The 281466-nt window shown below is 41.0% G+C and overlaps 5 protein-coding genes and 1 long non-coding RNA gene across 15 annotated transcripts; 3 read left to right on the forward strand and 3 right to left on the reverse strand.

Moving 5' to 3' along the window:
- Positions 1 to 22923: 22923 nt before the first annotated feature.
- Positions 22924 to 40967, forward strand: pdss1 (prenyl (decaprenyl) diphosphate synthase, subunit 1). 2 transcript variants are annotated; one of them, XM_034166540.1, is made up of 11 exons: positions 22924 to 23104; positions 28682 to 28740; positions 29139 to 29271; positions 35673 to 35803; positions 35929 to 36070; positions 36174 to 36285; positions 38084 to 38193; positions 38277 to 38357; positions 38498 to 38611; positions 38694 to 38774; positions 40510 to 40967. In XM_034166540.1, the coding sequence occupies exons 1-11, from the start codon at positions 22949 to 22951 to the stop codon at positions 40648 to 40650; spliced, it is 1260 nt and encodes a 419-aa protein (XP_034022431.1). In that variant the 5' UTR covers positions 22924 to 22948; the 3' UTR covers positions 40651 to 40967. The 2 variants fall into 2 exon arrangements, with proteins under 2 accessions (XP_034022431.1, XP_034022437.1); XM_034166546.1 differs by having other exon boundaries at positions 29181 to 29271; positions 40510 to 40650.
- An 8689-nt stretch (positions 40968 to 49656) lies between these two features.
- Positions 49657 to 173512, reverse strand: abi1a (abl-interactor 1a). 6 transcript variants are annotated; one of them, XM_034166469.1, is made up of 12 exons: positions 173340 to 173512; positions 131760 to 131927; positions 99429 to 99605; positions 91193 to 91207; positions 88953 to 89056; positions 88274 to 88414; positions 73542 to 73642; positions 71825 to 71935; positions 60686 to 60901; positions 57303 to 57389; positions 52319 to 52504; positions 49657 to 50584 (listed from the first exon to the last, which is right to left on the reverse strand). In XM_034166469.1, exons 1-12 carry the CDS (start codon positions 173346 to 173348, stop codon positions 50409 to 50411), a joined length of 1491 nt encoding a protein of 496 aa, XP_034022360.1. In that variant the 5' UTR covers positions 173349 to 173512; the 3' UTR covers positions 49657 to 50408. The 6 variants fall into 6 exon arrangements, with proteins under 6 accessions (XP_034022360.1, XP_034022367.1, XP_034022382.1 ...); XM_034166476.1 differs by lacking the exon at positions 91193 to 91207; XM_034166491.1 differs by lacking the exon at positions 71825 to 71935.
- Positions 173513 to 173583: 71 nt separating this feature from the next.
- Positions 173584 to 209409, forward strand: acbd5a (acyl-CoA binding domain containing 5a). 2 transcript variants are annotated; one of them, XM_034166529.1, is made up of 13 exons: positions 173584 to 173602; positions 183806 to 183890; positions 189523 to 189643; positions 190121 to 190193; positions 191896 to 192013; positions 192406 to 192630; positions 192715 to 192846; positions 197181 to 197275; positions 197379 to 197586; positions 197682 to 197881; positions 200265 to 200321; positions 208224 to 208333; positions 208415 to 209409. In XM_034166529.1, exons 2-13 carry the CDS (start codon positions 183806 to 183808, stop codon positions 208425 to 208427), a joined length of 1437 nt encoding a protein of 478 aa, XP_034022420.1. In that variant the 5' UTR covers positions 173584 to 173602; the 3' UTR covers positions 208428 to 209409. The 2 variants fall into 2 exon arrangements, with proteins under 2 accessions (XP_034022420.1, XP_034022411.1); XM_034166520.1 differs by lacking the exon at positions 173584 to 173602 and adding an exon at positions 183373 to 183504.
- On the reverse strand, positions 174704 to 185435 carry LOC117506889. The gene is made up of 3 exons (XR_004559569.1): positions 185353 to 185435; positions 184091 to 184095; positions 174704 to 174715 (listed from the first exon to the last, which is right to left on the reverse strand). It is a non-coding gene; the product is annotated as an uncharacterized LOC117506889 (long non-coding RNA).
- A 7498-nt stretch (positions 209410 to 216907) lies between the features above and the next one.
- mastl (microtubule associated serine/threonine kinase-like) lies at positions 216908 to 235438 on the reverse strand. 3 transcript variants are annotated; one of them, XM_034166456.1, is made up of 13 exons: positions 235228 to 235438; positions 235013 to 235150; positions 234793 to 234932; positions 231231 to 231319; positions 231032 to 231138; positions 230801 to 230939; positions 229008 to 229156; positions 226834 to 227973; positions 224365 to 224506; positions 224256 to 224270; positions 220476 to 220589; positions 218044 to 218145; positions 216908 to 217329 (listed from the first exon to the last, which is right to left on the reverse strand). In XM_034166456.1, the coding sequence occupies exons 1-13, from the start codon at positions 235342 to 235344 to the stop codon at positions 217172 to 217174; spliced, it is 2550 nt and encodes an 849-aa protein (XP_034022347.1). In that variant the 5' UTR covers positions 235345 to 235438; the 3' UTR covers positions 216908 to 217171. The 3 variants fall into 3 exon arrangements, with proteins under 3 accessions (XP_034022347.1, XP_034022333.1, XP_034022340.1); XM_034166442.1 differs by having other exon boundaries at positions 229008 to 229160; positions 230784 to 230939; XM_034166449.1 differs by lacking the exon at positions 224256 to 224270 and having other exon boundaries at positions 229008 to 229160; positions 230784 to 230939.
- A 4242-nt stretch (positions 235439 to 239680) lies between these two features.
- LOC117506894 (ATP-dependent zinc metalloprotease YME1L1-like) lies at positions 239681 to 267390 on the forward strand. The gene is made up of 18 exons (XM_034166564.1): positions 239681 to 239888; positions 243358 to 243477; positions 248444 to 248612; positions 248686 to 248787; positions 248898 to 249007; positions 250112 to 250241; positions 256208 to 256291; positions 258626 to 258796; positions 258911 to 259063; positions 259183 to 259315; positions 259403 to 259465; positions 259632 to 259744; positions 263709 to 263864; positions 263989 to 264140; positions 264251 to 264377; positions 266637 to 266710; positions 266972 to 267058; positions 267160 to 267390. The coding sequence occupies exons 1-18, from the start codon at positions 239835 to 239837 to the stop codon at positions 267298 to 267300; spliced, it is 2139 nt and encodes a 712-aa protein (XP_034022455.1). The 5' UTR covers positions 239681 to 239834; the 3' UTR covers positions 267301 to 267390.
- Positions 267391 to 281466: the final 14076 nt, after the last annotated feature.

Below are 281466 nucleotides of genomic sequence, written 5' to 3' on the forward strand. Positions count from 1 at the left end.
TCACACTGGCTTCACTCTACAACTGTGTTTACTCTGGAGATACAGGAAGGTTTGTCTTTACAATGTGGCACAAAGGTGGCTTTGTTATGGAGAATGATCAAGAGGGGGCAGTGTGTCATAAAGCTGGCTTTAACCCATTAAGCTGAATAATAAAGTAAAGATGATGTCATAAAGGCGTTGAGGCTGCTTTAACCCTTAATCCTACAGACTTTAGGACCTCAGGCGTCAACACCTCCCAACGCGTCGTGAAGTCAGAGCTTCGGAAGCGGCAAGGGGGCTGTGCTGTTTTTCTCTCTATTGTCGCTATTAACAGATTTTAATAAAAGTAGGCTTGTTTTAAAGCCCTTTATTTGCTCTTTCTAATGAACCCATACATGCCTGGGTAGAAAAAAAATGTTTTATGTAAAGTGTGGAAAACTGGGGAAAAATATCCCATTCTGTTCTTACTGTGATGTTTTTTTCCTGTCATCATAATTCTTGATGGATTTTATAAATGAAGCCTTGTAAGTTGTATTCAAGCTGATTAAAAGCTCTAATATGAACCCATACATGCCTGGATAAAAAATCCTTAGGTATGTATTAAAATATAAATCTGAATTATGCCTTTTGCCATTGTGCTCATTTACCTTGCTGCTTTTTCCACTGTAATATATTGCTAGTCTTTTAATGACAACATATATATGATTTTTACTAACATTTTATTACAAGTACTATAAAGCCATTCAGAATTTATGACTTTTGACCCTCAGTCAGGGTAAAAAGTACCTCCTCCATCCCCTCAAACCACACTGTTAGAATTTAAATGCCACCTGTGACCACCATGTACATATCATATAAACAACAACTGCAATGGTGTGTGTGTGTGTGTGTGATATATTATAATTATATATATATATATATATATATATATATAATATATATATATATATACACGAGGTCTATAGAAAAGTATCCGACCTTATTATTTTTTTCAAAAACCATATGGATTTGAATCACGTGTGATTACATCAGACATGCTTGAACCCTCGTGGGCATGCGAGAGTTTTTTCACGCCTGTCGGTTACGTCATTCGCCTGTGGGCAGTCTTTGAGTGAGGAGTCGTCCACCCGCTCGTCGATTTTTTTCATTGTTTAGGAATGGCTCAGAGACTGTTGCTTTGTTTGATAAAAATTTTTCAAACTGTAAGGCACAACTGAGTGGACACCATCAATAAATTCAGCTGGTTTTCGGTAAAACATTTTAACGGCTGATGAGAGATTTTGGTCTGGTAGTGTCGCTTTAAAGGACGGTCCACGGCGCCTGACGGCGATCTGCGCTTCGAGGCGCAGCGTCTCGCCGTTTCAAGTTGAAAACTTCCACATTTCCGGCTCTGTTGACGCAGTAAGTCGTCAGAGAACAGAGAACTTTCAGAAGAAGTCGGCAATGAGGAGTTTATTCGGACATTCCATTGTTAACGGTCCATTTTGTAATGAAAGAACGTGCGGGCAGAGTCGCATGTCGGCTGGACCCGACCGCGGGGGTCGCGGCAGAAAAAACACCTCCGTTGGAAATCTTAACGGGCAAGTTGGAACATGCCCAAGCTGTTAAACAATTTCTCAGTTACTCACTTGCTGAAAGCCATTAAAAGCCGCCTGAATTCTACAAATGGTTTTCAACACGGAGGTGTTTTTCCTGTCGCGGCGGACACAGATTTGCAGTCGTCACGGAAACGACTCGGCGAATTTGCGCGTACGTCTTTCATTAAAAAAATGTCCTTAAACAGTGGAATGTCCGCATAAATTCCTCATGCCGGCCTCTTCTGAATCTTCTCTGTTCTCTCACGATGTCCTGGGTGAATTAAGCCTTAAATTAGGATGTTTTCAGCTCGAAACAGGCTGACGACAGCGCCTGGAAGCGCTGCAGGACGTCCCGCTCCGTGGGAAGTCCTTACACCGACAGAAACACCCCATAATCTCTCATCAGCTGTTAAACTTTTCACAGAAACCAGCTTAATTTCTCGAATAGTGTCCACTCGGATATTCCTCACAGGTCCAGAAAAATTTTGATAAAGCAACGCGCGCCGTCTCGAGCAGCGTGTGAAACAAAGGAATTCAGCCGAGAGGGCGGGACCACATCTCACTCAAGGCCTGCCCACAGGGAAATGACGTCACCGACACGCGTGAAAAAACTCACGCATGCGCACGAGGGTTCAAGCACGATTGGTGTAATCGCATGTCATTCAAATCCATATAGTTAAAAAAAAAATAAAAGGGTCGGTTTATTATCTAAGAGACCTCGTATATATAAAAACATTTTTGTTTCCATATCTGTATGCATGTGAATGCGGCTTAATGAAAAGAACTTATGGCGTTGAGTTATAGTCTCAGTATATCGATCTTAAATTACGACATGACATTAAGGCTACTGTACAGTTCATTTATTACTTGAGAATTTGTTTTTGTAGTTGGTGCAGTTGATGGTGAAGCACTGACTGCCTTTTTTCCCCTCATTTTGCTTCTGTTTAACAGGTGCCTTAACTGGCTCAAGGCACTCTGTCCACCCTTAGTAATGGCTATGATTATTGAATATTAAATTTTGAAATAATTACATTTCATCTTTAATATTTTCTTAATTTAAAAAAGGTTTAATCACCTTCTCATTTATAATGACAGTCTTCCCCCCCCCCCTCAGTTTTCATGATAGCTGATTTTTCAGCTGTGTTTATAGAGCTCCAGGTGTTATGTGTCGACGCGGGTTGAGGAGCGGACCTGCGTCTGGACTTCCTACCACCGCCAAACACCCCCCAGGTGGACACGACAAACTAATTCTCTGTGAAGCAAAGAGAAGGTGAGGTAAGGCAACAGATACAACTATATCTTCCAATAAACACACGCTATCAGCAACACACTCAGGTCAGTGTCCTTTTTTTTTACTTTATGCAAATGAGCAGCTTCTCACAACAAGTGGAGGATCACTTATCCTTCACGCCACAGCAGTGAGAAGCAAACTGCACAATTCTCTTCACAATTCCAGTATACTGTGCAACAAAACACCAAGCCACTATCAACAACTACTCAAACACTCAATTACCTTTCGTGTGTGCTGACAGCATGTGTCCTCACCCCTCCCCGCTTCATGGGCTTGATGTGTCAAAACCCAGGCGCGGTCCTCAGCGTCTCATAAACGAACGTCACAAGGTCGTGTTCCCGGCAGTTCTGCTTGAATCACACATGACTTAAATGCAGAACGCCATCCAATTATCTGCTTCAGCTGCAAGTCGTCCAGGTTGCACGTGAGCACCACTCACAGGTGCTTTCCGTGATGTTAATGAGGGTGAAGACTCTTCAGCCAGCACCTTCTTCACAGACAAATCAGCCCTCATGCCACCTGGAGAGCAAAGAAAAGAAAAGAACACCAAAACATCCAGCCACGCCCCCCCCAACACACAACAGTACCCCCCCATCAACGGGAAGCCTCCCGGCGACCGAACAGACCAGGCCCGAGAACAGCACCTCCCTCCGGGGTCCACGTCAGGAAGCAGACGGCAAGACAGGCACCGCAGCTGGAAGGCCGGCTGGAATCAACAAAAGCCCCAAAACAGTCCCCAGAACAAGTCCACTCACACAAAAAAAAACATAAAACCCACCCAAAACCTCCCCAGGGGACCGTCCCATCAAACCCCGGGAGGAAAAGAAAAACTCCCAAACACAAAAACCCAACACAGTCCCACAAACACAGTACAAACGTAAATGCATAAAAGAAAAACAACAAACAACCCCCCCAGAATGACCTGCAGAGCCCAACCCCCCCTCAGAAGGCCTTCATTGCCAGTTCCAGGAGGAACAGCCAAAACCGTAATCCCACAAAGGTCCCCAGGTCTACATGGAGTAAAACGGTGCCCCCCAGGGGACCGTATCATCAACCCCAGGAGGTACCCTCCCCACAACCCCGGAACCCCAGATCCGGTCACACTTGGCCGGTCGGTCCCAAGCCAATTCCCCCCCAGAGGACCGTCCCATCAACCCTGGAGGCGGAACCCGGAAGGAAACAAAATAAAACCAAAAACCAACCCCCGGAGGACAACCAAAAACAACCCCGGGGGGATATAAAACCACCATAAACCCTGTTACCCTCCCCGGCACCCCGAAAGACCCCAGGTCCCTCCCAGAGCCCCTCGGCGGCTCTATTTTGGCGAACGGCTCAAAATATTAAGCCGGAGAAGGGAACAGGTAAAAACTAACCCAGCTCCAACCCCAAGGCGCAGCGGAGAACCGGAAATACGTCCGGTGCCCCAACTCGACCATACCCCAGCCACTCGGGAGGGGTGGAACTACCGAAATGGCAAACGGCAACAGATCGGCCCACCCCTCCGACTGAGGCATGTCTCCGCTGCACCACACCCCGGCAACACCCATGACAATCGGTACAAAGGCTCACCGAGGCAGGAGTGGAACCGGGCCCTAACCAAACTAAAAAGAACGCCTCTAACACCCCCCCCCCTAGGTGCAGAGGTCTTCTGAGAATGCCCAGCGTGACCAACCTGCACCACCCCACAACCCACAAGACAAGCGGTCTAAGGGCAAGTGAGGTTGGGGTTAGGAATGTAGAGAAATAAAAGCAACAAAACAAAACGACCCAACAACCCAAACAGAAAATACCTAAAAACACATACAAAATTGACAAGTAAGTGAGCCCAGGCGGGCTTCTAACCGCCTATCACTCCACCAGATACGCCCCTACCTCCCCAAACAAGTATAACCCCTGATTAAAGAAAACAAAACATTTACTTGTGCTAGAATTGTTTTTGTTTTTTTTTTTGTTTGTTTTTTTGTTTTGTTTTTTTCCATGTGGGTTCTTTTGCCTGTCCCAGAACACTTGGAGTTACGTCACCGTTATTTCTCTTGACGCTTACGTGTCGGGGCAATACAGGAATCTCGACTCGTCCGAGCTGCATGGGCTCGTCAATAGGAGGAGCCGGAGGTCCCGTCGGAGGAGCCTCAGTGGGGCGAAGAAGAGGCGGCCCAGCTTTGTGTCGGGGAAAGCCCCGAGACAAAAAAAAACGCTCTGATGGGCGTCCTCTCTCGCGTCCACGCTCCTTCATCCGATCATCTAGACGAATCACCAACGATATTAGCTCGTCTAAATCGTTTGGCTCATCACGGACCGCCAGCTCGTCTTTTAATGACTCATTTAACCCGTCTACAAACACGCCCCGTAATGCTGCGGCATTCCAACCTGATTGAGCAGAAAAAATCCGGAAGTCCACGGAATATTCCGCCGCACTCCGCCTCCCCTGCCTGAGATTCAGCAACCGTTGAGCAACGGTATTCGTTTTCACCGGATGGTCAAAAACCAGTCGGAACTCCCGGGAGAAATCCTTAAAGGACCCTAACAATGGCGAGTTGTTACTCCACAACGCTGTGACCCAAGCTAAGGCGTCACCTCGGAGCAAATTTGTCACATACGAAACACGGCTTCCATCAGAAGAGAACGAAGCCGGTCGCTGAGCAAAAACCAGAGAACATTGCATCAGAAACGAAGCACAAGCTTCGACGTCTCCCGCATAAGGCTCCGGATGACAAATGATCGGTTCAAACACCGAATCTCTGGGTGACGGAGTTATCTGCCCTGGTATCGATGATGCCGCAGCTGGCGCTGCAGGAAGCGAAACGGCTTGAGCTGCAAGCTCCGTAACACGGGCGTCTGTTTGTTTAATTTGATTTGCGAGATGCTGTAATTGCTCCCATATTTTCTCCAAGTGTTCTTGAATCTTTTCGGCAAAAGGAACCGCCTCTGCCGCTGGGTCCATTATGGAATGGCCGGGAACTACTGTTATGTGTCGACGCGGGTTGAGGAGCGGACCTGCGTCAGACAGGACCCAGCGCTAAAAATAACCAGAGAGCGGTACCAAACAGAAACTATTTATTATTTAACCGGGGCTTAAAAGTGTAAAAACATAAAAACAACGTCCCTCTGGTGGAGTGATTCGTGGCTCGCTCTCCAGCGCCCGCAAGGATTAAAGCCGGCGCTCCTGGACTTCCTACCACCGCCAAACACCCCCCAGGTGGACACGACAAACTGATTCTCTGTGAAGCAAAGAGAAGGTGAGGTAAGGCAACAGATACAACTATATCTTCCAATAAACACACGCTATCAGCAACACACTCAGGTCAGTGTCCTTTTTTTTTTACTTTATGCAAATGAGCAGCTTCTCACAACAAGTGGAGGATCACTTATCCTTCAGCAACAGCAGTGAGAAGCAAACTGCACAATTCTCTTCACAATTCCAGTATACTGTGCAACAAAACACCAAGCCACTATCAACAACTACTCAAACACTCAATTACCTTTCGTGTGTGCTGACAGCATGTGTCCTCACCCCTCCCCGCTTCACGGGCTCGATGTGTCAAAACCCAGGCGCGGTCCTCAGCGTCTCATAAACGAACGTCACAAGGTCGTGTTCCCGGCAGTTCTGCTTGAATCACACATGACTTAAATGCAGAACGCCATCCAATTATCTGCTTCAGCTGCAAGTCGTCCAGGTTGCACGTGAGCACCACTCACAGGTGCTTTCCATGATGTTAATGAGGGTGAAGACTCTTCAGCCAGCACCTTCTTCACAGACAAATCAGCCCTCATGCCACCTGGAGAGCAAAGAAAAGAAAAGAACACCAAAACATCCAGCCACGCCCCCCCCAACACACAACACCAGGATCAGATATCAATACTATCAATACAGAATTGGTGTGAAAGTTATTATGATGATGGTGATGAATCATATGAGTCATTTATTTCTGTTGTATCTAATCTGTATGATAAACGTTGTCCGTGGGTGCCTAAAACCGGAGATACACAAAGGACTGATAAACCTTGGGTAACAAAGGGACTCCTGAAAGCATGTAAAAAGAAAAACTTATTGTATAAGCAGTTTTTAACATTTAGAATGAAGCCGATAGGAAATATAAGACATAAAACAAATTAACAAACATTATGCAATTGTGTAAGAAGCAGTATTACTGCAATTTGTTGGAGAAAAATAAAACTAACATTAGGGGAACGTGGAAGCTCTTGAGCGAAATCATTAAAAAGAAAAAAGTTGTTAAAGATTATCCATCTTACTTTTATATAGACTCTAGATATAGATAAAACTGTAAAAGGAAATAAAATTATTGCTGATTATTTTAATGATTATTTTGTTAATGTTGGTAAAAATTTATCAAACTCAATTGTAACTACGGCAAAGTGTTCTATGGACAACTGTAAATTAATTAATAAAATTCTGAATTCAATGTTTATTAGAGAAACGGATGATAAAGATATTTTTAATATAGTTCACAAAATTAAGGGAAAAAAATACACTGACATTAATAGCTTTGATATGGTTTTAATTAAGAACATTATTAACTGTATTATCAAACCCTTAACATATATTTGTAACCTGTCACTCATGACTGGGAAATTGCCCTCCAGAATGAAAATTGCTAAGGTGCAGTGTTGTATAAAGTACCGGAAAATCACACTTAAGTAAAAGTACAGATACCCACTAAAAAAATGACTTTGGTAGAAGTTCAAGTCACTGATTGAAACGCTACTCAAGTAAAAGTCTTAAAGTATCTAGTATATATAGACAGACATAGACATGCTAACGCATTAGCATCGGTCCCATTTTTAAGTTATAAAATACATCTATGAACTGTTTCAGAAGACCATAACAGGTCTGTTTAACATAAAAATATTAAATATTACTCACAGACATATGCTCTTCAGGGTTTTAGCGGGGAAAAATTAGGATAAAGCGATATAAATCAATCAATACACGAATCGTAGATCAAAGCACTGCTTTGACCTGCGAATCACTGCTTCGATTGGTTCATGGTTCAAAGCCAAGCAGCGCTGCAGAAAAGTCGATTACAGACCCGCTGCAGGTCTGTAATCAATGTAGAGAAATGATCATTTTCCTGACAAACACCCCCAAAAATGCGCAACTGCAAAAAAGCCTATCGGACATGCCTCATGACAAATCGGCCTGCATACATGTCAACCCCTTTGAGGGTCCACCGGTATAACCAAGTGAGAAAATCCATAAAATCAGCACAAAATCCTTATAACCTCCAAATCGTACCAAAATCAGTTTTATTACAGGACACATAACCGCATAGCAGTATCGCGTAACTGGGTTTTTGTCCACATATTATGAGTTGCCACAATGACATTAAAGTCAGGATCATTAGTATTTCCTCCACAGTTGAATTTCAAACAATAGAGATCTAGTATTCATGCGTCAAGATGAATTTTATAGAACTGAATGTGTCAAATTTATTTTTTACAGAAACAAGAACTGTGTGTCACTAGTGAAAATAAAATCATGAAAAATAAATCGAATATAATGAACAAAATAAAACATACCTCAGAACTTCATCAAGAGTATCGAAAAATCATCTCGCCAGTGCCTATGTTGCAGATGGGCATGTCAATGATCCTCGACACCCCGTGTGTTTATTAGGGATGGGTATCGATAAGATTTTATTGATACCATTATCGATTCCGCTTATCGATCCGATTCCTTATCGATGCGTCTTGTGAATTTTTTGTGTACTAAAAGTAGGCTTTACAGCTTTTCTACGTCAGCGGGTCAAACAGCTTTTTTTTTTATCATGCACCCGCTCTGTGGAACAGTCTTCCTGCGACCGTGAGGCAGTCGGAGTCTGTGGACATTTTTAAGTCAAGCCTTAAAGCCTATTTCTATTCTCTTTCTTATGAATAGTTTTTATTTTTTATCTGTTTTATTCTTTTACTTCTCTTTTAAATTATGTATTTAATTTTTTTATTTTTATTGATTTATTGTAATTTTTATGTTGAACTGTTCTATGTGAAGTGCCTTGAGATGGCTTTTGTTGTGATTTGGTGCCTTATAAGCCGATTAAATTGAAATTGAATTGAACAACATTTTATTGAGTCTTAAAGTAAATAAATATGAAATTGGTCACTGGATCCTTAAACTTTGGACATAATAAACTCTACATGGTGGATCCTTGATCTCTGGACATAAATAAACAAAATCTGTAGTTTTTGTCAAAAGCATTTCCTTTCATTTTGGCATGAATGTCTTTACATATATCTGAGCTGTGCTTTTACAGCTGGCTGTGCTGTATGTCAGCATCAGTTTAACTCATAAAGAACACAGGACGTATCATTTTGGGAAGAAAAAAAACGTTTTAGTCGATTGTAGTTTATTTTCTGTATTACAGCGTTTGGAAAGAGGTGTCATTTTATTTAAAGCGTCAATTTTGTGTCAACGGAACGGAGGACGATTCCCGTTTCTTGACAACAACATGACAAGAGTCACAGTTAGTGACTTTAATTCACACAAAAGCGACTCACGATAATTTAATGGCTTTGAGAGGAGTTAAGAAGCGGACTTACCGCTTCTGAAGAGCAGCGAATCAAAGAACCACGAGCCAGTGGTTCGAAGCATTGCTTCAATGGCTCACGCATCAAAGTGGAGCCACTGCAGACCAAACCCTGAATATCCGTAAGACTTATTTGTACGTCCGTATGACTCAGAACTCTGAAAAATCCGTATAGGTTGACATGTATGGCCTGACTTCGTTGCAGTCACTAGTAATGGTGTCTCTGTGTGTGTGTTTGTTTTTTATTTTGTAACGAGTAACGACAGGGCGAATAGAAATGTATTGGAGTAGAAGTATTGCAAATAAGGTCGGAAATGTAGTGAAGTAAAGTGAAAGTAAGCTGAATTTTAAAAAATCAGTAAAGTAAAGTACATAAGTCTCCCAAACGTACTTAACTAAACTTAACTAAACGTACAGTAGTGAAGTATTTTTACTCGTTTATACAACACTGCTAAGGTGATACCATTGTTTAAATCTGGGTGATAAACACGTTTTTTTTGTTTTTTGTTTCAAATTAAAGGCCAATCTCTTTGTTACCACAGTTTTCTAAATTCTGTAAAAAAAATATTTGTTAAAAGAGGTTGACGATTTTATAGAAAAACATCAATATACTTAACGAACAGCAGTATGGTTTCAGAAAAAAATCTACAAATTATTTGGCTTTAATCGACTTGTGGAACAAGTTAAAATGCAATAGAGAAGCAATACACTGTTGGGTTTTTTTGACTTACAGAAAGCATTTGATACTATTGATCATACTGTATTATTGGAAAAATACAGGTATGGCATGTAGAGGACTGGCCTTAACTGCATAGCTAGTTATTTTCGTAATAGATAATCAGTGTGTTCACCTTGGTGGGATAAAATCAGACTTTTGAGGATTACATGTGGAGTGCCCCAGGGGTCAGTTCTCGGGCCGTTATTGTTTTTGCTGTATCTTAATGATATAGGTTTAGTTTCTAAGTCTTTGAGTTGTATTTTGTTTGCTGATGATACAGCTGTGATTGGTAGTGGGGATAATTTGAGACAGCTCTTGGACTTGGTGGAGAGGGAACTGCAAAAATTGAAATACTGGTTTGACTCTAATTATCACTTCATTTCGGTAAAACTAAGTGCATTATATTTGGAAATAAGCCTAGAAATTTAAGCAGTAAATTATTGTTGAATGCCATTGAAATAGAAATTGTATCTCAAACTAAATTTCTTGGAGTTTTTGTTGATGACAAGCTCAGTTGGAAAACTCATATAAAACATATTGAGTCCAAAATATCAAAAGTTATTGCTATCTTGTACAAAGTACAATACCTTTTCCCCATCTGTTGGTTTCATTGTATCACTCATTACTTGTCCCTTATATGACTTACTGCATTGAAGTTTGGGGAATTACATATAAAACAAATACTAATCCAATATTTCTATTACAAAAAAAAGCTATAAGAGTGATAAGTAAAAAACCATATTGTGAACCAACAAATTCACTGTTTGTTCGTGTTCAGTTTTTGAAATTTTATGACTTGGTTGATAATTTTACAAACAGATAATGTACAAAGTTAAAAATGGACTCTTGCCTCAACATGTCCAGGAGCTGTTTAAAATGAGAGTCCAGTTATAATTTGCGTGGATCTTTGGTGTTTGATAGAAGAAGATTCGAACTACTGCTAAAAGTCATTGCAGTTCCATAAAGGGTGTAGAGTGTGGAATGATTGTTAGATTGTATTAAAGTATGTAGTACATTGGCTTGTTTTAAAAGACTGTATAAAAATTAATATAGTAACTTGTTATAGTTTGCGTAATTAAGTAAATTGCGTGTGTGGCTATTTTTTGTTTGTTTGTCATATTACTTTGTTTCACTGCGTTACATTACTGACTGGTAATTGTTTTTGTGTTTATTCTTTGTTTGTACACAGAAACTGATGTACGGGGTGGGCGTTTATAAGCTTTTGCTTCTGCCCACACCCTTTCAGCCGCACTAAATTGGCAAATTGTTTGAGTTTTGTTTTCATTTTTGTTTTCTCTTGACTTGTTTTGTAAATGAGAGCTTTTGCTCATGCGTGCTGAATAAATCATTCATTCATTCATTCATCATTCATTGTTTAATGTGGTGCTTTGTTAAATTAATTAGTTTGGAGCACCTGTCATGGGTGTGAAAATTGCTTATTAGGGACATTATGCAACTGGGGCTTTGTGTATGGAAATACTTTTAAATGGTTAAGAAAACTTAAGTTAGTCCTGTATAATTCTGAGCTGGTTGCTCTGCTGCCACCGGGACCCGTATAAGCGGCTCAAAATGAATGAATGAATGAATGAATGTATAACCGTAAATAAAATGATATATTTGTCATAAACCTGTGAATACTGTCTGCAGATCAAACTCTTTTGATGATATCACTTAACATTATCCTCTGTTTTGAAACCTGATTCGAGATCAGCTCATTCAGGGCGTGTACCGGAAGGATTCAATTTTCGAAAGAACCTCGAACCATGGAAATAGAGACCTGGAATGGACGTCACGTGACTAGTGGCGGCCATTACTCATGGACCATAGTGAACACTTCTTATTTGTATAAATATGATGTCCTAAAAAACAACACTAGAACAAAAATTGACATGGTGGATCCTTGATCTCTGGACAAAATAGGAATAAACAAAATCTGAAGTTTTTGTCAAAAGCATTTCCGTTCAGACATTATTGGTCTGAATGTCTTTCCATATATCTGAGATGAGCTCTTGCAGCTGTGCTGCATGTCAGGATGTAATTTGTAAAGAATTACAGCACGTCTCATTTTGGGAGGAAAAAAAGTTTTAGTCGATTGTAGTTTCTTGTTTGTATTACAACGTTTGTAAGAGGTGTCATGTTATTTAAAGTGGAAATTCATTTTGAAGTTATTAATACCAACCGGACTCTGTCTCAGCAGAGAGCCGCGCAGCGTTTGGAGCTGTGCCAACGGAACGGAGGACGATTCTCGTTTCTTGACTGCAACAAGACAAGAGTCCCAGTTACTGACTTTAATCCACACAAAAGGGACTCACGGTATTTTACTGGTTTTGAGAGGGGTTAAGAAGAGGACTTGCCTTTTCTGAAGAGCAGCGAATCAAAGAACCAACAAACTGGTGGATCAAAGCATTACTTCAATGGTTCACGCTTCAAAGTGGAGTCGCACTGCAGAAACGGTTGATTAGAGCTGCTGCAGACCAAACCCTGAATATCCAACTTTATTGTACGTCCGTATGACTCTGAAACATCAGAAAAAATCCGTATAATTTACGGACAATCTGCTTAGGTTGACATGTATGGTCGGAAAACCACCGAAAATGTAATTTCAGTCATCACAGAATGCCTTACAAACACGCTGTTGTCTGAAAACTATTTATAAACCACTCACCATTTCTTGCTGAAATAAGCGCCCAATTTTCCTTGCACAACTTTTTTCCTGGATGCCATGATCATCGACTCGACTGGACTGACGCTATGTTTGTTTTGATCCACCTTCGTGGTGCATTGTGGGATCAAATCAAAAGCTGTGTTCATTGCGGGGACACGTTCAGCACTATTCGGGATTATTCGAGATTTTCTTTTTTTACCGATGACGAACGATGCGTAAAATCAAACCGGTTTGGATCCGGCCTAGTGCAAAAAAAGTGGTCAGTTTACTATTTATGATCTGCACATCTCCACCCTTCGCAATGGGCGCCTTCCTGTCCCTGAGCGATGCTATAGACTGAGGCGTGCACGTCCATTTCCAGGTCTATATTTCCATGGTCAGCCAGTCGACAATGGAGAACAAGACGGCAATGCGCGCTCCCGTCAGATGCGTCGCTTTAAGTAACGCGTCTCATTGAAAATAATGCTTTTTAGACCGATTCCTGACGCCTCTGATGCTTCCAACACATCCGGTGTGAAAGGTCCTTTTGGCCTGTAGAACAATAAAGTTTCCACAAAAATGTGGAAATGGACTTCTCATAGAATTCCATTTCCTGTGTGGAATGCAGTGTCTATAATAACAAGCTATTATTTGTGACCATTTTTCACCTTTATACATGGACACTGGCAGCACTTTCTGTCGTGTGTGTGTGTGGTGTGTGTGTGTGTGTGTGTGTGTGTGTGTGTGTGTGTGTGTGTGTGTGTGTGTGTGTGTGTGTGGTGTGTGTGGTGTGTGTGTGTGGTGTGTTTGCAGCATCTCACACACACACACACGCACACACATGCAATTTGGACCAAAGTTGGTGGATTGTTTGTAGTCTCAGTAAGAAAGGTGTAAAAAACAAAACAACAACAAAGGATCAAGATTTTGGCCAAATGCTTAATATAAGTGATACTTGATGGAACTCATTAAATGCTCAGTGAAGAATATGACATTTTATTGGTCCTCATGACCACTGACCTCGGGTGAACTTGAAATAGCAGGCTCAAAGTCATACCTATTTAACTCAGAGTTTGGAGTCAGTATGGATTAAACATGGTGGAAGGGTTGTGTGTTTGTTGAGGATAAAATAATTTAATTTTGGATACATTTGATGAAAGTTCAAGGCCACAAAGAAGCAGATATTATGGAATTATTCATTACGTCTGCCAAGGATGTAATAAATCATCTGTGTGTGGGCCGCCAGAAGAGGAGGGTACTGCTGGCCCACCACCAGAGGGCGCCCTGCCTGAAGTGCGGGCTTCAGGCACGAGAGGGCGCTGCCGCCACGGACACAGCCGGGGGTGACAGCTGTCACTCATTATCTCTTGACAGCTGTCACCCATCTACACTTCATCATCCCACTCCATAAAGACCGGACGTCATCTCCACCTCGTTGCCGAGATATCGTCTACCTTAGGAGGTACTTTGTTCTCAGCCATTGTTTGGTCTACCACAGACAGTGTTTGCTTGTGTTATTTTTGCAGTAGGTTTTGTGAGTGCTTGCAGCTGGAGGCTGGGTTTGGACTGACGTCTTCACTCCAAACCTTTGATAAGTACACATACTACTGCACGTGCCAGCTTTCTGTATGAGAGGTGGAGGTGGAATTTCCACCATTGTTGTTACTGGGTGTGCACACACCCACATCTGATTGTCTCTGCTCCTCGCCAGCAGTACCAGATCCGACACGCGGAGACGGTGGCCACTTGGAGTGTTCGGGATTTGGCGGCTCCAGTATTCTCCAGGTTCGGTGGCGGAGGAAATCGTGTGGTTCCGGTTCTTCTCAGGATAGATGTCCTCTATCCTCGAGCCTGCCCACACGTCACCTTTGTTAATTGACTATTGTACATATTCTGTAATCTGCTGTGTTTGGTTGTGCTTTTCACAACAGTAAAGTGTTCATATTTGACTCTTTCATTGTCCGTTCATTTACGCCCCCTGTTGTGGGTCCGTGTCACTACACTTTCACAACAGGATATCTCGGCCAGCGTCTGGATCCCGAGGGGCGTCAACCATCTGTTGGACAGCCAATGGGAGAGCAGGATGCACTGGCGTCTGCAGGAGGCGTGATTGGTGAGTTGCAGCAAATCCTCACCACCTTTTCTGCTCGGTTGGATCTGATGACCGAGCAAACGTCATCCTTATCGCAGGATGGAGGCTCTCACCGCACAGGTGGAAGCACACGCTCAGGGTGCTGCTGCAGCTCCTCCTCCTACCGACCCAGTGCAGAATATCAGCGTTCCACTGGTCATTCAATGACCCCCCCCTCCTTCCCCTGAAGCTACTAAATCCCCCAGAGCCATACGGGGGTTGTGTGGAGACGTGCGCGGACTTTCTTATGCAGTGTTCGTTCGTCTTTGCACAACGTCCGTAATGTACGCGTCTGACGCCAGTAAGGTGGCTTATGTCATTAACTTGCTTCGTGGTGAGGCACGCGCTTGGGCTACGGCGCTTTGGGAGCAAAATTCACGGCTCCTTCTCACGTATACTGGGTTTGTGAGGGAATTCAAAATGGTTTTTGATCACCCTAATAGAGGAGAGACCGCTTCAACAGTGCTGCTGTCAATGAGACAGGGGCGCCCGAGCGCAGCCGCTTATGCAGTCGACTTCCACATCGCGGCTGCAAGATCCGGCTGGAATAATGCTGCGCTCCGCGCCGCCTTCATAAATGGACTGTCGTCGGTCCTGAAGGAGCACCTGGTAGCTAAGGACGAACCGCGGGATTTGGATGGACTTATTGATCTCGTTATACGGTTAGACAATCGGTTAGAGGAATACCGTCGGGAGCGAGACGAAGGACGTGGCCGGGCACGCGCCGTCCCTCTCCCTTCCGGGTCTGAAAAGGTTCCGCCCTCCCCACGCTCCACAGCCGCAGCGCTCCGTGGGGCAACAGCACCCCCTGCTGATGTTGCTAGGGAGACGCGCAGGGCCAAGATGAGATCAAATGACAGAATGAGGAGGCTGGTCCACGGGGAGTGTTTTTTCTGCAGCTCAAAGGAGCATATACAGAGAAACTGCCCCAAACGGCCAAAACGACAACACTCGCCTTTAGAGACTGGGCTAAAGGGGGGTCATAACATGCACGTGGGACACACACATATTGCCACACGACTCCCAGTTACAATCCTGAGTGGGGATTTAACCCTTCAAGCCCCAGCACTGGTGGACACGGGGTCAGAAGGGAATCTGCTGGATAGCAGATGGGCTAGGGAAGCAGGGCTCCCTCTGGTGGCGCTTCCTTCACCATTGCAGGTGCGGGCACTAGATGGCACCCTTCTCCCTTTAATCACGCACAAGACAACCAGTAACTCTGGTAGTGTCTGGGAATCATCGGGAGGAGATCGAGTTTTTTGTGACTCCTTCTACCTCCCGCATGATTTTGGGCTTCCCTTGGATGTTGAAACACAATCCCCGGATTGATTGGCCGTCTGGGGTGGTGGTTCAGTGGAGCGAAACCTGCCATCGGGTGTGTTTAGGATCCTCGGTTCCTCCCGGTTTACAGGCTAAGGAGGAGGTCAAAGTCCCTCCCAATCTGACAGCGGTGCCGGTTGAGTACCACGATCTTACTGACGTCTTCAGCAAGGATCTGGCACTCACCCTTCCTCCGCACCGTCCGTACGATTGTGCCATTGATTTGATACCAGGCGTGGAGTTCCCGTCCAGCAGGCTGTACAACCTCTCACGACCTGAACGCGAATCAATGGGACCTACATCCGGGACTCATTAGCTGCCGGGTTGATCCGAAATTCCACCTCCCCGATTGGTGGCAGGTTTCTTTTTTGTGGGCAAGAAGATGGCGGACTCTGTCCATGCATTGATTACAGGGGGCTGAATGAGATTACGGTTCGCAATCGATACCCGTTGCCCTTGTTGGATTCTGTGTTCACCACCCTGCATGGAGCCAAAATCTTTACAATATTGGATCTTCGGAATGCGTATCACCTGGTTCGGGTCCGGAAGGGAGACTAATGGAAGACGGCATTTAACACCCCGTTAGGTCACTTTGAGTACCTGGTCATGCCGTTCGGCCTCACTAACGCCCCCGCAACGTTCCAAGCTTTGGTAAACGATGTCTTGCGGGACTTCCTGCACCGATTCGTCTTCGTATATCTGGACGATATTCTCATCTTTTCCCCGGACCCGGAGACTCATGTCCAGCATGTACGTCAGGTCCTGCAGCGGTTGTTGGAGAACCGGCTGTTTGTGAAGGGCGAGAAGTGTGAGTTTCACCGCACTTCTTTGTCCTTCCTGGGGTTTATCATCTCCTCTAACTCCGTCGCCCTGATCCGGCCAAGGTTGCGGCGGTGAGAGATTGGCCCCAACCTACAAGCCGTAGGGAGCTGTAACAGTTCCTCGGCTTTGCAAATTTCTACAGGAGGTTCATAAAGGGCTATAGCCAGGTAGTTAGCCCCCTGACAGCCCTGACCTCTCCTAAAGTCCCCTTCACCTGGTCGGATCGGTGCGAAGCCGCGTTCAAGGAGTTGAAATGACGGTTCTCGTCTGCACCAGTTCTGGTGCAGCCCGACCTTAGCCACCAGTTTGTGGTTGAAGTGGATGCCTCTGACTCAGGGATAGGAGCCGTGCTATCCCAGAGCTGAGAGACCGTTAAGGTCCTTCACCCGTGTGCCTATTTTTCCCGCAGGTTGACCCCAGCTGAACGGAACTATGACGTCGGCAATCGAGAACTCCTTGCGGTGAAAGAGGCTTTTGAGGAGTGGAGACACCTGTTGGAGGGAGCGTCTGTGCCATTCACGGTTTTCACTGACCATCGGAACCTGGAGTATGTCAGGACCGCCAGGCGGCTGAACCCCAGGCAAGCCCGCTGGTCACTGTTCTTCGGGCCTTTTGACTTCCGGATCACCTACCGCCCCGGGACCAAGAACCAGAGATCGGATGCCTTGTCCCGGGTGCATGAAGATGAAGTCAAGACTGAGCTGTCGGATCCACCGAAGCCCATCATTCCGGAGTCCACTATCGTGGCCACCCTCACCTGGGACGTGGAGAAGACCGTCCGGGAGGCCCTGGCATGGAGCCCGGACCCCGGAACAGGGCCGAAGAACAGACTCTATGTCCCACCAGAGGCAAGAGCTGCTGTCTTGGATTTCTGTCACGGTTCTAAGCTCTCCTGTCATCCGGGGGTGCGAAGGACCGTGGCAGTGGTCCGGCAGCGCTTCTGGTGGGCGTCCCTGGAGGCCGACGTCCGGGAATATATCCAGGCCTGCACCACCTGTGCCAGGGGCAAGGCAGACCACCAGAAGGCACAGGGACTTCTAAAGCCACTTCCTGTGCCTCATCGCTCCTGGTCCCACATCAGTCTGGATTTTGTCACGGGCCTCCCGCCGTCCCAGGGCATGACGACCATCTTCACGATAGTGGACCAATTCTCCAAGGCGGCCCACTTCGTGGCCCTCCCGAAGCTCCCCACGGCCCAGGAGACTGCAGACCTCCTGGTCCACCACATCGTCCGTCTGCATGGGATACCTACCGACATCGTCTCTGATCGTGGTCCCCAGTTTTCCTCACACGTCTGGAGGAGCTTCTGCCGGGAACTGGGGGCCACTGTGAGCCTCTCGTCCGGGTATCACCCGCAGACCAATGGACAGGCAGAACGGGCCAATCAGGAATTGGAGCAAGCCCTGCGCTGTGTGACGTCCGCACACCCGACGGCCTGGAGTGAACATCTGGCCTGGATCGAGTACGCACATAACAGCCATGTGTCCTTTGCCACCGGCCTCTCCCCATTTGAGGTGTGTTTGGGGTATCAGCCCCCGTTGTTTTCCCGTGGTGGAGGGAGAGGTCGGTGTGCCCTCGGTCCAGGCCCACCTGCAGAAGTGCCGTCGGGTGTGGCGCTCCGCCCATTCTGCCTTGTTAAAGGCCCGGACGAGGGCGAAGACCCATGCAGACCGCCGGCGGTCCCCGGCCCCTGCTTACCAGCCCGGGCAGGAGTTGTGGCTATCCACAAAGGACATCCCCCTCCAGGTGGACTCTCCAAAGCTCAAGGACAGGTACATTGGACCGTATGAAATCCTCAAAATCCTCAGTCCTGCCGCAGTGAAGCTCTGACTCCCAGCTTCACTGCGGATCCACTCGGTTTTTCATGTGTCAAGAATCAAACCCCACCACACCTCACCCCTCTGTGCTCCGGCGGACCGGCGCCGCCTCCTGCTCGGATCGTCGACGGGGAGCCGGCTTGGACAGTGCGCCGGCTCCTGGACGTCCATCAGATGGGCCGGGGGTTCCAGTATTTGCTGGACTGGGAGGGGTATGGACCCGAAGAACGCTCCTGAGTAAAGAGGAGCTTCATCCTGGATCCGGCCCTCCTGGCCGATTTCTACCGCCGTCACCTGGATAAGCCTGGTCGGGCGCCAGGAGGCGCCTGTTGAGGGGGGGGGGGGGGGTCCTGTTGTGTGGGCCGCCAGAAGAGGAGGTACTGCTGGCCCACCACCAGAGGGCGCCCTGCCTTAGTCTGTTACCAGGATTATGTCAAAACTACTGCCCGGATTTGACCACAGATAGATATGAGGCTATTAAAGACTCCATTAAATTTTGGAGGTAATCAGGATCCATATCCGGATTCTGAATGAAGTTTCACTTTATATAAGCTTTGAAGGATTACTGTTAGCAGGATTACGTCAAAACTACTGCACAGATTTTGGCGACATTTTCAACACAGATACATACTGGGCCATGGAAGACTCCATTAAATTTTACAGGTGATCTGGATCCAAATCTGGATTCTGGCTCAAGTTTCACTTCATATGCCCTGTGAAGGATTACGTTAAAACTACTTCACGGATTCTAACCAAATTTTCACCATGGATATATATTGGGCTGTGGAAGACTCCATTAAATTTTGGTCATGATCCAGATCCAAAAACAGATTCTGGATCAAGATATCTCTTTAAACACACTTTGAAGGATTACGACAAAATTACTTCACAAATTCACACCACATTTGCACCACAGATACATGTTAGGGCATGGAAGACTCCACTACATTTTGGAGGTGATTCGCTTTATATAGGATTTGAAGGATTACGTCAAAACTACTTCAAGGATTCTCAACAAATTTTCACCATGGATACATATTAGACCATGGAAGACTCCATTAAATTTTGGAGGTGATCCAGATCCGAATCTGGATTCTGGATCAAGATTTCATTGCATATACACTTTGAAGGATTACGTCAAAATTACTTCACGGATTCTCACCAAATTTGCACCACAGATAGATATTAAGGCATGGAATGCTGACATGTTTCTGATGTAGGACAAGTGAAGAAATATGTTTCTTAAAACAAAGAAACATTAAACAGTGCTGTGCTATTTTCTTTGTTTGATTACTAGATAGTTAAAATTAAAAAATCTAAGTTATTTAAAGTTGAGACTCCTCCCAGCAGGGTGACGTCCATCACTCGTTCTTCTTTTGCTTTTTCTGCTGACTGTGAGACTTGTTAAACCTTTGGTGGAAATGCACCTGCTGAATCGAGGGATAATTAGCAATAAAATATGTCAGCAATCACTAATTATTACAGCATGTGTGCGGATAGACTTACAATCATCAAATTCAAAAAACTTTATTTTCCACCATGGGGCAATTCAGATGCTTCGAGTAGCAATATTACAAACAGCAAAATAAATAAATACCTCAATAAATAAATATCACTACGAATTATAAGTGCTTCAGAACTGAAATAGTCAATATGATCATGAATACTTTGTGTTGCTAACTGGGATGTTAAATAATGTGCGACAAGTCCTTTAAAAAAGAAATTAACAAAACAGAATGCTGGTTGAATAACAGCGTAGGGGCCCAAATCACAGCGTAGGCGCACTATGCTGATATTTAGGAAAAAATGTAAAGAAATCCAACAGGCTTCAACCATAGTACTCGTGTGTCCCTTTGACTGTGCGACAACAGGTCCTGTGGTGGAGACCTGTGTCAGTGTGGCAAATCCTCTTGGAGACTAGCCTTTAGTGACTGTAGACAGGGGGAGGAATATTTGCTTGGTTGTTGGGTGTGTAGTGGCTATTCCTGTCAGCCTTTTCCACTTTTTCCAAGTTTCTTACTTTGTGACAGGCTGGGCTCCTGTTTGAGGCGAGAAGTCTACATTAGACGGATGCATAACCCGTCGCATTTTTACTGACTTCCTGAAGAGGCCAGATGGTCCACAAGAACCCACCTCATCATCTTCAGGACAGATCTTCCTTTTGATCCCTGAGCTAACCTTTTTCTGCTGGGCATTACAGAAAGATTGGTGGTTGTCAGGGGGTGTCAAGGTCCTGCTGGAGGTGGGAAGGCTTTTTTTAGTTGGAAGCTTAACCCGCTGCACTTTTGCTGACTTCCTGAGGAGGCCAGATGTTCCACAAGAACCCACCTCATCATCTTTAGGACAGAGCTTCCTTTTGATCCCTGAGCTCACCTTTGTCTGCTGGGCATTATAGGAGGATTTCTCCTTATCATGGGGTGCCAAGGTGCTGCTGCAGGTGGGAAGACTTCTGTCATGTTTTGCTTGATGAGACACAGCTTTCCCATTGGCTGCCTGGTTGGTTTGTTTTCCTTGGTGATCTTCAGGTGTCTGTCTTGACCTTTGACTTGTGGATGTTTTCTTACGACACCATGCATGGGAACTATGCTGTGTGTTGTCCTCTCGGTGGTGCCTGTTGACAAACGGATGCTCCAGAAGCTGATGAGGTGTTATTCGTTGGTTTCCATCTACATGGAGCATATGTTTCAGCAAGTCAAGGAACATCCTCTGATCATTCATTTGTGATTGATCATCTGTAGCTTGCACACAAACGGAAGCCCTTATTTGCTGAAGCTCATCCAGAGACTTTATTGTCCACTTCCTGATGCGGGTTGTCTTGATTCCAGTAGCATGAAAATGCTTGTGACATTTTCTGAGTCTCCATTTATTGCTGTTGGATGTGGAGTCTCGCTTGAAAAACTGTTTTGTTTTCAGTCCGGCATCCAGCATGTCGTCTGGTGGCTGACCCGGACACTCCACAATGTATCTCATCATGTCATACTCGCTGGTGCCTGGATAAAGTAAAGAGCCAGTAAAAAGATGAGCGGCCACACAGCCCACAGACCATATGTCAATGGCTGCTGTGAAGGGTAGACCCAACAGAATTTCTGGAGCTCTGTAAGGTCTAGTTTGAATATACGCCAACAGTCTGGCATCTGACTTATCACAGGCCAGACCAAAGTCAATAAGCTTGAGCTTCAGTCCCTGCCGTCTATGATCAACCAGCACGATATTCTCCATCTTTATGTCTGAGTGGATAAGATCAATGTTGTCAAGCTGTTGCAGTGCAGTAGCCAACTGCTGAATGATAAATCTAATGTCCTGCAGAGGGAGAGGTTGGTGTTTTCTCAGTTCCATGAAGTCCTGAAGACTCATATCCAAAGCTCAAACTCCAGACATATGTGATTTCTGTCAATGAAGAAATCATTCCACTGCACAATATTTGAAGTGTTTGGATCCAGTTTCTTCAGTTTCTTCAGGTTTGCCACTTCTATCATTGCTGCAAAGGCGTCATCTTTATTGACAAGCACTTTCACAGCAACAACCTTCTTCGTGTCCATCCTCATGCACTTGGATACGTTCCCAAAGGTTCCCTGCCCAAGGGACGACAGCACCAAATAGCTGGTGGAGCTGCTGTGGAGCCAGGCTTGTTGGGGTACTGTGACATTCTGGTGAGAATGAGGAACGTGCTTGAAATCCATTGTGCTCAAAATGATGAGAAATACAACCTAACAAATAATCTGCTCAAACTTTGAAAATATCACAGAACTCTTCACACTGGCTTCACTCTACAACTGTGTTTACTCTGGAGATACAGGAAGGTTTGCCCTTACAATGTGGCACAAAGTGGCTTTGTGATGGAGAATGATAAAGGGAGGGGGCAATGTGTCATAAAGCTGGCTTTAACCCATCAATCTAAATAATAAAGATGACGTCATAAAGGCGTTGAGGCTGCTTTGACCGTTAATCCTACAGGCTTTAGGACCTCAGGCGTCAGCCAGACGCCCCAACCCCTCCCAACGCGTTGTGACGTCATACGCTTCGCTTCGGAAGCGGCAAGGGGGCGGAGATAGCTACGTCACACTCGGCTGTTTCCGATTACTTCCTGTTCGGTGCGGGCGGAGCAACATGGCGGCTCCGTGGTGGCGGCAGTGCCGAATTTGGACAACAAACTCTTCGAATTTTACTTTACATGAAACTGTGAGATATTTCAGCAGCGGGCTGGTTTCTACCTCCGTGTCTTCTCCTCGCCGTGCCTCCGTGAGTTCCACACCGGGCAGCGCGGTGAGTTTCCGCTTCGCCGAGTTCAGACTCTGGAAGGTCACACACACCGGACGAAACTTAAACATTAAAACTCAGAATTACTGCAAGATTTCACTTTACATGAAGCTGGAGCTGCTGCAAGAGATTGTCAGTGTCCCCAAATGAATGGAGCCGTAATTCACGGATGATGTTGGTTCATTCAGAGTATTTGCAGAAAGGTCAAACCAGGGTCAGTAGATTTAATGCTGATGACCTTTATCATCATCAGAAAGAGTTCCTGCTGTGTGGATATCAGTCATTCTTCACTTTCTGACTCAGCTTCGAGTTATTTATTCCATTAAGGACCTTCTGGGTTCTAAAACTGTATAAGGGAGGGTTCGTTTCTCCTCCCAACCAGCTTCTTTACACAGTAACTCAAAAACAATAAAAGCTCTTATTTTGTAATTCACCTGGTTAAAAGAGCATGCAGTGATGATAGAATGATTCAACATCTGTTAACTTCGATGTACCACATCTGTCAAAAAAACACATTGTTTTGCTTATGTGATATATCAAGCCGGTCTACACATTGGCGAATTTTGACAGATTCCACTTCGCGACGGGGTAGCTGCTGGAAGATGCAAACAGGAGCGCAACAGCGGCATGACGATGTCATACCAGCGTTATGACGAAAACCAGATATGACCCAAAACTTGATATTTGTAATCTCAATAAAGTGCTGCTGGATGACATGCTGTGCACGATGGGTGTCTTCGAGGCACTATGTGGGTTCAACAGCGACTGAAGGACTGGTGGGGAAGTGTGGGGGGACACATGCCTTGACCAGTTGGAACAGCTGCTTGCCATAACACACGTGTGGAGGCAGTGATGGCCTTCCCAGGGAGAGTAGCAGTTGTCTCTCTGGCAGTACTGCAAAAGTGGGTACAAATATCTATCAAAGGTATTGAGAATCGATTTGACATCCACTCAATAAGCATCCCACCTGCGAGAACTCTCTGTCCCCTGTGCATGTGCTGTGACTGAGCCAGCTGAAGGCCGGGTGTGAGGACACTTGTCCACCAGAAATATCCCCTAAACCTTATAGGGGACAGAAATAATCTCTCCCAATAGCAAACCATGGGGAGGTGCTCTCTGCCCCACATGTGTCTGCAGAAGGATAGACTTGGCCAGATGTCAATCAATCAATCAATCAATTTTTTTATATAGCGCCAAATCACAACAAACAGTTGCCCCAAGGCGCTTTATATTGTAAGGCAAGGCCATACAATAATTATGTAAAACCCCAACGGTCAAAACGACCCCCTGTGAGCAAGCACTTGGCTACAGTGGGAAGGAAAAACTCCCTTTTAACAGGAAGAAACCTCCAGCAGAACCAGGCTCAGGGAGGGGCAGTCTTCTGCTGGGACTGGTTGGGGCTGAGGGAGAGAACCAAGAAAAAGACATGCTGTGGAGGGGAGCAGAGATCGATCACTAATGATTAAATGCAGAGTGGTGCATACAGAGCAAAAAGAGAAAGAAACAGTGCATCATGGGAACCCCCCAGCAGTCTACGTCTATAGCAGCATAACTAAGGGATGGTTCAGGGTCACCTGATCCAGCCCTAACTATAAGCTTTAGCAAAAAGGAAAGTTTTAAGCCTAATCTTAAAAGTAGAGAGGGTGTCTGTCTCCCTGATCTGAATTGGGAGCTGGTTCCACAGGAGAGGAGCCTGAAAGCTGAAGGCTCTGCCTCCCATTCTACTCTTACAAACCCTAGGAACTACAAGTAAGCCTGCAGTCTGAGAGCGAAGCGCTCTATTGGGGTGATATGGTACTACGAGGTCCTTAAGATAAGATGGGACCTGATTATTCAAAACCTTATAAGTAAGAAGAAGAATTTTAAATTCTATTCTAGAATTAACAGGAAGCCAATGAAGAGAGGCCAATATGGGTGAGATATGCTCTCTCCTTCTAGTCCCCGTCAGTACTCTAGCTGCAGCATTTTGAATTAACTGAAGGCTTTTTAGGGAACTTTTAGGACAACCTGATAATAATGAATTACAATAGTCCAGCCTAGAGGAAATAAATGCATGAATTAGTTTTTCAGCATCACTCTGAGACAAGACCTTTCTGATTTTAGAGATATTGCGTAAATGCAAAAAAGCAGTCCTACATATTTGTTTAATATGCGCTTTGAATGACATATCCTGATCAAAAATGACTCCAAGATTTCTCACAGTATTACTAGAGGTCAGGGTAATGCCATCCAGAGTAAGGATCTGGTTAGACACCATGTTTCTAAGATTTGTGGGGCCAAGTACAATAACTTCAGTTTTATCTGAGTTTAAAAGCAGGAAATTAGAGGTCATCCATGTCTTTATGTCTGTAAGACAATCCTGCAGTTTAGCTAATTGGTGTGTGTCCTCTGGCTTCATGGATAGATAAAGCTGGGTATCATCTGCGTAACAATGAAAATTTAAGCAATACCGTCTAATAATACTGCCTAAGGGAAGCATGTATAAAGTAAATAAAATTGGTCCTAGCACAGAACCTTGTGGAACTCCATAATTAACTTTAGTCTGTGAAGAAGATTCCCCATTTACATGAACAAATTGTAATCTATTAGACAAATACGATTCAAACCACCGCAGCGCAGTGCCTTTAATACCTATGGCATGCTCTAATCTCTGTAATAAAATTTTATGGTCAACAGTATCAAAAGCAGCACTGAGGTCTAACAGAACAAGCACAGAGATGAGTCCACTGTCCGAGGCCATAAGAAGATCATTTGTAACCTTCACTAACTGAAACTCTTCAAATAGACCATTCCTCTGCAGATGATCAGTTAGCTGTTTTACAACTACCCTTTCAAGAATTTTTGAGAGAAAAGGAAGGTTGGAGATTGGCCTATAATTAGCTAAGATAGCTGGGTCAAGTGATGGCTTTTTAAGTAATGGTTTAATTACTGCCACCTTAAAAGCCTGTGGTACATAGCCAACTAACAAAGATAGATTGATCATATTTAAGATCGAAGCATTAAATAATGGTAGGGCTTCCTTGAGCAGCCTGGTAGGAATGGGGTCTAATAAACATGTTGATGGTTTGGATGAAGTAACTAATGAGAATAACTCAGACAGAACAATCGGAGAGAAAGAGTCTAACCAAATACCGGCATCACTGAAAGCAGCCAAAGATAACGATACGTCTTTGGGATGGTTATGAGTAATTTTTTCTCTAATAGTTAAAATTTTGTTAGCAAAGAAAGTCATGAAGTCATTACTAGTTAAAGTTAATGGAATACTCAGCTCAATAGAGCTCTGACTCTTTGTCAGCCTGGCTACAGTGCTGAAAAGAAACCTGGGGTTGTTCTTATTTTCTTCAATTAGTGATGAGTAGAAAGATGTCCTAGCTTTACGGAGGGCTTTTTTATAGAGCAACAGACTCTTTTTCCAGGCTAAGTGAAGATCTTCTAAATTAGTGAGACGCCATTTCCTCTCCAACTTACGGGTTATCTGCTTTAAGCTACGAGTTTGTGAGTTATACCACGGAGTCAGACACTTCTGATTTAAAGCTCTCTTTTTCAGAGGAGCTACAGCATCCAAAGTTGTCTTCAATGAGGATGTAAAACTATTGACGAGATACTCTATCTCCCTTACAGAGTTTAGGTAGCTACTCTGCACTGTGTTGGTATATGGCATTAGAGAACATAAAGAAGGAATCATATCCTTAAACCTAGTTACAGCGCTTTCTGAAAGACTTCTAGTGTAATGAAACTTATTCCCCACTGCTGGGTAGTCCATCAGAGTAAATGTAAATGTTATTAAGAAATGATCAGACAGAAGGGAGTTTTCAGGGAATACTGTTAAGTCTTCTATTTCCATACCATAAGTCAGAACAAGATCTAAGATATGATTAAAGTGGTGGGTGGACTCATTTACTTTTTGAGCAAAGCCAATAGAGTCTAATAATAGATTAAATGCAGTGTTGAGGCTGTCATTCTCAGCATCTGTGTGGATGTTAAAATCGCCCACTATAATTATCTTATCTGAGCTAAGCACTAAGTCAGACAAAAGGTCTGAAAATTCACAGAGAAACTCACAGTAACGACCAGGTGGACGATAGATAATAACAAATAAAACTGGTTTTTGGGACTTCCAATTTGGATGGACAAGACTAAGAGACAAGCTTTCAAATGAATTAAAGCTCTGTCTGGGTTTTGGATTAATTAATAAGCTGGAATGGAAGATTGCTGCTAATCCTCCACCCCGGCCCGTGCTACGAGCATTCTGACAGTTAGTGTGACTCGGGGGTCCAATGAAAATGTTCCCTGAATGTGCCGTCTGTCATCCTGCACCATTTGGGGCATTATTCCTATTTTCTCAAATGTCTGTTTCCCGATGCTCTGTGCACTGTTGTCAGTACCTGAAAATGGTAACTCTCTGTGTTGATGGGCCATAGGTCACCACACGGGACGTGTCATCAGTGACATCAATATAGACAGCTCTATCTCACCTGTCAGATGTGGCATCCACATTTGTTAACCGGGTGACCAGACCTGCAAATAAACCATGCCTTCTTGACTAGATCTATGACTGACCCACACCTACCTTGTTAGGGTTACTGTTTCATCAAAATAGTGCCGAACCTGGTAACATGGTCACCTCACATGTGCGCCAGCTAACAATTTATGGTAGGAATTGCAGGGGGAACATGATACCCAGTACATGAGCAAATATGTGATGAAGTACACGACAAAACGGGAAAGTAAACCAAATTTAAATCATAGATAGAACATATGGCTCAGGATGGCGCCAAAAGTTTTTATCTGTACTGCATCATGTTACTCCTTTTGAGTTCAGTCAAGGCTCAACACAGTTCTTGGGTTTTAACAGACATTTATTTTGGCCAACATGTCTTCACATGCCCCAGTAATGCGGTCAGAACTCATTGGCCGCATTTACTCAGAAGGAATAAATGTGACTTCACACAGCTTCCTCTCAACACAAGACACCCCTTCGCCTCGTTTGGCTCCTAATGTGCACCAATTAACTGTATCCCCTGAACGTGTGGAGCAAAACATAAGTTCCCTTTCTTCTTGAAGTGTTTTTAACCAAAATTAATGAACTATATTTACATGAATTTACTTGAAATGATGACTTATGTATTCTTGAACATTTTAAATGAAACAATACTATGTATTTATTGTCTTTTTTACATGAGTAGTATATTAAAATAATGAATTAAATATATGACAGTTGCCTTTCACGGCAGCTACACTGCAAATTAGTGAAGGTTAAAACTCGAAACACTGTTTAGCAACATTTAGGAACCTTTCCCACACCCATGTGTTGGTACACTGTTCTGGAGACCGTATCAAAAGAAGGTGCTATTATGAATTTCATATGTAAACGCTACATTCGGCAGATTCTGTACGTGAACTAGCACATATGTTGCTTGTTACAAAGTGCTAGTTGGATGTCATCCACATGGGACATTTGGTGGAAATCGCCCAGAAGACGTGAGGGGGGGAGCAAACAGACAAATGTTGTTCAAATTGTATTATGACATATGGTTCCCCCTCTGCACTTGCCCTTAAGCGTTTTGTCCTTTGACCTTTCAGGTGCAGTTGACATTTCATCTTGCGGACCCAAACTCAATCTTTAACTCGTATCTCTCCAGGTGAGCTGTGTTGTGACACAAAACCTTTGTACAGTGACAAAAGTCTTTACTGCATTTTTGTGTGCTGTTAGAATGGTCAGTTTAATGCCGTAGGAGGGCTGGAAACACTGTCATCAATAAATCTTTGGTGGCAAGATCACTTTGAATGAATTAATGAAATCTTTATTTATTTATTTTGTTTGATGATCAGTGTTTTTTGGTTAAATGTGACAATGCTACTGTGTTAACTTTAAGGATACAAAACAAAAGATTTTCTCTCACTTGCAGTCTGTCGACAATAAATAAAACTTCAATAAAATACAAAGTTTATAATTATTAATGTCAGTGTATTGTGTTATTTATTTTTTTGAGATGACTGCGTATGTTACCTTTGTGTTTCTCTCCCCCACCCCCACCAGACACAAATCATGGTTTCTGTATTCCACCCCACAACCCTGCAGTTATAGGTTGTTGCACAGTGATGCAAAGCTGAAGGACCCTTTCAAGTTAGCGCAGAAAGACTTAGCAAATTTGTATGACGACATCAAAAAGGTAACCATGTTTTTATTGACTGTACTACATGTGTATTTGAATTTTGAGTGAGTTTTAGTGACATTGGGCCTCATGTATCAACGTGCGTATGGCGATATTTGAGTGTATATGGGGTATACGCCAAAACGGCTGCGCTACTTGGCATTTATCAATGTGGTCATTGGCGTACGCTGCACTGAAAATATACACCAAGTCGAGAGGTGGCGTAAATTATACACCAAAATGAACCAGCACTGGAATCCACATAAAAATGAAAATGATTAACATGATAAACAGTTTCATTATACAGATCAATGCATATGTTAGATAAATAACCCTTTCCTGATTATACTACATAATAATTAATACAAATCCCGCTTTTGCGGGATTGTTCGTCTCGAGCACGATCCGTGACCACAGCGCTGACTGCAAAGTGCTGCTCGCCTTTTTCTCCAGAGCCTGGAGCCAGAGCAGCGCTGAGCTTAACTTTATGTGGTGTGATCATTTTAGACAATGAAATTGATAATTACAACTGTAGTGTTGTCATTCCCTTCGCCCGTGCTGCAATCAGGTTTTGTCTTCTCCATTCATTTGGTACAATAAAATAAAGAAATACATTTTAAAAATAAAGAAATCTGAAAAATTAGGCGTGTCTTATTAATTGAGCGAGCAAATATCCACATGTCAAGAATTATTGACATGTGAAAAGAGAATACAGTGGTCCCTCGCGGTTCACCTTTCACAACCTCGCCTTTTCGCAGATTTCTTTAGTCCAATTTTGCATGCTTTTTTTTACAGTGCATTGTGGTCTGCGTGTCTGTTTATAAGAATCTTCTCGCCCAGAAGAAAAAAGAGCACCAACAACTACTCTTAACTGTGTTTGTCACTCGGAAAAAGACACCTGCAGCGAGGTGTGAGTGGAAAAAGGCGCGACAGTGGTGCAGCGTCAGGACGAAGAGGCGCGGTCAGAGGAACTGTGAAATACTGGTCAGTCACTATTAATAATTTCTTATGTGTCCAACCTCGTAGGTTGATTGTTAAAATTAAATTTGTTAGTTCTAAAAGCCATCATAATTATTTATACAACCCCTGGCATAAATTATGGAATCACCGGCCTCGGAGGATGTTCATTCAGTTGTTTAATTTTGTAGAAAAAAAGCAGATCACAGACATGACACAAAACTAAAGTCATTTCAAATGGCAACTTTCTGGCTTTAAGAAACACTATAAGAAATCAGGAAAAAAAAAATTGTGACAGTCAGTAACGGTTACTTTTTTAGACCAAGCAGAGGGAAAAAAATATGGAATCACTCAATTCTGAGGAAAAAATTATGGAATCACCCTGTAAAGTTTCATCCCCAAAACTAACACCTGCATCAAATCAGATCTGCTTGTTAGTCTGCATCTAAAAAGGAGTGATCACACCTTGGAGAGCTGTTGCACCAAGTGGACTGACATGAATCATGGCTCCAACACGAGAGATGTCAATTGAAACAAAGGAGAGGATTATCAAACTCTTAAAAGAGAGTAAATCATCACGCAGTGTTGCAAAAGATGTGGGTTGTTCACAGTCAGCTGTGTCTAAACTCTGGACCAAATACAAACAACATGGGAAGGTTGTTAAAGGCAAACATACTGGTAGACCAAGGAAGACATCAAAGCGTCAAGACAGAAAACTTAAAGCAATATGTCTCAAAAATCGAAAAATGCACAACATAACAAATGAGGAACAAATGGGAGGAAACTGGAGTCAACGTCTGTGATCGAACTGTAAGAAACCGCCTAAAGGAAATGGGATTTACATACAGAAAAGCTAAACGAAAGCCATCATTAACACCTAAACAGAAAAAACAAGGTTACAATGGGCTAAGGAAAAGCAATCGTGGACTGTGGATGACTGGATAAAAGTCATTAAGTGATGAATCTCGAATCTGCATTGGGCAAGGTGATGATGCTGGAACTTTTGTTTGGTGCCGTTCCAATGAGATTTATAAAGATGACTGCCTGAAGAGAACATGTAAATTTCCACAGTCATTGATGATATGGGGCTGCATGTCAGGTAAAGGCACTGGGGAGATGGCTGTCATTACATCATCAATAAATGCACAAGTTTACGTTGATATTTTGGACACTTTTCTTATCCCATCAATTGAAAGGATGTTTGGGGATGATGAAATCATTTTTCAAGATAATAACGCATCTTGCCATAGAGCAAAAACTGTGAAAACATTCCTTGCAAAAAGACACATAGGGTCAATGTCATGGCCTGCAAATAGTCCGGATCTTATTCCAATTGAAAATCTTGGTGGAAGTTGAAGAAAATGGTCCATGACAAGGCTCCAACCTGCAAAGCTGATCTGGCAACAGCAATCAGAGAAAGTTGGAGCCAGATTGATGAAGAGTGCTGTTTTTCACTCATTAAGTCCATGCCTCAGAGACTGCAAGCTGTTATAAAAGCCGGAGGTGGTGCAACAAAATACTAGTGATGTGTTGGAACGTTCTTTTGTTTTTCATGATTCCATATTTTTTTCCCCTCTGCTTGGTCTAAAAAAGCAACCATTACTGACTGCCACAATTTTTTTTTCCTGATTTCTTATAGTGTCTCTTAAAGCCAGAATAGAATAGAATAGAATAATTCTTTATTGTCCACCGATGTGGAAAATTGTCTTCGGCTCACCAGCACAAAAAAGACAAAAAAAAAACAAACAGTCATAAAACATTCATACAAACACACAAATAAAACAAAAATAAGATACATAAAATACATGGAAGTAAAAGAAGAAATACACTCAACAAAAATATAAACGCAACACTTTTGGTTTTGCTCCCATTTTGTATGAGATGAACTCAAAGATCTAAAACTTTTTCCACATACACAATATCACCATTTCCCTCAAATATTGTTCACAAACCAGTCTAAATCTGTGATAGTGAGCACTTCTCCTTTGCTGAGATAATCCATCCCACCTCACAGGTGTGCCATATCAAGATGCTGATTAGACACCATGATTAGTGCACAGGTGTGCCTTAGACTGTCCACAATAAAAGGCCACTCTGTTTTATTTGTTTTATTGGGGGGGGGATACCAGTCAGTATCTGGTGTGACCACCATTTGCCTCATGCAGTGCAACACATCTCCTTTGCATAGAGTTGATCAGGTTGTCAATTGTGTCCTGTGGAATGTTGGTCCACTCCTCTTCAATGGCTGCGAAGTTGCTGGATATTGGCAGGAACTGGTACACACTGTCGTATACGCCGGTCCAGAGCATCCCAAACATGCTCAATGGGTGACATGTCCGGTGAGTATGCCGGCCATGCAAGAACTGGGACATTTTCAGCTTCCAAGAATTGTGTACAGATCCTTGCAACATGGGGCCGTGCATTATCCTGCTGCAACATGAGGTGATGTTCTTGGATGTATGGCACAACAATGGGCCTCAGGATCTCGTCACGGTATCTCTGTGCATTCAAAATGCCATCAATAAAATGCACCTGTGTTCTTCGTCCATAACAGACGCCTGCCCATACCATAACCCCACCGCCACCATGGGCCACTCGATCCACAACACTGACATCAGAAAACCGCTCACCCACACGACGCCACACACACTGTCTGCCATCTGCCCTGAACAGTGTGAACCGGGATTCATCCGTGAAGAGAGCACCTCTCCAACGTGCCAAATGCCAGCGAATGTGAGCATTTGCCCACTCAAGTCGGTCACGACGACGAACTGGAGTCAGGTCGAGACCCAGATGAGGATGACGAGCATGCAGATGAGCTTCCCTGAGACGGTTTCTGACAGTTTGTGCAGAAATTCTTTGGTTATGCAAACCGATTGTTTCAGCAGCTGTCCGAGTGGCTGGTCTCAGACGATCTTGGAGGTGAACATGCTGGATGTGGAGGTCCTGGGCTGGTGTGGTTACACGTGGTCTGCATTTGTGAGGCTGGTTGGATGTACTGCCAAATTCTCTGAAACGCCTTTGGAGACGGCTTATGGTAGAGAAATGAACATTCAATACAGGAGCAACAGCTCTGGTTGACATTCCTGCTGTCAGCATGCCAATTGCACACTCCCTCAAATCTTGCGACATCTGTGGCATTGTGCTGTGTGATAAAACTGCACCTTTCAGAGTGGCCTTTTATTGTGGGCAGTCTAAGGCACACCTGTGCACTAATCATGGTGTCTAATCAGCATCTTGATATGGCACACCTGTGAGGTGGGATGGATTATCTCAGCAAAGGAGAAGTGCTCACTATCACAGATTTAGACTGGTTTGTGAACAATATTTGAGGGAAATGGTGATATTATGTATGTGGAAAAAGTTTTAGATCTCTGAGTTCATCTCATACAAAATGGGAGCAAAACCAAAAGTGTTGCGTTTATATTTTTGTTGAGTGTAGAATAAGACCTAGTAAGATAAATATAACGTACAGTAAGATCTAATAAAATCAAATAAAACAGAAGTAAAGCAGTTCAGGTTTAATTTGTGGAGTGGTCACTTTTTTGAGTTCATTATGGTGACAGCATTTGGTATAAAAGATTTTTTTGAAAGAACCTTTGGCCAGAGGAGCTCTCGTAGAAAGTTGCCATTTGAAATGACTAGTTTTGTGTCATGTCTGTGATCTGCTTTTTTTTCTACAAAATTAAACAACTGAATGAACATCCTCCGAGGCCGGTGATTCCATAATTTTTGCCAGGGGTTGTAGGAAAACGTTCTATTTTTATTTCTCAAACAAATGTTTGGGCCTGAAAACAGTTTGGTCTTATTTTTCTACTAAGGTTTGAACTTTGAGAGTGTTTACACACGAGAGAAAAGTGAGAAAATGTTCATGATTGATTGAGAAAAGTGTATAAAGTGGTTTTACAGGGTTTTTACAGCTTTAAAACGTCTATAATAATTGTAAAAAAATAATGCTGACTACGTCGCGGAATTCGCTTTTTGTGGACTATTTTTAGAACGTAACTCCCGCGATAAACGAGGGACCACTGTAACACTTTTTTGATTATACTACAAAACAATTAATACGATGGCCGCTTTTGACGCTCTATTGGCACGCGTCGTGATGGAACCCAGGAAGATGGCAAAGAAAAAGAACTTCAATGTCGTAAAATGAGGGTGTGTCTGAAGCGGAGTCTGAATATTTATGGGCGTGTTTATTATAATTACGATTGTTTTCACCTGCTGCATTTATCAAGGTCACGTCAGGTGTATGCCGGAAATGGGCAGGTGTGCACTGCTTGATACATGTCACGGCAACTTTGGTGTACTTCAGATTTACACCGTAAATTTACGCCACAAGTGCGCAACTTTGATGCATGAGGCCCATTCAGTTTTTGTGATTTGGTTATTTATGCACATTTATAGGATTTATTTATTTTAATGGATAGGAAAAAAATTGCAAAATTTTTTTCAAGGATTCTGTTTGATACTGTTAGGTGTAAGTCACACCTTTTTTTTCCTGTATGCGTAACTCACTTTTTAACACTGTTTCCCTGCGGATAGTTTTTAGCAACAGACAGGAACTCTGTGTAGCACATGTGCACACAACAGCATGTGCTGTTACTTAGTAAGTCCCTTTGGCTTCTCCCTTGATTGTCTTCTTGGGGTCACCACAGTAAATCTGAGGTGGATTTGCATGTTGAATTGGCACAAGTTTTACCCCAGATGCCCTTCCTGATGCAACTCCATATTACGTGGAGAATGTGCTGTTACTTAAGGACTTTTTAAATCTAAAAATGGGGAAAGAGGACAAATAAACACGTAATGGACAACAATGGATGTTGTTTGACACAGTTAAAACTAAAGAAATCATCAGATGGGCACGGATGGAGACGTGAACATTAGTGTGTGTGTGTGTGTGTGTGTGTGTGTGTGTGTGTGTGTGTGCCCATGAGGACTTTTAAATTCCAAAAATGAGCAAGATGGACAAATCATGTGATGTACAACATATGTTATTTGATGCAGATACACATGGCTTGCTGTCCCACAGTGCTGGAAACATTACAATAAAAATGCAAGTTTTAATCAGCTCTTTAATTTGGGATTTTTGTGCATTGTTGGAATATACATTTATTATTGGAGTTTATTTTGTTTTGTTCATGGATTCTTGGGAAAGCCCTAATTGTTGTTGTAATTATCATCATTTTTTTATTTATTTATTTTTGAATAAAATTGCACCACAGTATAATCCATAGGATCTCTTAAACTTGCAAACAAAAAAATACAAAAAACCCTTTGGAAAATACAGCAATAGATTATTCCATCTACTACTACACTGCCTCTACATACTTAGTCAGGAGTCATTGATTTGACTCCTGATCAGATGTTGAAGTCTGAAGGACGGAGTAAAAACTGAGATTTCTAGCTGTCGTTATCTCACATTTTACTGCAACTCCCCTTCTGTCTGCCTGCTGTTCCAGGACCTGTTGGGATCCAAAGCAGAGCTGAAGTATTTATGTGATTACTACTTTGATGGGAAGGGGAAGGCCTTCCGGCCGATGATCGTCATCCTGATGGCCCGGGCCATGAACATCCACAGCAACAGAGCCGGGTAAGTCTGCTCGCGTTATTGTTTTACGAACACGGCTAGACCCAGAGTGACCTGTGTGTCAACGCACTGCTCACCGTCTATAAACGATTATATTGTTTTATTACGAATCACGCTGTCCTCTGCAGAGATTTGCTGCCAGGGCAGAAAGCCGTAGCCATGATCTCGGAAATGATTCACACTGCCAGTCTGGTCCACGATGATGTCATCGATGGATCTGATAAGCGAAGGGGAAAGCGCACAATCAATGACGTGTGGGGGGAAAGAAAGGTGTCCAACATTTCCCCAAAACCTCAGTTCTGTTTGTGCTAATTCCTGTCATTTTTCTTATGTCAGGTTTTTTTTTTTTTTTTTTTTGTACCTCTTAATCCAGGCGATCTTAGCCGGAGATTTCATCCTCTCAGCTGCCTCCATGGCTTTGGCGCGCATCGGCAGCAACGCAGTGGTAACCACACTGTGCAGCGCATTAGAGGACCTAGTGAAAGGTACGACACTCAATGTTTGTCAGTGTCAACAGTGGTCTCAAAGTCAGGTTAGTCGAGGGTTACTAACCAGGTTCTGTTTTTACACGGCCTCACTGGATCCACTTAGACAGAGCCTCCCTCTGCCATGCTAACATGCCAGCTATTATTATTTCTGTCAACAGACAGAAGACTGATGTTAAAACTTGGACTTTTTTTTCATTGTGATTATTAGATTTTTATGTCGTAAGTCAAAAAAACATAGCTTTGGATCACCAACAGTTTATTCAACTTTACCAGCGACCAGCTCTTTAAACTTTAGCATTATTCAAACTGTTTGTTGAGGTGTAAACTAAAATGTAGCCGGTTGTTCGAGGTAACACAAGGTGTCACATCAGTCACAAGAACGTTTACTTTGGGGCTGGGGGCAATACGGGCATTTCATGGTCATTGTTTATAGATTCCAGCGCGGACCGGGCTGCCGGGCAACCCGCACCCGACCCCCATGGTTCCCTCTGCAGGTGGTGAACCCACAGGAGGGATGAGTTTAAAAAATTCAAAATTAAATAAAAAAAAAAATTAGCTCTGTATCCCATTTTTGAAATTCACTACCGTTTCTGGAGTGCCCATATATAGTGTATTCCAAATTTGAGCTTTATATCTGCATTTTTAGCTGAGATAATGCCATTTAAAAATGGGAAAAAAGCTCAAAATGCTTTCACAAGTGAAAAATAGGATTGTGGGTACCCTTATTTAAAAAAAAAAAAAAACATCTAAAAACTACTTGGAATTAAGCAGAAATATTTTGCATGGGTTCATCAGACATATGTAGGTACTTGCAAAAAAAAAAAAAAAAAATTCATGACAATCCGAGTCACTGACCTGGCAGGCATCTGATGATTTCACACAGAATGACCCAATTGGAGAGAGAAGTTACCTGATTTCTTTACCGGAAGGAAGAACAGGGATTAAAAATCAATGTATAGGGAATAGAGTATTTCTCTTCATTTTTGCTGAATTTCAGAAGGATTGGCTGTTTCACAAGGATTCTGGGCGATCGCCAAAATTCAGTAACTGCCAGTGTTGAGATGATATACAATTTAAAATGAAGGACAACGAAGAAGACGTGGTAATCCATCATTCCTGAAAATTTCATGGATATATCTTGGATATTAACCCCCTACCACCTGCCTCATTTTGGCTTATCAGTATCTCACAAATAAAAAGTAAGATTTCCCATCAATAGAATATAGTCTTAGAGGTTACGGACGTTTATGAGGGAAAAATATGAAGGAACAAGTCCAATTTGGTCACAAAGTCCCTATTGTTTCATCTAATCTTTAAGGCCAGGAAAACAAGCTCGATTACAGCACAAAAACTCCCATAACTTCCTTAATCCTTAAGATAATCACGTGATGCTGGTGTCATTTTACAGGGGTTTTCATGTTCTTTTTGAATTCACAGTCAGACTTTATATTGGCATGAGATAGAATTTTTATACATGTCCCTATACTTCCATCCAGCAAAGTTCACACCCTATAACATCAGTTTTCACAATACCAGTACCAGATCCTCTGCCACACTGGATTTTATTAATATTTTTAGGTAATTTTAATCTATTGGAAAAAATTTTTTTGTTGACCTCATGGCTCACTTCCAGTACCGCTGTGATCCAGCAGAGGGCTGCGCCTTACACTTTGGGAAACTGCTTTACTGATAACGTGTAAAGTGCACGCGAGGACTTGACAGTGAAGACTTAATGCAGTTCAGACTGGTTCCAGTGCTGATGCTGTTCTGTCATCGCCACTGAATTGACTTCCAGGTGAATTTATGCAGCTGGGTTCCAAGGAGAACGAGAACGAGAGATTCAAGCACTACCTCGAGAAAACCTTCAAGAAGACGGCGAGTCTTATTGCTAACAGCTGTAAAGCAGTATGTACGTTCCATGTCTGCACAGATAAAACCGTTTCTGCACCCAAGGGGTGCTTGTTGTTGACAGTTTTCTTTTGTTTAAGGTTTCCGTCTTGGTTAATTCTGATCCTGAAGCTCATGAAATCGCCTACCAGTATGGAAGAAATGTTGGAATTGCATTTCAGGTAAGTGATGCAGAATGTTGCAGTTAATGTCATTAGACATATAAGATGGTAACTTGTGGGAATGTGGCGGTGTGGAGAACATTGACCAGGAGCTTCCAGCCCGGGGTCACCAGTAGTTTTTTTTTTTCTTTGCCCTGAAGTTGGTGGATGATGTCCTGGACTTCACATCAGGTGTTAATCAGCTGGGGAAACCTGTAGCTGCAGACCTGAAGCTGGGCTTGGCCACGGGACCGGTCCTGTTTGCCTGTCAGCAGGTGAGCTGCTGGTCCATGATGGTTATAAAAAGTTGATTTTAATAATGACTTGTCATTTTGTTTTTTTGTTTTTTAACTCCAGTTTCCAGAATTACATGCAATGATTATGAGGCGTTTCAGCTCAAAGGGAGATGTGGATCGAGCCTGGCAGTATGTCCTCCAGGTACGACTGTAGTCAGTTATGATTTGAAGGTTGCTAAAATCTTCACGGTATCTCTGAAACTAGAGTTCATACCTACTTGGGGTGCAAAAACAAAACAAAAACAGAGATGTTCAGATGTTTTTTAATGTGATTGTGCAAAATGCAAAGTCAAATCTTCAGACAGTGCAATTGTGGAAACTCGTTCAAGCCAGTTTATTGAACATTTGAAATACTAATATTCAGTCTTTCAATTTATTCTTGTGGGTAATAAGGTTATATTAATTAATTCAGTAATAAGCATTAACTCCTCAGTCGGGGGGAGGAGTAGTAACAGGAAGACAGAGGGACGGGAAGGAGAGGAGCAGTTGTAGCAGTAAGACAATATTTATGGTATTTGTACTTACATTTTGCAAACTGTCTCCTACATCTACTTTTGATACTCTGTGTCCCAGAGTCAAAAGAGTGGTTGTGGGATAAGAACATACAGTACCAGTCAAACATTTCTCATCTTTAAGCATCGAGTGTTTCATCATTACCCATGATGCAACGTATCACTACGCAACAGCTTAAGATGGCAAAATTGTAAGACTTCCAGTTTGTTTCTCTCCATCATTCTTATTTTCAACCCTAATATAGTCTTAGAGGTTACGGACGTTTATGAGGAAAAAATATGAAGGAACAAGTCCAATTCGGTCACAAAGTCCCTATTGTTTCATCTAATCTTTAAGGCCAGGAAAACAAGCTCGATTACAGCATGGTGATTCCATAATTTTTGCCAGGGGTTGTATTTCAGCTCTTTCAGGAATATGGACATCCTAAGATTGACAAAAGCTACGGGGCTGTGAGTTTGGCAAACCGAAACCATCGATAACGCTTGTCAACATGATTTTTCTTGCGTGGAGTTTTTCAACGGATTCTGCGTAACTTGGGGGTGCTGAATCTGTATCTGGTGTTAGTTTTTGCTAATCACGTTTTTGAGATATGAAAATATATTTCTCGTATCAAGCATGGAAGCAAAAGCTGCAGTCTTGCACATCTCTTCGGCACCATAAACGATATTACGGCTCTTGTTCACATTTCGCAAACCTGATTTAAAAACTATCCTTTTGAAGCTGCTTTTGTGCAGGATTAGTGGCGTCAAACACGTGAGTGAATGAGCAACTTTTGTGTAATCCATCAATACAGAGCATGTAGATTGCAAAAAAAAAAAAAAAAAGTGATAAAGGAAATCTGAACTCAGATTTTGATTCAACACCCCAAAATTACCCTAAATCAGTTCTCAAAGTCCATGCAAGAAAAAAAAATAAAATTTTGAACAGTAATTTACACTGAAGGAAAAGACAAATAACAGTACATGAACGGCACCACACTTGAACTCTTTCAGTGACTGTGTGTGTGAATACACTGTTATGTAACCATATGTTGCTATATGGGTAATTATAAAATTTGCAAACAATTACAGCTGTGATGTCAAAGAAAAATGTTGAGGGACAAAATGGAAGCACAACTTCAAATTGAAATGTTTTGTAGCAGAGTTTGCGGAAAAAGTGGGTTTTGTCTGTCTTTTGAAAAAGTAAAACCATTTTATTTGAACTTAGTGAAAGATCTTTTATTAAATTTTAAGGTGTCACCATCACCACAGTGACCAAATCTGGCCTGACATATTTTGCATGTATTGATGTAATTGTCCCACGCGGTTTAGTGTCATCATGTGCACGAGAATTCCAACCACTGACCTGTCATTCTTGATGTTTAGAGCGACGGCGTTGAACAGACGAACTTCCTGGCCCAGCGGTACTGTCAAGAAGCCATCAGACACATCAGTATGCTGAGCCCCTCGGCGGAGAGAGACGCCCTCATCCAGCTCACGCAGATGGTGCTCAACAGAGACAAGTGAACCTTCACTGCCAAGATTCACTTCAGGCAGCTACCCACTCCCACACTGCTCAGACCGAGCCACGAACACAAGAGAAGCAACAGCCGTTTGGCCCAGAAGCACCCCTGCTGCATGTTGTTACTGCTGGAGGAATCAATCAAACTGCATGCAGGGGGGTCTGTTTGAACTGATACCTGATTTTTGGCATCTCTCCAGGAATCAGTGTCAATCTAGATTTTTTTTCAAAACTCCAGGAAAGTGGTACCACCTTAGATTGATTGGCGTTGAAGACTCAAACTCGGCTTTCACTGCTTACCGTACTGTAAACATAACAGCCACCAATGCCTCAAAACCAGCAGACTGCACGTATGTACACAGTTAGCTGCTGGCACTAAGCCGCTGTGGCGTTGCACAATCTAATTGCATAATTCCACAGGAAGTGCATAATTGTCACAGTTGTGTTTGATGGGACATCTCAGATCGCCCGAACTTTAAAACGCCAAACAATCTTGTGCAATTTTGAGTGGTATAAAATGTCAGGAGGCTACACGTGTGTAAAGAAAAGTGTCCTGTAACAACTGAGGCCTTAACCTCCACAGTGACTGAGTGCAAACATTAAAGTCTTTCTTTTTTAACACAAGAGTCTATCATTTCTTTCACTTGAGAAGTGACTAGACGTGCAGTGTTGTACATAGAATTGTTTATTAAAAAAGACTGTACATTAATTTTTCAATCAACATATTATACATACAAATAAAGGGCAGAGACTAAATATTTCTACCCATGAAGGAGTTGAACACATTTTACTGGCTATTCTTAAGGAAATGGGCAACATATGAAGGCGTAGTTGCAGAATCCTGAAATGTTAAATGCAGGCAGCATTAAAAAAAAAAAAAAGATGTGGAGATTATCAGTCTTACTCTGAGGGTTGACATTCGAGGAGAAAAAAAATGCATCAGTGGTATCAACCTGAGTGAGATCCAACATTCATCAGTGGATCCTGTGCAGCAGGAGGAGTGTTTGACACGGACTGAGGAGGTATTATTTGTTTATTGGTCTATATGTGAAATATCACATGGCAGGGTCAAATGTGCTGAATCCAGTCTGGAAAAACTGCCACCACCTACAGCCTGTCAGAGAAACAGCCTATCACTGACAGTTATGGTCAAATTTTGTGGCTAGTTTAAAGGTACCAATAATGTGATGATGTGTAAAGGACCTGAAGTTCGATTGTGTTTCGAAGCTGAACTTTCTGGTAAGTTGAGGAGGATCGTGTGTGAGGAAGTCTCACAAAATTGAGCAACTTTAGGACATAATGATTCCAAAATGTGGTGTTGCTGATGTAGTTTTGATACAGCGGCCTAATTGAGAGTACAAACCTGAGGTTCACCAACTTGTTTGGGGTACTTGGGAAACATTGGCACACGTTTGTTTAAAGTATTGTTTCTGAGCTAACTGTCTTACGCTGCAGCTATGCTCAGCTCATATACAGTTGTATGTAAAAGTTTGGGCACTGCTGATGATTTCCATGATTTTCCTTTATAAATCATTGGTTGTTTGGATCATCAAATCCAGTTAAATATATCATATAGGAGGCAAACACAGTGACATTTGAGAAGTGAAATGAAGTTTATAGGATTTACAGAAAGTGTTCAATAATTCTTTAAACAAAATTAGGCAGGTGCATAAATTTGGGCACCCCAAAAAAAAAAAAAAAAAATACATCAATATTTAGTAGATCCTCCTTTTGCAGAAATAACAGTCTCTAAATGCTTCCTATAGCTTCCAATGAGATTCTGGTTGAAGGTATTTTGGACCATTCTTGACAAAACATCTCAGGTTTGTTGGTTTCTGAGCATGGACAGCCCGCTTAAAATCACACCACAGATTTGTAATAATATTCAGGTCTGGGAACTGAGGTGGCCATTCGAGAACATTGTACTTGTTCCTCTGCATGAATGCCTTAGTAGATTTTGAGCAGTGTTTAAGGTCGTCTTATTGAAAGATCCAGCAACTTCAATCAATCAATTTTATTTATATAGCGCCAAATCACAACAAACAGTTGCCCCAAGGCGCTTTATATTGTAAGGCAAGGCCATACAATAATTATGTAAAACCCCAACGGTCAAAACGACCCCCTGTGAACAAGCACTTGGCTACAGTGGGAAGGAAAGACTCCCTTTTAACAGGAAGAAACCTCCAGCAGAGCCAGGCTCAGGGAAGGGCAGTCTTCTGTTGGGAGTGGTTGGGACAGAGGGAGAGAACCAAGAAAAAGACATGCTGTGGAGGGGAGCAGAGATCGATCACTAATGATTAAATGCAGAGTGGTGCATACAGAGCAAAAAGAGAAAGAAACAGTGCATCATGGGAACCCCCCAGCAGTCTACGTCTATAGCAGCATAACTAAGGGATGGTTCAGGGTCACCTGATCCAGCCCTAACTATAAGCTTTAGCAAAAAGGAAAGTTTTAAGCCTAATCTTAAAAGTAGAGAGGGTGTCTGTCTCCCTGATCTGAATTGGGAGCTGGTTCCACAGGAGAGGAGCCTGAAAGCTGAAGGCTCTGCCTCCCATTCTACTCTTACAAACCCTAGGAACTACAAGTAAGCCTGCAGTCTGAGAGCGAAGCGCTCTATTGGGGTGATATGGTACTACGAGGTCCCTAAGATAAGATGGGACCTGATTATTCAAAACCTTATAAGTAAGAAGAAGAATTTTAAATTCTATTCTAGAATTAACAGGAAGCCAATGAAGAGAGGCCAATATGGGTGAGATATGCTCTCTCCTTCTAGTCCCCGTCAGTACTCTAGCTGCAGCATTTTGAATTAACTGAAGGCTTTTTAGGGAACTTTTAGGACAACCTGATAATAATGAATTACAATAGTCCAGCCTAGAGGAAATAAATGCATGAATTAGTTTTTCAGCATCACTCTGAGACAAGACCTTTCTGATTTTAGAGATATTGCGTAAATGCAAAAAAGCAGTCCTACATATTTGTTTAATATGCGCTTTGAATGACATATCCTGATCAAAAATGACTCCAAGATTTCTCACAGTATTACTAGAGGTCAGGGTAATGCCATCCAGAGTAAGGATCTGGTTAGACACCATGCTTCTAAGATTTGTGGGGCCAAGTACAATAACTTCAGTTTTATCTGAGTTTAAAAGCAGGAAATTAGAGGTCATCCATGTCTTTATGTCTGTAAGACAATCCTGCAGTTTAGCTAATTGGTGTGTGTCCTCTGGCTTCATGGATAGATAAAGCTGGGTATCATCTGCGTAACAATGAAAATTTAAGCAATACCGTCTAATAATACTGCCTAAGGGAAGCATGTATAAAGTGAATAAAATTGGTCCTAGCACAGAACCTTGAGGAACTCCATAATTAACTTTAGTCTGTGAAGAAGATTCCCCATTTACATGAACAAATTGTAATCTATCAGACAAATATGATTCAAACCACCGCAGCGCAGTGCCTTTAATACCTATGGCATGCTCTAATCTCTGTAATAAAATTTTATGGTCAACAGTATCAAAAGCAGCACTGAGGTCTAACAGAACAAGCACAGAGATGAGTCCACTGTCCGAGGCCATAAGAAGATCATTTGTAACCTTCACTAATGCTGTTTCTGTACTATGATGAATTCTAAAACCTGACTGAAGCTCTTCAAATAGACCATTCCTCTGCAGATGATCAGTTAGCTGTTTTACAACTACCCTTTCAAGAATTTTTGAGAGAAAAGGAAGGTTGGAGATTGGCCTATAATTAGCTAAGATAGCTGGGTCAAGTGATGGCTTTTTAAGTAATGGTTTAATTACTGCCACCTTAAAAGCCTGTGGCACATAGCCAACTAACAAAGATAGATTGATCATATTTAAGATCGAAGCATTAAATAATGATAGGGCTTCCTTGAGCAGCCTGGTAGGAATGGGGTCTAATAAACATGTTGATGGTTTGGATGAAGTAACTAATGAAAATAACTCAGAACAACTTCAGTGTGTTCATCTGCTATATGATATATTTAACTGAACTTCTGACCCAGACAACCAATGATTTATAAAGGAAAATCATAAAAATTATCAGGGGTGCCCAAACTTTTGCATACAACTGTAGTTTTGAGCGAATTGTCTTAATAAAATGGGGCAAAATCAGTAGTACGACTAAGGCGTGTTTGTGCTAATGAACTCTTCATATGTCTAACTTTTTGGTTGACTAATTAATGGTTGCTGAATCTGACAGATGGAGTGCATCATGACTGACATCACCCTGCGAGATCAGGAATATAAAAACAGCTGCATCTGGCAACAGGTGGGTGTGAACAACATCATTATGACCATAAAAAAAAGAACAAACACAGGTGGGCCGGTCATATTGTGTGCCTCAAGGATAACAGTTTGGCTGTCAGAGTGACTGAATGGAAATGACCACGGACAAGATGGCGAGATGACATCTCCCGCCACCTGGGAGAGAATTTGCGAAACGTGGGATGATAGGGGAAGGGTCCGCCCTTTTTGCCTCTGATTGGCTAGAAGATGTCTTCCATGACTGACTATTTCATTTGGCCATAAAACGTCATCTTACGTTCAGGAACTGCCATTGTCTTGTTTATCCGTTGATCTATCTCAATGGTAACAGTGTGATAAATGCATGCTGTTACAGTCTTAAGATTTTGGCGTAGTTTTGTGATGAAAATGTCATCACAATGTTGGATTGTTGTTTACTGTGTTGGCTCTCAAGCATTGAACAGTATCCTATTAAAGCATATGCAGACTTGTGCAATGCCTCGGTCCAAATGTAGGCCTATGCAGTAAAATATCTCCTCCAAGTGAAGAAATAATGAGGTGACTGGTAGTAAGATACACTGGGTCACCAGAAACTTTTTCAAGGCATCATTCAGGAAGAAACCAACGGTCTAGGAAAATAAGGCATGAACATGTATAATGTAACCAGTTTGTAACAGTTTATTACTAGATTGTAGAATTCTAATATCAAAAAGAAACAAAGAAAAACAGATGCTTGTATTTATGTGTTGACACAAAATAATTGCAATATAGAAATGACTGTTTATACTAATAAACCTATATCTTATTTAATCTGGGATCGTGCACATATTCAAATTAAGGTGCAGGAACCAGCCAAAAACAAACAAATACATAAAAAAAAAGCAGTGTGGGGATCGAGCAGAAATGGCAGCGTAGACAATGTTAATGTTAGTTTGCTCTACTAGAATAGTAACTTTACTGAAGATGCGATGGTGGGCAGCCATCGATAAACTATTCATCTGCGATAACCAAGTACAGCCTTATAGTTATTTTGCAGATATATTTACCACTTAGCTTAAAACATTTACCTCTGCTCAGCTGTCAGTCAGTCTGCCCTGCTCAAGTGTGAGATAACATTTCAAAACAGACTTCTACTACTGCTCACCTTCTAGCCAATCAGAGGCGAAAAGGGCGGAAGCTTCCCCTACCATCCTACGTTTCGCCAATTCGCCACCTGAGACACACATGGCTGAATCTGGCCGATAGAGATAGCGGTGGAAAGAGTCCAGGGAGGGGTTCCTCCTAAGACAATAAAACCTGAAATCTGACAGCAAGTCCCTTTACTCATCCATTTTATGACCAAACCCTGAAATTATTTACTACTTAGTCTGGTAATGGTGTAATCTTGGCAGTGAAAAAAACACACTTACTGGAAAAACGCTTCCTTCAAACTAACTAAAACCCAACTAACTAACTAAAACCTGTTTTAGTTTGAAGGAAGAACAATTCTTTCAAACTAAAATCTGTTTTTGTTGTTTTGGCAGCAAAAACATGAAGCTACCATGAAAAATTTGAAGATCTTACAAACTAGTACAGTTATCTCCTACTTAGCCTGGTAATGTTAGTTTAACAGATGGCTAACGAGGCAATGCAGAACATAACTGTGCATGTTAGCAAAATGGCCGCAACTTGTTACCACTGGTTCCACAGTCTTGTACAAAGAGACTGGTAGCGTGTTTTTGAAAACATGGCTGTGATTGGTCCATCTGATATGTTGGCCGCTACTGGCTATCACGCCATGCTCTGTGATTGGCTGTGGCGTAACTGCCGTAAATGTGAAAAACAAACCGAAAGACTTGAAAAGTGAGACAAACTACTTGCAAAATGTCGCAAATGTCGGGGGTGGGAGTTTATCTCACCCCTGTCAAACCAAAATGGAAACCAGGTATTTGCTTTGTGTGTCTGGAATTCGCACGGCAACCGAAAACATTTGGAGGTTTGAAACGTTGTAAACAAAGGCTGCAGCCAATCAGAGAGTGGTGTGTCAGCCAATCAGCAAAATGTCAGAATCCTGACTAAAAGTCACGTGACCAAATAACCCGATACCGACTCCTTTGCCTTGGCTGGAGGAGTGGAACCAACTTAGCAACTTGTAAAATTAACTGCTCCTCAAGGCACATTGAAATTTGTGATGCCAGCTCTGTTACCTTTCACTGAATTCACAATGTGTGGATGTAGGAGAGCCACAATTATGGGACTGAATGAATGTCCACTTCCTTCAATCCAAATAACAAAAAAATCCTTTCCTCTTTCTCTTCAAAATGTCTCCAGTTACGGAAGATGTACGAGGTCTGTGAGAAAAGTATCCGACCTTTTTATTTTTTTCAAAAACCATATGGATTTGAATCACGTGTGATTGCATCAGCCAAGCTTGAACCTTCGTGCGCATGCGTGAGTTTTTTCACGCCTGTCGGTTGCGTCATTCGTCTGTGAGCAGGCTTTGTGTGAGCACTGGTCCACCCCTCTCGTCATTTTTTTGTTGCAAATAAATGTCTGAACGATTTGGAGCTTTGCTGCATCAATTTTTTTCCAGAAACTGTGAGAGACCTCCAGGTGAACACTGTTCGGAAAATTAATATGGCTTTCAGGGACGATTTTATGGGGATTACACAGATTAAGGAGTGATCCAGACGGTTTAAAGACCGCCCACAACTGCTGAGAGTGCGCCGCGCTCCGAGCACCGATCGACAGGCTCAAACCCCGCTGAAACAACCAGATCATTTCCAACGTGAAGGCTTTGTTGATCCAGGACGTCGTCTGACTTTCACAAAAAGGCAGAAGGCGTGGACATCAGCACTTTTTCGGCACATTCCACTGTTACAGGAGTTTTTTTCATGGAAAGAAAAGTGGAGGGACGCGCCACGGAGCTGTTCATTATGCGGCACAAAACCACCTCCGTGTTGGTCTCACAGGACGGCTTTCAGGTGGATTTCAGACGGCTGTCGGTTGCTTTTCAGTCGTGTGATTATCTGAGAAATTGAGCATGAGCTGGACATGCCCCAACATGTCCTGTGAGGCTTCTTCACGGCGTTGCTTTGTGCCATGCGGCTCCACCGCGATGTGCGGAACTCCTCCGCACGTCTGTCTCAATGTGCCGGAAAAGTGCTGATGTCCACGTCTTTTCACAATTCCTGTGCTAGTCAGACGACATACCGGATCAAGACAGCATCCAGTTTAGAAGTGAACGGCACATTCCACTGTTACAGGAGTTTTTGTCATGGAAAGAGGAGCGGAGTTCCGCGCGTCGCGGTGGAGCCGCATGACGCAAAGCAACGCCGTGATGAAGCCTCACAGGACATGTTGTGGCATGTCCAGGCTCATCCACAATTTCTCGGTTAGTCACACGACTGAAAACCCACCGATAGCCGTCTGAAAGCCATCTCAAAGCCGTCCTGTGAGACCAACATGGAGGTGGTTTTGTGCCGCATAATAAACGGCTCCATGGTGCGTCCCTCCGCTTTTCTTTCCATGAAAAAAACTCCTGTAACAGTGGAATGTGCCGAAAAAGTGCTGATGTCCACGCCTTCTGCCTTTTTGTGAAAGTTAGACGACGTCCCGGATCAACAAAGCCTTCACGTTGGAAATGATCTGGTTGTTTCAGCGGGGTTTGAGCCTGTCGATCGGTGCTCGGAGCGCGGCGCGCTCTCAGCAGTTGTGGGCGGTCTTTAAACCGTCTGGAGCAGTGCTCACACAAAGCCTGCTCACAGGTGAATGACGCAACCGACAGGCGTGAAAAAACTCACGCATGCGCACGAAGGTTCAAGCTTGGCTGATGCAATCACGCGTGATTCAAATCCATATGGTTTTTGAAAAAAATAAAAAGGTCGGATACTTTTCTCACAGACCTCGTATCCTGAAACATGAATTCCACAGGTACGGTATGAGATTAGTAAAAGCATACAAAGCTACATGAAATATTTGTATACACAAGGGGAAGAATTTCAAGTCCCATGGATCAGGCTTAGAGTTAAGGATTCGGCATAGAAACTCAAAAAGGGACGGCATGGGGTTGGGTCTTGCCAATGATCAACCAATCAGAGATATTCCATCTTCCGTACCTGTAGCCATTGCCTTTTATTAAAAATATATATAATTCTGGCAGCCACCACATGGAGCCACCATGCAAAATTTGAAGAGGTGCACCAGTAAAACAACAGGGCATTTAAGCAGCAACTGTTTCAAATTTTCAACCTTTCAACAGTTTCAAAGGTTAATGGATTTATTTCAAATGGATTTATGTTTCTGACATTGATGTGAGGAGTTTAAGCAGACAAGAATTAAAAATGTCAACTTCTGCCATTGGTTCAAAATTAATCAAACTATATAGCAAAAATGGCAGACTGAGTTCTTGCAAACAAAGCAACTTTTGCCCGGATTAACGTTACGTGATACAGCTGATTTAGTAACAAAAAAAGTTTAACATGGCAAAATTATTAAAAAATATTGTAAGATTGTTTTAAAAGAAATTTCATTAAAAAAGGACCTTAAAACTCAAAATGCACTTATCTCACATAGCAGTGTCTACTGTAAACTTTGTTTGCCTTCTCTGAACTGCAGGCTTCTTCAAGTCGCCAATGAGAAGTTTAAAGTCAGTCACTGTTTAAATGCCCTAAAATCTAGAATAGGACCAAAAACGGAATGTGTTCCTTGTTTAGCCTGAACTGTGATCTAAAAAAAAAAAGAATAAAAAATTTTAAGATTTTTTTAAATTCATTTTAATGTATATTAGAAAATAAGATTGGGGAAGTCTAAACAAATGTAGTAATTTCAGCAGTGTAGGCTTTTTTTAAGAAGTATATATATTTGCAATACAATGGCGATAACATTAATGCTACAATTTATTTCTTTAAAAAAAATTATTTTTTACATGCTTAAATGCCGAGACTTTCAGGAGTAACTGCTTCTTTTTGATGTGGGATATTAACAAGTCATCCACAGCACTTTCTGGACTTACAGAGGATGAAAACTACCACATCGTCGGCATTCACTGATTTTTACACAAACCCAACCAAGTGCAGCTCGTGTTATGTACACAACTGCCCGTACAAACACTTCAACTGAAGGTGCGCATAATGTTAACATGTTTTCTTCCTAAAAAAATCTAACACGCCTGTTCACAAAGATCAACAACATGCTGATTTCAACTTTGTTTAGAATCTTCATCCCGGCGTCCTTCAGGTACATGACAGTCATGTTCGAGTTTAGCACATGGGCGTGTGTGCAGTTCAATTCTTTACAAATTTATTTTTTACGTATTCCAAGAATGTCCCCCAACTGCCCTTAAAACACCAAAATAAACTAATCACCTTTTTATTTCTGAACCATATGAGAAAACATTGTCATATCAACATTTGTTTTGTTTTTTCTTATGTGAGTCTCAGGAGTCGGATTGCTTTCATCGGTCTCAGTGGTTTTGATGCGACTGAATAAATAGAAGGTACTGTTACCACGAGGTCCCTTCAGTCGGCGTAGTGCATGATGCTCTCCACATAGTTGCCGGGGAACAGGCCGGTCACGCCACTGCAGACGCCTTCAAACCAGCCGTCGTCGTTCTTCTTAACAACATAAATGATTGCCCCCTCCATGAAAGTCAACTCGTCGTCTTTGTCCTTGGTGTAGTCGTAGATGGCAACCACTTAAAAAAAACAGGAGAGAGGAGACTATCATCAAGAAAAGTTTTAATGTTTTGGTTTTGGAACTGGTTATATTTACGGAAAACCAATCAACCACACACCGGCAAAGACTATATATTCCCGCATCAGTTTTCTTCATTCACTTCTTTGGGATATGGTACTGAGAATGCATGTTGTTTTACCACAAATAGCATGTTAAAAAATTTGTGTGTGTGTGGTGGTGGGGGCAATTTCATCATTAACTTGTACAGAGTTCAGTTCACATCTCCACCATAAATTATCTAGTGCCCAAAAACTCAAAAAACACACACATAGTTGGATTGACATTTGTTCAGGCAACATGTAACATCACCTGAAGATGTGCAGTAACATTTTTCTAAGCAAAACTGTAACTCTTAAGTATGTGTTTTTTTTAAGCACATTATGAATCTCATTGCTCACAGTGGAGCTAGTCAGCTTATCTGCATTAAAGCTTGCTAGCATTACCTGAGCTAATGGACTGGTAGCCTTTTAGCATTACTGGCCAATTAGCTTTGGGTTAGCATTGCTAACAGGCGCATGTGTAATTAGCACGTGTATGCTTATGTTAGCAAGTATGTATCGTATTTTCCGGAATGTAAGCCACATTTTTTTTTTACTATATTGGGAGGTCCTGTGACTTAATCTCCGGTGTGACTTATAATTATATATATATATATATATATATATATATATATATATATATATATATATATATATATATATATATATATATATATATATATATATATATAGTAGAAAAAAAATCACATTTGTTATTAATAATAATAAGAACAACTTATAAGACTTCACCAGAAATCAAAAGACAAAACAAAATAAACAAACTCTAACAGAATAAATGGCAATAATGAAAAGTACACCACAACAATACACAAAAATCCCAAACTGAAGGACTAATAATACAGAAAAAGAAAATGTGACTTGTACTCCAGTGCGACTTATATATAGGATTTCCTCTTGGCATTTTTAACAGATGTCACATACTCAGGAAAACAGTACAGTATGTATAGATTTTTTTAAGCACATTATAAATACTATTGCTTCCAACGGAGGTACACTCAAAAAATGGATGCATTGGTTGAACTCAATTCAATTATGAGCAGGATTTCCATCTAAAAAATATATGTAGCCACAACTCAAATAAAGCACATCCATGCAAGATAATTTAATTTAGTTGGGACTACATACATTTATTAGATGGAAATCCTGCCCATATCTGAACTGAGTTCATACAATGAGTAATTTGAGTGTAATCAGATCATACCAACAAACACTAAGATTGATGTCAGCACCTCAGCATTACACCTAACGTCAAGCTAGTGCCAAGCCAATTATACAACATATTATATAAAGACTGTAACTTCACTAAAATAAAATAAAAAACAGTGCTGCAAGACAATGACAGTGTTTACCAGTTATAAACCGCAACTGCATTAAATTTATATAATTTAGAAGGAACTTTGAACATGTTTCTCAGTATTTTCCTAATACTGCTCAAAGGAAAGACTAATGGTTCAACAGATTATAACCAAATTTATTGGCTGTGATCATAATCAAGTCTTTTTTATTTATCAACTCATCTTTCATAAATACTGTGACTAAAGAAACCTACTAAAACAGCTATTGTTATTTGGAAACTGTTATATATGCCATTAATTTAATAAATGTATTCATATATATAAGAATTTCATGCAAACCTTTTTCAATGTAGTTCTTGGGTGCCCACTGCGGGTCTCCATCGGCATAAGGGTCACTATAGTGCACAACAGCGGCATCCTCCTCTTCATAATCCACTGGGGGAGGTGGCGGAGGGGGAGGACTGTCATCAAACATGGGCATGTCATCCGGAGGCGGAGGGGGAGGTGGAGTCGGAGTATCTGCAACTGTTTAGCAACGATGAACAAAGTAAAACATGGTAGTGAGGTTTAAAGGGTCAACAAGATTCTGGTGGTGGGGTCGGCGGCGGCTGAATCATGCAGAAATAACAGAAGAAACATGCAAAAGAGTGAGGGTGCAGGATAATTATACTCCAGGATTTGTGACAATCTTAACCATAAAGTGCCAGCATAATACTAGTCCTGTAAATGACAAATAATCTTGTAAATATGACAGTGCACGGGTCATCCAACAAAGTTCAATAAAAATGAAGCATGCACTGGTTCTGCGCGTTACTGTATCTACCACGCAATGGAACCAAGTGCTGACCCCCCAGTCAGTCCTGTAGTCTACACTCATCCCCTGACAGAACCCATCTATTACATCAGCATCCACCTGCTGGGATCTTCACATGCACGTTGGACCAATAGAGTTACATACATGAAAGTTAGAGGGCGGAGTCAAGCCTGGCCGTGTGCCGACAAGAAGCATGCACAGCCATGTCCGGAGAGGGCAGAAAGCAATGCTTACTGCACACTTCAATGCTGGAACTGTTGTGTTTTCAGACAGATTTTACTTGGATCTGGACTTTTACTTGGACTGGATTATCCAGTCACTCTCTTTATTCCCACGTCAACTCCAGAGTGTGCTTTGAGCATTATTTTGTGGGAAGCTGGAAATTTCACGTCATTAGGATCTTGGGACAACGACATCCCGAGAATTTATCCATCGATTTATTTACATTGCATGATGTGCTGTGCTGTGTTTAGCGATGATCGAGTCGAGTATGTTTCCATGTCAGCGTTAAGGACGGGTGTTATAATAATCCCGAAGCCCCAATATTCCTGCCGGGGAGGTAAGAAATTGAACTCTTTTAATTCTAATTTAATTAATACTATTATTTTAATTAAAAAGCGAACCAAAAACAGGGAGGTATGGCATTTATAGTCCATGTAAAACCATTGTTTTGTTTTGTTTTTTTAATATATATATATATTTATACATCAAATACAAACAAAACAGGTACTGTACAAAATCTTGAAATGGCTGCACACATAAAATTTAAAAGTAAAACAACACAAGCATACAATAAAATAATATTGTATATTATTTCCATATAATAAAAGAAAATATAGGTCAACCAAACATTTACAGATCAAATTTGTCTAGAAAAGACACTAATTTTGAAGCATTATTGGATTCAATCAATGATAAAGACTTAGAATAGGGGTTGGTAAGGTTAGACCTTACTTGTGTGAAGCGCCTTGAGGCAACTTTGTTGGGATTTGACACTATATAAATAAATGAAATGAAACAATAAAGTCTTAACCCATTTCTCCAATGAGTAATGTTTGGTTTTGTCTTGAAAAAATTACATTTATATATCTAGTTGGATAAATCTTGTTCACTCAACATGCACACTCTATTGCACATCTTTGTGTCCTTTTTACCCTCTTCGGTACTGGCGGCTGCACCCCAAAGTAGACACGGCAGCGTTACGTTAGCGGTAGATGGAGTCCACTCTGCACTCTAGCTTTCATATACGGAACTCTATGGTTGGATCACACTTGGGAAAACATACCCCCATAGCGGTAACAACCCAGAGTGCTCTCACAGAGCAACCCCACCCCATCCCCCATGGCCCAAAAATCTCTATATTTTTGTCCTTGAGTGCTATTTGGGGTTCTCTAATGCACTGTCAGCGCTGTCTCTCCAAATTCCAAATAACATGAAAATCAATGGGAGATATTAAACAAATAACACAGGGTGACCCCCCCCCCCCCCCCAAAAAAAACAGAACCCATAAAAATTGTAATTAATCCTACAAAGCTCAAAATTACTACTGTTCCAATCGTCTTCCCCAACATGTCTTTGTCAGCCAAGGTGGTCAATATCGGGGTGAATGTGACGCATTGATGTATTGACTAAAAGTCAACATTTTAGTTGAGTTTTAGTCAAAACGTTTTAGTCTTTGTCTATTTATTTCAGAGATAATTTTTGTTTATTCATTCCAGTTGACTTGTGTTCCACAGCTGAAATATTGATTAAATGTCTGGAATAACAAACCTCTTAAACAAAATGAATTGAATGAACACAATCAACGTAGAGAAATGATTCTTTTCCCCTTACACATCCTCAAAAACAGTAACGGCCCAACTGCAGTATAAATTTTTTTTTTCATTATAACAGCGTAAAGGACCATTACGCTGTTATAATGCTGGTGAGAACCCTGTATCGTAGCCATAATATGTTAAACTAAAACTATCAGTGGGTGCAGCAAGAGGATATGTAACATAGCCGACAGTACAGTAGAAGAACTGCTGGCACAAACACATTACAGCTGGACTGGATGTTGCATTTCTTCTTGTGTTGTTGTTGTTGTTCATTCGGCTGCTCCCGGTTTTTTTGTTTGGGGTTGCCACAGCGGATACAGCCAGACCCGCATTGGTAATTGGCACAAGTTTTACGCCGGATTCCCTTCCTGACGCAACTCCAGTTTTACCTGGAGAAACACACACAGCCGCTTTTTTTTTTTTTTTTTAATTTATTGCAAAACATTTTCGTCTCGTTTTTATTTGTCAACAATAACACATTTACATAGTTTTAGTCAGTGTTTTTAGAACACTGTCTCGTCATCGTCTCGTCTTAGTCATGGGAAAAAGGGTTGTTGACGAACATATTTTGTCTCATTTCATCTGATGAAATTAACACTGCTGCCCACCTAACATAGTATTTGCTTTTTTTACATATCCTGTTGCCAAAAAAAAAAAAAAAAAAAAACTAGCCTGAAAACTATCTACTTATGCCTTTGTAATATTCTGGAATTTTCAACAGTATTGCAGTCTTTCCACCAGCAGGGGGCAGACTACAGTCCCATCTTCCACCAGACCTACTGCTCATTTCCCCAAACATTATTATTCACCTCATATCAACCCTGCAGTGCTGCAAGTACACACAGCATGTCAACACCAAGCCCAACAGTCATCAAGAAAAAGTAGCTTTTCATATTTTACAAATACCTCAGCTGCCCACAAAAATCTTCCATATGTACCAAGAAACAGTCAAATGTAGTGAAAGAAATAAAGGCATGCAAACTTCAGATTAACCTGCTTAATGTCACACTGAAATTAAAAATTCTCATCTTTATCACGCTTCAGTCTTAGAATATTTGTTGATTTCAGTTGTTTTTAATTACTTTTTCACAGTTATATTTACAAACCCCCATTTCATAGAAAAGATTTAGATTTATTGATTTTCAACATGTCATTCTGTGTTTGAAAGTTTGTACATCAATTAATCAAACTAATTACAATCTGGTGAGTCAGCTAACTGGCTCCATTATGTAAAACCATCTGTTAGCTCGTGGCTCCTCATAACTAGCAGAGTAATGTGATTCAGAAGTGTGCGTTTTGTTGTCAGTTGGTGACATTGTTATTTGTTGTTCCCCTATTACACGGTTGTGGCCTAAGTGGCTGTGTGCTGCAACTGTTCCTTTCAAGAAGGTTGGTTCAACATCAACTATGAGGGGTGTGAAAATCCTGTAGTGCCTGGGCTTTTTCTGGTGTGAAAGCCCCAAGACTTTGTGCTTAATGTCAAAGCAAACTACGCCTGGTGGTGCCAGTTACAGAAATGTACACATGGGCAAAGTCACTTGAAAATCTAAGATGGCCACACATAAATACGATTTTGCCCATATATATTATTTAAATTAGCACCAATGGATTCCTTGGCCTTGAAACTGTATTTTCAGCCACTGGCATCAACATTCGAGGTAATCTCCGAGCCAAAATATTGGGGGGGGGGGGGGACTTCAATTTTAAGATGCCAGTTTTACAAATCCAAGGTGGCCACCATAGTAGCTTCTGGGGAAATTTAATAATCTATTTTTTGATTGGCTATTGGATGCACTTTTTAAAAATGCATGGTTTGGCAAATCTCCACAAGATTCCAATGAATGCTAGGACCTGAACACGGTGAACTTGACTATGTGGCGGAAACTGTGTGAATATTCATGACTTTTCCATAATGGTACATACATGTTTGAATAGAGCTGTGAAGGAACTCTGCCATAATTAGATGTAAGATGTTAGAGGCAAGTAAAAACTAGGGTTGGGACAACGAATGAAAATCATTAGTCGACTAGTCAAGTACCTTTAATCATCGACGAGTCGGCGACTAAATTTGACATTGCATGAATTAAGCCAATTTCAAATCTCCATGGTGAAACTCAAATGTGACATTTATTTGAACAAATAAGCGCAAAATCACAAATCCAAAAAACAGCATTAGCATGAGGACAATGCCTGCATTGATTTACTAGGCACAGACCACCCATCTGAGCTGACAAACTCACCTGCCAAGGTTCACACACTTTCTGCAGATCTATTCTTTTAAGGGTTAAATGAACATAATAAATGGCTTTAGACCAGTCGACCAATAAAAAATACTCAACCAGTCGTATGTTAGCTAGTCATAGTTGACTATTACGACTAGTTATCCCATCCCTAGTAAAAATGTAGTTATTTTACATAAACTAGGACGCCTGCAAGATTTGAAGTTTTGAGTTTGAAAACATCTTTGATAGCGTCAAGATGCTACAACTTCATTTCAGTGTGACGTTAAAGTTACATTAAACATTTCATGACCCTAGTAGGACACGTTCATTCACTGTTAGTATTCCGACGGACATTTTTCTCAACAGATGGAGGAGGAGGATGAACAAGCATAATGCATGCTGGGAATTGAGGTCGTGGGAACAAGTCTGCACAGATAAGGACGGAAACAAGTCCGAGCCTCTACACTTACTGCTCTCCTGCATCCTGGCCACAAAGCCAGTCAGAGGGATCTGTGGAGTCAGCTGGGGCATGGGAGGAGGAGGAGGAGCAACAGACACTGAAGGCCAGCGGAGAAAAAACAGACGGACACAGAAGAGCCAAGAAAGGAGATTTAAATAAATAAATAACTTCGATCAGTGCGCACCCCCAATCCGTGCAAACGCTGACAGACAGAAGAAATAAAACAGCGGTGATCTTGGATACAGCCCTGATCAGTAGGACGGGCAAAAAGAGATTTCACCTACAGTTTGTCATAAGCTTAGATTTGATCGGTTTTCTTGAAACAAAAGCCTTCTCAATACCTCCTTGTAAGCTGTCATGGGTGTCTTTATGGCATCATATTAGTGCCAAAAGTACTCATGCATTCGGCATATTATATTATTTCACACACACAGATGTTAACTGTGAGCATACAAATTATCTCTGTGCACGCACTCAGAGGAAACTGCTCCCCGAGCGAGGAAAAGGTGCTTTCGGCGAGGAGGAATATGTGACCAGCATACCAAGCAACCACTCAAAAATCACCCTGCTCTCTCGCTTGAAATTTTTGCACAATGGGGGAGAGAACCAGGGCTGGTACTGGCTCTGTTGTGATCAGTCATTTCTGAAGAGCAAGATTTGATTGACAGCCCTCCTCCTCAGACAAGGAGGTCTGCTGAGGGGTTCTTACCTGAAGGAACCCCTGTCCAGATGCCAAGGGGGTCCTTCAGGTAAGAAACCCCTGCCCAGACGCCAAGGGGTTACTTCTGGCAAGAAACCCCTGCACAGACGCCAAGGGGTTCCTTCGGGTAAGAAACCCCCTGCCCAGACGCCAAAGGGTTCCTTTGGGTAAGAAACCCCTGCTCAGACGCCAAAGGGTTCCTTTGGGTAAGAAACCCCTGCTCAGACGCCAAAGGGTTCCTTTGGGTAGGAAATCCCTGCCCAGATGCCAAGCGGTTCCAACGGTAAAACCCCTGCCCAGACGCCAAATGGTTCCTTCGGGTAGGAAATCCCTGCCCATACGCCAAGCAGTTCCAAGAGTAAAACCCCTGCCCAGACACCAAGTGGTTCCTTCGGGTAGGAAATCCCTGCCCATATGCCAAGCGGTTCCAACAGTAAAACCCCTGCCCAGACACCAAGTGGTTCCTTCAGGTAGGAAATCCCTACCCATATGCCAAGCGGTTCCAACAGTAAAACCCCTGCCCAGATGCCAAGGGGTTTTACTGGGCAGGTAGGAAACCCCTGGCCAGACGCCAAGTGGTTCCTTCAGGTAGGAAATCCCTGTCTGGACGCCAAAGGGTTCCTTCAGGTAAGACATCTCTGCCCAGATGCCAAGGGTTTCCTTCAGGTAGGAAACCCCTGCCCAGACGCCAAGTGGTTCCTTCGGGTCGGAAACCCCTGCCCAGACGCCAAGTGGTTCCTTCGGGTAGGAAACCCCTGTCCAGACGCCAAGTGGTTCCATCAGGTAGGAAATCCCTGCCCAGACGCCAAGGGGTTCCATCAGGTAGGAAACCCCTGCCCAGACGCCAAGGGGTTGCATCAGGTAGGAAACCCCTGCCCAGATGCCAAGGGGTTCCTTCAAGTAAGAAACCCCTGCCCAGACGATGTTGACTTCTTCATTTCAGCAGACATCCATGTCTGAGAGGAGGGCTGTCAATCAAATCTCACGTTTCAGAAATGACCAATCACAGCAGAGCCAGTACCAACCTTAGTTCCCTCCCCCATTGTGCCAAACGTTTCGAGCGGGAGAGAGAGCGGGGTGATTTTTGAGTGGTTCTTTGGAGCACCGGTCACATATTCCCCCTCGGTCGCAGAAACTTTATTCTCGTTTGGGGAACAGTGTCATTTGAAAGCACGCGTGCGCAGAGATAATTTGCGCGCTTGCAGTTAATATCTACGCATGTGAAATAATATAATATGCTTGAATTCATGTTTTATCGCATGAGTGCTTTTGTCACTAATCTGACACCATATGTCTTGGTGTCTTCCCTCACATCTTCCCCACACATGACCATACTGCTTGTATTTCTTAGTGAGGATGTTAAAAAACAAAAAAAAACAAAAAAAAAAAGTCCAACACACATTCAGTGATTTTGAAATCTTATCCCTTCAATAATATTCAGGAACACCGGACATTTTATTAAATATTCTGATGATACAAATTTTAATTCTGAAATATGCCAGTAAAAATCAATGCTACTCATTCTGACCAACATATTTCAAAGTGCACTTTGGGGGAAATCTGCGGACAGGGTAGGTTTCTTGGGTATAGACTCCAGTGTTTCCCAATCTGGTCTATGGCAACCAAAGTACTGTGCATTTTCCATTTCTCCTTTCCCTAACCGCACACAATGAGCCAAATCAGGAGAATTCCATTGTTCAACCTGACCGAGCTGATCTGCTCTGACTAAATCAGGGACAAATGTGCAGTACTTTGGGACCCGAGGACCACGACTGGGAAACACTGGTCTAGATAAATTCACATGAATGAACAATTGTGTAGGAATGGACAAACTGCCTATATCAAATTAACATTTAAAGCACAAAAACATATCAGAATAATGTGGTAAAAAAAGTTCCATTTTCAAACAGATTCACAACTAAAGTTAATCATTAGCTTCAGTTTGTCCTCCATGACTATGGTGTGTCTTCCACTGAAGCCAGAAGATAAATGGACAGATTACATCTAATTTCTGCCAAACATTTGCTTCTCATCAATCCAGGAGAATTTATTTCTACTGATGTCCAGAAGGAGGCATTGTTTACCACCATATGAGATTACTGAACTCAGCCTACAGAAGTACACAAGCTTCACAGACTGTGTGTTAATGGAGCCAAAACCTTCAATTTTAAATGTCAAAAAGGTACAAATACAATTGTCCAATTAGTTATGGATCTTTTATGGGCAGTAACATTTACAACTTTACATGTAGCTCCCTTTAAATTAAAGCTGACACTGTGCAGTATGATTTTGTTGGTTTCCAACTTAAAGAGTTTTTTTAGACAGCTAAAATAATCTTTGTCAGTGTCCCAATATTCTAAATGTATAAACAAGGAAATTTCAAATCATGTGTTTGCTGTTCATGGGGCAGTTAGCAGACATCGATTGTGTTGTACCTACTGGACAGCAGAGTTAGACATTAAAACAGAAGACTACGGACAGTTCGATAAAAAGATCAGTAATGCTGTCAGGTTAAAAACAAGCTCCATCTTCAGAAGACACTGTTGGTTGCAAATATGAAAAAGTGATGCTTGGCTATAATGATTTAGCACATGTATGTGTGGGGAAAATGATGTAGGAATGTGGCACTACACACCTTAGTGAGAGTCTAGCACCTAAAAACCAGGATGGAGCTGCAGACAGACGGGTCTTACTTGAGTTCTGGCTGTAACCAGGAGTGCCTCCGTTAATATGAGGCTGCTGCTGCTGCAAGGAGAACTGGGAACTGACAGAAGGCGCCCGGCGGTAGGTGCCCGTGGCCGAAACCATAGAGACAGATGAGTTGGAAGGGTTGTGCCGTGAAATCTGCCGCGACATGGTTCCAAACTGGGACACTGGAGCGGGGCCTAGACCAGGTCCAGGGGCCACCGCTGGAATCACCCAAAGACAAGGAAAGAAGGGGAGGACAGGGAGCAAAGAGTGAAAAGGGTTACTTAGAGGAAACAAAGAACCCCGAACATCAATCAGCAAGAACATAGTGAGGAAATGGAAGACCACAGGCACAGTACTAGTTAAGGCCCAAAGTGGCAGGCCAAGAAAAATCCCAAATAAGCTGAAGCAAAGGATGGTGAGAACAGTCATAGTCAACCCACAGACCTGCTCTAAAGACTTACAATCTTGATCTTGCTGCAGATAGTGTCTCTGTGCATCATTCAACTATAAAGCGCACTTTGCACAAAGAAATGCTGTATGATGCTGTAATGCAAAGGATGCCTTTTCTGCATACACGCCACAAACAGAGTCGACTTGAGGTATGCTAAAGCACATCTGGACAAGCCAGCTTCATTTTGGTGCTGTGGACTGATTAAACTAAAATTGAGTTATTTGGACATAACAAGGGGCGGTATGCATGGCTGAAAAAGAACACAGCATTCCAAGAAAAACACTTGTTACCTACAGTAAAATTTGGAGGTGGTTCCATCATGCTGTGGGGCTGTGTGGCCAGTGCAGGTATTGAGAATCTTATTAAAGTTGAGGGTCACATGGATTCCAGTCAATATCAACAGATTCTTGAGAACAATGTTCATGAATCAGTGACAAAGTTGAAGTTGCACCGGGGCTGGATCCTTCAACAAGACAATGACCCTAAACACTGCTCAAAATCTACTAAGGCATTCATGCAGAGGAACAAGTACAACGTTTTGGAATGGCCATCTCAGTCCCCAGACATGAATATTATTGAAAATCTGTGGTGTGATTTTAAGCGGGCTGTCCAACGCTCGGACACAAACAAACCTGAGATGTTTTGTACAGAAGAATGGTCCAAAATACCTTCAACCACAATCCAGACTCTCACTGGAAGCTATAGGAAGCGTTTAGAGGCTGCTATTTCTGCAAAAGGAGGATCTACTAAATATTGATGTATTTTTTCTGTTACGGTGCCCAAATTGATGCACCTGCCTAATTTTGTTTAAAGAATTACTGCACACTTTCTGTAAATCCTATAAACTTCATTTCACTTTTCAAATATCACTGTGTTTGTCTGCAATATGATATATTTAACTGAAATTGCTGATCCAAACAACCAATGATTTATAAAGGAAAATCATGAAAATCATCAGTGGTGCCCAAACTTTTACATACAACTGTACATCACCAATGTCATCAGAATTTGCCTCGTCTGGAAACAATTTAGGATTTTGACCCACATGGGTTAAAATACAGCAATAAGATGCTATGACAATTTCTGTGTTGAAGTCATACATAACATGGAGGTTTTCCTGAATCTTGATCTGCAAATGTGGTAGGCAGAAAAAAATGCAGTACACCTTCAGTTCTGATAGAAAGCCCCCCCCCCCAAAAAAAAAAAATTGGAGAAAGAATGCAACGGACACTCTCAGTAAATGTACTGCAGGCGATCATAAATATGGATAATATTTATTTCACACAAAGATTTTGCTTGGATATCTGCAAGACGGAGACTATGCTCACACAGGTCTGCTGCATCAGTGTTCAAGATGAACATTAAATGCAACTATGTTTTTTCTTGGTTTATCAAAATGACTCAGTAAGGAGAGTTATTTTAAAAGTTTCAGCTGAGTGCATCATGAACTTCAAATGTTGCTCATGTGCAACTTAATTCACTATATTTGCTGTGAAATCCCCCCAAAATAAATACTTTACCAGCTTTTATGGCTGGTAAAGTATTTATTTTAGCTGCCATTTTACAATATACCCCATAAATAAACTGTTTTGCCATAAAAACACATTTCTGCGCCAAACAAATTTTGTCAATTTTGTGGATAATCAAAAAGGACTACATCTTGAAGAGAGTCTAACCAAACAGCAGACCTGATGAAGCTCTGCATGCCACTGGATGGTGTGGAAAGAGAACAATGGAAAACTGTGGGAAATGATTCAGGGAGCAGAGACAGTGACAGCACACACTGGATTATACAGGGTTCAACATAAAAAGTACCGACTCCAAAGACGTGATTAGAAACGCCGGTTGTTTAGAGCCCGAACACAAATTCATAACAGAGTTTGAATATTACATTTGAGGTTGACTTAGGAATCATTCTTATACTTTTCTTCTGCATTTCCATTTCTGTCATTCTCCCGGGAATCCTTACTCTGAGACAGGAATGGGTGGAACAAGAGGAAGTTCAGATTCACCAGAACACAGGAGCACACGCGCACACACACTTCACATTGTCACTGACAAAACTATAGCTGAAAGACTCCACTGATGTTTCAAATGATCGTCTTGTTGGAGTCCCTTAAATCAAGGCAAACTGCACATCCATGCACAGTAATCACACCCCGGGGGTTCTAAACCTTTGTGGGTTCTTGGAACAGACAGTTCTGAAAACATTTCTGACAGTCCGTTGTGTAGGCGGGGTGTTAAACACACAATTTACCAAAGACGCATAAAGAACTGAAAGTACTGAACAAGTCACCGGGATAAACAGATAAAACATCAAAGTGGGTAAATGTCAAACATCCAGTATGTTTTATTCCAACTCTTCTTAAAATAACCCAACAGCTCTTCCTTAAAAGGCTCTGGAGGCAAATATATACAATAAGCAGATACAGTGCACCGCCGGCAGCTACATTCTAAACCATACACCTAGAATGGTGAAATTAAATCCCTCTTCACAACTTTTTCCAGTCCCCTTAGATTCAAGTAATAGTGCACACAGCAAAGTTAGGTTTTAAAACCGCCAATTCAAAAGTTAGCCGTGGTAACATGAAACCAGTGTTTCTCAATAGACAGCTGGTGGTCCATGAGTATTCTTCTTTGTCTTTCGGCTGTTCCCGTTAGGGGTCGCCACAGCAGATCAATCGTTTCCATCTCACCCTGTCCTCTATATCTTCTTCTGTCACACCAACCACCTGCATGTCCTCTCTCAGCACATCCATGAACCTCCTCTTTGGTCTCCCTCTTCTCCTCCTGCCTGGTGGCTCCATCTTCAGCATCCTTCTCCCTATATACCCTGGGTCCCTCCTCTGCACATGTCCAAACCATCTCAATCTCGCCTCTCTGACTTTGTCTCCAAATCATCCCACCTGAGCTGTCCCTCTGATATGTTCATTCCTAATCTTGTCCATTCTTGTCACTCCCAAAGAGAATCTCAACATCTTCAGCTCTGCCACCTCCAGCTCTGCCTCCTGTCTTTTTGTTAGTGCCACTGTCTCTAAACCATACAACATAGCTGGTCTCACTACTGTTTTGTAAACTTTCCCCTTCACTCTTGCTGATATTTTTCGGTCACAAATCACTCCTGCCACCTTTCTCCACCCACTCCACCCTGCCTGCACTCTCTTCTTCACCTCTCTACCACACTCTCCATTACTTTGAACAGTTGACCCCAAATATGTAAACTCATCTACTTTCACCACTTCCACTCCTTGTAACTGCACTATTCCACTGGGCTCCCACTCATTCACTCATTCACACACATGTACTCAGTCTTGCTTCTACTGACTTTCATTCCCCTTCTCTCCAAAGCATATCTCCACTTCTCCAGACTAGACTCAACTTGCTCTCTACTCTCACTACAGATCACAATGTCATCTGCAAACATCATAGTCCATGGGGACTCCTGTTTGATCTCATCTGTCAACCTGTCCATCACCACTGCAAACAAGAAAGGACTCAGAGCTGATCCTTGGTGTAATCCCACCTCCACCTTGAATGAGTCTGTCATTCTGACTGCGCATCTCACCACTGTCACACTATTCTTGTACATGTCCTGCACTACCCTAACATACTTCTCTGCCACTCCAGACTTCCTCATACAATGCCACAACTCTTCTCTTGGCACCCTATCATAAGCTTTTTCTAAGTCCACAAACACACAATGTAACTCTTTCTGTCCTCTGTACTTTTCCAACAGTATTCTCAGAGCAAACACTGCATATGTAGTGCTCTTTCTCGGCATGAATCCATATTGCTGCTCACAGACCTTCACCTGTTTTCTAAGCCTAGCTTCTACTACTCTTTCCCATAACTTCATGCTGTGGCTGATCAGCTTTATGCCTCTGTAGTTACTGCAGCTCTGCACATCACCCTTGTTCTTGAAAATAGGAACCAGCACACTTCGTCTCCACTCCTCAGGCATCCTCTCACTTTCCAAGATTTTATTAAACAATCTGGTTAGAAACTCTACTGCCATCTCTCCTAGACATTTCCATGCCTCCATTGGAATGTCATCTGGACCAACTGCCTTTCCACTCTTCATCCTCTTCATAGCAGCCCTCACTTCTTCCTTGCTAATCTCTTGTACTTCCTGATTTACTCTCACCACATCATCCAGCCTTTTCTCTCGCTCATTTTCTTTATTCATCAACTCTTCAAAATATTTCCTCCACCTTCTCAGCACACACTCCTCACTTGTCAACACATTATCATGTGCATCTTTTACCACCCTAACCTGCTGCACATCCTTTCCAGCTCTGTCCCTTTGTCTGGCCAATCGGTACAAGTCCTTTTCTCCTTCCTTACTATTCAACTTCTTGTACAGCTCGCAATATGCCTTTTCCTTTGCTTTTACCACTTCTCTTCTCGCCTTACGCCGCATCTCCTTGTACTCCTGTCTACTTTCTTCATCTCTCTGACTATCCCAAAACTTTTTCGCCAACCTCTTTCTCCTTATGCTTTCCTGGACCTCTTCATTCCACCACCAAGTCTCCTCGTCTTCCTTCCACTGTCCAGATGTCATACGAAGTACTGCCCTAGCTGTCTCCCTCACCACATCTGCAGTACTTTTCCAGTTGTCCAAAATTGCTTCCCCTCCAACTAGTGCTTCTCTCACCTGCTCGCTAAATTTCACACAACAGTCTTCCTCCTTCAGCTTCCACCATCTGATTCTTTGTTGAGCTCTCACTCTCTTCTTCTTCTTTACCTCTAAAGTCATCCTACAAACAACCATCCTATGCTGTCTAGTGACACTCTCTCCTGCTACCACCTTACAGTCTGTGATTTCTTTTAGCTTGCATCTCCTATAAAGAATGTAGTCCACCTGTGTGCACCTTCCTCCACTCTTATATGTTACCCTGTGCTCCTCCCTTTTCTTAAAGTAGGCATTCACCACAGCCATTTCCATCCTTTTTGCAAAATCAACTACCATCTGTCCTTCCCCATTCCTATCCTTGATACCATATCTACCCATTACTTCCTCATCACCTCTGTTCCCTTCACCAACATGCCCATTGAAGTCTGCTCCTATCACCACTCTTTCATGCTTGGGCACACTCTCCACCACCTCATCTAACACACTCCAGAAATCTTCTTTCTCCTTTATCTCACATCCTACCTGTGGGGCATATGCACTGATGATATTCATCATCACCCCTTCAATTTCCAACTTCATACTCATCACCCTGTCAGACACTCGCTTAACCTCCAACACACTTTTAACATACTCTTCCTTTACATCTTAAATTAATAAAATATTCTAAGTTTAAAATGTTTCAGTTTAACAGATAGAAATACGGTGCCTCTGGAAAGTATTCACAGCGCTTCACTTTTTCCACATTTTGTTATGTTGCAGACTTACTCCAAAATGGAGTAAATACATTTTTTTGCTGCATTCATCTTTCCCTCAATCCTGACTAGTCTCCCAGTTCCTGCCGTTGAAAAACATCCCCACAGCATGATGCTGCCACCACCATGCTTCACTGTAGGGATGGTGCCTGGTTTCTGCCAAACATGACACCTGGCATTCACACCAAAGAGTGACCAGACCAGAGAATTTTGTTTCTCCTGGTCTGAGAGTCCTTCAGGTGTCTTTTGGCAAACTCCAGGTCAGCTGCTATGTGCCTTTTACTAAGGAGTGGCTTCTGTCTGGCCACTCTATCATACAGGCCTGATTGGTGGATTGCTGCAGAGATGGTTGTCCTTCTGGAAGGTTCTCCTCTCTCCACAGAGGAATGCTGGAGCTCTGACAGAGTGACCATCAGTTTCTTTGTCACCCCGATCGCTCAGTTTAGACGGGCGGCCAGCTCTAGGAAGAGTCATGGTGGATCTGAACTTCTTCCATTCACAGATGATGGAGGCCACTGTGCTCATTGGGACCTTCAAAGCAGCAGAAATATTTCTGTACCCTTCCCCAGATTTTCCCTCAAGACAATCCTGTCTCGGAGGTCTACAAACAATTCCTTTGACTTCATGCTTGCTTTGTGGCAACATGTCTACTGTGGGACCTTATATGACGGTAGGCTGAAAAGTTCTAAGGCTCACTATGATACAGTTAATGCATTAACTGCATCATAGTGAGCCTTAGAACTTTTCAGCCTACCCTCATATGTAGACAGGTGTGTGACTTTCCAAATCATGTCCAATCAACTGAATTTACCCCAGGTGGACTCCAATTAAGCTATAGAAACATCAAGGATGATCAGTGGAAACCGGATGCACCTGAGCGCAATTCTGAATTTCATGGCAAAGGCAGTGAATACTTATGTAATGTGATTTCTTATTTTTTTTATACATTTTTAAAAAGTTTGCAAAAATCTGTAAATATATATATATATATATATATATATATATATATATATATATATATATATATATATATATATATATATATATATGTGTGTGTGTGTGTGTGTGTGTGTGTGTGTGTGTGTGTGTGTGTGTGTGTGTGTAAAAGACAGGAAAGTGAGAGAGAAACTTAAAAATTACATAAAACAAAAATGTTAAAAATACTTTGTCACAACTCTAGCTACATCTGTTGAAAACAGTTTCCAATTCCATATCAGGACACAAACATTGAAATTTCTTATGGATTTAATCATCTGCATCCTAAATACAATGAAGCTGTAGTTTATGTAGATGTTCTGTCTCATGGCCGAGAATCCAGCTCTGGTAAAAATAAATAACTGTATAAATAAAAGAATGCAATGAATTCAGTTTACTCCTTTTTCCAGACCAGCTAGTAATAGTAACAAAGTGGCTAAATGGGTGCTTGCTGCACACTCACCTTTGGATGCACAGATTTCATTTTCTAATTTAATAAGTTCAAAATTTTGGAAATTGGGCAAAATGCGGCTTCTTAGGGGGTGAAGAGGTGTACAGTAACAGTCTGTGACCCAGTGTTGAGAACCTCTGAGCTTCAGCCTCACAGCGCTAACAGTAAAGTCAGTATCACTCACTGATTCAGCATCAACAAGCTGCATTAGGCAATATCAAATGGTGCAGAAAATAACCAGTTTGTCTCAATTTCTGGACTGCGTTACCCAGAAATCACATTAGGAGCCGTTTGTGAGGCTCTTAGAAAGAAGCACTGGATCACTGTTTCATGCTTCACTTTCTCAACAGAAAAGATTCCCATGTGCAGTGGTTTGGATTTGCGCAAATAATTAAAACAAGTTTAAGTTTAGAAATTTTGGAGGGTGAAAAAGCAGAGGAGCTAAAAATGAAACCATTATGTAACTTTGCCAAATGATTGGAAAAAAGTATTAATGTCAGCAGCACAGCATTTCTCCCAGGTGTTAATCCAAAGTGCTTCAATAAATGTGGTCAGTGACACACTTTCACAGCTCCAGGATTCCACAATGCAGTGAGTGAATAGATAAATAAATGCATTCATCTCACCCAGTCTGTGAACATGTTAACTCAAAAACAATAAATGTTATCATCTTGGAAGTTTCCCAATTAAAAAGGCATATGATGACTATAAACAGATTGAAAGTTTGTGAAAGCAACTTTGTTTTACTTATGGTTTTTAACATCTATTTGCCTGCCACTTGTGGGACATATCTGAGCTTGTTGCATGATGAAAATATGGAGCAGGTGTGGTTGAAGTTATATGTCATTTGAAAGTAGCTTGATTGTCTGTTTCTTAGGTCTGGTGGCCATCAAGGCCACAGCTGCCATTTTCTACTTTAAAATTTACAATTTACAAATCTACACCTCAACTATCTTTTCCTGGGAGAAAAAAAAAAAAACACTGTGATGCTGGTCATTATTGCTGGTTTTGAAACTTAGCCAAAAATATGATTTATAGCTTTTGTAATTAAAAAAAAAGACAAACAGTAAAGACAAAAGAAGCAGAGGATCTCCACCAATGAGAATACAGGATGATGCCGCTGCATTGAAAAAGGGGGAGAACAGCACCTCCTTCATAACCAAATGCACACATGCAAATACTGTTCTGCAAATTACTGTGTTTCCAAGTGTGTCCCCATCTGTTCACACTGCAAGCAACATGAGCAACAAGTTATTGACAGCGGGGCAAATTGACGAGGAGTGCATCGACTGAAAACGTGGCAGTGAAAAGATTTTCAATTCTTGATTGACGCCATTTTCACTTAAGGAGCCACAGTTCCGCCCATCTTCTGCAAACTGTGAGGGAAACGCAGAATACATACATTTAAAGTGGTTTTTCAGCATACATTTTTGAGAAAAAAATGATACAACAGCAAAACAGAGCACTTAACACTAATTCTACTATTAAGATTCAGTATCAGCTACAGGTGACATTTTCAGGATAATTGCAAATATTTGCAAATATTTAATAAATTATCAATATTTGGTTTGTAAATTGTCTTAAATCAAATCAAATCAATTTTATTTATATAGCGCCAAATCACAACAAACAGTTGCCCCAAGGCGCTTTATATTGTAAGGCAAAGCCATACAAAAATTACGGAAAAACCCCAATGGTCAAAACGACCCCCTGTGAGCAAGCACTTGACGACAGTGGGAAGGAAAAACTCCCTTTTAACAGGAAGAAACCTCCAGCAGAACCAGGCTCAGGGAGGGGCAGTCTTCTGCTGGGACTGGTTGGGGCTGAGGGAGAGAATCAGGAAAAAGACATGATTGATGATGTCTTATAACAAAGACATTTAGAAGCGAGTCAGTTCTAAGCTTATGCAACTTTAAAGACCTGGTTAATGTGATGTGAGGACAGCGTCACCTCCATTCATATTCTACTGGATGAGGAGAATTTTATTGTGGGTTTGTTGGCTGAAAATAATTTACCTACCTACAGACAAAGAGAAAGAGAGAAAGACAGAGAGAGATGTACACAGAAATGTTGTGCGGCCCTGGTCTGAATGATTGGTGTGCCTATATTTTCGATACAGAATTTATTATATGATATTATATTTGGTGCAAACAGAATATTTTTTGGTGAAAATTATCCTAAGTTACTGAACAACAACAGAACAAAAATGCCTATGTATGGCACAATGATGAAATAATAATGAAATACAATTTACACATTCATGTATTCATCTCATATATATATATATATATATATATATATATATATATATATATATATATATATATATATATATATATATATATATATATGTGTGTGTGTGTGTGTGTGCCGACACACAGACATACATATTGATGTGTATGTCTGTGTGTCGACATGTAGTAGTGAATTTGTATTTATGTAAATATGACTGATAAGAATTGTTGGACTTGTACGAGCAGGGGTGGGTGCTAATAAGCTTTGCTTCAGCCCACACCCTTTCGGACTCACTAGTTTTGTCTGTGTTTGTTTGTGGAATTGTTCTTTTTTTTTTTTTCTATTTGAATATATATATATATATATATATATATATACACACACACACACACACACACACACACACACACACACACACAAGCATTCATTCATTTTCTACATACACCTATTACAATTAAGGGTCACAGCCCTGCTCAAGCCCATCTCAGCATTCACAGAGCAAAAGGCAAGGTACTACTTATATATATATATATATATATATATATATATATATATATATATATATATATATATATATATATATATATATATATATATATATATATATATATATACATACAGAAATTTCATTTTTTACTACATGAAATCATTGTGTTTTATTGTTGTTAAATAACATTACAAAATATTTTGAATGAACAGAATTTGCTAACTTGCATTTATTTGTTTATTTTATCTCTCTTAAAGTTTGTATTTTAAATATAGGAGTATCACCATTTCTGATCAGGACTGTAGGTATCACCCAAAAACAGAGAAACAGAAAAGTGATGAGTCATGATTTGTTAAAAAAAAAAAAAAGAAAAAAGAAAGGTCTGTGGAGAAGAAAGTCATTACTATCTAACCAGTATTTTTCTGCAATTTCTCATTGCAGAAAACAGTAAGTGCTATTTGTTAGCAGCACTCAGTGGAGGTGATGGTCTGGTGGTTAAGTGTTGGGCTTGAGATCCTCGGTTCAAATCCCAGCCTGACCGGAAAAATCACTAAGGGCTCTTGGGCAAGGTCCTTAATCCCCTAGTTGCTCCCCGTTGCTTCCCACTGTTGCCAAGTGCTTGCTCACAGGGGGTCGTTTTGACCGTTGGGGTTTTTCCGTAATTATTGTATGGCTTTGCCTTACAATATAAAGCGCCTTGGGGCAACTGTTTGTTGTGATTTGGCGCTATATAAATAAAATTGATTTGATTTGATTTAGTGAGTACCTTGTATAGCAGCACCCTGACATCAGGGTGAATGTGAGGCATTATTGTAAAGCGCTTTGAGCGTCTGATGCAGACTGCGCTACATAAATGCAGTCCATTTACCATTTAGCACTTATGAAGTACATGCCAATGCATCCTTGTCAGCAGGCCAACAGCAACAAGTGAGTTTGCGTATTGTGCAGTTTTCACCGTGAGGCTAAATTATCCCCAAAGTGAATTTATGACATGATTCCACTGAGAATAAAACTCTTCATGACTTGCTTGCAGTGTGAACTAACAGGAGGACAACCACAAACACCTTAAACCGAGCACCTCCACCATTAGATCCCAGCAGACGTTACGATTAGCAGAAAATGTGACCCGAGTGACCTCAGAGATCGACGACTCTCACCTATAAGTGGTGGCAGTGGGGGGCCGAGCCCGGCCAGAGAAGGAGCAGGTGGAGGTAGAGGAGGTGGGGGAGGAGGTGGAGGGGCCCCCAGCGGAGCGGACATAAGTGGGACTGAAAGGAGTATTTACATTTTAACATTAGGAGCCGTTAAATGTGTTGTGCATGTCTCCACGGCTGTGTTACATCACTGACAGACATCAGAGGCTGAAGCAGCATTCTAACTTTGCTGCTTCACATGCATGCACACCCGCACATACACAAACTTTTTTGGCCGGGGTGTGAACCGATCGTTTCCATGGCAACCATCGTGCAAGGACAGCTTGCTGACGTGGACGGAAAACAGCTGCTACTTAAAACAACATTTTACGTTCAGCTCAAATAATTTGTCAGTGATAAAAGCAGTGCTCCTCTACCTCAAGCACGTGCACGTGATAATGCATCACGGTGTGTAGCCTGTGCACAGTGGTACATGGGCCTTATGTTTCCATTATAAAGCAGCCACGCTAAAACAGCTTGGCCTATTTAAACTGCAAACCGGAGAATCAGACGTGAACACAATGGGCCTGTACAATCCCGTCTGCTAAACATCAGGCTTTGTATCACACAGCTTCTGCAAACAGCACATTTCATTTACACCTCGTCAAGAAATTACCTAATGTATTATTAGGTCAGACCCGTGCATAAACAAATATACCTTTCAGCCATGTTTCTTCTGAAAATGCTCATAAATTTAGTGGGCGACAACTTATTCAGGCCACGACACTTACCAGTTTTCAAATATTTTCAAGGAAATAGCCAATACAAGAGGTTTTTTTTTTAAAGGAAATAACTGAAGTTACAATAAACAATCATTATGTTTTATGTCTATGAGGAGAATACAAGTTGTGCTTTTTCTGGCAGGCTTTGCTGGAAGTAGCATGACAATGTACCATTGAATGTATGCTCCACTGCTTTACATAATAAGCGGGGAAAAAAAATTCAGACGACTGTTGTATAAAAGCCAGTGACTTGAACTCTGTTAAACAATCATACACTGTGTTTAATGGAATTGTTTCAAACACCTGAATATAAGCTACAACTTATGAATAAATAACATTAAGCCTTTTCTTTGTGTTTAATGTTGAATCGCAACTGATTAAATAGGTGCACAGCGCCACCTACTCTTACATTGTGTATAACACAGTAATAATAACAATAACAATAAGTTTATTCAATGTTATGAGGGTTCCATTTTTCAAACAGGATAAAAGTAAATAATAATACATGTGATATATTAAATAAATCTGATATAATTAAAGTCATGTAAATGCATTTAAATTATGTTCTGTGTTGCACTTTGTGTGATTATAAATTCTGATATAAAATTTTCTTTACTTCAGTTTCTTCTTTCAATTTCTGTACTTCATTTTCTTTACTGCAGGTCCCAAATATCAGTCAGTGGCCTCCCTTATCATCAATGATCGGCACTGGCCCGACAAAAAACATTGATCAATAGATAAATGTTTAACACTTTCCCCTGATTATAATTCTGCACAGAGCAGAAAATCTATTTGGAGCAGCTCTGTAAGTAATGGTGGGACAGTTTTGACTGCAGGATTTATAAAGTACATAAAGCTAGTTGGGCACCACACAGAAAAAGAGAAAAACAAAATAAATAAAATGAGTGGTCATAACGTAGCACCTGACTAATTACATGGCTGCAGAACGAAAAGCTCACCTGGACCAGAGTTTGGTATGGAAGGTGTAGGCACGGCGATGGGAATGCCAATACCACTGCTGCCACTGTTTTCCCTGCTGCCGCTACCAGCGCTGCTTCCACTGGAAGAGGAGGAAAAGCAAGGTGAAAGATGTGGTAAGTTAAAAATAAATAAATAAAACTGTCATAAGGGCTAAAACAGAAAGTATTCCCACATTAAAGATCTCAAATCAAAAAACACCCATAAAACATTCTCAAAATTTTCTCTACTTTTAGTTTCATTGACAGTCCAGTAATTTGATTTACATCATATCAGACATGAATGACTGATGGAAGAATGAGCAGCAGAATATCAGTTCGTGCATAGATTTAAGATGGAATAAACCTATTCTGGAACAAATTATTCACATCCTTTGAACAGAGATGGATAATATCTTTAAATTATTAACAATTCCACTGGCTGTTGAATGTTTGTATTGCCATAAAAATGGAATCTATTTTTGTTATGAACAACTGAGAAACACAAAATGATAGCACTGAGTGTTCATTATTACCTCCACGGTGAAAATAATGGTCAAGTATTATAACTGGCAGTGAAGCGACTTGAAAGTCGAGACTATAGTTTTTTGTGCAGCACATACTGTAGCCTCGTTTCCATCGAGCAGTCCGAGTCGGTACTGCACGGTATGTACGAGTCAGAACGGTTAGGTCTGGCTTGGCGTGCATTTCCACTGCCAGCAGTACCTTTTGTTTGGTGGGCAGCACATGTAAATGTCGACATGCACGTCATCAAGAGCGTGTAAGCTGTCGAGCGTCCTCACCACCTCCACATAGTGTAATTAAACTTTACATTATTTTTGTGTTGGTGGATCATGGGATCTATTTTCATCACGTGCAAAATGCTGAAGAGTCGACTGACGGCTGTGATAAATGCTGATGTGAATGAATGAGGGGCTGTGACTATTTCAACTTTTAAAATAAGTTAATTTTCTTGTTGTGGGACAAAGCACCAGTGTCCTTTGCTTCAGGCTGAGAAATGAACCAAGAGCAGACAAACACAGAGGGACATCTTCAAAAACGCTGTGTTTCTTCAACCATGACAAGGAAATAAAAGTATTTCCAAATGTCACTTTCTAAAATAAGGACGCTTTATGTGGATTCCTTTTCATCAGGCTGTGATGATGAATCAGACTGAAACAACATAATAGGCAAGACTTCATATTTACTCAGTGTGCGAATGGTTTTAATATTTAAAACAGTCTTTACTGTTCGCATAAGGACTGCAACTTTTGCTTTTGCTGCTGAGCCAATCAATGTACAACAGCGGGTTAGTGCCTCCATTTTGTTACTGTTCCATTATTTTGGGACCCTAGAGGAAAAGTGCCAAAGAAGTGGTATGGTACAGACTGATTATTTTGGTACCATACCTACATCTGGATGTGGAAACACACAAAACACTGTGACGTACCGACTCGGACCACTTGGTGGAAATGGGGCTTCTTTGTGATGTCATAAGGCCAAGGTGTTGAAATTAGGCATGTCTCAGTGTGATATCTCGGATTGGTATAAGTCTAACATTGGAAAATATTACTGGATCAGACATTTAATTAAAAAAATAAATAAGTCATTTTTTAAAAATGTGATTCAATTCTTCCACTGTACGGAATTTATGTTGTTGACAATTTTCGTGTTCCTTCTGGGTAGTGTTAATTTTGTCACCTGTTTTTAATTTATCGTCTTAATGTCCCTTTTAGTTTTAGCCTCATGTAGTCATTCATCTACTGTTTTTATTTAGTCACGTTTTAGTCGACTAAAAGTTTGTTAAGTTTAGTCTCGTAATGCCAAAAGAGAACTGAATGCATTTCTGCTGGTCTGGTTTTAGTCTAGACATTTTAGTCTTTTTGATAAAAAACACATTTGGTTATTTCTGATTACCATTTCAGTTAATATAGTGTGTCACACATCTGAAAAAATGAATGTTGTCATTACTTGACAAAAACACGTTGAATGATTCAAGGTTTGTGGTTGTGTGCTTTTTTTACTCTGAGCCTCAGAAAGCTGACCAGACAGTTTAACACCATGAGGCATGAGTGTAAATGTAAACTCTTTTCATTAAATGTATGTCATTATCTTCAGATGGATTTACTTTGCAGCACGTTTATTTTATTTTATTTTATTTTTGACTAGTAGTGTGATGTGTAATGTAATTAGTGCCGTTATTTTCTTAAATGTGCAGCTATTAAACAAACATTTTGGCTTCTCGGTTCCTAGTTTGTAAGAAAAAAATAGCTTTCTGGAGGCTGATGTCCGCTCTAGTGGTCTTTACAGATCTATGCTCAAACACGGGAGGAGGAGGACGACCTGTAGTGTGCCTCGATAGAGTGGCAACATGGAGTCGGAGAGAAAAAAAAAAAAAAAAAAAAAATCGGTCACGTGACTCCTGGTGCCATCTTTGGTTCAAAATAGTGTTCGCTGTTAATCTGTCTGCATGCAAATCCAGCTATTTTATTTATTTATTCAGTGAAAATGCCGGGTTGTTGTGCATTTGGAGGCACAAATAGACACAACAAGGGCTTCAAGATGTACAGATTCCTTTCAGATCCGAACAGAAGAAAAATTTTGGAAAATAAAGTCAGTTGTGTGGGATGGAAGCGACTTCATCGTCAAAGCTTTGTGAGGTAAATTTACTGTTCAGTCCAATGTACAGTAAAACTCACCTAAACCGTCATCATATAAACCGGATATTCACAGTTACCGGACAAAAAAGTCCCAAAGTTTTTGTATTGTTTTCCATGTAATAAACAGCGTATATAACGGATTTTGGACAACGGATTTTTCGCTCACATTGGATAAAACATCCCGTCTGATTAAAAGACAGACCGTTTATTTTTTTTCACACTGTGCTCAGACTCGGAGCCGCAGGCTGCGCAGTGAAAGCAGAAACGTGTCAAATCACAGGTGGCTGAGACAACGTAATTTTAAAAGCCGATACGGAACGTTTTGAAAAAGACGTAAATAGAGAGGTTTTATTTCAGTTTTTATTTCATGCAAAACATTTGATATAATGATATAATAATTGATATATAAAGATATAATGTAAAATATGCATTAAATGGGGTTTTATTAAATGGCCACAAAATCTGTAATCTGTAATCTGGTCCCCCTAAAATCAGTCTATCCTGCCTTCACTGCGCATATGTCATTTGGAACCATAGCAGCATGTATGAGGCCGACTCTCTACACCCAAAGCGACCAAAGGGAATAATGTGATTATTAACCATCAGATGACAAAGTAAAACCTCTTAAATCATATTAAAGTCAGTTTTTAGCAGAAACAAGGCCGTTTTAAGCAGAAACAAGGCAATAATTAGTGAGTCGCTACTGACACTCCAAGATGACATAGGTGCAGCAGCACGTCAGTCTCAGACGTGCTGCTGTGGTGCTCTGATCGCTCCCTCGTCTTTTATGAGGAAATAATGCTAAATTTATGTGGAAATGATTGTTGTACAAAAGCTTCAGATATCTGTCGCTGAGACAGATGATGACTAGAGTGCAGTTTGAAGCAGAAACAAGGTGATAAGCGGTGAACTGCTGCTGACGTTCAGAAATGATGCATGTGCATTGAAAGGCAGGGCGGACCGATTTTTTTTGGGGGGGGGGGGGCGATTGGTCGGCGACATCGGATCAAACTTTGTCAGTCGATAAAGGATACCATCCTACATAACGTTCTCAAATATGAAAGCAATTCAATCTTTTTTGACAGAGTTATGAATTTTCTAAAATTCCTTCAATGTTAAAGGATAGGAATTTTTCAAATATTTTTCTTGACTTTGACCTATGACCTTGACATTTGAATCAGTTCTTGCCTATCAGGATATGAATCCTGTGTAAAAATTTTATAATATTATATGATAATTTGTGGGTTCTAGGCTGTTCACAAACAAACAAACAAACAGTGGCGAAAACAGCCTCTGCCCAACTTCACTGGTTAAAAAAAAACAAAGAGAGAGAGAAAAAGTAAAAGATTTTCAATTATTTCTGTGTAGGCTCTCAGTTGTCAACGTGGTTTCCATAGTAGAGAAGCTTGAATCTTCGACTGGTCTGGGTTGCTTGACGCGAGGACGTTTTGCTTCAAATCGCAGAAGCTTCCTCAGCTAAAATTCTTGCTCTGGTGGTCTGACTTCTGTCTTGAATAATCAAGAAGTATATTAGCCAGAGAGAAGAAATGGTTTGAGAGAGGGGTCAAGGAGGCATTCTTTGTGAAACGTTTGAAACCCAGCCTTAACCGGGGAGGGGGTCTGAGACACGCTTTATCCTAAGTTTTTATCCCAAGATAATTGTAGTGGGCGATTTTAACATCCACACAGATGCTGAGAATGACAGCCTCAACACTGCATTTAATCTATTATTAGACTCTATTGGCTTTGCTCAAAAAGTAAATGAGTCCACCCACCACTTTAATCATATCTTAGATCTTGTTCTGACTTATGGTATGGAAATAGAAGACTTAACAGTATTCCCTGAAAACTCCCTTCTGTCTGATCATTTTTTAATAACATTTACATTTACTCTGATAGACTACCCAGCAGTAGGGAATAAGTTTCATTACACTAGAAGTCTTTCAGAAAGCGCTGTAACTAGGTTTAAGGATATGATTCCTTCTTTATGTTCTCTAATGCCATATAACAACACAGTGCAGAGTAGCTACCTAAACTCTGTAAAGGAGATAGAGTATCTCGTCAATAGTTTTACATCCTCATTGAAGACAACTTTGGATGCTGTAGCTCCTCTGAAAAAGAGAGCTTTAAATCAGAAGTGTCTGACTCCATGGTATAACTCTCAAACTCGTAGCTTAAAGCAGATAACCCGTACGTTGGAGAGGAAATGGCGTCTCACTAATTTAGAAGATCTTCACTTAGCCTGGAAAAAGAGTCTGTTGCTCTATAAAAAAGCCCTCCGTAAAGCTAGGACATCTTTCTACTCATCACTAATTGAAGAAAATAAGAACAACCCCAGGTTTCTTTTCAGCACTGTAGCCAGGCTGACAAAGAGTCAGAGCTCTATTGAGCTGAGTATTCCATTAACTTTAACTAGTAATGACTTCATGACTTTCTTTGCTAACAAAATTTTAACTATTAGAGAAAAAATTACTCATAACCATCCCAAAGACGTATCGTTATCTTTGGCTGCTTTCAGTGATGCCGGTATCTGGTTAGACTCTTTCTCTCCGATTGTTCTGTCTGAGTTATTTTCATTAGTTACTTCATCCAAACCATCAACATGTTTATTAGACCCCATTCCTACCAGGCTGCTCAAGGAAGCCCTACCATTATTTAATGCTTCGATCTTAAATATGATCAATCTATCTTTGTTAGTTGGCTATGTACCACAGGCTTTTAAGGTGGCAGTAATTAAACCATTACTTAAAAAGCCATCACTTGACCCAGCTATCTTAGCTAATTATAGGCCAATCTCCAACCTTCCTTTTCTCTCAAAAATTCTTGAAAGGGTAGTTGTAAAACAGCTAACTGATCATCTGCAGAGGAATGGTCTATTTGAAGAGTTTCAGTCAGGTTTTAGAATTCATCATAGTACAGAAACAGCATTAGTGAAGGTTACAAATGATCTTCTTATGGCCTCGGACAGTGGACTCATCTCTGTGCTTGTTCTGTTAGACCTCAGTGCTGCTTTTGATACTGTTGACCATAAAATTTTATTACAGAGATTAGAGCATGCCATAGGTATTAAAGGCACTGCGCTGCGGTGGTTTGAATCATATTTGTCTAATAGATTACAATTTGTTCATGTAAATGGGGAATCTTCTTCACAGACTAAAGTTAATTATGGAGTTCCACAAGGTTCTGTGCTAGGACCAATTTTATTCACTTTATATATGCTTCCCTTAGGCAGTATTATTAGACGGTATTGCTTAAATTTTCATTGTTACGCAGATGATACCCAGCTTTATCTATCCATGAAGCCAGAGGACACACACCAATTAGCTAAACTGCAGGATTGTCTTACAGACATAAAGACATGGATGACCTCTAATTTCCTGCTTTTAAACTCAGATAAAACTGAAGTTATTGTACTTGGCCCCACAAATCTTAGAAACATGGTGTCTAACCAGATCCTTACTCTGGATGGCATTACCCTGACCTCTAGTAATACTGTGAGAAATCTTGGAGTCATTTTTGATCAGGATATGTCATTCAAAGCGCATATTAAACAAATATGTAGGACTGCTTTTTTGCATTTACGCAATATCTCTAAAATCAGAAAGGTCTTGTCTCAGAGTGATGCTGAAAAACTAATTCATGCATTTATTTCCTCTAGGCTGGACTATTGTAATTCATTATTATCAGGTTGTCCTAAAAGTTCCCTAAAAAGCCTTCAGTTAATTCAAAATGCTGCAGCTAGAGTGCTGACGGGGACTAGAAGGAGAGAGCATATCTCACCCATATTGGCCTCTCTTCATTGGCTTCCTGTTAATTCTAGAATAGAATTTAAAATTCTTCTTCTTACTTATAAGGTTTTGAATAATCAGGTCCCATCTTATCTTAGGGACCTCGTAGTACCATATCACCCCAATAGAGCGCTTCGCTCTCAGACTGCAGGCTTACTTGTAGTTCCTAGGGTTTGTAAGAGTAGAATGGGAGGCAGAGCCTTCAGCTTTCAGGCTCCTCTCCTGTGGAACCAGCTCCCAATTCAGATCAGGGAGACAGACACCCTCTCTACTTTTAAGATTAGGCTTAAAACTTTCCTTTTTGCTAAAGCTTATAGTTAGGGCTGGATCAGGTGACCCTGAACCATCCCTTAGTTATGCTGCTATAGACGTAGACTGCTGGGGGGTTCCCATGATGCACTGTTTCTTTCTCTTTTTGCTCTGTATGCACCACTCTGCATTTAATCATTAGTGATCGATCTCTGCTCCCCTCCACAGCATGTCTTTTTCCTGGTTCTCTCCCTCAGCCCCAACCAGTCCCAGCAGAAGACTGCCCCTCCCTGAGCCTGGTTCTGCTGGAGGTTTCTTCCTGTTAAAAGGGAGTTTTTCCTTCCCACTGTAGCCAAGTGCTTGCTCACAGGGGGTCGTTTTGACCGTTGGGGTTTTACATCATTATTGTATGGCCTTGCCTTACAATATAAAGCGCCTTGGGGCAACTGTTTGTTGTGATTTGGCGCTATATAAAAAAAAAATTGATTGATTGATTGAAGTTTACAATGGGGTACTCAGGTCAAAGCAGTTTCAGTCTTTTGTTCATGGTAATGAGTCATTCACGTCATCAGCAGAGTCGTCAAGGGAGCCATCATGAGAGGGTCCGTCCCATCATTAGGAGTGACAACTGCCCTGAAATTAGGAGGGTGCTAACTAGAGCACAATAGGTGCTAATGAGAGCTATTGTTTAGTCACCAGCCTATAGCAGTCTGCCTCTCGGTAGGAGGGGTCTGGTCAGGTTTAAAACTCCAGCTTTTGTGACTTCTTGATTATTCTTCTCTACAAGAGTCAAGACAGAAGTCAGACCACCAGAGCAAGAATTTTAGCTGAGGAGGCTTCTGCGATTTGAAGTGAAACGTCCTCGCGTCAAGCAACCCAGTCCAGTCGAAGATTCAAGCTTCTCTACTATTTTCAATTATATCTTCCCCAAAATTTGACCAGCTCTACCCTAAGTTATCGTGTACACACACAGACAGATGGGGCTGACCACATAACCTTCTCCACTACCAGCTGACAGAAGTAAAAAAGTCAAGAATTTGTTTAACACACACAGACACACACACACACACACACACACACACACACACACACACACACACACACACACACACACACACACACACACACACACACACACACACACACACACACACACACACAGAGTTGCCGAGCCTTCGTGGATACTGTAGGAATGTGGTATGTCTGTCAGCTGTTCTCAACACTGTGTTTGACCCTGCAGCTCCTACATCAATGGTCAGGCCAACTCCCCCCTCTATTCCCCCCGTCAAGCCTCATCTGTGTTCCAGCCCCTCACCCTCCACTTTTCTGCCTCCTTCATCCCTTCTCTCTCGGCTCATCGCCCCTGTCCTCCTCAAGTCGTCAGTTGCCTCCTTTGACCTGGCCTCCTCTTATTCCATCCATTCCGGTGAACCTCCGCTCCTCTCCACCTCCTCCCACACCACTTCATCCCTTTTTCCATCATGACCCTTTTCCTCTTTCAGTCTGGGGACAAACAGGAGGGGTCAGTCGCCCCTTCGAAGAGCATAGGTGGCACAAAATAAAGGAAAAAGAAACGGGCTTCATGTAGATTGTCTCTTTCTAACATAGAACTAAACTGAAGACATTTTAAAATACTTGTGTAAAACAGACAGTTTTCCAATAAAAGGTGTCAATCCAACAAAAAATGAGCTGTATCCAACAGTGGCACTGCCTTGTGCAGTTTTGTGGTGTGTGCATGTGAAATATGGGAAATGTGTAGAAAATGATGTGTATATGGCCAAAAGCAAATGACAGCAAGCAGGGTGGTGGTCAAGTGGTTACTGCTCTTGGTTTCAGTGTGGAAGGTTCCCGGTGTCGCAGACCGAACAGTCCTCCCTAAAAATCGGTCCGCCCTGTCTTCACTGCGCATGCGTAATTAGCCGCGGTTCACACATTATCACCTTGTTTCTGCTTCAAACTGCACTCCAGTCATCATTGATCTTGGCGACAGATATCTGAAGCTTTTGTACAACAATCATTTCCACATAAATTCAGCATTATTTCATCATAAAAGACAGAGGAAGCAATCAGAGTGCGGCGGCTACACCAGCTGCTAGCTTATGCATTCACTGCGCGTCGGTCATTTCAAAGCGTTACAGAGCATTGCCTCGTTTCTGCTTAAGACGGCCTCATTTCTGCTTACAACTGACTTTAGAATGATTTAAGGGGTTTTACCTTGTCATCTGATGTCTAATAATCCCATTAATTCATCTGATCGCTTTGGGTGAAGAGACTCCGTCTCAGAGCTCTGAAATGACGCATGTGTAGTGGAAGCAGGGCGGACCGTTCGGTCTGCGACACCGGTTCGAACCTCATTCCTGCCACATTTCTTTGTGTAATGTGGAGTTATGTCAAAAAGGCCATCCGGCATGAAACATCTGCCAAATCAACATGCAGATCTACCTTGACCCAGAGTGAAAACAAGGGAGCAGCTGAAGGAAGTTACTATATGTGTTATACCCACTGGATGTGAGTATTTTAGGGATGGCCTTACTTTCACTGTTAGTAGAGAAGCTTGAATCTTCGACTGGACTGGGTTGCTTGACGCGAGGATGTTTTGCTTCAGATTGCAGAAGCTTCCTCAGCTAAAATTCTTACTCTGGTAGTCTGACTTCTGTCTTGACTCTTGTAGAGAAGAATAACAGAAGCCACAAAAGCTGGAGTTTTAAACCTAACCAGACCCCTCCTACCGAGAGGCCGACTGCTATAGGCTAGTGACTAAACAATAGACTGAATCTGCTTTTGTTCATGGTAATGAGCCATTCACGTCATCAGGAGAGTCGTCAGGGGAGCCATCAGGAGAGGCGTCCGTCCCATCATTAGGAGGGACAGCTGCCCTGTCATTAGGAGGGTGCTAACTAGAGCAGAATGGGTGCTAATTGTAGCTATTGTTTAGTCACTAGCCTATAGCAGTCTGCCCCTAGGTAGGAGGGGTCTGGTTAGGTTTAGAACTCCAGCTTTTGTGGCCTCTGTTATTCTTCTCTACAAGAGTCAAGACAGAAGTCAGACTACCAGAGCAAGAATTTTAGCTGAGGAAGCTTCTACGATCTGAAGCGAAATGACCTTGCGTCAAGCAACCCAGTCCAGTCGAAGATTCAAGCGTCTCTACTATCAAAACCACCTGGACAACTGAGAGCCTTCACAGAAATACTTTCAATGTTATTCTGATCGTTCCAGGACCAGCTGCTCCTGGACCTGGAACAATGAAAAATGAAATCATCAAATGATCAAATTAAGTCTTGTTGGTGTCAATAGCCAGAGGGGAAAAAAGCTTTAATTGAACTTTAAAAATAACCAATGAAGGTGCCTCCCTAACACCCAGAGCAATGACAGAAAAAGCCCCGTCCCCCCTGAGCTTCCTTTTCGACCTTGGCACTTCCAGTCCTGGAAGTGCCAAGGTCGAAAAGGAAGGCTCTGGGTGTTAGGGAGGCACCTTCATTGGTTATTTTTAAAGTTCAATTAAAGCTTTTTTCCCCTCTGGCTATTGACACCAACAAGACTTAATTTGATCATTTGATGATTTCATTTTAGTTTTATTTTGTGGATCCTGTTTTTTATGTTATTGTATCTTAATCTGTGTTGTACTTGTAGTATACAGCACCTTGTGTCAGGCTGTTTTAAGGTGCTTTATAAATAAAGTTAGTATGGTTCATCCTTCCAAAGACAATTTTAAAAAAAACGTGCTACTTTTAATTTATAATGTTGAATTATGTGTTTATTTTTCTATTTTCCCCACTGGAACAAGACAGAATGATCTTACCTTTAAAAAACAAAATTTTAATTTTACTAGCATATTATGACTTGTACATAGGAAAAGCTTATTGTCAAGGAAAATAAGGTTTCACAGTTTCTTATCTCACAAATATCACACGAAACAGAAAGTGCAATTTTATTAATTGATAAAATAAGAAAAAGCACAATTTAAACACAGATGTTTGGTGTAACCTACCACTATGAGCCCTATTAGCACTCAGGACTTGATGTATAACCTACAGGTTAACTCCTTTGCCACATTAGCTACAAGCGACAGAGACAAATCGACCAGCTGCCATTCATTTTTAATCAGACTGGGCGTTTTGCAGCAACAAGAGACATGTAGTCACTATGCTGCCAGCAAGGCAGCGCCAAAAAAAAATCAGAGAAGTCTATTTTATGCAAATGCTGAATGATGTGACACACTGACTGCCAATCTGACTGAAGGCAGCATTATGGTGGCATGACGTCGTATGGTGATTACTTGCTTGAAAAATAATCTGAACTGGTGGAATATGCTCCAAGAAAGTTGTACTTCTGGATGAATATGCTTGGCATATTTTCTCCCTTCATTTTGTAAAAGTTAGCAAAAAACAAACACTTTTAATTCTAAAAACCCTGTATTTGTAACCAGATACCTCTGATTTATGAGTCATTTTACCAAGACTTTAGTAAGTTAACCGTCAAGACAGGAGTGTCAATATAACTTAACATGTGTAACTAATGAAACAAACAAACTTTGATTCTGTCGAGTAGTCAAACATGCTCATGAAGCTCATAATGACAGTGTTGGGTCTCCCCTGTCCTTTATAAACTATCGTTAAACACAGTAACGTCAAGTAACCATGAGCTGGCCACGCCCGGGAATGTTCTTCATAAAACGACAAACAACAACTGCTGGTTGCCCTTATTTGTAGCTAATTTGATTGTAGGGTAAATGTGACCATTTTGGAACAGATTTTTACAAATTCAGATTTTTTTTTTTTTTTTTTTTTTTTTTTTTTACTACATAATAATTTTTCTTACTTTTTTGCAATTCTGCTGGAGGTGTACACTCTTGTCATCACCTTGGTCCCTACATAAATATGCATATATTTTACAAAGATGCCTTCAGAATGCCAAATCTGATTTTGATCAAATTTGGCAGCTATGGATGGGAAGAAGTGATGTGATTTTGGTTAAGAATAGTTAATGAATCAGGTGAAGGTGAAGCGAATAGATCTGACAACAAGCCCAATACTGTCAGCAGCTTTCTTTTCAGCAGGGTACAGAGAACTGATCCCTGGATGAAAATGAATGTTTTTCTGCAGTTGGGTTGATGGTTTTTGATATGGTGTGTTTTTGAAAGGAAAGAAAAAGTAGGTTTTTTTTTTATTACCACTGATTTCATGACCATATCTGCTAAAACTGTGCATGATACTGTAATGTCCATAAGAAGATGTCAGAGAATAACACAGATCACAGAGATGCCCACCTCTACACGGATTTCTATAACGAATTTAGGCCTCAGTGGAGAGGGCAGAGATGGATGGACTAAATAAGCACAGCTGACTCTGAGGCTGTATAATCAAATAGTCGAGGCGCAGCAACATCACACTTAGCAGCACTGGACTGAAGAACATCAGCTGGAGTCTCATTTCTCCCAAGACCTATGCCCAATTCTTTTCTTTTCATCTGAGCAACTGAAGCCACTAATTACAGAAACAGTGAGAAAGCCCAGAGACGGCTTTAAAAGGAGAAAGTGACAGAAGCGCTAAAAGCGCTGAGGAATCATCATGTGAATGTGCAGGTTCGTGCAAACGTACAAGAGCTAGGAAGAGAAGCTGAGCGATGGAAGGAAAAATTAAAATTATGCTGACTGTGACTCTCATAAATATTACATGACGCTTTTTAGCTAATGAGGCAACTTCATTCACTCATAACTTAAATTTAATGAAAGCGTCTCAGTCTTTTCTCAGCATGGAGGTTTCTGGGTGACACTTCTTAAAAGGGTCACACATGCTGCTGTTGACATTTTTTTTTTCCAGGCAGCACTTTACATCATAGGCTTTTACAGATTTTAATAATGATGTACAGTGCTGTAATAATCATACAAGCCTCCTCCAACAAACTGCATTTAGTGTCACGGAAGAGACGAAGAGGTATGAAAATGTTCACAACTGCAGAAGCAAATGAAAAGATTACAAATAACATGACACTGCTTTATTTTTTTAACATTCTTGACAGCCCTGACTGACTAAGTCATGTTCAGGTTGCAAATTTAGTTGCAAAACTAACTGCATGTGTGTCAATCCAAATACAGTATGTACAGTTTAAAAAAAAATGCAATTGATAATATCTGTACAGGTTTGACAACGGGGTTTACAGGATTTCAGCCTTGACGCAAGTTGCAGAGAAATCACATTCATGTTGTGATTATCAGCAGAGAGCAACAGTTTTATTAACCCGTTTATGCCCAGATTTTTTTTTTTTTTTTTTTTTGTGGAAAAAGTTGCATTAGTACCTTTGAGATTTTTTACTGTGAGTAGAAAATGACAGTGATACACTTCGGCAACAATTCTTGTCAGTGGGGAAAAACAGGTTAATATCAGACCAGCAGTGACTCTGTTATTGCCTTATCTTAAAGCTACAGTGTGTAGGATTTAGGGCAGGGGTGGCCAAGTTCGGTCCTCGAGAGCCACCTTCCTGACACTCTTAGTTGTCTCCCTGCTCCAACACACCTGAATCCAATAAAACACTCGTTATCAGACTTTTAATGAGCCTTTCATTGGATTCAGGTGTGTTGGAGCAGGGAGACAACTAAGAGTGTCAGGAAGGTGGCTCTCGAGGACCGAACTTGGCCACCCCTGATTTAGGGCATAGGTGTCAAACGGATTCCAGAGAGGGACAAGAAGGTGCAGATGTTCTAACCACCAACTCCACCAGTTGATATCACTTTGAGCAGATGAAATAAGTTCATCAGCAAAATCAGTTTGACACCTATGATTTAGGGGTTCAAATCTGCATGGGAGAAGGACCCCTATTGGAGTCCGCCATGTTGCACCACCAAGACGGTACAGTAACCCAAATGGTACATATTTACTCCTTGCATTTTTCAGCATTGCCAGAAAACTGGAAAAGAGAGGAACCAGTGGTTGGTTCCCTATACACAGTCCACTGGTTGCTAGTGCAGGCTAACGCGCTCGAGAACTCTCATATATGTGAAATGAGGGATCCTAGCATGAGTACCAAGAGAGAAGGCAAGGAAGCCTGAACAACCACCACTAAATAAGTGAAAATGTGAAGAGAAGCGAAATCGTAACTCGTGATGGCATAATGCAATCTGCAATCTCACCACTAGAGAGCACTAAATCTTACACACTGTAGCTTTAAAGTGATGTGAGACCGTCACTCCACACTGCAGGATAATCTGGATCCAGATGTGGCTCCTACAATATTTTTATGACTTCTAAATGTTCATTTTCTTCATACAGGCATCTACAGTATTTGTAGTGAAAGGCCTCTGACTGACTTTGTTTTATACCGCCATCTAGTGGTCCATTTCCACCAAATTTGAAACAGCAAATGCGAATGTAGTTGTCCATTCGTCTACTCCCAGTTTGTTTGTGGACACCACAGTGGATACAGCCAGATCCGCATTGGTATTTGGCACAAGTTTAATGCCGGATGCCCTTCCTGATGCAACTCCAGTTTTACCCGGAGAAACATACACAGGTCTCCCATCCAAGTACAAACCAGATCCTGCACTTCTTAGCATCTGAGATCTGACGGGATCCGGCTCACACAGAGCAGACCGGCCGCGAAACACCAAATGCAAATAATATTTCAAAAGACTTCTTTCTTTTCCTCACTCTTCCTTTCCACATACACAGACACACAACACTGCAAATAAAGCATACTGCCCCTTAAAAAAAAACAACATAAAGAACATAGTTTTTAAAAAGTGATCATTGGCAGTTCAGTAATCACTTTTTAAAAACTTTGTTCAATCAAACTTAATTTTCTTACAAATTGAACCAATCAACCTTAACACTTTAATACCATCACATTTTTCAACAGAATGCAGTAGATATCAATATGCTCTACCGAACGGTTGAGTTGACCATTAAAGGGTTAAAGATTACATGAAAAACAGCCACATACTTTACTTATTTATATATATTACATACAAACCAGTTCTAGGCACATTAAATGTACATTTAAAAACATGTGCGCACAGTGTGTTCTACCATCTCTGATTGTGTACCTGTGCGTACGTTGCCTCTGGTTGAGGGACGCGGTACGTCCCGGGCTGTGCTGGCTGCCGAGCCGGGCGGGGCTCGTCATGTAATCGTTGGGTACTGTGGGTGGTTTCACTGGCTCCAGGGTCTTGTACGACGCATTGCGCCTGCGTGAAGATTGAAGAGTGAAAATGAAGTAATGACAAAAGGAAAAAACATGGACTGCCAGAAAACAACGCAGTTCTTAGTATCAAATCTACCAACATCAGATGACACAGCTACAGATGTGGCAGCAAAGACACCAGCTGGACTTTGGTGCCTCATGGATTCACTTTGGCATTAATATCTGGTTATTTTGCCAACTGTTGCTGTGTATCGGATGGTGACAAACTCCAAATAGTTTTCACTTATTTCAAGGCACATTTGGGGAAAAAATGTTCAAAACATAAATGTGGAGTGAACCATACTTTTATAACTGTTTGAGTACAAAACAGTGACCCTTAAATCCTATACTGAACAATGAGGAAACAAACCAAAAAGATGCCACACAGATGAAAACTGGGGTTTGGAGATGCCACTTGGCAGTTATGAAGTCTGTATGAACTGTGTTTCTCCCAGCACTCCCATTAGACCCTCTTTTCGTATTGTGGGTGATAATTAGAGGACTAGTCTCGTCTTATGTGGTAACTGACAAGGGAATCTTACCCAAGCGTGCCGCGCCCCGACATGGGAGGACTCGGTGGCTTCTGCGTCGGCGGATTGGTCCTCGATAGTGTTCCTCCTCTGATTGACTGATTGTTTCCATGTTGCTGTGGTTTAGAGGGGGAGGAGAAAAAAAATGAAGTGTATTTCACTGACAAATTACTTCAGAGACTGTGGTAGATTACCGATTTAAAAGTTACAGGCCTCCCAGGCAACAAGTCCTGAACTCCACAAGTCAATCCATAAATATTTGGACGAAGTTATTTATAAATAAGTGCTGCAATTCCCACACAACTCAACAGACCTAAATACTGTCAACATAAAAGTGCATGATCTTGTGTATAGTGACGTCTACTGGAGGGGTTTCAGACTGCAGGGCACTGTGGTATCACGATAGATTGTATACTGGAGAAACTATACACGACCTCACCTGTAGGTTTTCTGAAGTGATGCGGAAGAGCCATTTTGAAGCTCAAAAACTGGTGTGCTGGGTGTCGCCATGATGGCTTTGCTTACTCTGCATGCATCTTGGCCAACCCATAAATGGGTAAAGAGATGTTACATTGGCGAGACTCTGTGTGATCTGAGTCAAATGTAAGCTAACAGGGTAATTTTAGTTTGGCCATTTTATTAAAGCATATTTTTGGGGACTGGGTGGTGGTGTTCATAATGGGTGGCTTGGGTGTATGTAAAAGTTATGATCCACTTATTTCCTCAGTAATAGTGGATTAATTGTTGTGAAAAGCTTCTGATAGCTGCTAACAGTGCTAACACCGCTAATATAAATAAAAAATTTCACTCGATGGAAATACTGGAGAACAGACATCTTAGATGAAATGCAAGGACAATTAACTGCACAACAAGCCACATTATTGGAGATAATTATAATAAACAGCTAGCAGCCACAGCAACTCTGCTCAGCAGCACACACTAGCTGTCACTCAAAGCCACGCCACTAATTATGCATAATGTTATGGTTTAACCTGTCTATAACTGACTTATTAAAAAAAAGAAAAAAAAAAAAGAAAAATCACCCCTCAAATCATCCATCTTGCAGTTGTCATGTAGGAAGAAACTAGCTATACAGACCAAAACCATTTTTACACCAGGCTGTGAACATGTTTATTTCTCCTCTAAAGTTGGGACATTTTAACATGGGCTTCTACAGGAACTTACTACTCTTTAGAGCCAGCCTCAAGAGGCCATTCAAGGAACTATAACTTTTCCCTCTTCAGAGTGGCTTCATTTTAGCTGAGTTAATGCCTGTGTGAATAAATTATGTCCTCATAGCAAAAATTTTCAATCCACTGACTTAGTTGCTTATAACGGCATGTATGCTTTTCTCGATGTAAAGGAATAGAGTCAGATTTCATAAGAAAATCGATTGCCAGTCAGTGGGCTCAGATGTTTACATGCACTCCCGAGTGTCAGAATTGCCAGTTTAAAATGTTCTTAACATGTTTAACACTGCAACAGGTTATAATTATTACATCCACCAGGGAAGTAATAAAATCATCAGTCTTTATTTGTCTGTTCAGCGATACCAGAATTTTCCCTCAAGAGAGCATGTTCATGCATATGACGTGCATTGCAATCTGAAACTTCCCCACGAGACGTCGCAGAACATTGCCCAATGCACATTTACAGGTGAAAATCTGTTCTTTTTTTTCCCCTTTCACCACAATATCCTATGGCAGATTGCTGGGTTAATGTCCAAATACTTATGGCTCTGATGGTATTTCAGTGTGCAGCTATTGCAGTAATACCAATATAGCTGCTGCTTAAGTCAGTTACAGCATCGGCTGCTGATTGCACATTACAGCCACATGGTTTTCAACGAGGTGTTTTGCAAAACAGCTGCATCTTACGAAGCAATTTAAAAAAAAAATTGAGAAACCTATGTAACATGAGTTTGCAGCAATGCAAATTTCAGGGTGTCTGTGTGGTGTGCAGAGATACCCCACACCCAGTTAGGAATGTAAAGTCTGGGAAGCCTGTAAGCCAAAAGAAGCTTGATGCCATGTCTATGAACTACCCAACATAAAATGTAAAGGATGTGCAGAGTCGTCAATTTGACAGGGGGGGTGTTGCAGAGTGCGCAACTAGAGGACTACAAGCCAGTTAATGGAAAATCTTACAGGAAATGACAATAATAATCAAATGCACAGGGTCTGCCATGAAAGGGAGCTGGATTCTTTTATTAATAATATAGCAAAATGGGTCATGTGACAAGCCAAACTTACCTTAGCTTTTAGCCACTTAGTGTGGGCAAATGGAGGGAAAACAGAGAGACAGAAAAGACGGCATGTCAAAATGGCCAGAAGTCAACGTACAGGTGAACAAGTGAAAAATGAGTTCTTGTGCTATTGACACTGAGTAAACATGTAGCAAGACTTGGGTTGGTCTGTGGTTAAAAGTCATCGTTGAAAAGGAAAATGCTGTGGCACTGGGTGTGGTAGAACTGCTGGGATCTGACTGCAAACAAGATTTATCCCAACCAATCGTGCCACAAAGGATCAACTTTTGTGCACCATAAAAACTATAAGAAAAATCTCACATGTATGTGCTTTAAGTGTGCCAAGTATGTGTTTGTGATATTATTAATAAAATCCTTTATGGTCAATGTTTCTGTCAAATCTGACTTAGACCTCAGATGTCAGCATTTAAAATAAATAAACGGTGCAGAAGCCACGTTATGGACAAAACGTGCTCTTTAAGCTTTAAAAGTGAAGGTTGAAGAGGAAAGGTGTTTTTGTGTGCATTCTTTAGCTTCTACGTTCATATCTTGTACTTTTTGAGATAAACGGTAGAATGAAAACAGCAATCCTACCAAAGTTATGACAAGCAGGTTTTATACAAATGTTAAATAGGTCATCAACTTTAGTATGGAACACCTTAAGTTCATTTTTTTTTCTTTAATAAAAATTCCAGCCATTTTCAGAGGGTGAAGCCATTAAAAACATGTAACTCAATCACTAACTGTAGCTAACAAGCTCATCGTTAAAACGGGAGTTGCTACTGATGGGCGCTTTGGGACCAGCATTTTCTGCTTGCATTGCTGTTGAGTGACAACAACTCACTTGCAAAAGCATAAATCTGCAGGACATTGCTGCTGTGGAAGCATGTTTTCTAAAACACAACATTTATTTTGAGTAAAAATAAGATGACCGCATGCATATTTCCTGTCAGGAACATGTTACCAGGGAGGTTGGCTCACTTTGGCAGATGGAAATAAATGGTAGAAACACACAGACGTTTAGAAATCCAATCTCAACCCGATGTGTATTAATCTCAAACAAACCTGATGATAATCCAATTTAATCTAAAATATAGTAGAACAAAGAAGAACAGAACACATCAGATCTGGCTGTACACAGAGTTTGCATTTTTTTTCAACTTTGGTAACATAATCATATTGTCTCAAAGTTGTCTAACAAGTACTCATTTACAGAGTACACTGACAGGACAGTGGGACACTTCAGGCAACTCAAGTCTCAGGACATTTTGTCCACCCAGATAGCATTGTGCATGTGGTAAGAACACATTACACTCATGCGTTGCTGCTTCTGAGGTCAAAATCTCCATATACCATATTTTACGGACTATAAGTTGCATAAGAATAGGTAAATAGGTAAAATAATAAAATAATTGCTTTTTTTACCAACATATCTAAATGCAAGATTTAAAGTTATTGGTAGAATTTACAGTCACTATTTACTCATGAATTGACAAAAGATCAGGAACTAATCAATAGACTAATGAAAACATTGTTAGGTTAATCGATTAATCAAAATATAATTGATAGATTAATCAATTCCAAAAATAATCATAAGTTGCAGCCCCGTCATTAAGCACATAATGAGCTTTTTGATAGGGCAAACAATACATCTGAATTTGTAGCAGCATCACTGTTCATTTTTGACTGCTCTAACTCAAGTGTACAGAGTTCACAAATGACAATTCCAGGTTCTGAGGTAAAATTAAGTCAGCAATAGAAGCAGTGGTATTGGTGATGATCTGCAGTTCGACAACCGCAGTCAAGTGGCTCATGTATAATGCAGTTCCCCAATGTGCTTTCCAAAAAGCATTGTGTCATCACAACAGCACGAGACAAAGGATGAAGCCAAAAGGATTTTGCAGCATAGGTCAGCGTGAAGTAACTGCTGACCTCCTTTGAAAAAGAAGAAAACACCTTAAGTTAATTTTAGAATTCACTATCCCCGAGTTATCAGAGCTAAACGAGATTCAATTTACAATGTAGGTCATGCTAGAAAAAGCCAAATCCTAGTGCTGCACATCCTGTACTTGCTGACAAATACTTCAGCTCCTCTTAGCCGCACAAACCAGACAGCTGGGAAGCATGTGGTGCCATAACTTACACATTAAATTATGGATAGACTGGTTCCAATAAAGATGTAGCCCCTAAGTCCTGAGCTGTGGTGAGAATATAGAGCTATACAGTCTGTTGAATCGATCTGTTAGGAAAGTCTTCAGCGTAACAAAAGGCAAATGATCAAAGTGCCACAACAAGACAAGAAATAAGCAGTGCCCAAATCTTCTCACCAGCGGTAACATTCTACTTTAAGCATCAGGAAACTCTAAATTGGGAATATTAACTAAAAATACATTAACTGTATTCATGATCTTGACTAAAAATGGACTTTTAGAACAACTTGCATTTAGGGTTTTCTGATTTAGTGTCGAGAGAAAATGCAAATTGCCCTTTAAACTATTTAAGCTTTTTGCACGTCAATCATGCAAATCTTAACCAGCATTATAAAGGCACACCCAACTAACTTAATAAATATCACATGACATCTTCATTTCTGATTTTTTTAAACCGTGCTGACAAGAATAGACATCAGCAAAGTGGAAGAATAAGCCATCTCTCCTATTAATGCTAAAAAGCTTCACACCACAGTCAGTATGCTTGAAATGGAAGAACACTTTAAACTTTAGGCTGTCGGATTTAGCAGCATTTCTGTGCGCAGAGTGTAACTTTTACCCTATAGATTTCACTTTTCTGCTGTGTTGGATCTGAGAAGAGCTCTTCAATAATGTATGTATGTGATATGTGAAGTTCACTCAATGTTTTTACAGTTCGTGCTTTAGTGTTTAACTGTGCAAACAGTGTGCGAGGCTGTAAAACCAACTGAATATTTAAGGCAAATGCCCGGGCAGATGTGGTGAGTTGCACAATAAACTTGAGCCAACAGACATGAATCAAACTCCCATTAAAGTACTGATTCTGGTCAGTAAGTACACCATGGCAGTAGATACTCTGCATGAGCCGGTCATCTGATGGTGGCCATCACAGGATAGCATTTGGAGCATTGATAGTGAACACTGATTGGCTATTTGGGTTGGGACAAAGACAGATGAAGTTAGTGATGGAGAACGGTTGTGTGCAGGAGTGGATTGTTCTATATATGAAAATTCAGTAAGGTATATATTATATATTATATTCCAATTCTAAGGTGGAACTGTGGTAGTATATAAAGGTATATCTAAATATCTAAAAAGGAAGAGTAAAATAGGAGAGTAGAAAAAAGTAGAGCCAATTAGGTGCCTGGTCTTGAGAACCATGATGCTGCAGCTCTAAAAGACATTTAAAAAGGAAGAATCCAATGAGATTCCTCCACAGTGACCACATCATGTTCTCAATACAGAACAATCAGTTTGAAAAGACACAAATCATGATGGAATCAATAATTAAGTGTTGGGTTGCCCGTGTAATGCTGGCTTAACTCTGACTGATGATGAACAGTAGGCTATGCAGAGCAGGTTTTTAACATTGCGGGTTTCAACCGCAGTTTTTATAAAAGGATTGAAATCCAACCACAAATATATCAAATGAAATCACTGTCTCTGAATTTCCTAATGTTGATTAATGGTAATGATGTTCATGATAATTAAAAATGAAACAATAATACTAACCATCAGGAATTTTATCAGTGTTTATCATGAAACCGGTGTCGCAGACCGAACGGTCCACCCCTAAAAATCGTTCCACCTTTTGCATCTGCGCATGCATCATTTCGGACCACAGCAACACGTATGAGATGGAGTCTCTTCACCCAAAGCAATCAAATGGATTAATGTGATTATTAACCACCTGATGATAAAACCAAACCCTCTTAAATCATTCTAAAGTCAGTTTTAAGCAGAAACGAGGCAAAATTCCGTGGCACTTTGAAATGTCTAACGTGCAGCGAACACATCACCTAGCAGCTTGTTTAGCCGTGACACTCTGCTTAATGAAATAATGCTGAATTTATATGGAAATGATTGTTTTACTAAAGCTTCAGATATCTGTCACTGAGATAAATGATGACTGGAATGCAGTTCGAAGCAGAAACGAGGCGTTAAGCCGTGAACCGCATCATCGGGGGGACCAATTTTTAGGGGAACCGTTCGGTCTGCGACACCGGTAACTACGGTGGTGAAAGTAGCTAGTGCCTTCCTTCCATAACAGAATGTTGCCAGTTCAAAACTATAGGTGCTCATTTTCCATATAATATGGGGTTGCATGAGGAAGTGGATGTGGTGTAAAACTTGTGCCAAATCAACAATGAGTTTACAAAAAACAAAACAAGGGGGGAAAGCGTAAAGAAACTGCAAAAACACACACACTGAAACCAATAACCATTCCATTCCTACTTGAGTAAGAGCAGACTTAGTTTTGATGGTGATTGGTCATAGCCACAAACCGCAACCCCCCGCCCCCCCTCTCACCCCACACACTTATTTTTGGGTCTTTGTCCACAATAAGGGATAAATTGTCTTTGGTTTTTCAGAACCTGCTTTATGATGTCACAAAAGACTCTATATGAGATTTACAAGGTCTGCGATGAAAAAAGCGGTCCTTTTTATTTTTTAAAAAAAATAAATGGATTTGATTCACGTTTTTACGTCAGACATGCTTGAACCCTCGTGCGCATGCGTGAGTTTTTTCATGCGTGTCGGTGATGTCATTCGCCTGTGGGCAGACCTTGAGTGAGGAGTGCTCCACCCCGCCCATCGGAATCTCTTTGTCTGAATAGCCGCTGCGGACGGCGCGCGTTGCTTTATCAACATTTTTTCTGGACCTGTGAGGGATATCCGAGTGGACACTATTGGAGAAATTAAGCTGGTTTTCGGTGAAAAGTTTAATGGCTGATGAGAGATTATGGGGTGTTTCTGTCGCTGTAAGGACTTCCCACGGAGCAGGACGTCGCGCAGTGTTTCCAGGCGCCGTCGTCGGCCTGTTTCGACCTGAAAACATTCTAATTTAAGGCTTAATTCACCCAGGACGTCGTGAGAGAACAGAGAAGATTCAGAAGAGGCCGGCATGAGGACTTTATGCGGACATTCCACTGTTTAAGGACATTTTGTAATGAAAGACGTGCGCGCAAATTCGCTGAGTCGTTTCCGTGACGACTCGGCGAATCTGTGTGCGCCGCGACAGGAAAAACACCTCCGTGTTGAAAACCATTTGTAAAATTCAGGCGGCTTTTGATGGCTTTCAACAAGTGAGTAACTGAGAAATTGTTTAACAGCTTGGGCATGTTCCAACTTGTCCGTTAAGGTTTCCAACACGGAGGTGTTTTTCCTGTCGCGACCCCGTGCGGTCGGGTCCTGCCCGACATGCGACTCTGCCCGCACGTTCTTTCATTACAAAATGTCCGTTAACAATGTCCGAATAAACTCCTCATGCCGACTTCTTCTGCAAGTTCCCTGTTCTCTGACGACTTCCTGGGTCAACAGAGCCTGAAATGTGGAAGTTTTCAACTTGAAACGGCGAGACACTGTGCAGATCGCCGTCAGCCGTCCTTAAAGCGACACTACTAGATCAAAATCTCTCATCAGCCGTTAAAATTTTTACGGAAAACCATCTGAATTTATCGAATGGTGTCCACTCAGTTGTGCCTTACAGTTTTGAAAAAATTTTGATCAAACAAAGCAGCAGTCTGAGCCATTCATAAACAATGAAAAAACGACGAGAGGGTGGGCGACTCCTCACTCAAAGACTGCCCACAGGCGAATGACGTAACCGACAGGCGTGAAAAAACTCTTGCATGCCCACGAGGGTTCAAGCATGTCTGATGTAATCACACGTGATTCAAATCCATATGGTTTTTCAAAAAAATAATAAGGTCCGTTACTTTTATCACAGACCTCGTATGTCTTATAATTACTATGAGTATGTTTTGGCTAAACACATTTGAAATTTTAAAGAATATACATTTTTATCATGCTGGTTGTTTTCAATCACAATGACGGCTTATTTAGCCAGACTGAAATTGTACTATTGTCTAAAATATGGGTAAAACTGGCTTGTTACGTCTGTCAATTGTAATTCTTTTACTTAATGTCAGTTGTATCAAAGGCTTTGCTTTATATAACTCACTACTTTAATATCCTTGCATTTTTCTGGACATAGTTTAAAAGATTCTGCATTTTACTGTTTTACTATTTTCTTTCTTCCCCTTATTTTATGGTCTTGCAGCAATGAAATGTTTGTATTATTGTATTTTAAAGCACATTAGGATTGAAATAAACCTTTCCTTCTTATGAGTATTCACATATTAATGAATTCACATAGATGATGGCTGTGAGAGGGTTTGGCCTGACTTGGGATTTAGAAGATAGAATCTGGGGCTTGATGCCCCCCAAAAAAGGGACGAGTGGGTAAATTAAGTATTGAACACGTCACCATTTTTCTCAGTAAATATATTTCTAAAGGTGGTATTTTCACCAGATGTAGGAAACAACCCATGTAATCCACACATGCAAAGAAACCAAAACAAATAAGTACAGAAATTAAGATATGTGTAATAAAATGGAATGACACAGGAAAAATATTGAACACACTTATTGAAATTGATAATAATACTTTGTACAAAAACCTTTATTGGTAATGCAGCTTCAAGATGCCTCTTGTGTGGAGATACTAGTTGCATGTGTTTGCTCAGGTGTGATTTTGGCCCATTCGTCCACACAAACAGGCTTCAAAACTTCTGTTGACCTCTTCTATGAACTCTGATCTTTAGTTCTTTCCATAAATTTTCTACTGGGTTCAAGTCAGAAGACTGGCTGGGCCATTCTATCAGCTTTGATTTTCATTCTCTGTAATCAGCAGAGTTTCCTTGGTTCTGTGATTGGAATCATGGTCTTGTTGAAATGTCCACCCTTGTTTCATCTTCATCAGATGAAATGTTGTCAGAAATGTTTAATACTTATTTTACCCACCGCATGTTAAAACAAATAAATAACTGCAACAAACAGCATGTGGCACTTGTATGCAATACACCGGTTATTGGATTAATCTTAGATTTGATTTCCCCCTTTTCAAATTTAAAAGGCTTCAAATCAAGGACAGACCAAACATTTTCTCCAAATTTCTATTTAAGTGATTTGTCGTTTTTGAGTAACCTCCCCAACCAAACTACAAACAGTCATGATAAATAGAATCTCGTTGATGGCTGTTGCAACTTAAAAATAATGATTGAGCAACCATGATCAAAAAGAAAACATTTGTCTTCATATACTGAGGATGTAAATACATTATTGTTCTGCTAATGTGTGTAAAGTTGGTGCCTATGGTGGGAAATGGTCACAAACAAGGTTTCACATCCCATTACAAACAGTCCCATCCACCATGACAGAAAGTCCTTATAAAGTAAACTTAAAGTGGCACAATGGGTTTTAATCCCATTTTATCAATGCGGTGAAATTCAATATATGTGACAGCTCCAACTGACTGGCTGATTGATGGGGCAGAAGATGCTTTAGGGAAAAGATGGATATCGAGAAAATGCCTTGAGCCATCATGATATGAGGTCATTACCACCACTGGTAAGACAACCCACTGACCTCCAAATCGAGATCTAATGGCAGAAAGGCAGCGAGAGAGACGACTGTCTACTTGAGAGTTCATTATGTCAAAATTTGCTTGTCTTCTCTCATAGCTTGCACTTGATGTGAAGACCAAAGCCAGCTCAAACTGTAACATCATCTGTCTCAAAGCTTTGGAAAAAATGGAGAACAAGATTATGAGGACAAGTCTGGTCCTAAGTGCCCTTAAAAACGTCTCATCAATTCATCTCTGCTCACTATTCTTACTCCAAGAATAGAAGTTTTCTGAAAGCTACATGATGTAATCACTTCTTAGATCATCTTCACCCCCAACCCATTCCTACCAATCCACACTGAACATGTTCCTGTAGGGTCAGAAGGGTGCTTTCTGAAGAAGAAGAAGAAAACAGAAAGCACAAGAGACAGGGAGTGAGCCAGAAAAACGTTAAAGCAAGAAAGAAAACACATTGATACAGGAATGCTTCTAGTAAGAAAAAGCAAAGGATAGGGAAAGAAAACCTGCCATTGCTATTAAAACAAGACAGAGAGGAAGAACACAGGCAGAAGATAGAAAGTCACACCAACTGTGAGCAAAAAATAAGACCAGGAGAAAGAACAAAGAGAAAAAAAAAAAGGACTCACCTTAACACCATGGCCAACATCATCCAATACGGTGTAGTCAATAGGCTTCCTGATGTACCTGACCGGACGCTCTAGGTTAGCCGGCGCTATGATCTTATGAGTCCTGGACGTGTTCTTGTTGGTGGTAAGGATCCCAATCTCTCGCCTGGCCACCTTCTCTTTGTGGATGTCCACAGTCTGTAAGTGACAGAACGAGAGATGTGATCGATGCCACAGAGGCGCTACGGAGACGAACAGCACAATGGGGACCTAATTAATTCCTAGTTAATTCAATCGTGAGGCTGTGCTTTTCATCACCAAAGTCTTAATCTTTTTATGCAGCTGATGCACATGGCCAAAAATCAATGGTGGTACGAACAAGATCCTGCACAGTATAATGACCAAAGCATGTGTGTGCTGTCGGGATTTGTTTTTACTCTCAACAAATCCACATCTAACAAATAAAATAAAACAGTTTAAGAGCGCTTAATCATCAAGTAGACAGACAGAAACATATATTTATGGTGATAATCATGTAAGTGAACAAATCTCAAACTTTGATATAAACTTCTCAAATTACAAATATATATATATATATATATATATATATATATATATATATATATATATATATATATATATATATATATATATATATATATATATATATATATATATATATATATATATTGCATGCTTTTTTATTTATTTTATTTTTTTTTTTACAGCGCATTGTGTTCTGCATCCTCATCAAGCAGGCCGGTCGCAGCACTGCGAAGGGAGAGTACGCGCATTGTGTTCTGCGTGTCTCGCCCAGAAGAAAAAAGAGTGAATAACTGTGTTCTTCACTCGGAAAAAGACACCTGCAGCGAGGTGTGACTCAGCGGAAAAAGGCGCGACAGCGGAGTGGCGCCAGGACGAAGAGGCGCGATCAGAGGAACTGTGAAATACTGGTCAGTCACTATTAATAATTTATTATGTGTCCAACCTCGTAGGTTGATCATTTAAATTAAATTTGTTAGTTCTAAAAGCCATCATAATTATTTGTAGGAAAATGTTCTATTTTTATTTCTCAAAAAAATGTTTGGGCCTGAAAACAGGTTGGTCTTATTTTTATACTAAGGTTTGAACTTTGCGAGTGTTTACACGCGAGAGAAAAGTGAGAAAATGTTAATGCCTAAAAAGTGTGTAGTGAGGGGTTTTACAGCCTTAAAATGTCTATAATAATTGTAAACAATAACGCTGACTACTTCGCGGATTTCGCTTATTGCGTGCTATTTTTAGAATGTAACTCCCGTGATAAACGAGGGACCACTGTGTGTGTGTGTGTATGTATATATATATATATATATATATATATATAAAATCTAGCACTGCCAGGTGAAATGTGCGCATCCCCTTGACCTTCTCCAGCTACTGGCATACTCAACACTCTGGTACCTGCATGCTGGATCACACAGAGAAACAGAAAATATGGCCAAAATGTCGTAGCTGATGCTCCCATACAATGTTAAGTGATACTCCTCAGCTTATTCTCTTAGTAAGTGCTTATTTAATACAAAGTCAGATACAGTGCTAACTACTAAGACACCTGCCCCCTCCCACAACAATACTGCTGAAATGTGCCTAAAATGGGACAGCGTGTGGTTTTAGCTGCACATATTCCTCTTATCATTCAACTGTGCGTGGACAAACGGCATCGCAGCTGGTGCAGGGGGGAAGTGAGACGATGATATGATTAGCTCACCTCCTTCCGGAAAGCAGAAAAAAATAGCCCTGCTGAAACAGTGAGAGCTGATGTTACACAAGTGTTAAAGGCAGGGTAAATATGAAACTGCTGTCTTTAGCAAAACTTGCACATAGACAGCTGTTGCACTGCATCCTGACCATGTCGAATGCTGCCTTTACACATTGGCAAGACACGTTACGAATGTCATATTTGCATAATTCTTGGCACATTCCTGACGTTCTTAACGTGACTTAATGCATGTGAATAGGTTTCTTAATAGTGTGTGTTGATGCGTGATATTCGTGATTTTCTCTGAGTATGTTTTTGGCTGTCAAAAACTCTTCCACGAATGTCACGCACCACCCTCATTTTACCTCATGTCACGGAGGTTGCAAATGAGCGTGTTGATCCGTCTTGATAAGTGGCGATCCTTAATACAGCGTGACAGCATTCTTCTCTAAGGTGCATATAAACCCTGCAAGCACTGCATTCAGTTTCACTGTTACAGTATGATGAAGAAGGACAGTGATGCCAAGTCGGCTAAAAGTTTCGTTCCAATGCTCATCAGCGCGCTCCTGCAGGTGTTCCACCTGCTGCATGTGCCTGATGATTGGGGAAACGAGTGAGACGAGACCTGCGTGGAGCCACACATCTGGCTCTCTCTGTCTCCTCCTCCTTTCTGCGCCACTCCATGGCCAACTAAACATGCAGTCACAAAGTTCTTCTGCTGTGGATTTTAAGGAGCAAACTGGAGCGATCTGAATTGTTCAGCAACTGAATGTTGGATGAATATGGGGTGTGTGTGTGGAGATAATTCGCCTAATTCACAACGTGACAGAACTTAATGCGCTGTTACGCATGCGGAACATTATTCTTGACCGAGCGTAATGGTTCCTGATAATTCGCCAGCAACATGTGCCATTAATCGTAACACGTGGTAACAGGTTGCAGCAGTTCCTGAGGGCACCTGACGCCTCTGCCCCGAATCATCACATTAATGATCAGTGGCCAAGAATGTATACTTTGTGGCATTTGTGACTTGAAGTCGTTATGTGTAAAAGCAGCTTAAAATACAGAGTTTAAAGAATTTTAAAGAGAAATGACAAAACTGTAAATATCTTTTCCGAAAAGCACCTTCATTTTGAGCCACTCAAGACCAACTTGATGCGGTGCTGCGATATGTGTAATGGGTACTTAACAGCCTGTCTCTTTTGCTACACCCACCCACCACCAAATCAGTGTGCAATTGTTTCTTCTGGCATTTAAACTGGTACGAAAACTGTTTACTTGATCCCAACGGTCCATCTGTTGGGTGGAAATAGCCTCGGCCTGAACTCTGGATGGATGGTGCCAAACTGGGAGGTGGATGAATCATGTGCCGCTGTCACCCATACGGCTGTACCCTGAGGCTCTTCTCCCAGAACGCTGACTAGTTTTGTCTCTAGTGCTCGTCTTATCCATTGGCTATGGGCTTTTAGCATTTAAGGGCCTCCTCTTGGCATTCATCCTTTTCTTTGTTGCTCATTTCTTCCTTTTCAGCATCCAGGATCCCTTTTCCCCCCATCCACAGCAGAGTCACTCACCTGCATGTCTCCTGTGACAATCAAGGTCATGTGTGGGAACTGCTGGCTGAGTTCTACCCAGACAGAAAAGAAATCCAGCCAAGATGATCAGTTTGGACAAAAGATTTCTGTTCTGCTTTCCAATTTGGGATAGAAGTGAGTCAGCACAGTGGTTACTAAGATGAGAAAATGTTGCTGGTTTGTTGGTAGCAACAAGTACTTTCACATTAGTGCTTTGTTTATTCATGTTTAATCCAGATTATTCCTGTATTGCTAGATTTACAAGAATAACGTCTGTCCAGTTTTTGTGCTGCAAGCTATTATAAATATTTGCATTTGGACAACACTCACTGCAGTGAACTTGACAGTGGAAATTAAAAGGTACATCATAATACATCAGAAACTGTAATGTCTGTGGACATCATTTCAGTTTTGCATTTCTTATAGAGGAATTACGGCCACAACTGCCTGAATTTTACCTGGGCAAAGATTAATTAGCATTTTCTCTATTACAGCTACAGTGTTTGATTTAAGATCTTAATTGCTTTTAAATAAAGATCACTGTAATTATGTCCCTGTACTACATTTTACATTCAAGTCCTTGTCTGAGGTTAAAAAAAATGATCATACTTCCTAAGAGCTTAAGATAACATTTACTGACATTACATAAGGGCATTTTGTAGAACCACTCACCACTAATCTTATTGTTACCTCTGTTAATCATAAGGAATAAGAACACAGCATGAAACACAAACAGCTAGATTTTTCTTCTTTAATCAGAAGCAATCTAAGCTTTCAAATGTGATTTTTTTTTAAACAAATTTATAAGAAATAGTTGCTGTCTGCCCACTTTAAAAAAAAAATCCAACGGCTATGCTGTGACTATAGAGTATTCATTTGTTTATAAACATGGGGAGGGGCAATATTTTGACAGGGCAGCACTCGCATGCACTAAACATATGCAGAAATCGGAGGACAAAAAAGCTCCTAGCACAGAGGGAGTGACACTTCATTTTATGTGCAGGAAGCTATTAAGTTATTAAAACCTAAAAATAATTAAAACATTAAAAAAAATGGTTATTGGCTGCTATATTGATGGATAAAATATTCATAACACCTTTAAGGTTCCATTGTATGTTAATCCATTCATCCATCTTTGAACACATTGGAGCCTATCACAGTGGTCACTGTGCAAGAGGCGAGGTTCAGCCTTGACAGGCTGCCAGTCTATCACAGGGCTGACACTTACTGACAAACACATTCACACTCACTCCAGGGCATCCAAAAGGAATCCACACAAATCCACACATGCACACTCCTTACAAACCACAAGGTCGGAAACAAACATGGGACCTTCTAGCTGTGAGCCAACCGTGCTAACCACTAAGCCAGCATGATGTTCACATTTTCTGTCACTCTGAAATTAATACTGAAAGTAGAAATAATTTGTCCAGTCTTTCCAACTATAAGAAATACCTAACCTAGACATGGGCTGATAACCGGTTTCACGGTATACCGCAGTATGAAAAAGCCATGGTATCAAAACCACTAAAACCTTCCGTTATACCGTCCCTACAGTATGAGTGGGTTATGAGAATTCTTGACAGGCAGAGCGGAGGCAGCCACTGCCGCCCTTCCCCCTGGTGCGCACCTTTGTCTCTGTTTACAAACGGGCAGGTAATGTTAGCTAGCTCTGCATCATGGCTGAAGGAGGCGAAACCTGCACTGAACTTTTACCACTGTCTAAAAGGACTGATTCGGCTTTTTCGTTTTATTTTCTGCGGAATAGCCCTTCAAGCCAAAAACGGTGGCAACAAAGCACCATAGCTATGGCCTGTGTCGGACGTGGAGTGATTCCAGATACAAGCAAAGGATTACATGGAAGGAGTAAACTTTATCCCATCTTCGAAACCACTGACAAGTACAAGCGGTGGACTCGAGTCGTGCTTGTGGTTGACCAAATTTCTCCCACAAACATGTCAAGGAGGACAAATACATCGATTCCAAGCACTTTGTTGGTGAAGTTGAGCCAAGTATTAAGCATCCAGAGTTCCGGACCTTATTCCAGCCACGTTTCTCTCTAAGCAAGTAAGTTATGTTTTCCACGGGACAGATACTGCATGTCTAAAAGAGTGACTATTATTTTGGTATTTTCTGCAAAGTTATCAGTGGTACAGTGCTTGTAGCGGTAGACATCACGTCAATTAGTGCGCCTGAATCATGCGCACTTCATATGCAAATAGCCATAATGTTGTTAAAGCACATTTTAAAGCTATACATAATACCGTGAAACCATGGTATTTTTGCCCACAGATGTCATACCGTCCAAATCTCATACCGGCCCATGTCTAGTCTAACCGCTTCAGCTGTCCTATATTAATTAGCCTCTGACTCAGACATGTAATACAATGTTGAAAAAGAGCAGTCGGACAACAGGGAATGTCATGGAGGAATAGTTTGGAAATTAGTCAAACATGGACAGAAGACAACAAAAGAAAAGTCAGGCATAAATTTTAAATAAATGTAGCAACCAAACCCCTCCTACACACACACACACAAAAAAAAACAAAAAAACAACAACCCTGGACTGGAATTTTGAAGCCTTGCACAAACAGAAAATGATAACTCTAAACCTAGCAAATACAGTTTAGAACAGCTAGATAAAGAAACCGAAAAAAAAACATGTTTTTAGAAATTGATACAGAAAAGACACCATTGGTTTTGCTTCAGCATGTTTTTAAAGGGGGAAAACAGCAATCTCAGAACTATCCCAGACTGGCTGAGAGATGGTATCCACAATAAAATGTCAGCTCCGCACAAACAAATGGGCACACAAACAAAACAAAACAAAAAAAAGGACGGGGTGCACTGTATGCACTGTAGAAGCAGTAGGGTTGAACTCCAAGAAAAGCAAAGAAAAGGCTATGACAAGACAAATACACGCTACATAACAAAGTGCATGTGTGCATGGGTAGTGAGCCAAGCTAGACCAACGTACCAACGGTTAATGACAGAGGTAGATGATTATGAGGCTGGAAAAGAAAACAGTCATGAGGAGATGTTTCAGTAACCCAGCACAAAGGTATTCTCTTTCTCTGCTCTTCTGTTGTGCATAAATGGGTCCAGTTCCCATGACATCCCACCCGTGAACATAAAGACAAGAATATTTTTAGTTTTTAGAAGGAGATGACTATGAAACAAGACATGCAGTGTCTAATCAGACAGCGCAAAGATAAGATGGTCTTTACAGCAGTCCAGACGTCCTTCTGTCAGACTAGGCCACGATACCACGCACATCTGTTAAACACAAAACTCAATTTGAGGGTGTTGAAGAGACTCTGAATAGTCAGAGCAGCTAACTGGAAGACTCTTTGCTTATCCAGAACAATAAATAAATAAATACATACTTTTTTCCCCTTTTCTCCCTTTCTCAGTAATACAGAGGAGGAAGCTCAGCAAAATAAGGAGTTGGGCAACTAATATGTAGACCTGAATTAAATTCACGGTCACGCAACCTAAAAGCCCATCTCCAAGAACTCCAACCCACAAACATGCCAGGCTGCTAACGGCTGGGCTGTATTATGGTTCTCCAAACATTTGACCTCATCTGGAAGAATCAAATAATGGCAGGGGTCATGTACTGATGCTACACATCACTGTATCCACAACACCACATAACCTTGTTGCTTCCTGAATCGCAGTCAGCCAAGCATCCATCTATCCATCCTCTCAAAAGTAGCTCTATCTGCCACAGACAGGTGAAACATTGGCTTCCCTTGGCCTTCTCTCGCTCCTAGGGGCCTCAACAGTGAGGCACCCACATGCTGGATCATGTCCAGAGAAAAATGTGACAAACCTTGCAGGCGACATTCCCTCACAATCCAAGTGATACGACTCATCTGAGTAGATGGCTGTTTGACACAAGGTCATTCCAGCAGTATCCAAGTATCCTCCTAAGATGCCTCGTATCAAAGACATTCAGTCATCACCTTAGCACTATAAGATTACTGCAGGATGACCCTCGTGATTCACTCGCCTAAACAGGCTGTTGTACAAGAAATTGCTCTTTGTTTGCTCTTTGAACTTGGAATGACTACAACCAGCACATTTGAATTCGATCATCTCTGCAGTTAAACAGCTGTCTGATGGCACTTTGACTGTTTTTCTGAACAGCATAACAGAGCCTCCATCTGCACTCAGAGCCAAAATGAGAGGTCAAACACCCCGCGGTGGGCTCTCCACGAAATACTGGATTCCTTTGATAAATCTAATGAGCCACGTGTGGTACCCTGGAGCTACATGCGAGGCTTGTAAGTGACGGACAAGTGTGACACCTCTGACACGTAGTTTCTCTTCCTCTCCCTGAGAGAAAAAACTATTAGAAGGAGTCAGGAAAGAGCACCAAAGCCAGCGCATAGTTTGCTATCACAGCACAAAAGGAAACAGCAAGGCTGACTTTTGACAACCTTGATTTTTGATTGTGGTCAAGACTGTTTTGTTACAGAGGCTGCACTTCAGAATTTCCATATAAGCCGAGAGTGAGTCTATGCATCAAGGAGACACGGAAGTAGAAGCTGAATGCCAGCTATAATCAGTTTTGTTTATGTGTTGCTGCTGACTGCATGACTCTTCCACAGTGAGGAGGTGTAATAGCATTGTTAAGCAAGAAAGAACGCACTGGTAATGATGATGACATGAAGCGGAGTGGAGAGAAGCTGGTGATTCATTTAATTATACCAGTTACTTTACGGATCTTGGAATTTAAACTCGGTGCAGAAATAAGCTACGTTCTTATCTACAGAACTATGTCATGCAGGTATTAAGCGCATCAACAGTTTTACATACTGTATCCTGTATTATATTTTTAACTTTAAATTTGTAGTTGCACAATTTCAGGAGCAATATGGGAATACAACCCCAATTCCAATGAAGTTGGGGTGTTGTGTAAAATGTAAATAAAAACAGAATACAATGATTTGCAAATCCTCTTCAACCTATATTCAACTGAATACACCACAAAGACAAGATATACAATGTTCAAACTGATAAACTTTGTTTTTCTGAAAATATTTGCTCATTTTGAAATGGATGTCTGCAACACATTTCAAAAAAGCTGGGGCAGTGGTATGTTTACCACTGTGTTACATCACCTTTCCTTCTAACAACACTCAATAAGTGTTTGGGAACTGAGGACACTAATTGTGAGTGTCATGATTGACTATAAAAGGAGCATCACCAAAAGGCTCAGCCGTGCACAAGCAAAGATGGGGCGAGGATCACCACTTTGTGAACAATTGCATGAAGAAACAGTCCAACAGTTTAAGAACAATGTTTCTCAACCTTCAATTGCAAGGAATTTAGGAATTCCATCATCTACAGTCCATAATATAATCAGAAGATTCAAATAATCTAGAGAAGTTTCTACACGTAAGTGGCAAGGCCGAAAACCAACAGTGAACGCTCCTGACCTTTGATCCCTCAGGCGACACTGCATTAAAAACCAACATCACTGTGTAAAGCATCTTATCGTGTGGGCTCAGGAACACTTCAGAAAACCATTGTCAGTTAACACAGTTCGTCGCTACATCTACAAGTGCAAGTAAAAACTCACCATGCAAAGCGAAAGCCATTCATCAACAACATCCAGAAATGCCGCCACCTTCTCTGGGCCCGAGCTCATTTGAAATGGACAGACGCAAAGTGGAAAAATGTGCTGTGGTCTGATGAGTCCACATTTCAAATTGTTTTTGGAAATCATGTATGTCGTGTCTTCTGGACAAAAGAGGAAAAAGACCATCCAGATTGTTACCCCCATACCATCACAGCATCTGTGATGGTATGGGGGTGTGTTAGTGCCCATGGCATGGGCAACTTATACATCTGTGATAGCACCATCAATGCTGAAAGGTACATCCAGGTTGGAGCAACACATGCTGCCATCCAAGCAACATCTTTTTCAGGGACATCCCTGCTTATTTCAGCAAGACAATGCCAAGCCACATTCTGCACGTGTTACAACAGCGTGGCTTCGTAGTAAAAGAGTGCAGGTACTAGAATGGCCTGCCTGCAGTCCAGACCTGTCACCCATTGAAAATGTGTGGCACATTTTGAAGTGCAAAATACGACAACGGAGACCCCTGACTGTTGAACAACTGAAGTCGTACATCAAGCAAGAATGGGAAAGAATTCCACCTACAAAGCTTCAACAATTAATGTCCTCAGTTCCCAAACACTTAGAGTCTTGTTAGAAAGAAAGGTGATGTAACACAGTGGTAAACATACCACTGTCCCAGCTTTTTTGAAACGTGTTGCAGGCATCCACTTCAAAAGGAGCAAATATTTGCACAAAAACAAAGTTTATCAGTTTGAACATTAAATAGCTTGTCTTTGTGGTGTATTCAACTGAATATAGGTTGAAGAGGATTTGCAAATCGTATTCTGTTTTTATTTACATTTTACACAACGTCCCAACTTCACTGGAATTGGGGTTGTACGTTGTACATTGTACATGTTTAACTGTGCATTATATAACCAAGAAGTTTATTTATCACATTATTTGTCATTAATATACATTAATACTGAATCATAATTAAGTATTACACATCATAGTCATAGTCAATTCATAGTCAATTCATGTGCCATACAGACTGCGTCATATGCATGTGAACCGTGGATTAATTGCAAAGTTTACATAAGTGTGATTTCATGTCGTGGTGACTTGTTTGAAAACTGTTGTGTTAATTTTGGTGCTGTTGTGGTAAAATCACAGTTTGAGTTGAAGAAATGCAGCTCCTCACTCACGTAGTCAGTTTAAAAAAAGACAAACAAACAAAAACAAAAGAGCCTCGTAGAGAGACTATTGCTCCCACTATAGCTACTTACTCACACAGCCTGTTACAGCCTCATGCGCCGCTACAGACAACAGGCTCAGCACACTTCGGGATGCAACCACAGAAAAAAAAAGCTCAAAAATTAAAAGAGCTGAGGACAAAGGGTCCATTGTCTCTTTCCTGTGTAGCATTGAACAGAGCAACACAGGCGGGGTGTGCACAGCCAAGGTGGCTGAAAGTTCACAGCTCCAGAAAATAATGACCCAACTTTTCCAAGCATCTGACTGGCAGGACCACTGATCTGAAGAACATCGAACCAGTGGGTAGAATAAGTGTATTTATCCCAAAAGGGTTATAAATAAAGGTATTAATTAGAGCTGGGGAGCAAATAAAAATTTTAATTGCGATTAATCGTGGAATCGCATTGTTGTACGCAAAATCCAAAAATGAATTCAAAAGTAGTGTATAGCGCAACTTTATTTTAAATGTTCTGCCATATGAATGAAAGTGCCATAACATTTGTTCTGCAAACACTTAACAGCATTTTGTTTGCGCAATTGCAATTAACAGGGGTCGCAGCAGGATTTTTTTTCTCAGCGTAATGGGATGAAAAAAAAATCACCTTAAAAAGCCGGGGGCTCGGGGATGCTGAGTTGTGTCTCAACCCCCGAGGCTTTTGCATTATGGGCACATAAAGGGCCTTCTTTGTTAGTCTAAATAAATATACCAAAATTTGAAGTCCAGACGGAAGAACAGAACATCTCTGCATTTCAAAATGTGAGGAAAGTGTTTCCAAAAATGCCACCAATTTGAGGTTGAAGCTGCAGAGGAGACCTTCATTTGATTAAATGTGCTGAGCGTCCAGCTCACCTGTCATCTGTGCAAACTCACACTGGCTGCTACGCATATAAATAAAACAAAGGCTCTTTAAACAGTAACTATTTTATTATTTGAAAAAAATAAATGTCCAAGGGTCATTATCATGTTAATCAAGAAATCATCTCACCTGAAACAACAACAACAGATGAGTTATGGAGTTATGGTTTTAATTTACAGACATTTCTAAATAATTTTTTCAAACTATTTTAATTACAAGTTATTTAATGTAAGAAAAAAACATAAGGATTTTCTTGAATAAACTGCTGGTTATAAATTAGCAGTTCTGATGTTCCTGACACACATCTACACTATTCTGTCTTTTGGCCTGATGCATTGTTTCTTTTTGACTTTAAAGTAAGGCTGTAAAAAAGATTAATTAATAAAAAAAAAATAAAAAAAACTATGGCTTTCCTTCACACAATTTGGTGTTCAAAATGCAGGTAATAGTGTTTAAGAGGGTTATAAATTTCAAAATCTTCCAGGGGAAGCTGGCCCAGGTCTCCCCTATCCTGCAGCGCTCAATGTGCAACTTGCTGCAAGGAGAACTTTAGCGGCTGCAGAGAACTTTTCCCCCAGTGCTTGGTGCCGGGCATACTGACACTGTAGGAGAACTTTAGCGGCTTCGGTTCTGTCGGCTACGCCATCTGGAAGCACTTTAAAAATAAGAAAAGAAGAACGGTGCTCATACGAGGAAGCGCTCTCAGCCATTACCTTCCCAGGGCTTGTCAACTATTTGGTATACGGTGTGCATGCGTACACGTTACAGGAAATGAAAGCCTACAATTGTCGTCTACATGCAGATGAGGATGATTCGGACTGCTTCCAGCGGAACAATTACACCGGATTTACGCTGCGCCCACAGATGTTGTGCTGATCCACAGCAGCACTGGCATTTTTATTATTACTGAGTCAATATCACCATCATATCGAGAGCTTAGAACATCTGAGTCCTAAAAGTCATGCTGAAACGATGTGGTGTTCTGCAGCCTGTTGCAAAGCATCTCTGCATTACGCATCGCCAGTTAGTACAGGACGGATCAAACCATCATCCTCAGTCCTGTGCGCACTGGTCGCAAAAAGTCCTGGCGCTGTCGAGAAGGCTTGCAAGAAAATAAATGTGACAATTTTCATGCGCTCACAGTGATTAAACGCCAGAACAGAACCTGGTGTGCATCCATGGGAAGCCTACGTTTTAGACCTCCGTGTGCCACCTGCCTGTGTCGTAGGTTAACAGTCGACATGGAATGGTCACAAAAAAACAAACAAACACCTTTGGGCTATGACCTCAGATCAGATGACACCACCTGCTGAATTTAAGCATCATATTAAGAGTGAGTGCGTGTACGTATGTATGTATGTATGGGTGTGTGAAAGACAGAGCAAAAAAAATAAAAAAAATTCACCGTTAACCATCAAGTTTTACTTCTTGCTCTGATGACCAGCGACAATATGTGCCTTGATTGTCAGTATATTGTCGCTTGGGACAAGATGTGCCGGCATCTCTTCTGTTAAACTGAATCAGTGCCACACAACATGACGGCTAGTGCAAAAGGTCATGGGAAATGCGCCGGAGCGGAAACCCATCTACAGGCATGGTCACTGTGGGGATCAAACCTACAATCTTCAAATTGTGAGTCTCGAGTTCCATCATGCATCCACACGTGTGGTCTGGCAGTGAGACGCAGGGCTATAAAATATCACACAAAAATTAAAAGACACTCCTAAAACCCAGTAAACTGAGGGATTGAAAATTAGTATAACTATCTTGGTAAGTGGATATTACAGTGTACAAATATGCAGGTAAACTATGTACAGAAACAAAAATAAAGGCTGTCTCTTTTCTCTGAAAGGCAAGTAGAAGAGACCACCAGGAAAGGCAAGACAGAGACCAAAACACACCGTACTGGGATCAGCTGGAAATAGAGGGAGCACACTTAGATCTGTTTGGATGAATGCCACTCTTCCCTCTACAGAAAGTCAAAATGCCAATACTACTGCACGCTAACACACAAATACTTAACAAAAGCATAAATGCATCAGCACAAACTGCCTGCTCATTCTGAGAAACGAGGCTTGGAATTACATCAAACAAACAAGTGCCGGGTCAAGATCACGACTACAAAGGGAATCCTGCACTGAATGCAAATGTCAGGGAGTGTCAGTTTATCAGATAAAAGGAATATTGTGTAACCGTAGTAACTGTAAGTTGGTGAACGGCACACACACAGTTGTGGGAACAAACTGGCATCTGCATCCAGCCCGTTGGCGTGAAGCTTCATCAATGTGCTGAGAGCGCTGGTCACAGAGTTCAATCTGAAAGCTGGCCAAGTTGCGCAAAATGAAATGAGCTGATGGCAACAGTGTAAACAGAGCTGCCCCCACCAAAAAAAAACCAAACAGATGGCATAGAATGGCTCCATAAAGCCACAAACTGTTCACAATAGGCCAAGTTTGTCCTTTAGGTAAGCACATTCAGAATGACACTTTATCCATAGGCTCTATAGTCGATATATACTGGACAAACCCTGCATGACATTACCCACAGGTTTGCTATAGAGACCCGGAAAAGCCGTTTTGAAGTTCAAAAATTGCTGCTTTGAGTGTCGCCATGTTGGCAGTGCTTACTCTGCCTACGTTTTGGCCATCCCCCATATTTAGATAAAGAGGTGGTGCATGGGTGAGACCCTGCATGACCTGCGCAGAATGACAGAAGCCCAAACACACCCCCATTTTAAGAGTTATCAAACAGGCTAACTTCCATTTGGATGTTTATTAAAATCATATTTTTAGGGACTGAGCAGTGGTTCTCAGAATGGTTTGCTTTGGTGTGGGCAATAAAATTATGACCCACTTATGTCCTCAGTAACGTGGATTGGCAGGGCTCAATGTCATCAGGGTACTGGTAGCTGCTAAAAGTGCTGATGCCATTAGCATCCAAAATTAAATAAGATTAAATAAAACTAAATATGATAATTTCGCTCAGTCACATGGGGTGTGCAACCAGTACATTCTGAGCGCTGGTTCCAAGCCCCGATAAATGAGAAGGGTAGAAGGATATAAAAACAAGGCGCAAAGTGATGAAGAAAATGGCATTAACAATGCCCGCATTAGCATTGTTAGAAGACCTTGCAAATGGTGCAATCCATCGCAAGGATTTACTTGCAAATGATGATAATTGGCTAATAAGCCGATTACGTTTACCAAGGCCAGTGTTCCTGGAGTTGTGCACAGAACTGCAGCCAGCCCTAGAACGCAACAGCGAGAAGCCAGAGGTTGTCTGTGCTCACACAGTTGCTGACCACACTGGGATTCCTGGAAACAAGGGCATTCCACCAGGAACTGGCTAATCAGTCAGGAGTGTGCCTGTCAACCTCGAACTGAGCCACGCCAGCTGTGTGGAACATAATCACCTGAAAGTCATCCAGGTACATCACATTCCCAAACAATGCTGTTGAGCAAGCCAACATTAAAGCGCAAGAGCCAGTTTCCCTAATGTGATCGGAGCTATTGACTGCACACATATTGCTATAAAGGCATCATCACAAGATTTGTTTTTGTTTGCTGAGGGACGGCATGCATGTGGTTGTTGTAACAGAAGAAGATACAAAGAAAAGGGTGAAAGAGAAACAATTGACCTGTTGTGGTAACCCCTAACAGGAGCAGCTGAAAGAAGAAGACTTCTTAGATAATCAGTTAGGACAATAGGGCACCGCAGTCTCCTTTGAACCCTGCGTGATATCGTGGGATTTGAACACTTATGGAGACATCCGGTCCCATTGTGCAATATATACACAGAATAACATTACATGTAAAAAATGGAATACCGTTTTATTTTTGGCTGCAATCACCAAAGAAGTCGCAAAAACTGTTTTTTTTTTTTTTTTTTTTTGGTTCTCAGTGGAGAAGGGAAGACTAGGTGAACGGGAGACGTTGTGTCAGTAAGTGTTAGTCTACAGAGCTAACCAGAGTAGCTTCGTTTTCTCATCTGCAAAACGGCCTCGACATGTTTGTGCTCAGGGTCATAAACAAACTAGGGATGTCCCGATCCGATCACGTGATCGGAAATCGGGCCCGATCATGTGGTTTCAGACTTGATCGAAATCGGATGTTGCATCCCGATCAGGAATCCAATATAGATTTTATCCTCATTATTTTGATCAGCGCTATTTCAAGCTCATTATTGCAGATTAATGGGCCTTTCACGCGTCGGAAGCTTCAGAGGTGCCAAGAATCGGTGTAAAAAGCATTATTTTCAATGAGACGTGTTGCTTTTTAGAGGCGTCAGAAGCGTCGCGTCAAAAACTGAACGCGATGCTTCTGAGGGGAGAACGCATTACCGCTTGTCAGCAGGCTGATGCAGTCAAAGTTCCACCTAATCTTTTTTTTATTTTATTATTATTGTTTTTTTATTGAACAAAAGAAAAAACATAAGTTCAACGCAATCCAACTTTCGACGCTCTGAGCTGTGACGTAGCTTTGCGCTGTCCAATAGGAATGATGCATCGGGCCAAAACATGGAAGACTAGTGACAGAAACCACTGATCGCTACAAAACAGGAGAGTTTTCTGAAGGAAAATCCTTGGAAATGTTTTTTGTTGTTGTTGTTTGTTACCTCAAAATTTCTAATTACTGTTTTAAAAAAAGTTTAGAACACTTGTAATTAAAATAGCTAAATCACTAAATGGTTCTTTAGAAACCTTTCCTCTGTAAATTAAAACCACCTGTTATTTAGATTGTTCATTCAGTTTTTTAAAGTATCGGATAGGGACTTGGTATCGGCAGATACTCAAAATCAGATGACTCGGAATTGGATTGGGACATCCCTAAAACAAACCACAACACATGTCCACTTTCCCACAGCATTGCCACCTTTTCTTTGCATTTTCACTTTCTATGCGTGTAATTTGCCCAAAAAACGCAGAGAAAATGCCATGTTTTTTCCCCCGGAAGTAGAGAAATTACATCACATATGTCATATTTTATGCCTTTAGCGCCCGCCCTCTAACAAGACTGTGGTGCCCAATTAAGCGCACAAGTCATATTATCAAAGATATTGTTAAATGCATAGAAAAGACTAACATAGTCCTCCAAACAGTAGACAACCACAACCTGTGCTATCTGAGTGAAGGGAGCTCTAACACAGATTAACTGTTGCTAAAAGCGACCACACCCCTATTTATGCACAAGTCTATAGAATAAAATATCTTAAATTAAAGTATTATTATTAAAAAAAAAAACACCCCCATACATTTGTCATGGAGGGGGAAATCATTTATAGAGACTGAAATCATTTTTTGTACCAGTCTGTAAAGATGTTTATTTCTCCTCTAAAGCTGGACATTTTAACATGGGTTTCTATTGGAACCTGCTCCTTTTTGGAGCCAGCCTCAAGCAGCCAATCAAGGAACTGTAACGTTTTCTTCTTCGTGTTTCACCTCATTTTGGATGGATCACTTGTATCCATCGGGTTCCCTGCAGGATTTTGCAAGTAAAATTCAATCAGGGTCATATGATGCACCTTCACACTAAGATCATATAGATCACCAGGTGCCTTTAAACGGTACTGCATGTATGACATCTTACAGGGGACTTACTTAGGGACACTAGTTAAAATAAAAGCCTACTCCAAAATCTGACTTATAAAAACAGACCTGAACAAATTTGTGATCAATTTTAGAAAGACATCCTATGTGTGTACAGACAAAATATTTTACTTTTAACTTCAATGCACAAAAAGCAGGAGAAAACAAAAGTTGCATTCACATTTTGAGTATATGTTAACTGCACTGTTCTCAGAGAGATTTACGACTAACTTTACCTCCGTGTCTGTAAATTAGTCATGTTCTTCCTCCCTGACAAACATACACTCATGAGACAGTTTTTTCCATCTCCAACTCACACATATCAAAAATTAAGGGTGGTTTCTTAAATGGTGGTACTAAAAATGGTCTCGACCACAACCGCAAACAACATCAAAAGCACTTCATTTACAGCTGAGTGTGTGTATGTGTTGGTAGTTGAACACATCAGTGGATATGTCAGGTCACAGGTCTTCATGCTCAATTTGCCACTGGAGATCTCCGTGTTCAGACAGCCATGAGAAATCAGGCGTGTATTGGGGCAGAGGTGTCAAATTCAGTTCCACTAAGGGTCAATCACAGGCCTGTTAATTACATTGGGGGTTGATCCTTTTCTGTGGCAGCTTAATTTTTACTGTTATCTTGAATCAAAGATTTAAAAATGCTACACTGTATATGAAAACTCAAAAGTCCAGTTGGTCTCAAAGCACAAAAACAGCACACCTTGTGTTGAATGTGTTATAACATATAAACTTAAAAATATAAATACAAAAATGCATATAAACTCACCATTACATTTGTTTATTTTTCTAATCCATGTCCTGTGAGTCACAGAGCTGCGTGTGGGTTTAGTTGCAGGGTTCTGACATCAAACAGCAGTAATGTGACGGCTTTTGCGTGTGAATTCCATTACTATAGCAACCGATGTAGCTAAGACGGCAGACAAGGACTGAAACATGGACACACAGGTTAGATCTGGTCACTTGGTAGTTTTGTTTATATATATATATATATATATATATATATATATATATATATATATATATATATATATATATACATACATACACACACACACGGGGACCCATGGGTTCTACGATTGGGTACTGTTTATAAAATAGGTAGCTGATATTTTTCAAGGGAGGTAATAAATTATGAAAAATTCTTATAATGATTTTAAGTGAAAGTGCAGGAAAATAAAATGAGAAATTTCATGGATAATTGTATTTATTATTTGGCCCATTTAGATTGACATACTTTAGAACTGGCAATGCTGAGATATTTCTTTTGATTTGTTATTTATAGCACTTGAGGATAGATATTATTCTGTGTTAATAATGTACTATCCATGAGTTCTTGTTTTGAAGTTGCATCAATTTTAACAAAACCTTGCTCTGGAAAAAACCACATATAACTGTCCATGTGAGGCCACTTGGCTTTTAATATATAGATGATTTATGGTCCCTGCTGGAAAAGCGTGCGAGTCCAGAATGCAATTATCAATGTCCATTGATCAGTGTTGTTGGACATATCCTCAATTACTCCAAACATATTAGTCCTATCAACGTTCCGTTTCAGCGGCATTCATCCTCGACCCAAGATACACAGACATACCAAATGGCAAATGTCAGCTCTCCCCAATTTCTCGATGATCGAAGTTATACATGGGTGATTCTTTAACTACAGGCACTATTGGCCTTGTAAATGTAATTTCCACCACACCATTGCCTTACAATATAAAGTGCCTTGGGGCAACTGTTTGTTGTGATTTGGCGCTATATACATGTGCTCTGATGTCACTGTTTATCTCCATAGAAACTACCCAAACAATCTTTCATACAAACTGTTTAGGGACATTACAGTGTTGTGGTGGAAATTACAGCAATAGTGTGGGACAACTACATTTTGTTTAAAAAAATCACAACAGTTGTATGACACTGAATACCCCAATTATGTTTTGATTATTTTACTGATATTTTATTCAGAGATATTTTAAAACATTAGAAAAAACGTTTCTTTACCATTCATTTTTATCATTGAAGATCAAAAGTCTGGGTGTGGGACAAGCACAAAACAGCAATATTTGCATATAATGATGCTGAAAAAAGGTGAAAAAGTCATCATAGACTACTAGAACAAATTTCTTAACACACTTTCATTGTAAAGATAACTATAAAAGTGTGAAATTTCCCCTTTTTTCTGTTTTTCATACAATATGATCAAAGGACATAAGTGCCCATAGTCTAAGAATCACCCACACATGCATGCACGTACACAGAGGCCACCTGGCTTTAATATATAGACTAGTGCATTGCCCGTGGGGATCCACAAGCTCTAGATTGGGTAGTGCTTATAAAATAGGTAGCTGCATTTTTCAAGGGAGGTAATTATGCAATGTTTCTATAATGAGTTGGAATGGCGTGTGAATCCAGAATGTTTTAAGAAACTAAGACCTCAACAGTTTTTAGAGGAAGAACTCAACCCTTTTATTTCCTGTTAATTACGTGTTTCATGTTAATTAACTGTCTTAATGTATTTATGTATGTATGTATTCATTATTATTATTATTATTGAGGTTGAGGTTCTCCTTATTTAATGTGGGTAACCAACGAGTCTCAATGAAGGACTCATTAATAATAAATTATTATTATTATTATTTTATTTTTAAATGGACCACAATGTAAATAAGCGTTTTCACTTTCTTGTGTCATCTATGTATTTTTAACATATTTACAGGTGTTGGCCAAGTGGTTTGTGCGCTTGGTTTCAGTGCAGACGTTTCCTGGTTCAAACACCACCACTTCCACATGTCTCTGTGTAATGTGGAGTTGCGTCAGGAAGGGCATCCGGTGTAAAAGCTCAAAATGCAGATCCACCTCGGCTCTGCTGTGGTGACCCGAAGTGAAAAACAAGAGAGCAGCCGAAGGGACTTGCTTACATTGAACTTACGAAATAAAATCATGCATGCACGCAAGCATGTACGCATACACGTACATAGATGCCACTTCACTTTTAATATATAGCTGATTTACTTCCCCCTGCTAGAATGGCGTGTGAGACCAGAATGTAATTATTAATGTTCATTGCTCAGTGTTGTTAGCTAATATCCATAGTTTCTCCAAAAATATTAGTCCTATCAATGTTTCGTTTTGGTGGCATTCATCCTTGACCCAAAATACATAAGCATACAAACGGCAAATGTCAGCTCTCCCCAGTCTATCAGTGACCGATGTTATATACATGCATGCAAGCACGCACGCATACATGTACACGGATGCCACTTCGTTTTTAATATACAGTGAGGAAAATAAGTATTTGAACACCCTGCAATTTTGCAAGTTCTCCCACTTAGAAATCATGGAGTGGTCTGAAATTTTCATCTTAGGTTCATCTTAGTCTGGGATGGACTACAGGACAACAGGCAAGCAGCGTGGTAGAAGACAACAACTGTTATGATTATCTATTAGAAAGTGGAAGAAACACAAGATGACTGTCAGTCTCCCTCAGTCTGGGATTCCATGCATGATCTCACTTTGTGGGGTAAGGATGATTCTGAGAAAGCTCAGAACTACACAGGAGGACCTGGTCAATGACCTGAAGAGAGCTGGGACCACAAATCAAAATCATATCAATTTTATTTATATAGCACCAAATCACAACAAACAGTTGCCCCAAGGAGCTTTATATTGCAAGGCAAAGCCATACAATAATTACGGAAAAACCCCAGCGGTCAAAACGACCCCCTGTGAGCAAGCACTTGGCGACAGTGGGAAGGAAAAACTCCCTTTTAACAGGAAGAAACCTCCAGCAGAACCAGGCTCAGGGAGGGGCAGTCTTCTGCTGGGACTGGTTGGGGCTGAGGGAGAGAATCAGGAAAAAGACATGCTGTGGAGGGGAGCAGAGATCAATCACTAATGATTAAATGCAGAGTGGTGCATACAGAGCAAAAAGAGAAAGAAACACACAGTGCATCATGGGAACCCCCCAGCAATCTAAGTCTATAGCAGCATAACTAAGGGATGGTTCAGGGTCACCTGATCCAGCCCTAACTATAAGCTTTAGCAAAAAGGAAAGTTTTAAGCCTAATCTTAAAAGTAGAGAGGGTGTCTGTCTCCCTGATCTGAATTGGGAGCTGGTTCCAGAGGAGAGGAGCCTGAAAGCTGAAGGCTCTGCCTCCCATTCTACTCTTAAAAACCCTAGGAACTACAAGTAAGCCTTCAGTCTGAGAGCGAAGCACTCTATTGGGGTGATATGGTACTATGAGGTCCCTAAGATAAGATGGGACCTGATTATTCAAAACCTTATAAGTAAGAAGAAGAATTTTAAATTCTATTCTAGAATTAACAGGAAGCCAATGAAGAGAAGCCAATATGGGTGAGATATGCTCTCTCCTTCTAGTCCCTGTCAGTACTCTAGCTGCAGCATTTTGAATTAACTGAAGGCTTTTCAGGGAACTTTTAGGACAACCTGATAATAATGAATTACAGTAGTCCAGCCTAGAGGAAATAAATGCATGAAATAGTTTTTCAGCATCACTCTGAGACAAGACCTTTCTAATTTTAGAGATATTGCGTAAATGCAAAAAAGCAGTCCTACATATTTGTTTAATATGCGCATTGAATGACATATCCTGATCAAAAATGACTCCAAGATTTCTCACAGTATTACTAGAGGTCAGGGTAATGCCATCCAGAGTAAGGATCTGGTTAGACACCATGTTTCTAAGATTTGTGGGGCCAAGTACAATAACTTCAATTTTATCTGAGTTTAAAAGCAGGAAATTAGAGGTCATCCATGTCTTTATGTCTGTAAGACAATCCTGCAGTTTAGCTAATTGGTGTGTGTCCTCTGGCTTCATGGATAGATAAAGCTGGGTATCATCTGCATAACAATGAAAATTTAAGCAATGCTGTCTAATAATACTGCATAAGGGAAGCATGTATAAAGTGAATAAGATTGGTCCTAGTACTGAACCTTGTGGAACTCCATAATTAACCTTAGTCTGTGAAGAAGATTCCCCATTTATATGAACAAATTGTAATCTATTAGATAAATATGATTCAAACCACTGCAGCGCAGTGCCTTTAATACCTATAGCATGTCACAGTCCACAGTCATAAAGATTACATTAGTCACACATGAAGCGGTCATGATTTAAAATCCTGCAGGGCAGCAAGGTCCCTCTGCTCAAGCCAGCACATGTCCAGGCCCATTTAAAGTTCAACAGTGACCATCTGGATGATCCAGAGGAGGCATGGGAGAAGGTCATGTGGTCAGATACGAGCTTTTTGGAATCAACTCCACTTACCATGTTTAGAGGATGAGAACAACCCCAAGAAAACCATCCCAACCGTGAAGCATGGGGGTGGAAACATCATACTCTGGGGGTGCTCTTCTGCAAAGGGGACAGGACGACTGCACCGTATTGAAGGGAGGATGGATGGGGTCATGTATTGCGAGATTTTGGCAAACAACCTCCTTCCCTCAGTAAGAGCATTAAAGATGGGTCATGGCTGGGTCTTCCAGCATGACAATGACCCCAAACACACAGCCAGGGAAACTAAGGAGGGGCTCCGTAAGAAGCATTTCAAGGTCCTGGAGTGGCCTGGCCAGTCTCCAGACCTGAACTTAATAGAAAATCTTTGGAGGGAGCTGAAACTCCAAACCTGAAAGATTTGGAGAAGATCTGTATGGAGGAGTGGACCAAAATCCCCGCTGTAGTGTGTGCAAACCTGGTGAAAAACTACAGGAAACGTTTGACCTCTGTAATTGCAAACAAAAGCTACTGTACCAAATATTAACATTGATTTTCACAGGTGTTCAAATACTTATTTGCAGTAGTAACATACAAATAAATTATTAACAAATCATACATTGTGATTTCCGGATTTTTTTTTAAAATTTTTTTTAAGATTATGTCTCTCACAGTGGACATGCACCTAAGATAAAAATTTCAGACCCCTCCATGATTTCTAAGTGGGAGAACTTGCAAAATCGCAGGGTGTTCAAATACTTATTTTCCTCACTGTATTGTGGCAAACTGCATGTAAGAATCAAAAGCAAGCCAGAACGTTTTGTCTCTTCTGCATTCTGCCCCAAGCAGGAGCTTTTATTTATTTATTCATTTTTTTTTTCACACCCACAAACAGAAACAGCGGCGGAAGACATCAAATGCACTACACTTCCCACACACTGTAATGGGAACATGACACTGAACTAAACTGACTAAACCAATTGAACTACAAAAACACAATAATAAATAAATAAATAAATAAATAACACCAACAACACTGTTAAACAAACATGAACCGTAATAACATTTAAAACCCCAAAACCCCGAACTCCCATGGTGCATTGCAGCACGTGTCCATTATTCATTGATGTTAGCTAATATCCATAATTTCTCCAAAAATATTAGTCCTATCAGCTTTCTGCTTTTGCAGCAAGCTCAGATTTGTATCAGATATGCAATAAATCCAAACTGGCAGACTGAACAAAGCCAAGAAGAACCTCAAATACATCACACAAGCATGCAGAATTGGAGACCATAATGTTTATATTTAAGCACGATTCACTCTGAAAACATCCCTGAGTGCATACTGTATGTCTGAGATGCACAGAAATAATCTGTGCAATAAATATGTTTATCCAGCACACAAGGATGGATCACTGATATTCTATATTGTAATCCCTTAAAAAAATAGACATGCTCATAGACAAATCAAGTGTGGATGACCTTTGTGAATTAGACAGTACCACCCTGTGTTGTGCACTATATATTACCTGCAATACAAACAATCAAAGTGAGGTTTCCTTATTTTTGTCATTTTTGCTTTCCTCCTGTTGTTGTGCCTCATCTTTAATGCAAACAAACATTCTGCAAGAGCAAAATTATGTCGAATGAATGACAAAAGGATTGACTTACTGCCATGGCAACACTGACATTTTCCAATTTGAGTATTCAAATAAAAGGCATGCATGCACGTGCTTCAACCAAATCTATGTGGTGCAAGAAGCGTGGCTGTGAGCAATTCACTCCAAATCTATGTCAGCTGAGAGAAAAAAAAAAAAAAAAAAAGGACATGAGCACTGCAGAGTGAACGCAGCCTGTGTGTGCATGATTTCCCCAACACAAACACCGTCGTCTGTCTCTCTCCGTCTCGCTCTCACACTATTCGATGGATCAGAGAGTGGTTCTCAATGTGAGGCATTTTTTCTTCTGCTAGACAGACAAAGCGTCCCCTGTTCGCAGCCTCTTAGCAGCCACTTCACACGCTGCACAAGGTGAAAAGCGCCGCAGGCCACACTATTCTCCCATCAGACCTTCCAACTCAACACTACAACGAGACCTGACGTATGAACGGCAATGGAAGCAGGGAGGACGACACAAACAAATAAGTGACAGGTTAAAAAAACATATGTGTATTTCAAAGGAGGATCTTTGATACACTGGAATGACTTTGTATCTAATGAGCAGTTCGTTAGGGAGACTAAGATGAGGACTGTCAGGTACGACATTCTGGCCGAGTGGCAGGTTTCTCTGTGCATGATCCAGCACACAATTTTTGACACTTGAGTATTGAAGACCCCATTGTCTGGGATAGACTGTTTTCTGCCTGGTTGGTTGCCATCCAAAACTAGGCGGTTCTGTGATGTTATAGATGTTGCAAAAACATCTTAGCACTGCTCCTCTCACTTACCCATACGCAAAACATGGTACAAGCACATGCACCCAGACTCAACTTGCTCTAAAATCCTGTTAAATGTCCTAATATGATTTCAGTACAGATAATCAGGCTTAAATTAATGTTTTTCCGAGTCTTCTACACCAAGGACAGACTGCTAAAAAATGTGGTTTTAGTAACTTGAAACAGATATTAGACACCTTGAACAGATTTAATCTTGCAATAAGATGATAATTATGACTATCTTTGGATTTTGGACTATTGGTTTGACAAAATATCACTTTTTAGACACCTCCTTGAACTTTATGATACTGATTTTCATTTTTGTGGGAGGTTTTCAGACAACATGCAAAAAAAAAAAAATTTAGTTTATAAAATTAATAAATGAAAAAAAAAAATCCATAATGAATATATTTAATAGCCGATGCCCTACGTTTTTGAGTAGAATTTCACACAAACAAGAAAAACATCTTAAACTCAGTTAATTGTATTAAGAAAAAGTTGCTGAACTAGAATTTTGCCATAGTCATCTGTTAATTTCAAATTTTTCTTTTCAGGGAATTTTTTTCTTTTTCCCCAAGACAACATGAATTTTGATCACATTGGCAATGTCATATCATGAATCCTTTATTTAAAAGGCAAAGGAATAAAATGATTTCATTCTTAAAAATTCCAATAGTTATACACCTGTAAAGGGGGGGTTAATAATTTTGATCCTGGTAGTTTTGGGTTTCTGTGAAATAATTTTGTTTCTGTGTGCAAAGTAAAACAACATAAGCTTCTAGAATAAAACTAGGATGTTCAGAAATGCTGTGTTGAAAATTCCTTGCTCTGTCAGAAAAAAATAAATAAATAAATAAAAAAACACACACCTGGGAAATTTTTGAAGAAAACATTAAATTGATAGGGGGCTAATCATTTTGTCCTCATGTAAAAAGAACCAAAAATTGAAAAAGGTCAACTGCATCTTAAAGACCAATAAAATATGAAATGTGGTTCAAAAGTGGAGCCTCAAAGGTGGATTCATATTATGTTTCCTATTCACCTGAGAAAACATCCGCTTTATTTTCACTTTTGGAACAAAATAAATGTCAAAACCTAAAGGCTTCACTACCCATTCAGCAGAATCCAACAGTAACCTCAAGGGCTGAAGCTAATCTCACATCTGCAAGCGGTGAAGGCAACTTGATAATGATCCATGCCTGAACAGGACAGCAGAGAGCAATAAAACACACCCACAGTCTGTAAAGCTAGCAGTCATGGCTCTTTATTTCCCAAACCCAGAGACACCATTCATTATGGTAAACACATTAGCACTGCTCCTCTCACTTACCCATTAAAAATAAAAAATAAAAAAAATACATGGAGATGGAAATATCACGGATCAAAGTAACATTCTGGATTTTAAAAATTAAGGCACTGCTGTCAACTAAACCTGCTGAAACATTTATGAGGGGACAACAACAGAGCGATTTCCAGGCAGACTTGCAGAAATCAACAGACTAGTTGATGATTATCAGACAGCAGATACGCTTGAGGTATCGACAACTGCTGCTGCACATGGTTTTTGTCATATCTTGGAACAAAGAGACAAACACAGGACAGAGGAGAGTTTTCACCAAGTTGACCTACAGTGGCAGTCTTATGGAGCTATTCCACAAAGCGCCATTCCTTCCCATTTAATCCGGAAAAGCAAATTGGGGCGCATGTTGAAGCATCATAGTTAATTTCATCCCAATTCGAAAAATCAACACTAGTGCATGGTAACCTCTGGATGTTTAAACAGGGTATTCCTAGTGAGTACGGCTTGAAACTTCTTTGATTGTTCTCCATTGGAGTAAAAATTTGAAGCCGAAGCAGTGTTTGTTGCAGTTCTGGCAAAGGGTGCAGCTCCTTACTTTCATTTTCAGTCAGGTTGCCAGGTCTGCATTTTATAAGTCAGCCTGTCAGGGTGCAAGCCAGATTAAGCCATTTCATCTAATTTTTGCACTTTTGGATCAAGGGCAATCATAGTAGAACATCACCCTGCCGAATAGGGGTGCTAGAGAAGGCTCTTTAACAAGGACACAGAGTACCCAAATGTGTTTTTAAAGATGACATGGAATTACCCAAGACAAGATACCGTGATTAGCATTCGCAGTGGAAATAAAGTACACATACTCTTGGCTTTCTTCAGACAGGAAACTCTGAAATTACATTTCATTTCATGCAACTTCTGAAAGTCCTTCTCCCAAGGGCCATAACTTAATAACTTTACTTATCTAACGCTTTCTCAGGAAAGTCCACCAGATTTGTGTCCACACTAAAACAAAACACATCAAGCTGGGCATTATCTCTGGATACCATACCATGAAGTGGAGAAGAGTCTACTACTCCCACTGGTGTGGACACTGGTCCATCACAGGTTACTGGTACCGATTTACTGGACTAGCTGGGTGAACTGGGATGAAGTAGATGAAGTATTTTGTCCAAGGATACAGACAGGTGGCCTGAAGCACATGTCTGGATTTGAACCTTGATCTATATACAGCACTGGTACTTCAACTTCTATACCACAGAACCACCTGCTCTACAATACTGCGGTGATACAAGGAATAATATTGATAAAATAATACAGAATCACATTTTACCTTGGATCAAGATCCAAGGTAAAATGTGATTCTGTATTATTTCATGTGATGTGATGTGATCCAGCGCAGAAGATGGGATGGATTGGGCACAGTCTGAGAAAACCAGCCAGTAACATCACCAGACAGGCACTGGCATGGAACCCCCAGAGAAAACGAAAAAGAAGAAGGCACACCTGGTGATGAGACCTTGAGGCAGACAGAAAGAAGCTGGGATACACCTGGAAACAACTGAAGAGGGCAGTCCAGGGCCGAGGAATCTGGCGGACTGTTGTCAGCAGCCTATGCTCCAAGATGAGCAATGGGCAAATTGAATGAATGACATTTTACCTTGGCCAATGCAAAAACTGAATAACAACTGTTCCTTGATATATTACCAGGTTGCACAACGTGAAGCTGATTAGCAAAAAAGCAGACCAACAATTTCTGTGATCTTCTTCTTGGGTTACTACACCACACCAGTTCAATGCACACTGCAGGTGAAGACTGGCATGGGGGTTGAACATTTCCAGGTCTTTATGGATGCAGAGTTCAGGCAGATGAGGCAGACCAGCAGGTGTTCAATCGTCTGTTCCTCTCTACAGTCACACACAGCTTGTCCATCCTCACTGTATCCCCATTTCTACATGAGAGCTACGCATCACCAAGTCCCTGTCCTGAGGCAATTTAAGCATGACCAGACTAGCCCAGGACTCATTTACCAGGTGAAAGAGATTCCTTGGGTCTGAGGTTTAGCTTGTGTGGTGCTGCTGGAAGATGACTGGACAACATGACTATGCTCTTTGGTTATAAGCACAGCCATTAAGGTATTTCACCTGTGAATCCTTCTCCCATAGTATGACGCTGCTGCTGCTATAATTACTGCTGCTACTACCACCATCAATTCAATTCAATTTAATTTATGGGTACAGCACAAAACCACAACCTAAATAATTACAACTAGTGCCACCCATTACCACCATCAATTAAATTTATTTGTTCAGCTTCAAATCACAACATACGTTGCCCCAAGATGCTTCACAAACGTAAGGTCTAACATTACCCACCCCCTGAGCAAACATAAAATCTGATTTATGCTTCTACAACTCCGTAACTCTGAGGCCGTGCAATGACATCGACGTGGGTGTGACCCTTTCGATGTTCTCCATCCCGTTGGTGGGTGTCATAATACAATTTACCACCACCGGAATAGTCGGGGGGTGCGACATGGAGAACAAGGCAGGGATTTTATTTCAGCCTGCTCCGCGACTGCTTCTGGTCATTTTCTTTTCCTAAAATAATTTGTCCCTCAACGCCCAAAACCAAAATGGAACAAAACCAAAGCACACAATGATTTTCAGGTTCAATATACCTTTTAAACAAACAAACAAACAAACAAACAACAACAAAACTGATTTTTACTTTTGTGCTGGCATTGCATCGGCATCCCATTGAAACCTACCAATTTGGTTGTTTTTTTGTTGTTTCACATTTAGACAACCTCATGAGACCACAGGGACGGCAAACACTTGTTTATGTTATGCCAATGTCTAATGTTTTCTATGACTACAGGTGAAGTGCATTAGTTACTGATATTGCATGACGTTAGTGTCGAGGCAATCAACCAATATTGATGACCTAGGCTGTCTACTCATGTAATATGCCTGAATGGTTATAATGTCACTAATTACAGTTTGTCAGGGTCCAGATTACGTCACTTATCACACACACAGCATGAAGCAATTCAATACAAGTCACATGAGGTGGCATAGTATAAACTAAAGTATGGCTCTGCTTCATATACTTTGGAAAAGGCTTACATGGTTGTCATGGAGACTGAGAGACAAAGTGGCATCACAGTGACCTTAATATGGGCAGAAAGCTGTTTGTGTCGGATACTGAGTTAGATCCTGAAGGAGTGCAAACATCCCTTTTTTTCCGTCTCTCATGTCCTTCTCAGACTGCCGTCACCCATCTTCTGTTCCCACATTTGTTCCCTCTCATTTACCGGCTCTTCCGCTCTCAAGCCCTGGAGTCTTACAAGTCTTCTTTCCCTCCATTACACTGAAAATCTGACCTTCACTGAATCCCAAAAGAATTTCTGGCACTGCAAAACACTGTTTAAAACAAAACAAAAAAGACTTGCAGACATGGGAAACACGACTTTAGTCTCTCCATTACTGCACAAATCACAGCGTCAACAGCAGACATAAGAAACCAAGTCCTGTAATTTAACGGTGATGTTATACGATTATTCCTATTCTTGGAATCCCTCATAAGTGTGTTACATGTATGCGTTTATATAACAGGTTTGGTAAATGCCTCCTTGCTTTAATCTATGACATGCCACATGGCTCCAGCTCTTTTTTTGATTTGTCTGAGCTCTTAAAACCTTCATTGGATGAACTGCTGGATTTACCTGCACACAGCAAATTGTGCTCATGCTGCTGAACACAGTTAGTGAAGGTGAGGAAAACCTAAAGGATTCCATCGTAAGACTGGAAGTTATAGAAATTGCTTGAAAAGAGATGCTGTTTGCATATTGTATAAATGTAGAACTGAACCAACCTGATGCCTTTATGTGTTTCACCAGCTTTCTCCCACAGTAATAGGAGACCGTAGTCTTGTTTGAACCCTCCGTGGTATCGCGCGATTTGACCACTTACGGAGACACGGCATAACTTCACACGGATAAATGGTGTACTGTTTTGTTTTCTGCTGCAATCACCGAAGCAATTGCAAAAACTTTTTTTCCCCCCAGTTTCCAGTGGAGAAGAAAAGACGAAGCAAGTGGGAGATGTCGCGTCGGTAAGTGTTAGCCTACACAGCTAACCAGAGTAGCTCCGTTCTCTCGCCTGCAAAACCGCCTCAACATGTTTGAGCTCCAGATCATAAACAAACCGTAACACGTGTCTGCTTTCCCACCGCATTGTCACTTTTTCTTTGCATTTTCACTTTGTTTGTGTGTAATTTGACCAAAAACCCATTGAAAATGCCGTGGATGGTACCCCAGAAGTAGAGAAATTACATCATATGCGTCATATTTTACCCCTTTAGCGCCCGCCCCAAACAAGACTACGGTCTCCTATAGGCGTTTGTAAAGAAATCATCCTAAATCTGGGTGCTCAAGGATCAGGTCAAGTCAGGTCTGGGAACATGCACTGGTACCTGATTTTATCACATTCACCAAATGAAGTCTTGGGCCATGGATGGCAACCACCCAGGAAGACAACCAGTCCATCTCCACCTGTCAAAATTATCCAACTATATGCCACAGCTAGGTGAAACATGAGGTCATTAACATAAAGGCACTCGCCTGATGGATCGCAGGATTTTCAAGCTTTCATAACTGATGTTACCTCACAATACAAGTGATAGTCCTCATTTTATTTTCCCCAAGTAGCCGTTCCTTTGACATAAAGCCATTTAAGTTTTACCCAATGATCCTCCAGAAAGGCCTAGTACAAAAGGCACCTAGTAGTCACCTTAGGATACAGGTTAGCATCAAAGTCTCAAAAACCACACAGTAAGACAGGAACTACCAGGACCCTAAAGACATGGACCTTCATTCTCCTGCAAAGGTCTCAGCATCACCAAACACTTCTATCCAGGGACCATGTGACTCCATAAGGTCTTCCCAGGCTATCCCAACAATTGAGGCCCCTCCCTCTTGACTCGGAAGTATATTTTCCATCCCTGCCTGTTCTACCCACACCTGATGTGTCAAAAACGGTGTATTTGATTGTTCAACAACCCGCTGATTGGCTGCACACCCCTGGCTCTGTTAACTTTGTCTGGGTGGATTAGGAAGAATCTGAAAAGTGCAAGACTCTGGGTACGAGGTACTAGATTGAGCAACAGCGCTTGAAGGAGAAGTCTTCCAGTCACTATCCAGGAAACGCCAGTCTAGACTTCATGGCTTATTTTTAACAGTGACTCTTAGTACTACTGCACCATAAAGCTGTGACTACTGAAACAAGATACAAAAGTTGCTCATAGCATTTCCAAAGAAAGCCACTTCAGAGGTGTCATGGGTATCTTGGCAGCTTCCCTTACTTCTTCATCCTCAATTAGGTGTTGTGTGGGCCGCCAGAAGAGGAGGTACTGCTGGCCCACCACCACAGGGCGCCCTGCCTGAAGTGCGGGCTTCAGGCACGAGAGGGCGCTGCCGCCACGGACACAGCCGGGGGTGACAGCTGTCACTCATTATCTCATGACAGCTGTCACCCATCTACGCTTCATCATACTACTCCATAAAACCCGGACGTCATCTCCACCTCACTGCCGAGATATCATCTACCTGTGAAGGTAATTTCTCTGCTGACTTAAAACTAAATAATAGTCTGAACTCTTTTGCAGCCGTTTTCCTGTGGTGTGCCTTATCTGCTGGATTGGCGTTTGGTGTGAACAGCGACGGCTTCGCTTCACACCCAAACCAGATAAGTGGTTTAATAGGAGCTGCACGAGTGTGTGATTAGAGGTGGAGGTGACTTTCCACCTTCTGACTGTTTTTGTTACTGGGTGTGCACACACCCACATCTCACTGTTTGTGCTCCTCACCAGCAGTACCAGATCCGACAGTCGGGGACGGTGATCACCTGGGAATTTGGGACTTGGTGGCTCCAGTATTCACCAGGTTCTGTGGCGGTGGAAATTGTGTGGTTCCAGCTCTTCTCAGGACAGACGTCTTCTATCCTCGAGCCTGCCCACACGTCACCTTTGTGTATTGACTGCTATCATATTCTGAGATTGTCTGTATAGTCGTTGTGCACATTCACAACATTAAATTGTTACCTTTTGGCTCATCTATTGACCGTTCATTTGTGCCCCCTGTTGTGGGTCCGTGTCACTACACTTTCCCCAACATTAGGTTTTAAGAATGGTCTAATCCAGGCAGATTTACTATACTCTTCACATTTCTTAAGGATGGGTTTAATTGAACCCAAGCATATAATCACCTAATTTGTGCTTACCACGCACAATTTTATACATTTTCTTGAAGTGTTCTTTTGTCTCCATGGTCCATAAATGCATTAAAGGAACCCTTTCACTAAACACAACTAATCTCAATTTCACCATTTACTCATTACTTTGATCAACAACCCAAAACAGCGTGCATGTTAACCAACTGATTGTCCACAACTGCAATCTGACCCAAACCTGACGGACTGTCGGCCTCTGGCAGAGGTTATTTTAGCTCCAACAGCCATGACGTGGTACACTGCTTGTAGTAAACATAAATATTTTGTCGGTGTGTCTGTAAAGTCAATGACAGCAAACAAAGAACTGCATCTATTCTGTCAAACACACAGCCATACATTTAGGCAAGACTCAAACTAATAAATGAACCATGATTGCCACAGAAAGCCTCGTACTGTGCGAAAGTGAGAAGGAGAAGTAGGAAATTGTGGGGCACCCTTCTTCGCAGCTGCGTATTCTGTGGTCAATATATATATTTGCACGTGTGTATCTGTGTGTATACCTGGGAGATGTGGTTGATGGAGGACTCCATGCGCCGCAGCTGTGAGGCCTGGATGTCCAGCAGCTGCAGTACATTGTTGGCTAAGGCATTGATCTGGTAGGCCACGCTGGCCAGGGACTGGGTGGTGTAGGCTTTGGTCTCCTCCAGAGCTTTCCTCTTATCCTGGGCCTGTGGACAAAAAGGGATGTGGGAGAGAAACAGAGCCATGAAAAAAAAAAAAAAAAAGTACAGCACTCAGTCACTGTTAACATCACATAACATTCATTTTCCACCTGCTGTTGTAGCTGTTTGATATCCAGGTCAGGTTTGTGGTGGATTCAGGCCAAAAGAGCAGCCCCGATCCCACCGAACTCACTCCCCACATACCGACTTTGCAGAGGGATTTCAGATGATGCAACACATACAGCAGTAGCCGTAGTGTAGGATTAGACAACACTGTATGAACACCAACTCTTCGTATGCCAACTAAATTCTCATTTACAGCTGAATCATAGCGACCCTATTCACATCGCTATCATGTTGCTAATTCTGATGCTACGCTCACATTAGCAGCTCCGCCAGTTACAGGCGAACTGGGAATTGTCTGTCAAATACTCTAATCACTGGTTCATCTGAGTCTGATAATATGTTCGATGTCGCTGACATTAATGAGTGAAGCTCTTCACTATCTGTGTATATATCATCAAACAATAATTAAAAAATTAAAATAATTGTTGCAGGACCTCAAAGTAATGATAGGCCACTTCACAACTGTCGTTACGATTCCTTTCTTTTATGACAATATTGTAATAATGTAAAGAAAGCCCTTCGCCCTCTATGCTATACTCTCCATGTTCCTTGAGATTTAAATTATAGCTTAAACTTAGAAATAAAAGACAAATTATTGACGAAACACTGTGTTCAATAGTTTACCGCAGTCCTTCCACCATTCGCTTATTGTTTCTGTTACTGAGTGCATTTATTTCATACATGGTGTTACACAAAACAGTACAAATTCCTGTTTCGGAAGTGATCAGTTCATCCAAGTCTGATATTATACAAGTCATAGAAACATTCCAATACAAACACCAGAGGTTTCACAACAGCACTGTGCTCCCCGATCTATTCCCTTCTCCATGAGACACTCCAGCAGTTATACACAAAGTTTGTTTCTGTGCTGTTTTGTGTCCTGATAAAGACACTGTTAATAGCAGTGGTAAAATCATCCAAATAGAACGGCACTCTCTTCCTATAACAATACAATGTTTTGGTTTTTCTTCCTAATCCAGTGATTACTAAAGTGTGGGTCATGAAGGTGGGTCAAACAGTGAGGCCATAAGAGGTTGTTAAAAATGAATCTGAAAAAATGTCTTTAATTTTCAATTTTGTGACAAAATTTTAAATTCCCTAAAATATATATGGATTTTAACAATGCTATGAAAAGTGTCATTGTTCTGTTACATTTTCTGTTTAACATTACTAACACTCTCGTGTTAAATACTATATTATTAACAAGTATTTATATTTTATATTTATGTAGTTATGTCAACTAATTCCACAAAACCTGGTTGTTCAAATGGTAAAAGTAAACAGACTGTTACAACTAATTGCAAATTATGTTCCCAATACAGTCTTTTCACTGATGTCGGAATAATGGGCGTGCCAGCCATTTTGGTCACCTTGGCGGCATTAGTGAATAAACAATAGATAGCGGAAGCGCACGTTTTACTCTCCAATGGAGTTTGTGAAAACGTCGCAAAATAGCCATGAGATATAGAGATAGATTTGCCAATGTAGCACGATTGTGCAATGAGATGAAGGTGAAATTAATTGGTGGTGAAGATCTGTGCGAAATGTCATCATCATCTGCGACTTCACCGCCTGGTGTTACATACATGGACATCGTGAATTATTTATTATTTTCACCTAGCCAAATCAGAGGACTTGGAAAAACTACAAAAGCTTGGACATCTATAACCAGGTTGTTTGTCACTGGGTCAGAGAAAAAAAACACCACGGCTCGTACAGGACAAATGGGAAAGTAACACTATCAGCACATACAGAGCGGACGGATTAGCTTTGTTGTTAATATCTCCTGCTTCTCTGCAGCACATGCAGGTAAAATACACGTTAAATACTTTTCATACCAAAGTTAACTTGCTTTGTGCTTTTCCCTATGTTCAAACTCTGTTCAGCTTTAAACATCGTTAATTAACCGCCTCTCTGAGCTCCAACAGGTTTAAAACTGTTTAAAATATTTCATTCAAGATGTTTCCCATCCAGATTTTAATGTTCAATGAACAGATTTAAAAATTAAATGGTCTTGGATCCAATAAGAAAATTATTAAAGAGGTCATATTGTAGAAAATCGCCTTTTACATATAGTTTTCCACAAGCTTTACCCTGATTCCGGGTCACCTTCGGTAATCTATAATAATGCAGGAGCATCTTTCTGTCTAACTGATTGTGACAGCCGATGACACGACAGTAATTCACCATGACAGCATATGAATGCTAAGAATAGATGGCAGTAAACAGAACAGATGGCGGAGTACCGCCAAGATGGCTGACTCGCGGGTTCATGACGTCACATGAAAAAAACTATTAAAGCAACCAAGTTTTGTGGAACCACGTAACCTTAAGTAATTGAAATATTTACTTAATTCATAGTTTTGCATTGATCAAAATTGTGATTAAAGATTGGAGTGGACCCCTAAAAATTTTCAGGTTTGAAAATGGGCCCTGGTGTTTAGTTAAGTTTTCAAATGGCTATGCTGCTGTAAAAACATACTAAAAAGACTAATGACCACCAGCACCATTTTCTTACCTTCTTTTAATGGCAACACACTTATCAAAAAGTGTGGTTAGAGCGCAAACTTAAATCAAGCGAGCTGAGCTCCAAACTGAGCCATCACGTTTGATCTCTGTGGGCTCGCCCATAAAGCCGAGTCCCAAGTGCGCCGCCTTGAGCGCAGACACTGGGCTTTGACACAGCGGGAGGTGGGCGATGGCAAAAATTACTGGAGGTAATTTTCAGTGGGAACACAAAGAAAAAGAACATCTGATGATAGGATGAAGGGATGGAGTGAGGAAGTAAATGAAAACAGGTACGTCGTAGTGGGTCCTATTACTGACTCCCCGTGGCAGCACATTTAATCCGGAGGTAATCTTTAAGGCCAAAAGCTCCCGGTTTGGAAAGCTGCCACCTAAGCAGCCTCGGCTGGGTGAGGAGGTAACAAGAGTTCGAGGTGTTCCTTTTGGGTTGAACCGGAGCAGCAGATGTGTTGAGCGATAAGAGCCCGATGAAGGAGGCGAGATTCCTCCAGAGGCCATGTGTTGAAAGCACATTTCAATCATGTGCGCACACAGACACCTGCGACCGATACTGCGGCACGCAGTGCGGTGAATGCAATCTGAAAACGTATGACACAACAAAGATCCAGTCCATCAAAGCAATTTCCAAACTGCAGCAGGCTGCAGGATTCTATTTTCCTCTTTTGTAACTTATTATCATATTGAACGGTTTCTGCTCAACCTACATCAGGAACTATTTTTATATGATTCCTGATGGGATTTCAGTGCAGCCTTATTTCTTTTTCTAACTTCTAACTACAGCACAGCAGCAGCTGCAGCATGACACGTCATCAACCATCAGGCTGATAGGAATGTCCTGATCCAATCAAAGCAATAATCAACAGCCCAATCAAGGTGTTTTTGAGTGATTGGTATTAGATAAATTAAACCTGTTTAACTAAGTCAGTGTGCATTTCCTCTCACTTCATTTCACAGACACAGTGCCAGTGGAGAGAACAAGCAGTCAGCGCTGAGAGCGGCGGTGCATGTTTTAAGAACACATTAACACTCTCCTTTACTTTAAATGCACAACAAGTCTATTTTATTCAAACAGATAGTCAACAATGCATGTCAGTCTCATTCAGTTTCATAGTAGACTGTCAACACAGCAATAACAAGCTGCATGTCAAATATACTTACTGTCCTTAGCTTCAAATATACACCAATACTGTTTCTGATGGATGGCGCATGTGATATAACCTTTTTCCTTTCAATCAGACAGTGCTTTCCAAATAATAAATTTTTTCCTTTCTGTCATTTTCTTCCTGGTCACATATGCTGTACAGGTGCACAGTGAACAGAGGAGTAATGGATCAGAATGCCTCAACCCCACTCCTGTATAGTAAAGTTCCACTTTAAAGACATTTATTGCACATAATAGTCATAATAATGAATGGCAAGGGGCGGTGGCCAAGTGGTTAGGGTGCTGGGTTTCAGTACAGAAGGTTCCCGGTTCAAACCCCACTGCTGCGGGTTTCTCCAAGTAATGTGGAGTTGGTTGCATTTCATATACTGGTGTATCAAAAAGGGTGGACATGTAATGCTCTGGTTAATTTTTATGACCATCAGATGTAATTTCTTGAAGATGAGAAGACCTATCGAGACAATCTAGGTGTCATTTTAAAGCTTAGGATGTTCTCTTTCCAGTGATATGTATGTCATAACATTTGGGCATAAATGAAGGAACTTCTGGTCTATTGAATTAATTTTGTCAGGGGTGGACTTGGCGGTGGTGTTTCAATAAACAGTCATTTTTTGCCCAGATGTCTTTAAATACGGTATATTATGAAAGAACAGGTTCTTCAAGACATTTTGACAGCAGTTCCATAAATTTAGCATTAAAATTGACTGAATAATGTTTTGGTTTTTTTTAAACACAAAAAAAAAGGTCAATTCTGAGAAAATCGTCAAAAACTTTTTGAATTCCAATACATTTTCCATTTATTTATGTCACATAAATTGGCTTTTTCTCTAAAACTAAGTGGAATAATTAAATCCAGAAGACTGCATTTGAAAGGGATACATGTGTATACTTTACATAATGAATTTTGAAAAAACAAAAACAAAAGACTATTTTGACCCTGTTACACTTTTTAGGCCCAGTTTGTGAAATGCAACCAGTTGCATCAGGAAGGGCATCCGGTGTAAAACTTGTGCCAATTCAACATCCACAACGGATCTGCTGTGGCAACCCTGAATGAAAAACAAGGGAGCAGCCGAAGAGACTTACTTTTTACTAACCATAATAATTAATATGTTTGTAACAACTATAGAGGGTTTTCAATCACGTGACCGATTTGCTGCAGGACAGGTGCCGTCGCCATTCTGGATTACAAGGAGGCTGGCGCGTGATAGAAAAATGAAGAGAATGTACAGTTATTACGAGGCTTTAAATCCTTGAGATAAAGCTATTTATCGTGATAGATGTGTAGCAGTTGGTTCAGTGGATCCGTATCTTATACCAGACAGTGAGTTTAGTGTTAATGTAACGAACTGGCTGACAGTGTCACACTGCGATATTGTGAACTAGGAAGCCGCCGACCAGGTCAGCCTCGCCGGCCTCATGCAGAGCATCACAGCGGAGCTCTGAAAACGGAGGTCGGTCTTGAAGTCCTGAGCAATTTCTCTCACCAGGCGCTGGAAGGGAAGCTTGTGGATCAGCAGCTCGGTGCTCGAGGACCACAATGTAAATAAGCATCCGTATTGGAAGTGTTCTTGTGTTATCCTCTGCAGTATTTTTATGTATTGTTATATAATTTTATTGCCGAATAAAATAAAATAAAATTCTGTGAGCAGTGGATTTCTGTTAGCGGCGGATCTCTCATAGCGCCACGCTGCCGTGAGGCTTCTTCACATCGGCGTTGAAACTTGTCCAATTGCTCACCAAATGCACGAAGTGTAATCACAGCGGCCACCGCATTGTAATCCAGAATGGCCACGGGACACAAAATGATGTGACCGATACGTCACATGAAAATCCTCTATAATGTCAGGTATGCTACTTTTATGACCACAATTCTGTGAAATGGACAAGCTATATAAAATAAAACATTCAGGTGATGATTGTAGGTAACGTTTTTCTTAATGCATGGCAGAGCTGTTAATTGTGAAGCAGGCACAGTGCATCCAGAAAGTGTTCACGGAGCTTCACTTTTGCCACATTTTGTTATGTTACATCTGTATTCCAAAATGGATTAAATAAATTTTTTCCTCAAAATTCCACACACAATATCCCATAATAATAATGTCAATTTTTTTTTTTTTTTACATTTTTGTAAATTTATAAAAACACACACACACACACAACAAAAAACTAAGAAGTCACATGTACATAAGTATTTACACCCTTAGCCATGAAGCGCAAAATTAAGCTCAGGTGCATCTTGTTTCCACTGGATCTGTTGTGTGGGCCGCTGAAGAGGAGGTACTGCTGGCCCACCACCAGAGGGCGCCCTGCCTGAAGTGCGGGCTTCAGGCACGAGAGGGCGCTGCCGCCTCAGGAACAAGCCGTGGTGACAGCTGTCACCCATCATCCGTGACAGCTGTCACTAATCATCCACATCTGGTATAAAAGCAGGAAGACACCTCCACCACACTGCCGAGATATCATCTTCTATCAGAGGTAATACTCTCAGCCTTTTTGTGAGATTTGTAAATCTGTTATTGTGAGTGTTTGCAGGAGTACCGGTCGTTTTTGTGGAGGCTGTGCAAGACGGCGCTCTTTTTCTTCTGAGACCGCTGCAACGTGTTGAGTGAGAGGTGGAGGTGTAATTCCCTCCAGGATTGTTACTGGGTGTTCACACACCCACCCTTTGACTGTCTTTTGCTTTTTGCCAGCAGTACCAGATCCGACACGCCGTGAAGGTGGCCACCTGGGGACTCCGGGACTTGGTGGCTCCAGTATTCCTCGGGTTCGGTGGCGGTGGAAATCGTGTGGTTCCGGTTCGTTTCCAGACGGGCGTCTCCTATCGTCGAGCCTGCCCACACGACACCTTTATTGATTGACTGTTGCACATTCTGAATCTGCTGTGTTTGGTTGTGTCATTCACAACAGTAAAGTGTTATAATTTGACTCCTTCCATTGTCCGTTCATTTATGCCCCCTGTTGTGGGTCCGTGTCACTACACTTTCCCAACAGGATCCATCCTTGAGATTTTTCTACAGCTTAACTGGAGTCCATCTGGGGTGAATTCAGTTGACTGTACATGGTTTGGAAAGGCACACACCTGTGTACATATAAGGTCCCACAGTTGACAGTGCATGTCAGAGCACAAACCAAGCAAGAAGTCCAAGGAATTGTCGATGGACTTCCAAGACGGGATTGTCTTGAGGCACAAATCTGGGGAAGGGTACAGAAACATTTCTGCTGCTGTGAAGGTTCGACTGAGCACAGTGGCCTCCATCATCCGGAAATGGAAGAAGTTCGGATCCATCAGGACTCTTGTTACAGCTCACCGCCCGTCTAAACTGAGCAATCAAGTCAGAAGGCCTTAGTCAGGGAGGTGACCAAGAGCCTGATGTCACTCTGTCAGAGCTCCAGCATTCCTCTGTGGAGGGAGGAGAACCTTCCAGAAGGACAACCATCTCTGTAACAATCCACCAATCAGGACTATATGGTAGACTGGCCAGACGGAAGCCACTCCTTAATAAAAGGTAGATGGCAGCTCACCTGAAGTTTGCCCAAAGGCACCCGAAGGACTCAGACCATGAGAAACAAAATTCTCTTTTCTGATGAGACAAAGATTGAACTCTTTGGCATGAATGCCAGGTGTCATGTTTGGAGGAAACCAGGCACCTTCCCTACAGTGAAGTATGGTGGTGGCAGCATCATGCTGTGGGGATGTTTTTCAGCGGCAGGAACTGGGAGACTCGTCAGGATTAAGGGGAAGATGAATGCAGCAATGTACAGAGACATCCTGGATGAAAACCTGCTCCAGAGCGCTCTTGACCTCAGACTGGGGGACTGTTCATCTTTCAGCGGGACAGTGACCCTAAGCACACAGCCAAGATATCAAAGGAGTGGCTTCAGGACAACTCTGTGAAAGACCCTGAGTGGCCCAGCCAGAGCCCAGACCTGAATCCGATTGAACTTCTTTGAAAATGGCTGTGCATCGGCACTCCCCATCCAACCTGATAGGGCTTGAGAGGTGCTGCAAAGAGGAACTGGCAAAACTGACCAAAGATACGTGCACCAAGCTTGTGGCATCATAATGAAGAAGACGTGAGGCTGTAATTGCTGCCAAAGGTGCATCAACAAAGTATTGAGCAAAGGGTGTGAATACTTATGTACACGTGATTTCTTAGTTTATTTTTAGTAAATTTGCAAAAAAAAAAAAAAAAAAAAAAAGCTATTTCATGTTGTCATTATGGGGTATTGCGGGCAGAATTTTGAGGGAAACAATTAATTTTCTTTATTTTGGAATGATAATTTTCTTTATTTTGGAATGAGGCTGTAATATAAATTGTGGAAAAAGTGAAGCGCTGTGAATACTTTCCGGATACACTGTACATTTGATTGGCCTTAATGTGCATTTGTAATGTGCTCTGTTCAAGCGCAATGCCTTAGAAAGTAGTATCAGATCAGGATTCAACATCGGCAGATACTCAATATTAAAAGACTCTTATCGGGATTAAAAAAAAAGAAGACGACAAAACCAAAAACCTGATGGGGACATCCCCACAGCCTAACGTTGTTATGACTCATGAATGCAACTCTCTTAAAAAAAAAAAAAAACTCCTTAAAATGACCACAATCCAAAAACTGGCACAATGGCTTCAACTACAATTAAAAATAATCTATCAAAAATCTGACAGACTGAGTGAAAAGAGGAAATTGGGGGTGGGTTGATCTTGGATATTCACTCCATTCCATAAGAGGTAAACCTGTAGCCTCGAGCTAAATACACAACTGTAACTCATCAAATCTAAAGCTCAGTCAGCAGTGCAATAATATTTTATTTTCACAGGAAAGAAAAAAAAAAAAAATCAAAGGTGATTCACAATGTCTAAAACCAGAATGAGGATTTAACTTCAGTGCTGATTAGAAGGGAAAAGAACCCCCCCCCCCCCCCCCCCCCGCCCGACCTTGCACGCACGCACGCACGCACACACACACACACACACACACACACACACACACACACACACACAAAGTGTGTTAGCTGCAGATGTGATCACCAGTGGGCTTTTAGGCAACAGATGTGCGACACTTGATAGCTCTGCCACTGGTTGCATCTTAGACCAACAGGTTCTCAACACACCACCTCCTCCACTTAACCAGATTTGGTTTGTAATCACCAAGCAGTTAGTAGTCATACAGCCATGACATCCCCCCCTCCCGCCCCTCCCAAAAAAGACATGACCCCGGCATCACTCCCAACAGTGGGTCATGCCTACTGTATCACTCTTCTTCATCAACATTTAGAGAGAAAATGGAGAAAGTGCAGTTGATATTAGCCACATCCATGATTTGATGTGATTTGTTTGCCTCATCAGAAACAATACCAACTCCTCTCAACAGGTTAATGATAAAGTTCTGCTGTACAGTAATTCATTGTTTGAGGTCTGTCAGGCAATAAATAAACAAATCATCTTTTAACAGCATGTAGACCAAATGAGCTTATTATATTGATTAGCTGTGCAGCGCTGCTGTGTTCACATACAATTTAGGGATGGGACGATCTGATCCAATATTGGTATCAGGTTTCAATACCAATGTAATTCACTGATCGAAGATTTCTGATACAACCTGCGGAGCTTTACGATCCATGACCCCAGTCGGTGTGTGTGTGTGTTTTCTGCTGAAACGTCTCTCTAGCTGCAAAATGCAGAATGGATTTCCTGAATGAGATGCATTGTAATGAGGCACGCCTCCATTCAGGAAATCCTTTCCACAGTTTGCAGCTAGCTAGCAGGTGAGCATTCAGCAGCACTGTCTGCTTAATGCTCACGCTGTAAGGAAAACCTGCACCCTTTTGGGGCTTTCTGGAACAAGTTGCCCACCCCTGGTTCAGATTATTACAGTTATTTGATTACGAACAGTTATCTGATTATTATGGTCATGTAAACATGCTCCGCTACAGGGAGCTCAACTCGATGGGCAAGCTCATCTCCCATGATCTGGCTGTGGAACAAACAAACAAAAACAAATCAAGTGCACCCTAGGGGTTGCCCCAAAAATTGCGTACTAGTAGTACATGTACCATTTTGAGGAAGGAGCGCATTTCCAAAATGCCACAAGAAACCACCAAAAAATAAAAGTACTTAATTCTTTCACCAAAACATCAAATCTAGGCTTGCATCTTAGATGTACCTTCTGGCAAATTGTAGCTGAGCTTTCAGGTCTTCTATTTAAGAAAATCCTCCTCTATACCACTTTACCATGAAACTCTACAACTGGGAATACAAAATATCCTCATATAAAATCAACAATAATGATGATAATAATATTAAAGCAAACAGAGTTCTCGTATCAGAATAGTATTGATATCAGCAGATATCCAAATTCAGGTATCAGGATCGGATGTGAAAAAATATGGATCGGTGCATCCCTAGTACAATTTCCATCTCATTAGATTAGATTAGATAGAACTTTATTGATCTCTTGGGAGGACTCCGTCAGGGAAATTGTGGCAAGATTCAGCATCATCTTCAGCAGTTTGACTCCACCAAGTCACAAATTTGAGAGGTCCCGACCAACTTTTTTTTTATAAAAGTTGCACCAGCAATCTTACCAGGTAAAACCTTGTAACTTTTCGCCAAACTTTCCTCACGTTTCAGGTCTTGTGTCCATATCGCCTTTTTTTTTTTTATTCCTTTCTTTTTTGGGTGTCAACATTTTTTCCCCCACCATTTATTAATGACAGGCAGCTGCCCCCAGGAAAAACTTTGCACCCTGCTTCTTTTTTTTTTTTTTTGAGAGAGAGAGAGAGAGAGAGAGAGAGAGAGAGAGACACTGTGACATCACTGCAGCGCCTTCAGCCAAATGGCAGGACAGGATTATTTAAATCACAAATCTTTGCTCCAGGTGAGTATGTTTTATCGCCATACATTACAAGCTAGGTGTTAGGTGTTTATTGTCATAAGAACATGTCACGAGGAGCACTCCCCCATTGAAAATGCAGAAACAGCAGGAAGAAACACTTTTGGGCAAAGACTCAGCACTTTTCTGCCAAAAAAAAAAAAAAAAAAAAAAAAAGCAGCTATATAGACACAAGGCCTTAAGATGAAATAAACATTCACATTACTATTAAAAGTAAACCATTTTCCCACATTCACATGCCAGCAGAATTAAATCGGTTCCACTTTTAAATCATTACAGCATGTTAACACACAAAAAATTCAAAGAAAAAAACACAGACACGACTAAACATGGGAGTAATTTAATAAACTAATGATGTGGTTTACAGCAGATGCATGTTTTATAAATTGTGATGCCTTAGCTTTGGGCTGAATGACACCACTATTAATGATGATTTATTGTATTCAGCGAAGCCGAACAAAGTGCCACAATGGTGAAACCATCAAGTCACCGATTCAAAAATAAAAGACAATACAATAGGTAGAAAACAGTCACTGGTGATTTAGTCAATCTTAAATTACAGAGACATTGTACTTCACAGGAGTTGTGTGGTGGATGTGGCACAGTGCAGCACCAGGTGACGCTCCAGGAACCTGAACACCTGACCTTGTACTTCAAAGTAAGTGACATTAATAAATAAACGTAGCATCAATCAACAACAGAAAGCGTCATTATTTTGAGCCGTATTGTCCAGTTCTGCTACAAAGCCATGCACAAGATTATGGCACAAAAACACATCATCACAGACGTTTCCAAACGATTTTACAGATACGTACATTGTGACATCAGCCCACAGAATAAATCTGACAAGGGCCAGGAAAAGAAAAATAACCCGGAAACATTCGCCATGAAAATAAATACCCAGATTTCCGAGAATTCCTGGAAAACTTTCATCACTGAAAGACCCAAATTTAGAAGCATCTGCTGGAAGAACTCAGGTAAACAGACACTGCATGTTCTGATAAATGCATTTTAGAAGATGAACCTATAACTGTAGATTTGCATTAGGGATGCACGATCTACATTTTTTCACTTCCGTTCCGATCACGATACCTGAATTTGGATATCTTCTGATACTATTCCGATAACAGAGCTCTTTTTGCTTTAATTTTATTATCATTAGTGCTAATTTTATGAGGATATTTTGTATTCCCAGTTATACAGCTTCATGATGAAGTGTTTAGAGGAGGATTTTCTTAAAAAGAAGACCTGAAAGTTCAGCTACAATTTGCCAGAGATGCAAGCCTAGATTTGATGTTTTGGTGAAAGAATTAAGTACTTTTATTTATAGACTTTTATAGACTTAAAAGAGAAAACACAGTGCTCTCTCTCTCACTCCCTCTGAATTTCAATGGAGCTTTATTGAAATGGGAAACATACGTTTACCTTGTCAAAGCAAGTATTACAGTAAAAATTTAAAATTAAGTCCTCTCCCTCCCTCTGTCTTTCTCTCACTCGTTCGCCATTTTCCTGCTGAGCAAACTTGGAACTTTTTGGAAACATAAAGCCTTTCAACTGTAAAATAAACCATAAATTTCTAAATGTATCATCAGCGATGCTCATGTGAGGAACTGTGGATTAATACTGAAGGTTTCTGATGGAATTTTGTTTCCCCATTCAGAGGAGAGAAACCCTTTTCGGCTCTGCTCCTGTGCTGTGGTCTGAGCTGCTGTTTCATAGCATGTCACAGCCTCGGGACGCTGAAGTGGCTGATTTTTTTCAGCAACAATTCAGTTCATTTTTCGGAAAAATCCATGCTCAGTGGCACAGACAATATGAACATGACAGCCGAGCGGACATTTGCCACTACCCGTGGCTTAGAACACTGCAGAAGAAACAGCTCAGCTTCAGCTCAGAAATCTCCCCCTCGTGCAGCAGTAAATAGAGCAGAGAGCATGCAGCACTTGAGAGGTTTCACAGATGTGGTTTCTGTCCAGTATTAGAAAACGTCACAAGTTGTATCGGTATTTTCCTATACTTGAATGATGTTGGTATTGGAATCAGATACCGATACTGGAGCGGAACGGTCCCAACCTTAATTTGCATTCAAGGCAGAAAGCCAAGAAAAAACACTTGATTCACTAAAGCCAATATGTAACTGGTACAATAGTACAATTCAGGCAAAAGAAGGAACACCACAAATTTATCACAGCAAATAAAAGACAGTCACCCAAATCTGTTCAAAGAATTCAAGAATTCAATCCTTGGTTAAGATATCAAAGACTTTATCCTTCTTAACCTGATCATGAATGTTACAATTACTACTACTACTACTAATTACTAAACTTGTTAGGTATTTCTCAAAAATTGAGTAACCGTGCTGGAAGGAGAAAAGTGAGGGAAGCCACCAACACTTGAATTTGATGAGGGTAAGTTTGCTATAAACAATATTAATACACACTGGACCAATCACAAAAAAAATGTAAAGACATCAAATGCAATAAAATCACATATTCAGTGCGGATGGCACTTGCACCAAACATCGGACCCCCCAAGAAATTTTAATCATCTACCTACCCCATTTTTCTCCTCAAAATTTTACAGGAAACAAATTTTTTCCAATAGGCCTCATCTAAACAACACTTGTGACGTGTTTTTTTTTTTTTTTTTTTTTTTTTTTACCATGGAATTTAATTTGGTATGGAGAAGCGTGTAATTTCACTGGTATTTTTAACTACAATTTTTTTTGGTAGTGTGACTGTTGTATGGCTGGGGGGCCTGGCTGCCTTTTTGTTTCTGTCTTTTGTTTTTCCTTCCAGGTGGCTTGCATTTGGGACTGAGTGGCTGTGTTGCTGAGGTTATCAGGACCTCACCCTGATCACCTGCGGCTCGTCAGGACTCACAGCTGAGGTGCATCTATATGGATTGGAACATGGTGGCATTTAAGACTGGAGTATACAGTGTGTATTTGCCAGAGACTCGACCTTGTGACCAGACGGGTGAGATCGTCGTCTCGGGAGCCATCTCATCATCAGTGGATGCAGAGAACGTCCAGGGTTTGATGCACGGTCTGTGAAAGAGGAGGGGGTGAGGTCTCACGCTCGTCAGCACACTTCCTGAGGTACGTTAGATTTTGTGACTAACGTTTATACAGTCAGTAAATGTGGTGTCCCTCACACCTTATTATATTGAGCTGTACGTTAGTCATGTATCGGCTTCCACTGCAGTGGAGTTTTGTGAACTGGATGTTCCATGCCTGCAGGTTGGGAAGCTGATTAGTAATTAAGCCAGGAAGTGTTTGCTGTTTATGTACACCTTTGAGTGGTCTCTCTGTGTGTAGAGTGTGGACTCGCATAATGGTTCCTTCTTTCACAGACTCGGTTTGTTGCAGCCACCTGGGGGGTGTCGGCAGGGTCCTTGGGTCCGAACGGCTTCTGGCTCCGGACCGTTAGCACTGCTGGGAGCGCACCGTATCACCACCACGCCAGACCGCACATTCTTTTGTTTTGTATCACATCACTGTTATGTATTAAATTCAGTTAGCCTTTGTACCGTGCTCTGCTTATTTCATACTGGGTCCTTCAAACGCTGGTCGGTTCTCCGAGCTGCGTCCGACACATAACAGTGACAATCCTAGTGGCAAGACAAGACTGTCTCCAGTGTCTGATAAGATTTTCTAAAACAAACCAGAGCAAACAGTGCCAAAGTGAGTACTTGCTCAAGAAAGAAGTAAATAACAGCAGGGAGGAACCATTGGCAGGTGAAAGGCAGAATTCGTAATGTTCACTCAGAGCTCCTGGGGTGCTTTATCTCATGTTTCTGAGCCAAGTAATGACACACTGAAGGAGCCCACAGAATCTCCACGTAAGAGTTGACAGGATGTCAGCACTTCAGCTGGATTTAAGATGGGAGCACTAAAGAATGCACTGTGCATTTTGACATTAAATTTGCAACTTGAAGCATAGAAAAGCTCAATCAAATCCAACAATCAGCTGGTGACAGCAAAAACAGGTGACAACAAGATATTGGTTTGGATATGGAGGGCCAGCAGTGCTTTGAAAATGGTTCCACAACAATTAAACATTTGGTATTTAAGTGACTAAGAGCTCAGAGCTATCTCCCATTACTGATTTTTGGCCCAGATTTCCATCCTGATTTCAAAATTGAGAAAGTAAGGCATGTTTTTTTTGTTTTTTGTTTTTTTTTTTTTTAAATTGTATTCAAAATTCATACGCAATTACAGTTCTTACATTACCTAATATTTTCTATTCAATATGTATGACTGTAATCAATTGTTACTGATTATGTACCACTCGTCTCATCGTGGCACTGCATTTTTTTTTTTCCAAAAAGCTAAAATGTTTCTGTTAAAATCTAAATTCTGTCTTCTGATGAAGAGCATGACATGCTTTTCAAGGGTTTGATGTTTTGCTGAGGAGGGTCAGAAGCAGGGTTCTGCTCAGAAAACAGACAGTTACAATTAATGCACATTTTACCCAGTTGTCCACTTTCACCACCAATTAAATCAGATTATTCACTTTTTTGAATCACAATGGTTCTCAATGTCACAAATTTTTTTAAACATGTTTAAAACTTCTTAGTGCTTACAGTGTATGACAAAGCCACTTTTACAACAGATTACACCTGATTTCAGGTCCTGATTGGATGTCAGTTTATTTTTCTTCTTTGTCTTTCTTTTTTCAAAATCGTAGGCAATCAAAATCAGTAATAGGAAACAAGCTTAAGTCAACATATTACTGGATGCCTTGCTTGATCACCAAACACAATGGATGTTTCATCCCAGGACATAGAGTTCATTGACCGGAATGGGGGGGGTTGCAGAAATGGATTTGCTTCCTGTAAAATATTAAAATCAGCTCCAGCAGCAGTTTCATGCTCTGGGGCACTAAACTGGTTATACTCCCACTTCTTCGCCCATCCAGTCTGGCAAGATAACTGGCTCCAAAGGCCACAGGAGTGTAATCAGCCTTTTTAAAAATCAGTATGGTGTGTTACAAAGACAGCAAGGAAGGAAATCCCCAGGCTTCCTCTGCAAGGATAAAAACTGTTCAGAGGTCAGAGGAGGTGGAGCTGCCTCCTTCAGACTGAGCAGAATTAGGAAACGGATAAAATGAGCATTCCTCCATACATGACTCACTCAAGATCAGGAAACCTCAGAAAACATTTGAGGGTTGAACTAGACTTGGGTACTGACCTTCGCAGTTTTTCCAACATGATTAAAATGAATGTTACAGAAATGATGAAGAAAGAGGTTAAAGGTAATAGATTTAATCACATCAAAATCTACCTCAACTGACCAGGACACCAACTGCATTCACTGCTGAGTATCAGAATAAACTGAAAACTACAATATCACCATTTGTGCCCATTCAAACTTGGTCACCAAATTTCAAATAATTTCATAGATAAATGAGAGCATGAATTTGCTCTCATTTATCTACAACTTGGATGGCAGCCTGACACCACATTAATACCTGTGAAAAACAATGTTCAAACAAAAAAATTAAGTGTGGTGACAAGGTTTAAAGTTCAGTAAACAGACTACAAATGTTAGTGCTGCTTTTGTTGGTGCTGTACTAAATTTTGGAGCATTATGAACACTGTGTAATTGATAAAACACAACGTTGATACAATGTGCCACTGGATTTGCACAGCTGACAAGCACATTTACGTTTGTGCACTCCCACATGCCTGGAAGGGAACGAACATGGGGACGGGGGGGGGGGGACACAACTCCGGAATATTTGAAATTCCGTTAAGCATCTTAAAACTTAAGTGTTGTTGAAGAGCTCTTGCATCAAGTGTAGATGAGCAGAAACACAAAAACAAACATCTTATGATGCAAATGCTGAAATTTATTATTGGATACAGCTTTAAGGAGTCCAGTTATTTATTTTAAAAACAAAACAGAGGATTATATGCCAGTTTATACAAACTTCAATCTTCTCTCACAAGTGGACTTCTTCAAGTGGGCAAGAATGAAAAGAATGCAGAAATCCGACCGGGCAGACAAAGAGTGCAAATCCAACTTGAAAGCTCTGGAGTTCACGGCACACTCTGCTGTGTCTCATGTATCGACTGCTGATTGCTGCAGACTAGGGATTCTAGTCAGGGCGCGATAAGTGAGATAGGAGGCATCTGCAAGCCGCCGATGTGGACTGACTCGATGTGGCCGTCAGACATTCAGTAAATTTAAGTGCCCTGACACTTACACGACTTTGATCCGCGCACTTGAACGCACTTTGTCATGATGATCCCACCCGCTGTGTTCCCAGCTGGATGCTGTGCTGTGTTCCACTGGATGCCCCTCATTGTGCGCTGGATGCTGTGTATATAAAATAATTATTTCGTAGCGGATTAATTATTTTCTCTGCAAGTTGGCTGTTGAAAAATGCCTCTAAATCGCTTCTGGAATCACAGTCGACTGCTCAAGCTGCAGCTTTTCTGTCTCTCTCGCACGCACGCGCTTAATGTGGTGGAAAACGGATTTGGAACCATCTAAAAAGGTAATTAATTGTCATGTTTACATTGTAATAGCTTGGTAAAACAGTTGCATGTTCATTCCTTCTTGTGTGCAACTGTAAAAGTATGTTTATGATATATTTAACATCTTGTTATAATTGTTCAGACGAGCTGCAGTCTGATGCGGTGCGTTGACGCAATCACTCGCACTCACACAAAGTGTGTTTGACTTGTTTGCACAATGTTCACATCATTAATGCGTGATGGAGATTTTGAACATTTCTAAGTTTTCTTTGCGCATGTGCACAAAGCTGCGCACAGTTTACAATGAGTTTGAGACGAGTTTACTCTCATGCACAGCAGAGTGCGTGAAAGTGCACGGATCAAAGTCGTGCAAGTGTGAGAGGGCCTAAACTCGGAGTGGTCACTAAACTGTAGTTGGACCACTGTAGAGGTATGACAAGAAACAACAACAAAGGCCCTGTGATGACATCACATGAGCCATTTTAGGCTCCCATTATTTACAGGTTGCACACTGATTTTAAAATTGCATGTTCAACTGCCACAATTTATTTTGGGGATTTAAAAATTTGGTTTAAAAAAAACAGACTACAAGTCATTTTATTTATCAATTTTTTTAAACACTTGTGTGACTGGTCCTGGACCTTATATTTTGAAGAAAATGACATGTTAAAAAATACTGCATTATTACCTACAGCCGCAAAATGGCACCTTTTACATGCATGAGAAGCTGCTTCTGTATACTGATCTGAATAAAGTACAGTTTGATCCATAATCCGGAGCAGAAGGTGTTGGTAATGCATGTTATGTAATGTTAATGTGGATGTCAACTGCCTTACAACTATAAAAAGCAGAAGATCTGAATGAGAAGGAGGTGCTGGGTCTTAATAAATCGTGCCCAAACTAAAAGACCATTGTTCTTGAATAAAAAGAGGGCATAACTTTCACACTACAACAAGAAGGAAAGCTAGGCTAAGGTAAGGCTAACTGTAGGAAGAAGGACAGCATTTCTATAGCACTTTTCTAACTAACAGATGGTCAAATCACTTTGCAGCAATACTTCAGATTTGGTTCCCCAGCCAAGGCCAGCACCCATTTACAGCTGGGTAGACTGAGACAACACAGATTGAGTGTCTTGGTAAAGGACATAAACTGTTTTAAAAATGTATAATGGATAAAAAATAAAGTGAGTTAATCGTGCACACGTTTAGTAGATTTTCACCAAATGTGGTAGGAATATTGTATGGGTGAATGACTCTAGATAGATAGATATCGGTGTAGGATATCTCAGCAACCAACAAGGTTAGACTGACCATGTGAAGTTTATATTAATCAGGGAATCGTGTGTAATTGAACTGTTTAAGTGCGATGTATAGTAGATAGTAGGCATGTGGAGATTAACCGATACAATTCGGTATTGAATTGAATTCATTTATTGTCACTGCACAAGAAGCACAACGAAATTCAAAAACAGCAGCCCTCAAAGACAGTGCAAAGATTAAAGTGCAGTATCTAGATACAAACGTGCGCGATGCGAGTGCATCGATTCATTTGACGGGTTGAATCATGTTGCATCGCTCGCTACCTGCTTGCATCAATTTTTTCCGAGGCACACTGAATGCACCATGGACGATTCAGGACACCGGAGCAGCTGTTGTTCTTGAGGGTGTTTATTGAGAAAATGATTATTTCTCTACATTGATTGCAGACTGCAGCGGGTCTGCCGTCTGCTTGAAGCAACGAAGCAGCGCTTCGAACCGTTGTTCAGTGGTTCTCTGCTTCGCTGATTTTCAGAAGCGGCAAGTCCAATGGCATGAGCACCAGCCGGTGCATAAAATGAAGTTGTCCATAAGGTAAAGGAAATAATAATAATAATAATATCCTCTGTTTTGCTCCAGCTCCAAAGAGCTGCGCAGATTTCGGTCGGAATTAATAACTTCAGAGCGAATCGCTGTTTTAAATCAAATGACACCTCTTTCCAAACGTGTAATACAAACAAACTACAACCGACCAAAACCGTGTTTTTTCCCCAAAATGAGATGTCCTGCATTTTTTATGAATTACATCTTGACGTGTAGCACAGCTGGCTGAAGAGCTCAGTTCAGAGTCTACGGAGCAGTGGTGGGCACAGTTCTGCTAATCCGCTAACTGCTAATTACCAAAGCTAATGTTTTCATTATCGGATTAGCTTTTCAGATAACTTGGAAACCATCATCGGACCAATTATCTTCCGATAAGTTTTGATCCAATAACTTTTAGACCGCTAAGATATTTTTTCAGACGTGGTGAACAAAGCTTAACAGTTACATTTATTAAGTCTAAAATCAGTTGAGTACCTACCTGTTAAATGTTTTGTAGTAGATGTGGAGTTCTATCCTCTGCAAACACAGGAGAGCGGGTTCCAGAAGAAACTGCTCTGTCCTCTGCAGGCAAAGGAGAACTGGTCACAAAAAAATTAAAAAAAAAGCTAATTTCTTTTGACCCCATACTGATACGCTGGCAATATCACCCAAGTCATCCAGAGGCATACAGTTTTAACTTATGGTTAAAATTTTAACCAAACTAATTTCGGACAAGTTATTTAAATTAACGTCACGTCTGAAGTTTTATAAAGTGAAAATATCAGATATATATGTTTTAGTTTTAAAGTAATGCACTAATTTTGAAGGTTTTAATGTGGACATGCCGTCTCCACAAAGTGCATTATGGGTAATCTCAGTACATTCACAACATTTGAGATGCTCTGATCACGCTCCACACGGACAACAGCATTATAAACTCTTTGTATATTGCACCTAAAACTCTCGTGAATATATTCTCTTGGTGTATAGACATTGATATTGTGTTTGTTTTATGCCAAAAGAAGCCCAGGTTGCTTCTCCATTATTTTTAATTGGAATCATTGCAATCGATTCCTGTTTGCGCTTTAGAATCCTGCTTATGTCAAACACTGTCTGTCGTCTTTGTTCCAGAGTAATTATATAAGATGTCTGAAATTCAGTTTGCGATTATTAAATTCCACGCATCTTAAACGTAGCAGAGATGGATTACCTGGAATTTTGTTTTGGCAAGTTTTCACGGTCTCTACGGCCATCTACTGGCCAGTAGTATTCATGGTAGTATTCGCCCTAAGTACTGAGTGTCTGGGCACCAGTAGATGGCAGTGTTCTATTTATTTTGACAGCGGTTATATCAGACGGTTGTCTAATTACAGCATGGCAATGTTTTGCAAATTTTTTTTTTTTTTTACAAATAAAAAATGGCATATTTTACAAAAGCACATTTATATATAAACACCAGCACACACCTCACATTAAGGTGTTGATTTTTACATAGAATGAGTCAACCAATCAGTATTAGCGGAGGCACATTTTACCCATAATCCCTTTGGCATCTGTGTTTGTTACAAAACTTCAGAATTAGTGCATTATTTAAAATTAAAAGATATATGTTATTTTAACTTTGTACAAATGACAATTGACATTAATGGAGTTATTCTATTGGTATTAATTTTATTTCTAAATCAAAACCATAAGTCAGCACTGTTTTATTTTCCAAGTCCTCCGCCTCACGGCGACAGGTGCATAAGGAATCGTCAGTGATGAGATTCACATACCTAGGAGGTAGCCACTGGTTAAGGGATACCAATATGCAGACCCAGGTTCCATTCTCACTCACATTATGGGATGCTTGTTTGTATTTCTTTATTCCCAAACTTTTAAAAACCAAGGTGTACAATAAAATAGAATGAAACACAGAAAGAAAGAAATAACATTAACCAATCAATCAACCTTTATTTCAGACACGAAGGGGTCCATATAAAAATACATAAAAAAAAAAAAACATAAAATACATACAACACAATAGATAGATCATTATTCATTCAGATGCATTAAAAACAGCACCAGGCCTTTACCCTGTACACAGGTGTGTAATTATAACTGTACATTCTTGCTCGGTGAGCAAATTTGCCTTACAATTATCTCTCATTGCACACAGATTTGTAATTTGTTGTGCAAGTCTAAATACCGCTTCATCAAAATTATGCTGCCAAGGGGCACAAATATTACTAATATCACACTGAAATTTGTATAAAGGATATCTCGAATTAGCACCAATTACGGAATGGGAGCCTAAAAGGCCAATATTGTTAACTGTACTTACAACATCATTATCACTACTGCACATCTTATAATAAATTCTATACAATGCTTAGCAAAATAAAGCTCAATACACGTAAAATTTGCAAGATATGGCAAAATATTACAATGTGTGGTATATGGCACATGCCAGACTTTATGTATAGCCTTTCGCCAAGCACAATAAACAGTTTCAATTTTAATGTAGTACAAAGGACAAATTTGGCCACCATAAAATGAAGTAAAATACATGTGAAACAACTCATTCCTAATGATGGAGCTAGTATTTTTTAAATCAGCAAAAACACATATTACACTGACGATTAAAATCTGCCACACATTTGTCAGCAGTTAAATTAAAAAGATCTTCATGAAGTTCGTGACCCAAGTAAGTGACTTGATCAATTCTAGGTACTCTAACAGTAATCAGACATTACTAATGTTCGAAAAACAGATTTATGCCTACAGGGTATGCATCGCCCCTCTGATGCCTTTTATTTTATTTAGTGTTTCTCTCTGGAAAACATATCAGTAAGTTGAAATATTAAAGTATGAGAAAAAGACAAACACAAGCCACTTGAAGAGACAGAATCATGGTGAATAGCTACTGAAAACATCTTCACTCCTGAAAAAAGCTCAGGATGACAGGCAGATCCTTAATTTGTTCTCCTGCACGGGGCAGATGGAGGCCGACTGACAGGCCATAAGGTCTACCTGACCTGACCAAAGTGCAGTAAAAAATTCTGTCATGTCGGAGAACGTGCACAAAGACGACATTTGCACACAAGAAAAATTCATTAACCTTTCACAATGTGACTTGGAACAAACAGACAGAAAGATGAACTTAACAGCTAACCAAAACAAGTCCTTCTACAGCAGAGTGTTGAAGGATCTCGCCTTCCTGTTTACTGTCTCTCTTTGACATAAAGGTGCTTGAATTGGCTATTCATACTTCTACATAACAAAGCAGTGGGAGAAAACTAGGAAATAAAGTCTGCATCAACTCAACTGGAATTCATCTGGGACTCCTGTTGCCAAGGTTAATCGTTAAAACATACATTTTTATCCTAAACAATAATGTTCCTCCACCCACGATTTCCCATCTCCCACAATTTAACCAGACTGTACAGGAGACTGGTCCAACAATCTGCACCAAAACAAACCTCGTCAGCTGAGCAGCTGAGGGGGAGGACTGACAGGTGGCCAAAGGAAGAATGGTTTGGCTGGTGGGCCGAGAGCTGCTAGGCTTTCGTACTGGGACAGAAACCAGGCCACTCTGCAAAGAGCGAGTCAGAGACAGGAAACGAGGACTCCAAATAAAGTGTGACAGTACTGCGAGGGGTGGGATTTTCTTGTAAGTTTGGGTCTCTTCTAGTCAATTCAATATATTTATATACTGCCAAATCACAATATGTCACCCCAAGGCACTTCACAAGGGTAAGATCTAATCTTAATAACTCCCCTGAGCAAGCACATAGGCAACAGTGGTAAAGGGGAAAAAAAATCCATCAGGTGTCTTTTGATTGTTGGAAGAAACATCAAACAGACCAGACTCAGGGGGATGACCATCTGCTTTGGCCATATGACCAGTGACAAAAATGAATAAAGTACAACAGAAAACAGCAGAGCAAGTAGCCAAGTGGTTAAGGAGATGGCCTGTCTGGGTTCTAATCCTGCTTGTGGTACCCATTTGTGTCCTTGGACAAGACACTTAATGTGCATTGTTTCAGTCCACCCAGCTGTAAATGGGTACCAGTGTCGCAGATCAAACGGTCTGCCCCTAAAAATACATGCGTCATGCGTCAAGGTAAAACCTCTTAAATCATTCTAAAGTCAGTTTTAAGCAGAAACGAGGCCGTTTTAAATGGTAAACGGACTGCATTTATATAGCGCTTTTCCATCTGCATCAGACGCTCAAAGCGCTTTACAATTATGCCTCACATTTACCCCGATGTCAGGGTGCTGCCATACAAGGCGCTCACTACACACTGGGAGCAATAGGGGATTAAAGGCCTTGCTCAAGGGCCCTTAGTGATTTTCCAGTCAGGCAGGGATTTGAACCCATGATCTTTTGGACTAAAGCCCAACACCTTAACCACTAGACCATCACCTCCCCCAAGGTGCGTTTTAAGCAGAAACTCAATGAAATTCCATGATGCTTTCAAATGGCCAAGGCGCAGTGAACGCATCAGTTAGCAGCTCGTTTAGATGCAGCGCTCTGATTGCTTCTGCCGCCTTTTATTATGAAATAATGCTGATTTACATATGTGGAACTGTTGTACAAAATTTTCAGATATCTGTCACTGAGATAGATGATGACTGGGAGTGCAGTTTGAAGCAGAAACGAGGTGTTAATCCGTGAACCGCATCATCGGGGGACAGATTTTTAGGGGGACCATTCGGTTGGTGACACCGGCCTTGCCTGGGAAGTAACCTGTGATAGACTGGCGTCCTGTCCAGGGGAAGTTCTGGACTCTCGTCCACTTTACGCCATGGAAACCAGAGGTAAGTGCTGATCCAACAGGCCTCTGACCCTATAAGGATTTATTTTACAACAGAGTAATGTCCAGCAGGCCAAACAGAGATGATGCAACCAAGCAGGCACTTGTCAGTTCCAGTGGAGAAAATGACCTACCCATCTAATAAAGAGGTGACAAAGGTCCATGTCCCACAAAGCATGCCCATTGTCTGCAACCATCAGTTCCACCATTGGAAAAACATATTAGAACTCCGCAAAATATCACTGAACACACTGCATTTTCTCATCTTCTTGACCAGGACTTTCATTTTGAGATGATGCTCCACATAAGAACAATAGGTGCTTTTCAACCACAGGGACTAGTACTGCACTGCAGGAGTGCTTTCTGATTTGCATTTACACCCAATGGACCACAGCTGATGGACACATCAAGGTCTTTTTAGCCTCTGCACCAGGATAGTAATTTTTATTGACCAGGGTCTAAAGGGGTGCATGATACTTACCTTTTTACAAAAAAAAAAAAAAAAAAAGGCATGCTCTTAATTACAGAATCCATGGAGCAATAAAGAAATAAAACACTGATGAGGTTCTAATCTTAACTTAGGGTTCCAACTGTGTGACTGAGAGCAGGTGTGCATCTCTTCTGGATTACCCCAAGTGCAGTCTTCCCCAAATTATAAAAATAGAAAAAAAGGTTAAAAAAAAATGTTCGATTAATTTCTGGGTCACAAAAGGCCCCTTTCCCTCCCACCAATTTTGACTATGTTACTGCAACCAGGCCGGGGGAGGTGATGGTCTAGTGGTTAAAGTGTTGGACTTGAGACCAGATGATCCTCGGTTCAAATCCTAGCCTGAATTGAAAATCACTTTGTCCCCTAGTTGCTCCCGGTGTGTAGTGGGCACCTTGCATGGCAGCAGCCTCACATTGGGGTGAATGTGAGGCATTGACATGCTTGATGCAGATGGAAAAGTGCTATACAAATGCAGTCCATTTACCATTTATCTATCCTTTGGCCCACAGCTGAGTCAGCTCGGTCTTCTTCCTCAGCATTCGAGCCTTTGAAGAAGGCTTTTTGCTCCAATTTCAATGCCAAAATCAATAGCGCATTTATTTATTTTGTGGCCCATGCAATTATTACCAAAGGAGGTATGAGAAGAGCTGGACGCCAGCGCTTCATCAAATTTGAGTGTGGTCAGTGGAGACACACATTAATGCCAGGTGTAAAGGTAAAATCAAGTTAAATCATATCTAGACACAACGTGGATAAGAGACATTTCAATGCCAAAGGGCCCTGAAATGACAAAACCGCAATTCATCTGTGCAAACAAATATAAGTCATCATGACTAACACAGGACTAGCTCACATTTACAAAAAAAAAAAAAAAACACCCACAGGTTCCAGTGTTTCCCTATATCATTGCAGGCAGCCAAACAAAGAAGAAGCTAAAGGAAAAAAGAAATTACAAAGATTTCTGAAAAACTAAATATTTAATGTTATTTACCCATTTTATGTGCACCAGTTTCATTTCAAGCAGTGGGGGTGTGTCTCAATGCAGGGCTGCACCCTTCAAAGGCTGCATTCATTGGTCAGAGTAGCCTTAGCGGCCCACACAATCCCATGAGTTTATTGTGTGATTTTGTTTCCGCAGACAAAATGGTTGGTAAAAAATCTAAATCTATAAATGTCAGGGTAAACATCTATAATTGCAAATAAGTAATGTTTACAAGTAAAATACATATAAAAGTAGCACATTACTAGTCAAAAGTCTGGACACACTTTTCCATTCAACTGAACTGAACTACAGGTTATGCCCACTACTCTAGCTTGTTGCACACAGCTGTCAAGGTTGCCAGGCAACAGGGGCAGGAAACGCTAATGACACAATAGCAAAATGCTCCACGGGCTAAACAGTGTCATTTCAGAACGGTCGGTTTGGCCTCCACTGCCTCAGAAGGCCTGACGTTCATAGGAAGCAACCTTAGAAGTATGCAGCCCATGGACTGTGGTACAGCCTGAGAGCATCTACCGTGGGTGGTCACCAAACCTGCACGCTCTCCAAACTTTCCCTACTCCACCCATTTCTAATCAACTAAATCAGGTGTAATTAGTCAATAAAGACATCAGAAAAGCCAGACGTGACGGCTGAGGTTACAACAGGTACACACAGAAAACATGCGGGGCAGGTGATCTCCAGAAGAAAGGTTGGTGCAGCCACCCTAGTGTCTCTCCTCTACAGTGTGTGTGTGTGTGTGTGTGTGTTTGTGTGTGTGTGTGTGTGTGTGTGTGTGTGTGTGTGTGTGTGTGTGTGTGTGTGTGTCCCCAGGATGCTCGAAGCTGTGATGCTGATGGCAGGGAAGCTAGTTGTTGTTTGAGCTCCTGCAGCTCTCCTGCTGATAACGTTACAGCGTCACTCCCAGTCAAGCACAGGAAGACGTGCTTATCTGCCAGAGAGGAAATATTCCTCCTCGTAGTTAAAATAAACACTTTATTAAAAAAACAAAAACAAAAAAAAAAACAGAAAACGAATTACAACTATAATCAGCAAAACTGTCCAATGTTCCTCTGACGGACTAAAATATTTCAGCAAGAAACACTGCAGTGAAGGACAATGTAAACAAAAGCAGGATGCAGTCCCTTAAAGATGGGTGAAGTGCAGGATGCAGTCCCTGCAAAAGCAAATAATGGACCATAACCCAAAATTCTAAGCAGCCCAATGGAGTCAGAATGTGTCTCATCCGAATAGAACAAATGAATAAATAGATATCCTGCTGTCTCAGCATGTAAAGTCACATGCCCTCAACTTGCAACACTGGGTCTGTATCTGACTTCTAACCTCTTTGTGTGTCACATAACAAACCACTCTCATTTCCCAATTCTTCATTAATCTATGCTGTCTGTACTGCAGCAACTCATTATTTTTAGTATCAGTCAAGATGTTTGTGGACCAGACCTAACGTGTGAATCAGTCCATGTTAATTCAGATAATGAGGTGTTAACACAGGTTCCCAGTCGTAATTTTTCAGGCACGCTGTTGTTACCTTGGTGAGAAGCCCAAATTTATTTATTTATTTTAATTGATCTTTGGATGTATGAATCCATGCGTGGAAAAAATGAGAATACATTTAAAATCTGCAAATCGATCTTTTCAACCCAGCCGATGCACAAAACATGCACTGTGGTTAGACTGGGAATGTAACGGGGCCAGAAAAGCTTAGAGCACAGAGGGAGTTCCATTTAATTCACCATAGAAACTGCGATTCTACCAGATCACAGTTTCTACCTTGACATATCTACCTATCTAAAGGTATAGAAATGGATTAAATAACATTGAAGCGTGCCACCCTCTGCCCCGGAGAAATGACGGTGATAAACGAACCGTCATCATGAGATTCATCAACAGAAAACACAAAACAGCACTGTTAAAACAAGGAAGAAAACTGAAAGGGACAAACGTATTCATCAATGAACATCTCACCAAACGGAATGCCGACATCGCCAGGAAAGCACGCTTCTGGAAGAAACAGGGGAAAATCCAGCACACATGGACTTCAAACTGTAAAATATTCATTCAAACTGAACGGATCACCAGAACAAGCAAAAGTCATGGCAATAAGGAACATCGAGGAGCTGGACAAATATGAACAATAGTGTTTCTTAAGCGAGGATCTGGACAAATATGACCAATAAGGTATGAGGACACAAACACATCACAACACCATGACACAGACCAGAGGAACCTATTCATCTACTACCTATTCATCTACATCTGGAGACAAGAAGGATATAACTCAAAGGACTGCTGATCATGGAAAAGTAGAACTGAGACATTTAAATCACAGACCACAATGTACTGGACTTGGAGCACGATATAGACCTGGACAATAATTTCTTCTCAAATATCAATGACAGTTGTTGCTATTATACAGATGAACAGTTTAATCGGATCATTAGAACGGATACCAAATTATCAATAATCCATTTCAACAGCAGAAGTCTATATGCAAACTTTAACAACATAAAGAATATTTAAGGTCAGTTTAAAAAAATATTTAACATAACTGCTATATCAGAAACATGGATCAATGAAGATAAAGGAATGGATTTTGAACTGGATGGTATGAATTTAATTGTGTAAAACAGAAAAAAATAAGAGTGGAGGAGGAGTGGCTGTGTATGTGGATAGAACATGGATTATAAAATAGTAGACAATATGACAACTGTGATTGATAACTTATTAGAAGGTATAAACTATTGAAATATGTGAAGAAAAAGCAAAAAATGTATTAGTCAGCTGTATATATAGAGCACCAGGATCTAGTATTGAAACATTCACCTGACTGTATGGGAAAAATGTTCTCAAAAAACTAATCAAAAAAACTGTGTATCATTTGTGGTGAACTTAAATATTGATCTGCTCAAGTCCAAATAAGCATAAAATAACAGATGAATTTATCAGTATAATGTACAGTATGAGTTTAAGTATCCAAAAATCACCAGGCCAAGCAGAATTAATCCCATAGTGCCACCTTAATTGATAATATATTCAGCAATGATAGTGAGAATAACACTGTGAGTGGATTATTAATCAATGACATAGTGATAATCTACCAGTTTTCAATCGTTTATAATAGAAAACCATCGGCGGAATCAGACAGAGGACAAAATAAAATACAGGCGAGTGCGGACAGAGGAAAACATGAACACACTAAAGAAGGATTTACAGGAGCAAAACTGGGAAAAGGTATACAGTGAAAGTGATGTTGATAGTGCATATGAAACTTTTTTACAAATATTTACATCATTATATGATAAAAATTGTCCAATTACAACAAGGACTACGAAAACAAAAAATCCAAGCTCGACCATGGATGAACGAAAGGGTTACGAAATGCATGTAATAAGAAAAATACACTGTATAGAGAATTCATAAAACTAAAGACTAAAGAGGCAGAAAAATAGATATAGAAATACAAAAATAGATTAACTAATATTATACGGGGTATGTAGGAAGGAATATTATAGTAACATATTATATAATAACAAAAACAATATTAAAGGAATATGGGATATATTAAATAGCATTATCAAAAATAGTAATAAAAAACAGAGTTACCCTCAGTATTTCATTGATAATAATGTCAAGAATGGAAAATAAGGATGAGGAGTCAACGTTTTTAATAATTTTTTTGTAAATATTGGACCAAGCTTGGCAGAAAAAATTCCCGATTCCCAATCTGAGGATTGGATAATAATCTTATAGAAAGAAATCCCTGTTCAATGTTCCTCACAGCAGTGGATGGAAATGAAATTATAGACATTGTGAATAATTGTAAATATAAAACATCTACCGATTTAAATGAAATTGATATGGTGGTGGTAAAACAGGTCATTGAATGATTGTAGAACCATTAACATACATTCTGTAACTTATCATTTCAAACCGGTAAATTTCCCATCAAATGAAAATAGCTAAGGTTGTGCCGCTGTATAAGACTGGGATAGACACCCACTTCACAAATTATAGACCTGTTTCTTTGCTTCCACCAATTTATCCAAATTATTAGAAAAGTTATTCAATAATAGATTAGACACAATTCATAAATAAACATAAATTACTTACTGATAGTCAATATGGATTCAGAGCACATAGTTTCAACATCACTTGCATTAATAGAATCAGTTGAGGAGATTACACAACGCCATAGACCACAAATTACATTCAGTTGGAATATTTATAGACCTTAAAAAGGCTATTTGATACAATTAATCATGACATATTATCAATAAACTTGAACAGTATGGGATTAGGGGTTGGTGTTGCACTGGGTGAGAAGCTACTTAAGTAACAGAAAACAGTTTGTGAAGTTGGGGGAATATACATCATCAATGCTTGGACATGCTTGTGGCGTCCCACAGGGGTTAGTATTGGGTCCAAAACTGTTTCTATTATATAATGATATTGTCAATGTTTCCAAAATATTAAAAATTATTATTATTTGCAGATGACAAAGCATTTTTTGTTCAGGGGGGATTTGCAGGAGTTACTGAGGAGGATCAGTATAGAAATGGGGAAAATTGAAAATATGGTTTGACAGAAACAAATTGATCATTAACTTAAGTAAAACAACATACATGTTATTTGCTATTGTAATACAGACATACAGGTTCAGTTACAGTACGAGGGGGTAGATATTGAAGGGTACATGAAAATAAGTTTCTGGGGGTGATAATAGATGATAAGATAAACTGGAAGACTCATAAAACATATACAAAGTAAACTGTCAAGAAGCATTTCAGTTCTAAACAAAGCGAAACATTCTGGACCACAACTCACTCCGCATTCTTTACTGCTCACTGGTTTTACCATATTTACAGTACTGTGCAGAGGTATGGGGTAATACTTATAAAGGTACAACACAATCACTATCAGTAATGCAGAAAAGAGCTATAAGAATTATTCATAATACTGGCTATAGAGATCATACAAATCCACTATTTTTACAATCCAAATTCTTAAAATTCACAGACTTGGTTCATTTTCAAACAGTACAAATTGTGTATAAAGCAATAAACAATTTACTTCCAGCAAATATTAAAAATATGTTTTTTAACAGATCAGGGGATTACAGTCTGAGGGGGAAATTTAATTTAAAGCATCAGTGGGCACGAACAACATTAAAAGGTTTCTGTATTTCTGTCTGTGGGGTGAGGATGTGGAACAGATTGGGAGTGGGGCTCAAGCAATGTCCAAGCATGAACCAGTTCAAACAGCGGTACAAAAATATGGTTTTTTCTGGGTATAGGGAGGAGGAAGGGTAATGAGGGTTAGGGTGTTTTTGTTTTTTGCTTCGGCTTGTAAATATATAGTATTTTGTATGTAAGTAGGTATGTGTAGGTGTATATTTATGTTTGTGTATATATATGTGTATATATGTACATGTGTATATATGTGTATGTATATGTGTATGTATGTTGATGTGTGTATGTATATATATATATATATGTGTATGTGTATGTATATATATATATATATATATTGATATCGGTTTAGGTGTGTAGGAATCTATGTGTATATGTGGCAAAGGGTATTACTGGTTGTGGGGAAGAAGGGGTAGGGATAAATAAGCTGATGCTTCACCCTACCCCTTTTCGGACATGTTGGGTACACAGTAGGAACTTTTTTGTTGTTGTCTTTACTGATCTATCTTGTAATTGTTGTTGTATCAAATGTTCGAAATAAACAGTTTTCATTCATTCATTCATTCATTCATTCATTCATTCATACACACACACTCTCTAAGCAAAGCTACAAGTTGTTTCCAAGTTGTTGTTGGTTATTTATCACTCCAGTGAGTGTTACAAAGGTGCAACGGACCTTTTGTAACATTTGCTGACAGTGATGCGCCAAAATGACAAGAGACGTTCAGCGGCTGATTTACGCCACTGAATAAATACATTTCAACACATTTGCTTATTTAGTTTTTTTTTTTTTCCTGGAGCTGCTTCACATAACTTAGTTGATGTAATCACCACACTTGATCATAACCACTATAGTCAATCAATCAATCAACTTTTTTTTTATATAGCGCCAAATCACAACAAACAGTTGCCCCAAGGCGCTCTATATTGTAAGGCAAGGCCATACAATAATTATGAAAAACCCCAACGGTCAAAACGACCCCCTATGAGCAAGCACTTGGCTACAGTGGGAAGGAAAAACTCCCTTTTAACAGGAAGAAACCTCCAGCAGAACCAGGCTCAGGGAGGGGCAGTCTTCTGCTGAGACTGGTTGGGGCTGAGGGAAAGAACCAGGAAAAAGACATGCTGTGGAGGGGGGCAGAGATCGATCACTAATGATTAAATGCAGAGTGATGCATACGGAGCAAAAAGAGAAAGACACAGTGCATCATGGGAACCCCCCCACAGTCTACGTCTAAAGCAGCATAACCAAGGGATGGTCCAGGGTCACCTGATCCAGCCCTAACTATAAGCCTTAGCGAAAAGGAAAGTTTTAAGCCTAATCTTAAAAGTAGAGAGGGTATCTGTCTCCCTGATCTGAATTGGGAGCTGGTTCCACAGGAGAGGAGCCTGAAAGCTAAAGGCTCTGCCTCCCATTCTACTCTTACAAACCCTAGGAACTACAAGTAAGCCTGCAGTCTGAGAGCGAAGCACTCTAATGGGGTAATATGGTACTACGAGGTCCCTAAGATAAGATGGGACCTGATTATTCAAAACCTTATAAGTAAGAAGAAGAATTTTAAATTCTATTCTAGAATTAACAGGAAGCCAATGAAGAGAGGCCAACACGGGTGAGATATGCTCTCTCCTGCTAGTCCCCGTCAGTACTCTAGCTGCAGCATTCTGAACCAACTGAAGGCTTTTTAGGGAACTTTTAGGACAACCTGATAATAATGAATTACAATAGTCCAGCCTAGAGGAAATAAATGCATGAATTAGTTTTTCAGCATCACTCTGAGACAAGACCTTTCTGATTTTAGAGATATTGCGTAAATGCAAAAAGGCAGTCCTACATATTTGTTTAATATGTGCTTTGAATGACATATCCTGATCAAAAATGACTCCAAGATTTCTCACAGTATTACTAGAGGTCAGGGAAATGCCATCCAGAGTAAAGATCTGGTTAGACACCATGCTTCTAAGATTTGTGGGGCCAAGTACAATAACTTCAGTTTATCTGAGTTTAAAAGCAGGAAATTAGAGGTCATCCATGTCTTTATGTCTGTAAGACAATCCTGCAGTTTAGCTAATTGGTGTGTATCCTCTGGCTTCATGGATAGATAAAGCTGGGTATCATCTGCGTAACAATGAAAATTTAAGCAATACCGTCTAATAATACTGCCTAAGGGAAGCATGTATAAAGTGAATAAAATTGGTCCTAGCACAGAACCTTGTGGAACTCCATAATTAACTTTAGTCTGTGAAGAAGATTCCCCATTTACATGAACAAACTGTAATCTATTAGACAAATATGATTCAAACCAGCGCAGCGCAGTGCCTTTAATACCTATGACATGCTCTAATCTCTGTAATAAAATTTTATGGTCAACAGTATCAAAAGCAGCACTGAGGTCCAACAGAACAAGCACAGAGATAAGTCCACTGTCCGAAGCCATAAGAAGATCATTTGTAACCTTCACTAATGCTGTTTCTGTACTATGATGAATTCTAAAACCTGACTGAAACTCTTCAAATAGACCATTCCTCTGCAGGTGATCAGTTAGCTGTTTTACAACTACCCTCTCAAGAATCTTTGAGAGAAAAGGAAGGTTGGAGATTGGCCTATAATTAGCTAAGATAGCTGGGTCAAGTGATGGCTTTTTAAGTAATGGTTTAATTACTGCCACCTTAAAAGCCTGTGGTACATAGCCAACTAACAAAGATAGATTGATCATATTTAAGATTGAAGCATTAAATAATGGTAGGACTTCCTTGAGCAGCCTGGCAGGAATGGGGTCTAATAAACATGTTGATGGTTTGGATGAAGTAACTAATGAAAATAACTCAGACAGAACAATCGGAGAGAAAGAGTCTAACCAAATACCGGCATCACTGAAAGCAGCCAAAGATAACGATACATCTTTGGGATGGTTATGAGTAATTTTTTCTCTAATAGTCAAAATTTTGTTAGCAAAGAAAGTCATGAAGTCATTACTAGTTAATGTTAATGGAATACTCAGCTCAATAGAGCTCTGACTCTTTGTCAGCCTGGCTACAGTGCTGAAAAGAAACCTGGGGTTGTTCTTATTTTCTTCAATTAGTGATGAGTAGAAAGATGTCCTAGCTTTACGGAGGGCTTTTTTATAGAGCAACAAACTCTTTTTCCAGGCTAAGTGAAGATCTTCTAAATTAGTGAGACGCCATTTCCTCTCCAACCTATGGGTTATCTGCTTTAAGCTACGAGTTTGTGAGTTATACCACGGAGTCAGACACTTCTGATTTAAAGCTCTCTTTTTCAGAGGAGCTACAGCATCCAAAGTTGTCTTCAATGAGGATGTAAAACTATTGACGAGATACTCTAACTCCCTTACAGAGTTTAGGTAGCTACTCTGCTCTGTGTTGGTATATGACATTAGAGAACATAAAGAAGGAATCATATCCTTAAACCTAGTTACAGCGCTTTCTGAAAGACTTCTAGTGTAATGAAACTTATTCCCCACTGCAGGGTAGTCCATCAGGGTAAATGTAAATGTTATTAAAAAATGATCAGACAGAAGGGAGTTTTCAGGGAATACTGTTAAGTCTTCTATTTCCATACCATAAGTCAGAACAAGATCTAAGATATGATTAAAGTGGTGGGTGGACTCATTTACTTTTTGAGCAAAGCCAATAGAGTAAAACACAACACACACAAAGTGAAATACCACACCTCAGAATTATCATAAAACTCTCTGATCAGATTTATTGATGTGGGAGGGGTTTCTAGCTCAGGCTTTATTGTGAAACCACTTCCTCAAGCAGAGAAGGCATTTTCAGGGAGCCAATCCTCAAGAGTCAGCAGGGCAACAGGAAACGTAAATCTGATACGTCACACTGTGTGTCACACACACACACAACATGCTGCTGTGCAAACAAAAATCACTATCAGGCTGAGAAAGTGGAACAGCGATATGTCCATCTGCTTCAGCCAGCTGAGCTGCGCCGTGTCCATACTCAGACGCACCAGAACCTCTGTGACCAGGGAGACGGAGCGAGAGATGGCATGGAAGCGTGAAGGAAGAGTGGCAAAAAAAGAGATGGCTGATTCAAGCTGAGGCATGTTGCTGTGAACGTGGTTTAGTCACTTTGGTGTGTGTGTCATAGGTTGAGAGACGGCTTATGAAAACAGTGCCGTGAGTGCGATATTTGCTAAAAGGCAGCACTTTAAACAAGGTGCTTTGCTATAAACCAGACACTATCACAGCCCGCTGTCATACATGAATAATAAAATCAAGTGAAAGCAGCAAATGTTTTCGGGCATTTTCTTTGCATGGTTCACATCTGCAGTGCAGGTCCCAGTGGATTTTAACATCATGATGATGAAGTAATTTCCAATTTTGGAGTTCCTTCTATTCATCAGAAAAAAGATCTGGGGACAAAATATTGAATTTTTTTGTTGTTGTTTGACACTTTAATCTGAAAGCATTCAAAGAAAATATCAGAAATGACAAATATATGCATGACTGACAGCTTCCTCACTTAATGTTTCTCTTCACAAGGCTTTTACAAATCAACAAGGACACGAGTGAATGACACACCATTAGAACAGAAAGGAAAATCTAACACTTCTAGTCTATATGCATTTTGATCCATTCATCCAACGCACATTTTACTCATCCTACAGAAACAATGAGTTGTTCTACAAAAGCAGGAAAATAAACAAGAAGCAAGAGAACGACATCCAAATATATAACATTAAATTTAAAATACATTTTTAGATAATATGAAGAAACGCAGAGGTTTGCAATCTCTGGTGGACATGCTCTCAATTCATGCTGTGTTGTAATGCTATCATAAATGTGCTATACATTATTTGACCACGAGATGTCAGTATGAGCTGTTAAATGAGATTTTATGTAACGAACCTTTTGGCTAGCTGGAAAACTTGTTGAAATTTCAAAGAGGCTTCATCTCACCATCGCTACTCCGTATTTGCAGTTGGGTGTTGTTCATTAATGTGTCCCAAAGAAAGTTGACTATTAAGTCATGTTGTCAAGAGTAGGGCTGAAACGATTAGTCAAGTAATTCAAATAATTCTTCTTCTTCTTTGTCTTTCGACTGTTCCCGTTAGGGGTCGCCACAGCAGATCAAATAATTCGATTACAAAAAATGTTCGAGGCAAATTCTGTGCCTCGAAGCTTCGTTTAACGTTGTAGTACATATGCCAGGCCTGTGTGTGGCGCTGTAATGTCCCCAGAAAAACAAACAGAAGAAGAAGTAGAGCAGGCGCTAATCAAATTAGCACAAAAGCTACAGCTTTCCAACACAACAAAGAGAGGGAACTAAAGCTTTTTAGGAAAAGACGGTCCATGCTGATCATCTAAAATAGCTTACAGTACTGTGCATTTAAAGCAAAGCAGTGTTTTGTTTTGTTTTTTTTAACAGTTTCGCCTGCTGGCCGCTCTACGCACAGCGGCTGGCTGCTGCCTCTCTCTGCCCGTTGTGAGCGGCTCAGTTCTGCCCTCACACAGCTCCGTCCCGGCCACAGAGTCTCTGGAAGAAGTCCACTCTTTCTTCTGTGTGACTCGCAATGAGTGTTTCGCTTTTTAATTTTCGCTTTTCTGGGCAACACACAATGCTTCACAAACACGGGAACTCAAATAAAATAATAAAAAACAAGTGACTGCGAGGCTGCATGTTCAACCTCCAGCTGAAAATGAAATGCACTGGCTGAATCGCAGAGAGAGTGAATGCAGGAAATTCATGCAGGGACCCAGTCCACCACCTTAATTAATAAATAAATAAATAAATAAATAAATAAAAATGTTTAAATTTTACAAGTTGGGGAAAACAAAAAATAGCCACAACCCATCCCCATTTCAGCAAAATGTCAAGACTTTGGCCCAACACCTGGAAAGATCCAAAACTTGTAAAGATGTGAAAAAATAAATAATTACCCAGGAAAACAGAAAGGGATACACTGAATTTGATCATCTCCGTGATGACGCAGTGACACTGTGCCATTATTTAGGGAGAACCCTGGACTGTTAATGTTTTAAAAAGCAAAAGTACTTTTTATCCGATTACTCCATTAATCGATAGAATACTCGATTGCTAAAATGATCGATAGCTGCAGCTCTAGTCAAGAGATGAAAGCATGAACAGTATGCCGCCTTATTCCAGCTAGCCAAACACTGCGTTAACAATACGGAGAAAGCTAAGAATTTGACAATTTTAAAAAAAGGCAAATTCACACTTGTCTGGTTCAGATAACGTAATAGAGTACCCCTCAATCAGTTAATCAAGCCTTAACTGAAGTCTTCCAAACACACAGTGACTTTGGTGTTAAAGTAGTTTTGGCCCCAGAAATACAATCAACTAAAAAATTAACTGAAAATATAGTGACTCGTTTCCTTTGAGAAATTCCAGGTGCATCCAAATACTGGCAAGGAGGAGGCAAGAAGAAATATTATTGTTGCTTGATACAGAAACAAGAAGGTTCACTTTAAGAGAAACAAAAAATAAATAAATAAATGCCTTCCTCCAATCAAAAGAAGGTACCTTTCAAACTTAGGTTTTATGCATCATATATATAGATCTTTGTGATGTCACAAGGCTGGTTATTGAAACACCAAGATATATATATATATATATACATATATACATACATACATACATAAATAGCTGATTTGATTGGTGCTTTGTATGTCACGTGACATGGATTAATTCATCACATTTGTGTTGCATTGCATTTACAGTACAATTTGGTTCCATTTAGAGTGCAAATTTGGTTACATAAGTTTGGTACCATCGCACTCTGTGCGCGCACACACACACACACACACCAAATCCATTACACTGCAAGCCGTCTGAGGTGATTTTTTTTTCGCACAAGCGCCTTCCCATTTGCGTGAGCTCCCACTGCGCACGCTCACACAAGCCAGGCAGTGCTTAGCTTTAAAACAAACATGGCGGAGTTTGTTTTGTTGACGGACGAAGACTTGATGCACGGCATGGCGGATTTCATCGTCAGAGTTATTTTTGGACTCCTATTTAAAGGTCGTGTTGGATTGTTGATGTCAAAGCAGCAGTGACACACCAAAGCTGGATTAATTTCTGACATTATTTTTTTCACTGCACAGAGGATGTACCAAAATTGTAAATTAATATAGTATAAAATGACAAGGATCTATTTTAGCCATTATATAAAACAAATAATGTTTTTGCATTATTTCAGTGGAACGAATAGTATGCTCCAGCTCATACATCATTTGTATTATATATATATATATATATATATATATCTCACACACACGGTTCACGCTAAATATATGACATACCTAATCAGACAAGAAAATCAGGTTCTGGTTGATTTTCTCTCATGTTACAGCTGGAAACCCTGATCCATGACTAGGAAAAAATAAAACCCTCATTCCAATCCACTACTTCAGCTCTGACAAAAAAAATACCCTTGTTCTCTGAAAACTGATGGGAATAAAAAGAAAACAAAAATGATTTGAGCCTGCCAGCTTTATCTGGGACACAACATTTCTCTCTTTCTGTAGGCTGCAACCACCACACAACTTTAGAGCCTCGTGGTACCAAATCACCCGAGAACAAGGAAGAAAACTAAATTACAGGGAGTCCTGGGGGAGTACAGCTGGGACGGACACACCCTCTGTAACTGACACAAAAGACTGCCTTCCTGTCACTTGACGACAACACACTTTGCTCACTCACAGTGTGCTTTTCTCGCGTTTCACTTGTGGGATTGTCGCAGACGTCACTTGTGCAAAAGTAAGAACCCAAAGTTAGCTTGGACAGTTGACAAAATATTGTTGGAAATGTTATTTAAAGACACGGGATTTCACTGCGAACAGCAAGATGACAGATGTGCAGAAATGACAGGAAATTATGTTCTAACTGATCAGTCAAAGATGAATAATATAAATCAATACATCCAGGCTTCACTGATCAACAACCAACAGGCTGAACTTTTGTCCAGCTGTGTTATGACTTAAAAACACTCATTTTAAATATAAACTCCACTCTTTAAAATGTCTTCACTTTGTCAAAACATACTTCTATCAAGATTCCCAGGCACATAAAATACTTTAATGAACATTATAATTTCATTCATTCAGTCAGTTGCTGCCTCTTGTGCTGCCACCAGGTGTGGTGGCACCAGACTAGGCAGCTCATCCCACATTTCCCTATCCTCAGCCAGGCCCTCTCACTCCTCTGTAGGCATTCCCAAGCCATCTGTACATATAATCCCTCCTGCGTGTCCTGGGTCTTCCCGATAGGGCATCGCAGTCTCGTTTGAACCCTGTGTGATATCGCGGGATTTAACCACTTAGGGGGTCCTCCGCTCTGTTGCACAATATATACACAGCATAACTTCACACAATTTCTGACAGAGGACCACGATGTCAGATTTGGAGGTGCTGATGCTCATCCCAGTTAGGTCACAATGGGGCTCAAACCAGCCCAGTGCATATCGGAGGTCACAGACTGATGAAGTCAGTCAACAGAACCACATTAGTCGCAAACAGCCCAGCAAAGTGCCAATGCAGGGTACTGTAATCAGCCCTCTGTGTGTTAGTGGCTGCTCTGCATTGTGTTGTATATCTGACTCCTCCCGTTTGCTCCCCTCAGGATGCAAACTCACGATCTCCAACATGGGAAGCGGACTCTCTGACCAGTTGGCCAAAAATCCAGGCTATCCTTTGGCTGTCGGGGGGGGTGACACCTACTGACTACCACATGTGCAGAGACTTCTGCTGGTCTCCGTCACATGTACGCAACTGTCTGTCATGGAACCAGACAACTAAAAACACTTAAATGGATGTTCACCAAACTTGATGAGACTATTACTTGGACAGGTATCTTGAGAAACAGTGCAAAAAACATAGTTTCTACTATATCTCTGCAACCATTAGGGCTACAGAGATGATCTAAAATTTATATTCAGGGTTCTCGCCAGCGCAATTGAGCATAGGGGGCCCCTGTGCCGTGATTTAACCAGCATAGGGGGCTTCTCTGTTTTGTTTTCTTTTTTAAAGGACATGCCGCACATTATTTAATGTCCCAGTTAGCAACACAAAATGGCATTCAAAATGCAGGAAATAGTGTTTAAAGGGTTATAAATTTCAAAATTTTCTCAGGGAGATGCTCCCAGAACCTCCTACAATACTCGCGCCTGCAACGCTCATCAAGCGGCTATGTCCCACTAAGTTCCCCCCTATGCTGTGAAAAAAAAATCCTGGCGAGAACCCTGATATTGATCAGCAAAATATTTGTGAGGTTATCATGTTCCCTGCTTATAAATTAGTCCAGTTTGGGAGTGAGAGGGGATGTTGCATTACCTTTCAACACCAAGTTGGAGGAGTCTAAGAAACAAATTATCACCATATGTTTTTGTAATCAAATCACTGTGCACAATCAAAAGCTTTCATAAACTAGTAACATGAACTATCAGACATGATGAATATATCCCACTCTGCAGAGGGCTGTTATCAGCCATCTGATGCCTTGCATTTTAAAAATATCAACGACCGGCCATACTAAAATACGAAATGGACGAAATAGAGCCTAATAATGACAAAATGGGGGTAAAATGCAACGAATGGAGCAGACTGACCCAGACTGGCTCCAAATATGATTCAATTAAGTACTTTCATTTAATTATTTCAAGTGAAATGGGGACTGATAATAACAAAACGTGGGTAAAACATAGCGAAATGGAGCAGACTGACTCTAAATATGATTCAATTAAGCACTTTTATTAAATTTTTTTAGCGAAATGGGATGAAATGGAGACTGATAACAAAATGGGTGTAAAATGTAACTAAATGGAGCAGACTGACCCATCCACTGAAGTTTCATCTCTTGAATGCCAGATGGCGCACCTGCCCCTACTACATGTACTGAGCACATCTCACAAAAAAAAAAACACAAAAACCAAACAATTAAATAAAAGTACTTATTTCTAATCAGACTGGTTCACTCTGCTCTATTTCGTTACGTTTTACCCCCCCCCCCATTTTGTGATTATCAGTCCCCATTTTGCTCCATTTTGTCCATTTCATATTTTAGTATGGCCTGAGCAAGGACTCCTCAAATAATAGGTCCGATATAGTTAAACAGTTAGTACACAGCTTAAGCTTGATTTTAAGTTTCTCATTCAGATGTCTTCAATGTTATGGGTTGCCCGGATACACATCACTTCCAGCGAAGTGGCCAATCCAAAGGCAAGCATTCGTCCCTCTGCGACTGGCCGCCCGATGAAAACAAACTACATTGACTGTCTATTGAAAATAGCTGATTTTGTTTTGTCTCTAGTTTTCTTCTAACAGCCAGCGGATAGCTCCCATGATGAGATTTATACACCAAGCTGACCTGAAATGAACCAGTGTACATTAAATTGACTTTATTGACGAGTCTGACCCCTTTAAAAAGTGATCGAATTACATGTATATTGAGCTCGGCGGCCAAAAAACGGCCACCAGAGGGCGCTCGGTGTAAAGGTCCGCGGCATCCCATTTTAAAATGTGCTAAATAAGAGAAATACATTAAAAAAAATCTTTTGATTACAAATATACTACATACTGTGCCCCCCGCAGCCCGTTTTAAAAACCACAGAAACCGCCCCTGTACAGGCCCGTGGTTTGTGTGTGTGTGTGTGTGTGTGTGTGTGTGTGTGTGTGGTGTCTCAACTGTGTGTGTACTCATCAAAACGTAGACACACCCTCAGTGTAAACTCAATAAATGTGCTCAGTAGTCGGATACAGGTTTAAAGCAGTAAAAGCTCAGTCCTCCTGCTGGTATTCGCGCTAACGCTTGGGCGGAGAAGAGAAATTCACTGTCTTTATCTGTAGTCCCAACCAACAATCCCGAGATTCCGCTCAAAGCTCGGGAACAAGACGCCGCACTTCGCCCTCTTACCTGGAACATAATTGTTTTCGCAGTAGTCCGCTACTCTGGTCAGGTTTTGGTAACTCTCCACAAGCGCTCTTTTACCGGCCGGAATCTCTTCTCTAACAACATTTGTAGCTCTGCCAATCTACATGTCTCCGCAGAGGCTGCGTTCCCTTTGAAACAGCCACCAGCTCTGGCTGGAAAAAACAACAAAAAAGAAAAAGTCTTCGCCTGCTGCGAAGGGAGTCCTGCCCTAACGCCGTACATAGATCGCCTGCGACAAGCAAGAGGTATCACTCCATCCAAGCTTGTGTTATATATACATACTCAAGCTAAAATTCCCCCAAATAAAAAAATACTCAAATTAAATCAGTATATAAAATATCCCAAATAATAAAAGCTAACTATTTTAGTAGGTTTCTGTAGTCATAGCACTTAGCAAATATAAGTTGTCAACTATAATAGATTTATTCTGGTACATTCAATAAATTTGGTTGTCAATCTGCATATATTACTATGCAATTATTGGAAAATACTGAGGCACATGTTCCAAAGTAGAGGTGGGCTGATACCGGGAATTTTGGTATTGATCCGATACTAAGTAAATACAGGCCAGTATCGCCGATATCGATACCAATATGTTTTCTTTTTTAAGCTTCATAGATCCAAAGCATCCAAAAGACCTAGGATAGAATTTCGCCAGACATTGTACGTGACAACAAAATACTTTATTAGCACAATCAACATTTTTGGTTAAAAAATGATCACTCAACACAACTTAAAACAAAATCTCCTGAGGTAGAGGGCTGACAAACCACAATACAAGGGTGCGCTGCTCCATGTTGTTTGACACAGCGCAGCGCTGCTCTTACAGACAGAGAGGAGACTTTGTTGAATCCGCGTGCGCAGCACTCAGTGCGTGCGGGAGAGGGAAAAAAAGCTTGAGTATCGATCTTTTTAAATGAGGATTGTTCAATATCAATACCAGCGTTGGTATCGATATTATCGATATTAGGATCGATCCGCCTACCTCTATTCCAAAGTCCTTCAGTCCAGTTGTAGTTCATAATAAATGCTGTCAATCTGTTGCAGTGCTGTTTGCTTATTTTAGTCAAATCTACCACTTATCCGGGTCTGAGTCGCAGTGGCAGTAGACCAAGCAGCTCCAGAGTTGCCAATCATCCAGCATTGCACAGGACAGTCCCAGTATTTACCCCTGTGTCCCGCATCCTGCATGAGTGTGTGTGGGATGCTCATTCGTGCCAGGGATGTGTGGTTCCAGGCACCCCCCCAGACCCACCTAGTTATGCTTCACCCTGTTGGTGCGCACGGCCACCCCGTGAATGCAGGACACCCGTATTGAAATATTGGCAGGTATGCAGCTCTACCCACACTTCCCAATACTTAGCCATGCCCTAGTTCCTGGGAGATCCCACGGTGTTCCCAATCCATCTGGGAAATATCATCCCTCCAGCATGTTATAAAAAGTAATTCCCTTCAGCTGCTCCCTTGTTTTTTTTTCACTCTGGGTCACCACAGCAGATCCAATGATGAACTACATGTTGATTTGGCACAAGTTTACTCTTCATATAATATCTTTTATTATACATCTGACTGAAATCCTTTGTTCTGATTGGCTGATTCATGTGTAATAATTGCAATACTTTTCACAATAAATCATCCAAAGTTAACAATAGCCACATTATTGACTGATTCTGCACCATTTCGGGCAACATTAAGAGTGATTGTGGACGGATTTTGTCATAACAGGGCAACAATGTAGAAATTTTTATGTATGAATGAAATTTAAATTATTTGTTTCTAGCAAATTTAAATTAATTATTTGTTTCTAGTAAAAATAACCAAAAATAAAAAGAATAAAAAATGACTTAGCAATTTTTTAACACAATTGTAAAGATAAACATAACATAAACATAACTCAAAGTTCTTGTTTGACATGGTAGCATTTCTTATTCACGGGCAGCCACATGTTAGTCGTTCTCCCTTTTCAGCACAGGATTTCTTGGATTATTTTGAGAAGAAAATAGAAGATATTAGGCTGAGCATATCTCAGCATGCCTCGGCTCAGCCATTAAAACCTGCTATGGAGGTGGGTGCTACCATTGAGGTGTTACCTAGATTGACAGAATAGTATTTCATTGGGCGTGCTGACGAAACTTGTGGTGTCTACAAAAAGCACAACCTGTTTATTTGATCCCATACCAACAAAATTGTTTAAGGACCTGTGGCCCACTCTTGGGCCGACTGTGCTGGAAATTATTAATCTGTCATTAACCTCTGGATCTGTTCTGAAATGTTTTAAATCAGCAGTGATTAAACCATTACTTAAGAAATCTAATCTTGACCCTAGTGTATTGAAAAATTACAGGTCGATTTCAAATCTATCATTCTGCTTCAAAATTTTAGAAAAGGTGGTTTCACGGCAGCTCGTAGACTATCTTACTGAGAATGATCTTTTTGGGCCGCTGCAGTCTGCTTTTAGGAAATATCATTCCACAGAGACAGCGCTCACTCAAGTTGTGAATGATCTTCTGTGAGCAATGGACTCAGACACCACTACGGTTTTGGTGTTGTTAGATCTCAGTGCTGCGTTTGATACCATGGATCATCATATTTTGCTCAATAGGTTGGAGAATTTTTTGGGGATTACTGGAAGTGCCCTTGCCTGGTTGACGTCATATCTGTCCAGTCATGTCTTGTATCGTGTCTCAATGTGTCTTGTATAATGGCACTACCTCTGACCTTGCTGACATGAGATTTGGGGTTCCACAGGGATCTGTTTTAGGCCCCTTGCTTCTCTCCCTGTATTTGGCACCCCTTGGGCTTATACTGCGGAGTTTTAGGATTGCCTTTCATTGTTATGCTGATGATACTCAGTTGTACATGCCGATAACTGCGGGAAAATTTCACTCCCATAAAATCCTTGGAGGACTGTCTTCTATCAGTGAGAAGTTGGATGTCTAGTAACTTCCTACTTTTAAACTTTGATAAAACTGAAATGATGGTTCTTGGTCCAGCGAGACATCGGCATCAGTTTGACCAGCTGGCGCTCAGCCTGGGTTTGTGTGTCATACATCATACGGACAAAATGAGGAACCTTGGGGTAATTTTTGATCCCACGTTGTCTTTTGACCTCCACATCAGGGATGTTACTAGGACTGCTTTTTTCCATCTGAGAAATATAGAGAGGATCCGCCCCATCCTGTCCATGGCTGATGCTGAGACCCTGATTCATGCTTTTGTGTCTTCTAGACTAGATTATTGTAATGTTCTATTTTCAGGGTTACCACAGTCCAACATTAGGGGTCTTCAGCTGGTTCAGAACACTGCCACCAGACTTCTGACACGTAGCAGAAGGTCTGAACATATCACACCCATTTTGGCATCTTTGCACTGGCTCCCTGTCTCTGTGAGAGCAGATTTTAAGGTTTTGCTATTGACTTATAAGGTTCTTCATGGACTGGCGCCATCTTATCTGGCTGATCTGGTGGAACTCTGTGTGCTGGCCCGGGCTTTGCGGTCGCAGGATGCGGGACTTCTCTGTGTTCACAGAGTGAAGAAGAAGTCAGCAGATCAAAGAGCCTTTTCGTATCATGCACCCACCCTGTGGAACAGTCTTCCTGCGACCGTGAGGCAGTCTGAGTCCATGGACATTTTTAAGTCAAGACTCAAAACCTATTTTTATTCTCTTTCTTATGAATAGTTTTTATTTTTATTTGTTTTATTCATTTACTTCTGTTTTTATTTATGTATTTGAATTTTTTTTTATTCATTTTTAATTATTTATTCAATTTTATGTTGACTTGTTTTATGTAAGGCGCCTTGAGATGGCTCTTGCTGTGATTTGGCACATTATAAGCTAATTAAATTAAATTAAATTAATTAAATGAATTTATTAACTACACAGATGTATAATAAAACAAATGGTGACTGGTTTTCGGCCTCAGGCGACAATGGTCCCTCGGGGTGACATTCCATTATGCTGCCCAATAAACCAGTCACCATTTGTATAGTATAATTATCTTGTCGCTAGGTTCATTGTCAAGGTTCTGACATTACACATAACATTAGCAAGAGCCGAGCGCCTCTATTGTGAGCAATGGGATTTATAATGTGCTTTTAAAAAACTGCGTGTGGTGGCTGAGATCCTGAGAGAGCGGTGTGACATAACGCAAGATTAATGAGCTAATGTTAGTGTGAAAACTCACTAGCATCACATAGTAGAGAAGTTTGAATCTTCGACTGGACTGGGTTGCTTGACGCGAGGACGTTTCACTTCAAATCGCAGAAGCTTCCTCAGCTTCCTCAGCTAAAATCCCTAGTTACAAACAGAGCAATGTAGTGTATTCTATCAGATGTCAGGAAAACTGTAATGAACACTACATAAGTGAGACTAAGCAACCTTTACACAAAAGGCTATACCAGCACCGCAGAGAGGGCACCAGTGGACCTCAGTCTGCGGTTCATCTCCACCTTAAAGACACTAACCACATGTTTGAGGACAAGGAAGTTAAAATATTAGCCAGAGAGAAGAAATGGTTTGAGAGAGGGGCCAAGGAGGCATTCTTTGTGAAACGTTTGAAACCCAGCCTTAACCGGGGAGGGGTCTGAGACACACTTTGTCCCCTGTTTACAATGGGGTACTCAGGTCAAAGCAGTTTCAGTCTTTTGTTCATGGTAATGAGTCATTCACGTCATCAGGAGAGTCGTCAAGGGAGCCATCAGGAGAGGCTTCCGTCCCATCATTAGGAGGGACAGCTGCCCTGTCATTAGGAGGGTGCTTACTAGAGCACAATAGGTGCTAATTAGAGCTATTGTTTAGTCACCAGCCTATAGCAGTCAGCCTCTCGGTAGGAGGGGTCTGGTTAGGTTTAAAACTCCAGCTTTTGTGGCTTCTGTGTATTCTTCTCTACAAGAGTCAAGACAGAAGTCAGACTACCAGAGCAAGAATTTTAGCTGAGAAAGCTTCTGCAATTTGAAGCGAAACGTCCTCGCGTCAAGAAACCCAGTCCAGTCAAAGATTCAAGCTTCTCTACTATGGAAACCACCTGGACAACTGAGAGCCTACACAGAATCACTAGCGTCACATAATGTGATGCTAATGGACTAACATTAGCATGAGATGAGTGCCTCCTTTGTGAGTATGTTATTTGTTTAAATGTGCATGTCAAACTGGGTTGAATTGGTTTTACGACTTAGAACAAAGAGATTCAAGTTACTCGCTCTAATGCCCACGGGGACCAATAAGGGAAGGACTTTGTGAAATAAATTCTGCCTTTCAATCAATCAATCAATTTTATTATATAGCGCCAAATCACAACAAACAGTTGCCCCAAGGCGCTTAAATTTATCTTTATTTATTTATCCTTTATCACACCCATGCTGTGTTTTTATAAAAAAAATAAATTAAAAAAAATTAGTCCTTTGTTCAGGGTTCTGAATGGATGGATCTCCTGCAAGAGAGAATTTCTTCAGAATCCAGGCCTATTTTTCACTGTGACTTTGAATAAAATCAAATTGAGAAACAGTTTGACTTTGCACTTTGTAAGAGACAGTCTGGCAGTTTCCTCGCTTGCGAGGATAGTGGGAAGGCCTTTTTTTTTTTTTTCTTTTAAGTTAATTTTCTACAAGCCCTCTGGTGGCTAAAAAGTCCGATGCGGGATGCACAAGACCTGTTACACTTGAGGCAAATGAACACTTGAGTAGGCTGGGCTTGTGCTGCTGCCCACTCTTTCTGCCTTTGACGCTTCTGGCGTGAGGCCTCACTTCTTTCTGCCTCGAACTTCAGACTGGCGGATTTGATACTGGAACGCCAGCTAAGTCTATCTGTAGCTAGATGCTGCCATGACTGATGCTGAATGCCTGCAAGGGAGAGCTGCTTCTTCAGCTGGTCCTTGTAGCGCTTTTTGGGGGCCCCTTGGTTTCGTCTCCCTTCCTTGAGCTCGCCAAAGAGAATTAATTTCGGCAAGCGTGTATCATCCATCCTGGCTACGTGACCTGCCCAACAAAGCTGTTGTTTGAGTATAATAGACTCCATGCTGGGCAATTTGGCTCTGGTAAGGATGTCCTCATTTGATACGTAGTCCTGCCACTTGATCCTGAGGATGTTTCGGAGACAACGCTGATGAAAGCGTTCCAGTAATCTGATCTGCTGGTGATATAGAACCCAGGTTTCAACTGCATACAGGAGGGTAGGGACCACAATGGCTCTGTAGACCTGCACTTTTGTAGAAAGGTGCAGTGCATGATTCTGCCAGACTTTCTTGGAGAGGCGACCAAAAGAACTGCTGGCCTTGGCAAGGCAACTGTCTAGGTCCTTGGCGACAGATGCGTCGTTTGAGATAACACTACCGAGATACGTGAAGTGCTCTACTGCATTCAGGCTGGTACCCTCGATGTTGATCTGGGGTGGGGTATATGCTGTATGGAGGACCGGTTGATATAGCACTTCTGTCTTTCTCAGGCTGATGGTGAGGCCGAAGGCTCTTGCTGCTTCAGCAAAACAGTTGATGATGTGCTGCAAGGCTTGCTCCGTATGGGCGATGAGGGCGCAATCATCTGCGAAGAGCAGCTCCATGATTAGCTGTTCTGTGATCTTAGTATAGGACAGAAGGCGCCGCAAGTTAAACAGACTTCCGTCGGTTCTGAAGTGGATATAAATGCCGTCTGTCAAGTCTTCTTTGGCCTCACGAAGCATCATGCTGATGGGACAGTATTACAATAAGAACCAGGTGAAAGAAATTAACAGTGAGCAACAGGATTTATAATGTGCTTTAAAAAATACATGTGGAGTCTGAGGACTTGGTCAAGGAGCACTTTAAAGCAACAATTCGCAATGGATTTCATCCTTAACGTGTCTTGAAGAGTCATTAGTGTCACATAAAATTACACTAACAGATGTGACAATTCAATATTAACAGGCTAATGTTAGCATGAAAACTCTCTAGTGCATCGATTTCTATTTAATCAATCAATCAATTTCAATCAGTTTTATTTATATAGCGCCAAATCACAACAAACAGTTGCCCCAAGGCACTTTATATTGTAAGGCAAGGCCATACAATAATTACGTAAAAACCCCAACGGTCAAAACGACCCCCTGTGAGCAAGCACTTGGCGACAGTGGGAAGGAAAAACTCCCTTTTAACAGGAAGAAACCTCCAGCAGAACCAGGCTCAGGGAGGGGCAGTCTTCTGCTGGGACTGGTTGGGGCTGAGGGAGAGAACCAGGAAAAAGACATGCTGTGGAGGGGAGCAGAGATCAATCACTAATGATTAAATGCAGAGTGGTGCATACAGAGCAAAAAGAGAAAGAAACACTCAGTGCATCATGGGAACCCCCCAGCAGTCTAAGTCTATAGCAGCATAACTAAGGGATGTTCAGGGTCACCTGATCCAGCCCTAACTATAAGCTTTAGCAAAAAGGAAAGTTTTAAGCCTAATCTTAAAAGTAGAGAGGGTGTCTGTCAGTCCAGCACTACTAGATGGAGGATTTACTCACTAGATGGAGGATCGGGCGGTCCACTCATTGGCTGGCTGTTGCCAGAGCGCCGCCATCTTGGTTAGCATTTAGCAACCAGACATAAACAGAAATCAATGTGGGCATGATCAATGTTTTCAAGAGAGTTTCACCATAAATCTGTATTATTCAAACTCAGTTGCACATTTGTACAGCCACTATTTGTCAAAACAAATACAGAAGAGGATGAATCCGTTCATCCCAGTCCAAATAGGAAAATAATATCAGTTTGTTCGGATCCTTAATTAATTTCATTATGAAGTTAAGTTAAAGATGGGAAATAATCAGGGGTGAAAGTAAGAGCTTCACGTGATCACATCATATTAAAGATATTAATATTAAAGACTGCTCACCCACCTGCTGCGCCGCTTTTACGTGGCACTTCTCCACGAAAATATCAAATAAAATAAATAAATAAATAAAATGAAACGGCCACGCCAGCCAGGGTGAAAGTAAGATGAGTCAATAATTTCTGGTCCAAATTGAAAAAATCTGAAAACACTACAGGGTGCTGGAATGTTCAGTATATTATAGAAAAATTAATCTCATTCGTGTATATTAGTAGACTATACAATGTGAAAGTGACTGTCGATGTGACCCACCAAATTGAGAGAAAAAGCATTTCCATTCTATGAATTTGCGCTGACAGAATATCACAGGATGGAAAACCTGATGTGAACAAAAAACCAGAGGCTAATTAAAAAGGGACAAATTGAGACTTATTAAACCGAGACTTCTAGTTGAATTGCTAAATAAATGGTGAGATATTTATCATGACAAAGCATTCAGGTAGTACAGCTGAAGTAACTACTATACAGAATACAGATTGAACCTTTTTCAGAAATTTCAGTCATTTCCCCACATCATTTATATTACATATAATACACACTTATGAAAGCTCACTCCACAATTTATTATTATTATTATTATTTTTTTTATTTATTTAACCTTCATTCAACCAGCTGACAGTCTTTTGTCAGCTTGTCGCTGCACCTGAACGCTGCACAAAACAGCATTTTCAGATCACTTTAACCCAACTTTAAGTCAGCGCGTAGATTTCTATTTAATCTGATGCCTGACAACACGGAATAACGCTAAGAAAGATGGCGGCTGCTGGCAACAGCTCACAGGCTGCATCTAGTGGAAATCAATGCTCTATGTGATGCTAAGAGGCTAACATTAGCGTAATCTGAGCAATAGGATTGATAATCTGCTATCAAAAAAAGTTACAACTTCACTTTGAAAAATCTTACTGCACATTCAGGTAATTTACGTATCCCCCCCCCCCCCCCCCAAAAAAAGAGTACAGCAGTTCATGCAAAACGATCTCAAACCAAGCACTGAGTGCATACATGAATATACTTTTGTTTTGGATTGATTTTATGAAATGTTGTAATTTTTTGAAATGTCCTTTTTTTTTATTTATTTATTTATTTTTTGGACCTGTTGGCCATAACTGTCAAAATTAAAATTAAAAAATATTATTGAAACAATTTAGTTTATCTGTAATGAGTGTAGGGTATATCAAAGTTTTACTTTGTGAAATACCTGACAAAAAAATTTGAAATGTTTCAAGATATTCTATTTTTTATTTTGTTTTTGAGATGCATCAGTGAAGTGAAACCAAACCCAGAGTGAAACCAAACATTCCACATCCTTGAAATGCCCCCTGGTGGCGACTGCGTTATGTACATAATTCATTACGTTAAGTCACGCAATCGCCGCCAGGGGGCATTCATGTCATGCAAAAGAATGGACCATCATCGACATAAGTACATAAAATCGACATTTTTTATTATTATTATTATTCTTAAATAATGTATTCTACGTATTCCACATGATTCAATGAATGTTATGATGACTCTTGTTGGCATGTAATGGATGATACTGCCACTTTTTATATTAAATACTACTACTGATAATAATAATAATAACAACAACAACAATAATAATAATAATAATAATAATAATAATAATAATAATAATAATAATAATAATAATAATAATAATAATAATTTGTGATTAACATTATTATGCACGGGTGCCTAACACAAGTCACACCGCCACTCTTTCACCTGGATCTAGATCGCCCCTGCACAGGCAATTATGCCAATCTAGTATTTAAAACTTTTTATTTCAGATATAATTATTACTTGCTGCCTTGTAATTCCGAATCAATGTACATTCATTAGAACACCATCTCATAATTGTGAATGTCTCTGAAAATGTGAATTAGGACTTAGTAAAAAAGACACGGAGCAGTGGTATGTTGAGCAAAAGACAGAGTGGGAGCTCTTCTTTTGTCTTCCCGACAACCTCTCTCACCACAGCCAAACTCGGGAAGCTAAGGACGCTGGGATATGTAGTTTTATTGCGAACAGTAGCAAACGTAAATTACTGTTAACCATTTGAACGTTACTTTTTTTATTTTATTTTTTTGTTTGTAATTCTTTATTTGTTTTCCCCTTAAAAGTCACTCAATCATCTTGAATCGTACGTTACTGTACTGAAAAGGAAGATCGCGGCACTTGTATGAAAAAAACATCCTGTAGAAAACTACAAATTCAAGTGTACATCAGTGGTTGTCGCTGTGCATGGCGTCTAGTCGCGGGGTGAAAACAAGTCACAGAGGGGCAGGCCCGTGAATTTAACGGTGAGTGTCATCTGTTCGGGCAGTTTTCGGAGACGTTTTGCAGGTATTGTTTGTATTTATCGTAAATATGTGGTTAGTTTTGTTGGTGTCGCGTAGTAAATCGTGTGTCCTACATATAGGTTCTTGGCTCCGCCTCCTGCTCGTCGTCACAACTGTAAACTTTAGCTTTAGCCGCATTGACGCTGCTGCTGCTGTCAACAATACACTAAATATTCGCCGTCGTGCGAGTTGATGTGACAGTTTATGGTGTTCTCATCGCAGTGGTGCTTATAAGTTTTGTGTTGATCGTCTGATTTTTAAGATGATGGATTTGGAAGATGAGAAACGTCTGACCGAGCGGAGGTTCGAAGCAGCGGTCAAAGTGATCAAGAGTTTACCGGCGGACGGTGAGTCACGACACGAGTGTCAGTCTGTCCACTCTGACTACTGTCAACCCTGAAAGCCTTTTTTTTCTTCTTCTTCTGCAAGTGACTGTGTTTGCAAGGCCTGCTAGCTAGGCAGGTATTAGACCTTCAGTCGAGCTCTGTGCAGCAGCTTGATCTGGTTTAAAAGGTTTAATCCGCTTTCCAGGCTGCACAGTGAACACCTGCCCTGAGTTCACTAATGTTTCACAGCTGTCAACGGGCTCATACAGAACATCAGGTGCTGAAAACACAGCAGGCTTTTTGCCAGAAATACTCAATTCATTGTCTTTGTTCCATGTAAATTTGAAGTGTTCAAGAACAGATCCCTGGGACATATGCATGTGCAAGATTCTCCAACTACGTACACAAACCTGTAGTCCTAAACTAGAAGCATTAGTCAAATTTCCAAATGTTTCATGCATGTTACAAAAATTAGACCACATTAAAACAAGCTAATCAATAAAATGCAGCAATTGCAATAAATAAATAATAATAAAATACATAACACAGCTAGTGCTATTAAAATTAATTTAAATTAAATTTTTGCCAGAAGCCCACTTAAACTTGATTCAAAGTCAGGGAGAAGAGGTTAGTCTTTAGAAAAGATTTCAAAACCTCGATCGATCCTGCAGAGTGGCCGTGCCAGGGCAAGGTGTTCACGGGGACGCTGACACAAAGGCTTTATCACCTTTAGTTTTTAGCCTCATTTTTGGGGTGACCAGTAGCAGTTGATTCACGGATCGCAATGCTGTGGCAGGGGCGTAGACACGAAGGAGCTCAGTCAAGTACGGGGGGTAGGCCATTGAGAGTTTTAAAAACCAATAATAAATTTTTAAATCGATTCTTAAAAACAATCCAAAGCCAGTGCAACGAAGCTAGGACAGGGGATATGTGGTCACGCTTGCATTTGCCAGTAAGGAGAGGGACAGCTACATTTTGTACCAGCTGCAGACGGCGCAGGAGTGACTGGTCCAGGCCAAAATACAATGAATTATAGTAATCCAGTCGTGTGTTACATAAAATCCAAAAATGAAAAAAAAAAAAAGTTGTTTTTCACAACTGAACTAACCTGGTGATGAGAGCAAGAATTTTAGCTGAGGAAGCTTCTGCGATTTGAAGCAAAACATCCTCGCGTCAAGCAACCCAGTCCAGTTGAAGATTCAAGCTTCTCTACTATGGAAACCACCTGGACAACTGAGAGCCTTCACAGAAACATTGCGACTAACCTGGTGATCAAATTTCAGTCAAGTTCTGAGCTCAAATGCGTCATCAGTTACGAAATAATTTTATTGACCATGGCGTCAAGCGGGACAAAAGCGGGTCATCGCGTTGACATGATGAATTGCGCTGTAGTGCGGGGATCAAATTCATGCAAGTGTCAAGGTGGCTTGATTTGTTTGGATTATGACATGTTCAACTTCAACTTCTGTACCTTGATATTTACTGGCAGTGCCTGGAATACAATGTGACTCATGAATGATCAACTGCAAAGGAATTGATTGAAGCTGGAACAGATCAGATCCGTGTAAACCTTGAACACTAACATTTCGGAATGAGTGAGTGACAAGTCTAATACATTCCTTACATAATTTAATGTACGTGGTCTGTCCATAAAGTAACGGTCCTTTTTATTTTTTTTTTAAAAACTATATGGATTTTATTCATATGTTTTTATGTCAGACATGCTTGAACCCTCGTGCGCATGCGTGAGTTTTTCCACGCCTGTCGGTGACGTCATTCGCCTGTGAGCATGCCTTGTGGAAGGAGTGGTCCCGCCCCCTCGTCGGATTTTCGTTGTCTGGAAATGGCGGAATGAAAAGGACTTTTTTTCCATCAGAATTTTTTCAGAAGCTGTTAGAGACTGGCACCTGGAAACCATTCGAAAAAGTTATCTGGCTTTTGGTGAAAATTTTACAGGCTTCACAGAGAAGAAGGACTTTAACTACAGCTTTAAGGACGGTCGGTGCGCCGCGCTCCGAGCTGCAACGTCGCGGCACAAACCACTGGATCATTTCTAAGCTGATGGCTCTGTGGATACGAGACCGTCGTGTGCTCTTTCTCTGGTTATCACAAGAGCTGGACATCAGCCATTTTCCGTCAGATTTCACTTTTAACAAGAGATTTTGTCATGGAAAGCCGCGCGGAGGCTTCGCGCGTCACGACCGATTCGCTGATGAAGCGAGACAAAGGAACACCTCCGTTTCGGAGTGCCAGAGGACAAGTTTGGACATGCTTATCTTGGCTTTCAGTGCTTACCAGTCGAGTGAGTATAAGAGAACTTGTGGCGAGCTGGACATGTCCAAACTTGTCCTCTAACACTCCGAAACGGAGGTGTTCCTTTGTCTTGCTTCATCAGCGAATCGGTCGTGACGCGCAAAGCCTCCGCGTGGCTTTCCATGACAAAATCTCTTGTTAAAAGTGAAATCTGCCGGAAAATGGCTGATATCCAGCTCTTGTGATAACCAGAGAAAGAGCACACGACGGTCTCGTATCCACAGAGCCATCAGCTTAGAAATGATCCAGTGGTTTGTGCCGCGACGTCGCAGCTCGGAGCGCAGCGCACTGACCGTCCTTAAAGGGGTCCTTAAAGCTGTAGTTAAAGTCCTTATTCTCTGTGAAGCCCGTAAAATTTTCACCAAAAGTCAGATAACTTTTTCGAATGGTTTCCAGGTGCCAGTCTCTAACAGCTTCTGAAAAAATTCTGATGGAAAAAAGTCCTTTTCATTCCGCCATTTCCAGACAATGAAAATCCGACGAGGGGGCGGGACCACTCCTTCCACAAGGCATGCTCACAGGCGAATGACGTCACCGACAGGCGTGGAAAAATTCACGCATGCGCACGAGGGTTCAAGCATGTCTGACGTAAAAACATATGAATGAAATCCATATAGTTTTAAAAAAAAAATAAAAAGGAACGTTACTTTATGGACACACCACGTATATTAATTTTACTGGCTCAGTATCCATGTAAGAACCATATTTTAACACACATTTTGCAAAGTTTTTGCCATGTGTGTTCACTCGCGTATTTAAATCTGCATTGAAAATGTACACGGAAACATTTCACATCCGGGCACTTTGTCAATATTTTTGCCCAGTGTGAAAATGGCAGCTCGCTCTCAATGAAGGAACATTTGTGATAAGTAGGTACCATTGCAACTGCGGACTGTAGTGCTCATATACGGCTCTGTGATTGTTTCCAATGCTGTCAAGCATGGCTGGGATCCCCATCACTCCTTTGTCACGTTCACTACAAGAGAGCAAGACAAAGCAGCCAGCAGCTATTAATTTTCAATCAGTGGGCATTTCACAGCGACAAGAGGCCAGTGGTCGCTATTCTGTCAGCTAGGTGGGGCCAAAGTAGACGAGAAATCTGTTTTATAAATGCTAAGTGACCGAAGACAGTGTGAAGTACAAAGGTTGCTTGTATTTATAGTTATTTATATTAAAGTTCATGTTTAAACTGTTAAACAAAAATCAAGCCTCAGTTACATTTCTTTGTCTTCAGAGTTTGATAACATGTTGGGAATGTATATATTGGTATTGTTTAAAAAAAAAAAAATTTTACTCCCTTGCATTTGTGTAAGTCGGTCAGGCTCTAGTCTTCTGCTGTTTCAGATTTAAATTTGGTGTATAGAACTGGGATTTTAGTCACTGAATCCCAAAACATAAGTGTAAAAGGTAGACAAAATGAATGTGCTTTAAATGTCATCTTTCTCTCTGAGTTAAAGTTCTGGCTTGATGTTAACACCTCAGTGTACCTTCAGTCTTAATCTTTTACAGCCCAAACAGACTGTCTTAAACTACTTTCTATGAATTTCAAGCATATACAACCCCTGGCAAAAATTATGGAATCACCGGCCTCGGAGGATGTTCATTCAGTTGTTTAATTTTGTAGAAAAAAAGCAGATCACAGACATGACACAAAACTAAAGTCATTTCAAATGGCAACTTTCTGGCTTTAGGAAACACTATAAGAAATCAAGAAAAAAAGATTGTGGCAGTCAGTAACGGTTACTTTTTTAGACCAAGCAGAGGGAAAAAATATGGAATCACTCAATTCTGAGGAAAAAATTATGGAATCACCCTGTAAATTTTCATCCCCCAAATTAACACCTGCATCAAATCAGATCTGCTCATTGACATTGACCCTATGCCATGACATTGACCCTATGTGTCTTTTTGCAAGGAATGTTTTTGCAGTTTTTGCTCTATGGCAAGATGCATTATCATCTTGAAAAATGATTTCACCATCCCCAAACATCCTTTCAATTGTCCAAAATATCAACATAAACTTGTGCATTTATTGATGATGTAATGACAGCCATCTCCCCAGTGCCTTTACCTGACATGCAGCCCCATATCATCAATGACTGTGGAAATTTACATGTTCTCTTCAGGCAGTCATCTTTATAAATCTCATTGGAAAGATTCATCACTGAATATGACTTTCATCCAGTCATCCACAGTCCACAATTGCTTTTCCTTAGCCCATTGTAACCTTGTTTTTTTCTGTTTAGTTTTTAATGATGCCTTTCGTTTAGCTTTTCTGTATGTAAATCCCATTTCCTTTAGGCGGTTTCTTACAGTTCGGTCACAGACGTTGACTCCAGTTTCCTCCCATTCGTTCCTCATTTGTTTTGTTGTACATTTTTCGATTTTTGAGACATATTGCTTTAAGTTTTCTGTCTTGATGCTTTGATGTCTTCCTTGGTCTACCAGTATGTTTGCCTTTAACAACCTTCCCATGTTGTTTGTATTTGGTACAGAGTTTAGACACAGCTGACTGTGAACAACCAACATCTTTTGCAACATTGCGTGATGATTTACTCTCTTTTAAGAGTTTGATAATCCTCTCCTTTGTTTCAATTGACATCTCTCGTGTTAGAGCCATGATTCATGTCAGTCCACTTGGTGCAACAGCTCTCCAAGGTGTGTTCACTCCTTTTTAGATGCAGACTAACGAGCAGATCTGATATGATGCAGGTGTTAGTTTTGGGGATGAAAATTTACAGGGTGATTCCATAATTTTTTCCTCAGAATTGAGTGATTCCATATTTTTTTCCTCTGCTTGGTCTAAAAAAGTAACTGTTACTGACTGCCACAATCTTTTTTTTTTCTTGATTTCTTATAGTGTTTCTTAAAGCCAGAAAGTTGCCATTTGAAATGACTTTAGTTTTGTGTCATGTCTGTGATCTGCTTTTTTTCTACAAAATTAAACAACTGAATGAACATCCTCCGAGGCCGGTGATTCCATAATTTTTGCCAGGGGTTGTATTAGATGCTAAGGTGGATAAAGTTCAGCAAAACTGGTAATGTTTTAATTTTGGAAACTTTTTCCCCAGAGACTTTTCATTGAATAAATTACTAAATAGCAAATACCCAGTAATTATTATTTGCAGTTCTAATTTTTATTTTTACATTGAAAATCCAGAAGAAATCTGGAAGAATAATAACTTGGATTATTTTAATTTGTTTATCTTGGCTAATTGAATAATATTGCTCTCTCTGTGTGTGTGTGTGTGTGTGTGTGTGTGTGTGTGTGTGTGTGTGTGTGTGTGTGTGTGTGTGTGTGTGTGTGTGTGTGTGTGTGTGTGTGTATTCTGCCCCACAGGCCCTTTCCAACCTTCCAATGACATGATGCTCAAATTCTACAGTTACTATAAACAAGCCACTTTGGGTTCGTGCAATATATCCCGACCAGGATTCTGGGATGCAGTTGGCAAAGCAAAATGGTAACAGAAATGTAATATATATTAAAGTATAAGTGTTCAGCAAAATGTTTGTGTTTCTCTTTGGAATCACAGGTATTAACTTATATATTCAGTTATCTCTGATGTTTTGATGAACTGCTTTCCAAAAGTCAAACGGAATACCACATTCCTGGTGGAATTCTGCAGTTGGATTTATAGACATTGTTTGTTTTCACTGTTCATGACCAGATGAAGTAAAATGTCTTCTATTTTGTATCATATTATGTTATTTGTGAAGTTAGTGTCTGGGATGTAGCTTTTGCCCTCTTGGCCAAACACCTTGTCCAGTTTGCTTTAAACGAAGAAGTATTCAGTAAAATGGTAATGACAAAGTTGAGTGTGGGAATATGCCCAGATTAAGTTTGAAGTAGGACATTTGCACAAAGTAGGTGTTTGATTTGTGTTGATTTACACTTGATATGTTAATGTTGCCATGCGTTGTTTTTCCTCACTGCTCAGGGATGCATGGAATTCTCTTGGAAACATGTCAAAAGAAGAAGCGATGGCAGCCTATGTTGAAGAAATGAAGCTGGTATTATTCTATGATTAATCCTTTTTTATTTTAAGACAGGATACAGTATGATCACAGTATATAGCAGCCACTATTGCAATTTATTGTTTAATTCTTTACACCTCTATTAAAGCAACGATAATTTTTAGCTACACTAGGGTTCACAGCTGTTATGTTATAAATTTAATGCTTGTTGAAAATGTGCACACGAAAGTTTTGATGACAGTCTGACTTATTTTGGGTGTGGTACTGGTCTAGGTACATGCATGCTTGATTGTAATCAAATGACCACCTGCGGCAGGTTGGTGGGGTTGAACCGGTTGTATGCCAGTTTCCCAAAGTGGCACAGTAGTTTGCTGGATGGTGCATCAGTCCATCCTCCTAGACCTGCTGGATATGGTGTTGGATGGACTGGATCAGAAGGTCAAATCCACCTGTAATTTGGATTTCCCAAGATTATCTAGACAAAGTAAATGCTGTCATTAGAGCCATCAGTTCTTCCTGTCGGTCTTATTTTTCGATTCCCTTGTTGAATCCTGATCAATTTTCTGTACAGAACAATGAAGACCTGCAGAGGTTTAATCTGGATAATAATGTATCTTATTTATAGGTGCCTTTCTCATCACTCAAGGACACTGCACATGAGTAAAAACAAATATACATAAGAAGTTTAAAAAACAAAAAAAAAACACTAAAATTAGGCAGTGCAATTGGTCAGATAGAAAAAGCAGTCACATGGGTTTTGAGTTTCGATTTGAAAAGTGGGAGAGAGTTTATATTTCTGAGGACAGGTAATGAGTTGCAGAGCTGGGGAGCAGAATGCCCTGCACCCCACAGTGGTGAGACAGGCGGGGTGGTCAAGTGAGTGGAGGAAGATCTGAGGATGCGAGAGGGAGGGGCCACATGGAGGAGGTCAGACAGATATGGAGGTGCACGGTTGTGGGTGATCTTGAATCTTAACAAGAGAATTTTGAATTTGATGTAGAATTTAACCTGGAGCCAGTGAAGTTGTTGCAGGACCGGAGTTATGTGGTGAATGGAGGTGGTTCTGGTGATGATACGGGCAGCTCAGTTCTGAACCAACTGAAGCTTATGGAGGTATTTGTGAAGGAGACCAAAGAGGAGCGATGCAGCTGTTTTCATAGTTGCTACATGCAGAGTTTGAAGTCATGATGTTACATCTGACATAATGATGCTTGAACATTCAACATGGAGTCGTCACAAAAACATGCTAGCATTGACAAGGAATTGGTCAAATCTGACATAGAATTTCTGATGGATTGAAAAATTTTGAACTTATTCTCAACTGGTTTTTGATTCCCAGTACCAGATTTTGAAAATGTTTTATTACTTTTATTGCAAGGTCTTTTTTAAACCTCCTTTGGTGAATAATTAAAAAAAACAATCTATGATCCAAACAGTTTGCCTTTCAGTCACATTTCTTGGCGATAGTTTAGTAGTATTAACTTATATGAAGTTGTAGTTGTTGACTGTAGTGCTTGCCTTCTTAATAAAAAGTGGGCTTTTTAATAATGTTATGGTTGCTTTTTGAATTTAATTAGGGGTCACTGATTACCTGCAACAATAACCGGTGCAGATAACTGGCCAGGCCAATAATTGGTCGAGCCCAGGCTGATAATCAACCACTTGTTTTAATAATCTTCTATTATTGTGCTGCTTTTATGCTGGACACATTGGATTTGCTGCTATTTATGATGTGTAGATCCTGGAGGGGATGCCCATGACAGACGAGGTGGAGGAGCTCTTACGGGTCCTTGGGCCGTTCTACGAGCTGGTTGACGAGAAGAAAAAGATTGCTGACATATCAGATCTGAGCACAGGTATCACTAGCGCATCTGTTCCGCCACTCATTAACCTTTGTTGTGATGTAAAAATGTGGCATTTAATGTTTTATAATTTGCCTCTTGTCATGTGCTCAGCCCGTTTGACAAAGTTTGCTAGGCAACTTGAAGGCAAGTAGATCCGGGTGCAAATCCTTAAAGGGTTTGTTTCTGTCTCGTGATGTAGTTTAGAATTTGTCTGCTGGCAAAGCTCAGATGCTTTTAGCACCTGTTATAAACGCTGTTGCACGACTTGCATAAAACATTTTATTCACTGCTTTATTAGCTGAACCTAAACTAGTAGACAAACACAAAATATGTTCTTGCACTCATAAGCGAGCACTGACCCAGGAGTTTTTGGGTCGAACTGTAAATTTGGTTTTGCCACACAGGATTTGGAACAATGCTCAATTCAGTACCTTCAAAAAGTGTCACAAAGAGCATCATCAGAACCATGGAAATGAACGGCACTCTACAATCTAAACCAGGCCGGCTCAAATCAAAAGAAAAACCACTGGAAGTGAGGAAAGGCTCAGAAGAAGCAGAAGAGGAGGTGGACTTGGAAGACGACGATGATGATAAAGAAGAAGAGTGTGAAGAAGTGATGGTCAGAAAAGGTAATAACTTTATTAGAGCTTCCTGGGTGAGTGTTTCAATATTGTTAGAGCAAAAATTTAATTATTTATCTTCAAAATTCACAGCTTCGCAACCTAAAAAGGCTTCAGTGAAGAGACACCGAGTGGCCAATGGGGTCGCTCATTTGACCAACGGGAGTCCTGAGACGTCCCATGTGGGTTCGGTCAGTGAGCCTCTGCTGAACGGTCAGCACCAAGGTCAGGATCACAGCATCCACTCTGTTTTCATGTTAAGGTGCAAATACATCTGCAATCCATTATCTTGTGTTAAATATAATTTAATTTGGATCATGCTGCAGAGATTTATTTGCACTTTAACCAGCGGCACCCCCCCCCCCCCCCCCCAAAAAAAAAACACAAAAAAAACAAAAAATAACGAAACAAACAAAGATATAGTCATTTTGATTTCAAACCTGTTAAAGCTGAAGCAGGTGACAAATACAACCCCTGGCAATAATTATGGATGTTCAATCAGTTGTTTAATTTTGTAGAAAAAAAGCAGATCACAGACATGACACAAAACTAAAGTCATTTCAAATGGCAACTTTCTGGCTTTAAGAAACACTATAAGAAATCAGGAAAAAAAAATTGTGGCAGTCAGAAACGGTTACTTTTTTAGACCAAGCAGAGGGGAAAAAAATACGGACTCACTCAATTCTGAGGAAAAAAATATGGAATCATGAAAAACAAAAGAACGCTCCAACACATCACTAGTATTTTGTTGCACCACCTCCTGGCTTTTATAGCATCTTGCAGTCTCTGAGGCATGGACTTAATGAGTGACAAACAGTACTCTTCATCAATCTGGCTCCAACTTTCTCTGATTGCTGTTGCCAGATCAGCTTTGCAGGTTGAAGCCTTGTCATGGACCATTTTCTTCAACTTCCACCAAAGATTTTCAATTGGATTAAGATCCGGACTATTTGCAGGCCATGACATTGACCCTATGTCTTTTTGCAAGGAATGTTTTCACAGTTTTTGCTCTATGGCAAGATGCATTATCATCTTGAAAAATGATTTCATCATCCCCAAACATCCTTTCAATTGATGGGATAAGAAAAGTGTCCAAAATATCAACGTAAACTTGTGCATTTATTGATGATGTAAGGACAGCCATCTCCCCAGTGCCTTTACCTGACATGCAGCCCCATATCATCAATGACTGTGGAAATTTACATGTTCTCTTTATAAATCTCATTGGAACGGCACCAAACAAAAGCTCCAGCATCATCACCTTGCCCAATGCAGATTCAAGATTCATCACTGAATATGACTTTCATCCAGTCATCCACAGTCCACGATTGCTTTTCCTTAGCCCATTGTAACCTTGTTTTTTTCTGTTTAGGTGTTAATGATGGCTTTCGTTTAGCTTTTCTGTATGTAAATCCCCATTTCCTTTAGGCGGTTTCTTACAGTTCGGTCACAGACGTTGACTCCAGTTTCCTCTCATTCGTTCCTCATTTGTTTTGTTGTGCATTTTCGATTTTTGAGACATATTGCTTTAAGTTTTCTGTCTTGACACTTTGATGTCTTCCTTGGTCTACCAGTATGTTTGCCTTTAACAACCTTCCCATGTTGTTTGTATTTGGTCCAGAGTTTAGACACAACTGACTGTGAACAACCAACATCTTTTGCAACATTGCGTGATGATTTACCCTCTTTTAAGAGTTTGATAATCCTCTCCTTTGTTTCAATTGACATCTCTCGTGTTGGAGTCATGATTCATGTCAGTCCACTTGGTGCAACAGCTCTCCAAGGTGTGATCACTCCTTTTTAGATGCAGACTAACGAGCAGATCTGATTTGATGCAAGTGTTAGTTTTGGGGATGATAATTTACAGGGTGATTCCATAATTTATTCCTCAGAATTGAGTGATTCCATATTTTTTTCCCTCTGCTTGGCCTAAAAAAGTAACTGTTACTGACTGCCACAATTTTTTTTCTTTATTTCTTATAGTGTTTCTTAAAGCCAGAAAGTTGCCATTTGAAATGACTTTAGTTTTGTGTCATGTCTGTGATCTGCTTTTTTTTTCTTCTACAAAATTAAACAACTGAATGAACATCCTCCAAGGCTGGTGATTCCATAATTTTTGCCAGAGGTTGTATTCTACAGGATGTCGAGTTTACAGATTCCACTCGCTGATGAATGACCCGCCATTTGTTTCACTCACATAATGAAATATTTACTCAAGACTCTTACCTAATTACTTCAACCACGGTAACTGCTCTTGTGTCATATGACTAGTTAATCTGCTAACCAGAACTGTGAGGTATCTCGGGAGACAGAGAAATTTTTAACCCTTCACAACATTATTTATTCTTAAAGGAGTTCAAATAAACTGCAAATTTTTCTGCCAGATGGATTTGATTCAGCTGTGCATTTCTTACGCAACAAAGCAGAGTGCATGTAGTTTTTGGAGATCATGAACAGCTGATGTTAACTGATGTTAAAACTGTGCACAGCTGCTCGATATGCTGCAGATGTTCAAAATGTTACTGTGCCCAAATCTGTCACTCAGCTGTTAACCTCCTGCAGGTTTGGGAGGTGGCTGATAGGACTTAGTTTAATCAGCTACCAGCTAAATTTATTACTGTTTTCCCCCCCCAGTGCCTGTGACCTGTTTCCATGGTGAATTATAATTATGTCCGCCAAGGACGTAATAAAATCATGATAAATTATTTATTTATTTGTCTGTTAGCAGGATTACGTCAAAACTACTTCACGGATTCTCACCAAATTTTCACCACAGATAGATATTAGAGCACGGAAGACTCCACTGAATTTTGGAGTTGATTCGGATTCTAGATAAAAAAATTTTACCTTATACAGGCTTTGAAGGATTACGTCAAAACTACTTCTTGGATTCTCACCAAATGTGCACCACAGATAGATAAATTAGAGCATGGAAGACTCTACTGAATTTTGGAGGTGATCTGGATCCAGATTGGCGGTGTCACCGACCGAACAGTCCCCCCTAAAAATTGGTCTGCCCTGCCTTCACTGCACCTACGTCATTAGCCGCGGTTCACGGATTATCACCGCGTTTCCGTTTAAAACTGCACTCCAGTCATCATCTATCTCAGCGACAGATATCTGAAGCTTTTGTACAACAATCACTTCCACATAAATTCAGCATTATTTCATTGTAACAGACAGAGGAAGCGATCAGAGTCCCGCTGCTACACGAGCTGCTAGCTGATGCGTTCACTGCGCGTCTGTCATTTCAGAGTATCACAGAGTGTCGCTCGTTTCTGCTTCAGACTGACTTTAGAATGATTTAAGAGGTTTTACCTTTATCATCTGGTGGTTAATAATCCCATTAATCCATTTGATTGCTTTGGGTGAAAAGAGTCCATCTCAGGCGTGCTGCTGTGGTCCAAAATGACGCATGCTCAGTGAAGGCAGGAGGGTCAATTTTTAGGGGGTACTGTTCGGTCTGCGACAGCGGATGTCAGAAATCTCCGAGTGCTCTAGTTGTTGTTGTTATTGCATATATTTTTAAACCACTTTTGCACCATAAATCTTTGATCTGTGGTCCTGCTTGGTATGTTAAAAAAAAAAAGTTATTTTAATGTCCATTTATTTAGCTGTAATGTCTTCACTTCAGTGCTGAAATTATTCAACAATCAACAGAAAAATAACTGCCTGCTTTTCTGATAAACAGTTAATCATTTTCCATTTATTGAGGAGAGGGTTAAAAATGCCAAAGTAAAGTATTTGGCAATATGTGTTTACATAAGCAGAGATAAAACTGTCTGTGTTAGACACCAAGGATGATCCGTTTTTTTTTTGTTTTGTTTTTTTTTAATTCTAACCTGTATGAGATACACTTCAAGCTGGTTTAAACCAGGTGTGTTCTTTCTCTCTTGTCTTCAGACAGTTTAATCAGGTTATATTAGAGATAATCAGGTATTTAACTATATCTAACTGTTGTGTAATGAGGCTAGACTGGCTTAGAGAGCTGTTCAGCTTCTTTGTGTCTAAGAACAAATACTGGTTTGAGCATGTGTACATGAGTTAATTGCTTTAATCAGATTCTATTGTTGGAAAACTGGGTTTGGCTAACTGTCAAAAACCAACTCTTATTAAATTGATATTGAAATGCTGCTTTGTCCCAATCAGGGATGGGTGATATGACCTGTCACCTAAAATTAATGCCAGTGTCATTTTCACTTTTAATGTGATGGCATTTTTCATTTCCAAACCTGCTCCTTCAGCTTCAAAATCTGGATGAATACTTCAAGAATCAAAGATTTTTAGTCTTGCATTTAAGAAAACCATGGTTACGTTTAATTACGATGATTAAGGCTTAAATGAGTCCACAGCGCAAAATTCACTGGTTCACACAACAGAATCACAGATTTCTATGACTGTTAACTTCAGCGTTTGCCTGAGAATTTATTTTTATTTTTTCTTCCCAGGCCCAGAGGTACTCATTAGAAGTTAGTCCACAAAAGATGATGTCATAGAGTGAAAATTTGATTAAGAAAATTAGAATTGGGTGTAAATTAAACAATCTGAACTTGTTGCAGAGCCCAGTGCCGATGTGTCTGGTCCCAGTCACCTGGCCAGTGACTCAGACAGTGAAGTCTACTGTGACTCTGTGGACCGGTTTGGGCAGGAGGAGGTAAGTTACAATGTATGGTTGGGCGCCGGGGGGTTGATTGTTAATGCAGTGTGATATTGGTCCCTTCTCGTTTCTTGTGACATTTTTGATGTATCATTTTCAGAACTCTGAGCCAAACCACTCCATTGATTTCGTGAATGAAGAGGAAAACCACTTTTTACAGCCTTTGCAGGAAACGCACGAGGAAGGTATGAATCCACCACAGGTCATCAGGTGTGGAGGAGAGGATGGAGAGACCAGTGGAAAGTCCTCACAGAGACAGAGACTAAATGCTGACACTCCAGACGGTTCCTTGGTCAGAAGAGGGAGGGGTAAGGTTGGCGGAACTGGAAAATGAGTTTTGGGGATGTTTAGATTTATAAATAACTGCCAAATTATTATTATTATTATTATTTTCTTTTTTTAGGCTCTAGGTCTACAGGCCTCCACTCAGGAGCTCTGGGACCTGTGCATGATGGTGGAGACGGGGATGGGGGCCACTGGGGAGGAACAACACCACAAAGAAACCTGAACGAGCAGATAGTTGTGGCATTGGCCAGACTCCAAGAGGACATGCAGAGTATTTTAGAGAGGCTGCACACCCTGGAGGCGCTTACTGCTACCCAGGTCAGACCAGTCTGTCTCGTCGGTAACCATATTTGAAAAAAGAATTGCATTAAGGTGGTAAAGGGCAAAAAGGCAACACTTTGGTTCTGGGACAAATGTGTAGAAAAGCTCTGCTGAAGCTACTAATCCTGGCTGATGTGCAAGTATACGGTTTATTCTGTTGATCATATTGATCACTTTGTGATCAATTAGATATTGATGAGAGATTTTTGTTGTTTGAGAGTAGGTACATAGCCTAACTTATTTATTTTGGCTTAATTATTTTAATGAAAAACACACACACAACCATAGAAAGGAAACCTATAAAATTTACATTTGATTCAGCGGAACATCTTTAGAGGTGGAAGTCAAGATTATAAAGACGGTTGGGTCTTTAAAAGACACACCTCCCAGTATATTTGTACAGCCACAATGACATAAAACCTGAAAAACTCATCCAAAACATCAGCATTAAACTGCAAAAACATGGTAAACTTAAAAAAAAAAAAAAAGTTTGACGCTAACATTTCGGTCAAAATGTTGGCATAAAATTTCTGAAACGTGATAAAACCTCAAAAACTCATCTGAAACGTCAGCATTAAACTTAAAAAAAACATAAGTTCAAAAACCCAGCCGAAATGTCAGCATTCAAATTTGAAAACATGATACCGTGCACCCATTTCACTTTATCCACATTTTGTTATAGCCTCATTCAAAAATGGATGAAATTCATTTTTTTCCTCAAAATTCTACCTGCAGTACCCCATAATGACAATGTGAAAAACATTTTTGTAAATTTATAAAAAAGAAAAAAAAAAACAGCTCAAAATTGAGCACAGATGCATCCTGTTTTCACTAATCATCCTTGAGATGTTTCTACAACTTAATTGGAGTCCACCTGGGGTAAATTCAGTTAATTGGACATGATTTGGAAAGACACACACCTGTCTACATATAAGGTCCCACAGTTGACAGTGCATATCAGCACAAACCAAGCATTAAGTCAAAGGAATTGTCTGTAGACCTCAGACAGGATTGTCTTGAGTCACAAATCTGGAGCAGGATACAGAAACATTTCTGCTGCTCTGAAGGTGGCCTGCATCATTCATAAAGGGAAGAAGTTCACATCCACCAGGTCTCTTCCTTGAGCTGGCTGCCCATCTAAACTAAGCGATCGGGTGAGAAGGGCCTTAATCAGGGAGGTGACCAAGAACCCGATGGGCACTCTGTCAGAGCTCCAGCATTCCTCTGTGGAGAGAGGAAAACCTTCCAGAAAGACAACCATATCTGCAGCAACCCACCAATCAGGCCTGTATGGTAGAGTGGCCAAACAGAAGCCACTACTTAGTAAAAGGCACATGGCAGCCCACCTGGAGTTTGTCAAAAGACACCTGAAGGACTTTCAGACCATCAGACCAAAATTCTCTGATCTGATGAGACAAAGATTGAACTCTTTGGTGTGAATGCCAGGTGTCATGTTTGGAGGAAACCAGGCACCATCCCTACAGTGAAGCATGGTGGTGGCAGCATTATGCTGTGGGAATATTATTCAGTGGCAGGAACTGGGAGACTAGTCAGGATTGAGGAAAAGATGAATGCAGCAATGTACAGAGACATCCTGGTTGAAAACCTGCTACAGAGTGCTCTTGACTTCAGACTGGGGCGACGGTTCATCTTTCAGCAGGACAATGACCCTAAGCACACAGCCAAGATATATCAAAGGAGTGGCTTCGAGACAATTCTGTGAATGTCCTTGAGTGGACCAGCCAGAGCCCAGACCTGAATCCAATTGAACATCTCTGTAGAGAGGTGAAAATGGCTGTGCACCGACGCTCCCCATCCAACCTGATGGAGCTTGAGAGGTGCTGCAAAGAGGAATGGTTTGGCACAAGTTTAATGCCAGATGCCCTTTAAGATGCAGTTCCATATTACATGAAGAAATGTGGCAGGGGTGGGATTTGAACCAGGAAACCTTCTGCACTGAAACCAAGCGCACTAACCACTTGGCCAGTATAAAACTTCAAAACACGATAAGACTTCAAAAACTCAGCTGAAACGTGTGCATAAAACATCTGCTGTCGGAGCACTCTTGTTTAAACATTTACAGAAGACTTGGAACCAAATAAGTTGCTTTTTTTGTACAGAGTTGTTACTGTGTTTCATTCAGGCCAAGGAGTTTGAGCAGCAGGGTGTTTTTAAAACAGATAAGTAAAATGTGGTTCAAGTTGAAGGTTAACTTAGAGTGTCTCTGTGTGTGTGAGAGGTGGGGGGCATCCTAATTTGTGATTCTGGTGTGTAGCTGTGACTGTGAGGATAACTGGATTGTACTTTGGCACAGTAAACACTGGACACATCATAGAACTTTACGTATTTATTTGTTGTTGTGGTTTCATCCCCCCCCCAGGCAAGAACGACGGCTCTGTCTCCATCTTATGAATCACCCTCACTGAAGAAGAGTCGGGTAATCTGTTTCTGACATTATTTATTTATTTATTTATTTGTTTGTTTGTCTACTTTAAAATCAGTCATGAGTTGCTGCAGGGACATGAAATCTCCTGCAAACCCACGCAGATTTATCCTCAGAGTTTTATTTGCATATTATACAGTAAAACCCACCTAAACCATCATCATATGAACTGGATATTCGCACTCACTGGACAAAAACAAAAGTCCCAGTGTTTTTGTATGGTTTTCCATATAATAAACACTGTATATACCGGATTTTGTATAATGGATTTTCGCTCACATCAGACAAAATGTCCCGTTAGGTCGCAATGTATTTCCATTTAAAAAAAAAAATAAAAATAAAAAATCCCTCAGATGTACTAGACAGAGCAATCTGGATGTGCACAGTAACAGTGGTACGAAATAAAGTTCAACACCAACACATGCTTTGATTCAGCACCAACACATGATTCGGGGAAAGTGGGTCCTGCATTTCCTTGATTTAAAAGCCTGACCATTTATTTATTTATTTACGAATTGTTTTCAGACCGTGTCACAGACGAAATGGTCCCCCCTAAAAATCAGTCCGCCCTGCCTTCACTGCGCATGCGTCATTTCTGTGCGCCGGCCGCGGTTCACTGATTATCACCTCGTTTGTGCTTAAAACTGCACTCCAGTCATCATCTATCTCAGCGACAGATATCTGAAGCTTTTGTACAACAATCATTTCCACATCAATTCAGCATTATTTCATCATAAAAGACGGAGGAAGTGATCAGAGTGCAGCAGCCAGGCCCAGCGCCAGAAAAAAAATATTAAGGGGGCAATGAGTTTATCACAGGGGGTGCGCCCAAAAGTGTGCACCGGAGGGTACGTGCCTTGGGTGCGCTCCTAGAAAGCTCGTGTATTTAGGCTACACCGTTGTAAGAGACTGACTAAGAGTAAAGAGTGATGACAGTATTTTTTAATTATTATTTGAACGTATAGACCCTCAGTCAAGTGATCTCCTGCATACCACAAAACCAAACCAACAACTGATCTGAGAAATGACACGAGACAGTAGATTAACCCCATATACAGCCCTCCATCACAAGCGCAAACACAGCGCAATTGGGCATGACAGTCATACAACGGGTCAAAGATAAACCTTTCATGTAGATATACAGCAGTCCTTCATTTATCGCGGGAGTTACGTTCTAAAAATAGCCCACAATAGGCGAAATCCGCGAAGTAGACAGCGTTATTTTTTACAATTATTATAGACATTTTAAGGCTGTAAAACCCCTCACTACACACTTTATACACTTTTCTCAAACAGGCATTAACATTTTCTCACTTTTCTCTCATGTGTAAACACTCTCAAAGTTCAAACCTTAGTAGAAAAATAATACCAACCTGTTTTCAGGCCCAAAACATTTGTTTGAGAAATAAAAATAGAACGTTTTCCTATAAATACTTTTTGGACAGACGTCGTAACGGTCCTTTTTATTTTTTTCAAAAACTATATGGATTTGAATCACGTGTCATTGCATCAGCCAAGCTTGAACCTTTGTGCGCATGCATGAGTTTTTTCACGCCTGTCGGTTGCGTCATTCACCTGTGAGCAGGCTTTATGTGAGCAGTGGTCCACCCCTCTCGTCGGATTTTTATTGCGAATAAAATGTCTGAACGATTTGGAGCTTTGCTGCATCAAATTTTTCCAGAATCTGTGAGAGACCTCCAGGTGGACACCATTCGGAAAACTCAGATGGCTTTCAGGGACGATTTTATGGGGATTACATAGATTAAGGAGTGCTCCAGCCGGATTAAAGACCGCCCACAGCGGCTGAGAGCGCGGCGCACTCCGAGTGCCGATTGACAGGCTAAAACCCCGCTGAAACAACCAGATCATTTCCAAAGTGAAGGCTGTGTTGATCCGGGACGTCATCTGACTACCACAGAACTAGGAAGAAGACGTGGACATCAGCACTTTTTCGGCACATTCCTCTGTTACAGGAGTTTTTGTCATGGCAGAGGAGCGGAGGAATGCGCCACAGAGCCGCGAATGGCGCGGACAAAAGCACCTCCGTGTTGGTCTCACAGGACGGCTTTCAGACGGCTTTCGGTGGCTTTTCAGTCGTGTGACTATCCGAGAAATTGTGGATGAGCTGGATATGCCAGAACATGTCCTGTGAGGCTTCATGTTGCTTTGTGCCATGCGGCTCCGTGCTGACGCGCGATTCCCTCCGCTCCTCTTTCCATGACAAAAACTCCTGTAATAGTGGAATGTGCCGAAAAAGTGCTGATGTCCACGTCTTCTTCCTAGTTCTGTGGTAGTCAGACGACGTCCCGGATCAACAAAGCCTTCACTTTGGAAATGATCTGGTTGTTTCAGCGGGGTTTCAGCCTGTTGATTGGCGCTCAGAGTGCGCTGCGCTGTAAGCCGCTGTGGGCGGTCTTAAACCGGCTGGAGCATTCCTTAATCTGTGTAATCCCCATAAAATCGTCCCTGAAAGCCATCTGAATTTTCCGAATGGTGTCCACCTGGAGGTCTCTCACAGTTTCTGGAAAAATTTGATGCAGCAAAGCTCCAAATCGTTCAGACATTTTATTCGCAATAAAAATCCCAGGGGTGGACCACTGCTCACACAAAGCCTGCTCACAGGCGAATGACACAACCGCGCACGAAGGTTTTAACCTTGGCTGATGCAATCACACGTGATTCAAATCCATATAGATTCTCTTTGGGAGTGACAAGAATGGACAAGATTAGGAATGAACATATCAGAGGGACAGCTCAGGTGGGACGGTTTGGAGACAAAGTCAGAAGCGAGATTGAGATGGTTTGGACATGTGCAGAGGAGGGACCCAGGGTATATAGGGAGAAGGATGCTGAGGATGGAGCCACCAGGCAGGAGGAGAAGAGGGAGACCAAAGAGGAGGTTCATGGATGTGCTGAGAGAGGACATGCAGGTGGCTGGTGTGACAGAGGAAGATACAGAGGACAGGGTGAGATGGAAACGATTGATCTGCTCTGGCGACCCCTCACGGGAACAGCCGAAAGACAAAGAATAGTTTTTGAAAAAATAATAAGGTCCGTTACTTTTTTGACAGATCTCGTAATTATGATGGCTTTTAGAACTAACGAATTTAATTTTAACGATCAACCTATGAAGTTGGACACATAAGAAATTATTAATAGTGACTGACCAGTATTTTAGAGTTCCTCTGATTGCGCTTCTTCGTCGTGGCGCCGCGTCTTTTTCCACTGAGTCACACCTCGTTGCAGGTGTCTTTACGAGTGAAGAACACAGTTGGTGCTCTTTTTTTCTTCTGGGCGAGAAGATTCTTACAAACAGACACGCAGAACACAATGCGCGTACTCTCCCTTCGCGGTGCCGCAACAGGTGTCCCGTCATCTTGACAGAACACCGGCCTGCTTGATGAGGACGCAGAGCACAATGCGCTGTTTAAAAAAAAAAAAAAAAAAAAAAAAGCATGCAAAATTGGACTAAAAAAATCGAAGCGAAACTGCGAGGCGCTATATTTTCCAGTATTTCTTTTTCTTTCTTTTTAATTTTTATTTTTGATAACTCTCACATCCGAGGGGGCGAGGCTGATGATGTGAGGGGGCATCGCCCCCAAACGCCCCCTCGTGGCGCTGGATCCGGCAGCAGCCATGATGAGCTGCTCCTGCTGCATTCACTGTGTCACCGATTGTCTCGTTACTGCTTAACCCTCTGGGGCCGACGCCGTCGTATACGACAGTTAAGATCAAGTTTTACTAAATTATAAATAGCTTTTGAATGATATGAGATAGAAACTTACTTTTTGGTTTTGTTTTGTTTTTTTTTTTGTTTTTTGTTTTTTTTTTGCTGAAAAGTTAACTCTGCGGACTTTCGAGCCAGCCTTGGCCTTCTTTATACTCCTCATAGAAGCTGTGTGGTGACATGCGCAATGTGAGTGTCCAATCGGAATTGGTTCACCGTCACATGGTTTTCCAAAATCCAATCGTAGGGCAGATTTCCCTCACATGAAAAGCCAAAGATCATTTTCAGGAGTGATATGTTACCATTTGGCCTGTTTGAATAGCCCCCTGGGTGCTCCAATGAGTACATACTATTAGTACATACTCAGTGCACCCTGCGCCATTACGCACAGCGATCAGTGAAAGCAGGAGCAGACAGAGAGCCTCTGATGACAATCTCACGTGCTCAGAGTGTGTAACTATCAGTATTGCTCCATTAGTTTGAATGTGAATGTTACTGATAACTCTGTTGCTTTCTCTGCATAAAGCACTGTTTACCATATCAATGGACAACAAAACGCGTAGACCACTTTGTATATATTGTTCAAAATGTGCATTTGTGTTTATCGTTTGAACCTTTTTGATGTACAGACTTTCACACAAGACCTCAAATTACCTTTCTAAAGTGTCAAAACAGTTGTTTATTTATAGTCTGCTGTGTGTTTTGAATAAATGTGTGTGGAAAATTATTTTTCACTTTATTTTTTCCTTGCCTATTTTTGATTGTAAACCTTTATTACACTTATAAAACACAACAAAAACATATATATTCTGAAAGCACAGGTTGTACTGCAAAAAAGAGACATAAAACTTGATTATGGGATGCAGGGAGAGCTGTTAACAGCAATAAAACATTTATGCCAGGCGAGTGAACTGTCCAAAAAATGCCCTCGGACCCCAGAGGGTTAAGGGCCTCTTCACACATAACACGATTGAAGCCGACTAGCCCATGGAGGAATTGCATGCCATTCTTGAAAAATCGGTGCTGCCTCTAATGCCTCGTACACCTGTCGCTACAACTATTCGCGCGCACCAGCAGCCAAAAGACAGAGTGCCCTATGAGAGCCCATTTGATCCCCCTGACGGCAGGTGTCGGCCAAATTCCAGGTTACCATCACTGTTATAAGACAGTGATGGTAAGACGGTGGTAAAGTTTCCGTCTGTTAATCAGAGCTTTTGTAAATTGCAGGTTCGAATCCCACGAGTGGCATGTATTTTATTTTTCTCCTCATCAGCGGCACGATGTGGTTCCACACGCTCCACCTGCTCGCACTGTGTTCCTGCTGCAACAGTTTCATGCACGCGCACAAGCGTGCACAAAACCATCACAGCGGGATTGTTCACACCTGCCTGACCGTGTGTTGGGGTTCGCTCCTTCGGGCTGTTTCGCCGAGATTCGCCCTGAGTCATACTTATTTGTGCTATGTGTGAAGGGGTCCTAAAACTGACTTTGGCATGATTTAAGAGGTTTTAACTTGTCATCTGATGGTTAATAATACCATTATTCCCTTTGATCGCTTTGGGTGAAGAGTCTGTCTCGGAGGAGCTGCTGTGGTCCCAAATGATACATGTGCATTGGAGGCAGTGCGGACCAATTTTTAGGGGCGGGCGTTCGGTCTGCAACACTGGCACCTAAACGAGGCAGGGCGTAATTAAAGGCAGGCGGTTACAGTGGGGGAAAATAAGTATTTGACCCCCTGTCAGTTTTGCAGGTTTTCCCACCTACAAAGAATGGAGAGGTCTGTAATTTTTATCGTAGGTACACTTCAACTGTGAGAGACAAAATCTAAAAAAAAAAAAAAGCAAAATCCAGTAAATCACATTGTATGATTTTTAAATAATTAATTTGCATTTTATTACATGAAATAACTATTTGATCCCCTACCAACCAGCAAGAATTCTGGCTCTCACAGACCTGTTAATTTTTCTTTAAGAAGCCCTCTTATTCTGCACTCTTTATCTGTATTAATTGCACCTGTTTGAACTTTTTACCTGTATAAAAGACACCTGTTCACACACTCGGTCAATCACACTCCAACCTGTCCACCATAGCCAAGACCACAGAGCTGTCTAGGGACACCAGGGACAAAACTGTAGACCTGCACAAGGCTGGGATGGACTACAGGACAACAGGCAAGCAGCTTGGTAGAAGACAACAACTGTTATGATTTTTTTATTAGAAAGTGTAAGAAACACAAAATGACTGTCAGTCTCCCTCAGTCTGGGATTCCATGCTTGATCTCACATTGTGGGGTAAGGATGATTCTGAGAAAGCTCAGAACTACACAGGACGACCTGGTCAATGACCTGGAGAGAGCTGGGACCACAGTCACAAAGATTACATTAGTAACACATGATGCTGTCATGGTTTAAAATCCTGCAGGGCAGCAAGATCCCCCTGCTCAAGCTAGCACATGTCCAGGCCCGTTTGAAGTTCACCATTGACCATCTGGATGATCCAGAGGAGGCATGGGAGAAGGTCATGTGATCAGATGAGACCAGAATAGAGTTTTTTGCAATCAACTCCACTTACCATGTTTAGAGGATGAGAACAACCCCAAGAAAACCATCCCAGCCGTGAAGCATGGGGGTGGAAACATCATACTCTGGGGGTGCTGTTCTGCAAAGGGGACAGGACGACTGCACCGTATTGAAGGGAGGATGGATGGGGTCATGTATTGCGAAATTTTGGCAAACAAACTCCTTCCCTTAGTAAGAGCATTGAAGATGGGTCATGGCTGGGTCTTCCAGCGTGACAATGACCCCAAACACACAGCCAGGGCAACTAAGGAGGGGCTCCGTAAGAAGTATTTCAAGGTCCTGGAGTGGCCTGGCCAGTCTCCAGACCTAAACTCAATAGAAAATCTTTGGAGGGAGCTGAAAATCCAAACCTGAAAGATTAGGAGAAGATCTGTATGGAGGAGTGGACCAAAATCCCTGTTGCAGTGTGTGAAAACTTGGTCAAGAACTACAGGAAGCGTCTGACCTCTGTAATGGCAGACAAATGTTTCTGTACCAATTGTTAAGCTCTGTTTTTCTAGGGGATCAAATACTTATTTCATGCAATAAAATGCAAATTAATTATTTAAAAATCATACAATGTGATTTTCTGGAGTTTTTGTTTTTTATAGATTCTGTCTCAGTTGAAGTGTACCTATGATAAAAATTACAGACCTCTCCATTCTTTGTAGGTGGGAAAACCTGCAAAACTGACAGGGGGTCAAACACTTATTTTCCCCACCGTATTAACAAAATGCTGCTTGTTGCCTGCACTGTAATATGGTTTTAAGTTTCACACGTATCTCTGGGTATGGCGAACCAAACTGCTTTAGATCAGAGCCTTCTGTGTGGCTGTGAACCCATACACCTGCTAAATCGGACACTGAAAAGGGCTGTGATTTGTCACTTCTACTTTTTCACTCCTTCCTTTCCCAACATATTTTAAAAGTTTTTGCAGTGTGCACATCGATTACATTTTGATCATGGATCAAATAGAGGAACATCTGGCAGAAAAGTCTGCAAATATGATCAACTTCACAACACAGAGTTGGAACAAGATGTTCAAATAACACGCAATTCATGGAAGAAGATTGTACGTACCGTATTGTTGGTTTGGAGGTTGATTGTATAAAGAAGTGAAGCTCATTGAGGGATCCAGAAATCCAGAATCCAGAAAAACCACTGCTCCTGTGGTAAATTGCAATAAGAACAGATGCAGAACTTTAAAGGGTAACATGCACTTTGACGTCATTGCATGGCCACGGAGCTGAAGAAGCATAAATCAGGCTTTGGAATTTAAAGGTACCACTCCACAGTGGAGTTAGAAAAAACAGATTTGGTCTGTTTTACACACACATAGCAGATGTTGTCCATGTTGTACAAACACCGAATTTCAATTATAATAGACAAAATTCGCTCGTCCACCTGAATCAGTTATATGTGAGTTTTACTGTATAAACATTTTTCAAGTGTTTCATAATTTTGTCTTGAAGTAATGGGGGGAAAAAAACCCTTGAGATGCAGTTGACAATGGTTGAACTTTTCCTTTGTCATTAAAAGGAGCTGAAGGAGGATTTGTCGGTCTGTCCTTTGAAATAACATTGATTGTTTTTGGTGTGTTTTATTTTGTAGAAACCAGCCTGGTGGCCTTTTGACATTTCTCCTGCCAGTCTGGCTTTTGCTGTCATATGGCCATTTGTAGTCCAGTGGCTTATCCGCCTGTACTTTCAGAGGAGGAGAAGGTATTTATTTATTTTAAATCTTGTCAACATAATATTTCCAACCATGTAAGAACCAATTAATGCATGCATTTTTCTGATTAGGCGAACCAACTGAAGCTACTTGCCCAGCTGTGGCACAAATCATATAGAAGTGCTCTTTGGATGGGTCACTGATGGCTGAAACCCCCACCACCGCCACCCTGCTCAGACCCACACTGACGTGTAATTTGCTTTTGTACTACTGAGACGATATCTGGACTAACGAGCGAGAGGAACGACGGTCCTCCTGCATGTGATACTGTTAATGTGGAATCAAAACCAACTCTGAATGTAAGGGCTCGCCGCCTGTAATTAAACATGTTTTTAAGATGATACCACTGAATTTGATTAATTTTATTTGAAACAAGCGGTTTGTGTTGCAAGGAGACAAACATTATTGGCATGTTTAACAAGATCTCAATTATTTCCATAATGAAGTTTATATTACACAAAATTGTTTTACCCAAATGCTTTATGGTTAGCAAATTTTCTTAGTTGCCCCCTTAATGCTGCTAAATCGCTGTAATAAATGTAGCGTGGAAGATTTGATTGTAATATATTGTCAGATTGTGTTTAATTCTAAGATATTTATTGCTTTTAGCTTCGGTAGCTAGCTGGACGTCAGCGGTGTGATGATTTGTGCTTTCATGTGATTGTCGTGTTCATGTCCCCGTCATCTGTCTGACTTCACATCCAGTCTGATTCTGGGTTTCTGTTTTTCAATTAGAAGAAGTGCCTCACTGTCATAAGGTGATCAGGGGCATTATCACTTATTGCACCAACACACAGGTAGCATCCCTGCGCCAGTAGCGGACCAAATTAAGACTCGTAATACCTGTCATCATACATGTTGTTTACTATCATACGTTGTATAATTTTTTTTTTTTAAGTGTTTGTTTGTGTTTGTAAGGACGTTGTGGAGCTCGAGAATGAATCTTAAGTATTGAGAACTCATTTAATAAATTGTATGCAGTAGCTGTACAGATCTGATGATTAACATGCAATATTTTAATTGCATTCCCATGTGTGAATATATATAATACTGTATGTACAAAAAAGGTTTGCATCTGCAATAGCACAAATCTTTCCAAGAGCCATTGTTGTAATAGTTTACCTTTTTACTGAAACCAACTAAGGCTTTCTCACGCTCTGCCTAAAGAGTGGTTGGTGTGTGTGCATGCATGTGACCAATCTAAAAGCCTCCAATAAAGCTTTCATAAGTTTGTCTCGCATAAACCTTTTTTTGAAAATATTCAACACTTTTGTTTGAACAAGGGGAGATGACACTTGTCAGCTTCTTTTTTCATATATATATATATATATATACACACACACAGTAGTGTTCAGAATAATAGTAGTGCTATGTGACTAAAAAGATTAATCCAGGTTTTGAGTATATTTCTTATTGTTACATGGGAAACAAAGTACCAGTAGATTCTCACAAATCCAACAACACCAAGCATTCATGATATGTACACTATTAAGGCTATGAAATTGGGCTATTAGTAAAAGAAAAGAAAAGGGGGTGTTCACAATAATAGTAGCATGTGCTGTTGACGCTACAAACTCAAAACTATTATGTTCAAACTGCTTTATTAGCAATCCTGTGAATCACTAAACTAGTATTTAGTTGTATAACCACAGTTTTTCATGATTTCTTCACATGCGTGGCATTCATTTTGTTGGTTTTGAACCAAGAGTTTGCTTGTTTACTAGTGTGCTTGGGGTCATTGTCTTGTTGAAACACCCATTTCAAGGGCATGTCCTCTTCAGCATAAGGCAACATGACCTCTTCAAGTATTTTGACATATCCAAACTGATCCATGATTACTGGTATGCGATATATAGGCCCAACACCATAGTAGGAGAAACATGCCCATATCATGATGCTTGCACCACCATGCTTCACTGTCTTCACTGAACTGTGGCTTGAATTCAGAGTTTGGGGGTCGTCTCACAAACTGCGGCCTTGGACCCAAAAAGAACAATTTTACTCTCATCAGTCCACAAAATATTCCTCCATTTCTCTTTAGGCCAGTTGATATGTTGTTTGGCACATTGTAACCTCTTCTGCACATCTTTTATTTAACAGAGGGACTTTGCGGAGGATTCCTGCAAATAAATTAGCTTCACACAGGCGTCTTCTAACTGTCGCAGCGCTTACAGGTAACTCCAGACTGTCTTTGATCATCCTGGAGCTGATCAATGGGTGAGCCTTTGCCATTCTGGTTATTCTTCTATCCATTTTGATGGTTGTTTTCTGTTTTCTTCCATGTATCTCTGGATTTTTGTCCATTTTAAAGCATTGGAGATCATTGTAGATGAACAGCCTATAATTTTTTGTATCTGCGTATAAGTTTTCCCCCTCTCCAATCAACTTTTTAATCAAACTACGCTGTTCTTCTGAACAATGTCTTGAACGTCCCATTTTCCTCAGGCTTTCAAAGAGAAAAGCATGTTCAACAGGTGCTGGCTTCATCCTTAAATAGGGGACACCTGATTCACACCTGTTTGTTCCACAAAACTGACGAACTCACTCACTGAATGCCACACTATTATTGTGAACACCCCCTTTTCTACTTTTTTTTTTTTTTACTAATAGGCCAATTCCATAATCTTAAGAGTGTGCATATCATGAATGCTTGGTCTCTTTGGATTTGTGAGAATCTACTGAATCTACTGGTACCTTGTTTCCCATGTAACAATAAGAAATATACTCAAAACCTGGATTAATCTTTTTAGCCACATAGCACTACTATTATTCTGAACACTACTGTGTGTGTGTGTGTGTGTGTATATATATATATATATCTTTCATTACACCTGTATGCACCAGCAGTGCATTTGGGGGAGTGGAAGCAGGGGAGGAGCCTTTTCAAACCTGTAGAAGGGTTTTGATCCAATTTTGATGGTCAGCTAAGGACAAAGTGATTGTAAGACAAATTGGGTGCAAATAGAGGTCATAGGTGAAAGTCAAAATTCAGGCCCAATTTTTATCTACTACTATAAGCAAAAGGTTGGTCATCTCAAGGTTCTTGAAATGGAGCAACATTGCCACCTGGTGAACATTTAGCATTAATGCAGGTACAATAGAATTTACCAAGTGCTGTAGTTATAGGGGATATTTAGAATGGCAATTTCAAGGTACTGCTTAAAGACATGCCTGTGATTTCCATTAGACACTATTAAGTCATATGCCACCTGTTATATTGAATTATATGTTACATTGACATTAAGCAGTTGAGTTCTGTCCAGACTGCATTTATTTTCAACTGCTTACAGACATTGTGGATGTATACTTGTACAAGAATATTTAAGGGTTTGTTGTTTTTGTTGTTTTTTGCTTTTTAACTTTGAGATTTTTGTCTGCTTTAGTCTGTATATGCCTTTTTGTATTAGTTTTATTTCTGGGGTTGATCTTGTACCACATTTTCCTGTTCAGAAAGGGCTATATAAAAAGAGTTATTACATGACCTTAAACCTTGGGTGACCCTAAATGGTCAAACTTATTAGGAATGGCTATTCTGAGGAGCTGGATAAAGATGCTGGTGGTTACTGTTGGACACTAATAGTAAGTCCCTTCGGCTGCTCCCTTGTTTGCACTTGGGGTCGCCACAGCAAATCCAAGGTGGATCTGCATGTTGAATTGTCACAAGTTTTATGCCGGATGCCCTTCCTGACGCAACTCTACATTACATGGAGAAATGTGGCAGGGGTGGGATTTGAACCCGGAACCTTCTGAACTGAAACCACCTTCATGTTGATCACGTGACCCTGACTAAACTAAGTTAGAATGACTAGTTTAAGGTACTAATTAAAGGCACACCTATGGTTACTAGTAGACACTAATATGAAGTGACATCACCGTTCCATTGGTCATGACCTTTGATGACTGAAAGATCAATTTGATTAAAGATACACCTCTGGTTATTATTGTAGACACACTTTTGAAGTTGTATAATGCCTTTCTGTTGGTCACATGACCTGTGACATTAAGTGACCCTGAAAGATCAAATTTAAGGTCAGTTCAACTCAGTCTAGAGCCAATATGGATTAAACATGCTGGAATGGTTGTGTGGTAGTCAGGAATAAAGAGGTACAGTTTTGTATAAAGTTGATTAAATGTCAAGGCCACAAAGAACCAAATATTTTAGCATCGCTAAATCACAAAGAATGTGTCTGAATTTTCCTTCTTGAAACCTTGTGTTTTTGGGTTACTGTCTGATAGGCCACTAATGCTGTGGTGCGGCGTCTGTCGGCCTCGTCAATTTATTGCAATATCTCAAAAACTGGTACTTTTTTCTAATTTGGCAAAGGCGTAATATGGGTCACTGACATTGTTCCAGTTAAAAAAAAAACAAACAAAAACAGCCAATTTGGGTACAGTAGTGTTCAGAATAATAGTAGTGCTATGTGACTAAAAAGATTAATCCAGGTTTTGAGTATATTTCTTATTGTTACATGGGAAACAAGGTACCAGTAGATTCAGTAGATTCTCACAAATCCAACAAGACCAAGCATTCATGATATGCACACTCTTAAGGCTATGAAATTGGGCTATTAGTAAAAAAAAAAAGTAGAAAAGGGGGTGTTCATAATAATAGTAGCATCTGCTGTTGACGCTATTATGTTCAAACTGCTTTTTTAGTAATCCTGTGAATCACTAAACTAGTATTTAGTTGTATAACCAGTTTTTCATGATTTCTTTACATCTGCGAGGCATTAATTTTGTTGGTTTGGAACCAAGATTTTGCTCGTTTACTTGTGTGCTTGGGGTCATTGTCTTGTTGAAACACCCATTTCAAGGGCATGTCCTCTTCAACATAAGGCAACATGACCTCTTCAAGTATTTTTACATATCCAAACTGATCCATGATACCTGGGATGCGATATATAGGCCCAACACCATAGTAGGAGAAACATGCCCATGTCATGATGCTTGCACCACCATGCTTCACTGTCTTCACTGTGAACTGTGGCTTGAATTCAGAGTTTGGGGGTCGTCTCACAAACTGTCTGCGGCCCTTGGACCCAAAAAGAACAGTTTTACTCTCATCAGTCCACAAAATATTCCTCCATTTCTCTTTAGGCCAGTTGATGTGTTCTTTGGCAAATTGTAACCTCTTCTGCATGTCTTTTATTTAACAGAGGGACTTTGCGGGGGATTCTTGCAAATAAATTAGCTTCACACAGGTGTCTTCTAACTGTCACAGCACTTACAGGTAACTCCAGACTGTCTTTGATCATCCTGGAGTTGATCAGTGGGTGAGCCTTTGCCATTCTGGTTATTCTTCTATCCATTTTGATGGTTGTTTTCCATTTTCTTCCACGCGTCTCTGGTTTTTGGTCCATTTTAAAGCATTGGAGATCATTGTAGATGAACAACTTATAATTTTTTCACCTGCATATAGGTTTTCCCCTCTCCAATCAACTTTTTAATCAAACTACGCTGTTCTTCTGAACAATGTCTTGAACGACCCATTTTCCTCAGGCTTTCAAAGAGAAACGCATGTCCAACAGGTGCTGGCTTCATCCTTGAATCGGGGACACCTGATTCACACCTGTTTGTTCCACAAAATTGCCAAACTCACTGACTGAATGCCACACTACTATTATTGTGAACACCCCCTTTTCTAATTTTTTTTAACTAATAGCCCAATTTCATAACCTTAAGAGTGTGCATATCATGAATGCTTGGTCTTGTTGGATTTGTGAGAATCTACTGGTACCTTGTTTCCCATGTAACAATAAGAAATATACTCAAAACCTGGATTAATCTTTTTAGTCACATAGCACTACTATTATTCTGAACACCACTGTATGATCAGACAAATAATGTGTTATACTTTTCAATATGATTGGAGCATTTTTATATTTTGACCCCTGTGTAATTCTTCATTGACCCCTACCTGGCCTTTGCATATACAGTGGTCCCTCGCTATAATGCGGTTCACCCTTCGCGGCCTCGCAGTTTTGCGGACTTTTTTTTAGTCCAATTTTGCATGCTTTTTTTTTTTTTACAGCGCATTGTGTTCTGTGTCATCAAGCAGGCCGGTTGCGGCACCGCGAAGGGAGAGTACGCGCATTGTGTTCTGCGTGTCTGTTTATAAGAATCTTCTCGCCCAGAAGAAAAAAAGAGCGCCAACTACCCATAACTGTGTTCTTCACTCGGAAAAAGACACCTGCACCGAGGTGTCACTCAGTGGAAAAAGAGCGACAGTGGAGCGGCGCCAGGATGAAGAGGCGCGATCAGAGGAACTATGAAATACTGGTCAGTCACTATTAATAATTTCTTATGTGTCCAACCTTGTAGGTTGATTGTTAAAATTAAATTTGTTAGTTCTAAAAGCCATCATAATTATTTATAGGAAAACGTTCTATTTTTATTTCTCAAACAAATGTTTGGGCCTGAAAACAGGTTGGTCTTATTTTTCTAAGGTTTGAACTTTGAGAGTGTTTACACATGAGAGAAAAGTGAGAAAATGTTAATGCCTGTTTGAGAAAATTGTATAAAGTGTGTAGTGAGGGGATTTACAGCCTTAAAACATCTATAATAATTACTTCGTGGATTTCGCCTATTGCGGGCTATTTTTAGAACGTAACTCCCACGATAAACAAGGGGACCACTGTACACATGCGTCATTCAGGGATTAAAACCTTGTTTCTGCTTCAAACTGCACTCCAGTCATCATCTATCTCAGTGACAGATATCTGAAGCTTTTGTCCAACAATCATTTCCACATAAATTCAGCATTATTTCATCATAAAAGGTGTCAGAAGCAATCACAGTGCTGCGGCTAAACGAGTTGCTAGCTGATGCGTTCACTGTGCATTGGTCATTTCAAAGCGTCATGGAATTTCACCAGGTTTCTACTTAAAACAGCCTTGTTTCTGCTTAAAACTGAGTTTAGAATGATTTAAGAGGTTTTACCTTTATCATCTGATGGTTAATAATCCCATTAATCCATTTGATTGCTTTGGATGAAGAGACTCCGTCTCAGATGTGCTGCTGTGGTCCGAAATGACACATGCGCAGATGCAAAAGGCGGATCGAGTTTTAAGGGGCGGACCGTTCAGTCTAGGACACCGCAAACCCACAGGGCCCTTTTCACCACCCGTAAATCATCTCTCCTGTAGTGAAACTGTCATTTAAGTTATTTTAATCCACATTCAGAAAGTTTTCATTAGAATGGAGTGTAATGCTAAGATATTTTTTTGCCTACTGTCTTGCAACAGTGAACCGATGATGACGTGAAAATAGAATTTTGCATATTTATGTAAAATGTTTATCACAGTGATTAACTTTGTGTCTTAGCTGAACAACAAATTTAGTTCAGTTGTGTCCCATTCTAATTAAAGAAGTAAATGACAGAACAAACATTTTATTCACATTTTCCTTTTTCTTAAAACGATCATAATAAAATCTCACATAAGAAGTAAAACATGAAGTGTGGAAAACTGACCGGCAATCACACCAAGAATTACAAACACAAGTTACACAAAAGTAGTAAGGTCAACCGATCGGATCTTAAAACAGCACATAATGCTATCAGGATTTACACATAAAATACAATATTAAATATATAAACCACCCATTTTCCTTTAGCAGTAAAGGCAAACTCTGCCCCCCCCCCCCCCCCCCCCCCAAAAAAAAAAAAAAAAACTTGTGACAGCAGCAGAGAAGATGAAACAAAAAAACACATCAGAAATTAAGGTACACAACAGCACAGCAAAACAGTAGTAACAAGTGTTTTGCTAGTAGTTAATATGAAACTGAAAGACACCTATTATGGTACCATGTCATTAAGATATGAAAGCTTTTTTCTGTTGAATAAACAGAACTGATCATGACAGTTACGGCACCCATCATATTTTTTTAAAAAGTTACAACCTCAAAGGAAAACTTCTCAACACTGCAACACGTCATTTATGTGTTACGTATGACTGTGTCAGCTTTTCACCCATTAAAACAAGGTACTCAAACACACATACTGGGTTTATAAAAGCCAAAAATTATTGAACGTGTTTAATGAAACCTTTTGGAAGTGAAATGTCACGATTAAACGGGAACTCTGTGATTTTTTTTTTTCTCCACTTGGGCCTTATTTATTTATTTATTTCATAGATGTTTTGGGTTCAACTTTTATTCAAGGCAAAAGTGAAGGTAATCACTGTCGCCAACGCCATCACAGACTAAATTCTGGTACAACGCAAGCGCTTCTTTTCTCCACTGAATAGGCAAATATGTCATTAAGCAGTGTGTCGACTTAAACATGTACGTGTTTCCCTCATTAAATGTAAAGAAACTTTTGAAAACTTTGACTATACAGGCACCTACTTACCTTAGCCTCCTCCCGTTTGGTGACCACACAAGCCTATTGTTAATGAGTGGCTCATTTTTCTGCTACAACGGGAACAGGGATGACTGTGTCATCCACAATCATTTTGTGTGGACTTAATGAAGAGCAGCGGCACCAAACAGGAAGAAGGCTAAGATAAGTAGGTGCCTGTTTGTCAGATGCTTAAAAAAAAAAAAAAAGTTTGCTTACATTTTTTAAGTAAATGTGCACGTAGATCTCCACAGGGATCCTCTCCGTGCTGCAAAACACGTTTTGTAACATTTTTTGCTTATTTACTGGTGATAAGAAGCAGTTTTACTCTGCTGTTTGCACCTAGCCCCATAGCTTACACAGTATAACTTTAGCCCTTGACAATGTTAGCGGTCTAACTCAGTACTTAACTGATTCACACTATTGAAAATCTGAACCCACAAAGGTTGAAAAATCCAAATTCCAGAGCTCCAATTTTATGTTAGAAACTCTACAAGCTGAAGCTGGACATAGCGATCTGATGAGCGTTGTTTCTTGCCTCAAAGTACGAGGTGTCGGTTTCGTCCTCTGGTTGAGGAATGAAGGACATCGGCTGGTTCTGCAGGTTGTCCCAGTCCAGCCATTCAAACAGGGGGTGACTCTTCAATTCTGGTAGAGGGTATGACACAAATAGTCACGCCACTAATCTCAATTTCACTTTGAGTTTGTCCAGAATTTTGTAGTTCGATTGAGTTGAATAAGGACTTTACAATGTAATAATAATAATAATTAGAAGAAGAAATAATGATCAGTGGTATACCTCAAGGAAGTGTTTTAGGTCCTCTGTTATAATCTATATAAATGACATGGCAGTGGGCATGTCACAACTTGTGTTTGAGGATGATCGGGAGGAAAATCCTCAATAAAGCAGCCACAGATGTAAAACAAACTTTTTCCCCTCTCTGTTAAAATGCTTTGATACAAGAGTTTTATCATTTGAGCAATTTGAAGCTCCAACAGCTAACTACACATTTCCAGTGTCATTCTACCATTTTTGGATGACTGCAGCAGATAAGGACACAGTCATCAAACTGGCCCAGAGTCAGCTAGCAGTGAGGGCTGTGGCGACGGCACGATGAAGGCACATGCCTGCCCCATTTGATAGAAACGCACAGATGATTACGGTGGACTGCTGTATGTTGGACTATGTTCACAAACTAGAGTTTGTGGCGTAAATAATTATTAACACATGCCATTGTCCCGGCCATAGTTGTGTGGAAAATTATGTTTCTCTAATCATCACAATTGGAATCTGGGCCACTTTTTCTACTAAATTACATTGTAATGTGCTTTAAATTTCTTAAAGTGAAAAAATGTTCTCACCTTTGAGACCAGCCCGTTTGGTCATGTCCATCGTCAGGAGGATTTCAATCGCGTTCCGGGAACAGTCAGGAAGTTCCTCCTCTCCCTCGGGCCAGGGGATATCTAAAATTGTTCATTGTTATTTGAAAAAGAAAAAAGTTCAATACTATTGGCTTAATGTTGGTAATTTGCACATTTGCCATCTTATGCAGACTTTGGGGCCCTATATTCATTGTGTAAAATGTATGCTATTTAACACAGGTGGGAGTAAGTCACCATCAAGTCCCAAGTCAAGTCTCAAGTCATAATGACCACCAATTGTTTGCATGCTGACTTGGGACTTGCAGATTGATGACTTGTGAATGACTTGACAGTGACTTACTCCCACCTCTGCTATTTAACATGCAATGCAACTTCTTTTTGTCAAATTCCTTTCTGGTTTTTATGCACTGCAAAATCTTAGAGCACACCAGGGCACTGATTGTAAACCAGCTGAAGTAAGTCAGCTCATCAGTCACAGCATGTTGTGGACATAAGCTCAACCAATCAGAGTCGCTCGCACCAGTCCCCGCCATTAAGACAAAGAGTGCCAAGTGCCTGCTACATTGCTATTCAGAAGGTTCCCTCTAAAGTGAGAGGTTTTCTGACAAGGAAATGGATCTATGTGCACCCTATATGTACTCTTCACAATCAGCAGGCAAAAAAAAAAATAAATGTTGGAAGTGTAGTGCCTGCCATCACAGCTGGATTACCAGTTGTTGCACTTGTTCCTTGACTACTAAGCATGAATTGCACTGCAAGGTGCAGCTGCTTCAACCAACCTTTGAGATACGCAAATTCCTGAATGAATGGACGTGCCAACACCTCTCACTTGCAGTACTGTTTAAGGTAAGTTAAAAACTGTTCTGTCTATCTTTGAATGGAAATGCTCTGTCATGAGCTCTGTGTGCGCTATGACACAAATGGAGTAAGGTAGTCTTCTTTTTCTCTTATGCTCAGAGTGTGTAATCAAGGATTACTGTTTGTAATTTGTTTTTTTTGTATCAAAGCACATGTTGTTACAGATTGTAATGATGTACTATCAGCAGTCTACATTTTTTTTGTTTAAAACCATGTAAAGTCCAAAGTTGCAAATGGTTTTCTGGTGCCAAATGATGCCAGCGTACCAGCATTGCACCTCAATCAACGCTCATTTTTTTAGACCAGCATACTTATGGGTAGATATGTCCCGATCAGGTTTTTTGGCCCCGATCTGATTCTGAGTCATCTGATTTTGAGTATCTGCCGATACCGAGTCCCGATCCGATACTTTAAAAAACTGAATGAACAATGAACAAATGCTAAATATATAATATTTTCATTTTAATCACCTTAGTTTATTATTTATCACTTAAACAGTGCACTTCTCCTTGAGATAGCTTGAACAATCAAGTAATAATCTACCAGACTTAAAAATGTACAAATTTCCATTTGCATTTCCATTTGTCTAAAAATAAATGTCCAAGGTTCCTTATGTTAAACAAGAAATTATCTAATCTGAAATAACAGGTGGTTTTAATTTACAGATAAAAAGTTTCTAAAGAACCATTTATTGATTTAGCTATTTTAATTACAAGCGTTCTAAACTTTTTTTTAACAGTAATCAGAAATTTTGAGGTAACAACAATGACAACAAAAAACATTTCCAAGGATTTTTCTTCAGAAAACTGCTCTATAGATGAGCAGTCCTGTGACACGTTTCTGTTTTGTACAGATCAGTGGTTTCTGTCACTAGTCTTCCGTGTTTTGGCCCGACGCGTCATTCCTATTGGACAGCGCAAAGCTACGTCACAGCGTCGAAAGTTGGATTAGATTGAACTTATGTTTTTTCTTTTGTTCAATTACAAAAAAAAAAAAAGATTGGGTTGAACTTTGACCGTGTCAGCCTGCTGACAAGCGGCAACGCACGCTCCCGTCAGAAGCGTTGCTTTAGCTCGGCTTTTGACGCGACGCTTCTGACGCCTCTAAAAAGCAACGCGTCTCATTGAAAATAATGCTTTTTAGACCGATTCTTGATGCCTCTGACACTTCTGACGCGTGAAAGGCCCATTAATCTGCAATAATGAGCTTGAAATAGCACTGATCAAAATAATGAGGATAAAATCTATAGCTGATTCCTGATCGGGATGCAACGTCCGATTTCGATCAAGTCTGAAAACACGTGATTGGGCCCGATTTCCGATCATGTGATCGGATCGGGACATCCCTACTTATGGGTGCATATATGAACACAAGTGGACTCACAATTTACAGGATGTGGGTGCTGGACATGAAAACCACAACTCTATGGAGTGGAAACTAATAACACTAGCACTGCGCTGCTTTGCACCAGGCGGAAGATAGGGCCCATGTCGGGGAAATTGTGACCCTGACAGCCCACTACTTCTGATATGGAAGTTAAAAATGAAACACACCTCTGTTGAGAATATTCTGGAAGACCAGCTGAGGCGTCTCATCGTTGAAAGGTGGCACACCTGTGAGGAACTCGAAAAGACACACACCTAATGCCCACCAATCCACCATGCAGTCTGTTTGAGGGACAAAAAAAAAAAAGTAATTTCATACACCCGGTTTTGAATTTATTGACTGATTCCTGTTAGAATGGATTAAAGGAACTGCAGTGGCCAAAGCAGGGACCAAGTGAAGGGAATAAATTTGAACATAGCATTGAGATTATCTTATTTTGAGGTGTGTATTTGAACAGGTCACATGCAAACAGTCACAACTAACTGGCATTTTTATTCACGACCTCCACCGAGACACTTGTGTCCACGTCTCTGCTGGTTTAATGCTTTATTCGGGTGCACAATTAATTTCCTGATTCACTTTGCTGGAGTCGTTAGTATCACGTCCTTTGTTCTGACATGTTTGTTCTTTTTGCAATTTCAATATATTCTGTTTGTACATGCAGTTAGGCTGAAAATACGAGTTGCTAGAGTGCAAGGGTCATTTTGTGAGGCTGATTAATGAAAAATCCAGCTTGTCTGAGTGACTGTGCCAACTCTGCATTGTACATGGAACTATTAATAACATCTGCTGTACTGCAAATGTGTTGATAATAACAGTCATCCAGGTTTGTTATGAAACTATGTTAAAGTAAATTATGATTTACAGATGTCATACATTTTCTCAAATAATGCCTTATTAAAGAAAAATATCCAGCAAAAATGATGCGGTGCAGTAAGCACACTGAGCTGTTTTTAAAGCTGAAATGGTCACACATTTTACTGACACATTTGTCTATGAATATTAAATATTTAAATTTAAGCTGTATATTTTAATTATTTCACAGCAGTGTTTGTGTTTATTTGTCAACTTTTCTTAAAGATGGTGAGAAGGTTGCCCTTTGCCAAAAATACAAACAATACATTTTGTACCTATCTGGAAAAAGTGACAGAGCAAATAAAAATAATAGTAATAATACAAATATGAAGAAGATGATGAAGAAGAACACAATGACGAGGACGAGAAAAAGAACACAATGACAAGAACAAGAAGATAAGAACAAATCAAGAAGTAGAAGACAAAGATGAAGTAAATGAAGACCAAACACAACAAACTAAAATTCCTAAAAAACAAACAAACAAACAAACAAAAAAAATCCCCCCCCCCCCCCCCCCCCAAAAAAAAACACCTGAGTAAATTTTCAAAACCCTTCCTAAAAACCTATTCTCTGCGTGGAACAGATGCATTAAACTCCCAGGCAGATGTTAAAAAGATAAGGGACCGAGAAAAGTGCTGCTGCTCGCCTCCTAACTGGCTCCCACAAGCGAGATTATATTTTATTTCCACTATTCTTGCCACTATTCTTCCGGTCCCTTTTAGGATTCATTTTAAGATTTTATGGTTTGTTTTTAAGCCTCTTCAACCTATATATCTGAGCTGTTGGAGCCATCGATGTTGCTTAGGTCTGTGGATCAGCCATGTTTAGTCACCCCCAAAACACAATGTAAAACTAGGAGTGACTGTGCTTTTTCTGTTGTACCTTCAAGACTATGGAATGACCTCCCTCTGTGTTAGCTTGGCCCTCCACATTAACTGTTTGTAAGTCTTTTGAAAATGCATTTTTACTCCTTGGCTTTTAATGATTTAGGTACGTTCTTGTACAGTTGTCTCTCTTGTTATGTCCATACATACATCTTATCTGGGATCAGGTCTCCACAGCTCCACTAGGGAACCCCAAACTTCCCTTTCCCGGGCCACATTACCCACCTCTGACCGGGGGATCCCGAGGCGTTCCCAGACCAGCGTGGAGATATAATCTGTCCACTTAGTCCTGGGTCTTCCCCGGTGTCTCCTCCCAGATGGATGTGCCTTGAACACCTCCCTAGGGAGGCGCCCAAGAGGCACCCTGACCAGATGCCCTAAGCACCTCAGCTGGCTCCTCTCAACGCGAAGGAGCAGTGGCTCTACTTTGACCTCCTCACGAATGACTGAGCTTCTCACCCTATCTAATGGAGACATCAGCCACCCTCCTGAGGAAGCCCATTTCAACTGCTTGTACCCACAATTTAGTTCTTTTGGTCATGATCCAACCTTCATGAACATAGGTGAAGGTCAGAATGAAAACTGATCAGTAGATCGAGAGCTTTGCCTTTTGGCTCAGCTCCCTTTTTGTCACAACAACACAGCAGAGCGAATGCAACACCGCCCCTGCTACACTGATTCTCCAGCCAATCTCACTCTCCATTGTCCCCCCACTCGTAAACAAGACCCAGAGGTACTTGAACTCCCTCACTTGGGGAGGGAATCCTTTGTCCTTGTCTTCTGTCTGTATATATTGGCATTTTATTGTTCTATTGTGCTGTTGTACAGCACTTTGTTTAACCTTGTTTTTTAAAAAGCACACTATTCAGAAACTTTTAACTTTACAAGACAAAGTGTCCAGTGCATTGGCGGTGGCATAGGCTCTAATAGTGTACCCGCCTCTCACCCAATGACTGCTGGGATAGGCTCCTCCTCCCCCATGAACCTTAAATGAAGTAAGTGGGTATAGAAAATGAATAAAATTAAATGAAGTACTTCTGCTTATTGTAGCCAAGTGCTTGCTCACAGGGGGTCGTTTTGACCGTTGGGGTTTTACATAATTATTGTATGGCCTTGCCTTACAATATAAAGCGCCTTGGGGCAACTGTTTGTTGTGATTTGGCGCTATATAAAAAAATTGATTGAAATTGATTGATTGTTGGAGTTACTCATCAATTTCAGAAAAAATTAATACTACAGAGTATAACTGTGCCCACTGTTATTGTAAGTACAATACAATGTTAAATTTGTAGTATGCTATTAGGTGCCAGTTTGCATGTTATTTGCTATTAAGTCAGTGCCATAACATGACTATTAGCCCAAAAATACGAGAGCCCAACTGATATATCAGTTGGCACGATAACGTTGTCCAATATGGGTCTTACACAAACATATGGGTTTTGGCAATGTTTTTGTAGATATGAAAACTTTTATTTTGCTGGCTATACAATGCAGAACACCACTTTGACTGTTTTTACTTTTGTGTCATTATATAGTTTGTTCAGCAGACAGAACTCTGATGGCATTGTTTACAATGCTGCCAAGCATGGCTGGGACCCTATCACCCCTTGGTCACATTAACTACAAGAGATAGGGGCAAAGCAACCAGCTGCTACTCATTTTCAATCAGAGAGGGTGTTGCACAGTGATAAGAGATGCGGCATGGCAACTGCCAATCCTAGTGAAGGCAGCGCAACATATGTTGCCTGATTGTTAGGCAATTTATAATTATTTTGAAAAAAGCTCATGTTTAAACTGCAAAACATCAATTCTCAATTACATTTCATAGTCATAAAGATTGATATCAGCCCTCTGAAAAAAATCCATATCAGTTGAGCTCTAAAAAAACATACCCCCTAAAAATTCCCACTTAGTTGAAAGCATTTTAGCGTGAACACGATTCCGTGAATGATGATAATGATGTTAGCTCACAGTTAGATTTAAAGGCCCCACTTTTACATCCTTTGCAATCAAACTTATCCCACCATCAGCTTCCCTCCTATTACCCTCACAACGCTTTCACCAGCCAAATGCTCAGAAACAACGTTGACAGGGAAACAGCAAGGAAACAATCAATTCAGCTCATTTTCCCCAACATAGTACTAGCAGGCTGGCTGCAACATGCAAGCTTGCTTGCAAATACAGCAATAATTTTATTATAAACTCACCGCAATTACACCTTCCTGCAATTTAAAGAGAAAGCCTGTCACAATACCAAAACACGAGGTTTGACGATTTCTTGTGAAAAGTGAAGACTCTGTATTCCTCCTCTCTTACCATGAGGTTTTCCCAAGAGGAGCTCTGGAGCCAAGTAATCAGGGGTTCCCAAAAGGGGCGCACCCTCAACAGGCAGCACACCTCGTCGGACGCTCTTTGGAGTCCTGAAGGGGGTGTGGGAGGTCATCATGGGCTGGGGAGTCTGAAGTGACAAAGTACAGCAATGAAATCTGAGATGACAGCGGCCGAATGACACCAACGAACATGAGTGACTATATCTCCAAAAATTAATTATTGTTAAAATCGAGAAGTTACTCCAAAGCCTCAATCAAAAAGCTTCTGTCTCCACTAAAACTGGAATGGGGGACTGAGAACAGACTTGAGAGTGACCCTCACAAAGCCCAGATTACTGCTAGGACTTTCAAACTTTTCAGAAGCTGAGTGCTAGCATGACTCAGCTTTCCTACAAAAATCAGCCAGACCAAGATACTGCTTCCAGAATTTTCTAAAAGGATCCTTCACATTGACACAGAAGGCCATTTTTAACATTTAGCCTGGGATCTCCAGCAGCATGGCCCAAGCTAATTAGAACTTTTTACACAACAATATGTAAGGGATTATAATCCACCTCCAGCTGTAAAGACAGAAGGACAATACAGGAGTCTGTCCTTGCACGCATCCTATGCAGCAGGACAGGATGTTCACCAAATTTGAACTGGACATCCCAAAGGTAGACTATAAGAATACTGTAACTGGATTTCACCAGGAGCCACTAAATTACTGTTATAATACTCAGCTCCAATCTTGATCTCAACTCTGTCTCACCAAACTCCAAAGACTTGGTCTTGACCACTCCAAAATCCCAAAGTTTGGTCTTGACTACTCCAAAATCTCAAAGTTAAGGCCAAACTTTGGGATTTTGGAGTGGTCAAAACCAAGTTTTTGGAGTCGGTGAGACCAAGCCCACACTATACTATCATAGCAATACTCCAAGGTCAAAAACAACTGAATGCAGTTGTACAAATTACCGGCTGCTCAGCACACAAGTGTATCTTCTTGTTCACTACTGAAATAAAGTAAAATGTAAATAATGGTAAAATCTGCAGTGTACACACTATGGTTAAGGCGTAAAAAACTCCTCAGCATCCACTAAAGTGCAAGAAATGTTGCAGATTTATGTATCCACTGGATATACAGATGTTTCTATACAGTTCAACTAAAACTTCAAATAAATTACGTGAATTTTACTGTAAACTTGGATTGTCTTGAGAATTTTAATTCAACGTTACAAGATTCACAAAGCAACCATTTAAGGCCAAGCTTTAGTGTTAGCTGCAGATGTCATTTCCTACCTCCAACCTAAAATGCTAACTTGCATCTACTAAAAAAAGTTGCTTGGATGGTTCCTAGTCTCTTCACCCCCTATCAATTTTGCCTTGGTGCCATTTTTCCCCTAATATGCAATGGCATATTATTATTAAAGCGATAAGGCTGTGCATATTTTGTATGCTTTACTACTATGTTTTTAAAATGCATAATGTAGTAGGATGAGTAACTCATATTCAACATATAAGAACATGAAAGACACCAGAGGGCTGACGCACACCCTACATGCACTACACATGTACAAATAAATTTACATCTGTAATGGTGTTTTTGACTATGTACAAAACAGTGAATGTTGCACACTGATGCACTATCATGTACATATCATGTAGGCCATTACATAAGCATATTTTATATTTCCCTTCTTACAGTGTATATTTCTTTTTATTACATTATTACATTGCTTGTTATATTCTATTGTTCTTACCAGCATGCTTATTTTATGTTATTTCATTTTTCCCCCCCACTTATATTTAGATATTTTATACTTAGTTATTTATATATATATTTGGGCATCCAGTGTGGGCAGCAAAGTAAGAATTTCATTGCACAGGGAAACAGGTTTCTTTACTGTGCATATGACAATAAAAGCTTTGAATCTTGAAATTACAAAGTCACTCATACTAATCACTTACAAATATTTTGCTGATCAATAAACCATATTCCCCAGTCAGAGGGCCCAGGGCTCTCCACGAGAAATTCTACCTGGAGAGGGGGTGGGCCCATTCACGAGGATGGCCTAATGTCTCTGCCAATAAAATGTCTGATTTCATCACAAATAAAAAAATAAAACATAAAATGTGTTCCTTGTAATACAACTTAATTTTGAGTGGGCGTTTAACCAACTTGCTTCAAAAAGGGGGTGGCGAATACGGTGTGCTGTAGATCATCCATCTAGCCTTCTTGGTTGTTGACATTTACATACAAAAAAAGATGTTTTTTGACCATGTTTTCTTTGTCTTTTGACAAACTACTCCAAAATCTAATCACCTCTAGATATCTGTCCAAGTAATATTCCCACCAACTCTGAAGAAAATCCGTCTAGTCACGAATGAACAGCTAGCACAAATCATACCCCCCATCCCCACCTGTGTCGGTGCTCAGAGACCCAGTTACAAATTAAATGCGTCCTTTAATGTCTACCTGATAGATTGAGCTGCTGGAGTTGGGTCTTTTCTGCACAGGTGTTACAGCAGCAGGCAGAGAGTGATAAGAAGCTGATGTGGACATGTCCATTGCCTCCACAGATCCGAGGCTAAAACGGGACATCCCAGAGACGTTGGAACGGTTGATAGAGCTACAGTAACTACGGAAAGCTACAACATTGCGAGGCTTGAGGAAAGACGGGGACTCCACACCATCGTGGTCCAGATGAGGGATCTGGCTGAGAAAGGAAGAAGACTGAGATTCATCTCGCCGGCCACAAATACCTAGTTTGGGTGTTTCAATCATAATAGCAGACAGAGGATGTGGCACAGATTCAGTACTGGGTGAAACTTTATTTTCTTCCTGATCTTCGGATGCTACTGAAGTCCTTTTCATGGAGCACTGGCTCGGCTTCATATAAGCACTGCTGTCCATTGTCATTGATGTTTCATGGACAGACCCGTCAGAGTCCAGGCTCAAGCTCCGGCAGACCTCACTGTGTCCAGCTAGCGGTGATGTGAAACTTGAATGTGATAAGTCTTTGGTACAGTCTTCAAACACATCGTCTTCTGATCGCTCTTCCAGCTCACCAAACAGACTTTTGGCAACAGCAACAGGACTAGAACGATTTGGGATGCAGTCCTCATCCGATCCAAGTCTGAAGTCACCCACTTTGACGGTGGAAAAAGCTCCCGTCAGACCGGTATGAAACCTCACATGGTCTTCTGGAATGTCATAGTATCTCTTATAGTCTGCAGTTCTCTTCTTGGCTTGCATCTCTGGTTGCACTGGACTTTTTTCCACGTGTGCAAATGTTCTCTTCAAAGATGAAGCTGTTGCAACATTCACTTCACTTCCCACTGATGGACAAGAATCAGGTTGAGCTGAAGGAACAGACTCCACTTTTGGTGTGCAAGGACTCTTTTCTGCAAGATGACATGGAATAGCCTTTTTTGAGTGATTGCCAGGAATGGCATCAAAGATTTTGCTGTGGACCTTTGCAGAGAGGTCCTCAGATTGTGCAGTTGCACAGTCTAGTCCAGGTCTTTCATTCTGTGACTCAATGAGAACTTGCTTTGTGTGCGATGATGACAACTTCCCTCTCCTCATTTGTTCATTATTATGCTCATTTTCTTTCTGTAAAAGAAACAAAAAATTATCACCACAAGTAAGGAAGCCCTGGGGAAAAAAAAAAAAAAAATCAGAAGCAACATTGTAGATTATTGTAATTATGAATATCTACTTCAGCTGGTAAATGTGGCTTAATCTCATTTCATAAAAGACCAAAAATGTCTGCATGATTGTAAACATGCAAGGGGAAAACAAAGAACCCTAGAAGGCACTCAGAGAGCGCATAATTCTGCCAAGGTCACATGTATTTCCTGGAAAATATTTTCCTGATCAAATAGTAAAATCCATCATTTTGGGTGGCAAAATGCCAGGAATTTTCAAAGTTGGAAACTTTTCATGGGAATTAATGTGAATTAAAGGAATAAAGGAGAAACTTGTAAAATTCCAGGTTCGCCTATAACCCGGTCAGTTAAATGTAGTTGGGGGAAATTCTGCATAATCTTGGTTAAAACAACCAGGTTTAATGCAAAATCAGTTGAATTTTTTTCCCCCTGCGCTGTGCATTCCTCAATTACATGCACACAGCACACTACTTACTGCAGGACCAGTCAGACAAGTCTAGACTAGACTAGACTCATGTCCTTCCAGTATGGTCACTCAATTTTTGAGAATGGCCTACTTGACAACGTTTTGAAGCGAAACGTCCTCGCGTCAAGCAACCCAGTCCAGTCGAAGAGGCAAGCTTCTCTACTACTTGACGAACATTACTATTTGTATTTCTTAATGAAGTCCCAGACATATTCAGTGATTTGGAAATGTTCATGTATCCATCCCCTGACTTCAAAACTGGCTGTAAAAGTGATTATTTAAATCATTTTATTTAGAATAAAGTGCCCCCATACCAACTTTTTTCAAATGTGTTGCAGGTCTTGAATCCAGGAATGGATGTATATTAACAAATAAAATGAAGTCAACAACACAAACATGAAATATCTTGGGTTTATACTGTCTGCAGAGAAATAGAAGTCAAAGTAAATCTAAGGATCACTGCATTTTTTTTGTTGTTGTTTTTATTCATTTGCTGTTCAGAAATGACTTACCTCCTCACACTCCCACATCGGACTGACTGCAGCTTCAGTATCAGTGGTGCTGCCTGCACTCGCTGTCTCAAACCTCTTTCTGGTCTTCAACAACGTGGGAGACAGATTTTTGGACAGGTTGTGGGAACTGAACGCAGTGCTATGAAGCCCTTTGGAAGCAACATACATAAACCAGAACTTTTACAAAAAGCTTCAGCATTGATTCAATATTAAGATGGCAACATAGTGCAGCAGATAAGAGAATATTTAGAGCGGAATCCTGCAAATGGTGATAAAGCATCAAATTTGGCAGAAATACTCCTTAGACATTGCTCTTTTGAAAAAAACAATTGGCCACTTGAATTTTCAGTCAGTGTTCAGGTAGGGTTCGATTGAAGAATTACACAGGGGTCAAAATTAAAAGATGCTCCAATCATATTTGCCTGAACAAAAAGATTCCAAAAGGTATAGTTTGGACTATCTGTGACTGAATTCTATGGAGTTATGGGATAAAAACAGCAAGAATGGTGACAAAGGCCAGTGTCAGTTTGTACAGGGGTCAAAAGTTAAAGTTGTTCCAATTTAGGTAAAAAGTGATGCAAATTATTAGTTGATTTAACAGTGTTTTAAAAAGGAATAGTTTGGACCATGTATCATGCTTAGTTATCACGTTACGGGGTAACATATGTCACGTCATAGAATCCAATGGATGTTGACCTTGTTTGACCTTTACTTTGGAGACCAAGCATTCAACACTGTTAAAACTACTCAATTTATTAATCCTATTAGCTCAACCAATAATTTGCATCACTTTTTACCAACATTGCAGCAACTTTAACTTTTGATCCCTGTACAAACTGAAACTGACCTTTGTCACCATTTTTGCTGTTTGTATCCCATAACTCCATAGAATTCAGTCACAGATAGTCCAAACTATACCTTTATGGAATCTTTATGATCAAGCAAATAATGTGGTATAGTTTTCAATATGATTGGAGCATCTTTTAATTTTGACCACTGTGTAATTCTTCAATTGACCCCTGGGTGATTCTTGGACTACGGGCACTTATGTCCTTTGATCATATTGTATGAAAAACAGAAAAAAGGGGAAATTTCACACTTTATAGTTATCTTTACAATGAAAGTGTGTTAAGAAATTCGTTCTAGTAGTCTATGATGACATTTTCACCTTTTTTCAGCATCATTATATGCAAATATTGCCATTTTGTGCTTGTCCCACACCCAGACTTTTGATCTTCAATGATAAAAATGAATGGTAAAGAAACGTTTTTTTCTAATGTTTTAAAATATCTCTGAATAAAATATCAGTAAAATAATCAAAACATAATGGGGATATTCAATGTCATACAACTGTTGTGATTTTTTTAAACAAAATGTAGTTGTCTAATTTCCACCACAACACTGTAATGTCCCTTTAAACAGTTTGTATGAAAGATTGTTTGAGTAGTTTCTATGGAGATAAACAGTGACATCAGAGCACATGTATATAGCGCCTAATCACAACAAACAGTTTCCCCAAGGCGCTTTATATTGTAAGGCAATGGTGTGGTGGAAATTACATTTACAAGGCCAATAGTGCCCGTAGTTAAAGAATCACCCCCTACCTGTCCACCGATTGAAAATTCAAGTGGCCAATCCGTTTTTTAAAAGAGGAATGTCTAAGGAGTATTTCTGCTGAATTTGATGTGTTTATCAGTATTTGCAAAACTTTGAAGTAGACACATACAAATACAATGCAAACTTCCAAAAAAGAAGGTTCAAAAATAACTTGTCCTTTTTCCAAGGGTAACTACCCAGAGAGTATAGGTGGTCACTGTTCTTCATCACGGGTGAACCCAGAGAGTTCTTCTTTTGTTTGACTCTGTCGCAGGACATTGGCCTGAGCACCGCATACGCACTGCTGTGGCGTTTGTTTTCACATGTGATTGTATTCTGTGGTGGACAAATTAAAGAAAGCCTTTACCATGTAAAACCATGAAAATGAGTAACTTCTCTGTACTGCTTAACAAGTTAAATTCACTCACAAATCCAAGTGAGCTGATCAATGAGAGGACCTGACCCGGCGTACGGGAGTAATCTTTTTTTGGTTTTGCCAAGGAAGGAGTGGTAAGAATATCCATCAGGTTCAGTTCTGAAACAATGAGTGCACAGTTCAAATAAAGTGAGATTACGAATGCCACTGGAAGTAAAGATCACATTTATGAAGGTAGTAGGATTCTGTACCTCTATCAAGCTTGACTTTAGAAAGACCGAAGTCTGTTAGTTTGATGTGACCTTCATTGGATATAAGCATATTGTCTGGCTTCAAGTCCCTAAAAGAAAAATGAAGTTAAGACTACAAAGAACATAAAAAAATGGACGACAGCAACAGCTATGTCAAAAATAATCTGAAAAGATGAAGAAGAGTTTTTAGCGCCGATTTAAATGCGGATAATGGCTCTCAACTTACAAATTCAGGAATTATACATTTTAGAATCTATGATCGGCACCACCTTTAGATATTAATACTGTGACTGGAACAGTAACAAATATACCTACCCAAGGAAGTCAAGATGATTATAGAATCACAAGAAATTAAAAAGCAATTTTGGGATTAATTTTTTTAAAAAGATGAGAAATTTCACTTATGATATGAAAGTTATGATTTATATTAACAATAATTATTTACTTTGTATTATGACTTGTAGCCCCTGAAAATGAAGAGACCATGTTATGTATTTTCCAGAGTATAAATCTCACGTGGGTAATTCTACAGTCATGGAATTACAATCAGAGCAAATTTTAAATGGTAGGATAAAATGCCCAGATTATAGTGTTACTGCATAATTGCCCACCTGCCAAAAAATACCTCTTAAAGTGGAAAAAAAATGTCATAGAGTATAAATCACATCTTTTTTTGTATCTGGAACTCACTTTTAACACAGCAATTTCCTGACAGTGAATTTAACGACAGACAGAAAATACATGTAGCACATGTGCACACCACAGAATGTGCTGTTATTTAACATAACAGACCGGTTTCATAAAGCAGTCTAATCTTTTAGTCTACTAAACTTACTTACTCGACTAAAGTTAGTCACCCAACATTAGCTGTGTAGTCTCTACTTCACATCGACGGCTAAACTTGTAGATTAGCTGTCTAACATTAGTCATTAACATTAGTCAGGGTCATAAGCGGCCTCACCAGTGCCATTGCCAAGAAATGCCCCCAATGCAAGAGTTTTGTTTATTTCCAGGTTGTTCGTCTGCTACAAACATGAACAAGTCTGCCACACCAGAGGAGAAGCGATCTCAGCCTCAGTGTCCGTAAACATCTCTAATGGATTATTTTGGTCCCGGAACACCTGCTCCCGCCACAAGGCTCTCCTTCCTTCCTGCTCCATCAATTGGTACATGAGAGCCGCCATTTTTGATGTAAGGTACTGAAGTTTTGCAGGCTAAAATAAGATTAGCCTCCTCTGTACCAGGCAAAAAACTTTAGTCGGCTACAGCATAGGGCTAAAGCGCTTTGTGCAACGATGAACGCCAAAAGATTAGTCGACTAACTCAGTACTAGGGTAAACTCCGTACAAAATAAACTTCCAGGTTTTTTGCACATGCGCAGATAGCGAATATACAAATCTAGTACAGGGTTAATCTCAGTCCGTGACACCGGACTGGAATAACCAATATTATATGCACTTAAATAGGTCATTTGATCAGTAGACTGTGTGTCATGAAGCATTAATTATTTGTCTCACAGTATAGAACAATAGCCCAATTGTATGATTTACATCATTTTTCTTGCAATTTTGTTACATTTACCTTTCATTTTAGTTCCATACATTTCTCTACTGCAGGTGCAGATCTAGCTTCAGGGGAATGGGGTGTGACTTGGTTGAGTGTGCTGGAGTCACACCCCTACTACTGGGATTCAGTGGCATGCCCCCACCTCAAAAATTCTAAAAATCTACACCCTTTATCATGCATTTCTAAGGCAATTTTGGAAGCTAAATACTGACTCTCTAGTCATTGTTTTTAATGCACAATTTGTATTTTAAACACTGGAAATCTTCTGAAGACTTCTGTCAAATGAGATGAGCTGTCCACTGCAGTAACTTACTCTGCATGCAACAAGCATTCACCAAACAGCCTTTGTTTATGCAAGACCTTACACGTATTTTAAATTAAATGGTAAATGGACTGCATTTATATAGCGCTTTTCCATCTGCATCAGACGCTCAAAGCGCTTTACACATCAATGCCTCACATTCACCCTGATATGAGGCTGCTGCCCTGCAAGGTGCCCACTACACACCGTGAGCAACTAGGGAATTAAGGACCTTGCCCAAGGGCGCTTAGTGATTCCCCAGTCATGCTGGAATTTGAACTGAGGATCAACTTGTCAAGACATGCAAGTTGGGTGAACTGGAAATTTTGAATTGACCATAGGTGTGTGTGTGTGAATGTGTTTGTCTGTCTGTATGTGGCCCTGTGATATAGACTGGTGCCCTGTCCAGGGTTTACCCCATCTCTTGTTCTATGATTGCTGAGATAGGCTCCAGCCCCCACCATGATCCTTGATTGTGGTAAGCGGATATAGAAAATAAATGAACGAATGAGTTGTTTGAAAACATGAAATTTCTGAAAATGGCTTCTCTGCACATAAACAGCGTTGACATGCTTCGTGGAATGCTAATACAGGGCTCAGTAATACAGTTTTGGAATTAAAAAAAAATCTAATTGGTAAGATTTCATTAATGTTCAATTTCAATTTTCAATTTATTTTCATTTATATAGCACCAAATCACAACAAAGTTGCCTCAAGGCACTTCACACAAGTAAGGTCTAACCTCACCAACCCCTAGAGCAAGCACACAGGTGACAGTGGTAAGAAAAAACTTCCTCCGATGATTTGAGGAAGAACCCTCAAGCAGACCAGACTCAAAGGGGTGACCCTCTGCTTGGGTCATGCTACTGACACAAATTACAAAACAATTCACAAACAAAAAATGCAGGAAATGTAGGTGCACAGGACAGGAGGGTACAGAAACAGAATACAGACAACACACCTATCTCTGGATGGAGCAGCACCTTAAACAGAGAGAAAGAGAAAAAAAAAGCAAAAAACTGAGGATCAACTGGTCAACCTGACCAACCTGATTTGGTCAACCCCCTTCATAAGTATATTGTATTGGCATTATGTTTTGCCAGCAAAAAAATAGCTGCCATTCATTTTCAATCTAAGCAGGTGTTTCACAATGACAAGAGACAAGTGGTTGCTATGCCGCCACCTGGGCGGGGCCAAAATAGACAAGAGGTCTGTTTTATGCAAATGCTGCAACAACAACAACCCCTGAGGTAGAGGGCTGACAAACCACAATACAAGGGTGCGCTGCTCCGTGTTGTGTGACACAACGCAGCGCTGCTCTTACAGACAGAGAGTAGACTTTGATGAATCTGCGTGCGCAGCAGTCAGTGCGTGCGGGAGAGAAAAAAAAGCCTGAGTATCGACCTTTTTACACGACAATCGTTCAATATCAATACCAGCGTTGGTATTGATATTATCGATATTAGGATCGATCCGCCCACCTCTACCACATGATGGCATGGTAATAGTTGGTTGCTATTGATTATATTTCTAGTTAAGTCTCAATTACATTAATCTGTCACAAGGTTTTGATAATGAAATATTAGAAGTCATTGTCACTTTTTTGTGTATATCAACATCTCCAAAAAAAAAAAAAAAAAAAAAAAAATCCATGTTATATGAGCTCTGTTAAAAATGATTTGACCATCAGAGTACCTGTGAATGATTCCATGACGGTGTAGGTAGTCCAAAGCCAGTGCAACCTCTGAGATATATTTTACAGCCATCTCCTGATCAAAATACCCATAAATGTGAAGAAGAGACTTCACATCTCCACCAATCAGGTACTCCATCACCTGTGAGCAAGGTTCAACAACAGTTTAAACTGCGTTTAAACGCTCTGACAACACCTGACTGGAATGTTCAGAGGAATTACCAGGTAGATGTTAGTTGCTGTTTGCAGGGAATAAAACAGGTGAACCACAAAGGGACTTTTGCTGAGAGCCAGCGCGTCTCTCTCCGCCTTCATCTGCCCAGTCATGTTTTTATCAGCCATATCTGCTTTCTTCATCACCTAACAAACAACAAACTCACACTGTTGGAGCCATGAAGTAATTACATCTTACTCCTAAAAGACACACACACACTCACTTTGATGGCGTATAATCGTGCGTTTGGCTTCTTTCGAGCGAGGTAAACTTTCCCAAAAGCGCCTCTGCTGATCGGCTTCAAAATGATGAAATCTTCAATTGACGGCGGCTTCGACATTTCCACCGACTTTATGTTAGAACAGGAGCCGAGCGACTCCTTTGTATCTATGTCTGATGAGGTTAAACGAGTATTTTTGGCTGCTGCCGTGAAGTAAACATGCACAGTGAGCTACCGACGATTTGTTGTTTTGAATTTTTGAACACCGCAAAACATGACGCGGGGGGCCTCGGACATCAGTTTAGCTGCCCAAATACATGCCTGTATAGAAAATGCTGTCGCAGGTCGTCTCTCTCTCTCTCTCTCTCTCTCTCTCTCTCTCTCTCTCTCTCTCTCTCTCTATATATATATATATATATGTGTGTGTGTGTGTGTGCGCGCAAATGTTTTAGGCATATTTTGTTCATCATAAAAGCATTCAAAAGTAGGCTTAGTGGTTGGCACTGTTGCCTCACAGTAAGAAGGTCATGGGTTTGATTCCCACCAGTGGCCTTTCTGCGTGGAGTTTGCATGTTCTCCCCGTGTTTGCATGGGTTTCCTCCAGGTGCTCCGGTTTCCTCCCACATTTAAAAGACATGCGGCTCAGGTGAATTGGAAACTTTGAAATTGTCCAGGTCTCCCTTGCAAAACAGGTCTCGATCTCAATGGGACAAACCTGGTTAAAAAAGGATTTTATGTATTTAACCTTTATTTAACCTGGTTAGTCCCACTGAGATTGAGATCTCTTTTGGATAAAGGATAAATAGAAATACATATTCATAAATAAATTAAATGATAATCTATATGAAAATTGGGTTTTCCCACCTACAAAGGAAGGAGAGGTTGGTAATTTTTATTGTAGGTAGAATCTAAAAAATAAAATAAAATAAATCAGAAAATCACATTGCATGATTTGTTAAACAATTAATTTGCATTTTATTGCACGAAATAAGTATTTGATCCAATAGAAAATAGACCTTAATATTTGTTACACAAATCTTTGTTTGCAATTACAGAGGTCAGACGTTTCCTGTAGTTCTTGACCAAGTTTGCACACACTGCAGCAGGGATTTTGGTCCACTCCTCCATACAGATCTTCTCCACATCTTTCAGGTTTCGAGTCTCAAAGACCAGGATTACTATCTGGGACACAAACCCACTCAGGAACTCAGCCACATGGGGTGTGCAGCCAGTACATTCTGAGTGCCGGTCCCAAGCCCGGATAAATGAGGAGGGTTGCGTCAGGAAAGGCATCCGGCGTAAAACAAGCCAACCCAACTATTCAGACTCAGAATCGAATTCCCAGACCGGATCGGTCGTGGTCCGGGTTAACAACGTCCACCACTGGTGCTATTGCCCAACAGGGTGCCGGTGGAAATTGGGCTACTGCTGGGCAAAGACGATGACGAACAGGAGGAAAACGTTGCCACGAACAGCGGGAGAAGAAGAAAAGCAGAAGGGTGGAAATGAGAGTGGGGACTTTGAATGTTGATAGTATGACAGGTAAAGGGAGAGAGCTGGCTGAAATGATGGAGAGGAGAAAGGTAGACATATTGTGTGTGCAAGAGACCAAGTGGAAGGGAAGTAAGAGCAGGAGCATCGGCGGTGGGTACAAGTTGTTGTACCATGGTGAGGTCAGGAAGAGAAATGGTGTTGGGGTCATTTTAAAGGAAGAGTATGTTAAAAGTGTGTTGGAGGTTAAGCGAGTGTCTGACAGGGTGATGAGTGTGAAGTTGGAAATTGAAGGGGTGATGATGAATATCATCAGTGCATATGCCCCACAGGTAGGTTGTGAGATGATGGAGAAAGAAGATTTCTGGAGTGTGTTAGATGAGGTGGTGGAGAGTGTGCCCAAGCATGAAAGAGTGGTGATAGGAGCAGACTTCAATGGGCATGTTGGTGAAGGGAAAAGAGGTGATGAGGAAGTAATGGGTAGATATGGTATCAAGGATAGGAATGGGGAAGGACAGATGGTAGTTGATTTTGCAAAAAGGATGGAAATGGCTGTGGTTAATACCTACTTTAAGAAAAGGGAGGAGCACAGGGTAACATATAAGAGTGGAGGAAGGTGCACACAGGTGGACTACATTCTTTATAGGAGATGCAAGCTAAAAGAAATCACAGACTGTAAGGTGGTAGCAGGAGAGAGTGTCACTAGACAGCATAGGATGGTTGTTTGTAGGATGACTTTAGAGGTAAAGAAGAAGAAGAGAGTGAGAGCTCAACAAAGGATCAGATGGTGGAAGCTGAAGGAGGAAGACTGTTGTGTGAAATTTAGCGAGCAGGTGAGAGAAGCACTGGTTGGAGGGGAAGCAATTTTGGACAACTGGAAAAGTACTGCAGATGTGGTGAGGGAGACAGCTAGGGCAGTACTGGGTATGACATCTGGACAGTGGAAGGAAGACAAGGAGACTTGGTGGTGGAATGAAGAGGTCCAGGAAAGCATAAGGAGAAAGAGGTTGGCGAAAAAGTTTTGGGATAGTCGGAGAGATGAAGAAAGTAGACAGGAGTACAAGGAGATGCAGCGTAAGGCGAAAAGAGAAGTGGCAAAAGCAAAGGAAAAGGCATATTGCGAGCTGTACAAGAAGTTGAATAGTAAGGAAGGAGAAAAGGACTTGTACCGATTGGCCAGACAAAGGGACAGAGCTGGAAAGGATGTGCAGCAGGTTAGGGTGGTAAAAGATGCACATGGTAATGTGCTGACAAGTGAGGAGTGTGTGCTGAGAAGGTGGAGGGAATATTTTGAAGAGTTGAGGAATAAAGAAAATGAGCGAGAGAAAAGGCTGGATGATGTGGTGAGAGTAAATCAGGAAGTACAAGAGATTAGCAAGGAAGAAGTGAGGGCTGCTATGAAGAGGATGAAGAGTGGAAAGGCAGTTGGTCCAGATGACATTCCAGTGGAGTCATGGAAATGTCTAGGAGAGATGGCAGTAGAGTTTCTAACCAGATTGTTTAATAAAATCTTGGAAAGTGAGAGGATGCCTGAGGAGTGGAGACGAAGTGTGCTGGTTCCTATTTTCAAGAACAAGGGTGATGTGCAGAGCTGCAGTAACTACAGAGGCATAAAGCTGATCAGCCACAGCATGAAGTTGTGGGAAAGAGTAGTAGAAGCTAGGCTTAGAAAACAGGTGAAGATCTGTGAGCAGCAATATGGTTTCATGCCGAGAAAGAGCACTACAGATGCAATGTTTGCTCTGAGAATACTGTTGGAAAAGTACAGAGAAGGAAAGAAAGAGTTACATTGTGTGTTTGTGGACTTAGAAAAAGCTTATGATAGGGTGCCAAGAGAAGAGTTCTGGTATTGTATGAGGAAGTCTGGAGTGGCAGAGAAGTATGTTAGTGTAGTGCAGGACATGTACAAGAATAGTGTGACAGCGGTGAGATGCGCAGTCGGAATGACAGACTCATTCAAGGTGGAGGTGGGATTACACCAAGGATCAGCTCTGAGTCCTTTCTTGTTTGCAGTGGTGATGGACAGGTTGACAGATGAGATCAGACAGGAGTCCCCATGGACTATGATGTTTGCAGATGACATTGTGATCTGTAGTGAGAGTAGAGAGCAAGTTGAGTCTAGTCTGGAGAGGTGGAGATATGCTTTGGAGAGAAGGGGAATGAAAGTCAGTAGAAGCAAGACTGAGTACATGTGTGTGAATGAGAGGGAGCCCAGTGGAATAGTGCAGTTACAAGGAGTAGAAGTGGTGAAAGTAGATGAGTTTAAATATTTGGGGTCAACTGTTCAAAGTAATGGAGAGTGTGGTAGAGAGGTGAAGAAGAGAGTGCAGGCAGGGTGGAGTGGGTGGAGAAAGGTGGCAGGAGTGATTTGTGACCGAAGAATATCAGCAAGAGTGAAGGGGAAAGTTTACAAAACAGTAGTGAGACCAGCTATCTTGTATGGTTTAGAGACAGTGGCACTAACAAAAAGACAGGAGGCAGAGCTGGAGGTGGCAGAGCTGAAGATGTTGAGATTCTCTTTGGGAGTGACAAGAATGGACAAGATTAGGAATGAACATATCAGAGGGACAGCTCAGGTGGGACGGTTTGGAGACAAAGTCAGAGAGGCGAGACTGAGATGGTTTGGACATGTGCAGAGGAGGGACCCAGGGTATATAGGTAGAAGGATGCTGAGGATGGAGCCACCAGGTAGGAGGAGAAGAGGGAGACCAAAGAGGAGGTTCATGGATGTGCTGAGAGAGAACATGCAGATGGTTGGTGTGACAGAGGAAGATACAGAGGACAGGGCGAGATGGAAACGATTGATCTGCTGTGGCGACCCCTACCGGGAACAGCCGAAGGACAAAGAAGAAGAAGAAGAAGAACACACAAACCCACTCAGGTTTTTTGTTGTACAAGCCCATGATGACGATATACACTCCAGCCCAGCAGGTGGCGGTAAAGAACTTGCCTAACTGCTGCCGATAAGCCAGAGGAAGAAAAGGGGAGCTAAAGCCTGGGAAAGTTCAGTTACACGATAACAAAAGGACATCTTTACAGGAAAGCTTTTTCTTTTATTAAAAAAGTATATATAGAGAGGTTTTCCCTCGTACGTTTGCCCTGTAAACCTTTACCTCTAAATGAACACTTTGGACACCATGTTTTCATTGTTGACATCGTTTCAGCTGCAGCAGGTAAACAAAGTCTTGGCTAGCTTTTGCTATTAACATATTTCTTCTGGTAATATTATTGTCATTGAAGGCACCGCACCTGATGGATCACAGAACTATTAAGCAATGAATTTCTTTGTCAGAGATAGTTCACAATATTTTTATAAACTAAATTATTAAAAGACAAACGTTCTTCTTGACACATATGACATGAAGCTTACATCTTTAATTATTAAACTGTTACTATGAATTATTATTGATTTTGAATATTCTTGAGCACATCTGTACTGCTTGTAAATATATATATATATATATATATATATATATATATATATATATATATAATGTGTGTGTGTTTTGTTTAAAGGCATGCAGGGAAACTGCAGTGAACGCTTTTGCTTCGCAGCACCTGGCAACTACGTTTTATTTTTGAAAGCGTTACCTTATGATACTTGTGATACTGATACCAGTTTAGGGGTCATGCAAAATTGAGAATTGAATTGAAAAGTACTCCTGAATTTTAATTCGATGATAGGATCAGCAAAAATTTCAGTAATATGACAGTGCCACAACTGAAAGATTATTGAACATTACGTGTGTACATATGTTCATTTTTACTCGTACTTTCAGATCAATCAATCAATCAATCAATTTTTTTTTATATAGCGCCAAATCACAACAAACAGTTGCCCCAAGGCGCCTTATATTGTAAGGCAAGGCCATACAATAATTATGTAAAACCCCAACGGTCAAAACAACCCCCTGTGAGCAAGCACTTGGCTACAGTGGGAAGGAAAAACTCCCTTTTAACAGGAAGAAACCTCCAGCAGAACCAGGCTCAGGGAGGGGCAGTCTTCTGCTGGGACTGGTTGGGGCTGAGGGAGAGAACCAGGAAAAAGACATGCTGTGGAGGGGAGCAGAGATCGATCACTAATGATTAAATGCAGAGTGGTGCATACAGAGCAAAAAGAGAAAGAAACAGTGCATCATGGGAACCCCCCAGCAGTCTATGTCTATAGCAGCATAACTAAGGGATGGTTCAGGGTCACCTGATCCAGCCCTAACTATAAGCTTTAGCAAAAAGGAAAGTTTTAAGCCTAATCTTAAAAGTAGAGAGGGTGTCTGTCTCCCTGATCTGAATTGGGAGCTGGTTCCACAGGAGAGGAGCCTGAAAGCTGAAGGCTCTGCCTCCCATTCTACTCTTACAAACCCTAGGAACTACAAGTAAACCTGCAGTCTGAGAGCGAAGCACTCTATTGGGGTGATATGGTACTACGAGGTCCCTAAGATAAGATGGGACCTGATTATTCAAAACCTTATAAGTAAGAAGAAGAATTTTAAATTCTATTCTAAAATTAACAGGAAGCCAATGAAGAGAGGCCAATATGGGTGAGATATGCTCTCTCCTTCTAGTCCCCGTTAGTACTCTAGCTGCAGCATTTTGAATTAACTGAAGGCTTTTTAGGGAACTTTTAGGACAACCTGATAATAATGAATTACAATAGTCCAGCCTAGAGGAAATAAATGCATGAATTAGTTTTTCAGCATCACTCTGAGACAAGACCTTTCTAATTTTAGAGATATTGCATAAATGCAAAAAAGCAGTCCTACATATTTGTTTAATATGCGCTTTGAATGACATATCCTGATCAAAAATGACTCCAAGATTTCTCACAGTATTACTAGAGGTCAGGGTAATGCCATCCAGAGTAAGGATCTGGTTAGACACCATGTTTCTAAGATTTGTGGGGCCAAGTACAATAACTTCAGTTTTATCTGAGTTTAAAAGCAGGAAATTAGAGGTCATCCATGTCTTTATGTCTGTAAGACAATCCTGCAGTTTAGCTAATTGGTGTGTGTCCTCTGGCTTCATGGATAGATAAAGCTGGGTATCATCTGCGTAACAATGAAAATTTAAGCAATACTGTCTAATAATACTGCCTAAGGGAAGCATGTATAAAGTGAATAAAATTGGTCCTAGCACAGAACCTTGTGGAACTCCATAATTAAGTTTAGTCTGTGAAGAAGATTCCCCATTTACATGAACAAATTGTAATCTATTAGATAAATATGATTCAAACCACCGCAGCGCAGTGCCTTTAATACCTACGGCATGCTCTAATCTCTGTAATAAAATTTTATGGTCAACAGTATCAAAAGCAGCACTGAGGTCTAACAGAATAAGCTCAGAGATGAGTCCACTGTCCGAGGCCATAAGAAGATAATTTGTAACCTTCACTAATGCTGTTTCTGTACTATGATGAATTCTAAAACCTGACTGAAACTCTTCAAATAGACCATTCCTCTGCAGATGATCAGTTAGCTGTTTTACAACTACCCTTTCAAGAATTTTTGAGAGAAAAGGAAGGTTGGTGATTGGCCTATAATTAGCTAAGATAGCTGGGTCAAGTGATGGCTTTTTAAGTAATGGTTTAATTACTGCCACCTTAAAAGCCTGTGGTACATAGCCAACTAATAAAGATAGATTGATCATATTTAAAATCGAAGCATTAATTAACGGTAGGGCTTCCTTGAGCAGCCTGGTAGGAATGGGGTCTAATAGACATGTTGATGGTTTGGAGGAAGTGACTAATGAAAGTAACTCAGACAGAACAATTGGAGAGAAAGAGTCTAACCAAATACCAGCATTACTGAAAGCAGTCAAACATAAAGATATGTCTTTGGGATGGTTATGAATATTTTTTTCTCTAATAGTTAAAATTTTATTTGCAAAGAAAGTCATGAAGTCATTACTAGTTAAAGTTAAAGGAATACTCGGATCTGTAGAACTCTGACTCTTTGTCAGCCTGGTTACAGTGCTGAAAAGAAACCTGGGGTTGTTCTTATTTTCTTCAATTAGTGATGAATAGTAAGATGTCCTAGCTTTACGGAGGGCTTTTTTATAGAGCAACAGACTCTTTTTCCAGGCTAAATGAAGATCTTCTAAATTAGTGAGATGCCATTTCCTCTCCAGCTTACGGGTCATCTGCTTTAAGCTGCAAGTTTGTGGGTTAAACCATGGAGTCAGGCACTTCTGATTTAAGGCTCTCTTTTTCAGAGGAGCTACAGCATCCAAAGTTGTGCTCAATGAGGATGTGAAGCTATTGACGAGATAATCTGTCTCACTCACAGTGTTTAGGTAGCTACTCTGCACTGTGTTGGTATATGGCATTGAAGAACATACCAAAGAAGGAATCATATCCATAAACCTAGTTACAGCGCTTTCAGAAAGACTTCTACTGTAATGAAACTTCTAATAATAATAATGCACCCCTTTGTTGGCTTGTAGGTCACTGTAGGCCTTATGGAGAATTGGGGTTAAAAGTGGCAAAATCAAAACAAACAAACAAAAACAATATGTTCAGTACTTGAAGGTGACTGCAAGACAACAGCAGTAAGATCTGCAAAAGTTCCATGATGGTGCACATTTGCTTGTATCAGTGTTAGACATATACAGCACCCCCCCTCCCCAATTCTGTTATATCTCTTGCAGGTCATTGTCCCAGTTAGTCAGCTCATCAGTGCCGTCCATTCTCTGAAGAGCTCGGCCACAGCTTCAGTCCAGAGCTTACATCAACACTTCACCACAGAGCACAATTCATCTCTCACAGAGGTGAGATGGGCAGCACAATTACATAAGAGGCTTAGCTGGATTAGAGAAGCAAAGCACACATTCTTTTTTCTACATTCTGCATGTACTCTTTCTTGAGATTAGGGTTGCACGATACAGTAAATTCAATAACTGACATGACAGATCCCATACAAATTGAACCATCAGTGTCTTTCCAGTTCTAAATACTGTGGCCTCTGCTGTTACTTGCAGATTTCTGTACAGTTATTATTGTTTCTTAAGTGGTGTGCTTGTCTTCATGAAGCCACATTTACTGGAGGTATTTGGCACAGTACCTGGTTCTGCAATTGATCATCTCTTTTAAAACTTAAGTACTTCCATGTGACAGACTTGTCGTCTGACTTAAGGAACAAATTGTTGTCATGACAACTTTGGATGCTGTAGCTCCTCTGAAAAAGAGAGCTTTAAATCAGAAGTGCCTGACTCTGTGGTATAACTCAAAAACTTGCAGCTTAAAGCAGATAACCCGTAAGTTGGAGAGGAAATGGCATCTCACTAATTTAGAAGATCTTCACTTAGCCTGGAAAAAGAGTCTGTTGCTCTATAAAAAAAAGCCCTCCGTAAAGCTAGGACATCTTACTACTCATCACTAATTGAAGAAAATAAGAACAACCCCAGGTTTCTTTTCAGCACTGTAGCCAGGCTGACAAAGAGTCAGAGCTCTATTGAGCCGAGTATTCCTTTAACTTTAACTAGTAATGACTTCATGACTTTCTTTGCTAATAAAATTTTAACTATTAGAGAAAAATTACTCATAACCATCCCAAAGACATATCGTTATCTTTGGCTGCTTTCAGTGATGCCAGTATTTGGTTAGACTCTTTCTCTCCGATTGTTCTGTCTGAGTTATTTTCATTAGTTACGTCATCCAAACCATCAACATGTCTATTAGACCCCATTCCTACCAGGCTGCTCAAGGAAGCCCTACCATTATTTAATGCTTCGATCTTAAATATGATCAATCTATCTTTATTAGTTGGCTATGTACCACAGGCTTTTAAGGTGGCAGTAATTAAACCATTACTTAAAAAGCCATCACTTGACCCAGCTATCTTAGCTAATTATAGGCCAATCACCAACCTTCCTTTTCTCTCAAAAATTCTTGAAAGGGTAGTTGTAAAACAGCTAACTGATCATCTGCAGAGGAATGGTCTATTTGAAGAGTTTCAGTCAGGTTTTAGAATTCATCATAGTACAGAAACAGCATTAGTGAAGGTTACAAATGATCTTCTTATGGCCTCAGACAGTGGACTCATCTCTGTGCTTGTTCTGTTAGACCTCAGTGCTGCTTTTGATACTGTTGACCATAAAATTTTATTACAGAGATTAGAGCATGCCATAGGTATTAAAGGCACTGCGCTGCGGTGGTTTGATTCATATTTATCTAATAGATTACAATTTGTTCATGTAAATGGGGAATCTTCTTCACAGACTAAGGTTAATTATAGAGTTCCACAAGGTTCTGTGCTAGGACCAATTTTATTCACTTTATACATGCTTCCCTTAGGCAGTATTATTAGACGGCGTTGCTTAAATTTTCATTGTTACGCAGATGATACCCAGCTTTATCTATCCATGAAGCCGGAGGACACACACCAATTAGCTAAACTGCAGGATTGTCTTACAGACATAAAGACATGGATGACCTCTAATTTCCTGCTTTTAAACTCAGATAAAACTGAAGTTATTGTACTTGGCCCCACAAATCTTAGAAACATGGTGTCTAACCAGATCCTTACTCTGGATGGCATTACCCTGACCTCTAGTAATACTGTGAGAAATCTTGGAGTCATTTTTGATCAGGATATGTCATTCAATGCGCATATTAAACAAATATGTAGGACTGCTTTTTTGCATTTACGCAATATCTCTAAAATTAGAAAGGTCTTCTCTCAGAGTGATGCTGAAAAACTAATTCATGCATTTATTTCCTCTAGGCTGGACTATTGTAATTCATTATTATCAGGTTGTCCTAAAAGTTCCCTGAAAAGCCTTCAGTTAATTCAAAATGCTGCAGCTAGAGTACTAACGGGGACTAGAAGGAGAGCGCATATCTCACCCATATTGGCCTCTCTTCATTGGCTTCCTGTTAATTCTAGAATAGAATTTAAAATTCTTCTTCTTACTTATAAGGTTTTGAATAATCAGGTCCCATCTTATCTTAGGGACCTCATAGTACCATATCACCCCAATAGAGCGCTTCGCTCTCAGACTGCAGGCTTACTTGTAGTTCCTAGGGTTTGTAAGAGTAGAATGGGAGGCAGAGCCTTCAGCTTTCAGGCTCCTCTCCTGTGGAACCAGCTCCCAATTCAGATCAGGGAGACAGACACCCTCTCTACTTTTAAGATTAGGCTTAAAACTTTCCTTTTTGCTAAAGCTTATAGTTAGGGCTGGATCAGGTGACCCTGAACCATCCCTTAGTTATGCTGCTATAGACTTAGTGCATCATGGGAACCCCCCAGCAGTCTGAGTGTTTCATTCTCCTTTTGCTCTGTATGCACCACTCTGCATTTAATCATTAGTGATTGATCTCTGCTGCCCTCCACAGCATGTCTTTTTCCTGGTTCTCTCCCTCAGCCCCAACCAGTCCCAGCAGAAGACTGCCCCTCCCTGAGCCTGGTTCTGCTGGAGGTTTCTTCCTGTTAAAAGGGAGTTTTTCCTTCCCACTGTCGCCAAGTGCTTGCTCACAGGGGGTCGTTTTGACCGTTGGGGTTTTTACGTAATTATTGTATGGCCTTGCCTTACAATATAAAGCGCCTTGGGGCAACTGTTTGTTGTGATTTGGCGCTATATAAATAAAATTGATTGATTGATGAGTAAAATAAGTGGCTTCACGATTGAATGGATGAATTATTTGAGGGCAGCATGGTGTCTTAGTGATTAGCACTGTTGCCTCACAGCAACAAGGTGCTGGGATCACTTATGGCCTGGTGCTTTCTGTGTGTAGTTTGCATGTTCTCACTGTGTTTGCATATGTTCCCTCCGGGTTCTCCAGCTTCCTTCCAAAGACATGCAAGTTGGGTGAACTGGAAATTTTGAATTGACCGTAGGTGTGCGTGTGAATGTGTTTGTCTGTCTGTATGTGGCCCTGTGATATAGACTGGTGTCCTGTCCAGGGTTTACCCCATCTCTTGTTCTATGATTGCTGAGATAGGCTCCAGCCCCCACCATGATCCTTGATTGTGGTAAGCGGATATAGAAAATGAATGAACGAATGAGTTGTTTGAAAACATGAAATTTCTGAAAACAGCTTCTCTGCACATAAACAGCATTGACATTCTTCGTGGAATGCTAATACAGGGCTCAGTAATACAGTTTTGGAATAAAAAAAAAAACAAATCTAATTGTTAAGATTTCATTAATGTTCAATTTCAATTTTCAATTTATTTTCATTTATATTTCACCAAATCACAACAAAGTTGCCTCAAGGCACTTCAGACAAGTAAGGCCTAACCTCACCAAGCCCTAGAGCAAGCACACAGGTGACAGTGGTAAGAAAAAACTCCCTCCGATGATTTGAGGATGAACCCTCAAGCAGACTCAAAGGGGTGACCTTCTGCTTGGGTCATGCTACTGACACAAATTACAAAACAATTCACAAACAAAAAATGCAGGAAATGTTATTGGTGCACAGGACAGGAGGGTACAGAAACAGAAAACAGGCACCACACCCATCTGTGGATGGAGCAGCACCTTAAACACACAGAGAGAGAGAGAGCGAGAGAGAGAGAGAGCGAGAGAGAGAGAGCGAGAGAGAGAGAGAGAGACCACTAGCCCTAAGCTTCACTAAAAGACCCAGAATGTAGGTAAAGTTGAGGCGCACTCTGTTTCCTAATGAAATTAATTAAAAGAGTAAAAAGCATAGTAACACACTATGCCACTATGCTAGCCATACGAAAGGGAAAATAAGTTGGTCTTAAGTCTGGACTTGAAAGTCTCTACAGAATCAGACTGTTTTATTGACACGGAGATCATTCCACAGAACAGGGGCACAATAAGAGAAAGCTTTGTGGCCCGCATACTTTGTATTCACCCTAGGGACACAAAGTAGTCCTGCACCCTGAGAACACAGAGCTTGGGTCGATACGTAAGGTTTAATTTGGTCAGCTAGGTAGAGGTGCCATTCTGTCAACAGTTTTATAGGCAAGTAGCAGAACCTTAAAATCTAATCCCACAGGGACAGGAAGCCTGGCAGCAGCATTTTGAACCAGCTGGAGAGCCCTAATGCTGGACTGCGGTAAACTAGAAAATAGAACATTGCAGTAGTCCAATCTAGAAGAGACAAACACATGAATTGGGGTCTCAGCATCAGCCGTAGACAGGATGGGATGAATCTTCACTATATTTCGCAGGTGGAAGAAAGCAGTCCTCATAATATCTCTAATGTGGAGGTCAAAGGACAATGTAGGATCAAAATTACTCCAAGGTTCCTCTCTTTGTCAGTGTGATGTATGACACACGAGCCTAGGCTAAGCTTTACTGGGTCAAATTTTCCAGCAGCAATGCTAAAATAGACTGCTGAACATTTATTTTGCAGTGGGTTTGTGGAAGCAAGCATGCATATAAATAATGCAACTCTATTGTAACAGAATTTAAATTAGTGTAGAATTTGATCATATTTTAGCTTGTCATTAAAAATGTGCAATTGTTCTGTCAATTTTTTTTCTCTCAAGTTTTTCATGGCTTTTACATTCATTTTAACATTTTACAGGACAAGAATGTAATGGCAAAGATGTAATAACATCTTGGAAACTGTTGATTTCCTTATTTCTGTTTTTTATTTTGTACAGGTTAAATTGTCTGATCTGTCTGTTGTGTCTTTGATCGAGTCTGTGACTCAGGAGCAATAACAAATTTAAAAGCTGCTACAAACATGCCCACTTGTACATTATTTTAATATTAACTATGACATACACATATTAAAAATGTTGCTGTCCTTTCTTCTCAGGGTGGCATTAGTCTGAGGGATCTGGGTCTGTCAGAGATCAAGGTGGCTCATTTGGAAGAGCTGGTCAACAGGTTACTGCCTACAGTCAGACCAGAGGAGCGTCCCGCTGTTCTGTCATCGTGGAGGACAAGTCACGTCTCCTCAGGCAGCTTCTTTCACAACAAACATGGTGAGCATGTCATTCAGAATGCTTTTCTAACAGCATGGCACAGCCTCCACTAATGGTAACCTAAAATTTACAGGGTTTTCACAGAAGAGGTTTGGGGGTTTTTGTCCACCGGGGTTCAACAGACAACAGCACAGTCCTCTAGAAGAAGTTTGTTCAGAGCTCCAATTCTTACCTGGTAAGACGCAAACTTTAGATCCTGAAATAACTAATTTATCTGTATGTGAGGGGCCCAAAATATATAGCAGCATTTTATGCAGTTTCTTTTTCATGCTTTTGTTGTTTCAGTATGGGTCCAGAATCGCAGTTTCAAAACACTTCGATCAAAGTCTAAAGGAGTGAAATCTGGTTCTGATCATGTCGAGGACTCGCAGACTAACATACCACCCTTGATGAAGGTCAGCATGCTACTGCACAGTCCACATTGACAGTAAATAAAACAGTTTATGGACTGCGTGTGGCTGATAATTTTATTTGTCCATACTTTCTTTGAGTCCCGTTCTTACGTTCCTGGATATGCATCCCAGAAAGTCGAGCTTTAATACCGTGTCTAAACTTTTAAAAACATTAGAGGCTCCTGAAAAGTGTTCAGGATGAATGAGGATGTTCTGTCATTGTGTCGTCTCGTGATCTTATTTTAATCATGGCAGCATTTTAATAATGTTTGAAAATTCCATTTGTGTGTCGTATTGTGACATATTTTGGTAATCCCTGGCATTTCTGTGGAGACTGTAGCGCTGTCACACGTTTTGTGACATCACCCAGAGGTTTTCCGGAAGTGGTAGGATTGTGCTAAAGTTATACTCAGAGTATGTTACGGTTGATTTAGTCTGGTCTAAATCACACACCTTTGACCTTTCTGGACTCAAGTGTTCATTGTTGTGTGTCCAACACTGTGGGTCAGCAGTCCATGTTCATCTATGTCAAATCATATCCAATCTGTTGTCGGTCACATTTTGTTTGGCCATTTTGCTTACGTTTGGAATTTAAAAATCCTTATGGCACACTCCGCAGTATGAGAGCTTCCTGTATAAAGCCACTGTTCACTTCTCCACCCCTGTCCATCTGATCTTTTCTTTTGTCCAAACTGCATCAAATAACAGCACATGCTCTGGTGTGCACATGTGCTACAATGAGTTTTTGTCTGTTGTTTGTCCCCCAGTGAAAAGTTGTTTAAACTGTGACTTCCACATATAGGAAAAAAATGCAACTTACACTCTGGAAAATACGGTATTATAAATATTAAAAAATACATTGTAATAATAGAAAATAACAAAATGATATATTTTTATATACGTATGGAAAAATGTGGTCTGTTCTGAAACAGCCTCCACTAAATTTTGGGATGGAACTGCATAAAGGTCAAAGCGAGAAAATTCTATGAATTTCTTTCATTTATGTTAAATGAACAGGCTGAGTGCATTGTGGTCTATCAGATGTAGAAATGGTTTGAATTGATGGTCTTTGAAATTCGACCAACCAACTCTTTGCTTTGCCCACAGGGAGCAGACGGGGAGTCGTTGGACCAACTGATCAAATCCAAGAACCTTCAAGAGAATCAGCAGGATGCCTTCAAGCTGGGGTTCACAGAGGGGTTCATGAAGTCCCATTCCTACACTAAGGGAACACGAGGCATGCAGCACGTTTACACTCTGTAGCTATTACACACTGTGTCATAGAAACGCTATAAAAAATAGACCCACAGTCAGCAGATACCACATTTTTACATGTGTCGCCTTGGGCCCCATTAAAAAAAAAACATTAGTTTATCATCCTAGACATCAGAAAAAAGGGATGAGGGCAGGTGGATTTATTTATATATATATATATATATATATATATATATATATATATATATATATATATATATATATCAGGCATTGACATTAAATGTTTTAGTGTACTTGTCCATAGGACAAGTAACCATGGCGGTTTACTTGTCCTATAGGAAAAGCTGGTTGTCTGGACAAGCGAGTGCCGCAGGCGCAAGTCACGTGAAGTGTGCCGAAGGCATGCGATACATACGCCAATGGCGCGTGTCAACTAGGGGTGTCTGGGGGCATGCTACTGTGGAAGTCCTGAAATTACACTTTTTCATAAATTGCTTCTCTCCTGTGTGGGTGGTAAAATTGAATTTCCAAAAAATAAATTTTATTACATATTGCATGCATAGCCTCTTGCCTTTTAATCCATTAACCAAGACATAGCTCATAATGTTTCTGTCCTGCGATTGTTCATAATTGAGGAAAAAAATTAAAATAATTGGCAAATGCCAGTATGCATCTGCTTCTCTCCTGTGTGTTTTCTGAATTCATCACTGTTCAATGCATGATCATTTGCCAGTATGTTTTTTGATAAAGCAAATAAAATTATTTTATTTCAACATTTAAAAATAACTTACTGGTCCGCAATTGAAGGAAAATCCCGACAGACATGGCAGTATGTTGTGTTGTCCTCTTCCTTGTGCCCCAGCCACGGATAATCCTGTGTCCAGCTGCTCACAAACGTCCTCTCTCTTCCTTTTTCTTCATACCTCTTCTTTGAATCTTCTACACTTGCAGGGGTTGATGCTTTGCATTTGCCTGGCGCTTTCCCTGGTATCTGGCCCGGTTTCGGAGGTTTTAGAAAACACATTCTGTTCAATATATTCTTCAAAAGGCGTGTTAATCGATGCGATGTTTGTTATCTAATGTTTCCCGCCACAACATCTTGCAAGAAGATGCTACGAACGCACACTCCATACAGTGGTCTCGTGCACACATGATACAGGGTTCTCCCCAGAAATTTTTAGTATTGGTAGTAGTATAGCATTGCGAGTCATTTTGACAGGTTTTAGATGCATTGAAAGCAAGAATAATAGACAAAAAATTTGCATTTATGTTGTAATAACAAAGTTCTTTTTTGTATTTTTCTGTCTATGTTAAGAAAATAAATGACATTGAAAAGTTTAAAAACACAATATTTGATGGACATAACATTTGCTCTCTTCTTTAAAAATGACACACTGTACCTGTTTTTTCTGTCATGTTGACAGTTTAGCTTTTTTTTTTCTCAACATTTTTGAGTGGAATTGCATACTTATTTAAAAAAAAAAAACTAAAACAAACAGTATAACCCCTAATTGTCTTGTTTGAACAAGAGCTAAATCTGGACTGATTTGATTGTCGAGCAGGCAGTTCAGCACAAACAGCCTGGCTGGATTTAAAAAACTACCTGATAGCAGAGCCGAGTGTGATGGCACTGTCAGAACACTGTGGCGCGGCGCCGTTGTTCCATTATCTGGGGAGAACCCTGTGATATCATGTTTTCCGATTATCCACTGCGTGGAGAGTGGCGGGAAAAACCAAAGACGCTTTCTTGTGAGGTGCGAGACAAGACGTGGTGTAAATAAGAAAACAACTTGTCCGGTCGGACAACGATTTAGAGCTATTGCTTGTCAGATCACATTTTACACTTGTCCCGGACAATTGGACAAGCGTTAATGTCGATGGTAGATTATATATAATTTTCTCTGATACAAGAGAGAAGGATTTTCTTCAAAATATGTGACATTTCAGCTACAGTTTGCCAGAAGGCACACAGAATAGAATGTGTTAGCACAGAGCTACAACTACGTGAGGAAAAACTCACCTTGCAGCAGTTGTACTTGGCATCCAAGCTACCTCGATTGTCCAGCATACAGCCTGTAAGTGTCGCTCATGGTCGCCTCAGAGGGAACACTCACCGTGTACCATGGCTTCAGCTTCTTGACCTTATCGGCAATCAGGATCACAGTCAGTGGCATTGTCCTCACATGTGTAGTTATCATTGACAACAAACGGCAATTTCCGTACCCGTCTCGGTAAACTTCGGCTGTCTTCAGCTAAACCATACCACCTAGCAGACGTGCCGGATCCAGCTGTACTGCTGTCAATGAAATTTGGCAAAAAAAAGAAAAAGATGCCGGCCAATTTTTGGCATGCGGGCGGGGATGATAAACAGTTTTTTTTTTGTTTGTTTGTTTTTTTAATGGGGCCTTATTTCTGACAATACAGCAACTTCATTAATATCACCTGAATCAGTCTGAATGTACACTTCACTGGAATAGGTCTTTGTCTGAGCTGCAGAAAATTTTAATTGTTTATTGTATGATACGTTTGCTCCCCCTTGAACTGCCACCTTATCGTGGTGGGGGAGTTTGCGTTCCCGGATGATCCTAGGAGCTACGTTGTCGGGGGCTTCGTGCCCCTGGTAGGGTCTCCCATGTCAAACAGGTCCTAGGTGACGGGCCAGAATAAGGGCAGTTCAAAAGCTCCCATGACCGACATGAAATCAAGGACCAAGACGTCGCCCGGTATGGCGGAGCCGGGGCCCCACCCTGGAGCCAGGCATGGGGTTGGGGCTCTCGCGCGAGCGCCTGGTGGTCGGGCCTTAGCCCATGGGGCCCAACCGGGCTCAGCCGAAAGAGCGATGTGGGCCCGCCCTCCTGTGGGTTCACCACCTGCAGAGGGGGCCATGGGAAGCCGGTCAGGCCTGGCAGGCCCAAACATATTGTGAGGGTCTGCTGGGAACGACTGGCGGAACCCTCTGTCAGTGAGGTCTTCAACTCCCACCTCCGGGAGAGCTTCTCCCAGATCCTGGGGGAGGTTGGAGACATGGAGTCCGAGTGGACCATGTTCTCCACCTCCATTGTCGATGCGGCCGCCTGCAGCTGTGGTCGCAAGGTCTCTGGTGCCTGTCGCGGCAGCAGTCTCCGAACCCGGTGGTGGACGCCGGAAGTAAGGGATGCCGCCAAGCTGAAGAAGGAGTCCTACTTGTCTTTGTTGGTAGGTGGGACCCCGGAGGCAGCTGACAAGTACCAGCAGGCCAAGCGTGCTCCAGCCTGTGCGGTTGCAGAGGCAAAAACATGGGTCTGGGAGGAGTTCGGAGAGGCCATGGAGGAGGATTATCGGTCGGCCACGATGAAATTCTGGCAAACCGTCCGACGCCTCAGGAGGTGGAAGCAGCTCTCCGCCAACACTGTCTATAGTGCGGGTGGGGAGCTGTTGACCCTGACTGGGGATGTTGTTGGGTGGTGGAAGAAATACTTCGAGGATCTCCTCAGTCCCATCGTCACGTCTTCCGAAGAGGAAGCAGAGACTGGGGACTCAGAGGCGGACTCGTCCATCACGCAGGCCGAAGTCACGAGGTAGTCAGAAAGCTCCTTGGTGGCAAGGCTCCTGGGGTGGACGAAATCTGTCCTGAGTACTTTAAGTCTCTGCATGTTGTGGGACTGTCCTGGTTGACACGTCTCTGCAACATCGCATGGCAGTCGGGGACAGTACCCCTGGATTGGCAGACTGGGGTGGTGGTCCCTCTGTTTAAGAAGGGGGACCGGAGGGTGTGTTCCAACTACAGGGGGATCACACTCCTCAGCCTCTCCGGTAAGGTCTATTCCAGGGTGCTGGAGAGGAGAATTTGAAAGATAGTCGAACCTCGGATTTAGGAGGAGCAGTGTGGTTTTCGTCCTGGTCACGGCACACTGGACCAGCTCTACACCCTCCATCGGGTGCTCGAGGGTTCATGGGAGTTCGCCCAACCAGTCCACATGTGCTTTGTGGATCTGGAGAAGGCGTTTGACCATGTCCCTTGAGGTGCCCTGTGGGGGGGGGTGCTCCGGGAGTACGAGGTCCGGGGTCCTTTGCTAAGGGCTATCCGGTCCCTGTACGACCGCAGCAGGAGCTTGGTTCGCATTGCCGGTAGTAAGTCAAACCTGTTTCCAGTGCACGTTGGCCTCCGCCAGGGCTGCCCTTTGTCACCGGTTCTGTTCATTACCTTTAAGGACAGAATTTCTAGGTACAGTCAGGGTGTAGAGGGGGTCCGGTTTGGGAACCACAGAATCTCATCTCTGCTGTTTTACGGATGATGTGGTCCTGTTGGCTTCAGCATGCACTGGGGCGGTTAGCAGCCGAGTGTGAAGCGTCCGGGATGAAGATCAGCACCTCCAAATCTGAGGCCATGGTTCTCGACCGGAAAAAGGTGCCTTGCCCTCTTCAGGTCGGTGGGGTGTCCTTGCCTCAGGTGGAGGAGTTTAAGTATGTCGGGGTCTTGCTCACGAGTGAGGGACGGATGGAGTGTGAGATCAACAGACAGATCGGTGCAGCGTCTGTAGTGATGCGGTCGCTGTATCGGACCGTCGTGGTGAAGAGAGAGCTGAGCAGGGGGACAAAGCTCTCGATTTACCAATCGATCTACGTTTTGACCCTCACCTATGGTCATGAGATTTGGCTCATGACTGAAAGAACAAGATCGCGAGTACAAGCCGCCGAGATGAGTTCCCTCCGCAGGGTGGCTGCGCGCTCCCTTAGATATAGGGTGAGGAGCTCTGTCGCTGTGGAGGAGCTCGGAGTTGAGCCGCTGCTCCTCCATGTTGAAAGGAGCCAGCTGAGGTGGCTCGGGCATCTTTTCCGGATGCTCCCTGGACGCCTCGCTGGAGAGGTGTTCCGGGCACGTCCCATCGGGAGGAGGCCCCGGGGAAGACCCAGATCACGCTGGAGTGACTACGTCTCTCAGCTGGCTTGGGAACGCCTCGGGGCTCCCCCAGAGGAGCTGGGGGAGGTGTGTGTGGATCGGGAGGTCTGGGCGACTTTGCTTGAGCTGCTGCCCCCGCAACCCGACCTAGGATATGCGGAAGAAAATGGATGGATGGATGATACGTTTGTCTCTCTCTCTCTCGACACTAATCAACACAAAAAATGTCTTTCTTAGTAAAAAGTGTTCTTCTTAGTAATTCCATATTTTTCAAAATATAATTCACACCTGTTAAAACTGCCTCTTGAAGAGGAAAAACCCATAGATAAGTCACACCTGTGTTGTCAGCTCTTTAGGGATTTTTGTGCATTGTTGTAGTGTGGTTTTTATTACTGGCATTTATTCTTTCATTATATTTTATTTTGTTTAGTGTTTGATGCCTAAGAAAGTCCAATATAAATAGTCATAATAACTATTAATAATACAAATGTGTGACTTTTCAGTATGTAAGTTACAAAGGAGTATAAAAACTACTAAGAAATAAATGTGACTTATTCTCCGGAAAAATATGCTAACTATTTTTCCACAGGTTTTTTTTTTTTCAAAGATTGAATGCAAGTGTTAAAACAACAACAAAAATCAATAAACAAAATCTTCAGAAATGTCCTACAAAGTACATCTACATAATCTACAGCTTCAGTGGTGGACTTGAGACCAGAGGATCCTCTGTTCAAACCCCTGTCTGCCCGGAAAAATCACTAGGCCCTCGGGCAAGGTCCTTAATCCCCAAGTTGCCCTGCATGGCAGCACCCTGACATTCATGGGTAATTGTGAGGCATCATTGTAAAGCACTTTGAGCTTCTGATTCAGATTGAACACCACTATATAAATGCAGTCCATTTACCATTTTTAACAATAAGTAATCCAGAATCCATATGAGGATGCTAATATAGCCAACAAGATTAGCATTTAGTGGGTTATATTGCTCAGTAATCTTTTTGATCCATCTTAAAGAATCACACAAACAGATGTTGGTGGTGATAGAACCTACACTGTTTCCTGTGGGTGGTGGTGTTGTGTTATTGTTTGTCTCTGCTGTGATTTGACAGACTCGTTGAGGAGGACCAGGTTTTTGACTTTGGCCATCATACTCTCTGGGATTTATTTCCTGTCCTGGATCCCGACTTTCTTTGGTAAAGGCTCCTTTTCTGATGCTGGACAGTCAGTTTCTTTTGTCATTGCTCTGCCTGCAGTTCACATCACAGTCCAGGTTGCAAATTGATACAAGCTTTTTAGCTTTCAGTGGAGTTTATTTTTGGTGTAAATATTTGAGTATCACAGTAATGAGTTTCAATGTAGCCACTGAGACTTTGTAGTGTACATGTAGAGTTACACTAATTAATCTGTTATGTAATGCTTGATTGCAACATTCATGATGCCAGCTGTATGCAGCGCTTTGTTTATATGCATCTGAGGTCTGCGTGGTCACTTTTTCTTTGGTGATCACCCGAGTTTGTCTGCAAAGTAATGACCATGACCGTCTGCACAAACTGAAATCCCCCCACCTCCAAACATTTTTTGACTGGAATTGATGGTAAATGCACTAATGACGACTGTGACCCCAAGCTGAATGTCCATGACCACAATCTTGACCGCACTGTGACTGCAAATAATTATTGCATATGTCATTTAAAAAAAAAAACATATTTACTATTCATTCATTCATTTATTTTCTATACCCACTTACGTGAATTAAGGGTCACGTGGGGGTGGCTGGAGCCTATCCCAGCAGTCATGTGGCGAGAGGCGGGGAACACCCTGGACAGCACGGCAGTCTGTCGCAGGGCTACATATAGACAGACAAACTCATACACGCCTATGGTTAATTTAAAGATTTAATTTCACCTAATCAGCATGTCTTTTGAATGTGGGAGGAAGCTGGAGCACTTGGAGGGAACCGACACAGGGATAACATGCAAACTCCACACAGAAAGGCCACAGGTGGGAAGCAATCCCACAACCTTCTTGCTATGAGGCAACAGTGCTAACCACTAAGACACCGTGCTGCCCCATATTTGATATGAAAAGACAAAATTATATACATTTAATTTTTTTTTTTAAATGTGTTAAAATTTTAATAGGCATTTATCATATGAAGTATCCAGGTGGAATGGAAAATTAGTTTACCTCTTTCGTCGTTGCCTTGAAACTGCCAATGCCAAACACATCAAATTGAAAGAAGGTCTGAGCCAACAAACTCAACAGCCTTGTCTCATCCTATGAGATGGGTTTCTAGTGAATGTTGTCCAAGTGATGTGGTACCGTCTTCATGGCCATGATAGAGTAAAACCGGGTGGTGTGTCTTCCATGCAGTAAATTCAAAAGTTTTATCCTTGTATTGCATTTTGTATCCCTACTTATACAGCTTCATGATGAAGTGGTATAGAGGAGGATTTTCTAAAAAAGAAGACCTGAAAGTTCATCTACTATTTGCCAGAAGGTACATCTGAGATGCAAGCCTAGATTTGATGTTTTGGTATAAGAAAACCCTCCTCTATACCACTTCACCATGAAGCTGTATAACTGGGGATACAAGATGCAAAACATGCACTGTGCACAATTTCTCCAATCACAGCCACAGAAGCCTGTAACTTCTTCTGAGCTGGCTTGGTGTCTTTCCTCACTCTTCTCCTTGCACAGTCACTCCGTTTTTGAGAATGGTCTCCTTCACACAGATTTACCATAGCATGACATGTTGTTTGTAATCTTTCATAACTGATTCAGTGAACCCCACCCCTCCCACATTCCTCCATATGATGTGGCGTTGCGTCAAGAAGAAACCCGTTGTAGCTTGGGAGCAGCCGAAGGGGCTTATTTTACTAACGTGATCCATTACTTATGCAAAAAACAAAAGATCCGCACCGCCACAGCGCTCCCATGCATAAAGCTTTATTAATGAAAAAATGTGACGTTTCGGGCAAACTGCCCTTCCTCCATTACTTATGCAACCCATCATCATCTTGGTTTTTATATTTTTAGTTAATGTATATCAAGTTGTAGAGATTTGCTTCGAATTTAAGGAAGATAATTTGAGAATTTTTCTTTATTGAGAAGCCCGATTTACGTTTTGAATTTAAAATGGCATAAACAAATTAAAATGTGTGAAACGTCAAGCAGCCTAATACTTTTGGAGGGCACTGTATATGTATATTGACAAGAGAAAAATGTTCTGTTCCCATTGTGGTCAGTAAGAGAAGGAGGAAGATGATCACATTACCACATTTGTCTCCACTAAAAAAACCCCCCAAAAAACTAAAACAACAACAAAAAAAACAGAACTGTTGGTGAAATGGACCGTGACTGCAGTGCTGCTGTGCATGACCACAAGGTGACCTCAAAATTTGTTTGTCGGTCATCTGCAGTCTTGACCGCAGACCTCTGATAGGCATGTGGCAATTATCAGTCATGTTCTTGGAGAGAATTTTCTGGTGTTATCGCACTGAATAGTTTGTTTCCCGATTTCACAGAGCGGTTCCGCACATCTGGTTTTGGAACACCAGTCAGTCCCGTCCAGATGAAGAATGTGACATTTGAGCATGTCAAAGGAGTGGATGAGGCAAAGAGTGAACTGCAAGAAGTTGTTGAGTTTCTGAAGAACCCACATAAGTTTACCGCTCTGGGTGGAAAGTTGCCTAAAGGTTGTTTTTTTTATTTTTTATTTATTTTAAATGTATACACAAAACGAAACTGCTATTCTCTGTAACATTTTGACTTTATTTTATCAGATTTATTTTCCTGTGTTTTTCTGTCAGGTGTCCTCTTGATTGGTCCACCTGGCACAGGAAAGACTCTCTTAGCTCGAGCTGTAGCCGGAGAGGCTGACGTACCTTTCTACTATGCCTCCGGATCTGAGTTTGATGAGATGTTTGTCGGTCTCGGTGCGAGCCGCATCAGGAAACTTTTTAGTAAGTTGCTGTATGTACGTCAACATTGGCTGTGTGAAATAGTTACCTTCAACAGTTCCTCAGTAGAGTCTGGCAATGAACTGTAAATTACAGTTGGTATGTTACTGTGTTTTTTGCAGAAGAAGCAAAAGTTAACGCTCCCTGCGTCATCTTCATCGATGAACTGGACAGCGTTGGTGGAAAGAGGATTGAGTCTCCCGTGCACCCTTATTCCAGACAAACCATCAATCAGCTGCTGGCTGAAATGGATGGGTTGGTTTTGTACTTTACATTAAGGAAAAAAAACACATGTTTTTAAACTGCATTGTCAAATTCATATTCCTTTTTTTTTAAACACAGGTTTAAACAAAATGAAGGTGTCATTGTCATTGGTGCTACAAACTTTGCAGAGGCTTTGGATAAGTATGTTTAGATTTCAGTTTAATAGTTTTCCAACAGAGTTTCTTTGAACTCTGAAATGCAGCATAGTATACTAAACTTTATTTTTTTAAATGCTGTACTGTTGCATTTGTTTTCTGTCAGATGTGACATGACGTTTGTGTTAATTTGCTTTGTTGCTTCTTCTCAGTGCACTGATAAGGCCCGGGAGGTTTGACACACATGTGACGGTCCCTCTTCCCGACGTGAAAGGACGCACTGAAATTCTCAAGTGGTACCTCTCTAAGATTAAAGTGGACCCTGGTAGGTTGTGTTGTACAACAACTTCAAAAAAATTAACAGTATGACAAGTTGTTTCCTGTATAGGGTCTTTATAGCAAAAAAATGTTGCCAGAGGTTGTAAACACTAACTCAAATTCAGTAAACAGTGCGATCTTGCATCTCCCTAAAACTTAAAGGGGCAAATGAAGAGGACAAACCAATTAAAATTTGGTGAGCTCTGATGCACCAGGTCAATAGAAAAAGAAATTTGTTTACATAATATTCAGTATACGTGTCTGGCACCTGCTGGTGCCTGCCGTCACATGCGCTAACAGCTTGAGTGAGCAAACACAGGGATAAATGGTGACCACGAGAGCTGCAACAGTTAATTGATAAATAATCATCCATTAAATTAATCAACAACTATTTTGATAATTAATTAATCATTTTGAGTCTGTATATATATGTCTAAAACACCATGATGCGAAGCGGAGTGGTGTTACTCCGCGAAGTGCATTCAAACCGTATAATGCGCGGCTTCGAGTTGTTTAATCCTCTTATACTATGGTCCCACACAGTGAGCTAACACACAAATATTTATTTAAGTTAACAGAACTTGATAAAAATATGTGAGTATTTGGGACTATTTTATACCAGTCTCAAGATATTTTGTCTCCGATGCGCTCACCAAGTCTGTGGGCTCGCGCCGCAGCAGGCCACTCACACCGCCCCCCTCTCTGCTGTGTTGCGGCCTGGCAACGGGTCCAGAAACTACGCTCACTGTTTTGATGTGGCCCACAAGGATAGAACTGTTCTCTTCTTCAATCTTGTCCAGTTCATCCGATGTTAAATCCTTATGCCGTTGCTTTTGCTGTTCTTCTCGTTTGCTCTCCTCCTCTTTCCATTCCTCAAACTTTTTATTTTGGCCAAAAATATTAAAATTCACTTGGAAATCCATGTTTTATCGCGTTTCTGTCATTCACCGGTCAAAACACAGCTGATCTGCGCCAACTGATTTGCGCGTTGCGATGGTGACGACCAGAGCAGAGTGATTATAACAGTGACTTAACTCGCCAAACTACATGTGCGTATACACAAAAATAATGCACGCCAGTTAGACATGGAATTCTCACTGACCATGGTATATAAATATATATATATGTGTGTGTGTGTTCTTTGATTTCATCTTAAATGTTTATAATTAGTAGCGTATTTTCCTTTGCACTTTATCTGGTATGTGGACAAAACAATACATTTGAAGTTGTCATCTTGAGCACTGGATAATGTTGATCAACATTTTCCACAATCATTTCCATTGTATGGAAAGAATCGATCAATTATGAAAATAACTGTTAGTTGCAGTTCTACTGATCACTACATTATTAAATACAGGATTAAATATACAAGAGAATGGAAAAGTAAAACTAGAGTTAAAGGTGGGTAGAATGCATGAATGTGGATTATCCCAAAGCTTTTATTTGGTACACCAAATTTCTCAAACTCGAAACACTGTTTCAAAACTTTAGAAACAACCCTGTTTCAGGGCATTGTTGTTCAGCTTGCATGACAAGGAACACATGCTGTGCTGCTGCCTGCTGAACACTGACACCTACTGGACAGTTTGTGAATGTCCATCAGTGGCAATTTATGAATTTCGTATTTCGAGTCCACAGTGGGTGCAGGGTCTGTAGACGCACCAGAAATTATGTTGCTTGTTGGGTTTATAACATGTACAGTGGGGCAAATAAGTATTTGATCCACTGTTGATTTTGTAAGTTTTCCCACCTACAAAGAATGGAGAGGTCTGTAATTTTTAACGTAGGTACACTTCAACTGTGAGAGACAGAATCTAAAAAAAAAAAAATCAGAAAATCTCATTGTATGATTTTGAAATAATTAATTTGCATTCTATTCTAATAAGTATTTCATCACCTACCAATCAGTAAGAATTCTGGCTCTCACAGACCTGTTAGTTTTTCTTTAAGAAGCCCACCTATTCTGCACTCTTTGTTGTGAAAGTGTAGGTACACGGACCCACAACAGGGGGCGCAAATGAACGGACAATGGAGTAGGTCAAATAACAACAATTTACTGTTGCGAATGTGCACAACGAATACAACAGATTACAACACTAGACAGGAGGCAAATCACAAAGGTGTCGTGTGGGCAGGCTCGAAGATAGGAGACACCTGTCCAAAGCAGAACCGGAACCACACGATTTCCTCCGCCACCAGAACCCGGGAATACTGGAGCCGCCAAGTCCCGAACTCCCAGGTGGCCACTGCCTCCGCGTGTTGGATCTGGTACTGCTGGCGAGGAACAAAAAGCAGTTAAATGAGGGCGCGTTTGCACCCAGCAATCCGTATGGCAGGAAAGCTACCTCCACCTCTCGTTGGCAAAGTAGTTCACAATACAACGCTCAAGTAACAAAAGGATACTGTCTCACAGTCAGCTGAGGTACGTTACCTTCAAGGTAGAAGGATATCTCGGCAAAGAGGTGGAGATGTCGTCTGGCTGATATACCAACACTGATCCTGATGAATGGTGACAGCTGTCAAAGATGATGAGCGTCAGCTGTCACCCTGGCTGCTCCTGTGAGGCGGCAGCGCCCTCTGGTGCCTGGAGCCCGCACTCCAGGCCGGGCGCCCTCTGGTGGTGGTGGGCCAGCAGTACCTCCTCTTCAGCGGCCCACACAACACTCTTTACCTGTATTAATTATTAATTGCACCTGTTTGAACTTGTTACCTGTATAAAAGACACCTGTTCACACACTCAATCAATCACACTCCAACCTGTCCACCATGGCCAAGACCAAAGAGCTGTCTAAGGACACCAGGGACAAAACTGTAGACCTGCACAACGCTGGGATGGGCTACAGGACAACAGGCAAGCAGCTTGGTGAGAAGACAACAACTGTTAGCCCAATTAATGACCTGAAGAGAGCTAGGACCACAGTTGTAAAGACTACATTAGCAACACATGACGCCATCATGGTTTAAAATCCTGCAGGGCAGCAAGGTTCCCCTGCTCAAGCCAGCACATGTCCAGGCCTGTTTGAAGTTCACCAGTGACCATCTGGGTGATCCAGAGGAGGCATGGAAGAAGGTCATGTGGTCAGATGAGAGCAGAATAGAGTTTTTTGGTATCATCTCTACTTGCCATGTTTGGAGGATGAGAACAACCCCAAGAATGCCATCTCAACCGTGAAGCATGGGGGTGGAAACATAATTTTTGGGGGTGCTTTGCTGCAAAGGGATAGGACGACTGCACCGTATTGAAGGGAGGATGGATGGGGTCATGTCTCGCAAGATTTTGGCAAACGTCCTTCCGTCAATAAGAGCACTGAAGATGGGTTGTGACTGGGTCTTCCAGCATGACAATGACCCCAAACACACAGCCAGGGCAACTAAGGAGTGGCTCCGTAAGAAGCATTTCAACGTCCTGGAGTGGCCTGGCCAGTCTTCAGACCTGAACTCAATAGAAAATCTTTGGAGGGAGCTGAAACTCCAAACCTGAAAGATCTGGAGAAGATCTGTATGGAGGAGTGGACCAAAATCCCTGCTGCAGTGTGTGAAAACTTGGTCAAGAACTACAGGAAACGTCTGTCCTCTGTTATTGCAAACAGAAGTTTCTGTACCATATATTAAGGTCTGTTTTTGTTGTATCAAATACTTATTTCGTGCAATAAAATGCAAATGAATTATTTCAAAATCATACAATGTTTTTTTTTTTTTTTTTTTTTAAAGTCTGTCTCTCACAGTTGAAGTGTACCTATGATAAAAATTACAGACCTCTCCATTCTTTGTCGGTGAGAAAACTTGCAAAATTGACAGTGGATCAAATACTTATTTGCCTCATTGTATATCCTGTAATATCTACATGTTTTAGGAACTTGGACATCAGGAAACTCTCAAAGGTATCTTCTGTCTTTTAAAAATGTCTCACACATCTGCGAGTAAAGAACGGTGTTCTGAATGTGTTCTTTTCCGTTTGCACTGTGTTGCAGCTGTGAATGCTGAGATAATCGCCCGAGGCACCGTGGGATTCTCTGGGGCGGAGCTGGAGAACCTGGTCAACCAGGCGGCTTTGAAAGCAGCTGTGGATGAGAAAGAGGTTGTCACAATAAAGGAGCTGGAGTTTGCAAAGGACAAGATCGTCATGGGTGAGTGAACGCTGCGCTAAGATCTGCAGAGCGTCACATGGCGCAGATTCTCTGCGTGAGTTTTAGAGAATTCAGCAGACACAAGATGTGAAAGTTCTTTCTCTCTTTCATTCCTTCATTCAAGGCCCTGAGAGGAGGAGTGTGGAAATAGACATGAAAAACAGGACCATCACAGCCTATCATGAGTCTGGTCATGCAATTGTTGCCTATTACACCAAAGATGCAATGCCCATCAATAAGGCCACGATTATGCCTCGAGGCTCAACTCTTGGTCATGTGAGCACTTTCTCTGCTCTTTAAAATACATGCAGCTTTCCTGACAGCAGGACTGATGACACTTATTTTTAGCCTGTTCCTAAAATGAAAGCGCATTCTTTGTTCCCTAGGTGTCCATGCTTCCAGAAAACGACCGCTGGAATGAAACACGAGCCCAACTGCTGGCTCAGATGGATGTCAGTATGGGTGGTCGAGTAGCTGAGGAGCTTATCTTTGGAGAAGAATTCATCACAAGTGGTTCGACTTAAGCACTAATGGTTACAGTTTGTGAAACCTCCAGTCATTGGGTCTAACTTTTTTGACTGTTGGCAATAAAAGCGACATAAAAGCTAATATACATTCAAGCACAAGTATTTGGACGGTGACACTTTTTTGTGATTTTGCAGTTTACACCACTGTAATGGAATTGAAATCAAACAAGATGATTTGCAGAGTTACTTAATTCAAGGATTTTTACAAAAAATATTGCATTCAATATTTGGGAGATAACAGGGTTTTTTTTTTTTTTGTATACACTGTCCTTTCATTTTCTGATGCAATAAGTAATTGGACAAACTAAATATGAGGTTATTGTTCATACAAATCACTTTTGCACCTACAACCCCAATTCCAGTGAAGTTGGGGTGTGTGTAAATGTAAATAAAACAGAATACAATGATTTTCAAATTGCTTCAACCTATATTCAATTAAATACACCACAAAGACAACATATTTAATGTTCAAACTGATAAATGTTATTGTTTTTGTGCAAATATTTGCTCATTTTGAAATGGATGCCTGCAACATGTTTCAAAAAAGCTGGGACAGTTGTATGTTTACCACTGTGTTACATCACCTTTCCTTCTAACAACACTCAATAAGCGTTTGGGAACTGAGGACATTAATTGTTGAAGCTTTGTAGGTGGAATTCTTTACCATTCTTGCTTGATATACAACTTCAGTTGTTCAACAGTCCGGGGTCTCTGTTGTCATATTTTGTGCTTCATAATGCGCCACACATTTTCAATGGGCGACAGGTCTGGACTGCAGGCAGGCCAGTCTAGTACTCGCACTCTTTTACTACAAAGCCACGCTGTTGTAACACGTGCAGAATGTGGCTTGGCATTGTCTTGCTGAAATAAGCAGGGACGTCCCTGAAAAAGACGCTGCTTGGATGGCAGCATGTGTTGCTCCAAAACCTGGATGTACCTTTCAGCATTGATGGTGCCATCACAGATGTGTAAGTTTCCCATGCCATGAGCACTAACACACCCCTATACCATCACAGATGCTGGCTTTTGAACTTTGCGCTGGTAACAATTTGGATGATCTTTTTCCTCTTCTGTCTGGAGGACACAACATCCATGATTTTCAAAAACAATTTGAAATGTGGACTCATCAGACCACAGCACACTTTTCCACTTTGCGTCTGTCCATTTCAAATGAGCTCGGGCCCAAAGAAGGCGGTGGCGTTTGTGGATGTTGTTGATGTATGGCTTTCGCTTTGCATGGTAGAGTTTTAACTTGCACTTTTAGATGTAGCGACGAACTGTGTTAATTGGCAATGGTTTTCTGAAGTGTTCCTGAGCCCACGCAGTAAGATCCTTTACACAGTGATGCCGGTTTTTAATGCAGTGCCACCTGAGGAATCGACGGTCACGGGCATTCAGTGTTAGTTTTCGGCCTTGCCGCTTACGTGTAGAAAGTTCTCCAGATTCTCTGAATCTTCTGATTATATTATGGATTATAAATGATGGAATCCCTGAATTCCTTGCAGTTGAACATTGAGAAACATTGTTCTTAAACTGTTGGACCATTTTTTTTTTTTTTTTTCACGCAGTTGTTCACAAAGTGGTGATCCTCACCCCATCTTTGCTTGTGAATGGCTGAGCCTTTTGGGGATGCTCCTTTTATACCCGATCATGACACTCACCTGTTTCCATTTAGGTGTTCTTTCAGCATTCATCAACTTTCCCAGTCTTTTGTTTCCCAGTCCCAACTTTTTTGAAATGTGTTGCAGGCATCCATTTCAAAATGAGCAAATATCTGCACAAAAACAAAAAAGTATCAGTTTCAACATTAAATATCTCGTCTTTGTGGCGTATTCAATTCAATATTGGTTGAAGAGCATTTTCAAATCATTGTATTCTGTTTTATTTACATTGTACACAACGTCCCAACTTCATTGGAATTGGGGTTGTAGTTTTCTAGTCAGGAGGTGGATACATAAACATTTCCAAGTCACTGAATGTTTTGGCCTTCATTTACTTCAGTCATTAACAAATACAAACAGTATAGTTGTGAAAATCCACTTCTTTTTAATGAAAATGTTTCTCTGTATAACTATTCAGTGGCTACTGTATAACCATTACTTTCTTTAACTTCTCAGAAGAGTGTCCACAAATATGTGTTAGTTGTTTAATATTACAGTATTTTCACCAGCTTTGAGATATTTTTTTCAAAAGGTGTTGCATTTTAGATGAATCAAAGTATTTTATATTTTTGTTTCTCTTTTAGGAGCATCCAATGACTTTGATGGAGCAACCAAAATAGCAAAAATGATGGTGACAAGGTTTGGAATGAGTGACAAGGTAAAGGTTTGATTTTGCTTTGCAATAACAGTGGCTGTTGGCTTTTATATAATACGCCATGGCTTTAAATATTTGAAGGCGCACCGTTCTCTGACAGTATATAATCCGACTGTACCTGAGATGGGTATAGCCTCTGCTTTGTTCTGGCTTCAGCAATAAAGCTTCTCAGCTTCGTAATGCTCAGTAAGCACAGGTGGCAAATGCAAGAAAAGGTCCATTGTTCATTGAATTGGAGGATATAATGCACCGTTTCTCCAGCAGCTCGGTGTCATGACCTACCGTGATGTATCCAAGCAGAGCCCCGAGACGCAAGCCGCCATCGAACAAGAGGTCCGGACTCTACTGAAGGTGAGCTTTGCTTCATAATATTTATATTTGGTCTGTCAATGTAGATAAAGTGTGTCAACATCTCTTGACTCATCAAAAACCGACTGTTCTTTTCCATCCAGGACTCATACGAGCGCGCTAAAATAATCCTGAAGACTTACAGTAATGAACACAAGAAGCTAGCTGATGCCCTGCTAAGATATGAAACTCTGGATGCCAAAGAGATCCAGATGGTACTGGAGGGTAAATCACTGGACCAATAGATACCTCAGCAGTCAGAACACTTCAAGCACATGCCTCCCGGGAGGCCTTGTATCAAACATTTGAAGACAATGAATTTACATTTCATCCCGTTTCATTTTATTTTATTTTTTTGTGATTCATCTGTAAAGGACATTTGCACGAATAGTTGAATTAAAATTACTTTTTGTTCTTTACAATTCAGAAAGACATTTGAGGTTCGGTAAAGGGCTTTTTGTAATCTTGTCAATTAAATCATGTTTAATATATTTAACCAAATTAATTGGAAGTTTTGAAGCTGAGATACATATTTAATTTTAGTTTTGTACAGCAAGGTCAACACCATAATACCTTAAATAACTTGATTTTAGAAAGTACCATTTTACTGTAGCAAGGTATTGGTTGTGTGTGTGTATATATAGATATATTTTTTCCTTTGTGGAAGTCTCAATATTAAATTTCTTTAAGTTATATATTTCAGTTATGTACACTAAATGTTGCTTCCCCTTACTCTTATTATCTTACTGTCCAGCAATGTGTCACATTTTCTTAAAGTGGGATCAGGTCTTTGGGTTAGTAGTGTAATTCTGTCTGTATGTAACAAATGAGGGAATGTAAATACTGTAAGTCAGATTTTCTGCCTGTGACACTGGCTTTTGTGAAACCTAAATAAATACTGCTACAAATCTGTTTCAACTGACTGTGAATGTCAGTGTGATTGATCTTGACTGAGCGGGATTTTCAGGTGGGCTGTTGGATACGTTCAGGAGTCTGTGTACTGGGGGGAAAAAGTGACTCTTTGTCAGTGGACAAAATTGTTGAGAGACGCAAAAACCTCATGAATTGGAAGCTTGTTAGGTCCCATTGAATCATTTTAGATTAGCTAACATGTTACCAGTGGTGGGCTTTAGTTGAGACTACTGCTAACAATGTTTTGTTTTATGAATTTAGGTTAAACTGTTTGGTTTTTTTTTTTGTGTTTTTTTTTTTTTTTTTTTTTTTTTGTTTTTTTTTTTAGGGGGCCTCTAAAACCCTGAAAAACAGACCCAGAATTGAAATTGAAGCAAAAACATGGAGTTTTCCAACAAGGTTCAGTATGCCAAGATCAGATGGTGAACTTCAAATGGGCCTGGACATGTGCTGGCTTGAGCAGGGGGCCCTTGTGTGTCCTGCAGGATTTTAAACCATGACGGCATTGCCGTAGTGTGTTACTAATATAATCTTTGCGAGTGTGGTCCCAGCTGTCTTCAGGTCATTGACCAGGTCCTCCTGTGTACAGTTAAATTAATGAAATTAAATGGCAGCTTCCATTCAACATAGTTTGTTCACAGTATAGAAATGATTAAATGAAAGAGAAAAATTCAGAAGTGTAAAATAATTGTAATCAAGTGAATGCATTTACTCCGGGTTGACCTTCTGCTCCTCATTTATGTGAGATGATGCTTGTTGCCTTTGCGCGATTATAGATTAGTGAATACACTCAATGGGAACAAATGTATTATTTTAGGGTTTACAAATGTTAAACCATTAAACTTTACTCCAGAAATGTTAGCTGACTGAAAGTGTCCAGAACCAAATTTAGTGTAAGCTAATTCATCCGCTAATGGTTTGTAAAATCTCTATACTAAGCATAGAGGTCCCATTTTTTTGTCCTCAATGTTCTCTGGATCTGCTCACCTCACACATCATCTCTACGCTCTCGATCTTACCATATCCTCTGTAGTTACAGATGTACATGTCTCTTTCACAAATCCCCATAATTGCCCACATTTTGCGGTTAATTAGAACCACCGATTTGATTTTCCACCAGATGGAGTTTTGGCGAGTGAATCTGTCCAGCTTCCATGTATGACATTAAATGCATTATCACTGAGCACTTTTTTTTTGCATCCGTATTTCATCAAGGTAGGTCATTGAAAATTTTCTGAAGATGTTTTCTAGAGTAAAAATTTGCACCAGCTATTATAGTTAAGGTGCTACGGCCCCATTTTGAACCCGAAAATAGTAGTGGAGCAGATAAGTATGATTTCTGGCCAGAATTGTTCACTTGGTGATACAAGCATCGGATTTGGCATGAATGTTCTTCAGAAATCAGTGTTTGAGAAAAAAGCGCTGGCCACTTGCAAATCCAATATGGCGGCCAGGTAGGGGTCAATGAAGAATTACACAGGGGTCAAAATATAAAAATGCTCCAATCATATTGAAAAGTATAACACATTATTTGTCTGATCATACAGTAGTGTTCAGAATAATAGTAGTGCTATGTGACTAAAACGATTAATCCAGGTTTTGAGTATATTTCTTATTGTTACATGGGAAACAAGGTACCAGTAGATTCAGCAGATTCTCACAAATCCAATAAGACCAAGCATTCATGATATGTACACTCTTAAGGCTATGAAATTGGGCTATTAGTTTAAAAAAAAGTATGTGGCATTCAGTCAGTGAGTTTGTCAATTTTGCGGAACAAACAGGTGTGAATCAGGTGTCCCCTATTTAAGGATGAAGCCAGCACCTGTTGAACATGCTTTTCTCTCTGAAAGCCTGAGGAAAAGGACGTTCAGGACATTGTTCAGAAGAACAGCGTAGTTTGATTAAAAAGTTGGAGAGGGGAAAACGTATACGCAGGTGCAAAAAATTATAGGCTGTTCATCTACAATGATCTCCAATGCTTTAAAATGGACAAAAAAACCAGAGACACGTGGAAGAAAATGGAAAACAACCATCAAAATGGATAGAAGAATAACCAGAATGGCAAAGGCTCACCCACTGATCAGCTCCAGGATGATCAAAGACAGTCTGGAGTTACCTGTAAGTGCTGTGACAGTTAGAAGACGCCTGCGTGAAGCTAATTTATTTGCAAGAATCCCCCGCAAAGTCCCTCTGTTAAATAAAACACATGTGCAGAAGAGGTTACAATTTGCCAAAGAACACATCAACTGGCCCAAAGAGAAATGGCGGCATATTTTGTGGACTGATGAGAGTAAAATTGTTCTTTTTGGGTCCAAGGGCCGCAGACAGTTTGTGAGATGACCCCCAAACTCTGAATTCAAGCCACAGTTCACAGTGAAGGCAGTGAAGCATGGTGGTGCAAGCATCATGATATGGGCATGTTTCTCCTACTATGGTGTTGGGCCTATATATCGCATACCAGGTATCATGGATCAGTTTGGATATGTCAAAATAATTGAAGAGGTCATGTTGCCTGATGCTGAAGAGGACACGCCCTTGAAATGGGTGGTTCAACAAGACAATGACCCCAAGCACACCAGTAAACCAGCAAAATCTTGGTTCCAAACCAACAAAATTAATGCCTCGCAGATGTGAAGAAATCATGAAAAACTGTGGTTATACAACTAAATACTAATTTAGTGATTCACAGGATTGCTAAAAAAGCAGTTTGAACATAATAGTTTTGAGTTTGTAGCGTCAACAACAGATGCTACTGAAGCAGCAGGACCTTCGTGGCCGGGACGACAGCGGGGATCGAACCCACACGGCTCGCACAAAAGACCATTCCTCTACCAGGTCAGCCAAAGGGGAACTCCCCGTTAGCCAAGCTAGCGGGAACGACTTTTCAATTGGGACCCGGGACTTTCATCCCGCTACACATCTCTCCACCATTTTTGACTTCGTCCCAAAGTCACAGGTGCATGTTAGCATACTCTGTGACCCACATCCTGTTCGTGACGCCAGATTGAAGCAGCAGGACCTTCGTTGCCGGGACGATGGTGGAAATCGAACCCACGCGTCTCGCACAAAAGACCGTTCCTCTACCAGGTCAGCCAAAGGGGAACTCCCTGTTAGCCAAGCTAGCGGGAACGTCTTTTCAATTGGGACCGGGGACTTTCATCCCGCTACACAACTATTATTGTGAACACCCCCTTTTCTACTTTTTTTTTACTAACAGCCCAATTTCATAGCCTTAAGAGTGTGCATATCATGAATGCTTGGTCTTATTGGATTTGTGAGAATCTACTGAATCTACTGGTACCTTGTTTCCCATGTAACAATAAGAAATATACTCAAAACCTGGATTAATCCTGTTAGTCACGTAGCACTACTATTATTCTGAACACTACTGTAAATATTCCAAAAAGGTATAGTTTGGGCTGTCTATGACTGAATGTTATGGAGTTATGGGGTAAAAACAGCAAAAATGGTGACAATTCCATTTCAGTTTGTACAGGGGTCAAAGGTTAAAGTTGCTACAATTTTTGTAAAATGTGATGCAAATTATTGGTTGAGTTAATAGGATTTTAAAAGGAATAGTTTGCACCATGTGTCATGCTCAGTTGTCACGTTACAGGGTTACATATGTCACATGCCACCGTGGACGTCGAAATTGTTTGACATTTACTTTGCAAACCAAGTATTCAACACAGTCAAAACTATTCTATTTATTAATCCTATTAGTTCAACCAATAATTTGCACCACCTTTTACCAAAATTTGGGCAACTTTAACATTTGACTCCTGTACAAACTGAAATTGACTTGTCACCATTCTTGCTGTTTTTACCCCATAACTGCAGAACATTCAGTCATAGATCATCCAAAGTATACCTTTTTGGAATCTTTGTGATCCGACACATAATGTGGTACAGCTTTCAATATGACTGTAGCATTTTTAAATTTTGACGCCTGTGCAATTCTTCATTGACCCCCTACCTGACCGCCATCTTAGATTTTCAAGTGGCCAGCACTTTTTCTCAAACACTGATTTCTGAAGACCATTCATGCCAAATCTGATACTTGTATCACCAAGTGAAGGACTGTTTCAGTTATCTGCTGCACTATAGCACTCAGGCAAACACCCCCCAAAAATGCATTAAAACAGTATAGTGTAGTGCTCTCAACACTGACGGCATAATTCACGGCATAAGTGTTCTGTTATGTGCTATGTTGTGATTCATGTAATAGTAGCGGTCCCTTTAAGAGTTCGGGTGACGTGTTCCGTTTCCAGCTTTTCTGTTGGCGCGCGATGCCATGTTTGTAGTCTGTAAAAAACGCGCGGTGGCATGTTTGTAGTCTTAATAAACGCAACTCAAGGAGTCTTAATGTGAGAAGTTTCAGCTCGTATTTTAGCCAAAAGACAACTTCTACACTGGTGACCCCAACGTTTGTTTACTGGACGTATCCAGATCGCCATGACCGCCAACGCTGTGTCTCTCAAGCTCCCCGAATTCTGGGAATCTTCTGCTTCAGCCCGGTTCGCTCAGACTGAGGCACAGTTTGCCTTGTGTCAGATCACTGCTGATGAAACTAAATACTACTACGTGGTATCTGCCCTCAGAAGTTCTACGGCATCGAGAGTGGTGAGCCTTCTTAAACGTCCTCCTCTGACAGGAAAGTATGAAACTCTGAAGGAATACTTACTTCATACATTCGAACTGTCTGACGCTGAGAGGACCAATAGGCTTTTCTCTCTTCAAGGGCTCGGTGACAGCAAGCCCTCAGAGCTAATGGACCGAATGCTCGACCTGCTTGGCGACAACAAGCCAGATTTCCTTTTCCTCCACCTTTTCCTATGCCAACTGCCTGCTCATGTGAGAGCTGCTTTGGCCAACACTGCCAGCACTGATTGCAGAGCACTGGCTGCTGAGGCTGACAAGTGTTTCCTGGTGAGTCAGCAGCCCTGCGCAGCTGCCCTCCTCCCTGCTGGTGCTGTATCAGAGGTACCGGATGATCATATGCTCATCGCAGCAGTAGCCCAGCGTCGACAGCAGTCTTCAGGTGTGTGCTTCTACCATGCCAGGTTTGGCCCCAAGGCCAAACGATGCTGCTCTCCATGCAGCTTCAGTGGAGTGGGAAACGCCAAGGCCGGCGCTCACTAGTGGCCGTGAGCGTCGGCCATGCCGGCAGGCTGCTCTTCATCCACGACTCCGTCTCCGGCCGACGCTTCTTCTGCGACACAGGGGCACAGCGGAGTCTACTGCCTGCTTCACAGGTGGACGTGGTAGCTGACACCCACGGCCCCCCCCATGGAAGCCGCCAATGGTAGCCCCATCCGTACGTACGGCACAAGGCATGTTGAAGTGTGTTTTGGGGGCCAACGCTTTGGCTGGGACTTTGTGACTGCCAAAGTAGCCGTTCCCCTCTTAGGGTCAGATTTTTTGTGTGCATATGGACTGTTGGTGGACGTTAAAAATTAGCGCTTCATCGACGCCGTCACTTTCTGTTCGTACGCATGCGTGCTCAGCGACTCTGATGCACTGCACCTCTGCAGCCTGCTCTCTGTCACGGACAGTTTCCAGCGTCTGCTCGCCGAGTTCCCAGCACTCACGCAGCTAACCTTCTCCTCTTCCACAGCCAAGCACGGTGTCGAGCATCACATTGACACCACTGGCCCACCTGTATACGCCCGCGCTCGACGCCTCGAGCCGAACAAGCTTGCCGTGGCCAAGACAGAGTTCGAGTCCATGGAGCGCCTGGGGATTGTTCGGCGCTCCAACAGTCCTTGGGCCTCCCCCCTACACCTCGTCCCCAAGCCGGGGGGGGGGGGGGGGGGGGGGGCTGGACTACCGACGGCTCAATGACGCGACAACGCCTGACCGCTACCCAGTGCCACACATCCAGGATTTTCAGCACACCTGGCTGGTAAGGTCATTTTTTCGAAGGTGGACCTGATCAGAGGATACCATCAAGTGCACGTACACCCTCTTGACATCCCAAAAACAGCTGTAATCATGCCGTTTGGTTTGTTTGAGTTCCTGCGCACCCTGTTTGGGCTCAAGAATGCTGCTCAAACTTTCCAGCGGCTCATGGACTCTGTGTTATGGGATCTGCCCTTCGTGTTTGTGTACCTTGACGACATCCTGGTGGCCAGTTCATCACCTTCAGAGCACCTTTCGCACCTTCGCACTCTGTTTGAGCGACTTACTGAGCACGGGCTCATCATCAATTCAGCCAAGTGCGAGTTCGGCCTGTCCACCATAGACTTTCTGGGGCACAGAGTCACAAAGGACAGGGTCGTTCTTCTTCCGTCAAAAGTGGAGGCCATCACCACTTTCCCACGCCCAGTCACTGTCAAAGCCTTACAGGTGTTCCTAGGCATGGTTAACTTCTACCACCGTTTTCTCCCCAGGGCCACCCAAATCATGCGACCCTTGTACGAGGCTCTGAAAGGCGGCAAGCCTAAGCACACTGTGGGCTGGAGCCCGGAAAGAGACAAGGCTTTTGCGGACGCTAAGACAGCCGTGGCTAAGGCCGCCATGTTGGACCATCCCGCCTCCTCCGCCCCAATCGCACTTAACACGGATGCCTCAGACTACGCGGTCGGTGCGGTTTACGAGCAGTGGGTGGGTAATGCCTGGCAGCCTCTTGCCTTTTTCAGCAGGCAGTTGCGTCCCAGTGAACGGAAGTATAGCACCTTCGATCGGGAGCTACTTGGGGTGTACCTCGCCATCCGACACTTTCGTTCACTGCTGGAGGGACGCCAGTTCACTGTTTTTGTGGACCACAAGCCTCTGACTTTCGCCATGTCCAAAGTCACTCAGCCATGGTTGGGCAGGCAACAGCGGCAGCTGACTTAGATTTCGGAGTTCACGATGGACATTGCACACCTTTCTGGAAAGCACAACCATGTCGCAGATTGCCTCTCCCGCACTGTTGCGGGGGCGGTCCACCTCGGCCTGGACTACGGCAGCATGGCAGCAGAGCAGGCCACAGACCCGGACGTGCAGGCTTGCCGTTCATCCGTTGCTGGGCTGCAGCTGCAGGATGTGGCATTCGGCGACGCTGGCACCACTCTGCTTTGCAACGTCTCCATGGGCTCTCCTAGGCCTGTTGTGCCTGCGAAGTGGAAGCGACCTGTTTTTGACGCCATCCATGGCCTCTCACACCCTGGAACCAAGGCCTCACAACGGCTGGTGGCAGCCAAGTTTGTGTGGCACGGTCTTAAAAAGGACGTGAGGGACTGGGCGAACACCTGTGTGGAGTGCCAACGTGCCAAAGTACACCGCCACACCAAAGCGCCACTGGAACAGTTTCAAGTGCCAGAACGACGTTTCGACCACGTCAACATCAACCTAGTTGGCCCACTTCCACCCTCGCAGGGTTACACTCATGTGCTCACTATGGTCGACAGGACCACATGGTGGGCAGAGGCTGTTCCACTGTCATCTATAACATCGGCTGATGTGGCACGGGCATTTATTGGCACCTGGGTGTCCCGTTTTGGCACCCCATCAGACATTTCCTCGGACCGGGGCATTCAGTTTACCTCTGAACTTTGGAACACTGTCGCAGGAAGCTTGGGAGTTAAACTCCACCGCACCATGGCCTACCACCCCAGAGTAATGGCCTCTGCGAACGTTTTCACAGGTCAGTGAAAGCCTCCTTGCGTGCTAGCCTGAAGGACAGTTCCTGGGCTGACAAGCTCCCATGGGTCATGCTGGGCATCAGGACAGCACCGAAGGAAGACCTTCAGGCCTCCTCCGCAGAGCTGGTCTATGGTCAGGCACTATGGGTCCCCGGGGATTTCGTCCCTAGCACCACGACCCCTTGGTCAGCCACATTCCAGCGCTCCAGCCTGTTGGATAATGCCAGGCTGTTTGCTCCACTTCCTACTTCCTGTCACGGTTTGCCGAACTCTCACATCCCCAGTAGCCTACAGCCTGCTGGCTATGTTTTCATTCGAGCAGATGGTCACCGCGAACCTCTCAGTCCACCTTACGAGGGCCCCTTCCGTGTTGTGGAAACTGGGGACAAGCACTTTGTGGTAGACATTGGGGGCAAACCGGAGTGTATATCTGTGGACCGCCTTAAGCCAGCTCACCTAGATCTACGCCAGTTGAGTTGGCGCAACCCCCAAAACGAGGACGGCCTCTGACTAGGCCCCCTTTTCCTGTTCCTCCTGCCCCTCGACCATGCCGCAGGGGAGCCCTGCAGACAGCCACTGAGGGGGCGGTTCCGCCTTTTCCCATACAGCGGAGTCGCACTGGACGTTGATTCGCCCCCCACGCCGTTGATACATTTTTTTTTTTTCTCAGGTGTCCTGTTAGAGTGAATTCTGGGGGGGCATGTGCAGTGCTCTTAACACTGACGGCATAATTCACTTTCTTATAAGTGTTCTGTTATGTGCTATGTTGTGATTCATGTAATAATAGCGGTCCCTTTAAGAGTTCGGGTGACGTGTTCTGTTTCCGGCTTTTCTGTTGGCGCGCGGCGCCATATTTGTAGTCTGTAAAAAAATGCGCGGTGCCATGTTTGTAGTCTGTTAATAAACGCGACTCAAGGAGTCTTAATGTGAGAAGTTTCAGCTCATCTTTTCGCCAAAAGACAACTTCTACAATAGTTTTGTGAAAGCATTGCTTCTTAATTATTGCAAACAAATGTCAGCATGTTTTTATTACACTTTCTTTCATCTTGCCTAGAATTTCATGCATTCTCATAATTTATCAATCTGTCATTCCCATCATACTTAAGTATATACACTAGGTGGTGCTGTTACTGCTGCAAATGTCTTTTACTGCCACCTGGTGTTGTGATAGATAAATTTTATTAACAACTTCATAACAATCAGAAAAAATTAAAAGTTACATTCATTTTCATTACACTACTGAGTTGGTCATTTCATTTCATAATTATTAAGACTTTAAAAAGATGAAGTTGAGTCTTCTTAAGGGCTCAGTGTGTCTGTTATAGCTGCTACTTCAAAATGCTTTGAAAGTTTTCTTTTGGAAGCTAATATGTTGTCTCAGTATACTGCTGTACATTTTCCCGTGTCAGTGACTCACGATTAGTACATGCTTTCTTCATCGCCCGAAGGACGGGTACTTAGCTGATTAGACAATCTCAAATGAAAAAGTTAACTTTCCTAATTAGCTTTTATCCGATTAGCCGAACTGTGCCCACCAATGCAAGCTACTACTTACATTTATAACTTGGTTAATAAAAGAGCAGCTTGAATTACGGCTTGCGGCTGTTCACAACTGTAAGTTGTGTTTGTCAAGAAATCGCTGTCTTTCCTTACATCCATCCTTCTGCGTCCTAAAACTCAAGAACCACAAAACTCTCAAAATCTAAATTTTTATACATTAATACAGGAAGGTCAAAGCTCTGCCTACCACAAAAAAAAAAAAAAAAATCATGCATTTCTGGCATTTATAAATGTGTCTTTTATTTATACTGCATTTAGGGTTTGAAGTAGTTAACGTACAGAAGTCCTGAATGCTGAAATATCAGTCACTAGATGGTGAGAAAAGCTGCTCAAATGTGCAGCTCGACTGCTCATTTGAGAAGTTAACTTTTAGTGAAAATAAGCTGGGCTGACAGCAAAATCAATTTACAGTTGCATCCCTTGCCCTTGTGGGCAATTTACTTGAGTTTGTATTATCACTTTCACATCATCAATTCAAGATGGCAATAACGTGAAGCTTTTGAGACTCCAGCTCGGCCAAGCTAGTTAGTTGCTATATCCAATTTATCTGGTTTGTAGTTTAACATACACATATAGTCCATGAACCAGTCATCAATTTTGACATAATCGGTACCACTGTAGGTGACTAAACAACACTTATAATCCAGCCTCAGTGTGCAAATTATTGGTTGAAATAAAAAATTAATAAATGGAATAGTTTTGACTGTGTTGAATGTTTGGTCTCCAAAGTAAAGGTCAAAAAAGGTCAACATCCATTGGATTCAGGTGACATATGTTATCCTGTTACGTGATAACTAAGCATGGCAGATGGTGCAAACTATTCCTTATTAGAACCCTATTAACCCAAACAATAATTTGCATAATTTTTTTATTGAAATTGGAGCAACTTTAACTTTTGACCTCTATACAAACTGAAATTGACCTTTGTCACCATTTTTGCTGTTTTTACTCCATAACTCCAGAACATTCCATCATAGATAGTCCAAACTATACTTTTTTGGAATTGTTATGATCAGACAAATAATGTGATATATAAGTTTTATAAGTTATATAAATTTTCCATGTGATTGGAGCATTTTTAAATTTTGACCTCTGTGTAATTCTTCACTGACCCCTTCCTGGCTCCAGCTACCACCCTGGGATGGCGATCATACATTTTTGTGTAGGCCGTGGTACACTGAGGCTGGATTTTGAGTGTTGTTTAGTCACCTTAAGTCAATCAATCAATTTTTTTTTTATATAGCGCCAAATCACAACAAACAGTTGCCCCAAGGCGCTTTATATTGTAAGGCAAGGCCATACAATAATTATGTAAAACCCCAACGGTCAAAACGACCCCCTGTGAGCAAGCACTTGGCTACAGTGGGAAGGAAAAACTCCCTTTTAACAGGAAGAAACCTCCAGCAGAACCAGGCTCAGGGAGGGGCAGTCTTCTGCTGGGACTGGTTGGGGCTGAGGGAGAGAACCAGGAAAAAGACATGCTGTGGAGGGGAGCAGAGATCAATCACTAATGATTAAATGCAGAGTGGTGCATACAGAGCAAAAAGAGAAAGAAACAGTGCATCATGGTAACCCCGCAGCAGTCTATGTCTATAGCAGCATAACTAAGGGATGGTTCAGGGTCACCTGATCCAGCCCTAACTATAAGCTTTAGCAAAAAGGAAAGTTTTAAGCCTAATCTTAAAAGTAGAGAGGGTGTCTGTCTCCCTGATCTGAATTGGGAGCTGGTTCCACAGGAGAGGAGCCTGAAAGCTGAAGGCTCTGCCTCCCATTCTACTCTTACAAACCCTAGGAACTACAAGTAAACCTGCAGTCTGAGAGCGAAGCGCTCTATTGGGGTGATATGGTACTACGAGGTCCCTAAGATAAGATGGGACCTGATTATTCAAAACCTTATAAGTAAGAAGAAGAATTTTAAATTCTATTCTAGAATTAACAGGAAGCCAATGAAGAGAGGCCAATATGGGTGAGATATGCTCTCTCCTTCTAGTCCCCGTTAGTACTCTAGCTGCAGCATTTTGAATTAACTGAAGGCTTTTTAGGGAACTTTTAGGACAACCTGATAATAATGAATTACAATAGTCCAGCCTAGAGGAAATAAATGCATGAATTAGTTTTTCAGCATAACTCTGAGACAAGACCTTTCTAATTTTAGAGATATTGCATAAATGCAAAAAAGCAGTCCTACATATTTGTTTAATATGCGCTTTGAATGACATATCCTGATCAAAAATGACTCCAAGATTTCTCACAGTATTACTAGAGGTCAGGGTAATGCCATCCACAGTAAGGATCTGGTTAGACACCATGTTTCTAAGATTTGTGGGGCCAAGTACAATAACTTCAGTTTTATCTGAGTTTAAAAGCAGGAAATTAGAGGTCATCCATGTCTTTATGTCTGTAAGACAATCCTGCAGTTTAGCTAATTGGTGTGTGTCCTCTGGCTTCATGGATAGATAAAGCTGGGTATCATCTGCGTAACAATGAAAATTTAAGCAATACCGTCTAATAATACTGCCTAAGGGAAGCATGTATAAAGTGAATAAAATTGGTCCTAGCACAGAACCTTGTGGAACTCCATAATTAACTTTAGTCTGTGAAGAAGATTCCCCATTTACATGAACAAATTGTAATCTATTAGACAAATATGATTCAAACCACCGCAGCGCAGTGCCTTTAATACCTATGGCATGCTCTAATCTCTGTAATAAAAATTTTATGGTCAACAGTATCAAAAGCAGCACTGAGGTCTAACAGAACAAGCACAGAGATGAGTCCACTGTCCGAGGCCATAAGAAGATCATTTGTAACCTTCACTAATGCTGTTTCTGTACTATGATGAATTCTAAAACCTGACTGAAACTCTTCAAATAGACCATTCCTCTGCAGATGATCAGTTAGCTGTTTTACAACTACCCTTTCAAGAATTTTTGAGAGAAAAGGAAGGTTGGAGATTGGCCTATAATTAGCTAAGATAGCTGGGTCAAGTGATGGCTTTTTAAGTAATGGTTTAATTACTGCCACCTTAAAAGCCTGTGGTACATAGCCAACTAATAAAGATAGATTGATCATATTTAAGATCGAAGAATTAAATAATGGTAGGGCTTCCTTGAGCAGCATGGTAGGAATGGGGTCTAATAGACATGTTGATGGTTTGGATGAAGTAACTAATGAAAATAACTCAGACAGAACAATCGGAGAGAAAGAGTCTAACCAAATATCGGCATCACTGAAAGCAGCCAAAGATAACGATACGTCTTTGGGATGGTTATGAGTAATTTTTTCTCTAATAGTTAAAATTTTGTTAGCAAAGAAAGTCATGAAGTCATTACTAGTTAAAGTTAATGGAATACTCAGCTCAATAGAGCTCTGACTGTTTGTCAGCCTGGCTACAGTGCTGAAAAGAAACCTGGGGTTGTTCTTATTTTCTTCAATTAGTGATGAGTAGAAAGATGTCCTAGCTTTACGGAGGGCTTTTTTATAGAACAACAGACTCTTTTTCCAGGCTAAGTGAAGATCTTCTAAATTAGTGAGACGCCATTTCCTCTCCAACTTATGGGTTATCTGCTTTAAGCTACGAGTTTGTGAGTTATACCACGGAGTCAGGCACTTCTGATTTAAAGCTCTCTTTTTCAGAGGAGCTACAGCATCCAAAGTTGTCTTCAATGAGGATGTAAAACTATTGACGAGATACTCTATCTCACTTACAGAGTTTAGGTAGCTACTCTGCACTGTGTTGGTATATGGCATTAGAGAACATAAAGAAGGAATCATATCCTTAAACCTAGTTACAGCGCTTTCTGAAAGACTTCTAGTGTAATGAAACTTATTCCCCACTGCTGGGTAGTCCATCAGAGTAAATGTAAATGTTATTAAGAAATGATCAGACAGAAGGGAGTTTTCAGGGAATACTGTTAAGTCTTCTATTTCCATACCATAAGTCAGAACAAGATCTAAGATACGATTAAAGTGGTGGGTGGACTCATTTACATTTTGAGCAAAGCCAATAGAGTCTAATAATAGATTAAATGCAGTGTTGAGGCTGTCATTCTCAGCATCTGTGTGGATGTTAAAATCGCCCACTATAATTATCTTATCTGAGCTAAGCACTAAGTCAGACAAAAGGTCTGAAAATTCACAGAGAAACTCACAGTAACGACCAGGTGGACGATAGATAATAACAAATAAAACTGTTTTTTGGGACTTCCAATTTGGATGGACAAGACTAAGAGTCAAGCTTTCAAATGAATTAAAGCTCTGTCTGGGTTTTTGATTAATTAATAAGCTGGAATGGAAGATTGCTGCTAA

The sequence above is a fragment of the Thalassophryne amazonica genome, chromosome 1 (genome assembly GCF_902500255.1).
Source record: "Thalassophryne amazonica chromosome 1, fThaAma1.1, whole genome shotgun sequence".
NCBI classification, from domain to species: Eukaryota; Metazoa; Chordata; class Actinopteri; order Batrachoidiformes; family Batrachoididae; genus Thalassophryne; species Thalassophryne amazonica.

Excerpts from the sequence above, each read along its gene's own strand:
- pdss1 (XM_034166540.1), top strand. The coding sequence starts at position 22,949 with ATGGCGGCTCCGTGGTGGCGGCAGTGCCGAATTTGGACAACAAACTCT. Across the intron at positions 28,741-29,138 it reads TTTAACTCGTATCTCTCCAG|ACACAAATCATGGTTTCTGT; the intron begins GTGAGCTGTGTT and ends CACCCCCACCAG. Across the intron at positions 38,612-38,693 it reads TCCTGTTTGCCTGTCAGCAG|TTTCCAGAATTACATGCAAT; the intron begins GTGAGCTGCTGG and ends TTTTAACTCCAG.
- abi1a (XM_034166469.1), bottom strand. Across the intron at positions 57,390-60,685 it reads TGGTTACAGCCAGAACTCAA|TGTCTGTTGCTCCTCCTCCT; the intron begins GTAAGACCCGTC and ends GCTGGCCTTCAG. Across the intron at positions 50,585-52,318 it reads CAAGAACTACATTGAAAAAG|TGGTTGCCATCTACGACTAC; the intron begins GTTTGCATGAAA and ends GTTTTTTTTAAG.
- acbd5a (XM_034166529.1), top strand. The coding sequence starts at position 183,806 with ATGATGGATTTGGAAGATGAGAAACGTCTGACCGAGCGGAGGTTCGAA. Across the intron at positions 183,891-189,522 it reads CAAGAGTTTACCGGCGGACG|GCCCTTTCCAACCTTCCAAT; the intron begins GTGAGTCACGAC and ends TCTGCCCCACAG. Across the intron at positions 192,847-197,180 it reads GCTGAACGGTCAGCACCAAG|AGCCCAGTGCCGATGTGTCT; the intron begins GTCAGGATCACA and ends AACTTGTTGCAG.
- mastl (XM_034166442.1), bottom strand. The coding sequence starts at position 235,344 with ATGTCGAAGCCGCCGTCAATTGAAGATTTCATCATTTTGAAGCCGATC. Across the intron at positions 235,151-235,227 it reads CACGATTATACGCCATCAAA|GTGATGAAGAAAGCAGATAT; the intron begins GTGAGTGTGTGT and ends GTTGTTTGTTAG. Across the intron at positions 218,146-220,475 it reads CCAGAATATTCTCAACAGAG|ATATCCCCTGGCCCGAGGGA; the intron begins GTGTGTTTCATT and ends GAACAATTTTAG.
- LOC117506894 (XM_034166564.1), top strand. The coding sequence starts at position 239,835 with ATGAACACTTTGGACACCATGTTTTCATTGTTGACATCGTTTCAGCTG. Across the intron at positions 249,008-250,111 it reads ACATACCACCCTTGATGAAG|GGAGCAGACGGGGAGTCGTT; the intron begins GTCAGCATGCTA and ends CTTTGCCCACAG. Across the intron at positions 250,242-256,207 it reads CTACACTAAGGGAACACGAG|ACTCGTTGAGGAGGACCAGG; the intron begins GCATGCAGCACG and ends GTGATTTGACAG.